Source organism: Prionailurus bengalensis, chromosome D1 (assembly GCF_016509475.1).
Source record: "Prionailurus bengalensis isolate Pbe53 chromosome D1, Fcat_Pben_1.1_paternal_pri, whole genome shotgun sequence".
Classification (NCBI taxonomy): domain Eukaryota; kingdom Metazoa; phylum Chordata; class Mammalia; order Carnivora; family Felidae; genus Prionailurus; species Prionailurus bengalensis.
The window spans coordinates 83,205,567-83,493,924 of NC_057346.1; the positions used below are offsets into that span (position 1 = coordinate 83,205,567).

Here is a 288,358-nt window from a genome sequence, read left to right on the forward strand (position 1 = left end):
ACATTATTGTATCCATTCTGCAATTACTGATTGTAGACTTTAGGGACATAATAGCATACATAAAAATTCCCTGCCTTCTTGGAGCTTATATTCTTATATGGAGCTTATCACCATAATAAATAGGATGGCACAACACATTGCAGAATATTATAAGTGAAACAATTATGAAAACTTCTACATTATGGACACTTATTTCCTTTTGAAGAAAATCAGAAGCACAGTGTATTGTATACGATGCATGTTATATGATTGTTTCTGAACTCTGGATAGTGCATCAATAAAGATATTAATTGCTGGCTATATTACATATATGTTAGCTAACGCAATAGTTACTTGTGTGGTGCTGGGTTTGGTAATAAAATTGAGAAGTCTTTTTATTTTATTTCAAATATGTACTTACTCTATATTACTTGATGTATACTTGATGTCCCAGGCATTTTGTTAACTCTATATATGTTATTTTATTTCACTCTCAAAATAGCCCATGAGATACAGGCACAATTTATTTTACTTAAAAAACAAAAACAAAAACAAGTTTTCAGAAGATCCCTAAAGGAAATTTAACTGTACAAACCAGCCAATTCAGAAATGAGGCATTTGTCTCAGAAATAATTTCTAGGTTAAGTGATCTTAAGATACTTAATCTATTCTGAAAATAGGTATTTTAAAACCAATTTCTTGTAAAATTACGTTCATTATTGGTGAATAAGAAGTGTTTTAGATTTCATTTATTTCGACACCACATTATAAGCCTTGCTAACAGGTGTTTCCACACCTAATCTAAGTGCTTATTTTACATTTAACTTTAAATTCTGCCTTACAGTTGCCATTTAGCACATTTAGATGATGAGGTCTATATTCTTAAAGTATTGTGTAGTCAAAGCAAAGAAACTTTAATGTTACAATAAATGCCATCACTCTGCCAGTTGGCTTCTGTTTGGCAAGACATCAAGAAATAAAACAAAGTATGAGACTAGTGTATTTTGTAACGAAATGAAGGAAAAAGAACCGAAACCATAAAAACATAGGACTAAAGGAGACAGAAATTCCCACCTTTTGTTAGAAATTGGGAGTATAATGTGTTACAATAGAACACGGAAATTTAACAGAGGCTCATAGTAAACGGAATAGAGTGGAGTTAAGAATAAAATGGAGTTAGGTTTAAAGTTGATTCAGACATTAAAAAAAAAAAAAGTAAAAGTAAATTTAAACCTGGCAGTGGTAGGTTCTTATTTCCGCCCCCTCTTCAGGAACGCTATTTGAACCCCCTCGCGCCTGCAGGACCCTTTGTCAGCTGGGGCCTGAAAAGAGCGGAACGAAAGGCGGACGGTTTTCGGTTGCTGGGGCGGACGTGGACCCGATCTGTCCGTCCTTGCAAGTTTCCCCCAAGGCTGGGACCTAGACGTGCGCCAACTCGTGTTCTCTGGCACCGTAGTAGTGGTCGTCGCTGGCCCGAGTTAGAAGCCAACAGTGAATTCTTCGTGCCTCAGGTGAGGAGAAGGTGGCCGAGTCCCGGGAGCTCTCTTGGAGCTCACCCCAAGCCTTTGGGGGAACTTCCAGAGGTCGCTGAATTCGCCCAGGACAAAAGGAAACACGCCCTGCTCCCGCTTTCCCTCCTAAACACTCACTCATCCTGAGTTCAGAAGTTTGTGAACAGTTTTCCCTCCTCCGAGTATAATTCTTAGGCAAAAGGATGCATTCTTCCTGAACTTTAGAACCTCTTTCAGTTTGTCTCCATTCGGCTGCCAGCCTCCAGGCTGGGTTTTTGGCCTTAGGAATTAAGTTTTCGAACGTTTTTCTCCACTGGGAAAGCTGAGTGCTAAGATGGTAACGGCACCGTTGAGGAAGTAGTTTTCAAAGGTATCACTTCTGTACCCACAATTAAAGAGTAACCTGGCCAATTCCCTGCTTTCAACAGCTGAGACTGAACTTTGCTGGCAAAGCTAAAAGACTTACCTAGGAAACCAGAGTTGGCTCGAGCGGCCGGTTTCCCGTCTCTCTGCTTCCTTCCTGTGACCAGAGGGAAACTTTTAAAGGATCTTAAATCCTGTAGGGTGTTTGGTTCATAGCCAACTGCATGAGCGCTCTGGGTTATCTGGTAGGACACTGGGCTGCGGAAAGGAAAGGAACATCCTCCTTTAGAGCTTGTCCCCTTCCATTCTTGGGAGATAGTCAAGGAAACCACCAAAGAGGAAGATTATCTGAGGTCCTTTCTCCATGTTAACCCACGTTAGTAGCCAATTGCTGCATAATAAAATCTTCAGGCTTTGTACTTGAAACATAGTTGAGTAAATACATATAAATTGAATGCAAAAAGAAAAGAATTAACGGTTGGCAAAGGAAGCTTTTTTTTCTATTCTACTTGCTTTTCCTGTGCGGTTCTGATTCCTGTACTGGAATATTATAGAGATGTATAGATGTATGTATATCTATTTAAATATATATCATACATTTATCTAGGTATATATTTAAATATAAAAAATATGGATATAGGATTAAGCAATAGGATATTGGCTCTTTACAGAAAAAGTAATCCATGAGATACAACAAATATACAGTCAGTATAATTAAAGTGCCATGCAATTACATGGGTGCATTAAATAGAGCTAGTGGGCTGTGTTTGTAAAATAGAAGCTAAGATTAAAGGCTTGGGATACAGTTCTAGCTTTATGGCTTTCTAGGTATGTGACCTTTTGGCAAATTACTTCTCTGTTTTTCTCATCTGTAAAATAGAAATAATTATACTGTCTATCTCTAAGAGTTGTAAGGATAGAATGAGTTTAGTGGTATTTAGTAAGTGCTTAATAAATGTTAGCTTCTATTTTGAAAAATGTTAAAAACACTAGGTTTTGAGGGTAGTAGGGTTTACTTTGTATAAGCTTTCTTTTTTTATTTTTTTAAAGTTTTTTTTTTTTTTTAATGTTTATTTTTGAGAGAGAGAACCCTTGCGGTGCACATGCGTGGGGGAGGGACAGAGAGAGAGGGAAACAGGAACTCTGAAGCAGACCCCACACTGTCAGCACAAAGCCCTTACCTGGGACACAACCCACCATCCACTTAGCCATAGTTGGATGCTAAACCGAGTCACCCAGGTGCCCCTGTATAACTTTTCTGAAACAAATGAGGCATAATTAATAATTTGACTAATTTGAAACTGGTGAACATTGAAAACTTTACTTAAAACATTTAACCCCCCCCCCCCCCCCATATTTATCCTGTGTCACGTTTGCCACAAAATTCTGTGGATTATGCCTTAGGTAAAGTTGGCGTATTTTTAAGGTAACATCTTGTTGATACTATATTTATATAATATAAATGTATTTCTTTTCTAGTCATTACGTGTGGTCAACTTTTCACATCATTTTTCATTTTCTATTGCAAAAGGAAGGGAAGGCATATTTAAACAAGATATTTATGTTTCTTTTTCTTTTTTGGAGGTGGATATTTATGTGTCGAAGTATTTTGAGAATGTGGTTTTTGGTAGGGTCTGTCAGGCAGGCAAAATTTCCTAAAGCAAGTTTTGTTAAAAATATTAATTGTGTAGAATTATCCATCCATTCACTTTTTTTTTTTTTCAGAAAACACTAAGCACTGAGTGTGCATCTGCTTTTGTAGATAAAAAAGGTGTTATCTTATTTTTAAATAACTCCTAATCTATGAGGACTAAAAAACAGTGTTAACTCTGCATTTACTATAATAGTATTAAAAACATTGCTTACAACCTGTATAAAAAGCATAATGTTTTTAAAAAGTTTTCTGTTAATATATTTACATACTTTTTTCCTCTGCATTTAAGAGGTACAGATTGCAGAATAAAAAGGAACAAGTGTGAGAAAGTTAAGGAACTTAATATTTATTTTCTCGTTTTTTGGGGGCAAGGACAGACAGTTAAAACAAAGGTGAATACGAAATGCCAAAGTAGGCTCAGTTGAGTGTTTATAAGGTTAAAATTTATTTATTTATTTTTATAGATTTCCTAAGCTTTTTTTTTTAAGTGTTTATTTGTTTATTTATTATTTTTTTTTTTTTTAATTTTTTTTTTTCAACGTTTATTTATTTTTGGGACAGAGAGAGACAGAGCATGAACGGGGGAGGGGCAGAGAGAGAGGGAGACACAGAATCGGAAACAGGCTCCAGGCTCTGAGCCATCAGCCCAGAGCCCGACGCGGGGCTCGAACTCACGGACAGCGAGATTGTGACCTGGCTGAAGTCGGACGCTTAACCGACTGCGCCACCCAGGCGCCCCCTTATTTGTTTATTTTTGAGAAACACAGAGCAAGCAAGCAAGGTAGGGGCAGAGGGAAAGGGAGGGAGAGAATCCCAAGCGGGCTCTGTGCTGTCTGTGCAGAGCCTGAAACAGGGCTCGATCTCACAACTGTGAGATCATGACCTGAGCTGAAATCAAGAGTCAGGTGCTTAACTGACCGAGCCACCCAGGTGCCCCTGTAAAGTTATAATTTAAATTGAAACATGTTTCGCTGATACAGGCCATCGTGAGACAATCTTGTCAGAGCATATTCATAACAAGTCTGCAAGATTTTCACAGACAGTTTTACCTTTCTTTCTTTTTAGATAAACATATGTAACTTTTTCCAGGGACAGTTCCTCAAAGTTAAATTAAAGATGAAGATTTAGCATTATGAGAAAAAACAAATAGAAGAGCTTGAAGTGAAAGACTACCTGAACCTAAAATAGGATAATATTTATAATCCCTTCAATTATCCAGATAGTTTTTTCAAATAAACATTTCTAATGCACTGAATCCGTTCTTTAGACTTAATTAAAATTAGAAAAGTATAGTTCTGTGGTGCCTAGGTGGCTCAGTCAGTTAAAGTGCCCAACTTAGGCTCAGGTCATGATCTTATGGTTCATGAGTTTGAGCCCCGTGTCAGGCTCTATGCTGACAGCTCAGAGCCTGGAGCCTGCTTTGGATTCTGTGTTTCCCCCTCTCTCTACCCCTGCATCACTTGTGCTCTGTCTCTCTCTCTCTCAAAAATAAATAAACATTAAAAAAAAGTATATTTCAGAAAAATGATGACTTAATAAGCAGTTTTTACATTCCTAATAATTAACATGTTAATGATCTTAATAGTTTACCAGGCCATTTAAAAAAGTTATACAAAATTACATATTTTAAAAATCCAACAATCATGATATTTTTAATTTTTTCTAGATTGGTTGACCTACAAGATGCTTCGATACCCATATTTTTGTAAAATCTATAAAGAATTTCATTCATGCTGGTTGGAATCTGGCATATTTAATTTAGGTATCTGGCCAAAAAAAATACATGCTACAACAGAAAGATGTAATGAATATGAAGCCGAGGAGCAAACAGATCAAACTGGAGCTCAGGAGTTACATAGATCTCAAAATGGAGATTTTGAAGCTATGACTAAATTACATATCCCAGTAATGGTGGATGAAGTTGTTCGTTGTTTGGCACCACAAAAAGGCCAGGTAAGTTGATTAGTTTTTTTAATTTTTAACACTTTGAAAATTGAGATATTCACTTATCTTAATATTCACTATTTTAAAGCATATTATTCAGTGGATTTTAGTATATACACAAGGTTGTACAATCATCACTATCTAATTCAGGAACATTTTCATCACTTCAATAGGGAATCCCATATCCATTATCATTCACTCCGCATTGACCCCCTTCCTTTTGCTCCTGACAACTACTAATCTATTATTGTCTGTATGGAGTTGCCTAATCTGGAAATCTTATATAAATGGATTCATATTATATGTGGCCCTTTGCATTTGCTTTGTATTATTTAGCATGTATTCAAGATTCATCCATGTTATAGCATGTGCCTGTACTTCATTTCTTTTTTCCCTGAACAACATTGCATTTATGGATATACCACATCCTTTTTATCCATTCACTAATTGATGGCATTTGTGTGTCCACTTTTTGGCTACTGTGAATAATGCTGTTATGAACATTCATGTACAAGTTTTTGTAGGGACATATGTTTTCACTCAAGTATATACCTAGGAGTGGAATTGATGGGTCATATGATATTCTATGCTTAACTCATTGAGGATCTGCCATACTTTTTTACGGAGTTGATTAGTTTTGTCAAGTAACTGTTTTAAAAAGAACATTACATTGGCTGAGTGGTTTGGGTATGAAAACAATTCTAGCATAGCTTGAGAATTTTAGTATCTTTTTAAGAATGACTATAGACAAAGATAAGGATATGAATTCCTGTTTTCTTGTTTTGTTAGACTTTTCAACTACCCTGCTTTTTGATTTAGAGTTCTCCAGAGAAATAGGACCAACAGGATGTGTGTGTTTGTGTGGATGCATGTATATGTGTATGTACATGTGCATGTATGTGAGTACATATGTGTGTGCACACACATGCGTGAGGTGGAAAAGAGATTGAATGATTGATTTTGAGGAATTGAATCTGAGGAATTTATCTGAGGAATAGCAATCCTCAGTTAAAGAGGATTGGTAAGTCCAAAATGTGTACAGTAGGCTGACAGGCTGGAGACCCAAGTAAGAAATCTGAGTCCAAATTGAGTCTGCAATTTGCCAGCAGAATTCTTCTTGTTTTCAGGATGTCAGTCTTTGTTCTATTAAGGCTTTTCACTAATTGGATGGGACCACCCACATTATGGAGAGTAATCTGCTTTACTCAGTCCAGTAATTTAAAATTTAATCTCACTCCCCCCAAAAAAACCTTGACAGAAACATCCTGAATAATAATGTTTGGCCAAATGTCTGGGTATTATGGCCCAGCAAAGTTGACATAAAATTAACCATCATACTTGACTTATTTATAGTGTTGCTGGCAGGATTATATAAGGTTTTAGATACAAAAATGCTTTAAACTCTATAAAGAGATCACAAAAATGTTAGGTAATATAATATCCAATATGATAAAGCTAGAATTTCTGGAAATTAAGCTCATTCACAAGAGAGAAAAAAAAAAAAAAACCTTTTGTCATAGTAAATTTTCATCAGATGTGTTCTTATAACCTAATGCTGATACTTAGCTTACTGACTTCAGAAATATGATCTCTTATTTTAGAAGTTACTATTCCCTAAATCAGTTATGTACGTTTAAAAGTCACACCTTGGTTCTTTTCCAGGATATAGTGGCTTAATGGTTAAGAGCAAAGATTCTATAATTGGACTTCCTAGGTTTGAATCCGTCATCTAACACACAAGTGTGTACATACATTCACACACAGAGCTCTTTTTATTTTTTATTTATTTTTTTTTGAGACATGCTCAAGTTACATCAGATAGTTTTCATGAACTAAGTTCTAAGCTATACACATAAGGTATGCTGGAATGGGTGGATGTTGCTCATGTGAAAGCCATCATTAATATGACTTAGGTTGCTTTACCACAAAAATATTCATTTATCTTATCCTTAGGCAGTATATATATAACAAGGTAAATCCAGTATTCTTAGATGAGATTATGTGTACAAAGCACCTAGGTCAATGCTGTCATATAGTAGGGACTCTAAAGTATACATGAAAATATAAATTAAAAAATTGGATCAAACTTCCTGTTAAATATGACTTAAAATGAAATTCTCTTCATTTTCTGTAAAGATTCATAATGCAAGGATAGCAATTAATACCCATACCTTAATGTGAGTCTAAGAAAAAGTACATGTAAATATATATGATATATTTGAGATCTATAGGAGAGGGAAGGGGCAGTTAGTAAAAAAGTGGAACTGAATTTAGTGGCTTGAATTTGACCTCTGGAACCAGAAACTAAAGCTCGTTGTATAAATTTGCTGAAACTTAGTAACAAAAACTAAATATTTATTTTGTAATAACTAAAGTAGAAAAATAGCCAAACAAAAATAAACCCCACAAAGTCTCCTACTAAATCAGTATTGGATCTGCCTTTGTTCTAAAACCAAGTGGAATAAAATGAGACAATTTTACAACTTGATCTATCTTGCTGTTTCATTTGTTCAGGTTCCTGACAAATGTAATGTTGGTTTATTTTGACATTTCCATTGTTCTGATTTGAGTTGGGTTTTCTGGTAACTTTTTATAGAAAGTTTAATTTTATGAATGTTATATTTGAAAATTTTCATGTGAGGTACATTTAGAGACAACGTTATTTCTTACCTTTTCTGCTCTCTGGCAGACAGCTTTATTCACTATTCCCTTAATCTTCAAGTAATAAAGAACTGGTGACAGTTCTTGGACAGGAAAGGTCTTCATTTCTTCCAGAATCCATTATTTGCTTCTTTCTTCCTGAGCCTTTTCCCCCAAATCATTTTCTTTTGCAAACTATGAGTCATAGACTCACTTGTATCAATCACCCACATAATTATTGTTTTTCACATCACCTTCAATGGTGAATTAACAAATGAAAGTCTTGATCATAACAGGAACCTTAAAAATATCTAAATATAGTTTTCAATGAGGCCTTGTTCATTTAATAGTAATTTTTTTTTCTTTAACATTTAAAAGTTGCTTACTTCAAGCTAATTTGGGGGAATTTCTTCTATATCATAACCAATTTACTGTTATTAATTTATATTACTATTGCAAATACATGCAAAATATTTATAAATTTGGATTAAAAGAAAAAAAAAGTTCTTTCCTTTGGGAGGTATAGAAGGGATTGAATAAATTATAATTCTTTCTCCTTGGCAAGTTTCCATTATTTCATATTCTGGGTGAATAACTTTTTGTAAGAATATATTATTATAAAAATTTTTTCTTGCTTCTGGAGATGGTTTAGTGTTGGCTACTGTGGTCAGTTTTTCATTCCTAATTTCTGAAAAGTGGAGAAAAAGCATGACCCTGCCTAGTTGAAGATGGTAGCAATTTGGAGGATATTGGAGACTTGATATTTATTTTTTTCCTAGTAGTAGTGCCAGTTTAGTTTGGTGCCTTGGGGTTTCTGTGAGAGTGATAGGTTATGAGGCAGGTGATGGACATGCAAGGACTAGTACCAGTAGCTGTGTAATTTTGGGCAAGTAGCTTATCATGACTGTGCCTCAGATTCTTCATCTGTAAAATGGGGAAATATGACGTACCACCTGGTCACTGTAAGGATTAGGTGAGTTCACATATGTAAATTGCTTATAATGATATCTTCCAAGTAGTATGAACTCAATAAACATTAGCTGTTATTATTAGGGGGGATAGTAAGGGTCAGAGCTGGTAGCTAGCTAGATACAATAAAATTTAGGAAAAAAATACCAAGAGATAACAAAGGTGGAAACAAAAGTTCAGGAAAGGTGAAACCAATATGTCTGGAATTGAAAAAGTAGTTTCCTTTGCACTATTGAAGTCTCCTTATCGTCATATTTCTGGTCTTGAGTCAAATTTCACTTTATCAGGCAAATTTTTTCTAAGGCCCCAGAGGTGGCAGGTCTCCTTGTTATACATTCATTGAGTCATATGTTTTTCTTTCATAGCATTAATAATAATTGATAATTATAATTTTTTAATGACATTATTTGTTCAGTGGACATTTCTCCTAACAGACTGTCCTCTATGAAGTCATAGGTGTGTTTTTTGTTTTTTTGTTTTTCCATTATATCTCCAGTGCCTGGCACAGGCCTACAACATGGTGGGTTTTATAATGATTTTTTAAGTGAATGAGTAAAAGTCAAATTGAAGGACAGATGAGAGGCACAAATAAAAAGAATGTCCCTTGGGTACTAAGGTTGCTTCTTGGGCTCAAGACTTTATATGATTCCAACTTCAGTGTGACAGGCCTAGTCCCTGGTGAGGGAGTAGATACAAGGACTGAGAAAATGAGCTGATATCTAAACTGATGCAACTCAATTATGATAAATATCAGAGTAAGGTTGTAAGGTTGGTTTCATATGTACTCGAAATAATTATCTTGCTATTTTGATATTCTAACATTTAATATTAATTTCATAATTACTAGATTTACTGAAGTTGTCCCGGTATCAGTTATAATTTTCTTTATAAAAAGATTCATTATTCCCTGTATAATGGATTTTTCTTAAGATCAGGAGCAATATTTTACTTGAAAATCTTTATAATCTTTAATGTAGAGTAAACATCAAAGAGAAAATCCTGAGACTATATGTTTGCTGTCTTAAACAATTGAAGGCTGATTGGTCACAGAGAGGAGGAGTTTATTTTGTTTGATCTCAAATTATTTAAAAAGGAACTTTTCTGAGAGACAGGACCAGTGCCATAGCTCCTGTAGGGAGTTGCCTTTTTTTTTTTTTTTTTTTTTTTTTTTAGGAAGGACTATTAAAATTTCAGATGGAATGGACTGTCAAAATGTAGTGCTTCCTCTCCCATATATTTTTAAAAATTTTTTTTTTAAGGTTAATTCATTTCTCAAAGACAGAGAGAGTGTGAGCAGGGGAGGGGCAGAGAGAGAGAGGGAGACACAGTAGCTGAAACAGGCTCCAGGCTCTGAGCTGTCAGGACAGAGCCTGATGTGGGGCTTCAACTCATGGACCGCAAGATCATGACTTGAGCCAAAGTCGGACGCTTAACCGACTGAGCCACCCAGGTGCCCCTCCCATATTTTTTAAAGTATAGGTTTCTTTGAAGTAAATTTTTATTTTACATTGCATTCTACCAATTATTTGAAAAAAATAATGTTTCCATCTTAAAAAAATGAGGTAGCTAATTAAGTGAACTTTGCATCAAAATACTTTCTGCAGTGTGATACTTCCAGGGTTACACTGGTAAATATTTAGTGCCTGGTCTGAGAGTCAGGGTGTGGTGTAGCTTTAAAAACAAAAACAAGGGGCGCCTGGGTGGCTTAGTTGGTTAAGCGTCCGACTTCGGCTCAGGTCATGATCTCACAGTCCATGAGTTCGAGCCCCACGTCGGGCTCTGTGCTGACAGCTCAGAGCCTGGAGCCTGTTTCGGATTCTGTGTCCCTCTCTCTCTCTGACCCTCCCCTGTTCATGCTCTGTCTCTCTCTGTCTCAAAAATAAATAAACGTTAAAAAAAAAAACAAAAACAAAAAACCTTGATTTATTTTGTTTACAGATTTTCATGATATATGTATTCCTATTATAGGCCATTTCAGCCTACCAACCTAATGTCACTGTAGCCTTAGGGAGAAATATGAATAGCTGGTGCTCTTCAGCTGGTATGACCAATACCAGGTATGATTCTCATGATGCCATGAGATATCTGTGAATTATATAATGGCAGAATTTTTGCCTTACGTTTCTGAAAATCAGTATGGTCTGTAGAGTTCTTTTGTCTTTGTTCATTTGATGTTCCCTAGTTAAAACCTTTGTTTTATGTTTCTCTGCCCTAGGAAGTACCATGGTATAGCCATAGAATATTGTTTTTCATACATTTTTTAACAACAGAATTCTTTTTTCTCTCTCTAATAAATAATCCCAAATATAAGACAGATAAAAACAGCATTACATAGTGTAAATTTGTTTATATAATTTAGTTGTGACAGAGTCAGTTACGGAACAGAGGCATTTTGTTGAGTGCAAAACTTCAAAATCAACATCCGTGTCTTTTTTGGTTTTTTTTGCATAATTTCAAAAAATTTTTTAAATGTTTATTTAGTTTTGAGAAAGAGAGACAGAGCAAAAATAGGGGAGGGGCAGAGAGAGGGAGACACAAGATCTGAAGCTGTCTCCAGCCTGCTAGCTGTCAGCACAGAGCCCAGTGTGGGGCCTGAACTCACAAACTGTGGTGAGATTATGACTTGAGCTGAAGTTAGACACTTAACTGGCTGAGCCAGCCAGGTGCCTCCCCCACTTTTTTTTTAATTAAAAAAATTTTTTTTGTTTGCATAATTTGGATTCACAAAGGTAAATTATAATTTATAAAATGTAAATTTTTTTAAACAATCTTCCTGAAATCTGCTTAATTTTTTAAAAATTTATTTATTTTTATTTTATTTTAGAGAGAAAGTGTGTATGCAAGGGGGCTAGAGGGCAGGGGTGGGGGAGAATTCTAAGTAGGTTTCATGCTCCGTGTGAAGCCTGATGTGGGGCTCAGTCCCATCACTGTGAGATCATGACCTGAGTTGAAACCAAGAGTTGGACACTTAACTCACTGAGTCACTTAGGTGCCCCTCAGCTTAATTAGTAGTTAAATTGAGGTGGTAAGAGAATTTTTAATTAGATTAAAAAGGACACTATATATTAATAAATATTCATGTGCCTAGTGCCAGGCCATCAAATTATATGAAGCAAAACCTGACAGAATTTTTATTTTTATTTTTATTTTTATTTTTATTTTTATTTTTGAGAGACAGAGTGGGGGTGAGGGGCCAGAGAGAATCCCAAGCAAGTTCCATGCTTACCATGGAGCCTGACACGGACTCAGTCCCATGACCCTGGGATCATGACTGAGCCAAAATCAAGAGTTCAACTGACTGAGCCACTCAGCTGCCCCCAAACCTGACAGAATTAAAGGGAGAAATAGTGCTATGATAATAGTTAGAGATTTTAATACCTCACTCAAAATAGCCTCTCCAATAACGAGAACAAATATTAATAAAGAAGTAGAGGCTTTAACACAGTAAACTTACTAGGCTTAGCAGATGTATACAGAACACTCTACCCAAAAATAGCATACACGTTTGTCTCAAGTGCACGTGGGACATTTTCTGGGATAGAACATATGGTAACTGGAAAATTCATGAATTTGTGGAAATTAAACAACATACTCCTAAACAACTAAGAAGTCAAAGAAGATCAAAGAAGTCACAAGGGAAACTAGGAAATACTTAGGAATGAAAAAAAATACAACATACTAAAATTTATGGGACATAGTGAAATTTGTGCTAAGGGAGAAATTTATAAATTGCTTACATTAAAAATCAAGAAAGGTGCCAAATCTTCCATAACGTATATAAGCGCATTTTGTAACATATATAAATGTTGAATTGCTGTTGTACACCTCAAAGTAATATTGTATGTCAACTATACTTCAGTTAAGATCTCAAATCAACAATCTAAGTTTATAACTTAAGGAACTAAATAAAAAGAATAAATTAAACCCAAAGTTAGCCGAGGGAAAGAAATTAAAGATTAGAGCACTGTTAAATGATATAGGAAATAGAAAACCAATAGAGAAAATCAGTGAAGCCAGATTGAAGAGATCAGCACAATTGACAATCTTAGCTAGAGGGACAATTAAAAAAGGAAGAGATGGCCCAAATTACGAGAGTGAAAATGGGGACAATTACTACCAATTTTGCAGAAATAGGATTATATGAGAGCACTATGAACAGTTGTATGCCAACAAATTGGATAACCTAGGTGAACTAGACAAATTCGTAGAAACACAAAACCTACCAAGACTAGGGGCACCTGAGTGTATCAGTTGGTTGAGCGTCTGATTCTTGATCTCAGCTCGGGTATTGATTTTGGGGTCATAGGTTAGGGCCCTGTGTTAGGTTCCTTGCTGGGTGTGAAGCCTGCTTAAAAAACAAAACAACAACAACAAAAAAAACAACAAAACAAACCTACCAAACCTACTGAACCATGAAAAAATAGAAAATAAGGATAGAGCTATTACTATTCAGGATATTAAATCACTAATAAGAAAATCTATTGACAAAGAAAAGCCCTGGACCTGATGACTTCACTGGTGAATTCTACAAATGTTTAAAGAATAATTAATAGCACCTCAGGCTTTTCCAAACACGTTGAAGAGGAGGGAATACTTCCTAACTCATTTTATGAGGCCAGAATTATCTTATACCAAAGACACTACAAGAAAACTATAGCCCCAAGTCCCTTATAAACATGGACACTAAAATCCTCAACAGAATGCTAACAAAGAGAATTAGGTAGCATATTAAAAGGACCAGGTGGGCTTTATTCCTGGAATGCAAGGAGGGTTTAGCATACAAAAATTAATGTAATCTGTAATATCAACAGAATGAGAAAACCCACATCATTTCAATTGGTGCAGTAAAAGCATTTGACAAAATTCAACACCCTTTCATGATAAAACACTCAATAAACTAGAAATAGAAGGAAACTACCTTAACTTAACAAAAGTCTTAAATGAAAAACCTACAGTGAACATCATACTCAATAGTGAAAGACAAAGTGTTTCCTCTAAGCTTGGGAACAAGGCAAGGAAGTCTGCTTTCACCACTTCTGTTCAGCATAGTACTGGGAGTTCTAGCTAGAGCAGTCAGGCAAGAAAAAGAAAAGTTATCTGAATTGGAAAGGGGAAGTAAAATTATCTGCAGATGATGTGCTCTTGTATATAGAAAACTATATGGGCTCCCCCCCCCAACAAAAAAAAGGAAAAGAAAAAGAACCTATAAGAACAAATAAATTCAGTGAAGTAGCAGGATACAAAGTCAACACACAAAAATCACTGTACGTGAGCAATCAACCATCTGAAAAGGAAATTATAAAAACAGTTACATTTGCAATAGCATAAAAAATGCTTAGGAATTAACTTCACCAAAGAGGTGAAAGACTTGTACACTGAAAACTATAAAACATTGCTGAAAGAAATTAAAGAAGGCCTAACAAAAATGAAAAACATCCTGTATAAATGATTAGAACACTTAATATTGTTAATGTCAATACTATCCAAAGGAATCTACAGATGCAATGCATTCCTTATCGAAGTCCCAATGATGTTTTTGAAGAAATAGATAAATCTGTCCTAAGATTTATATGGAATCTCAAGGGATCCTGAAGGGTCAAAACAATTTTGAAAAAGACAAAACTGGGGGCGCCTGGGTGGCGCAGTCGGTTAAGCGTCCGACTTCAGCCAGATCATGATCTCGCGGTCCGTGAGTTCGAGCCCCGCGTTGGGCTCTGGGCTGATGGCTCAGAGCCTGGAGCCTGTTTCCGATTCTGTGTCTCCCTCTCTCTCTGCCCCTCCCCCCGTTCATGCTCTGTCTCTCTCTGTCCCAAAAATAAAAAAATAAACTTGAAAAAAAAAAAAGAAAAAGACAAAACTGGAGGACTCATACTTTGTTACTTCAAAATTACTACAAAGCTACTGTAATCAAAACTGGTACTAGTGTAAAGTCAGGCATGTAAACAAATGGAATAGACTAGAGAGCCCAGAAATAAACCCCTAAATTTATGGTCAAATGATTTTTAACAAAACCATTCAAGTACCAAAACCATTCAAGAGGGAAAGGGCAGTCTTCAACAAGTGGTGCTGGAAAACTATATCCACATGCAGAAGGATGAAGTGGAACCCTTCCCTAACACCATATACAGAAATCAACTCAAAAAATGGATCAAAGATTTAAATATAACACCTAAAACCATACAATTCTTAGAAGAAAACATAAGACAAACCTTTATAACATTGGATTTGGCAGTGATTTCTTGGATATAATACCAAAGGCACAGGTAGCAAAAGAAAAAAAATAGACAAATTGTACTTTATGAAAATTAAAAAACAAATTGTGCATCAAAAGACACTATCCACAGAGTAAAAAGGCAGCCCACAGAATGGCAGAAAATATTTGCAAATCATATATCTGATAGGAGTTTAATATCCAGAATATATAGAGAACTTCTAAAACTTAACAGCAAAACAACCCAATTCAAAATGGACTTGAAAAGACATTTCTCCAAAGATGATATCTGAATGAAAATACGCTTGATATCACTAATCATTTGGGAAATGCAAGTCAAAACCACAATGAGGTTTAACCTCATACCCATTAGATGGCTACTATCCAAAAAACTCCAGAAAACCAGTGTTGGTAAGGATGTAGAGATATTGGAATCCTTGTGTTTTGTTGGTGGGAATGGAAAATGGTAGAACTGCTGTGGAAAGTAAGATGGTGTTTCCACAAAAAATTAAAAATAGACTTACTGTATGATTCAGCAATTACACTGAGAGAGGGAGACACAGTGGGTATATATGCAAGAGAATTGAAAGAAGGTTCTTGAAGCAGTATTTGTATACCCATGTTTATTGCAGCATTATTCACAAAAACTAAAATGTGGATTTAACTCAAGTTTTCATTAATGGATAAATGGATAAACAAAATGTGGCATATATATACAGGGAGTGTTATTCAGCCTTAAAAAGGGAAACAATTCTGCTGTTTTCAACAGCATGGATGAGTCTTGAAGACATTTTGCTAAGTGAAATAAGCCAGTCATAAAAAGATACTAGATGATTGTGCTTGCGTGAAGTATTTAGTGTAGTCAGAGTTATAAAGACTGAAAGAATGGTAGTGGCCAAGGGTTGGGAGGAATAGGGAGTTATTGTTCAATTGGTACAGAGTTTCAGTTTGATAAGATAAAATAAGTTATGTAGGTGGATGGGGGTGATGGTTGCACAGCATTATGAATGTATTTAATATCTACCATTGAATGTATACTTAAAAATGGTTAATATGGTAAGTTTTTTTCTTATGTGTATTTTAGCACAATAAAACTGTTTTTAAAGCAAGTTACCTTTTTGAAGAAAGCACAGTTCTTATATTACTTTATGGTTCTAGGTATAGACGATTGTCTAATATGAAGCTTGCAAGTAAAATGAATTTGTCGCTTTTTTATTTTTCTTTTGCAAATTTTATACTTGCAGATTTTTATTTTTTAAAAAAAAAATTTTAATGTTTATTTTTGAGGGAGAGAGAGAGACAGAGCTCAAGTTGGGGAGGGGCAGAGAGAGAGAGACAGACAGACAATCTGAAGCAGGCTCCAGGTTCTGAGCTAACAGCACAAAGCCTGTATACTTGCAGATTTTTCTATGTGTACTTCCAAAATATGTCTTTAATATATATTTAAGAATCTTATTAGTACTGAATTTCATGATTAGCTTTGTGCTTATTATATGTAATATTTTATTAGTGACATTTATTTTGTTATCTTTCACTTGAACTATTAAGCATTTATAGAAAGCTACACTACCTGATGATGTGATGAACATACTGTTAAAGTATTTAAAATCTTATAGGGAGTCAACAGTAGTAAACGTAAAATAGACAAATGTTAAATCCGTATATTTTTTGATCATTTATTAAAATATTTTCTTTACAAATATTTTTAAATTTTTTTTAACGTTTATTCATTTTTGAGAGGCAAGCATGAGCTGGGGAGGGGCAGAGAGAGAGGGAGACACAGAATCCAAAGCAGGCTTCAGGCTCTCAGCTGTCAGCACGGAGCCCGATGTGGGGCTCGAACCTAGGAACCATGAGATCATGACCTGAGCCGAAGTCAGTTGCTTAACAGATTGAGCCACCCAGGTGCCCCTTCTTTTCAAATATTCTCAATAAAATTTATCGTTTATGAAAATGTTAATGTGTATTATTAGTAAATCCCATCTACTTAGACTGTCAAATTTAGAAATTCCTCTTAGAGTTTTGAGGTGGAGCATATGGGAGTATGGAACCCAGTGGTAAATTTAATACAATGTTTTCAATGGGAATTTATATAGTTAATGTTATTTATAAAATGCTTGCTTGTGTTTTGTTATAAAAAATGTTGAGAATTGATGCAGAAAGAAGTTTTCTGGTTACTTTTTAAATTTTTACTGGGTATATATAAAGGAATAAAGCTTTTGTAACGAAATGAGCTATTCAGTCATACCTAAAATGTTAGTTTCTTTAACAATTCCTTAAAAGTTTTTGATATAAATGTGTCACTTAAAACTAAAAGGAAAATAACTTGTTTATGCTTATTTTTCATAATGATATACTATTTAAAATACTTATTTTACATATATGTATTTTTGTACACATTTATGTAAATGATACATATATTAATTTTCATATTGAAATCTTTAATAAGTGCTGTATATTTCTTGCATGTATATCCACCCTTTCCTTTAAGTTCAACATCCATGAGAATATTCTTGCTTTTTTACCAGCGAATTAATGCATTTTTATCACTGAATATAATTTTTTTCATTAGAGTTTACAATCAAATTAAAGAGGGCATAGGAAGAAATAAGGCCAATTACTTAACTTGATTGTTTGGTCTATCCAATGTCTTCACATTATCGTCCTACAATTTGGTCATTTTTGTAGTCCAGAAGCTGAATCTTTATTACATTGTTACTATTAAAATATAAGAATAAAGATTTTTAAATTTTAAATTCATCTTAAATGATAGTCAGGAACTACAGTTTTAAAAATCACTGGTCCAGTTAAAACCCCCCAAATAAATATGTTTCTGTGGTTGTGAAAAATGATGTTCCACCATGTCTAAAAGTCAGCTTTATGTACTGATTTTTAAAATTTACTTAAGAGTCATTCTTTTAGTTCAGTAAATAGAGACCCAGGAAGAAAACAGAGGTCCATTCTAGAATGGAAGCTCAAAGAAAACAGGAGAAATAGGACTTTTTTTGTTCCCAAAACACATTCTCATGAGTCATCCTGGGTACTGGTTACTCTCTATTTAGGTCAGTCAGCACTAGTCCTTAATCAATAGTCTAATCATAGTTACTGCAAGAGGCTAGGTTCAGTGGTTCTCTCTTTTCCTATTGTTTTTCTAAGTCCCATACTGTTTTTAAGAGTGGTAGGAAGTATACCTTGACCTTGTAAGTTCTCATAATATTTTATTTTATTCTTCCTACACTACTTTCTCCTCATATAACAAACTACTGAGCTGTAAGTAGCATACTTAAAATGTTATTTTATAATAAACCAAGTTGCAAAGCTTTATGATGACTCATCTTCTTGTAATGTTCTGTGAACCCTCTCTCTCTTCTTTTTTGCGGGTGCTAGTTTTTGTTTCTCTTGGGTGAAACAAATACCATTTACCAGGAGGTAATGTGCCTTTAAAGGTTTTATTTACTTTGATGAATGTCGTTTTAGAAAGTGTTTATGTGCATTTTTTTATAGTTACTTATTTTTCTTCTTGTTCTGTGTAAACATTGCACTTGTTTGGTCCTCAGTATATGAGATGTCATTATATCACATTTCATACTAATTTAAGCATATATTTTATCTTTGTCATATTTTCTCTGAGTGGCATACAGTATTTTTCTATATTTATAATTAAATTTCCAAATAAAACCTAGCTTTTTCTTTTGTTGTATGTTTTTTTTCTTTCTGGAAAGCAAGAAAGTTAACTCTGGATATTGAATATATTCATAAAGATGGAGGTTTTTCCACATGAGGCCAGTGTTTGCTAGGAGGAATATTATTAATAATAATAGCATAGAATTATGTAAGATTTTAATGTTGGCAAAGCACTTTCATATATTGTCTGTGCTTTTCATTAGGTCTGATCTCAGTAGCTTTTTGTACAAAGTACCATGTTAAATGTAGAAAGTAGGAAAGGAAATATTTCCAGTGCTGTGCTACTGGAACCATGTAGTAATAAATGATATTTGTTGGATTTGAATGCTTCTAGCTAATAATCAGATTATGCAGTATGCTTTTTAACTCCACTATTAGTGTTAGTTCCCTTGTATCTAGTGTTCAGACTACAAGATCTTCAGGATCTGTATTTGGTCCCTTAATCCCTTACGTCAGCCATTTTGGCCTAATATCCTTAGAAAATAGATAACTAGTTTCCCAAGCACTCTAGGGACTATGTTAGTACTCAGTCATTCAGAGCACATTATGCTGCTTTTGCCATCACAACACTCTGCAAGGGGTCCTGACACATCTCTTTGGTCTACTTTCTAGGTTTTTCAGAGCTTGTTTCAAGATCGATCTTTCATTCTGGCAAGGAAACCTTGTATTTCTAATGACAGGAGAGGGAGGTATATTCATGTAAAAAAGGTATAGGATAAATTGACTAGAGCCATTAAGTGACTAAGGCTTAGAAATGAAGGTGGAGGGAAAGGATAGGGTCAAGGGAAGGAAACTGTTAAGAGGATGATTTGAAGAACAGTATTAATACTAAAGAGAGAAACAGCTTCATGAATTTCCATCTTTTATATGTTTTCAGTTCGTTCTCCTACACCTTACTACCATATGCCTCTTCTCTGTGTTTTGATTTTACTGTTTATTTGCAGCAGAAATCATGAAAAAATTGAGTTTATTCTCCCCCACCCCCTTTTTAAAAATGACCTTCATAATTGTCCTATGAAGACTAACTTTTACACCAATATAGGATATCATCACTAAGATGATTTCTTCTTTGAGCCATATGTATGAAACCAACATTGTTAAATAGAAGGACTTCCTCTGCATCCTTGCCAACACCTGTTGTTTCTTTTTGTTAAGTTTACCATTCTGACTGGTGTGAGGTGATATCTCACTGTAGTTTGGATTTGTATTTCCCTGACAATCAGTGATGTTGAACATCTTTTCAAGTATCTGTTGGCCATCTGCATGTTTTCTTTGGAAAAATGCCTGTTCGTGTCTTCTGTCCATTTTTTAACTGGATTATTTGGTTTTTGGGTGTTGAGTTTTATAAGTTCTTTACATATTTTGGGTATTGGCCCTTTGTCAGATGTGTCATTTGCAAATATCTTCTCCCATTCCGTAGGTTACATTTTACTTTTGCTGATTGTTTTTTTCACTGTGCAGAAGTTTTTTTATTTTTGATGAAGTCCCAATAGTTTGTTTCCCTTGCCTCAGGAGACATATCTAGTAAGAAGTTGCTATGGCCGATGTCAGAGAGGTTACTGCCTGTGCTCTCCTCTAGGATTTTAATGGTTTCCTGTCTTACATTTAGGTCTTTAATCCATTTTGAATTTGTTTTCATGTGTGGTATAAGAAAGTGGTCCGGTTTCATTCTTTTTCATGTTGCTGTCCAGTTTTCCCAACACCATTTGTTGAAAAGACTATCTTTTTTCCATTGGATGTTTTTTCCTGCTTTGAACCACAACCCATATAGTTGTGGGTCTATTTCTGGGTTTTCTATTCTGTTCCATTGATGTTTGTGTCTATTTTTGTGCCATTAAAATACATGTATTTGTAAATGTATGTGTAGAATCATATGGGAATAGCTGTATGCTTCACACTCTGAAACCACGGTGTATAATGCCTTTCAAGTGTCATCTTCTTTCATTAGAAGTTTCTACACATATGTGTAGACATATATGTGAAAGCTATATGCTTAGCTGTGTATAAACTGTTATTCAAATGCTTAGCTGTGTATAAACTGTTATTCAAATAACACCTTCTTTCATTGATATGTATGTTTGTAAACATATGTTTGAAACACGTGGGAATAGACCTATTCTTACCTGAATGAAACTACACAGTATGTAATGCGTATTTCAAGTAACAACAACGACAAAAAGAAAGACTTGATTTTACTTCAGTTTAAAATGATCAAAATGGTGAATCACTTTAATGAATGAACCAATTTCTCTTGCTAAGGAGGATTACTGTAGAATTTAAATACAAAATGAGATTTTTAGAAATGAGAATAGAGATACCAATGAGAGAGAAATGTTTTATAATGTTTTCTTGTGTTAGTGATTATTTTTGTAATATGTTAGTAACAGAAACTGCCCAGATTTTTCTAAAGTTACAAAGTTTTCCCCTGAAAAGCCATTAGCTTAAAGCATGATTCATAACATACAAAACAAAAAAATTATTTCGGGATTCATTCAAAGTATATATTAGAAATTCTTTGAGAAATGTATATCAGGGACATTTAGTCAGTTCTGCTTAACGTGACTATGCCTTCTGAAAGCCAGAGGTGAGAAGTGGTGTTGTGTCAGATTCTTCAGTTCCTGTAAAATCTTCCATAAGTAGATTGACACTACTGTGGCTCTATTATGCTGAATGTATTATTTCTGAACCTTTTGCAATTGGTATCCATCTAAAACTAACATTTTTTGTTTGTTCATTTTATTTTCTGTGTGTTCTGTTCTGAATTTTTTAATTACACCCAAGCTATCTTACTTGACACATTTGGTTTTATAATTATACATGGGAAAAAAATCCAAAAAGTAATTGTTTTTATAAATGATTAATGAATGACTTTTGCCAGAATTATTTTTTCTGAAGATGTAACCATAAAAATTAGAAAGTTCTTTTGTTCATGGCTAATCAATAAATATTTATTGACCAACTGCTTGGATATGCCTCAGTCTATTTGGACTGCTATAACAAAACTCTATAGATTGGGTAGTTTATAAACAACATACATTTATTTCTCACAGTTCTGGAGGTTTAAGTTCAGGATCTTGATGCCAGCATGGTAGGACAAGGGACTTCTTCCTGGTTCATTGCAGGCACCTTCTTGCTGTGTCCTCACATGGTGGAAGGGGCTAGGGATCTCTCTGCAGGTTCTCTTAAGGCACCAATCCCATTTATAAAGGCTCCATCCTCATGATTTAAGCACTTCCCAAAGGCCTCACCTCCTAATACCATCATCTTTGGGGGTTAGGATTTCAACATAAGAATTTGGGGTAGATACAAACATTCAGAGCATAGCAAGGTACACATTTTTCTTCCATTTGAGGAAACAAGAATATAATCTGGTACCCACCAAAAATAGCTTAGAGTTTCCTATTGAAGGTAAGAGAGAAGCAGCCTAGGTTTCAGGATAGGAGACTGTTGACAAAACTAATATTAAATGATATATCAAAGTTAATATAGATTTTCATTTTGCTGAAATAGGAGCAAACTCTAATTGAGTTATGATCTGCAAAGGCAGATATTCATTTGTATGGTGATATGAAAACTAAGATATTAATTTATGTTTTAAATAGGATTCAATATTGCATTTCTGTCTAGTTCATTATGTCAGTTTAAGATGTTAACCACAGTGTTGCATACCTCGGGCCCTTTTCACTGTACTTCTATGATAATGGGAAAACAAGAACTAACTAATTAAATGAGAAAACAAACCATAGCTAACACTTATGTTTGATTTTGAATTAGGGTGATTGCACATTTAGTTACCACCTTAAGTATTATAACTGTTTTTGTTCACTTGTTTTGTATTGGTTTTTGGATAAAAGTCTTCTAAAATCTGATCTTTCAAAAATGCAAACTTACTTACCTTAGAATATATGCATTTAAGTTAAACTTTTCTTAATTGACTTATGGTAGTAATTTTCAATATTCTTTTTCTGTTCTGTGTAACAGTGATATTCTTAGTGCTTTAATTTCTCCCTTATCTAAATCCCTACATGGCTATGTATTTCTATATGCCTTTTTTTTTAAATTATTTCTGCAGGTGTTCATTTTGTAGTATGCAGACTTACAGCAAGAGCTACATACTTACTTACAACATAGAGCTAATCTAAGCAAATTGGGGAGTTTGTAGGTGAAAGTAGATAACACATTTATTGAGTCAAAAAAAAAAAAGCCTCAAATACTCATCGCCTAGTTATCCACATGACTGGCTTCCTTACTACTGGTCTTTCTTTAAAAAACACCTTTTTAGAGACCCCCTTCCCTGGCTACCCTATCTAAAATTTCAGCTACCACCCCCCCAATAGTTGATGTCCTCTTTTCTTGCTTTTCTTTTTCTTCAGCACTTATCACTAATATGTATGGTATATATTTAATTTTCATCTTGCTTCTTAACTGTCTGTTGCCCTTGTCTTATACCCTTCCTCTGTGGAATCCTAGAATATAAGCTTCATGAAAGCTTGGATTTTGGCTGGGTTTTACAACCCTATCCTCAGCCCTGAAAACAATGTATGGCACATAGAAGGTGCCCCATAAATATTTTTTGAAATAATTACTGAATGGAGGAATGAAAAGAAAGATGCTAGTAAGAGAGATGTTAAGGAGAGAGATGTGGCAAGTGGTTGGATGAAGACCAAAATTAATGAGTAGTGATGGTTGTGGAGTTGGAGAGGAATGGATAGATCTGAGAGATATTTAGGAGGTAAAAACACTGGATGAAACTGATACTTATTAAAACACTATTTATATGTTAGATACTGTGTTAGGTAATGGGGATACAGAAAAGAAATAACCTGTGGTAAAAGAGCTCTCTGGAATAAATGTATCTATTTTAGAGATAATGTATAGATTGCTTTGGGATAATAGTAAGGAAATACTTCTGCCTGGTGTTTCACAGAAGATATGGAAAGCTAATATACATTTTCAGAGTTTTCTAAGTGGATAAGTAGAGGAAAGGCATTCTAGCTAGAGAGAACTATTTGTAGAAAGGCAAAAAGGCAAGAGAAGGCAACATTTGTTCAGGGAGGCAAAAGTTCAGAACATGAAGGAATGTCTAAGGAATGCTAATAACATAGGAACTTTATCCTGTTGGAGATTGGAAACATTGGTCATTTCCTCTTTCTCATTACCTTCAGGTTGGTGTGGAATCTGAAGTTAAAACTCATTCGGGGGTAGAGATGGAAAGATGGACAGTTGGGTTTGATGAGATAAGGTTTTCATTTGAAATGTTCACCAGCAGAAAGAAGAGACTAGAAAGAGGTAGGTACTAGATATGGAGATTGAATATATCACACAAGTGATATTTAAACCCTTGAGAATAGATATGATTGTTAAGGCAGATAAAAGAGGTTCTTGGATAACACATTAAATATCAAAGCTGTAAAGAATTTGGGAGATAGAAAAAGAAAGGGTTAGAGAAGTTGGTAGGTATGTAAAGTAAGTTGGAATGAATGGCTACCTAGTCTAATCTGCTTCATTACTTTTGGCCCATTGGCCCGGGGTTTGAAGGAAAAGGTTGTTTTCTGGCTCTGTGAACAGCTCAAGTGAAAGGCAAAAATGATTTATAACATCTTTAATACCTGGACTATTTTCTTCTTTATATTTAGGATTAACTCTTCCCTTGCTATAATTAATAACATTTCATCCAAATTCCAAAACACCCACTTGCAATATATGCATTATTTAATCTAGAAACTTAAATTTTAAAAAATGACTTTATTTAAAAGCTTTACATTGCTATTGCTTTATGTAGAATAAACTTCACCACATAGATCCAGTTAATCAAACTAATACTATATCACTACTAATCTTGACAGATTTATTTACAAAAAGGAATTCCAAAGAAATTGCCCAGTTTAAATTATTTTTTAATATTTATTTTTGAGAGAGAGAGAGAGAGAGAGAGAGAGAGAGAGAGCGAGCACGTGAGCAGGGGAGAGGCAGAGAGAGACACACAGAATCCGAAACAGGCTTCAGGCTGCAAGCTGTCAGCCCAGAGCCTGACCCAGGGCTCGAACTCTGAAAGGAGAGATCATGACCTGGGCCAAAGTTTGATGCTTAACGACTGAGTCACCTAGGTGCCCCCTGTTTTGAATTGCCAGCTTTGAACTAGAGGTTACCCATCTCTGGTCCATTATTTGAATTTTGTTGTATTTCTTTCCATGTGTTTATAGCTTCAATGCTTTGGGCTAATATTCAACCTATTAGTTGACTTATTACCTTTCAGAGACTTAATTTCCATGTAAATTAAGTAACAGAACACCTACTTAAGTTGTGAATTTTAATTTTGTCTTTTTGGACCTACTTGATGAATTATATATAATGTTCATACCTAAGGGAGAAAAGAAAGGATCTTCCTGCATATGAGTTTCCATTGAATGATCTGTAGGCGTTTTTTTTTTTTTTTTTTTTTTTTTTCTTTTTTTGAGAGAGAGAGCATGCATGCACCTGGGAGAGAGAGAATCTTAAGCAGACTCCATGCCTAGGGCGGAGCCCCACTGAGGCTCGGTCTCAGGATAGTGAGATCACAACCTCAGCTGAAATCAAGAGTTGGACTCTTAACTGACTGAGCCACCCAGGCATTTTCTTATGGCAACTGTTTTAATCGAGGTATAAACCTCTCTTCCATATTTATATATTGATGGTATTATATAGATTTGGTAAAAAAAACAAAAGGAAAATAAGGAAATAAATTTAAGAGCAGAAAACTAACTAGGAATAATAGTCAACTCTCAAAATGAATGAGTGTTGCTAAAAGGTACACTATATACCACACTTATAGTCAATGAGAACATTTAAAATAAGAATAATTTAGCTTACATATACATAATGTTCAACATTGAAAAGTAGAGTTTGTATGATGTTTTAAGAGAGGCATTCAGGATGTATGTTTTTTGTAAATTTGTTGTCATTTGCTGAAAATTAACATGCATGTGTATGCTTGCTATAAACATTTTCAAGATGCTTAAAAATCAGACACGTATTTTGTATAGTTTTTCCTCAGATAATATTACTGCTAGAGATAGAAACTTAATTGTTGTTGTTTTGAAATGGACATTTTATATGAATCTTTGGGGTTTTGTTTTTTCATGTTTTGTGTAAAAGTTCAAAACGGAGCAGAAATTATGCATTCACTGTTTTTCTTTTTACTAAAATCAGGGATATATGATTTCCTGTAAGAATGTGAATGGGGAAACTAAATTCTTTCAAATGAGTTTCCTGATCAGATTTTATAGGTAAGGCTTTATTATTTAATTATATTAGATGACTTGGGGATGTGTTGACCATCAACAGAAGTTTTTAGACTGTAATTTAAAGTAGCACTGATGGTGTTTTAGGAGAGTACAAAAACATTAAATTGACAAAATGCATCAATTAGTCTTTGATGGTTTTGCTTTTTGTTATGTTAATTTATTCTCATGACTCAGAAATGAGAGCTCTTTTAGATTCTATTCATTTACACTGCAGGTCAGTGGACTTTAGATCAACATGTCTGTGAATAGATATTTGTGGTTATCTTGAACATTTGAAATTGTTTAGATTTCCCCCCAGTTTTCATAACATTTCATTATATTGATTTTGTTAGACTGCAGAAGAAAGGCATATTCATATACTTTGATATTCATTTTTGTACTTTTTTCTTTCTAATCTAATGATGGGGAAAATGTTCAAGTTATATCAAATTACTTATGGATCTTTTATATGCTCTAAAATTTTTTTTTAAAAATTCAGTAAGTATGTATTGAATGTTTTTTATGTGTCTGGCATTGTGTTTGGAGACGTAGGGGTTATCAAAATAGCGGGTGAATAAATATTGAGGGGATCGTCAAAACTAAGAAGATATTATACTTTAACTGAAGGCCCTTATTTTGTGTTTGTGGGATGATCATCTAAATCTAGAGTTGGTGGAGAAAGAGCCCAGGTATGAAATAGCTTGGGTATTCATGGGGAAAAGGGGTGGGTTTTCTCTTACTTAAGGAGCAGTCACATGTTAGGGGTGGTATGTGTGGGGATGGATTTAAATTTCTCTCAGGGTTTATAATTCAACCTGTGAGAATAATCCATATGTAGATGACCATAATAGTAACACTAGTTGAAAAGGTAAGTGTTATAACAAAGGTGTATTATTCAAATTAGAGGAGGGAGCAATTATATTAAATAGGGATCTTTAGAAAATACACTATGGAAAAGGTGGCATTTGATAAAGGCTTGGAAAGATGCTTATGCTTTTGGCGACTTGAATGTTTCATTGTTTAATGGAAGCTTACAGAACTCATGAGGTGTAATGGAAATTATCACCTAACTTCCAGTACATGTATTGCTCCTAAGTAATGATATGACTTTGGAAATGTCACTAAACCTCAATTCCTAATATGGAAAAGGAAGATTTTGGAACTATATTCCTCTTTAAGTGTTCTTTTAAACTGTAACAGATTATTTGTAATTATCAGAATTGACTTTATAAATGGACTGGATATCTTCTGTTTACCTTTTCAGAACTACTCTCTACCTCTGTCTACACTATTTGTGTCCTGGGAGACTGACCTTCCCCGGCCAAATCATCTGGCTCCCCTGCCCTGTGGCTTCTGGTTGGATTACACAAATGGGAGTCACCAGCTGGAGATCAGAGAGTGAGGTGAAAGTGGAGTCAGGGTAGTTACTCCCCTGGTGCCCTCCCTTGTGTTGCCTTGAATTGGCTGCTTTCCTCTCCCAAAAGCTCTACCTCCTGTCAGGAGGCCCTTTCTATATAATTACCCCTTTTTAGATTCTGATAATTACTTACTCCTCTTGCCCTTCAGGCTTAGGGATGGTAATATCTCTTGTTGTTGCCAGATCCCCAGGAACTGTGCACTATCCCCTGTTCCCTATCCCCTAGACTCTGTCCATGTTTTTGAAGTAGACCCTTAGTTAAGCTATCATTCTCAAATTACCAAGTTTGAGCATGCCACTTTTTTTTTTTTTTTTGCCAGAACTGACCGAATACTTTCTGTTCTCTTGGAATGATGTCCCACCAATCTCTATATCTTAAAGATTTATTGCCATTACGTGTTATCAAGAGTCTCTATAAAATGAAAATATTCTGGGAGGAACTACATGTTAAGTTGTCTGGCTATTATGTTAATTGTCAGTAGCTGTGATTGGATTGTATGCTACCTGTTTAAGAGATATGTGTGTGTACTCTTCTGTGTGTGCCCCTTTTCTCTGCATTCAGTGAGAACTGAACAGTTTAAGTCATCTTCCTGGAAGAAAATATCATTAGACTAATTGGATCAAGGTGTGTGGAGTCTTTTCTTGTACCAGTGAGGAGGAGTCTTTGAAGAGTATAAGTCCAGGGCACCTGGGTGGCTCATTCAGTTAAGTGCCTGACTCTTGATATTGGCTCAGGTCATGATCTTGGCAGTCATGAGATCAAGCCCCATGTCATGCTTTGGGCTGACAGTGCAGAACCTGCTTGGGGTTCTCTCACTCCTTTCTCTCTCCCCTCCCCTGCTCACTCGTGTGCATGTATATTCTCTCTCTCTCAAAATAAATAGACTTAAAAAAAAAAAAGGAGTATAAGTCAAGGAGTCAACTGGTTAAATTTCCATTTATTATGGGCTCCTCAGATGTCTATATGTTGGGTGAATTTGTAGGTAAGGAGGCTGATGTTTTATATTGGATAAACGATTATAAGTATCTGAAGAAGAACAGTAGTAATCAGTGTGTTGAAGGAAGGAGTTGAAAAATGAGTGGTTGTGGCAGTGGACTGGATGAAAGGGGAAAAAGCTTTACATCATTTTTATCTTTTTGTGTGAGTAATCAGATGGAGGATGGTGACATGATATGGAGAATAATGGAGGAAGATGAGGTTTGGGGGAGAGATGATGAATTAATTTTTTATTTGTGTATTTGAGGTGCCTAAGGGACATCTAGGTTCTCCTGTTATAGAAGGCAGTTGATTGGAACAGTCTGAAGCAAGGAGGAGTAGACCAGATGAGAAATAATAACCTAAGGAGTCATCAGCAAACCATTATTAAAACCAAAAAGGGAATGAGATCACTCAATAATTGTGTGTAAAAAAGAATGTGCACCAAAGATCGGAAGCTGGAGAAAACTAATGTAATATGAATTTGGTAGAAGAAGTTGACCTGAGGAACGAGAAAGAAGGAATGGTTGAAGGGGTATGCAGAGAACCAGGAGACTCTGGTAGCCTGGAAGCCAAAGAAACTGAGCTTTAAAACACAGGACCATCAACAATGGCAGATGCACCCAAATTTCAGAAAGGTAGAGGCTGAAAAATAGTGTTTGGAGTTGACAGTTAAATGATTACTGTAGGGAAACAGTGGTTTCAATGGAGTAATTGCTCATTAGATATTAGATTTCTATATGGAAGGGACAGAAAGAACAAGTGTAAACTGATATGAAAAAAATTGAGGTGAGTAAAGGAGAGAATATGGATGGAAATATGTCAAGACAAGGTTTTATGTATGTGTGTATGTATGTATGTATGTGGGTGAGTAGGATGGTAGGTAGATAGGTAGAAATAGATATTGATTTACTTTTATGAGAATGGGGTAGGGCAGAATGAAATTTTGGAGATACAGGAGAGGGGATGTCTGATAAAAGCCAGAGAGTCTTGGTTCAAGAACATGGGTACTAGATTGGCCTTAAGTAGAGGAGAGTCACTGCACCCTTTGGGACTTGAAGTAAGGATAGGGATGATTAAAGATAAATTTGTAGGTAAGGAGTCAGAAACATTGAGAGGAATCGAGTCTGAGTCCCTTTACTTTCATGATAAGGTCAAAGACAATGTTGTCTGTAAATCTGAGGGTTGTTTGAAGAAATTATTAAAGTAGGGGTTTTAGGAGGTTGTTAAAAATTTGGAGTAGTCACTGAGAAATGCAGTGTGGTTAAGAGCTTGAGCTCTAGAATTCTGCTACTGATTAGCTGTGTGACCACAGGAAGGGTACACTATCTTTCTGTGCCTCAATTTTCATGGAGAAATGGAGATAAGTATAGTTCCTGCCTCACTGGAATATTGTGACAGTTAATAAATGTTTACCTTCTAAAGTGTGTCTGATACTTCGTAAATACTCTATAAATTATAGTTCTGATTGTTATACTTGAAACGTGAGGGATGAAGCAGTGAATAAGTGGTATGGAGAGGGAAAGAGAGCAAGAATATATGTGGTTGTGTCCATGCAAGAGCTGGAGTAGTTGTGGTTAAAGAACAGGTTATTTGAATTAAAAATTTTAGTTAGAACATGTTGAATTGATGAGAAGGTCTGGTAACTGACTGTGAGAGGTAAAGGTCACTGGATTTGAGATGGACATATTGTCAAAGTATTAGAGTTTTGTACTTATAGACAGAATGATTGATGCAACCTCTGCAGACTGACAAAGGGGTGTGGTATTGACTGTTGACCACTTAAATATGACAAGTGGCATTGCTAAACGTGAATTGATTTTCTGGAATGGAAAGCTATTCTTGGTAAAGTTTCTCTTAATTTACCTAATAGTTGCATTCTTGGAAAATTTACTGTATATTAAGTTCTTATAAAAAGTACTGTGTGATATGTAAATTTAAATTTGGTTTCAGGCATAATTGTCCTCCCCTTTCCCCCACCCCCTTTGTGAACTGTATGCCTATAGAATTTGGGTTCTTTTTCAGCACTGTGCTGTCTATTGCAGGACATCCAGCATTCCTGTACCTCATCCATTGATAGCTAGCGGTGTCCTCTAATGTTTTGTACAGCCTAAGCACATTTTCAAAATGCTCCTGTTGAGCATTACAGGGAATTAGGGGAGAGAAGGCGCAGAGTAGCATGTGGATTGGATCCCAGGAAAAAGGGTCCTGTTTTGTACAGTGACCTAATATTATAGAGATATGAAGCCGGGAATTACCTGGTAACAAAGTTCCAGGTAGAATCCTGATACAAAGTTGAAATGGTGCAAAGTGGTAAAGTTTTCTTACCATCTTAGCCTCTTGTCCTCATTAATTCCTTCCTCCAAGCCACCCCCAGCCCAGTTGCAGCTGGTAGCCAACCTATGTTAACACTTCATGGCCCGGTGCAGTAAGAAATCTTGACTGGATTTGGTGAAGAGTATAGTTTCAGCATAATTTCTCTTTTAACTACATTAGCATGTTACTTCCTTTCTGCTAACTTCCAAGCTTTCCTTTTCTGTATGAAGACTGGTATAAATGCCTTATCATTCCCATTTAAATGTTTATTCTCATTTTTTCCTTGCCATCAGTAAATGTGTTACATAAAATTGTAATCATTGAATTTCTGTGTTTGCTTGTGAACGTAACCCAATGCATTAAAATGCAGTAGAATTATTTCTGTTTCATCTTTTGCTCAAAATGATAAACCTTTCATAGCGTCACCTTTGTCCAATGTCAACAGGTTTTGTTATTTTGGAAGAATCATCTCATTTGCAGCAGGTTGCTTCTGGTGATCTTAATCAAAAGTATTGCTTTTGAAAGAGTAAAGTTTGGTCAAGTTGTGCCATTCAGATATTGTGCTTTTTAAAAATTAGGTGACTTTTCTTGTTGGGATGAGCACTAGGTGTTATATATAAGTAATGAATCATGGGAATCTGCATGTGAAGCCAAGAGCACACTGTATACACTGTATGTTATATAACTTGACAATAAATTATATTAAAAAATAAAAAAATAAAATTAGGTTACTTTTGAAATATGGAACAATAGTTTCCATTTAAAAAATTTTTTTAAATGTTTATTTATTTTTGAGAGAGAGGGAGAGAGAGACAGAGTGCGAGCAGGAGTGGGTCAGAGCGAAAGGGAGACACAGAATCTGAAGCAGGCTTCAGGCTCTGAGCTGTCAGCACAGAGCCCAACGTGGGGCTCGAACTCTTGTGCCTCAAGGTCATGACCAGAGCCAAAGTCCAATGTTTAACCGACTGAGCCACCCAGGCGCCCCAATAGTTTCCATTTTAAATAAAAATTTAGGATGATAAAAAAATGATTAGTCAGGGATAAATGAGGTTTGATGAGGTTTTTATAGCTTCCCTTGGGAAGTAAAGCCCCATCCTTAATAGTGAAGATTCGTTGTAGTTCCTTAAGTGTACATGCTTTGTGCAATATACCTACTTTTAGTCTGTTTCCTGGGAGAAATGTCCATGCCAAGAAAATCATTGTGATTGGCATTAATTGTTATGCCTCTTGGGTTTCCCTGCAGATTAGCCAGAGTTGTAAAAATGGAACCTTTTTTTTTTTTTCCCATATAAAGGTCAGAGCAACAAATATGATCTTGAAATGAAGCACTAGTATGGTCGCCTAGCACTGTGTAATTATATCACAATTATACGCATGGGTGGCATCTCTTTATTCAGTTACATTTCTTCTGTATTAAAATATATATCATTTTTATGTGAGAAAAAATAGATCTTTCATAAATCCAATTTGTTCTTGCCCCTTAACCTTAATACATTAGTCTATGTTTTAAACTGGTAGAAAATAATTTGTTCTTACTGTCTTACTCTTTTTATCATGGCTCCTTAATAATCTTGAAAATGAGTCTATTAAATCAATTAAATTAATTTTAGCTGCTTTTAAGTTCATTCTGTGGGGGTTTTCCCCTATGAGTTTTTCGTAAACTATACTTGAGCTTATATTTACCATAAATGAGTTTTTCAGTCATCTATTCTTTGAAATTCACTTTGGTGTGGCATGTGGTATATTAGAGGAGAATTACTTCTTCATCTTTGATACATGGTATATAGTGTTTTGTTTGTTTGCTTGTTTGTTGTTTTTGCCACCAGTGACAAATTCCTGAAAAGTTCTATGAAAATCAAATTTGAGAAACTTCCATTTACTTACTGTATATTATAATCTTAGCAAGTTTTATTTTAATAAAATATTGAATTAATACTGATTCCAATAATCAGCAAGAGTCGGTAAGATTAAAGGGAAGTTATATTTTTTAACTTTCAATTTTCATTTCCTCAGATTTGGAAGTCTATAGACCTATTGGAATAATGATGCATAAGGAAATTAATTGCAACTTAGAAAATAAAAAGTTTTAATATTTGTTAAAACCTATCATGTCATGAAGAAAAAATCCTGAGAATATTGCTTAAGAGTAATCTGATTTAAGAAAAAGATTAAAGATCTTAGGATATGTAGTTTTGTAAGTTTTTTCCCTCCAAATATTGACATTGATTTTAGGGGAGCCTGCCTGGCTCAGTTGATACAACATGCAACTTTTGATCTCAGTGTCCTGAGTTCAAGGCCACACTGGGCGTAGAGGTCACTAATAAAAATTATTTTAAAAATGTCTCGAGGCACCTGGATGGCTCAGTCTGTTAAGCGTCCAACTTCAGCTCAGGTCATCATCTCACAGTTCGTGAGTTCGAGCCCCGCCATTGGGCTCCATGCTGACAGCTCAGAGCCTGGAGCCTGCTTCAGATTCTCTGTCTCCCTCTCTCTCTGACCCTCCTGTGCTCGCACTCTGTCTCTTTTTCTCAAAAATAGATAAGCATTAAAAAAAAATGTCTCTTAAAGTAGTTGGGCTAGGTAGTGGTTGAAGTGCGGGAGGCAGATGTAGAGTGCTTTAAAGAGGATGTTTTTGGAACGTGGCAAGAAATAGGTTATCTTGGGGGTGGGAGCTGTGACTCAGATTAAGCACAGACTTCAAGGTAATTTCAGGTTTGCTATAGTCACTTGAGTTTAGGACCTGGAGTTTAATCTCTTGGGGAACATTACAAAAAATCAGTTAACACACTGTGATATTCAGTGTACAGATGGCTGCTGTTGATCTTCACCTCCTGGTGTTCACAGTCTTTGGAGTTCCTTCCCACAGTGAGTTGGGTTGACCTGTGTAACTAGTAAGATATTACAGATATGATGGTGACATCTGAGGCTAAGTCAGAAAAGAAATTGTGTAGGGGTGTCTGGGTGGCTCAGTCTGTTGAGTGTCCCACTCTTGGTTTTGGCTCAGGTCATGATCTCATGGTTCCTGAGTTCCAGCCCCAGTGGGCTCTGTGCTGACAGTGAGGAGCCTGCTTGAGATTCTTCCTCTTTCTCTGCCCCTCCCTTGCTTGCACTCTCTGTCTCTCTTAAAAATAAATAAATAAAATTTAATAAAAAATTTTTAAAAAAGAAAGAAATTGTGGGTTCTTCCTTTCTGTCTCTTGGATTGCTTGCTTGCTCTGGGAGGCCAGTTACCATACCATTAGGATGCTTAAGCAACCCATGGAGAGGCCTGCATACGGTGGGATTGAAGCCTCTTAACAGCCAGCACAGATAAGTCAGCCATCTTGGAAGCTGATCCTCTAGGCTCAGACAAGCCTTCAAATGAATGTAGTCCTGGCTGACACTGCAACCTTGTGAGAGACCCCAAGCCAGAATCACCTGGTTAAACTGTTTCTGTATCCCTAACCCATAGAAATTGTGAGATAAGAAATATTTATTGTTTTAAGCCCCTAAGTTTAGGGTAACCTGTTACACAGCACATTAATATGCTGCACAGTAATGCAGAAATAATACAAATAAAAGAGTTTCAATTGTGATAAATGTCATCAAGGAAAGGTATGTACTGCTATGAGAATGGCCAACAGACTTTTGACTTAGTATGGGGGTTTGAGAAGGGCTTGTGAGTTTAGATCTAAAGAACAGGGAAGAGCATTCCTGACAAGAAGCATCATATGAAATTCTGTTGTGGGAAAAGGAGAGTATTTTTGAGAAACCTGGAGAAGACCAGTGTGGCTAAGGGTAGACAGCAGAGAAGAGATGGAAAGAAAGGAAGGTAGACCAGAAGATGTCAGGCCTGGGGCCGTGTTAGGGATTTTGGTCTTTATTTTAAAAAGCAGTGGGAATCTACTACAAAGTTTTTATCAGGGGTTGTGGGGTAACTGGATTAGATGTGTTTTGTAAAGAGCATTCAGACTGCCTTGTGGAGAATAGATTAGAAGTGGTAGGCTGGCAAAGGGTTGTACAAAGGTGGATGAGAGGAGACAGTGGGAAAGCAACTGAATTCATCTAAAGAGGTGATAGTTTGGGCTAATGTGGTGGCAGTTTAGATGGAGAGAGGTGGGCAGATCTGGGAGGTTTTCTATTTAAAATAAACAGAATGTTGTGAGGAGTTAGATATGCGAGGTGAAGAGAAAGGCAGCTGTTAATGAAGGTGTTTGGCCTTGTTACTGTATGGATAAAGACTCAATTTTTTAAAGGAAGAAAGATCTTGTATTTCTTTTTGGACATGTTTTTAGGTGCTTTTCAGACAGCCAAAATGGAGTTTCCAGAACTAGTTAGATACATTGTTCAGAAGCTCAGTGGAGAGTTATGAACATGAGACCAAAGTTTGTCAGATTTATTTCTTAAGTCATAACCTGTGTGATGCAGTCCTTGAAGAGTGTTGTGGTCAAAAGAACACAGTCCAGCAAAACAGTTGCTGCAAAATAATGCAGATCCTTTGTGCGTTTCTTAAAACTGTGAATGGGACTCCTAATTCCCAGCAGTACTTTCTGTTAATGCTCTTGTTCCGTTTTCCTCTTTGTTCGTCACATGCAGCTGCTCTTCCACCCCTGTTTTCAACACTCCTGAAGAAGCTGCTCCCTCCTATTCAGGCCAACTTTTATACTAACTCTTCCTTTATCTTTTGTTTTTTGCTCCTCATTGCTTAAATTGATGTAACTGTTTTGTCCTGTTTTGACAAAATAGGGCTTTCCTGGCAATGGAGGGTAGGGAAACTGGGAACACAAAGCCAGATGTTCTTCAGATGGCTTAGGGAGAGGAAAGTCAAGGAACACTTTTGGGAACAGTGACACATTAATGATTTTTGTTACATCACTGATTTTTCAGCATGTTAATTAAAAATTGAAGCCATAGGCTCAGATGATTTTGCCTGTCATTGAGTAAATGAAAGAGTGTCCTGATCTTAAGTAGCTCTATCACGTAATGGTTCGAGTTAGGAAGATGAGCCTAGAGAAAGACCAATCTATGTTGACTTCTGACTGGAACCTCTGAGCTGACTCCTCTGTTAGGTCTCAGCTTAGATAGTCGTTTCTTTGAAAGGCCTTTTCTAAAGTTGCATTTCCAGGTTAGGTTCTTCTCCAGTTGCCACTGAACCCTTTTATTGTCCTCATCATTGCTATAATTATTTAATTGCATGTAGTTCCCAATATTCTAACCTTGGGAGGATGGAAGACAAGTTCACTATTGTATCCTCAGTAAGTACTGCCTTATCTGTTAAAAATGGGACTCCTTAAGCACTTGTTTAATTAATTTAGGCAGGTATTCTCATTGGACTCATTAGGTTTTATATGTGTATATCAACCACATTCCCTGCTTAGCTTACTGGTAAAATATATAGACTTTCTCTTTAACAAACATCATAAAATAGCTATACTCCAAGTTTTTATTGTAGGTTATGACTTTGAACTCTTTGCCACCTAATACATATACAAAGTTGGGGGGAAATAGAATTTATGAAGGACTGCACTGTACTCGGATCATATCATTTTCACATTCTTAGAACTGGTTTTACTGAATTGTGTTATTCCATAGCTTATATCAAGGGATACTGAAAGTAACACAGCTCTGACACTCACCATTGTGATCACTTGTAAGGTTGGAGGAGAAGGTAGTTTACTGTGATTTCTTTGTGAAGACTAGTAGGAAATTTTTTTCAAGGTACAGTAAGTAGGAAGACTTATTTTGTATGACTATGGTTTGTGTGTGTGTGTGTGTGTGTGTGTGTGTGTGTGTTTAATTTTCCGTGGATATGGCAAATGATGCATCTGCTTATGTTTCTCTCTTTATAGTGGTTTCTGGGATACTCAGATAAATTTTGTAGCTGCCTTTATCAGAGGACATAAACATTCTTTGTTCTGTGTTTTGACTAATAGTCTTACTACTGATTTTAATTATACTTTTTAATTTCTTCTGTCTTTGTTGCCACCTTCCTCCCCTTCCTATTTCCATTTCATTGCTTTTTCACTTTCTGTGCCGATTTCTCTCTGTAAGTCATTTTAAATTTTCTTTGAATCACAAGGCATTAAAAATTACATGTAGACATGGATCTCCTATTGGCAGTTTGTTTGGGAACTGACTTGGTGTTAACTTTGGCTTCTCTCACTGGATTCTCTAGGCTCTCCAGGATGTTGAGACTGGCTGGGGCCTGTGGAACACCCCCTCTCTTAGGCTCTATTTTGTGAATACAGGGTCTTGTTTGTCTATCCTGCAGGCAATAGTCTTTCATTCTTTTTTTCTCTGGTCCTCTACCCACTCTCCCAACCCCAAAGCAATTTTTAAGTATTTTAAAAATAGTTACCTATATTATAACTCTATGATCTAATAAAACCTTTGAATTAGGTAGAAGTAAATTTTATACTAAAAGCAAGGAAAGCTAATTACTTGCCTTCTTTTTTATATTATGTTTTGTAATTTTTTTGAAGAACCATTTAACTCATTTATATTAATTCTAGAAAGGTCAGTAATCTTGGATCACACTAAGAATAAACTAAATCTGAAAAAAATATAAGAAAGTTCCCATAGGCTAAATGTATTTTAATGTTTCTAGGCTTTTTGTTCATATCTAAATTTTATTTCCATTGCTATTTACAAAGAGTTAGGAAATATGGGATATGTACATAAATATAAATATAAATATAAATATAAATATAAATATAAATATAAATATAAATATAAATATAAATATATATATATATATGATGAATTGGTGCATTTCATTAAACACTTTAATATGAGTTATTTATATCCTCTATATGGTTCAGAAAGCAACTAGCATTCCTTATAGATATATTTGCAAAACTGATTTTAAAGTAATATATTTTCATTGTTTTATTAACAAATCAAACTTTTCAAGCTATTTTTGACTATTAAACCTTTCTGAAAAGTTGTTCCATATCCTTCCGGTCATCTAAATTTATCACAGGCCTTTAACTAAGAAGGTTGGTGAACCTTCTTTCCTTTTGATCTTGCATCCTGGCGGGTGCTTGGATATTTCTTCTGTAAGAAAAGTTTTGGTGGATGAGTCAGTGCACTGAGTCATAGGCAGCATGAAGCCTCTAGTGTTCTATACGAACTAATTGGAAACAGTTTCAAAATTAATTAAGGCACAGTTGTCAGCTCAGTGTTACTGATTGACATCCCACCAAAGTATTTTGTCTTTTGGCAACTTGCTTAATTGTTCTTTGGTATTTAGGTTTTTGTTTTGCTTTATGTATTTTTTTTAATCTGTTGAATAGACCTATAGTTACCATGTTGATTTTTTTTTAAGCTCTCTTATGAACCTTGTGTCATTTGTGTTTAATTTCTCCCTTGCTTGATGCCTTTTTTCCTTTAAAAATTATTCAATACAGTTCCTGTTCTTTCTGGCTTGCTAATTTATCAGGTCACGAGAGAAGTCTTTTATGCTCCACAGAAACTAGTTTATACAATAATAGTATATTGATTTATCAAATAAGAGCCCCTTCTCCAATGAAACACCATGTGTTTTATTTAACAAATACAAATTAAATGGCTTATATAGATTTCTTTACATTGCATTAATTTGACCTTAATAAATTCATTAAAGATGACATGTTTTTGAAAGATTCTTTTTCTTTATTGTACTTAGATTTGTTGAAAGTACTTTCATTTGTATGAAGGATTTTGCAAGGGGGACATTGATTAGGTGTTCTTCATGTTTACAGAAGATTAAACAAGAAATTAAGACCAGGAAGATATTTTGGCTGAGAGGTCAAATATGTTCTGGCAAGATGATAAAACGCTAAGGTGAATTAGTAAGGGGGAAAAAGAAATAAAAGCAAGAAAACTCACATATTAAGTGCCTACTAATTTCCAGGTACTTTGCATATATTATTTCATTAAGTCCTCTTAGCATGTCTTTAATATGGGACTTATTTACCCACAATCAAATGTGGAACTTGAAGCCCAGCAAGTTAATAACTTATTCAAAGTCCTTCACAATATCTGTATAGTAAACACCTTAGGCAATCTATGGTAGCTCTTTAGTGTGCTGTCTTATGCCAGATTCGGGCATTATGCCAAAGGAAAATGCAAGAAAAGTATTTATTTTAGTTATACAATAGACCATCTATATGACAATAAATGGATGACACATTTTTTTAATCATTCCTCTTAACCATTACCTTTGAAGTTATTTCATTGAAATTGAGAAACATTTTACTACTGATGATATGTCAGTTTAATTGGCAGCATCTTTTTTTTTATAGTATGTAAGATTAATGCTGCATCTTATAATCAGTATGATCTCAGATTTGTTGGAATACAGTAGATAGTCTTTGTTCTTGTCACTCCTTAGAAATGTTTAAGAACAAAAGCAACCATTTAACCTTTTGGTTTTTCTTTCATTTTTTCCTATGTTTGCTCTAATGAGATGGTCTAAAAAATTCAATGGTCAACGAAGTTTTAGAAACATAGCATACTCTATCCTCTTGGAGATTCTCATTGCACAGTAGCATATAAGCATTTTAGCAAAAAAAAAAAAAAAAAAAAAGTGAAAAGTAAAATATACTTAACTTTGTTTAACCCATTGTTGTACAAATTTATTTGACCAAAGAATCTCCTGTATTCTTTTTTTTTTTTTTTTGTCTTTTTGCGCTTGAAGAACTTAATACCCTGCTTATACCTTTGGGAAATGCTGGATTACACTCTTGCCTAAGGGTATCACCACTTAAGAGTCTTACCTTTCTGTGGGTTAACAGGTTTTTCTTTTTCAGACTTCTTACCCAACCTCATTTTATTTTTATTTTCATGTATTAATCATACCTCATTACCAATTTCTTGTCTTTTTTTTTTTTTTAAAGTTTCTTGAGTTGTGTCTTGGTGTACAGTTTTTCCTCATTTGCTAGCAAAATTTTTGAAGCTTATCAACTGGGTGTTTGGAGTTTTGTTAAGGATTCTAAACAACCAGAGAATTCTTGGTAATGTATAAATTACAAATGTATAAATCACATTTTCTTTCATTTTATGACATCTAAAGGTCAGTAGGTTATGGGAGACTCATTTACATATCTTATGCTGATCTCTTCAAAGGTATGACATTTTTCATCTTCCAAGGACTTACTAAGGAGGAGTATGTTCCCTGCTATTTTTCTTACTTATCTTCTTATTTCCTGACCCTCCCCTCCGCTCCCCTCCTCTCTATCCTTCCCCCTGCCCTCTGCCTAATATTTGGACTCAGTTTACTTACCAATTCTGTGTTCTGTCGGGATTATGAATTTAATCATGTAATATTTGTACACTCTCATTCCCCATTGTATATTTTCATGATCTTGCTTCTGGAGCCCTGTTCTTAGCACTTCTGTACAACAGAGCCTGCTTTTGGCTTTTTATGCTTAAGCTAAACTAACTTCTTACCAGTTTTCCTGTTGGCCAATAGATCATCATGTGTTTTCAGTCACCAAGCATTCAGGTATGCTGATTTTGTTGCAGTGTTTTCCAATTTCCTCCTTTCTTACCTGTGGTACTTGTAGCTATGCTTGTGATCATTATGCCTGCTAGCAAGTACTCTTGAGTTTGAAGTATGTTTCTAAAATGGTAGTGGCCATCATGGAGTTTACATATTCATGCTTTTAAGCATCCTATGATCTCAGTGAGGAAAAACCCATTAAGTCATAAGTTACTGCATTCATAGCATATAAAGGGGACCCTGAGAAGTATAATACTGCATTAAGGGTGTAGGAAATGGGATTAGAAATGTGGACTGGTGCCAGGTTGTTTAGCAATTTTATTGCCAGAGTAGGATAGCTCTTGAGCAAGGGAATAATACACTTCATTTTTCCTATCAAGCTATGTAGTTAGCCTAAACACTTGAATTTATTTCAAGAAGCTTGATGCTTTTATTACCACCACATCTTTTTGGCTTCAGCCTGTTTTCTGATATTATGTTTTAGCCTTTTCTACTTTGAAGAACCTATGTCATAGGATTTTCTGATGATTAAATTATACATTGTTCATAAAGCATTTAACAGTTCTTGGTACATATGACAATGACAATAATAAAGTGCCAAAAAGTACTGGAATATGGGTGTAGCCGAAGTGTATGTGGGGGGAGTTTGGGGGCAGGAGTTGAAACCACACAATCTGTTCTAGTCTAGCAAGCCTAGCTGGGAGCGGATATACCACCCCGGGGCCATTTTTGCAGCTTGTATTTTCTAGACTAGAAATCAGGAGACCTGGGTTCTGGTCCTAACTCTGTGTGACTTTGCCAGTCACCTTCCCTTCTAGGCCACTGTACCTAAATAGATAAAATAATGGATTTGGATTAGGTAATTATTAAAAGATATTATCCCAGCTTAAAATATATGATATTTTGGGGCCAGGCAAGTAGTAGTTAAGGATGGCTTAAAGATGACAGGAGAGTTGGGCTATCTCTTTTATTTCATTATACTATTTCTGATGGATTACCCTAAACAAACTGGTAAATGACTATTCAGGGTTCATCTGCTTCCAATAGAAAAATTATTTTAACTACAAGAAGGAGTTACACACACACACACACACACACACACACACACAGCACTGTACCAAAACAGTGCTTAAAGTGCATTTAAAATGCATTTGTGTTTTTCAAATTGAGAGTCAATACATAAAATTCCCAGACAAGAAAACATCCCTGCAGTTGGAAAGTGCTCACCGAGTTAACTGAAGAATTTACAAAAAATAAGTTGAGTAGTATCTGATATTTTTATAGTCCTTACACATCTAAGGTAAATGTAGCCTCTTTAAATTTCAGATATACAAACTTCTGGCCTATTACTGTGCAGGATGCATCTCTTGGGCAGGCAGTCTTCAACTCCTAGCCAGATTAGGGTTGAAAGGCTCTTCTTTCCATGCCCTCCTATGTACTCCAGTTCTCCTTTGTGTCAGATTGTCAACAAAGTAGTTAGACTGGAATATTTTTAAGATACCTTCCAATTCAGTAATTTTACTATTTCAGTATATACTGATCTTTCTTCAGCTTGGCTCCTGCTTCATTGTTACTGGTTCTTTTGCCTTTTCCCTGTTACTGCTTATTTCCCTGTTCTTTCTTACTATTTCTATTTCGGCCTTGGTACTGAGGTGGATTTGTGTGAGAGAGATTACGGGAACAAAGAATTTGACCAGTATCTTCTCACTAACACCTCTTCCACAAGCAAACACACAAACAGATACCTAGCATTTTGGACATGGAGAAGGAGGAGACAGTGAGATGGAAAAAGGAGAAAAGGTGAGGATATTGAGTTGGGAAGATGCATTGGGAATATCTGTACTGAATTCGAAGTGTAGATGATTTAAAAAAAAATGAAAGATTCTCCCCTTACACATACATGCATGCCCCCTGAGGAAAAAACAAAAACCTAAACAAACCCCCCTAACATTTATATAATTTCATTCTAAAGGATGGGATATGTTGTTCTAACTTCTGGTGATCAGCAGTTTAGGAATCCTGCCCATGAGGGTTAGAACATTAAAAACAGAAGAGAATAATTCCTGTCTATTCAAGAGAGTTGAGGCTTTAGCCTTACTTTTCTTATAAAGCTTTATTTATCAAAGGCATTCTCAGGAGGTAATGATAAACCCAAAGCTCCTCCAACCTGTGCTGAAATACTCCCACACTATGTTGTTGGAATAGATTTAAGCACTCTTTGTAAACCCATGCCAGAAGGTTCTTACCATTTGAAGTTTCTGCCCTCAGTTGGATTAAGAGGAGGAATTTCCCATCTGTTCAGACAGAAGAACAGTGATAAAAAAAATAGGTAATAAAAAAGATTTCCCTGTTTGAGATGTGCTTTTTGTGGATGAAAGCTTTTCATTGGAAGGGATTGTTTGTTTCCACATGACAAATATTTGGACCTGATGTTCAAAGCAAGTATTTGGACCTGAATTAAAAACAAACTTATAGCTTTCAAGATTGTACTATATAATCTACTTGTTTGGGTTGGTGATTGAATTCAAAACCCAGTAGGTATTCTTTTGCTTAATATCTCACCCACTGTAAAACACTATATCACCACCTTTTCATCTCTTACGAGGATGACTCAGGAACATCATAATAGGTCATTTACCTTGAATACATCTTCCACTCTGCCGTTAAATGGATCTAATGTTACCTGTGATCATATCACTTTTCAGTTCAATCGTCTATAAATTCCTGGCAAATGTACAGGTTCCTTTACCGCTAGACCCATTCTACCTCTTCAGCCTCCTCTTCTGCCACTTGCCCTACTTGCCACTCTGATCAGACCTGTGATGTTCTTTTAGGTCTTTGTTACTCTGCACATGCTTCTGTCCCTTGTTTTCTTTCGTGATGACACTTAGGCACTGTTTATTACGCTATTTTTTTTTCTTTTCTTCCAGTATGGCATTTATTACATGGTTTATAATTGTCTCTTAACTTACCTGTTTCCTCTTTAAGACTGTGGATCATACCAACTCTGTATTTTCTCAACATTTAGCCAGTTAGCCCATTTGCCCCTCCTTCTGTGTCTTATAAAATTCACTCTGTGTTTGTTCAACAACATTTAGAATTGTAAGTAAATTTATGACTATTCTTTTTTTTCCCAAACCACTTAATTTTTTTATTTTACTTTTTTATGTTTATCCTTTATTTTGTTTTGAGAGAGAGAGAGAGAGAGAGAGAGACAGAGTGTGAGCGGGGGAGGGGCAGAGAGAGAGAGGGAGACACAGAATCTGAAGCAGGCTCCAGGCTCTGAGCTGTCAGCACAGAGCCCCATGTGGGGCGGGAACCCATGAACTGTGAGATCCTGACATGAGCTGAAGTTGGACACTTAACCGACTGAGCCACCCAGGTGCCCTGATGGCTGTTCTTTAAGACCCATATTTTCTAAGTTTTCCCCTGAAAACGTATCTTTAATTTCTAATTTTTGCCCCAGCTATCATTGGTCCCATCCTCTTCCTTCAGATTTCAGATTTGGACCTGAAATTCAATAATCAGTTGTAATTATTTGTCTAGAGAGGGTTAACCCCTGGCATGAATGTTTGCTTTATTCATACTATGTAACATTGGTTAGTGTATCTGTATTTCTGCTTCTATATCTTGAGACTTTTACATTTTCCTTCTATCCTCTAGGCCACACCTGTTACTTTATGCACATTCTAGATAAGTGGATTTGGGTTTAGAGAAGTGAAATGAGTAGCCCAACATCACAGAGTGGGGAAGTGATAGAATTAGTTTTACATGGCCTCAGAGCCTGTGTGTGTTTTTTTGCTGCACCACCCTGCTTGTTCCTTTCTGGTTCATTAGCATTATGCCTAAGCTGCTCTCTACAGTCATCTTGTAACCTTAGCTTTCTTGATTCATTTCTCATTTCCAAATGGATGATAGGGAAGGAAGTGGGACTCAGGATGCAAAAAATTTTCTTTCCAGTCAGTTTTGATGAAAGAGATTTGTTTATATACTGTAAATATATAAACAGTGTAGCCAAATGGTGGTCCCATCACATTCTTTTTATAGTTTGACAGTTCACAGAGAGCAAAAAGGAAAAAGGTTATGAAACCTTCATAGCCTTTAGTGATGCTTTTTAATTTTGAAAAATAATCTTTTAAAAGAAATATTCTAATGTGTGATTTATACAATTGGGCTTGGCTACATGGAGAAGGGATGGGGGGAGGTGGAAGGAGGTGGAGGGAGAGAGACAGAGAGGGAGAGAGATCTGAGCCCAGGAAAATATTAGTCTGTTGGTTGCTTGTAATAATTAAAGAATTAGAAAACTTCATTTTCCTGTTATCTCAAAATTTTGTCTTGGTGACCCAGGCTACTGAGTGGGCAAAAGAGTGTGCTCAGAACATGATGGAACTGGCATTTAGAAAATCCAACAGATAAAATATTACACCCACTGACTCATGAAACAGAAACAATTAAGGTCCCAATTTAGAATGATTCTGGACACAGACTCTAATCGTTAAGCTCGTTTAACAAACATCCATGTGGTAGAGTTGGAAGCATGAGCTAAGTGCAGAAATTAGTTGTGCTGGGAAAAGTTATAGTTTAAAATTTGAGCCTCGGTTAATCTCCATAAATTGATTCATTTGCCTTTTAATATAAATATCTATTATGAGTTGAAATAATGGAGTTGTTTGAATTTTCAAACTAGGGTTCTTATCTGATGTTTCTATTATTAATTCTTTTATCCATAACTCATAAGTGCAAAGTTTATCTTAATTTCAGGTAGGAATTTTTGTTTATTTAGTCTGCAGTAAAGGGAGCTGAAAAGGGAATTAGGAGATCCAACTTGCAATTGAAAGGCACATTCTAGCACAGCAGTTAAAAACACAGGCTGTGGAGCCAGACTGTCTGAGGACAAATCTCTGCTCCTCTTGTTGCTTGCTTTATGATTTTACACAAGCCACTTAAACCTTTCCTTTGCTTCAGTTTTTTTCATTTAAAAAAATTGGATAGTAAGAACACCTATGTACAGGGTAGTAAGTTCAACATAAATGTGAACAGTTTGTAGTTTCTGTCCTGCAGTTAACTAACTTGTTATGTAATCTTACGTGAGTTACTTTATATCCTTGGCTTTGTTTATTTTATTTATTTTGTACAAGAAACTAAGCTCCAGGTTTCCTTCTGGTTCTAGGATTAATTTTAATAGAATGAAGTAGACAGGTAGCAGCTTATTGCATCAATGTATATGAAGTATATAGTTTTTGATATTAAATAGGTGAATAAGGTTTCTGATCTGAAGTCTGTGATTTAATATTGTGTTACTTTGGACGAAGTTTTTTCTTTAAGCTTTAATAGTATTGTCTATAAAATATGTTAATAACAGCTATTTCATAGGGATGTTGTGCTCATTTTATGAGATAATGTGCACACTGCCAGTTATGCTTGATATGTAGTATATATATTCAAAAATGCTGCTGCCCTTAACTTACAGTTACATACACAGTCTTTCTCTCTCTTAAAGGAACTTCGTTCTAATCTGTGTATTTGAATATGTGTCTGTCTCAATCTGGGATGGTTGTAGCATATGACTTAAGTGAATTTGTTGGTTGCCAGTGAATTTGAGATGAAGCAAATTTCATCCCGTCCTTTGTGGAAGGGAAAGCCGTATTAAGGTTGCTGAAAATTAAGAAGCCACAAAAGATAGAAAGAAGCTCTCCTAATGGCATTTATTCTGGCAGGATCAGAATTGAGAACACAGGGAAAAAGAATTACAAAAGCAGTGTAAGGGTAGGGTGGATCTCAAGTTATCTGCAGTGCTAATGCAGCAATTTGTAGGGAAAGCCAGTCCCAGTTCCTTCCCTTCTGATTATTTTGCTGAAGTCTTTCTGTGCCTTATTAATGCACTGTATTTGGTAATTCTCCAGTATTAAGGATTTGTAGAATGTATTGCTTTCCAATAAGAATTCAACATTGGTTGTTTATCTGGTTTTGCCACAGCTTATTAGGGCTTGAGAAAAGTCACCCAACTTTTTTAATGTTCACTTAATGTTTCAGCCTCTTCTTTTTGGGGAAGGAGAAAGGGGGGAAGAGACAGAGATTGAAACAGATGATTTAAATGTCTCCCACCTCTAAAATGTTACCGTCTCCAGTATTAACCTAAATATATTGTCCTGCAGAGTGCAGAGTAATCAACCTTAGAAAATGCTACATTTATTCCAATAAAATTTCCTTTAGAGCCAATTCTTGATCTGCCAAAAAGCATAGCTCTTGCTACTTTACAGTCTGAGTAATGTGTCCTTCTCTCTTTAACTTTTATTAGAATTTACTTTGTCTTTTCATTCCCTCCCTTGCCAGGTTTCTGGAGCGGTTGTGTTTGAATGAATAGCCCATAGACCCTCTTAGCAAGAGTGAGATGGAGGGGGTGGTAAGACCATAATAAATCTAGGAGCTGAAGATTTGAGTAAAGGACAAAGAAGAAAGGACAATACAGAGAAGAGGTTATGAGGATGGGACTTGGAGAAAGACTGCCTGAGTTCAAATCCTGACTTCTTTCTGTGCCTGTGTCCTTCAGTTTAATGAAGACAATAAACCTCAGAGGACTGTATTAATGTGATACATACTTGGTAGTGATCTTTAACTAATGTGTGATAAACACTAAATGAACACTTGCTAGTATTAACAATTATTATTTTAAAGGTTGTTACTAAAAAGTTCTTAGGATTATATCAGAAAGTAGATCGGGAAGCATGGGCTTCATTTTTGTGATAAATGTGAATTACTAGAAACTGATATGCCTAAAGCTGAAGGCTGTGTAGGTATATGTATAAATTTCCTCTATGAATGCTATTCTGCTTGGAAAAAATTGTATGTTCCCATGTGTATCTAGTGTGTTATTACTCTTGCTCTTTAGGGTCTAAAGTGTACCGTAGGGTAGGAAATTAGATTTGGAAGGGACCTCAGAGAAAATCTTTTTTATCCCTTGTACTTGTTAGGAGACATGCTCGTGATAAGGTACCCAGTTAGAGAAGAAGGAAGAGATGAAGACCTGGAATTTATATTAAGGCATATATAACTTGGGAACATTTTGTATCTTTCAAATAGATAGAATGGTTAGAAATTCATCTTTCTATTCATGTCATAAATGCATTTCATATGCTTGAAACTTTAACATTAACACATCTCAGTGTATTAGGAAAGTGTATCTTTAGTTCAAAATACCATAACTCTTCCTGACCATGGATATTTATTACAATAGAATCTTTAAAGCCTTTAAAAATAACCTTTTCAAATAGGTAAATATCTTTGCCCATAAACATTTATGTCATCACTTTGTAGATGTTTTAAGCCACTCTAATTCTTTTTTTGAAGTGTTAACAATTACCAGTGCTTCATTCTCTGGGAATGGGGAGGGAATAAAACAACCAAAAAAACATTTGTGTAAGGTCACTTTCTTAAATGAAGAAAACTCCAAAATATAATATTTACGAGCTGTCAAACTTGCCTGTGGACAAATTTGTTTCCCCTCTTATAAAATTAAGTGTATCTACTTAAAACTTACAAATGATAGTATGGGCAATTATTTTATTCCCTGGTAGTGTTAGACATATGACTCTGATGGCTCCACTGAGAAGAAAATGGGCTTCAAACACAATAAAAGAACAGAAAATATCCTTGACATCAAAATTCTGCAAAAACAGTTACTTTAAATTATGTCTGAAAAACATGGTTATTTAATCTGCAATAGATATGAGAGAAATGATAATTAGTTCTTACTCCTGAAATTATAAACCCTCATGTTCTTATTTCATCACAGGTGTACTAGTTAATTCTTGTTGTTGGGAAGTGGTCAAAGAGAAAAGGATGGCATCTTTCTCTTCATAACAAGTTAATAGACTATTTTAAAAATTGCTTGTTAGATAATAGGATTCTAAAATTAATGACCTGGCTTATGTGTCGGATTTAGGATTTTTTGTACAATTTAATCTGTTTAAGAATGGTTTCCTGGATATCCTTTATAAATACAAGTACATAGTTATGTACTGATCTAGTGTGGCCCTGGCTTCTTAGAAAATCATTGTTAGTTTTTTTTTTTTTTTAAGTTTATTTTTATTTATTTTGAGAAAGAGAGAGCAAGCGGGAGAGGGACAGAGAGAAAGGGAGAGGGAGGATCCGAAGCAGGCTTCGCGCTGTCAGCGCAGAGCCCAGCACAGGGCTCCAACTCACGAACCGTGAGGTCATGACCCAATTGAAACCAAGAGTCGGATGCTTAATTGACTGAGCCACCCAGGCCACCCTTGTTGTTACTTTTTAAAAACTTTTTATTTTTTATATTGGAGTTGGTATACTTAATTCTGTCATAGAATTTATACATATGAAATCAATATGCTTAGTGAGATTTTGCAATAATTACATATTGGTATGATGAAGACATTTGTGAAATAGTATTGTACTGGTAATGATCAAATTTACCCTATTATTCATATATAGTACATACCAAGTGCCCATAATACTAAAATAAGTAAACCCAATAGCAAAACATTCATCCCTTTAATAAACCTAGCAAGACAATAGAACTTCATGATGTAGCTCTTCATTTAGTACAGTGATTCTAAATCCTATCAGACCTGGGTGCCTGGGTGGCACCAGCCATCTCATGGTTTGTGGGTTCAAGCCCCACATCAGGCTCTGTGCTAACAGCTCAGAACCTGGAGCCTGCTTCAGGTTCTGTGTCTCCCTCTCTCTCTCTGCCACTTCCCTGCTCATGTTCTGTCTCTCTCTCTCTCTGTGTCTCAAAAAATAAACAAAAATAAAGAAATAAATCCTATCAGAGGTAACATCCCCTTTTTATAATATTTTGTAGCATCTCTTATAATCCTGAATATATAGCCAAATATGCACAATAAAGCAAATCAATGTAATATACCAATTGCAGTTCAGAGAAATTTAAAGAAGTAAATCATAGTAAATATTAAGTATTACAATATGTAAATGCTAGAAAACAATGCTAATAGTGAATATTTGGAGTAAAGAGATGGAGGAGATCACATATCATTCCATATAAGAAAGATAGGAAATTGAAACAGCTGATGTACAAATGGGCTGTAGAGTCACAGGGGATGTTAGAATAAGTAATAACATACCATGTTTTTAGTTTTTTATTTAAGCAAAATACCTTTTTAAGGATAATACCTTTAGCCAAAGTAGGGAAACATAAGAAGACAAATTATATACTATCAAATTGGAGACAATGAATTGGGCCTCATTTTATGTGTAATAGTAAAATGATTGTCTAGGTTGTGACATAAGGTGGTATAGTAGTGAAATAGGATAGAAAATATGACTTGTATTTGGAATTCTTCTACATCAAGAAAAAGGAACGTAAGAGTAATAATTTTGGGGTAGTAATGAGTTCGGTTTGGGGTCTGTTGAATTTGTGCTTATTGTCAGGGCATTGTAATGGAGATATTCAGCAGGTAATTGAAAATGAGAATTAGAGTTCCAGAAAAAGGTTATATCGACAAGATTTAGTTTTGAAGGTCATTCACAAAGCAGGAATCATTGAAGCTGTAAGATTAGACAATATTACAAATAAAGAAGAGGATGATAATAATAATAATATAATAATAATAAATACCTCCATGGCTAACATTTGTTCGTTTCTTTTGTGCCATGCATTATACATCTATTTGACATATATTTTCTTACATATTTCTCACAAACCCCTATAAAATAGGTAAAATTATTATCCACATCTCCTTTTTACATATTAAACAATGGACACACAGAAAGGTTGCCTTACTTCACATAGCTAGTAAGTGGCAGGGTTTGAATACAAACTCAGGTGATCTGACTCTGGAGCCCAGTTTCAATGAATTCTTGAAGAGTTCATTCATTTTAGAGGCAACAGTAATAAGAAATAGCAGTTAGTGAATAAATTATGTTGTTATAGAAGGCCAAAGACAGGAGAATGATAGCTATATCACAGGATTAAGAGCATTTTAGAAAAGGTCATTAGATTTGGTGATTAGTAGATCCTTGGGAAATCATCATTCAGTAATGTTACAAAGACCACAAAAATTGTCCAAGTGTGTTTCTTCAGACTTTCTAGAAATTTTTAATTTTCTATTTCTCCAGTACCTATTCTGAACTTTAATATATTCTATACAGATTGAATTTGAGCTTCAGCAACCATGGTGTAGCCATTCTTTTAATAAATCCTTATGCCATTCTCGAAGATCTATCAGAAACAAGCGGTCTAATTTTGGATTTAATTGGAGCAGTAGAATCTGTTGAAAACACCAGAAGCAACAATTAAATTATTTTTATTTGGAGCAACAAATATTACAGAAAAGTTCAGTGTAAAAGAGAAACAATTTTAAGTATGATTTGTACTATGCAGTCCAGAAGAAGCCACTCATCATTCTTGGGTGTGATAATGAAGAGAGAAATATTCATGTGGGCGTTTTGATGATTAATTAGTTGTGTGTAAAATGCTTGAAGAAAAAAAGTATGGCATAAATTTTAAATATTATTATTGTATTCCCAGAGTTCTGTCAGGCTTCATGGCCGCCTTCCCATGTGCCCATCTTTCTGGACCTTTTGCCAGAACTTCTTTCTACAGCAGCACTGCTTTTGCTGTCATTTGAAATCTGTTCCAGATTTTTTCCTGTCATAACTCGTCCACATGCTGTTACTTGGTTATCTAATTTTAATAGGATCCTTTTTCTTATAGAACTATATATATCACACAATCATCATATACATAATAAACACAAACACGTTTCCTCACCCTTAATGACTTAGGTGGAATAATTTTGTTTATATAATTTTCCCCTAGAATTACCTTACCCAAAATGGCTTGTTCCTTGGGAACTTCATTATCTTTAACTAAAATTTAGTGAACTGTTGTTAATTCTTCAATGTGCATTTCATTGTCTGGAAGCCTTTTCTTTGTCCAATTTGAAAACTTGCCACAACTAATATGTCTTCTCTTTTATTAGAAAGAGTTATACTGGTAATGTATTTTCCAAATTATAATTTGTATCTTTTTGGAAGAGGCTCTTTTAATTTCTTTTGTTGTTTTTCATTTTAAGAATCAAGACCCCCCCCTTTTTTCCTGGTGGGCTTAAATTTATTTTTAAAAATTAAATATGAATTTTAGAGGCAATTGGTAAAGTCTGAAGAAAATACAAACAAAATTTCACATTTTGAACTCTTCTTTTTTTTAATTTTTTTTTTTTTTTTTTATCATTCATTTTTTGAGGCAGAGACAGAGCATGAGCAGGGGAGGGGCAGAGAAAGAGGAAGACACAGAATCTGAAGCAGGCTCCAGGCTCTGAGCCATCAGCACAGAGCCCGACGCGGGGCTCGAACTCACGGACTGTGAGACCATGACTTGAGCTGAAGTCGGACGCCCGGCTAACTGAGCCACCTAGGCACCCCTTGAGCTCTTTAAATATAAACATAAGTCACCCTTAGGGATTATTCATTGCCAAAATGAAATCACTGTATTTCCTTGGTACTTTATTTTGATACTGACTTTATTACACATGCATGTGCACACACACACACAGACATACACACACACACACACTGTGTCACTATTATATCTTTCTTTCCTGGTCTAAAACTAAAACAAGCATTTAAAAACTGTGTGAACAAAATGATTACGTATTTCATCTGCTCTCTCTATACCCTGTGGGTTCTGACTTAACCTTTTGATAGTGTTTGTTCCTTTTTTTCCCCCCTGAATTAACTAGTTTTGCTATTGAAAGACACAGTCATTAAATAATGGGGCTTCCAGGAACTTTGAGAGATCTTTGCTTATTGCCAATGAATGGATATGGCTAGTTATCAAGGCAGGAGTGGAAGAGGAATTCATTGAAGTAAACTGAATAGTTCTCACAGTCAGCAAAAGCACTGGGGAACCAGGTTCAGAAAATGGGCAGAAATCAAGGGAAGCTGAGCAGTGGCAAACATAACCAGCATCATGCCACTGAATAGTCTCGGTTGGGAATCTGTCATTCTCAGTCCTGTTGCTGCTGCGAAATTCTCAACACTTTCGCCACACCTGGGCTCTTATCCTCACATGTATAATTTTAACTATCCCCGATTTTTACTTAGTATCACTCCTTCAGGATTCAAAATCCCGGGTGGAACCATTGAACTGCCTGAATCTAGATCACTTATTGCCTGGGAATGAGAGCAGAAGGGGGGGGGGGGTGATGTGGTTCCTGCAGCTTATTTATGAGGAGATAGAGGGTACTTGTTACCAAGGAAGCCCACGCTGGGGTATTTACCTCCATGGAAAGATTTTTGGTGCTAGATACTAAAAGTCAAATTTAGACTGTAATGACAGAACCCTACAAGTTTTCTCAGATGGTATTTCAATATCTTATCACAGTGATCTGCTACTTAGATTTTCTTTTATCCAGCATAAGTTAATTTTTAAATAATTTTATATTCTTGTTTTAGTCTTTGAGAAACATGAAGAAAAACTTGTTAGCATCCATGTGTGAAAACTACTTATGTTCTATAAGATTATAATGTGCCAATCCATTTTTTAGAATTAAAGTGAGAAGAAGGTAATAATGGAAACTCTTTAAATTTTTATTTATTTATTTTTAAATGTTAATCTATTTTTTTTAAGTTTATTTATTTTGAGAGAGAGAACAAATGAGAGCAGGGGAGGGGCAGGAGGGGGGTGGAGAGAGAAGCCCAAGCAGCCTCCACACTGCCAGTGCAGAGCCCGATGTGGGGCTCAAAATCAAAAAACTCACAAACCATGAGATCGTGACCTAAGCTGAAATCAAGAATCAGATGCTTAATGGACTGAGATGCACAGGCGTCCTGTTTATTTGTTTTTGACAGAGAGAGAAAGAGAGAGAGAGAGAGAGAGAGAGAGAGAGAGAGAGAGAGAGAGAGAGAATGAATAAGCAGGGGAGAAGCGGAGAGTGAAGGAGACAGATGATCCAAAGTGGGCTCTGCACTGAGAGTGGAGAGCCTGATGCGGGGCTTGAACTCATGAACTGGGGAGAACATGACCTGAGCTGAAGTCAGACGCTTAACTGACTGAGCCACTCAGGCACCCCAATTTAAATTTTAAATTCAATACTTTTCCTATATTTGGGGAAAGATTCTTATACTGACGATTTTTATTCTTTCCCTTCTTTCCTTCTTATCCTGTTTCCAGCCCTCTTTCCATTTGTCATTTATTGAGCACTTCTATATGTAGGCATGGATGTCTAAAAGAAAATAACAAAACATGGCACCCTCAGCCTCACCCACCCTTGAGGAAACTCACAGTCCAGTGTAGAACTGCAGACAGGTATGGATACTAAATGCAAGTGATTACCATTATAATTGAGAAATGAAAAATGGTATAAAAATAAGTATAAATTTTGATAGGTTATGTGGTAGGATAATTAAGGATAATCTCTTTGCTTTCACTTGGTTTTTAAATTTATTTTTTCTTTTTAGAGAGGGAAAGAGTGCACAAGGAGAGGACAGAGGGGGAGAGACGGAATCTCACTGTAGAACTTGATCCCATGACCCTGGGGTCATGACCTGACCCGAAATCAAGAGTCGGTCGCTCAGCCAACTGAGCCACCCAGGTGCCTTTTCATTTGGTTTTTTCGAATCAGTAATCTAGCGGCACCTGGGTGGCTCAGTCAGTTAAACGTCCAACTTCAACTCGGGTCATGATCTCCCGGTTCGTGAGTTTGAGTCCGCACTGGGCTCTGTGCTGGCACCTCAGAGCCTGGAGCCTGTTTCGGATTCTGTGTCTTTTTCTCTCTGCCCCTCTCCTGCTTACATTCTCTCTCTCTCTCTCTCTGTCTCTCTCTCTCTCTCTCTCTCTCTCTCTCTCTCAAAAGTAGACATTACATTTAAAAAAAAAAAATCAGTAATCTAAGTGATGCTTCTTTTAAAGAGAAATTTTTAAATATAGAAAAACACAATGTGTAGTACAATCAACTCCCATATTCCCATCTCTCTAAGTTAACTCCTTGTCATAATATCTTTTAGTTAATTTTTAAAAGAAATAAAACATTAATAGATATAGCTTAAGTTCCCTTTAACAAACACCCACACTGTTCCATTCCCAACCCCTTCCTCAAGAACAACTATAGTCTTTGGATTTTTAACCTGTAGGCAACAGGAAATCCCTGGGGTTTTTTAAACAAGGGAGTGATATGCTTAGATTTGTTTTATTAAGAAGATATTTCAGAAGGCAAAGTGGCAGTCAGATCAAAATGGGGAAAGAGAATAAATGGTAGAATTAATAAAAATGTTTATGTAATCTAGGTGAATGATTCTGACAACATAACTAAAGAAATCACTGTTACAGTGGAGAGAAGAGAGCAGCTTTGAGAGTGAAATCTGAGGGTTAATTCAAAGGATTGGATTAGAGGTATTAATGTTCAAGCTTTACGTCCAATCTGGGTGTCATTTTATGTGTTTTGAAATTTTCATGGAGGAAAGATTCTCCAGATGTTTCTTATCTTGGCTCTCCAAATCTTTGAAAGCTTCAGATTTAAAACATTTATGAGGGATTTTCCTATTTTCATTCATCTCTAATATACATTATTATTAGTTATTTGAGTATAGTTGATACACAATGTTACATTAGTTTCAGCTGTACAACATAGTGATTTGACAGGTTTATAAATCATGCTGTGCTCACCACAAGTGTAGCTACCATCTGTCCTATTACATTGCCATTACACTATCATTGACTATATTCCTTATGCTGTGCCATTTATCCCCATGATTTATTCATTCCATAACCGGAAGCCTGTATCTCCCAATTCCCTTTACCTATACCTCCCTTCCCCCTAACAGAAGCCATCAGTTTGTTCTCTGACTTTATAGTTTTTATTCTGCTTTTTGTTTGTTTATTCATTTGTTTTTGTTTTGTTTTGTTTTAGATTTCACTTATGAGTGGAATCATAGGGTATTTGTTTTTCTCAGCCAGACTTATTTCACTGAGCACAATCCCCTCTAGGTCCATTCACGTTGTCTCAAATGCAGCACAGTCTCATCCTTTTTTATGGCTGCATAGTATTCATTATATATAGATAGCACGTTTTCCTTAACCATTTGTCTATTGATGGATACTTAGGTTATTTCCATATCTTGGCTATTGTAAATGCTGCAACAAACAGGGGTGCATATGTCTTTTCAAATTAGTCTTTTTGTTTTCGTTTTCAATAGTGGAATTATTGGATCATATGGAGAAATACCATATGAAAATAGAAATAATTTTCAGTTTTTGGATGAGCGTCCATTTACATTTTCACCAACAGTGCACAAGCATTCCTTTTTTTCTATATCCTTGCCAGCACTTGTTATTTCTAGTCATTTTGATACTAGCCATTCTAAAGTGATATAAGGTGATGTCTCATTATGGTTTTGGTTTGCATTCCCCTTATGACTGGAGATGTTGAGCAACTTTTGTATCTGTCATCTATATGTCTTCTTTGAAAAAATGTCTATTCAGGTCCTCTGTCCAGTTTTTAATTGCACTGTTTTTGTTTGTTTTGTTTTTGGTGTTGAGTTTTATAAGTTAACTTACTATATTTAAGATACTAATCCTCTATCAGGTATATCATTTGCAAAAACCTCTCCCATTCAATAGGTTGTCATTTTCTTTTGTTTTGTTTTTTGATGGTTTCCTTTGCTGTGCCAAAGCTTTTTATTTTGATGTAGTCAAATAGATTAATTTTGCTTTTATTTCCTTTGCCTCAAGAGACCTATCTAGAAAATTTTTGCAGTGGCCAATGTCAGAGAAATTATTGCCTGTGGTCTCTTCTAGGATTTTTATGGCTTCAGGTCTCACATTTAGGTCTTTAATCCATTTTAAGTGTACTTTTGTGTACAGTGTTAGCAAATGGTCCAATTTCATTCTTTTACATGTAGCTATCCAGTTTTCCTAGCATCATTTATTGAAGAAGGTGTCTTTCCCCTATTGTATATTCTTGCCTCCTTTGTCATAGATTAATTGTGAGTTCATTTCTGGGTTCTCTATTTTGTTCCATTGATCTGTGTGTCTGTTTTTCTGCCAGTACCATACTATTTTGATTACTACAGATTTGTAGTATATCTTGAAATCTGGTATTATGATACCTCCAGCTGTGTCCTTTCCCAGAATTGCTTTGGCTTTTGGGGTTTTCTGTGGCTCCTACAAATTTTAGCATTATTTTTTCTAGTTTTGTATAAAAGCTGTTTGCATTTGACAGAGATTTCATTGAAAAAAGTATATTGCTTTGGGTAATATGGACATTTGAACAATATTAATTTTTCCCATCCATGAGCATGGAATATCTTTCCATTTGTTTGTGTCACCTTCAATTTCTTTTATCAGTGTTTTATAGTTTTCACAGTACAGGTGTTTTACCTCTTTGGTTAAGTTTATTTCTAGGTATTCTTTTTGGTTCAGTTATAAGTGATTTTTAAAAAATATAATGTACATTGTTTAAAAATAAATTTAGAAAGTAAAGGCAAATGATATAGAAGAATACTATACGGCCATTAAAACTTTGATGTAGGTTTGTAGATCTGAAAGGTGATATATCAAAATTACTGTAGAATCATAGAAATTAATTTCTCTCTTCATTTCAAAACATTTTTTGTTGGTTTCTTTAATGGTGAACATTTTTTAACATTAAAACTTGTTTTGTGGTGTCTGGGTGGCTCAGTTGGTTAAACTTCCGACTTCACTCAGGTAATGATCTCACAGTTTGTGGGTTCGAGCCCTATGTTGGGCTCTGTGCTGACAGCACAGAGCCTGGAGCCTGCTTCAGATTCTGTGTCTCCCTCTCTCTCTGCCCCTCCCCTGCTCACACTCTGTCTCTTTCTGTCTCTCAAACATAAATAATCATTAAAAAAAAAAACTTAAAAAAAAACTCGTTTTAAGTTACTAGATTTGTGAAATCTTATTTTGATAATTACATTAGTCATAAAGCTATAACTATTAACTGGGTTAATATTAATGACATTTTAGAATAAATATATATGAAATTTAGAAACTTAAGAAAACACAGATAAGTTTGAAGGAGACCAAACATATCCCTGTTATTAGGGGTGATCACTGTTAATACCCTTGGCATATATCTTTCCAAACTCTTTGTGTTTGAAGGATTGTTCTTTTCTTATAGAATTGGAATCATACTATTCACACTTTTTTGTGTGTAGCAAAAAATTTAAATATCTTTTTTTTTTGTAATATAGTATTAAGAGCCTCATTTGAGAGCCAGGATGTCTGAGTCGGAATTCTGATCTTGCAAAGTACTATTTGTGTTTTTGGGCAAGTTATTCTCTTCTGTGCATAAATTTCCTCATCTATAAAGTTAGGATAGGGGTATAACAAGGGTTAAGTTAGTTGATGTTGGAAAATGTTTAGAACACTGCCTGGTACCTAATCAGCTTTAAATAAGTATTTGCTATTATTATTATCATCCAGTATTCTTTTACACTAAGATATCCAATCTTAGGAAGTGTGGTTTTTGTAATCTAGTGGACCTGGCTTGTGTTGCCAGTTATTACCAGTGTGACCTTGAACCACTGACTTTAACTCTGTGAGATTATTTTTACATGTAAGATCGAGTTATTATGGTACTGTGTAAGGTTTTTGTGAAAAATAAAGTATTCGTATAAAACACCAAGTTAGAAAAACTCCTGGCACATAATATACTCAATAAATGTTACCTACTGTTTTTGTCAAGGTAGAATAGCTTCATAAAGGGCATCAAAAGGGTATCTTAAGTTTTTAAATAATATTTGTAAAATTAAGAAGTTATGAGTTTGATAAGCTTTGATAAATTTATAAATGTAATAATTCTTAGCTGGACACACTAGGAGAAAAGTTCAATGATTCACATTGTAGTTATTTTTTAAACTTTACATTAGTTGAGATATTTGGTAAGTCTTTTTAGAAATGAAAAGTTTCACAGAGTCTGGAAGAAAATATTTAAAAGTTTGAAAATATTTTATGTAAACTTTTTTTGCAGTAGTAAAATAAATGAATTTTGTTCAGATTTCTACTAGGGAATAGATCGCTCCATAAAAAATATATAGTAATTTTTTGTAAGTATTTGGCCTCAAATCAAGAGAAATGCTAATTTCTACAAAGATGATTGAAACAAATGTCTTCAAATTTGAAACATTTGGTGGCAAAGCAGATGTTTTATTTGAGACGAGTGTCTCAAGTGTTTCAGGTTGTGTGAAGACTCCAACTAAAATGTTTTCTGTGCACATAGAAAGTTGTATTTAATGTGAAATATGGCAATGGAGGCACAACATTTGGATTATAAAGGTTAGGTAAGAAAAAGTAAAAGTTAGAACACAGAACTCTGGGAACTGCAAAATTAAACTACTCACATGATCAGAGGAGTTAGGAAGGCATTTGAAATTGTATGCTTTCTTCATTGGATTTATGAATTTTCATGCTTTTCTTGGCATCTGTTCCTCATCTGATGTGGTAAAAGTGATAGAATCTTTTGGAATTTAGATATCCTAGAGTGTTTAGGCCTTAGAAGGAACATTTAATGTGAAAGTCTGAAGAGAGGTTGTAGCTTAAATTGCTTCGGGTGGATGGATGGACAGATGGATTTAAAACAAAGTTGAACAACCCTTTATGAGTTCATTGTATGTATATGGGACTAGAATTTAGGACCTTACTATAATTTAAGACTGTGATTTTTACTATATTATCACATCTCTGATTTGGGACTTTTAAGTGCTTTTCACTTCCTTGGAAGAAATACTGAACCCAAGTTACTTGCTTTTTTCCTTTCCATAGAGGTAGAAATGATTTGATGCTTGACTGCCTAATTTGCTTCTGTTATCATTTATTTGCCTGCCCAGCCGTTCTACTAAGCCACATTTACTGGCAGTGTGGTTGCTTATTCAAGATTATGCGAGTATGAAAACCCATACATATATACACATTCACTGCTCTTACACCAGTATTTTTGAGTAGCAATTTATCATTAACATTTGTCATATTAATAAACATAAATACAGTATATTAACTGTATAGGATTCTGCTATAAAAATATACCACAAATATTTAAGCAGTCATTGTTGTTAGGAATTCACTTTGTTTTGGGGTTCCTCGGTGGCACAATTGGTTAAGCATCTGACTCTTGATTTTGGCTCAGGTCATGATCTCTTGGTTCGTGAGTTCAAGCCCCGCATCAGGCTCTGTGCTGATGGTGCCCAGCCTGCTTGGGATTTGATCTCCCCCTCTTTCTGCCCCTCCCCTGCTTATGCTCTTTGTCTCTCAAAATAAATAAATAAACTTAAAAAAAAGAAATACACTTTGTTTCTAGTTTTTGCTATTATTCACAATTTTGTATGGAAAATTGGTATCTCACTTATGTAGTTACTACATTCGCATCAATTACTTGACATAGACCATTTTATGGTAGTTGATACGTATTACTTAATCGCCCTCCAGAAAACACCTACCAGGTGATAGTCTGCCAACAGTGTTATCAGTGTCGCCCTCCTACAAGGCCAGATGTTAATACACTTTTTTGTCAAGAGTATTTTGTTTTTATTTTAATTTACATTCCCTAACTATATGTAAAGTTGAACATTTAATCTTCTGTCTCTATGTCTTACTTTCAATGTGGCTATTAAAAAAATTTGGGATGCTAATCTTTTTACTGTTTGGAACAAAAACTCAGTATCATTGACATGAATACTTTCAAGTCATAATCATTATTAGCCTTAGAAAAATGGGGTAGGAACAAGATGGTTTTTATAAACAATGCAAATAAAATGAATAACATTTGAACACGAGTTTCCCCAATTCTTTGGTATTTTATTTCATTTTTTAGGCCTTTTCTTCTACTGGTGGTCTCTAAGACTTGAATAAGAAAATTGAGTTATGACAATTGCCATTGAGTGTTACCAGTTTTTCCTTTTATTGTTGGTAAAGGAAGTAAAAGCATTAGTAATTAATTAATAATTTACACATACACTAAATCTTCCATATTTTTTTTTTACCAGGTTTAGGTTTTTCCCTCTCAAGTGTAATAGCTACAGAGATAAAACATTGACTGATAATAAATTTATTTTCCTTTCTTTCCTGTTTGTCCTGTGGATTTCAAAAATGGCCAAATGGCAAGATAAATAATAAAGAAAATATTCATGCCCAGAGGCATGAATAACTACAGTGTTATATAAAGGTCTCAAGCATATGTGTAGAGACACATTGATGAGTCATAATTGTAAGTAATTTGTTACTAATAATATTTAAAGATGATACATGTAAGTACTTAGGACTGTGCTGGGTTTATAATTCTTAACTACCATTCTCTTATTGTCATTAGTACCAAATGCAAATTTTTAAAATTATAGCCGATTCAGGTTATTGTTATAGTAATGTTACCTAATACTTTGCAAATATTCTCATATATGTTCATATGGGGGAAAGATGGTAAATGATGGGTATTGGTTAGGAATCAAACCCAGTCTTATCTTCCCTACAGAGTAAGTAGGCTCCTAGCAGTATGTGTCACCTGTGAAAGCCATCTTCCATCAAATGTGTGATGGAGAAAAACTGTTGAAAATGCCCTGATATGTCATCCCTGGGTAAAGGAGATATATTGGAAGTTTGTAATGATGAATCCTACTTAATTCACATTTCACTTAATGCATTTAATGCCAGAAGGGGTATGGTAAGAAGAAAATTGCATTTTAAAAAATATGTATAAAATAACTGCTTTATATATATATTTTTTAATATTTTTTGATTTGAAAGCTATCTACAGTGGTCCCTTAAGTTGTATATAATAAGCTTTATAGGACTAGGGATTATATCTGTATATTTGTTTACTGTCCTACGGTGTGTTACACATTGTAGCTATTGATTGATAGTTCTTTTGGTTAAGTTGAATACTGTTGAAAATGAGTAGACACTAAAAATAAGAAGAAATGAAAACATTTATTTTAAAAACATTGGGTTTTGAGTCAGACTGATTTGGGTGGGCTCAAATCCTAACCCCCCCTTTAAAAGAACTTGGACAGGTTGCTTAACCTTGAGTCTTAGTTTCTATATCTATCATTATTTGCATTTGGGAACATGAAAATACCTTTCTTTTAAAATTGTTAATTAGGATTAATTATGTATAAAGCCGTTTCAAGTGTGACTCGCATATAGTAGCCATTGAACAGTTAGTAGCTATTATCATCATCATTTTTTTTTTTATTATTATTGATTAGGATCAACTTGACTTTGCTATGAAACAAAAGAAATCCATTGTTATGTAATTCACTTAAAAATAAAACAGTTCATCAGTTATTACCCTCTGATGGTTTTAGGTTTAAAACTGTTTTGCGTATTATTTTAAAGCCCAGGGCAAAAGCAAAGTGAAGAATCGTTTATTCCAATTCTGTATGTTATTTATTCATTCACTTAATACATATTTATAGAGCTCTATGTTTCAGGTACTGAAACAGGTTTGTTCACAGCCCTGAAGATGTAACAGTTAACAAGAAAACATTCATGTTTTCGTGGAGTTTATGAGTTACTGGGGAAGACATAATTAACACATAAATAAATATAAAATGCACATTTATATATAACATAAATATATATATATGTATGCACATATATGTGTGTATTTAAAATGTAGTAAAATCAAGTATTCTGTTTTAGCCATGTGAAGTGTAGGATGCATAGTCGAAATCCAAGTAGAAATGACAAATATGACATTTGGATGTTCGGGTCTAGAAAATAAATGAAAAGTTAGGCTATAGAGGGTATTTAAAGCCATGGCTAGGGAAGACAGTAATTTGAGGAATGAATCATCCACTGTATAAAATGCTGTGGTCAAGTAAGATAAGAACTGAGTTTTGTCTAGATACAGGTCATTGGAGATTTTGTGAGGAGATGTGTCAGGAAAGTAGTAGGGATTGAAAAACCTGATTGGAGTGGGATAAAGAAATAATGTTATAAGGATAGCAAATATAGGAAACCTGTATTACAGAAATTTGTATTATTTTCAATAATTATCAAATATTTTACATTCAGCAAGAAAATAAATGATTTCTTAATGTTTATATGCTTAAGATTTGCGTTTCTTGATACAATTTTTCAGTGTTTTTACTAATTTATTTGGAAGGCTAATTTTATGAATTTGGATTTTATATTTATAATAAAAATTGTTTTAGTGGTTCATACCTTGAGATGAAAACATCTTGTTTCATAATAGTTAATTATAAATAACCATAATTGCCTAGTTTTTCACTATGTACAATAATATATAGTACCTATATTATGAATGAAAATGGCATAGATGACAAGTGTGAACAAAGCTTTAAATCCTACAAGCTTGAGAATATTTAGTGGGATAATAATTCTGTGTAAAATATTTTTAAACTTTGTGTTTTTTTTATTTTGATAGAGAGTGTGCAGAAGTAGGGGAGGGGTAGAAGGAGAGAGAGGGAGAGAATCTTAAGCAGGTTCCACACTCAATGCAGAGCCCGACATGGGACTTGATCCCAGGACCAACTGTGAGACTGTGATCTGAGCCGAAATCAAGAGCTGGGTGCTTGGGGCGCCTGGGTGGCGCAGTCGGTTAAGCGTCCGACTTCAGCCAGGTCACGATCTCGCAGTCCGTGAGTTCGAGCCCCGCGTCGGGCTCTGGGCTGATGGCTCAGAGCCTGGAGCCTGTTTCCGATTCTGTGTCTCCCTCTCTCTCTGACCCTCCCCCGTTCATGCTCTGCCTCTCTCTGTCCCAAAAATAAATAAACGTTGAAAAAAAAAATTAAAAAAAAAAAATTAAAAAAAAAAAAGAGCTGGGTGCTTAACCGACTGAGCCACCCAGGTACTCCTCTATGTAAAATATTTTTAAATGCAGTGTAGCTGTTTATCTTTAGTACTTTTATCATCTTAATTTTACACTATAGTAATACAGCATTTTTAAAAACTTTTAGGAAGAGGATACTGTGGTTAAGTAAGCTTAATCAATCTATGTATAGTATACTTGTCAAAAGCAAGGAGATTCCTTGGATAGAATGGACTGGTAAAACCTTTGAAGATGTACTCATATTGATTAATCTTTAAGTATGTATTTTTGGAAATAAATTAGTTTACCAATCACATATCTTCATTCCAGTAATCAGATGGGATGTACACAGGGTGACACTGTGTACCTATACTTGGAGACAAACCTCATAAAAATATAAAAACAACTCTATTCTTGAGGAGCTTAAACTGAATAACCTTAAGTAAATCTTTACTGGAAACCTCTCAGAAGTATATAATAGAAAGCTTCAGAAATCTATGGGGTATACTAGCTCTTTAAAAATAATAATTAATGGGGGCGCCTGGGTGGCGCAGTCGGTTAAGCGTCCGACTTCAGCCAGGTCACGATCTCGTGGTCCGTGAGTTCGAGCCCCGCGTCAGGCTCTGGGCTGATGGCTCGGAGCCTGGAGCCTGTTTCCGGTTCTGTGTCTCCCTCTCTCTCTGCCCCTCCCCCGTTCATGCTCTGTCTCTCTCTGTCCCAAAAATAAATAAAAAACGTTAAAAATAATAATAATAATAATTAATGAATATAAAAGTAACTAAATTTCTCCACATCTCTAGAGGTGATTCTGCCCAAAAGTAGGTGGGTTTGTAAACTTTGATGTTGCTTATGGCCCTCTTTGACTAAATAAATCCTAGCTGAACTTTGAGCACATGCAGTTAGGTAGCTGGAGATTTTGAAAATGTTTGAAAATTTATCATTCAGGAAATGCTTAAATAGAATTATAAGATTGCACATGCAGCTTTTAGAAAGGATGAAGTAGGACTGGTAGGGGAGGTAGGGGATATTAACAAAATATAACTCAGAGTCATTAAGAAGATTGAAGAAAAGCATATGGGATAGTACTTGATACATAGGAAGCACACAATAAATGCTGGGTTTTTTCTACATGTCAGTAAAACATAGTTACCTCATAGTTGTAATACAAGACTTACTGTATAATTTTATTTTAATCTGTTATTTTTTTTGTAGTGAAAAGCTATATATGCGTATTTAAATATATTTATGTTTGGGGCACCTGGGTGGCTCAGTCAGGTGAGGGTCCAACTCTTGATTTCAGCTCAGATTATTATCTCATGGTTGTGAAATTGAGCCCTGAATCAGGCTCTGCACTGACATCACAGAGCTTGCTTGGGATTCTCTCTCCTTCTCTCTCTCTCTCTCTCTCTCTTTCTCTGCCCCTCCCCCACTTATAATCATTCTCTTGCTCTCTCTCTCAAAATAAACTTTATAAAAAATATGTATTTATGTTTGCATATGTATAAAACAAGGTATGAAAAAGAAGCACTTAAGTTTATATTGGAAAAACTAGGAGGAGGAAGTAGAAGCCATTATTTATTTTTCATTGTTATTTATTGTTTGAAGTGTTCTAATTTGGAAAATAAAAATAGAGAAGAAAAAAGTATATATTCTGATCTGGAAAGGTCTTTAGGTGATAGTTTCACCACTTCATGTATATGGATACCTATCCAATTTATTGACAGCAGAATTGGATTAATTTCTACTTAAAAGTGCTTGACTGCTACTGTAAGTTAACCGATTACTTGGGGGACTGGCTTTACTGTATTTTCATGTATAAGAAACTATGAGGTTTGATTTATGTCACACAGGTAAGTGATCAAATATATGGAAAAGAAATGTTTTTGATTCCATAAAATTGTAGACTGTAACTTAAATTTTAGTGTTATAGTATTTGCATTTATAATTTAGATATCCAAGTATTACTTTCTTGGGTACTTTTCTCTTTACCATTCATTCTTTTTAGGTTTCCCCCTACCCCGGCCTATGCCAGATTAGATTAATATTTTATTCATTACCTTTCCTTACACTAGTTTTCATGGCATTTGAAAATACAATGAATACCATTTCACAAAATTTTATCCAATTAACTTTCTAAATGGGAAAATATTCTGAGACATATCATAGTTGACTTAGCCTATTTCTGGCATTTGGTTAATCAAAGAATATGAATTACGTATGTTATTTGAAAATAAATTCAAATATATCATTGGAGAGATATTTTAATATTCTGACAAAGTTTTAAACTGAGGCATATATGGTATTTTAATTTGTGATATTTAACAGTGAAAATTATTAAATAACTTTGATCTTTTGTTTGGATTTATTTAGGGATGAAAAATATAAAGTCAGATATTCACTTATTGGAACTAACTTACTATGAATTTAAAAATTGATGTAATGATACCAAACGGATATTAAAAAATTGACTCGACTCATGCCTAAATGTTAGCTTACTAGTTTGTAATAGTCATAATAAATAATGTTGTATAGATGTTCAGAAGAAACAGAAAGATATGAAATCTTTTTTTTTTTTAATTTTTTTCTGAAGTTTATTTCTAGAGGCAGAGAGACTGTGAGCAGGGGAGGGGCAGAGACAGAGGGAGACACAGAATCCAAAGCAGGTTCCAGGCTCTGAGCTGTCAGCACAGAGCCCGATGCGGGGCTTGAACCCACCAACTGCGTGATCATGACCTGAGTGGAAATTGGAAACTCAACCGACTACACCACCTAGGCTCCCCAGAAATGTCTTTCAAAAAGGTGTAGATAGGGACACTCTTGATTTCGGCTCAGGTCATGATCTTAGTGTTGTGGGTTGGAGCCCTGTGTTTGTTCCCTTGTGGGACCTGGAGCTGGCTTAGAATTCTCTCTCCTCCTCTCTCTGCCCCTCCCCCACTTGCCGTGAGAGCGCATGCACACACTGGAGTGCTCTCTCAAATAAAAATAAAACTAAACAAAACAAAAAAACCAAAAAGTGATACATAATATCAGTAGCAAAACTGATGTTAGGACTTACTTGAGTTTGTATTAAGCTGCTTAGTTTCAAAGCCTTGGTGCATTCTGTATAGTCTTGGCTGAGCTGTACCTGTTAGCCCTTTGGAGCATGGCTGTTATTGTAATTTACCCAAAGTCAATTTAATCATATCATATAGATGGATAACTGATTCTTCCCTGTTACCTTATTTATTTTTTTACACTGGGAAATGTCATCACTAACTTCTTTCAGTGTAAAATAATATTTATTTCCCAAAGGAAACTGTGATTGTTTGCATAAATGATAGTATAAAAATATATTAACTTGTTTCTTAGTAACCCATTCATCTTAACTTATTTTTAATGTTTGCATTCATGAAATATCATCATTTATTCAATGTATAATTTAGGTATATAGCTTATTTTATTGTTTTTATTTCCTAGAACACACTTAAGTGTATAATAAAGTGTAGCATATAGGTGATAGTATAAATTGACTGAACTAGTATGCCAGTAAATTTATTGTTGAATTTTTATTTCCCTCAGAAGCCCTCAAGAAATTTTAAATTTAATGTTTAATCGTAATTCCAAGTTTCATTTCCTTCTTTAACATGTATTTAGAATTTTGGGGTTATAAACCTTGCTGCAAAGTCACTAATAACTTGAACTACCAAATGAGATTTTTGTGTGCTTAATTTAATGGCATTTCATCCTGTGTATCTTCATTTTTTATTAACTGAAGAAAGAAACAAAGTCTACAGAATGTCATAGTAGATAAAGATAGGATTATGCCTAAAGTCAATATCAAATATTATTTATGGAGAAAGAGACCATGAAATAATTCCCAAGGAATTTTCCAAAAGCTCTAATTTGAATTCTTCTTGAACTTTGTTTACAGACTCCTTATATCTATTCTCCAGTTCTTATTCTGACAAATATAAATAAATCTGAATCAACTTATTAGTCTCAATTAAGCATGGAGGAAGTGGTAGTAAATGACACAGACCAGTTTAAAAATCTGATTCCATGACTGCTTTTATCAGTTGACGTGTACAACTGGGTGAATGGTTATAATTGGACTAAATTTCCATGAGTTCACTTGCATTGATGATTCCCAGTGATGATTAGCTAGCTAGTACAGTAAACTTCACATTTTATAAAATATCAGTAGGATGTCATGCAAGAGTATTTTGTGAATTGTTCAAATAACATTATAATAGAAATTTTAATAAAAGACTCCCAATTGATCACAGTCAGCTGTGTTTTTATTGCAACAGCACTTAGTTATGAAGCCATTACCACAAAGTTATTTGAAACAGATTTCATGTGTATTTGCAATGTTATTGATTTATAATTTTTTCTTTTTGGGCTCCTGCTAGAGTCCTCTGCAGTGCTCTGTATTTTGAGTTAATGTAATTGATCTATTCTTATATAGTGATTATACTTTATTGTCTACTTTAATTTTTTTCTTGATCAATGGTTATTCAAAAGTTGATTTAATACTGTTTATTATTGATGATTTTAAGATTACGTCTCATAAAGAGAGACCTCTGACATCTAAATTTCCCTTAATAGTTCTCTTCTTGTGTGTGACAATAATTATTTAGAGAAGGGAAATAGATGGCCTCTTTTTGCATTTATCCTAGAACATGAATAAAATCCCTTCATCACATGAGCCTTTTTCCCCCCTGTAGCTAGCAGTAACAAAAATAATTTATATTTTTATAAGTGATATATATGAAATTCAACTATTTTTCAGGAATTTTAGGAAAAATCATTATTTCAAGGATTTATCAATCTTTCAGTTACTTAACTCTTTGGATTTAAATTTCCAGTGCACTTGACATGATATTAAGTTATAAGAGAGTTATTTTAAGTCTATTTAACTCTATTAAAAATGCAAAGAAGATGTCTCTGAATTTATAGTCAGCTATATTTAGATCCTGTTTATTTTAGAATTTTAGAATATTTGAGCTTGAAGAGATTATCTTTTTTAATCCCCTTGCCTTATCATTTAGGCAATTAAGGCCTGGAGAGGTGAAGTGGCTTCCTGAAGTTACATACCTGTTTTTATATACAGAGCTTAGCATGATGCTTATACATGAAGTGTTTACTAATTATCTGTTTCAAAACCTGGGTAAGCGATTATGACAGAAAAGGCAGAATTAATGTTTACATTAGGTAGAATTATAATGTGACTTAAATTGAAATATTTATTTATGGGGCTCCTGGGTGCCTCAGCTGGTTAAACGTCCAACTTTGGCTCAGGTCATGATCTCATGGTCCATGAGTTTGAGTCCCACATCGGGCTCTGTGGTGACAGCTCAGAGCCTGGAGCTTGCTTCGGATTCTGTGTCTCCCTCTCTCTCTGCTCCTCCCCCGTAAGTTCTCTCTCTCTCTCTCTCTCTCTCTCTCTCTCTCTCTCTCTCTCTCAAAAATAAAAAGTAAACATTTAAAAAATAAAATATTTATTTAAAAAATTAAATGAACTTTTTCTCAAGATTTGGAATGATGCAAGGCAATATTTGTCATACTTAGCTCATGTGCTTTAGTTATAACTTGTTTAACCCAAGTTATAGATGTAGAATGGCACTAATGAGAATTATACTAGATTTTATTTACATTATACTATACAATGAAGTTATAACATTGAGCCTATTACTATACCTTTGCTTGACAACAGTTAGATTCTGTATTATCTCCCAGAAGACAAGTGATACTTCCTTCATATAATTACCATAATAAGTTTTATATTTTATAGTTATCCCTGAAGTTATAAATTGTTTTGTAGAACCAAACTAGCTTTGTAAGTTCTTACACTTGCCAGTGGAATTTAAAAGTGAGTGACAATACTTTTACTTAAAATTTTGTCTGTAATTTTAAAAGCAAACCTTTACTCTATGTAAGTTGATGAAATTTATGAAAGCTTTCTTTTTCTTGTGATGTCATTAGTTTGGGTATTGGTGTAATTCAAATTGCTTTTTTTCTCTTTTGTGTTACAGTTGTTTTTTTTTTGTACTTTTCAGGTATTATTGAGAATTCAATTATTAACTAAAATTAAAAAACAGGAAAAACTTGGAATAGAGACTAAAAAGACAAAAAGATCGAAATTTTACTTGGCCTTTCTATCTAGCATAAAGAAAGTTACCTTTCAAAGTCTGTATATTTTCATAAAAAACTATTTTTTAGTGGAACAGTTAGTCAATAATAGTCATTTTTACAACTTAAAAATGTTTTTATAAAAATACCATACGGATATAAGTCTGTGGTATACTTCAGTCTTTGTGGATAGTATTCTAGTGTTTAATTTGAACTCCGAGTATAAAAAAGCAAGTGGTAATATATTGTGGAAGAGTTCTTTTGGCACAGAAATATTTTAAGAAGTAACAGCAATTACATGTCTGAAGTTAGATAAACTCCTGAAAGGTAAAGTTGATTTATTTTTAAGTCTCTTGTGAGAACTAATAGAAAATAGCTTAGCATTGTGTTTTGACAGTAAAATACCTTAACTAACCGAAAGTGCTGATTGTTTCTGTCTAATAACTCTTAGCCAGAATAAGAAGAATTTTCTTGATCTGCACTAATATTTTAATATATATTTTTTTATTTTCTCTTAGCCTGCGTCTGATCTCTGTTTGCTATACTTAATGTTTACATATTTAAAGCATGTTTTATAATGGTTAATCAAATCATCTGAAGTTATTTGGAATATTATGTTTTACTTCAAACATAGGGAACTAAACTTTCTTCTTTGCTTATTTGTATGTCTTTTCAGGACTGGGTATTCATTCAAAGATCATATTCTCTGGCTTATGGTATCTTCTCTTAAAATCATATCAAATAAATAGGCTTAGTACTTGCATTAGGAAGACATAAGTGATATTGTTCGATAACAAATGATACACATACTGCAGTACACAACATGGCGTAACTAAAAGGTTTACACGCTTTAAGTGATTATGAACTTGTTTGTAGTCATGTTTACTGCAACATAAATCTAGAATTGGAGATAGAAAATTTAGGGTAGGCATTTAATTTTAGGTGAAGGGTTGAAGGAATGATTGGAAAAATTGACTTTTCATCTAGTTTAATGTTTCTTCCTTAAATCCAAAAGGCATGTTAAGATGATTTAATTTAGAATGGATTGAAAATATTGGACTTTTTTGGTCATTTCATAAATAGAAGTAACTCAAGTACCCCTTGAAAAGTGGAAGAAAGAAAATATATTGAGAAGACTAGCTTCCTTTTGTTATTAGATTTATAGCAATTTACATTTTTTGTTTTAAGAAGTTGCTCCTTGTATTCTAACATAATATAGTCCTGGTGCTTAAAAATATAATTATTTTGCACGTTACAATTATTGTTTTGAAACCTAAATGGTCCCTGTAGTAATGGATATATTTGGCATTTAAGTACCTTTGTAGCTTAAAAAAAAATTTTTTTAATGTTTATTTATTTTTGATAGATACAGAGAGCAAGCAGGGGAGGGGCAGAGAGAGAGCGAAGGAGACTCAGAATCTGAAGCAGGTTCCAGGCTCTGAGCTGTCAAGCACAGAGCTTGATGCAGGGCTCGAACTCACGAACCGTGAGATCATTATGTGAGCTGAAGCTGGATGCTTAGCCAACTGAGCCACTCAGGTGTCCCTAAGTACCTTTGTAGCTTTGAAAATATTTATATACTTTGGGTTATTGCTTCAAGTATTCCAGCATACTTTTTGGAAATGCAGAGGTGTGAAAATTGGGGGAGAGACAGGAAGTATACAACACAGGTCATGAACTGTTCAAGAATGTAGACCATGCTCTGGGCTTTTGAGATTCCCATTACAGTTGAACTCAAAGAGTAGTAGATCTCTAATAGTGAGACTTTCGAGCTTCTTAGTTATTTTTCATAGACAAATGAAATAAAAAATAATTTCAAGTGACTTAAACTTTTTCATCTTTGATATATGGTGTTTTGAGAGGCAGTTTTCTTTAATTTTTTTGTTTGTTTCAAGTTTTTATTTAAATTCCAGTTGAAATACAGTATTTCTAAACACATATGAGATAGAATTAGATGCCATGCCATTATTGCCACCATGAAATGTTTAATGGCAAAAATAATATTTGTGTAGTGATCTGCAGTGTACAACACATTTTCGTATGAATTATCTCATTATTTTAAACAACGGTATTGAGACTTTTATTAAATGACTTTTCCAAAGTCATTTATAGTGGAGACCGCTTTCTAAATGAACCCACCCTTTGCTGACTCCATTTTCAGTGTTCTTAAGGGCACCCATCTGTTTTCCAGCACTAAATTGGGACTCTATTGAATTATGTGGAGAACTATCTTATGCCAATACCTATAGTAAAGAACACTTGAAAGAAGCCCATAGTGAATCTTAGATTCAAACAAATAAAATTAACACTAATTCTGGATATCATTTTTTTTAAAGTTTACTTATTTATTTTGAGAGAGAGAGAGAGAGAGAGAGAGAGAGAGAGAGAGAGAGAGAGGGCGAGGGGCAGAGAGAGAGAGAGAGAGAGAGAAAGAGAGAATCCGAAGCAGGCTCTGCATTGTCAGCGCAGAGCCCAGCGTGGGGATCTGTCCCACGAACCGTGAGATCATTACTTGAGCTGGAACCAAGAGTTGGACACTTAATTGACTGAGCCACCCAGGTGCTCCTAATTCTGGATATCTTTAATGTATTTTAATAACACTGTAATAATCAAGCAAGATGTTCGTTTCATATCAAAGTTTATTTAAAGCTTTTCCTGGTAGATAATATTTTCTTTATGGATTTTATAGACTTCCTCTCTTCTTTCCAGTTTAAGTAAGCCATCTATTTGTTCATCTATACTTAACAAATATTTATAACCTGCTGTGTTCATAGCATTGCTGGAAGTCTACATTTGGAGTTTCTGTTTTGTCCTATTTATTGTTTCAGACATTTAGGCAGTATTTGTAAAAGTCAGTGTTCTCTGGAACCTGAAAAAAAGAATCAGTAGGATGAATACATATATATTAAGAAGTTTATTTTAAGGAATTGGCTCATACATTTGTGGAGATCTGAAATCTGTAGGGCAGGCTGGCAGTCTGGAATCTCATGTAGGGGTCAATACTATAGTGTTGGAGTAGTACTTCCTCTTTCTCCAGGAAACCTTAGTTTTTGCTCTTTATGCCTTCCAACTGATTGGATGAGGCTCCACTCACTCACCTAATCTCACTTAAGGTCAATTCGTTTTAGATGCTAACTATATCTACACAATATTTTTACAGCAACACTTAGAGTAGTGTTTGATTAAGTGACAGGGTGCTATAGCCACACCAAGTTGACACATAAAACTAATCATCACGATGCCATTTACTTGAAAAGTTACCTATGATTGCATCCCTCCATTGATGGAGTTTACACATGCTAGATTAGATATGTAAATCTTAGCTAGTACCTAAAATACTTTACAGGAGGCAGGGTGATAAAAGCAGGAAGCTCTTTGACCCTCAGAATCAAAAAGGCACTGTTTACAACTTGGCTTCATTACTTACTACAGTTTGTTTTGGGAAAAGCTGCTTAACCTCAGAGTTTGTTCTTGTTTTATAAAATAGGGGAAATCTGTATCTCACAGGAGGATTAGATGAGTATTTAGTGAGTTAATATATACTAAACACCCAGTAGACTTCCTGGCACACATTAGACGTTAAATAAATATTAATTATGATTGCCTTTTCTCCTTTATTCTTTTGAAAACAAATTGTGTTTAATTACCAATATATTTGTATTCGTTTACCCATGTATACATTCAACAAATAATAAATGCTATAGGGAAGAAGTAAAACAAGAAAGAGGTATAGGGATTGAGGAGTGTTAGTGGTGAGGAAAAGAGTTTCAGTTTAAAATAATAGCTTTCCTGGAGACAGCCTTACTAAGAAAATTATATTTAAGCAAAGACCCAGAAGAGAAGATAGGGTAAGTGCTCCAGCATTGAATATCTGGCTGCAGTGGAGTAGGCAGATGGGACACTTAAGTGCAAAGGCTTTGCGACAGGAGTGTGTTTGAGGAACAGTAGGGAGGCTCTGGTAATTGGAATAGAGTGATCCAGGAGAAGAAGGGTAGAAGATGAAATCAGACAAATTGGGTGAGGTGTGCTGGGCATATTTTGAAAAGGGCTTTGTGAAATAGAAGCCATCAGAAAGTTTTGAGCAGAATTGTTGATGTGATCTTGTATTTGTGCTACTCAAAAACAAATGGTAGGAAATGGTTTTGTTAAGAGTGTAAACTCAGAGGATAGACTTCATCCTTTGGATCTGTAATTTATTAACCCTACAAGCTTAGGTGACTTCTCTACATGAAAAGGAAATAATAATAACATCTATCTCATAGAGTTGTTATATAAAGTAACCCTCTCCTTGACATATAGAAAGAATCTAATAAATCTTTGCTATTAGTAGTAGTAATAATAAAAGGGTCTAACTCTAATGGAGTGCTTGGATGGCTCAGTTGGTTAAACATCCAACTTCCTGATTTTGACTCAGGTCATAATCTCACAGTTTGTGAATTTGAGCTCTGCATCAGGCTCCATGCTGACAGTATGGAGTCTGCTTGGAATTCTCTCTTTCTGCCTCTCTGCCCATCCCCTGCTCTTTAGACAAACGAACAAACTTAAAAAAAAAAAAAAGTGAGGTTCCTGGTGCCTGGGTGGCCCCATAGGTTAAGCATTCAACTTCAGCTCAGGTCATGATCTCTTGGTCCGTGAGTTGGAGCCCCGAAACTGGCTCTGTGCTGACAGCTCAGAGCCTGGAGCCTGCTTCAGATTCTGTGTCTCCCTCTGTCTCTTCCCATCCCCTGCTCGTTCTCTGCTTCTCTCTCTCTCAAAAATAAATATTTTAAAAATAATAAAAAAATAAGGTCCTAACTATACTATTTTTTGCTAGTGATCTTGAATAGAACCTGTTCTTGTCCTTGTTTTAGATACAAAACTATATTGGTGAAGTAGAGATGATGATGAGTCTTAAGGAAAAATACCTCTGCTTCTAAATTCATGCTTCTGATTTTGAGAGGGCCGGATTTGAGAGGATCATGGTAATTCCCTGAAAAACAGATTATCTCCTTTCATGATACCATCTTTTGGTAAGCACTATCATTAGTTTTGAAAGTGTTGTGACAATGTTAACCTTTTTCCAAGTGTAGTATTTACATCCAAACTGAGCTTTAGTTCTTATGAGTACTTCTTTATGGTCGTATTCCTTCTGTCATTTCTCTCATATGGACCCTTTCCCCTCCATCTGTTATTATCCTAGTGCAAGTCCTGTCATGCCATGGGCTCTCGTCTGTTCTACTTTTTGTCAGTGGAAATAGTAGGTGTTATAATTATTATCGTTGTCATTGTGATTGTTATTATTTGAACGCTCACTATGTTTCTGGAAGTTAAGCACTTTACATGTAAACACAAAATTCACTTAATCTGTAAGGCAGTGTTTTTGACTCCATTTTATAACTAAGGAGCAGACTTACAAAGGTTAAACAATCTAACATTCAACCTGGTCTATTCTATTTCTTATTACAAATCTTGTATTTCAAACAATTAAATCAATGAATGATGCAAGGATAATATTTTTCTGTCTTTGTTTTAGATTTTTTCTGTACCCTGGGGGCATATTTTTTCCCCTCTATTATATTTAGTTAATTATAATCCAGGCTTGACTTGGGCCATGATTTTTTAATAAAGGGGACTTTTGAGACAATGACTGCATGGCGTATTATTTGCTTCTGTAAAACATAGTTTACTCGTTATTAATTCTGCCATTAATTATATACTGGTGTTTAGCATGCCTGGAATTTTCTTTCTTCTTATTTAATCATTCTATAGATATGTTTGGTCTCTGCAAGTAGATTGAATGTTCATCAGGAAACTAGGAATTATTTTAATAATTCTTATATTTCCATACAAAATTTATACTCTAAAATTCTGTGTTCTGCATACAGAATTTATACAATAAGTATATAATTTTTCTTTACTGTCGAGATAATTAGCTAATTGATTTTCATATGAATAGTGCTTACTTTGAGTAAACTGGCCAATTTGAAAGTTGTATAAAGTCTTCCGGGTCAGTTAAGAATTGAGAAATTTTGAATTCTTTGTTCCTAGTAATATGTCAGAGTACTAGTGCAGTTAAATTTGCCCCACTGCCCAATTCATTGTCCTAGATGGAATTGTTTATCCACTCTAAAATATGACCAGCAGTGTGATAAAATTTTAAAGGGCAATAATAAAATTTTTTAAAGCTATTACTATCTGAAAAAGAAAAATAATAATTCTTACATTAAAAAATATTTTTTAGGGGTGCCTGAGTGGCTCAGTTGGTTAAGCGTCCAACTTTGGCTCAGGTCATGATCTCACAGTTGGTGAGTTTGAGACCTGCGTCAGGCTCTGTGGTGACAGCTTGGAGCCTGGAGACTACTTCAGATTTCTATGTCTCCCTGTCTCTCTCTGTCCCTCCCCTGCTTGTGCTCTGTCTCTCTCTCAAAAATAAATAAACACTAATAAAATTTTTTAATTAAAATATTTTTTATTTTACTCAAAAGTCACTTGGAATAATTTTTTTCTGCATGGTTAGGTTATTTATTTGAGAATACCAACAAATGTTTCCAATTTGGGGGTTTGTTTTTTTTAATTTAAATTTATGTTTTGACTATGTAAAATTTAAATGACTCAGAAGTCTCTATATAAAATAATATTCATGGAAAAATATTTTTAAAGAGTGAGTATTTACAGAGAACACATTGTTGGTTGCCAGAGGGAAAGGGGTAGAGGAATGGGCAAAATTGGAAGAAGGGGAGTGGGAGATACAGGCTTCCAGCTATGGAATGAGTAAGTCACAAGAATAAAAGGAACAGCATAGGGAACATAGTCAACGGTATTGTAATAGTACCGTATAGTGATAGATGGTAGCTACACTTGTGAGCATAGCATAATGTTTGGCGTTGTTGACTAGTTATGTGGTACACCTGAAACTGTGTAACATTTGTGTCAACTATACTCAAATAAAAAAATTAAAAATATAAAGAAAAAGGATTTAAAGATCATCTAGTAAACTGTTTTGCTTTTTTAATTTGGGCTGAATTAAAAGATAACTCAAAGATATTTTCTTAGTTTTAAGCATACCAAAGACAGACTAATTATGAAATTGTCTTATTTCAGATCTATCATTAGTGATTTTTGTTGCATTTAAAAAGTTTTGAAATTTCTCCCTCTAGAAGCATTACATTATGGAGAGGCTTCTTTTATTTGCCGAATTTATTTAAACAAATCAGTTTAGAAATATCACAGAATTAAACAAAAATTCTGACGTGTAAACATACTGCCATGTTACTGAAACAGATGTTAACACCTGATAAAAGTTAATAATCGCTTGTTAGGAAAGCTGTCCATTAATAAGGCCAATCTTCATGAAAACTAAAGCCATTTTGTTTCTTTAGCTTTCCTAGTGTGACAATGCAATACTATCAAACCACAATCAGACAAGATTGGGTGGATAGATGAGTACCATTGGTTACAGCTGTTAAACAGTTTCATTCTTGATGCTACATAAAAAGAAGCCAATCACATCAAATGAATCATGACTTTTTCCCTTTATTACAGAGAGTCTCCTTTTAAAGACCATCTGCCAACTGAATGTTCTGTTAGTGTTTCTTCAGATTCAGAAGCCAAAAAAAGTGGGGTTTTTTTTTTTTTTGGTCTGCTAAATTACTTTTGTATTTAGTATAAATTATTATGGAATTTAAGTCTTTTGTGAATAATTATTTTCTTAAAGTACATTTTTAAAATGTTTATTTATTTTTGAGAGAGAAAACACATGAGCTGGGGAGGGGCAGAGAGAGAAAATACCAAGCAGAGCCCAATGCAGCACTCAGTCTCAGGAACCGTGAGATTATGACCTGAGCCAAAATTAAGAGTCAGACACTTAATTGATGCTTAACCTTAAAGTGCATTTTATTAATAGTATTATTAAATATCACTATACCATTTTCAAAATTCCTTTATGTATATTGTCTTATTTCCATATCCCAATAACCTGGTGATGTGGAGTAGGACATATACTTATCTCCATTTGCATATGAGGAAATTGAGGTTTAGAGAAGTAACTTGCCCAACTTTTATGGCAGTTAAATAATAGATTCTGGACCAGAAACTAGATATTGTAACCTCCAGTCTCCTTCTTTTACACCCTGCTGCCTCATTTATGTCTTATTTTTCAAGTCATATAGTACTTGAAAGTCACAAAGGCCGTTCTAAAAGTATTTAGATATTTTATTGAACCTGTTTCTTCTGATTATTTTGAATTATTTTCAAAATAATTAATGATTTTCCTTCTTACTAACCTATGAAACTCTTTCTCTTTAAATTTTACTTTCTTTTTTTTTTTAAGCATTCAGTGGTATTTTATTTATTTATTTTTTTATGAAATTTATTGACAAATTGGTTTCCATACAACCCCCAGTACTCATCCCAAAAGGTAAATTTTACTTTCTAACATCTACTCCACACAAGGGTTTCGTGGTAGTGTAGTGTACCCTATTCTGAGTCTGAAAGTTGTCCAACCTGAGTCACATATTTAAACAAGTCAAGTACATTGGCAGTTTGTACTCATCTGCTTTTATATGTATGCATGCATGTGCATACACATATGCCTTCTTGTGTGTGTACATAGCACAGTAGATTGGACACCAGTACTTATGTATATATTGGTCTGCTTTGATTTGTACAAAGTTGTTATCTGAAGGCTAAGTAGTAGAAAATGTTACCATTATTGGTTTTATTTTAATGCTGATAAAAATTTAGTACTAGAACCACATTGAAAGTGCCATCAGTAAAATGACATTTGCCCCTCTGACAAAAAAAAAAAATATTGAAAAGAGCATTTGCTGAGCACACTGATTAAAGAGCTCAATATGCCATTATTTTCACATTATTTTTTGTGAATACTGTAAACAATCTATATATTTAATAATATTTATAAGAAAATATTTGTCTGGCATTCTCAGAGAAAGTGTGTCCAGAATATGTCATATGAGTTTCTTGATGGTGTAGATAAAAACTTTTTTTCTTATTAAAAAGATGCTAACAGATTGGCATTGTCTGGGCCAGAAATGTCTGTGAAATTAAGCTTATGGTGACCACCCATGCCATATTATTTTTAGCTATTTTTGTTAATTTGTGCATTGTATGTATCTGCAAGCAGATCAAGTGGCAGTCCATTGTACATAGTTGGGACTTATGACTGAAACCCATCCGTGTTACAGATAAGAGCAAACCTACTTATCACTGGAGAAAGATGAATACTATAATTATTTAATTTAATATAACTGAAGAACATACTTTATGAACAAGAGAAAAATACGTTTTGTTATGACAAGTAAAGCTTTCTATTGTGAATAGGATGGAATTTAAGCTACAAGATGAAATGTTTGCAGAGTGAGTTATAGTAACACCAATACTCTTGATAAAATGAGAAAAGAGATAAATTTATTGCAGTGCATTGATTGTTTTGTTTGTGGTATAACTTTTATGTCCTTTTGAGACTTTTTTTTTTTGCTTTTACATAAGCCCATGTAATAGTTACAAATAAAACAAAATAAGCGTGTAGCAGACAGATACTCAACAGAGCTTGACAAGACAATAATAAATCAAGGAGTTTGGTAGAAAAAATGTTTGTTCAGAATGTTAGCTGACTATAAGGTTGGTAGCCTTCTATGTTCACAGTTATATGTTCTAATTTATTTTGGGTCTTCAGATTCTTCAGTGTGATAAATGTCTACCTGTCAGTAGATTAGACAGATACATAAGTAAAGTCTGAGAGAAGTCAGTGATAGTCTTGTATGATTCAATACACAATGGTACAACAATAATTTGCTTAGCAATTATAAATATTCCAGTGACACTGTAAAGCAGGTAACTTCTTCTAGTGATTTTTTTTTTAGTCAAAATATCCATTATATTTATCATATCATGTCCAAATAACTAGCTCATCTCCCTTTTAACATTTGCCTCACTAATTACATCAAGGGGCTCTCTTCTGTTGCATTTGGTTTAATGTGTGCTACGTTACACTGTATTGGGGGCACAATACTTCCAAAGGCTACATAATACAATTTGGATATATAATGAAAGTAATTTATCTTACTTTTTTTTAATGTATCAATGTTTTTGACTAGGATGAGCTTTAAAAATAGAGTTAGAACTTAGTGTTCTTTAAGTATTTTAGGAAATCAAACTTCTTCCTCCCACTATGCATTAATGCTGTTATAATTGGTCTTATTATGTTTTTGGGTTTCCAGCTTTTTATTATTATTACTCTCTTCAGAATCTCTGCTCAGTATGGCCCCTCACTTCACTGTTTCCAGTTTACTACAAAGAGTTACTCTATTCCCACGTGGAGTTCTTAAATCTTTGTTCTCTCTGTCAAGCTGCCTGTATCTTCTCATACTTCTGTTTTTCTCTCTTCTGGAGTAAAAGAAGTTGTTCGTTGGCCTTTCTAACACTAATTGGGAGGTGGTGAGGCCAGAGTAGAAGGGTGGAAGGGAAGAGAAGGAAGGGTGGAAGGGAAGAGAAGGAAATGCTTATTTCTGCCTGGATCTATAATTACACTGCCAATTTATGTTTTCCTAAGTAAATGGCTCTGATATACTCATCTGTGAAATGGAATTATTTTATGTACCGTACAATCTGTTGTAAGTATTAAATTAGGTCAAGTTTTTAAAGTGTGTGGCATAATGTATGGTGGCACATAATAATTGCACAATAAATATTGTCTTTTGTGTACTCCTAGTTACCCAGATAGCATGCCTTGTAATCATTTTTCTCTCACTTCTCCACTCACTACATCTAATTAGTCTATTCTACCTCTATAGAAAGGCAAAGCTGTTAGGTTCAGGAGACAGGATTGCTTTTGAAATCTGTTTCCAACATTCATCAGCTGTGCCTCAGACAATTCACCTAACCCTCTTTTAAATCTCCTGTTTCTCTATAAAATAGTAATAATAATAGTAACTTAGAATGTGTAAGAATCACATTCAATTAACTGAATGTGTGTGTGTGTGTGTGTGTGTGTGTGTGTGTGTGTGCTTATGCCTATGTATAAAATGAATACATGATGCAGATCAAATGTTTGGCACCATTTTTGGTTCATAAAATAAGCACTCAATAAGTGCATTGTATGTTGTTATTTATCATAATTACTCTCCATTTCTGTTGACAGCTCAGCCTTTGTGTCCTCTGGCCTGGGTGCATGCTCTATACCAAGTCACAACTATATTCTCACAACCTGCCACCCATCTAATACTCTTGACAGTTACATTATTTATGTACTTTAGAAGTCTTCAAAAGCTGTTCATTTTCTAGCAAATATGTGAATCACTTACCTTGGCCTTTTAGGATTGCCACAGTTGCTTCACCCTACCTTCCAGCATTATTTCCTAGTTTGTCTCATAGGGCTACTATTAGGACGGAGAGAGGGAACATATCACAACAAATTACACAGTATCTGGCACATAAGTGAAAGTTTTAATTTCTCCTTGTTTCTCTTTCCTCCCTTTTTCTTTCTCCTCTCTTCTATTAATACATCCTGGATTCCAATCAAACTCTATATAACATATTCTTTCCTATGTCTACACCTTTGCTAAGATTTAATTCTCTTTGTCTTTATATATTTATTCAATAGATATTTATTGATTATATTCTGTGTCATTCATTATTTGACATTGGGGACAGTGATGTTTAGGACATCTTCCTGAGGTGTATTCTAGAAAGAAAGAAAGAAAGAAAGAAAGAAAGAAAGAAAGAAAGAAAGAAAGAAAGAAAGAAAGAAAAGCAAGCAAAGAAAGGAAAGAAAGAAAAAGCAAGAAAGAAAGAAAGAAAAAGAAAGAAAAGGAGAGGACAGGAGAGGAGAGGGGAGGAAAGGAGAAAGAAAGAAGAATATATTAAAGATACTAAGGCCCCCAGTTAAATATTACATGAGAGCAGAGGCCATGTCTGTTTCGGCCTACTGTTGTATTTCCAACTTTTGGAAAAGAGCTGTGGATATACCAGAATCCTTGTAATTGTTTGAGAATAAAATGAGCGAGATGGAACAAGGAAAGAAGGGAGAGAAGACATGAGACAGTTCAGCATGTTTGATAATTGCATGTGCTTTTATTATGTTTTATAACTATATGGCTGAGGAATACATTGTAAAATTCATGTGTGAGTGGTAGGAGATAATGTTAGGCAGAAATGCAGAGGCCAGAATCTGAAGAATATTATCCAGTATGCCTAGAAATTTGGACTCTATCTTGAACCTTTGGAGAGCTTTTGAGGAGAATAATGTCACATGTTAACAATTTTATTTCAGAAAGGATATCCTGTTAACAGTGTAGAAGAAAAAATAGAATTCAGATTAGAGGTGCGGATATGAGTGTGAGCCTATTGCAGTAGTAAAACAAGGAAACAAGGGGGCCTGAATTTAAAATGGGAGCGGAGAAATTTAAGACATATTTATATGATAAAATCAACAGGACTTGGTAGCTAATTAAATTTGGAGAATATAGGAGAGTGAGAAGATAGGGTGCTTTCGGACTTCTGCCCAGTCTTCGAGGCCCAGCTGAGTGAATTGTAACCTACCCTGATTCTGTCCATCTCACAAGTGATTGACATAAATATGTTTTTTTCACTCCTATAAAATATGCTTTTTCTTGTATTGCTGATTTCTTTTTATTAGTAGTTATTTGTATGCATGTCTAAATTCCTTACCAAATTTGAAGGTCCATAGCTTAATATCTTTGTATTACCTCATGTGGCCTTATCTGTACTGAGTGTTCAGTAAATATACAGATTATTAGTTAACACTACATTTAAATTTAACTACCTCCTGAAAAAAAATTCAGAAAGTTAAGTATATGCTTGAGACATTTCAGTATTTAAAAAAATACCGAAATAGGTGCCCGTTGCAAATAGGTGAAGCTTAACTAAAATTCTTTCAAAAACACTTCAATTCTAAAAATTCAAAATTAGTAATTGCCAGAAAAGAAAATATTCATAGGAAGAAATTTTATTATTTATTTATTTATTTATTTATTTTTTTAAAAATTTTTTTCAACGTTTATTTATTTTTTTGGGACAGAGAGAGACAGAGCATGAACGGGGGAGGGGCAGAGAGAGAGGGAGACACAGAATCGGAAACAGGCTCCAGGCTCTGAGCCATCAGCGCAGAGCCTGACGCGGGGCTCGAACTCCCGGACCGCGAGATCGTGACCTGGCTGAAGTCGGACGCTTAACCGACTGCGCCACCCAGGCGCCCTTTTTTTTTTTTTTTTTTTTTTTAATTTTTTTCTTCATAGGAAGAAATTTTAAAGTGAAATCAGGCCATATTGTTTCCAAATTCGGATGAGAACTTACTATTAAAAATCTTGCACAGATTGGAAATGACTAATCAACATTAGGAAAATGAAATTGAAAGATCTGCCCTCATGCTATTCATGGCTAAAAATGTTTTCATGTCCAATTTTAACAGTGTTGTTCCAGTGTGAAAATTTCAATGATTAGAATTCTTGGTTTGGAAAAAAACAAATCATTTAATTATCTAGTCTGCAGGATCATCTTCGGCAAATCCCTTGATTTCTGTCAGTCTCCCCCTTCAGAGAGCAGCATTAGCTGAGTCTTAAAGGATATCATTTCTGAAAGGTATAAAGGAATGCTAAGAATACTCTAGAAAGAGTAGTATACACTAATGGGATTAAATTAGCATTATTTCTATGGGTCATTCTAGCTCTAACTACCCATGAGGCTGTGATTTTAAGTATTTTAATTTTTTGCTCTTAATTTCAATATCAATTTGAAAACTGTAACTTGTCAAGAAGTCAGTTATCCCCAGTTGCTCTTACATATAATGGGTGGACATTTATATGAGGCCATATATATAACATAAGTGTCTTTGGAATTTAATTCAATTGGATTTATCTTCATAAAGTCTTAAAACAATTTAGAACAGTAGAACAGTGGTTGCTTTCAACTGTATTGGAGGCTTAAGATGCAAAGTTCCTACATATATCTATCTTCATATTAAGAAAAAAAAACTTTTTCAAAAATTGATCGTTTATTTCAGTGTTATTGTATAATTTCAGTAGAAGAATATTATGAGATCAAGTGGAAAGAGCATAGGATCTGAGTTTTAGTATTAGCTTTGCCCTCCACTAGTAAACATCTACCTTCTTTGGTCCTTGGTCTCCTCATAAGTAAAATGAGGAGGTGGAATAAATAGTGTGTTATGTCCCTTTCAGCTCTGAAATTCTGCATCTGTACCCTGTTCATTATCAGATTCACAGCTATAGCTCAACTATTCAAGTGTGACTCATCATGGTGCAAGGTAGAACCTAATCATTTCTATATTTAGAAGACCATGGGGATAAAATGTCATTTAGTTGTATTTGATTAAAAGAGGTAACCTAAAATAAGAAATAGTCATTTCTTATTTCAAACGCAAAGGAAGACTAGTCAACAAATAAGAACATGGTGCATTAGAGGTCCATAATACTATTAATATCAGATTATTATGAATGTTTTGCAAAAGTTTTTTTTCATTAGTGAATCAATTTGTAATATTAGGATTATATTAATGTTAAATAAATCCAAAAGTTGGATATCCTGTGACTGTTTTATGTCCTCCTATGGTAATGAATCTTCTATCTTGAGTATTTCTGAATTAATATGCACAAATGAGTATTGCTATCTTTATCATTGTTACCTTGGGAGGCTGAGCTCTTTTTTTCAAATTGCATCACTAAATATTTACTATGCATCTACCTCTGTGCACTGATGCTACTCTATTAAATTTGAGGCAAGGGGCATCTGGGTGGTTCAGTCCGTTCACATCCAATTCTTGATTTTGGCTCACTTCATGATCTCTTGGCTCGTGGGGTTGAGCCCTGCATCTTTGCTGGCAGTGCAGAGCCTGCTTGGCATTCTCTCTCTCTCTCCCTGTCTCTCTGCCCACCCCCCTTTCTCGCAAGATAAATAAATCAACTTTGAAAAAAAAGTTGGAGAATTGTAGTCATGGATCTTCCCTCAAATGCTTGTTTATTTTTTCTTTAAGTCACTTTCATTTTGACTCTGAGCCTCAATGTCCTTGTACTAAGAAACCATCAATCTCAGTCATTCTCTTGACTCCACACACCATCCAGAGCTGTGCAGAGGCCCTGCATCTTATTGTTCACCTCATACTACCCTTTGTTTCCCCTGAGATACCTTTTGTTATAACCTGTGTAGGCCCTCGAGGACCAAAGGTTCTGCTTCTTCTGTACCACAGAGTGGTATGGAAATCTCTAGCAGCACTGAGAACCCTGGTTGAGGGACCACACTCCCTCAGTTCCTCAAACAGACAGCTGCTTTGAGATCTTATCCCCTGTCAGTCATTCATTGGTCCTGCCTGCACCTTCTTGGAATTTGTTCATTCATTTCCATCGCTCTTCTGCCCAGTTTCAGTGAAATCTCTCTCTCTCTGTGTCTCTTTTCCTTAAAGACACTAACCTATCCAGGATAACTAGCATTCTTTCTGAGCTTTTTTTTTTTTTTTTTTTTTTTTTTAACTACTGACAGGAAAGTAGTTGTCTTCAGACTATAGGAAAGATACTTTTTTCTTTGTGCCATGCAAAAATCCTCAAGGAACATACATTGTAAAGCTCTGAATCCTTAGGTGCCTGTTTGAAAGAGGAGAAGGAGGTAGGACAAAGGAAAAAAAGAGAGAAACACACGTATCTCAAGAATTACCCTGGTACACAAAGATTAAGACATGGTTTCCAAGAGCCTAAATTCCAGTGGGAATGAGTGCTCTATAAAACAAGTAAAGTTTTCTTGTATAATTTTTGTAAAGCTATCTCTGCTGTGATTGTTTCTGTGCCATCCACTTTTTAAAATTTCTTTTGTTTGCTCACCCCTCCTCCTTCTCTTTTTCTTTCTTTCTTTCTTTCTTTCTTTCTTTCTTTCTTTCTTTCTTTCTTTCTTTCTTTCTTTCTTTCTCTCTCTCTCTCTCTTTCTTTCTTTCTTTCTTTCTTTCTTTCTTTCTTTCTTTCTTTCAGAAAAGCACAGAATTTAGAGTTGGTGACACATGGCTTAGAGTTCTCTTTCCCTCACTTGCTAGTAATATGATCTAAGAAATCAAGTCACATCATCTCTCTGCACCTTGAGTTTTTTTTCTATTTGCAAAAATGGGAATAATGCCACTTGTCCATACTCACTAACAGAGCTTTTGTTAGACCAAGAAGGAAAACGTTAATGCTTGTAAACATGAAGTAGTGGGCAAATAGTGCGAGAAAAAACACAAATTGTAGAGTCAGGTGTACCTGTATTCAGTTCCCGCATTTGCCACTGACTAGCTTAATGTAATCTTAGTTTCTGTGTATGTACAAATCTAATAACATCTACTTTGTGGTCATAAGGAAGAAATAACATAATTTTTATAAATCTCTGTAAAGTAAACAGGGAGACATTCTATCCCCCTTTCTTAGATGAAACAGCTGGGGCTCAGAGAGTTAAAATTTGACCAGGGTTATACAGGTGAAAACTGACATTAGCAGAATAAACTCTCAGTATCACATATGGGTTTTGTGTTTTAGATAAATTATATCAGGTAATCTCAAAGAAAGAGTTCCATGTATGTTTGGAACATGACCTAAACATATGAACACACACACACACACACACACACACACACACAGATCAGACTCATAGAAAGATTGTTTTTTAACATGCAGATATATTTGTTCTTGTGCATTGTTCTTGTCCAATCTCCTAATTTTATCGTCAACTCGTACAAATTAAAAAATGTGGTCCTATATCAAGTTAATGACCCAGGAAAAGGGAGAGACTGATTGGCTCCCTTTTCAATTGTAGTGCTGGTTGACTCAAGGCCTGGATGCCATGATTTATATTTGATGAGCAATGTATATTTGAATTTTAAAAACGAAAGTCTATGGCTTCAGTCATGTATTAACCCAGGACATATGGTGGGGTTCACTTATAGTTTTATAAATCCCATGTCTCCCACTTTGTTTTGTGTTACACTTGACTGGTAATAATTTTTTCCCTCTATGGAAACTTCCTTGATTGTCAGTATATCTCCAATGGTGTAATCATTGTATATTAAAAAAATCATGTAAATTATTATCATCATCTCACATTTTCAAGAACATTTTTAATGATAAGGAATTTTTCTTTTTAATTACTGATGAGGACTTTTCCTGGCTTGGGATAAGGTAATCATATTTTAAGTGCAGGATTATAGACTTGATATTAAGACTTGATATTGAGCATAACAAGAAGGTAATTTATACTTTGCCTTGGATAAGTTTTTTTGTTTATGCCAAACGCCTAGAAATTTCATTTTTAATTTCTTTTTAAAGCTTATTTATTTTGAGAGAAAATAGAGCACAAGCAGGGAGGCACAGAGAGAAGGAGAGACAGAATCCTAAGAAGGCTTCATGCCATCAGCACAGAGCCTGATGTGGGATTCAAACTCACAAACTGTGAGATCAAGAGTTGGACCCTTAACTGATTGAGCCACCCAGGGGCCCCTAAATCCCTAACAATTTTAAAACTGAAATACGGTAAGATGGCAGATTTTTACCTATTCATAGATGCATAAGATAAGTATACAGACTGGGAAAAGAAATTATTCATTCTTGAGATTATAAGTACGTACTCCTAACAACTATACAAATAATATGACTTCAAGTATTGTTTTCACATTACTGTTTATAATGGTGAAAAGAGTGTGTAGCCATGTCTTTTGTGCTGACAGTGACAGAAATGCAAGGTTAAGTTGTATTAACATACTTTTGTTAAAAAGCAGTGCTTGTGTATTTTCACCACATTTACATCCCTCATAACTTATATCTCTCTTCTTTTCAATTTTTATTGGACTATTTTCTCCATATTATTCTTCAAATAGCAGGATAGCTTTTCTGAGGACTTGATCAGAGGATGGGACTCAGCATGATTGCTGGTAGCAAAAATTCAAAGCATACTTGTGTCTTGTTTCTGCCCACTCTGCTGGAAGTAAGTTGTAGCGTTCAGGGCAGGGAAATGTTCACATTCATTGCAGGGATTTCCCTTGTTCAGTGTATTCATATAACTTTAAAGTTATATGTTTGAATATTTTAATAGTTTGGCTATATATTATTTTTTCACAGTATTCGATATTATTGGAATGATTATTTTTATTTTTGTAATACCATGAAGCTTATTGAAAGGGTACATTAAGAGCACAACACTGAGTGTCTTGACTTCCACATCGGCTGCCATCAATTAACTTCTTCACAAATATGTTTTTAATGGTCCGGGTCTGGTTTCTTGCCCAACTGAGACCTATTTTCTTTATAGTATGGCCCAATAAAATAGTCAAAAAGTAGGTTCAAATCCAATTTACTTTACTGTTTTTCTTAGAATGATCTAAGCATTGAAGATAGGCACCCCTGCATATTTTAATCTGTTGTCCTGGCAAAATTATTACTGGCAAATATTTTACTCTCAAAAGTGTCTTCATTTAGGTAATTATATGTCATCTTACCAGTTAGGTAGGTATTGATGGTATCTTCTTCTAGACTTTCTTTTTCTTTTCAGAGCCTGGAGAAACCTAAAGACACTGGGATTTTGAGTGTCTTTCCGAAAGATGTATAGCTACTTCATGGCAAAGCTAGAGTTTACTGTAGTTGTTTTGACTTTAGCTTTGAGCCTTTTCCAGTTTAGATTTTTAAAGATTTGTCCTGTGACTATTGTTGGATATATTCATTCTCTTTCCCTCCATCTCTCCCTTGCTCGCTCTCGATGTTTCTCTCACTCTCGCTCTCTCATTCTTTCTTTGTATTCTTGAATATCTTTATGTGTAATATAAAGTATTTAGAGAAACTGAGATAAAATGAGCCATACTAATTGTAAGCTGTCTCCTTTTGATGAGAAATTGTTGGAAATACCATTATCAGCCAGGTGCTGGAAAGCATTAAAAAGCTAGCAGTACAACACTGTGGCCAGTTTGACCTTTGGAGGAAAATGTAAATTTGTCTTGAATTGCCCACCCTGTACCAGAGATTATCATTTTACTGATATCTGTCCCGTTCTTTTGGACTGATCAATCATAATTGATCCAGATCTCATGTATAACAAATTCAACTCTCGGCAAAATGATTTTAATTGTTTTCCAATTACTATCAGCTCTGAAATTCAGTATGTGCTTCTAGAAATTAAGGTAGCTGGCAAGAATATTTTCTTCATGCTAAGTGGTAATTTTCTTTTTTCATGTTGGCTAGATTTTTCTAGATATGACATTTGGTTCAGGAGGACACACAAGAGCCATTCTACAGAAGGAGTCAGATATTACTCTGTATGCCTTAGACAGAGACCCGACAGCTTATGCAATAGCTGAACAGCTTTCAGAATTCTATCCGTAAGTAATACTCTTGTATAATTATTGAATTTTCATGCTGAGTTTTATAGAGCTTGGTTTACCATTTTGGCATTTGTTCTCCCTTGTGTGATGTTATGCTTTACTATGCTACATATTTTCTCCCTTTTTTCCTCAAAAGAATTAATGTAAATAATGTTTTAGTACCACTTAAAATGATATTACTGCCTTTATCCTTTCTGAATTCATAAAAATGAATACAAAAATGATTTATGGCTAAAATCTGAAGATGGGTTGAAATCTATCCATGAATAATGTTTTGACAAATAAGCCTTGGTTTAAAAAATAATTTTTAAAGAATTTATGAGTTACAGTTTCCAAGAATTTACTGAAGTTAATAAGTATGTGAGACTTCTGCAGAATTCATTAGGTCACATATATTAACGTAATGCAGTTGTTGTCTCTGAATTCTTTTTGAAATTCACAAGTAAATTTAGGGCAGTCTATCCCTCTGTCACGAATTAGGTGACCTTTCACCTTGGAGATGAATATAAAATATTGTCTTCCTAAGTTCTTCCTTAGGAAGAACTTCCTTCCTGTTCACTTCCTAAGTGAAAGCATCTTCCTTTAGAGAAAATTTTGAATGAGTTATGCTATGTTGTTTAAAAGTTATCAGCCTGAAAAAGGAAAATGTCTTGGAGTTAAGATGACTATCTACAAATATGTAAAGGGCTATTTTCAGGAATAAGGAATTGTTCTCTTCTCTTATGCTTCAGAGACTGAAATCAAGAAAATAGATGAGAATTTTAGAGGTAAATTTTGACTTGATGTAAGCCAGGGTCTTTTGATAGTTCTAACTGTCCAATAATGAAAAGGTCCATTTGGTAAAGTAGCAAAAGTATGACCATGGACAAGTTTAATCACAGACTAAGGATAGGAAGCTGAATTACTAATGTAGAATAGTCTATTTTGAGGCGCCTGGGTGGCTCAGTCAGTTAAGCGTCCGACTTCAGCTCAGGTCATGATCTCACATTCCGTGAGTTCGAGCCCCGCATTGGGCTCTGTGCTGTCAGTCCAGAGCCTGGAGCCTGCTTCAGATTCTGTGTCTCTCTCTCTTCCCTTCCCTCACTCACACTCTGTCTCTTTCTATCAAAAAATGAATAAATGTTAAAAAAATTAAAAAAAGAAGAATAGTCTATTTCACGTTTTCAGGTCCCAAACTCTTTACAAATCTATCAATGTGATTAATTCTCCCAATAAAAATGTGAATAAATACACCTAAGTTTTTGTTAGCAGTATCAGAGGGTTTATTGGAGTGCCTGAAATCAGTTTGACCCCAGGTTATTTTCTTCTAAGAAAAATATTAGGATATGGTTTAATGATATGATACTTTTTTTTTTAAACCTACCTCTGTCATTCTGCAATGTCCCGTAGATGCATCTTCTTTAAGAAGATCTTGTATTAATTAGGGCATCCATGTTTGTAAAACATCTTAGGAGTTCACTTGTTTATGACCTGAACATTCATAGAATGCATGTAGGTCTCCTATTTCACTATCATAGAAAAACTGGATTTTTCTTAGATATTGTTGTTTCTAAAGGCAATGAATTCCAGTTCAGATTTTCCAAAGTCTCTTATTCCTTCAAATAGCCTCCTTTCCTCGGATAGAACTTAACATTTTATCAATTTTGTCAGGTGTAGTTTTTTATTTTGAGACTGTGTTTTCTTTTCAGTTTTCAGTAGTAGAAACCATTAGCTAGACAGATTAAATGATTTGCTAAAAGGCATATATGACTAAATAGAAACAAAGCTGAGACATGCATTCTGCCCCATCACCTAATATTATTATTATCATCGTCATTATTATTATTATTATTATTATTATTATTTTGAGGAATAGGTGACATAAATGTTATATTAGTTTCAGGTATGCATCATAGTGATTTAACATTTCTACACATTACTCCATGCTTACTATAGTAAGTATAGTTATCATCTGTCACAATACAACATTATTACAGTGTTATTGACTCTATTCCCTAGGCTGTACTTTTCATCTCTGTCACTTATTTATTTTATAACTAAAAGTTTGTGCCTCTTAGTCCCCTTCAGCTATTTCACCCATCCTCCCATCCACCTCTTCTCTGGCAACCACTAGTTTCTCTGTATTTAAAAATCTATTTGTTTTTTGTTTGTTTATTTTATGTTTAGATTCCACACATAAATGAAATAATAGGATATTTTTCTTTCTCTGTCTCACTTATTTCACTTAGTATTAATACCCTCTAGTTCCATCCATGTTGTCACAAATAGCAAGATTTCATTCTTTTTATGGCCAAGTAGTATTCCAATGTATATATACCTTTATCTCTTCATCTGTCAGTAGACACTTGGGTTGCTTCTGTATCTTGGCTATTGTAAATAATAATACAATAAAAATAGAGATGCTATTATCTTTTTAGTTTAGTGTTTTTGTTTTCTTTGAGTAAATACTCAGCAGTGGAATTACTAGGTTGTATGGTATTTCTATTTTTAGTTTTTTGAGGAACCTCTATACTATCTTCCACAGTAGTTACACCAGTTTACTTTTCACACAGGAACGTTCCATTTTCTTTACATCCTCCTTAACACTTGTTATTTCTTATCGTTTTGATACTAGCTATTCTAACTGGTGTGAGGTGATATCTCATTATGGTTTTGATTTTCGTTTCCTTGATTAGTGATGTTGAACATTTGTTCATGCATCTGCTAGCCCTCTGTATGTCTTCTGTGGAAAAACATCTATTCAAGTCCTCTGCCCATTTTTAAATCAGATTGTTTGTTTGTTTTTGTTTTTTTTTTATTTGAGTTATATAAATTCTTTATATATTTTGGATATTAACCCTTTATTGCATGTATCATTTGCAAATATCTTCTCATTTAGGAGGCTGCTTTTTTGTTTTGTTGATGGTTTCCTTTGCTGGGAAAAGCTTTTAATTCCTCTCTCTCTCTGTCTCTGTCTCTGTTTCCCTCTCTCTCTCTGTCTCCCTCTGTCTGTCTGTCTCTCTGTCTCTCCCTTTGATGTAATCCCAATAGCTTATTTTTGCTTTTGTTTCCCTTGCTCAAGGAGACATATGCATAAATATGTTGCTAGGGTGAATGTCTAAGAGATTCCTGCCTTTGTTTTCTTTTAGGAGTTTTATGGTTTCAGGTCTCACACTTAATTTTTTTTTTTTTTTAACATTTACTCATTTTTGAGAGACAGAGAGAGACAGAGCATCAGTGGGGAAGGGCAGAGAGAGGGAGACATAGAATATGAAGCAAGCTCCAGGCTTTGAGCTGTCAGCACAGAGCCCAAAGCAGGGCCCAAACTGAAGGACAGCAAGATCATGACCTGAGCTGAAGTTGGACGCTTAACCGACTGAGCCCCCCAGGCACCCCTCAAGCCTCACATTTAGGTCTTTGTTTTTAATTTTTTTTTAATGTTTATTTATTTTTGAGAGAATGAGACACAGAGTGCAAGGGGGGGGAGGGTCAGAGAGAGAGTGAGACACAGAATCTGAAGTGGGCTCCAGGTTCTGAGCTGTCAGCACACAGCCCAACACAGGGCTTGAACTCACAAATGGTGAGATCAGACCTGAGCCAAAGTCAGAGGCTTAACCAACTGAGCCACCCAGGCACCCTTCACATTTAGGTCTTTAATCTGTTTTGAATTTATTTTTGTTTATAGTGATCCAGTTTCATTCTCTGGCACACAGCTGTCAAGTTTTCCCAATACCATTTATTTAAAATACTGCCTTTAATTCATGGTATATTCTTGCCTCCTTTGTTATATATCAGTTGACCATATTATCATAGGTTTATTTATGGGGTCTCTATTCTTGTCCAAAGAGCTGTATATGTCTATTTTTGTGCCAGTACCATACTATTTCATTACTATAGCTTTGTAGTATACCTTGAAATCTGGGATTATGATATCTTTGGCTTTGTTCTTCCATTTCAAGCCTAATAATCTCATTTTATTTTGTTTTATACTACCTTGACTCAAATCTAATTGATACTTTTTTACCTCATCCATAAGATAATTCTTTGTCAAGCATAATAAATTAGTTAAGGAACAATAGAGTAAATCAAAATAAGATAGGAAGAAGGGATTAATACAGATTGAAATCAGAATCAAAGAAACTAAAAAGAAAAAAGAATAAAGAAATCCTAAGTGTTTATTTGAAAGTAACAAAAGTCCTTGATAGCTTGATTAATTTTTTTTATTATTTAAAAGAATTTTTTTTTTTTTTTTACATTTTATTTATTTTTGATAGACAGAGAGAGACAGAGCACAATTGGGGTAGGTGCAGAGAGAGAGGGAGACACAGAATCCAAAGCAGGCTCCAGGCTCTGAGCTATCAGCACAGAGCCTGACACGGGGCTCGAACTCACAAACCTCGAGATCATGACCTGAGCCGAAGTCTGACGCTCAACTGACTGAGCCACCCAGGCGCCCCAATAGCCTGATTATTAAAGAAAAAAAATGAGCAAAAATATATGATTAAGACTGTAGAGGACACCAACCATAGACACAAGATAAATTAATCATAAGATAATGCAACCATAATTCTGTGGTAACATGTGAAACCTGGATGAAATGAATAATGTTTTATCAAATATAAATTATTAAAATTGACTGAATATTATGAAAGTTGAGTAGGTCATTACATTATCATAACAGAGATAAGAAAGGTAGCTAAAGTATGTAGAACAATGTACCATGACTAGATTTGCAGTTGTTACCTAGTTCTTAAAAAAATAGGAAAGAGCATTGTCTTTTACACTATTCTTGATCATGGTAAATATGTAAAGCCCTTTCAGTTCATTTTATATTGAATCTAACCTAGTTTTAATATTTAATCCTGATAGAAATAGCATAAAAGAAAAAAAATAGAAAAAGTCTAACCTCACTGAAGAATATAGATGCAAAATTCAAAAGGAAATACTAGCATATCTAACTCATATATTATTGAATTAAAAGAATAATACGGGCCACCTGGGTGACTCATTTGGTTAAACGTCCCACTCTTGATTTCGGTTCAGGTCATGATCTTATGGTTTGTGGGTTTGAGCTCAGCATCAGGCTCTGTACTGATAAAATGGAGCCTGCTTGGGATTATCTCTCTCTCTGTGCTTCCCCCCCAGCCCCACCCCTCTCTCTCTTAAAAAGAAATAAACTCAAAAAAAAAAAAAAAAAGAAGAAGAATACGTATAGCCTAATTAAGTGTAATACCTAAAGAATATAGAGATGGTTCCACATCAAACAGCCAGTGATAAGTTGATAAGCATGACTATAATCAACTATTCTTATTAAAATCTCTATGCTAAACAGGAATATAAATAAACTACTTAAATGTAAAATATCCTATCATGCAAGGACAAACAGAAATTATTTTCCCAAAAGGTAAAATACTATAACAATTTAAATCAAAATCTAGATTTAAATATGGATTAGCTTCTATAAATATTCTAATCAGTATTTTTGGAAGTTCTGGCTTATGTAAGTAAGAAAGTAAAAGAAAGGTTAAAATATTCTTCTTGTAATCATTTAACTGAAAGACTTGTAAAATTAGTAAGATGATACAATAAGATGGTTAGATAAAATCTTTAAAATATACTCAGTAGTAAATACTTGGAAAGGGAATTAGGAAAAAAATTCCATTCTCAAAAAAGTACCTAACACTATATAGATATTTAGTAATAAATTTAATAAGAAAGGCACAGTTCTAAATTTTAAAAAATATAATTTTATTAAAGGACATATGGAAATGAATGAAGAGAAAACATTTGTTTTGGTGTAGTACAAGTAAATTAGTATTATTTAAAAAGTCAATTCTCCCCAAATTTAATGTACTCCCAGGAATTATCTTAGTTGATTTCACTTTAACTGAGGCACATTTGTTTATTAGTTTATATAATATGATGTTAAGTATGTATGGCAGGGGAGTGACAAGATCTTTTTTTGAGGGGATGGGGGGAGTGACAAGATCTTTGGGGGGGAAATAAAAAAGTGAGGGGAAACTTGCCTTACCAGAGGTCAGATCATACTTTATATATGAATATAATATATGAATATATATATGAATATATATATATATATATAAATAATGAAATCAGTATCATATTGGCACAAGAATAGGTAAGTAGATTAGTGGAAGAAAGAATCTAGATATAGATTCCAGTATGTAATAGATATATACTATACTATAAAAAATTAATAAAAGACAAAGGTATTTCACTTCTTTGAGAAAATAGTGCATTGTTAAATAAATAGGGTTGTTACAGTGATCACTATGAAGAACATAAAATGAATCCCTATTTTAAATCAGATTCAAAAATAACTTCCAGATAAAGTAAAAAGGTATGAAAAACTGAAAATAAAAATTCTGTAAGAAAATTGAAGAGATAATATAGACAATCCAAGGTAAGAAAATTTCTTAAGACTAGAAATCATAAATCTATAAAATTAAATGCTAGAAGTATCTCATAAAAATTTTAAAAGTATATGACAAAAATAATATGGTATATTTTCCAGTCAATCTGGAAAAAGAAATATTAGTAATATAGAGAATAGGAACAGAATTGATATTCTAGGGAAGGAAAATATCTTTTTCCTCTATCCTCCTAAATTCTCAGCCTGAGCAAATTAACAAGAGAAAAAGCATACACATTTTTTATTTAAGTTTTCTGTGACATAGGAGCTTTCATAAGGAAGTAAAGTACCTAAGACATGGTTATACTTGATTATTTCTATACTGGGTTTGATGAAGAGTGGAAAGTTATGGAAAAATGTGATAGGACAAGGGTATGAACTAAGTGTAGTCAACTGGGAGAAACTTAGCAAGCCCCATGCATTCAGATTCCTCTTGTCCCTCATCTTCAGAGATAAGAAGGCTTTTTTCCTCTGCATAGAGGGAGGGCATCTCTCACATAAGGGTCTGAAGACCTACTGCAGAAGAAGGTCAGCAAGTACTTTCATGTTCCATTTCTCAAATTCCTTCAGTTTGAAATATTCAGTGTGCCAAGGTAATGTATTTTGAGGTAGCATGTCCTGAACCTGACCGATCAATATTTATTATGTAGGAAGAGTTTTTTTCAAAATTGATAAGACAACAAAATCCAATTTGGCAAATGAACAAAAGATATGGAAGGGTCATTTATGGTAGATTAAGGTATGAAAAGATGCTCAATATCAATAACGGTGATGAGGGAAATGAAGTGAAAATAATAAGGGCTAATATCCTATATATATATCAGACTGGAAAAACAGAATAATTTTGAAAGTGAAAATATGGGGAAAGGATATTCATCCATTTCTCGTGAGCATCTTTTAATATTAAAAAAGTACACAACATGCTAAGAATTTATTTCATCTAAGTAAAAGAATCGGTATCTAAGGAAGCTTATCTTCAGTGTTATCGTAGACTTTATACTTGAGGAAGTACTTGAGGAGTACTTGAGGAAGAAGGAATTAGTTGTGGGTGGATATGTGGAAAAAGGGAAAATTGGTTAAAAAGGACAAACCCAGAGATTGTATGATCACATGTCTGCATTATATGGAAAGTAGAAAATGCCAAGCAATGCTATATATTATTTATGAATACCTACGTATGTAGTTGTAGTATAGGAACATACATGAGATTAAAAAAACACAGATTCGGCCTTAGGATTATTTTTCGGGATAATGGATGGATGGATGGATGGATGGATGGATGAATGGTTGGAAGGATGGGCAGATTAAACTTCTTAAAAATACATCTTCTTAAAGATACATGTATAATTACGACTTGTAGTGAGGTACACAATAAAGGAAACGGTTTTTTCGTTTCAGTGTGAGTATCCTTTGAGGAAATACAGTAATTTCTTTCTTTCATTTATTTTGCCATTGTCAAAGAGAAGCTTATGCTTGTGAAAAATCTCATGTTCTTTACTCTGTCAAAATGAAGTCAAAAATACAAAGTAACATTTTCATTGAAAACTAAGAAATTCATGGGAAGGTTGAATTTTAGGCTAACCAATTTTAGGTGTTTCAGAAAAGATGGCATGTCAGATCACCTCTTGTTTGAAAACTGAAGCTTTTTCATATTGCCTCTGAAGACTATAAGAGAGAAAACACATTTAAATTGGAGCAGTGGGGTGTTTGCTTACTTTTGCCACAGTGGAAGATGGACGTTGGAAGACAATTTTTTTAATGATTTTTTTTCTAAATTCAGGAATAAAATGTGCTATCTATTGAGTAGAGAGAATATAGACATATATAAAGAAAATAATAAATATCATAATTGATTCTATCATTTGACTAATTTTTAAAAAAAAATGTTTATTTATATATTTAGAGAGAGAGAGAGCGAGCAAGCAGGGGAGGGGCAAAGAGAGAGAGGGAGAGAGAGAATCCCAAGCAGGCTCCACACTGTCAGCACAGAGCCCGAGGTGGGGCCCGAACCCATGAACCATGAGATCATGACCTAGGCTGAAATCAAGAATGGGACACAGCCAACTGAGCCACCCAGGTGCCTCATCACTTGACTGTAATTTTAACATTATAGTTCAACAGTTTATAAAAGTAGGTAGCTCATTGGAACAAATTTATAATATACAGAAAAATGTAAAGGAAAAAAATTAAACTCACTAATTATTCCACCACCTTTATCAATAGTAATGATTTTATGTATTTCATTCCATCTTTTTAATTATCAATATTATTATATGTACTATTTCTTTTTTGTACTTTCTTGGGTATTTTTGCTTTTTATACTTCTATCTAAATTGTAAGAATATCTTGGCCAAGTTTAAAAAAATTTTTGAGGGGCGCCTGGGTGGCGCAGTCGGTTAAGCGTCCGACTTCAGCCAGGTCACGATCTCGCGGTCCGTGAATTCGAGCCCCGCGTCGGGCTCTGAGCTGATGGCTCAGAGCCTGGAGCCTGTTTCCGATTCTGTGTCTCCCTCTCTCTCTGCCCCTCCCCCGTTGATGCTCTGTCTCTCTCTGTCCCAAAAATAAATAAACGTTGAAAAAAGAAAAAATTAAAAAAAATTTTTTTTAATCAATTGTATTAAACAATTAATTTAGAAAGAATTGGCATATTTATTCTATATCCTAATCCAGAAGTGTCATATGCTTTTCCATTTATTACAGATTTTGTATTTCTCATTAATACTTTTTCTTGATTAAAATGATAAAATACAGAACAGTCTGAAAAGAAAATTAAAATAACTCAAAATCCCATCACCAGTATTAACATGTTTATGCATTCAATATGCATACATATATATTTTATAAAATTTGATCATACTTATATATTATCAGATTATTATACATTATATATTATATATTATATAGATCATGTATGATATATGTATCATACTATTACTTATATATTAGCACATTCATATTTCATTAAATTATCTAAATAATAATTTTATTGATTGTAGAGTGTTTCCTTCATGTAATTATTACTTAATTTATAAGAATTCTAACTTCACTATAGTCTCATCCATGTCCATATTGCTGCTATTTTAAATCTTTCTATGCTATATTATTTTAGATGTCTTCCTATTATAATTTTTTTTTTTTTTTTTTTAACGTTTATTTATTTTTGAGACAGGGAGAGACAGAGCATGAACGGGGGAGGGTCAGAGAGAGAGGGAGACACAGAATCTGAAACAGGCTCCAGGCTCTGAGCCATCAGCCCAGAGCCTGACGCGGGGCTCGAACTCACGGACCGCGAGATCGTGACCTGGCTGAAGTCAGATGCTTAACCGACTGCGCCACCCAGGCGCCCCAGATGTCTTCCTATTAACAACAAATACCAGATGTACTTTGTGTAAACAAATCTGAGTATGTGTTCTGTAAACGGATAATTAATTCACGACATGCTTGCACTCTTCTATGTGATCTTGTTTTATACTTTTCTATTTTTATGTTTCATTGAAATTTTTTTGGCTTTTAAAATCTATTTTGTCCATATATATATCCAGTTTGCCTTTTCTCTACCAGTTTTGATGACATACTTTTTGTTTTTTGATTTACTACTAGCTGATGTGTTTTTTTTTTAAATTTAACGAATTTAAACATTTTTTTTTGTTAAGTATACAGAAGAAAATGATATTCCCATTTTTATTTTACTTGTTTTTCCCAACCCCCTGCTTGTCTTTTAAAGTATTATCTTGGATTTATTCATTCGTATCTACTATTATGATAATTTATTAACATTTACACTATTTGGCGGTCATATCTAAAATAATTAAAAAAATTTTTTTAATGTTTATTTTTGAGAGAGAGAGAGAGAGAGAAAGAGAGACAGAACATGAGTGGGGAAGGATTAGAGAGAGAGGAAGACACAGAATCCGAAACAGGCTCCCGGCTCTGAGCTGTCAGTACAGAGCCCGATGCAGGGCTTGAACTCATGAACCATGAGATCATGACCTGAACCGTGGTCAGATGCTTAACCGACTGAGCCAACCAGGCGCCCTAAAATAATTATTTTTACTTAAATCCATTTAATTCATGTCAGTGCACTCCACTAGCCTTTTTATACTACAGGTCCTATTTTGAGTTCTTCATGTAGGCTCATATCTTAGTCGGTTGATCACATCTTTAAAGATTATTTCTAGAAATATGCAAAAGGGAATCATCTCTGCCTTTGTCTACAGAGACTGTGGTACTCATGCTTTCTTACATCAGTAACTTGATTTGGCATAGCATTTGGTGCATTTTATGGATTTTACTCTGTTTTCTTCTGACATGGAGTGTTGTAGAGAAGTCTGAGATCAACCTAGTTTCCTTTTTCCACTCTGAGGTAATCTGTTTCTCACTCCCCTCTCCCCACACCAGCCTAGATGCTTACTAGATATATTTCTTGACCATTTTTGTTATTCACAAATTTCACTAAGAAATATTACTAACTGGTCTCTTTTCATTAATTTTCCATATACTCTGAACAATTTTGCCTGTGGATCAGGTCTTTTCTCTACAAAGGAGTTTTTTGCGTTAGTTAGCCTCTGCTTTTCTTTCCATTTTCTAACCTTTGAGCACTTTTTATTTGTTGGCTGGAGTTGTATTATCTGTCTCCATGACCTTTAATTCCCTTCAGTGTTTTCTGCTACTTTTACTTTGCCTCACTATACTGGGACATCTCCTCAAGGTTATTCTCCATGTTACAGATTTGGTTTTCTACAGTGTCGATTGTGATTTTTATTGACTCTTGTTCATGTTTTGATTCAGGTATTGGAAGTTATCTTTCCTTGTAACCATATTTAATTTGTTGATCTGTTCTTTTCTGCCATTTCCTTTTTATTTCTTCCTGTTCTGTTGTCTCATTTTTGTTTTAATAGTCAGCAGACTTTTGAAATTTATGGAATCCAAAGTATATGTATTTCTGTTTTCTCTAACAAATCTTTTTTAAAAGTATGTTTTTGCTCTGTCTCTTGAATGCAAAGTTTTCCTTCTTTTCTCTTCCAGGATCTTTTCATAGGCCCCCTTCTTGGTCATGTATTTATATGTACAGTTTTTACTATTTGCATAGGTTCTTTGTTGACCTGCTCATTATTTGGTGTTATGTGGCTGGAATCTTCACTTTATATTTTAAGCTAAAAAATTACTTGAGGCACATAGTCTCTTACTGCAAAAAGTTTAACATTTTAGAATCATTGTCTAGGATCTGCCAATAGGAGGAGGATTCTGTTTTCTTATTCTTACTGGAGAACACGGTTTATAAATGCTACTGATCCCGTAACCTATTACTTCTGTGGCTTTTCCAGTCTTCCATTCGACAGAGATTCTTCATATCCAAAGTACTTTTTGACAATACCTATTCATTTCTGCCCTTGGTGTTAACACATTGTATGAATTGTAAGCCCTAAATGCATGTAGTCATAAAAGTATTGGTTCCTGCATAAGAAGTAGTGAGGTAAAATGGCCCCGGTAGCCCCAGAGTATTCCTGTCTAGACAGTTTAAATAATCCTTTCAGGTGCTTTTTTGTGTTTCTGAGGTAATGAGTAAGAATGGAACATTCTTAACCTTTTAATTAAGTGTCTCTACTGCCTTCAATCAGGCTCTCATCTTACCTTTGGTAAGAAGAAGAGGTGTTTTTCCAGTATTCTGCCACATTTTTGAGGAAAGTTTTTAGTTACTGATACTATCCGAACATCCATTGTTTTGTTTGCTTTCAGAGAAGATTAAATAGGTATCAATAGCTGGCCTCCATTTTTTTAGATTAAAGTTTGTTCCATGGTCATTAAAGTGGAGAGTTATAAGTATATTACTCATATGACATGATCTATTCTTTTTTTTTTTAAGTTTATTTATTTATTTTGAGAGAGAGTGAGAGAGGGTGCATGAGTGGGGGAGAAAGAGAGATGGAGAGAGAATCGCAAGTAGGCTCCACACTGTCAGTGAGGAGCCCTACTTGCACCTCGAACTCACAAAGTGTGAGATCATGACCTGAACCAAAATCAAGAATTGGACGCTTAACTGACTGAGCCACCCAGGTCCCCCTGACATGATCTATTCTAAATCAAATGATCTCTTCTAAGTCTATAGTCTGTTCCCTGGCACTTTGAAGTTTACCATTTAACTTTTATACCTTTTAAGCGACTATTTCTTATTTTAAGCGACTATTTTCTTATTTTTGGTTAAACTTGGTTAAATTTTATTTTAAATTCATACAGGAAGCCAGGGCAAAGGCAAATCTAGACCTCATGGGTTCAGGCTTGCTACTTATGTTCTCTGTACCACTCTACAATATTGTATGCAAAACAATTTAGTCATTTTCTCGAGCAGAGCCCATACTCATACCCAGGCTTTTTGTCCCCAGGGCCAGTGTAAAAACCGCACAAAGGGATACACTACCTCAAACAGCCCTATCTACCTAAAATTTAGACTACCAGGATAAGATAGGAGACACAGCTCCTATTAATCTTACTAACCACGGGAGGTCAGTTCTACTATGCACCATCAAAGTGAAAGAATTTTTATAAGTATAAGCAAGCATAAAAAAGCAACTTGGAAAAATTAACAAAGCCATTTTGAACTATTGTTGATGGTCTGTCACCTTTTCACTATTTTCGGTAATATAAACATTACTAAAAAGACATCTTAGGTTTTGTCCCACCGAACACTACTAAATATAACCTTTACCCGAGGGATATCCATCTTACAGGATGAAGGTGTTTGGAGAGATGAACGTATGTGATTTTCTGATATACTAAACATTTAGTTCCAAGGCTTGAGGAAACATGCCTAAGTAGTTTTAGGCAGTCATGACTGTTGTAGTGGCTCCCAGGGGATGGGTACAGGGTCCATGCCTTCACATAGCTCATGAAGTAAATGGAAAATAGATAGGAGAAGATAATTTCACAATTAATTATTGCATTGCAGTTGTGATTATGGCTAAGAATGAATATAGTATGTTCTAGGAGCAATATGTTCTAGTCTAGAATACCTAGAAAGCTACCTACTATGTGAATTCAAGACAGGACCTGAAGGACTAGTGACCGTTAGCTAGGTGAAGAGGGAGGGATGATGGAGTTGAGACAGCACTTGTAGTAGTGAGAACAGAATATTCAAAGATCTTTAGCAGGAAAGAGAATGCCAATGAAGGGACTATAAAATGAACAGTTTGAATGGATGAGAGACAGAGAGGAGAAGTGGATAGAGAGGTAAACTAGGGCCAGATCATACAGTGCCTTGTGAAGGATTTTAGATTTTATTTTATGAGCAATGTAAAGGTACCAAGTGCTGAAACAGAAAACTGACATGATCATATTTGCATGTCTGACAAATTATTCTACCTGAAGAATATGGGTAGGAAGAGGGTAAAATGGAAAAGATTTAGTGAAAACAAGTTAAAAGGCTAGGAATTGACACTCTTTGTGAAAGCTGGTAGTGATTGGGCCCTGTAGGTTTCCTTTTTCTGATCATCCTACTAGAAATTCTACTTTTCTTTGATGGTCTGTGGCTTCCCATTTTAATGGGATCTGAAGGGATTAAAGTAGTTCATTCCAAGGTAAAATTATGTTGCATGTTCATAGGTGAAATTTAAGTTAGTATTGTGATACTAAATTTTATTTATTTTATTTAATTTTTTTTAAAGTTTATTTTTGAGAGAGATAGAGCATGAGAGGGGGAAGGACAGAGAAGGAGGGAGACACAGAATCCAAAGCAGGTTCCAGGCTCTGAGATGTTAGAGATATCCAACACGGGGTTGAACTCATGAACTGTGAGATTGTGACTTGAGCCAAAACCAAGAGTTGGACGCTTAACCAACTGAGCCATCCAGGTACCCCTTTTTTGGGGGGTCTTGATCAGCATTTTATGGAATTGAATGAAAAAGAATAGGAAATATAGTATATCACATGAAGTTAATTTAAGTATTGTTTTCAATGAAATAATATGTATGTGTGTATAGATACATATATATTGTATTGTTTTTATTTTTAAGTTTTTATTTATTTATCCAGTTATTTAACGTACCATTTATATTAGTTTCAAGTGTATAATATAGTGATTCAACAATTCCATACATCACTTGGTGCTTATCATGACAAATGCACTTCTTAATCCCCATCACCAGTTTAACTATAGGTTATATATATTTAACAATTTAAATATATTGTATTTTTGTATATGGGATTGCAGTTAAACTTTATATATATTATATAAACCATAATATATATAAATGTTTATTTTTGAGAGAGAGAGAGAGAGAGACAGGGAGACAGAGTGCAAGCAGGGGAGGGGCAGAGACAGAGGGAGACACAAAATCCAAAGCTGACTCCAAGCTCTGAGCCATCAGCACAGAGCCTGAGGCAGGGCTTAAACTAAGAAACTATGAGATCTTGACCTGAGCCAAAGTCTGACGCATAAGGGACACGCTTAAGGGACTGAGCCACCCAGATATCCCTAAACCATATTTCTGACTATGTATCTTGATCAAATTCTTTTGAAAACAGTAGTTCCATATGGCTACATTTCACATATTTGTTCACATTGTATACTAAATGTTCACTGAAGATAGAAACTCTGTCTAATGTACATCCATATTCCTAGAACCTGGCTCAGTGCTTGAAATACATATGGAAGTTAACAAGTGTTTGTTTATGGTTGAAACAGAAAGAAACCAATGGTATAGAGGGCAATTATACCTTCTAGGATCGTGCTGTCTGGAAAGCCCAATTTGCCTAGAGAATTAGAACCCCCTGAAAACTGCCATCCCTTAACTTGTATTTGCTTAACTGTCCTGCCATGATTGAGATAGAATATGAAATATTAGACACTGACTATGAAGAAAGGACACATGGTTGGAAGTGGAATAGTGTTTCAAAGTAAGAGATAAAGCATGATGTCTATAATCAAAACATTTTTAATATATGACAAAAGTTAACTTTTCTTTTGACTTAGAACTATGATAGCACCTGGAAGAAGGAATGATAAACAGGCTCAGAAAGGTACCTGATTCCAAGTTGACCAAATGAATTGCTTTTATCAGTTTTTTTAAGTCAACCCTTACTCTTCTGAATTCCTATGAGGTGTGCTGAATAATCTCCATTTATCCCTAGGCTCTCCCTCCACCCTTGTCCACATTTGAATCCCAGAAGATAACCTTTATGGATTTATCAACAGGCTTCTTTGCCTCTGGCTTCTGGTTGAGTTCAGCAAATGGGAGGCACTGGAAGGAAGTGACAGGGCAGAGGAGAGTGAGGCCAAAGTGTGAGACACAGTGGCCACATTCCTCTTCAGGGAGGTCATCGTTCATAGCCTCCTACCAGATGTATCTCTGGCTCTTCGGGATTCCACTCACCACTTCTTGTCCTTACCTTTTCACCTCGTAGCTTTGGGGTGCTTCTCACAGCCCGTTTTGACTCTCCTTAACCTAGTCATACTTTTGTAAATAGTCTCTTTATTAAACTTTTTCTATTTACCCTGCCTGGATGTGCCATTTTTCTCTTACCTTAAACTTTGCAGATTCACAGGGTTTCTGACCCTTCTTTATCTCTGGGTTCTCCTTCTATGGACTCATGTGGATCTAACTTATGACAAATTTCCATCCCCACTGATGGAGAAGGACTCTAGATTTTGGAATCAATCAGTCCTGGTTTGGAGTCTTATTTCAGCTTTCTAGCTGTGGAATTTTAGATAAGTGACTTAAACTTTCTGAGTTTTTATTCTCATCTCTAAAATAAGGTACTATTAATATATGCCCCACGGTGTGTTTATTAAGTTAAATAAAATTATACAATTAAATTGTGTAGCTTCAATTTACTTACTAAATATTAGCTATCATTCCTTTGTTATAATAACTGTTATATAAGATAGTACATAATTATACTAATAATTATTGCCATTATTCTAAAAGTATGGAAAGTTTCTTTGGCATATACCAAGATGATGGTTGGCTTTTGTTTCCTGTCTTTACCTTCTTGGTTCCTTAACATGCGTGGATACGAGCTGGTCTAAGATTTCAGGTGTGGGACACTGCATCCAGCTTTCCTCACCTTGCCATATTCTGCCTTCTGTCTTTTATTACAGGTTCTTTTTCCTGTTATCAGCAAAAAATACTGAAGACGATGTCTGTCACAATTCCAAACACTTCTCCACTGAGCTGTATCATTGTCTTCCTTTTTACCCCCCTCCCCCCGATTTACTTTTTTATTGATTGTGATTTCTCTATCAATTCTTGGCTTCAGGATAAAATAACTAATATTCTACAAATGCCATCAACCAATCAAAAGACCTTTTCTATGTGTCTCTTCTTCTCTGGTTCTCTCCTATATTTATATGCAGCTACCTTCCCCAAAACTTTTTCCCCATTAAAGAAGATTGAAGGTTTTCTGGCATTTACTTTTCAGTTACTTCTTGTTCTGAAATCTGAAAATTCTGAAAGGTTGATTCCTGAGTCATCTTCATTGCCTTTATATTTAAGTTCTAATTGTCTATTATTTAGCTTATTACCAGCATGGGGAGACAGAGTCTGCAAGTGTTTATTTAAAATAAAATCTTTGATGGGGCACCTGGGTGGCTCAGTCAGTTAAGCACCAGACTTCAGCTCAGGCCATGATCTCACAGTTCGTGGGTTCGGGCCCCGCGTCAGGCTCTGTACTGACAGCTCGGGGCCTGGAGCCTGCTTCGGATTCTTTGTCTCCCTCTTTCTCTGCCCCTTCTCAGCTCTCTCTCTCTCTCAAAAATAAATAAATGTTAAAAACATTTTTAAAAAATTAAAAATAAAATAAAATATTTTGTTTTTGTTTTCTGACATTAAAATTTTAACTCTACATCTATATTATTAACACCTCTACATCCATTTCCAAGTGGTGTTATAGATTAATTTCTTCACTTAGAATATTTGACTTAAAGGTTTACAAAACTGATTCATAGAAGTCAACATTATATTTGAAATGCAAATCATGTTTCATATTATGATAACTATGAGAAGATGAATTATCTTTTCACAAACTTAAGATAATCCATTTTTATTGCCTACGTCATTTGAACATATCCATATGGTACCAGGATGAGAATAGCAGCTTGTTTAGCACAAGAATGACTATACCTAGAAAGACTTCATTTTATTTTATCTTGGGTAAACAATACATATTTAGGGACATATATTATTACATATGAGAAAGTTTTAGTAAAACCCTTTATGTTTGGGCTTCTGAGATATTAAAAGAATGAAAACAATAATTGTATTTTCTCTAACATCATAAACTAATTAAATCAAAATAGGTTAGCTATAATTACATGTATAATCTTCCTGTTCTCTACACCCCCACTTTTGCCTGATATTTAAAGTAAAACTGAGACAAACAGCTGCTAGATTGGATTATCTACTTTAGTATTTTATTCTTGTTTCCTGAGAGAATACAATCTAAATTTAGTACACAATTCAACATGCATTTTAGTACCTCCTATGTATAGGGAAATAGGCTTGGCATGGGGAGTGCTCAGAAGCCCCAAGATAAGGTCTCTGTACCACAAGAGAGAGTTCATTGTCTAATGCCTAGACAGGTAAACCAATAATGAGATCAGTTAGGTAAATCTCTCAGAAGGGAAAATACCAGATGTATTTTAAATCCAAAATTGAATTATTTTTGGAAAATCTGTTCTTATTTTCTCTGTTAGTATTATCTTTTATTCATTTATGCACTTCAGGAAACCCTATTTTGGGGCAGATATTAACCACATTCTGGGAGTACAGCTGGATAAAAAGAGCAGTATAATCCCTTCCTACATTATTAAAAATGACAGATATTAAACAGGTGTTTACAATAGATAGTAATGAGTGTCAGGACCCAGAAGCATTAGATGTTACAGGAATAAGCTTTTATATCATGGAAGAACTGATTCTATGTTATTTAAATAAAATACCATTTCCACAAATATTTATGAAAAGCGGGAATACTCACTACATAACACATATTACGGACATTTCATAAGACGAGTAAAATGTCTGTGATAACGATAACACTGATCAAGTTAAATGAGCTATTCAAGTAATACTTATATACAGCAATCTTTATTCCATGGTAAAAGTCTTATAGTTTTTCAATGATGAGCCATAGCTTTCCAAATAAAGTTAAACTTTTCAGCTTACCACAGGAGGCCATTGAGGATTTGGCCTCTGTCTTTTCTCTAGAATCCCCTCCTATGACTCCATACCAGTTTCCCCATACCCTCTATGAAATACTAAACTGCTTTTACATAAACTTATCATGTTATGTCATACTTTATATCTACATGCTGTTCATTTACCTGGAGCATTATTTATCCCACTTATCTTTCAAGACTAAGCATTATGGCCTCTGAGAAGTCATCAGTGATTCTCCCAGTCTGTTTTAATGTCTCTCTTTTGTTCCCCATCACACCCTGTACAACCCTTGTCTAAGTTCTTAACACACTATTCTGTTGGTTTACTTCCATATATTACAGGCTTCTTACAGTATGGTTGTAATCTTTCCTGACTTTGTATCTTCCAAATTCTGTAGTAGATACTTGATTAATGTCATATGGATAGATGGATGAATGAATGGTGATGATTTTCTATTATCTGGATCACATGTGTAAAGGAGTCAAATTGTATATAATTTGCAGAGTTTATCTTGCTTTCCATTTCACAATGTAAATATAACCCTTCTAAATCTCCAAACTACTGTTTGAAATCATGTTAGTCCAGATCTAGGTTCTAGTGAGAACTAAAGACTAAGTGCAGATTCAACTACTCATTAAATATTTATGAAGAAATACTAGGAGATAAACTCTGATTGGATACAGTAAACTTTAGAATGAGCTAAAAGCCCTTATTACCAGTTTTACTATGGAGAAAGTAGTTACCACTTCTGTTTCCACTTGAAGTCCTGCACGTCCAGGGAACCTATATGGAAATGTATGTATTCCCATTACATAAAGGTGTTTAGATACCATATGTTATAAGAAATTTTAATTCCATTCTCTAGTAATGCTAGTCTGTTTCTCTTTCACTGAAACTTAAAAATTCAGATTTAGGATAGCAAGCTCCTATAGATAAAATTAATAATTTCTTTTAAAAGAAAAAAAAGTCAGTACTACATGATATTAAATAGTCATGTAATAATTAAAGATATCAGGATACATAGAATAATCTAGAAAATAATTTTTATATTAACAGAATAATCTAGAAAATAATTTTTATATTAACATCCTTATTTGTATCTTAAAGGATTGTTTTCATATAAGCAGGTATATTAAAAGGAACATATTGTGTGCAATATGTAGGCTCAGCGTAGGATTTTCTGCACTAAAACTTTGCAATGATATTGGTTAATTGCTAGATTTCGGGCACCTTTCTAACCTTCTTTTTAGTGGGTGTGAAAGGGTTTATTTGTAAGAGATATTGCTACTGACAGAATTTTACCTTTTTCCCCTGGAATCTCAACAGCAATTCCCATGTCAGAGGCATCCCCAGAAAGCTCGTCAAAGGATTTCCACCTACACTCTGAATATCTAACAGGGCTTGACCTATTTTTTTTCCCATTATTAAGGTAGCAGCATACACATCATGGGGAAAAATAGAATAAGAGCTTGTCCAAGCTTGGACTTTCAAAAAATTATCTACCTGTATGCAAGGAATTGAAGTGGAAACCAAAATTCCTCTTTATTTCTTATTATACCTGTAATAAAAATCTAAATTTCTCATATCAAGGAATCACATCTGGTATCATCAATATGACTTCATTTTTAATGTCTTAAGATTTATGCTATCAAATGCAATGAATGTGAATACCAAAAGTAGAACACATTTATAAATCATGAATATGCCTTTGTATCTGAATTTTAGGATGCAAAGTATTTTTTTTTATAAACCACTTTATCGAGGTATGCTCGACACATAAAAAGCTATATATATTGAATGTATATAACTTGATGAATTTATAGGTAAGTATACATTCATGAAACCATCACCACAATCTATGCCATAAACATATCCATTAGTTCCAGAAGTTTACTCCTACCCTCTTTATTATCATTTTGTGTGTGTGTGTGATAAGACTTAGAATAAGGATTACTCTCTTAGCAAATTTTAAAATATATGTACCGTATTGTTAACTTTGGCTCTATACTTTCCAGTAGGTGAGTAGGACTTATTGATCTTTATAACTGAAACTTTGTACCCTTTGACTAATGTTTCCCCATTTCTCTCCCCCCAGTACCTGACAGCCACCATTTTATTCTCTCCTTCTGAATTTGAGTATTTTAGATTAGGACACAAAGTATTTTCCTTACTGGTTAAATAATATAGATAGTAATAATTGAATGAAGACTAAAACTTTGAATAGTAATACTGGTAGAATTCTTTAAAGTCAAGAAAAATAATTATAGTATAGAGAATAAGAAAAAGTATTTTAAAAATAATTTGCTCACATAAACGATCACATCTGCTATAAATTTCTTTATCCATCTGAGCCGTAAAACTCTTGTTTGTTTTGTTGCTGTGTTTTATTGTTGTTGTTGTTGTTGTTGTTCTATTTCATTTTTGTTTTCATGTGACATCCAGATACTCCTATGTAATCTGTGGCTGATTTTTTTTTTAACCTAAAGGATAAAAGTCTCTTTGGAATACAAGACTAACTTCAGTTTTTTCCTCTCATTAACTGTCCGACTTTGAGCAAGTTCCTTTATGTGTTAGTCACCTTGTCTTCTTCCTGATGAGTGTAGTTTATAGGCTTAAAGAAAATAGTGCTCAATTATTTAAATAAATGTTAATCATTGTTACCATAGCTGTTGCTTCTTATGCTATTGTTAATTTGTAGTCAGTCCCCCAGCTAACATCCAAGTACAAATACATGAGTGTCATATTTACTGTCCTTTTTTAGTTATTCCATCATCTCTCTGCATTCATTGTTTTGAATTCCTCTTTCTATTCTTTCTTGGATTCACTCAAGTATGACTTTTCAGCTGCCGCACCTCCCAGCTCTACTAGAACTGCGCCCCATCAAAGGTACCAGTTATATCACCCTGCCAAATTCAGTGCTCCATTTTCATTCCTCATCCTATTTGAACCAGCAGCATCATGTGATGTAGTTGGCCATGTCTCTCTTCTTCAAACTATTTTATTTGGGTGTTCTGGTTTTCCTCCTCCCTGGGCTGTTTACCTCTTGTGAACTTCTCCCCACATTCTTCTCATCTTCCCCTTACATTTGTGCTTCTCTGGGGCTCATTCTACAGGCCTCTTTTCTATTTATAATCACTCCCTCTGTAATCTTATCTAGTCTCAGAGTTTTAAAAACTACCCATTGATGACTCTCATATTTTTACCTCTAGACTTATCCATCCAGTTGCTTAGTTAACACTTTCACTTGGCTAATAGAAATTTCAAATCTAACACATCGAGACAAAGCTTTTGATCTTCCCCTTTAAAACATGTTTTGCCCTGATTCTGACCATCTATTAAGGGCAATTCTATTTTTCTATTTGATCATGCAAAAAAAATAAAATAAATTTTTTTAATTAAGAAGAGAATATCATCTTTTCATATGCCAGTACAATTCTGTCTGGAAATCCTGTTAGGTGTATCTTCAAAATACACACAAAATTTGACTCCTATAAACCACCTTAGTGATACTGTGTACCATGGTTCAAGCCACTCTCATCTCCTACCTGGATTTTTGCTTTCTTAACTGGTCTCCCTGCTTCTTTCTGCCATTATAATATTTTTGTAATGTATTCTTACCACCAGCACAAGTCATTCTAACTGTTAAAAGCAAATTAGATCATGTCACGACTCTGCTCTTTGCTTGCCTCCATTTTACATCATTCTAGCTTCCCCAGCTTCCCAGTTTCCTTCCTATTTTTTGAAGATTCCAAACAGGCTTGGAACAATAGAGATATGTATTAAAAGACACCTAGGTAAGAAATCAGATAATGGAAATTTTTTTTTAATTTGCTGATAGGTTTCAAATTTGAAGAAAATAAAAGCTAAATGGAATTATTTAGCAAGATGATCATCAGAAAATGAAAGATGTATTTTTATTTTTTTAGTAAAAACATTTTTTAGTGTTTTATTTATTTTTTGAGAGAGAGAGAGAGAGAGAGAGAGAGAGAGAGAATTCCAAGTAGACTCTGCACTGTCAGCGTGCAGCCTGATGCAGGGCTCAAATTCACAAACTGAGATTATGACCTGAGTCAAAATCAAGAAGTTGGATGCTTAACCGACTGAGACACCCAGGTGCCCAAGATGCATTTTTAAAATTTTTTTTTTTTCAACGTTTTTTATTTATTTTTGGGACAGAGAGAGACAGAGCATGAACGGGGCAGGGGCAGAGAGAGAGGGAGACACAGAATCAGAAACAGGCTCCAGGCTCCGAGCCATCAGCCCAGAGCCCGACGCGGGGCTTGAACTCACGGACCGCGAGATCGTGACCTGGCTAAAGTCGGACGCTTAACCGACTGCGCCACCCAGGCGCCCCAGCCAAGATGCATTTTTAAAGAGCTAATCAGATTTCTCAGAATAGTAAAATACTCTGGAAACGTTTTCTTGAAATAATTGTTTTATTCTAGAAACACAGTCATTTGTTCATTTATTCAACATATATATTTTTAATACTGACAGTGTGCCAGGTATTTTTCTCAGTGCTTGGGTTAAATCAGTGAACAAATTAGACAGAGTACTCTACCCATGGGAGTTAACGCTAGCACAGCAGAACCCATAATAAACATATTGTTGTCCAGTATGTGAGAAAGTGTTACATGCTATGGAAAAACACCAGAACAGAGCAAAAGGGGTTGAGATGGGAAGGAGAAGGGAGTGTAGACATAAACTAGTTGCAGTTTTTAGTAAGGTAAACGGGATCTCATTAAGAATGGGACATTTGGGGGCGCCTGGGTGGCGCAGTCGGTTAAGCGTCCGACTTCAGCCAGGTCACGATCTCGCGGTCCGGGAGTTCGAGCCCCGCGTCAGGCTCTGGGCTGATGGGTCGGAGCCTGGAGCCTGTTTCCGATTCTGTGTCTCCCTCTCTCTCTGCCCCTCCCCCGTTCATGCTCTGTCTCTCTCTGTCCCAAAAATAAATAAACGTTGAAAAAAAAAAAAAAAAAAGAATGGGACATTTGAGCAAAAATTCAGAGGAGTTGAGAAATTAGCATGGGATGGATCTGCGAGGATGAACATTGAGGCATATGAGTGGCCAGGGCAGGGTGAAGGCATGAGGGTTATACCACTCACATCCAGAATGTTCAAGGGAAAAAAAAAAAAAAAGGAAGTCCATATGGGGAGTAGATAATGATCAAGTAAGATTTTAAGAATAAGAGATGCCAGAAAGCTAATGTGTGGGAAGGAGGGAGGGTGGTGGTGCTCGGATGACAGATCATGCAGAACTTTTTAGGCCATTGAAAGAACTTTGGCTTTTATTCTGAGTGAAATGGGAAGTTATCACAGATTTTTGAGTACAGGAATGAATGACATTGTCTGACATGTTTTAAAAGCACAACTCTGGCTGCTATGTTGAGAGTACTCTCAAGAGGCCAAGCAAGGGCAGATGCAAGGAAGCTAGAAATAGGGGGGCTATTAAAATAATATCAATAAAACTCTTTAAAATTCTAATCTTGATTAGGATTGTGAGAATGTCAGAACTAGGTATTTGGTAAAAGATCTATACACACGTTTGCATGTTATTAGCATGCACTTGTCAGTTCTTAAATATTCATGTTAAAATTCATGTTACTATACTTAGATTTATTGATTTTCTCTCATGCTTTGCATCATCTCTGCTCCAGAGTATGAGCAACTCAAAGACAGAAATGATGTCTTATTCACCTGTATTTTCAGTGCTCAAAATTTGTTTCTTGAATTAGAATAGTTCAAATATACCATTAATATGCAAAAATTATCCTAGAAAGAGAGACAGCCAGAGGCTGGATTCCAAACAACAAACCTTAGTCAACTGTAATTTAGAGAATATCATTTCTAGCATATAAAAATACCCATTTATTTAAATGTAACAAAAGGATTTCATCAGATTACAAAGTTGAGTGAATGCTTGTTGTTTTGAAGGAGGTAATGTGGATTAAACTTCATAGCCAAGAATGACCACATATATTTTTATAATCTCTTTAAAAATAAAAGAACTTACTGAGGAAAAATTGTAATTCTGTATCTTAATAGAAGGATAAGCAAAAACAGCATGAGAGTGAAAATGGTATGTTTAAAACTGTTATTCTAGAGGGATTTTTAAATGATTTTATAGATGAATGCCAAAGAAGAGTTCCTCAAATGTATGGGGTCTTGGTGCCATCATTGGTATAAGTGTATGTTTCCCAGCAAGACTTCTAGTAGAGTACTCAGCTGTAGGAATATTGGTTTGGTTAGAATTAGTCTTGTGACTTCTTGTGGTCAATCTTTTCTCTCTTAGTACTAGGAGTTTATACAATGTGTTATTTGCTACAGTTGAAGTAGTTAAGGTGGGAAAGAATATCTAAAAACATACAGATGTGTTTGCTTCCTTGAATTTGTGATTGAAGACTCTTATCTTCCTACTTGACTTAATAAAATGATGCATTGACATTAACTACTTTTTTGAGAAGAAAACTGTTTTATTCTATTCTTCTCCCTTTTGCCAGTGTTATAGCATTCAAATACCTAAGCAAAGTTATTCATATTAAAGTTTAATTCAAATTAAGAATAGCATTCCAGGATCTCCAGATGGGTTATGTGGAAGTATATAAAGTAAAGGACAAATCATCAATTTTACTGACCATTGAAATTTACTGACCAATTTGCTGCTCAGCTGGGTAGCTCAAATGGCTGGAAGTGGCTAGGACAGCCAGTTCAAAACAAGTTTTAAAAAAAGTTCAAAATCAGGCAAGTAAACAATAATATTTAGTGATGTAGTCATAGACTGTAAAAAATAAAAAGCTATAAATAAAAGTAAGGGAATAATTAGTGTAGAATTCAGGATCTTAGTTATAACTTGATATTAGGCAAGGAAATCAGATTGCTGAGGATCAAGAAAGTTTTGTTTCTTTGCCTGGTGAGTATCTGCATGGGTATCTATTTTATTGTTATTCTTTAATATTAAAAGTGTCATTTATTATAATGATTTTTTTCTTGTCCTGATCTTTTTTAGCTCTACCTGAATTTTAACATGATGACATTTACATAAGAAACAATGTAACAATCATTTCCCATAGACTGTGGGATCTAAGTAGTTGAAATTCCAGATACATAAGATTATTGGGGGTGATTTTTTATTTGTTTGTTTTCTTCTCCCCCCACCTCCCATATACATTCCTAGGTTCTAACTCCAATTTTTGTTTTGTTTTGTTTTGTTTTCACTATAGCCCAGCAATCTGTATTTCTAAAAGATCTTCCAGGTTATTTTGACATTATGTCCAGGTTTGAGAACTACTGGAGTTTTATCCAAACCTTATACTTATTGGAAAGAGTATTAGCAAGTATGAGGAGGATTCTAGAATAAAAGGAGACTCTCTCAGTGAGGGGAGGGGATATATACACAGTAACTGAAGAGCTGAGAAGTCAAACAGGGAGGCTTTCCAGGGATTAAAAAGGCCAGAAGCCACTACTAATCCTAGGCTGGGGGGACAAAGGCATGAAAGTCTTACTAGAGCTCAAGAACCTGGGTCACCTAGCTGAAGCTGGAGCTATAGAAAAGAGACCCAGAGGAAGTGGAGAAATCCCCTGGCCTCTTTCTTCCTTTTGCATTCAGATATTATGTCAGTATCCTGTATTGGCTGACCCTGATAGACCCCCGGAGAGTGCAGCATTTAGCATTAGCTCCCCTGAAATAGAAAGCAGAGCAGGAGAAGGTCAGAAGATAGATTTGAGACAAGCATGTCTAGGACCTGAACTGATGCCCAGCTAGATGGGGGGTGACATTCTTTTTAATTGATTTGGCTTCTCATATTTTGGTCTGTATCAGTTGGAAATCAGAACTGCAGAATTGTTAAAAAAACAAAAAAAAGCACAGATGATGAACCATTACAAGTTCTGTTCAAAACCCAACTCTACCCTTAGTCATGTGAGGCTTTGGGAAAATTACTCAATCCCAGTGCCCATTTCCCCGTTTGTAAAATAATGGAAGTAATTAACTACCTCTCTCCACTTCTGAAACTGTATACCAAGAAGGCTAAGCTAACTATTGTGGCCACAAAAGGATATTTTGAATTTTCAAGGGAAACATAGTGATACTTAATACCTTTTGTATATTGCCAACCCACCAGTTCAAGGTTATTGATGATTTCAACATTAGATCATGCATTATTTCTTTCAGTGATGTTATATCTTTACAAAGCTTGATTTTTAGTGGTTGTTATGAGAAAAAAAATTACCACATAAAGGCAACGTGGAAATAAGTAAGGGTGGTAACATTCAGTCTGATGCCAAGATTTGAAAAGCTGTACATTGTCTAACAGGCATACATATACCTTTAGTAAGTAATTGTGATGAAGAATAAAATAGAAATATTTCTTGTTTCAATTAATGCATAGTTCAAATGTCTCTAAATGATGAAGACATAAATACTTATTAAGCTGCTTGGCCCTAACTACTTAATAACAGAACTTTTGGATATTTATTTTGTCCTGGGGGGTGTTGTGAAAAAAAAATGACTGAAACACTAAGGGTACAGTGAACCAGGCAAGTTAACCTCTCATCTGTTTCATAGAATTGTTGAGAGGATGAACTAAGCTAATAAACATTACATGATTTTATTTTTTTTTTTGATTTATATCCAAGTGTGTTAGCATATAGTGCAATAATGATTTCAGGAATAGAATCCAGTGATTCATCCTCTATTATAACACCCAGTGCTCATCCCAACAAGTGTCCTTAATGCCCCTTGCCCATTTAGCCCATCCTCCCACCCACAACCCTTCCAGCAACCCTCAGTTTGCTCTCTGTATTTAAGTCTCTTATGTTTTGTCCCCTTCCCTGTTTTTATGTTATTTTTGCTTCCCTTCCCTTATGTTCATCTGTTTTGTGTCTTAAATTACACATGAGTGAAGTCATATGATAATTTGTCTTTCTCTGACTCACTTTGCGTAGCATAATATACTCTAGTTCCGTCCATGTTATTGTGAATGGCCAGATTTCATTTTTTTTGATTGCCAAATAATACTCCATTGTGTGTGTGTGTATATATATATATATATATATATATATATATACACACACACACACACACACCATATCTTCTTTATCCATTCATCAGTCAGTGGACATTTGGGCTCTTTCCCTACTTTAACTATTGTCGATAGTGCTGCTATAAACATTGGGGTGCATGTGCCCCTTTGAAACAGCTCACCTGTATCCTTTGGATAAATACCTAATAGTGCAATTGCTGGTTCGTAGGGTAGTTCTGTTTTTAATTTTTTGGGGAACTTCCATACTGTTTTCCAGAATGGCTGTACCAGTTCGCATTACCACCAGCAGTGCAAAAGTGTTCCTCTTTCTTTGCATCCTCGACAACATCTGTTGTTGTCTGAGTTGTTGATTTTACCCATTCTGACAGGTGTGAGGTAGAATCTCATTGTGGTTTTGATTTGTATTTCCCTGATGATGAGTAATGTTGAGACTTTTTTCATGTGTCTGTTAGCCATCTGAGTGTCTTCTTTGGAAAAGTGTCTATTCATGTCTTTTGCCCATTTCTTCACTGGATTATTTGTTTCTTGGGTGGTGAGTTTGATAAGTTCTTTATAGATTTTGGATACTAACCCTTTATTTGATATGTCATTTGCAAGTAGCTTCTCCCATTCCGTCGGTTGCCTTTTAGTTTTGCTGATTGTTTCTTTCACTGTGCAGAAGCTTTTTATCTTGATGAAGTCCCAATATTTCATTTTTGCTTTTGTTTCCCTTACCTCTGGAGACATGTTGAGTAAGAAGTTTCTGTGGCCGAGGTCAAAGAGGTTTCTAACTGCTTTCTCCTTGAGGATTTTGGTGCCTTCCTGTCCTACGTTTAGGTCTTCCATCCATTTTGAGTTTATTTTTGTGTATGGTGAAAGAAAGTTGGTCCAGTTTCATTTTCCTGCATGTCACTGTCCAGTTTTCCCAGCACCATTTGCTGAGACTGTCTTTATTCCATTGGATATTCTTTCCTGCTTTGTCAAAGATTAGTTGACTGAACGTTTGTGGGTCCATTTCTGGGTTCTCTATTCTGTTCCAATGATCTATATGTCTGTTCTTGTGCCAGTATCATTCTGTCTTGATGGTTACAGCTTTGTAGTACATCTTGAAGCCCGGAATTGTGATGCCTCCCTCCAGCTTTGGTATTCTTTTTCAGGATTGCTTTAGCTATTCGGGGACTTTTCTGGTTCCATAAAAATTTTAGATTCCATACAAATTCTAGCTCTGTAAAGAATGCTGGTGTTATTTTGATAGGGATTGCATTGAATATGTAGATTGATTTGGGTAGTATCAACATTTTAACAATATTTGTTCTTCCAATCCATGAACATGGAATATTTTTCCTTTTTTGTGTGTCTTCTTTAATTTCTTTCATAAGCTTTCTATAGTTTTTAGTGTATAGATTTTTCACTCTTTGGTTAGGTTTATTCCTAGGTATTTTGTGGGTTTTGGTGCAATTGTAAATGGGATCAATTCCTTGATTTCTCTTTCTGTCGCTTCATGTTGGTGTATAGGAATGCAACTGATTTCTGTGCCTTGATTTTATATCCTGCAACTTTGCTGAATTCATGGATCAGCTCTAGCAGTTTTTTGATGGAATCTTTTGGCTTTTCCATACAGAGTATCATGTCATCTGTGAAGAGTGAAAGTTTGACCTCCTCCTGGCTGACTTGGATGCCTTTTATTCCTTTGTGTTGTCTGATTGCTGAGGCTAGGACTTCCAATACTATGTTGAATAACTGGTGAGAGTGGACATCTGTGTCGTGTTCCTGACGTTAGGGGGAAAGCTCTCAGTTTTTCCCTTTTGAGGATGATATTAGTGGTGGGTCTTTCATATATGGCTTTTATGATTTTGAGGTATGATCCTTGTATCCCTACTCTCTTGAGTGTTTTTATCAAGAAAGGATGCTGTGGGCGCCTGGGTGGCGCAGTCGGTTAAGCGTCCGACTTAGCCAGGTCACGATCTCGCGGTCCGTGAGTTCGAGCCCCCCGTCAGGCTCTGGGCTGATGGCTCGGAGCCTGGAGCCTGTTTCCGATTCTGTGTCTCCCTCTCTCTCTGCCCCTCCCCCGTTCATGCTCTGTCTCTCTCTGTCCCAAAAATAAATAAACGTTGAAAAAAAAATTTAAAAAAAAAAAAAGAAAAAAGAAAGGATGCTGTATTTTGTCAGATGCTTTCTCTGCATCTATTGAGAGGATCATGTGGTTATTATTCTTTCTTTTATTAATGTGATGTATCACATCGATTGATTTGTAGATATTGAACCAGCACTTCATCCCAGGTATAAATCCCACTTAATCGTGGTGAACAATTCTTTTAATGTATTATTGTATCCGGTTGGCTAGGCTAGTATCTTCTTGAGAATTTTTGCATCCATAGCATTACATGATTTTAAAAGTATAGCAATTAATAAGTGCAGTTTAAGTATCACATACTTAAGTATCAGTGCAGTTTAAGTGTCACATCACATAATCGAAAAAGCGTAATCAACAGATTTATAACTATGGCCAGTAGTACTTCTATTATCATGAAAACCAGGGAAAACTGACCTGGGGCTTTTATGGTATTTTGGGGGGACCCCTTTCAGTCAAGCTCACATTTCCTACTAAGATACATTAGTGATGCACATGGCTGATGTCTATGAGCAAGGATGACCATTTTCAAGAATTGCACTGTCCAATAGGGTAGCCACTAGCCACATGTGACAGCTTATTAGACATTTAACATGAGGCTCATGTGAGTAACTGAATTTTTAATTTTAATTAATTTAAATTAAAAATTCAGTACTTAATTATTGGAACATTTTTTTTAATTATTGGAAAGCTTTTAAATGTTTTTGGAGTAACATGGGCATATGAATCTACTTTTTCACCTGCATTTTATGAAATCTAAATACAGATTGAACATTTCTGATGAAATTTTGCATTTGAAATGAGATATGCTGTAAGTGTAAAATATATACTGGATTTCAAAACTTAGTGTAGAAAAGAGAATGTAAAAGATCTCATTAATAATTTTAACATTAAGTTATCCACAGTGGACATATTCTTCACATAACTTGGTACATATCTATAATTTTTTAGTAGGAAACTTATTGAAAATGGAATATGTGAATTAAAAAGTATGCATATTTTAAATTGTGGTAAATATTGTCACAATTGTACAATTTATAATAATATAGTTTTAATTTTTAGTTTTGTGACTGGTTTTCCTAATTTCTCAGGATATTAAATTTGTTCATGAAAAGGAACTTTTCAAAAGAAGTATGTTTATTTCTGTATACCTTTCACTGGTTTGTGAAGTGAGTTGCTTCATACTTTTATGCTATAAATATCAGTTAGCATCTTTTATAATTTGACCCACAGATCAAGCCTTATATAAGGCCAGAACCTGACAACATTTTCAGATTGATTGGTAATTTGAACAGAGCTTCCTGGGGGGAAAGAAAATACCATGTTGCAAATCCGGAACTAAAAACTCATTCTCTCCTTATTGGGTTGCTGACGTCTTTGTCCCATAATCAACTTTTAGAGGTACAGCAGGTGGCTTAAAGGTAAAGTGAGTTAACAATTAATAAGGCTTTTCAAGGCTTTTTGCGTCACTTTTTATTTCCAAATCATTTACTAACAAGTCACCCAAGGGGTTGAAATCAACCAGAAAAATAATCAAACGAAAGCTGTTAAGCAGCTTATTTTAACCAACAATGGCTAGTTAAAGTAAATTAAAATAGGTAACTGTAATAATAATTAAAAAGACATTCACCTATTCAAAATGATATTTTTGAGTTTGAAAATAGCTTCTATCAAATTCTTGGTAATTTATATTTATATTTATTGTTGAAGACAACAATGAGAGTATTTGAAAAAGAATACTTGCCAGTTTATTCTGTAAATCTCATCAGGTTACTCAGTGGTTTCTCATCTTTTAAGAATAAAATTCAAAATCCTTTTGTCAGAAGTTGAAAGCCACTTATGAGTCTGTCTACACCCCATCCCTATCACCTCTCCTTTTATTCCAGCCTGCAGTCCCTTGTGTTGATTATATCCAGAACCCCTCTCCTGCTCCTACACCTGGTAAACTCCTACTGCTCTTTGCAAGCCTTCCTTGGTTTCCCAAGTCCAGATCACATACCTGGCATGTGTTCCCTTAGCATCTACTTCTTACCTCTTTCATAACATTTATTGTATTGTAGAGCTTTTGCCTGTTTGTCTCTCCTACTACATGTGAATAACTTGATGTAAGGGTGTTTTTCAATCCTCATTGTTTAAAACAGTGGTGTATGAAAGGATTTGATAGATACGTGATATTGAATAAATTGAAAAATAAGGCGTTTCATCTGGGAATGGATCAGTTGCAGATGGTTTTAAATTCAAAGCGTGATACTTTTTACCCTGAGAAGCTAACTAATGTTATATAACTTTTCTAATTTCAGTTTACTTTTCTATTGCAAAAGCAATTAAACTGATGGATTTTAAAATCAAAGAAGGAAGTAAAAATTCACTCATGGTCACCCTAATATGAAGTCTGTAGCTTTTTTTGCTGAAATCTCTGTCATTGTGGGTTTATTTTTTTCTTCATGTAGTTCTATCAGTTTTTGCTTCATATATTTTGAGGCTTTATTATTAGGTGAATAAAAATTAGAATTACTACTTTTAGCAACCCTCATACATTAGGTACTTAACTAAAAATTGAAATACTCCTCTGGTATTCTACCTAATATTGTATTATAGCATATAAGTATATTATTTCCTAAATTACATTATATTTTCTGTGGGGAAAAATCTTATGCTTCTTAAATTTATTATTTCCTTATTGCTTTGCATTTTGTAAGGGATTCAGTAAGTGTTCATTAATGGGTAAGTTCCTTCTTTACATCATTAGACAGGTAATGCTCATCATCATGCACATTAATATGTTGTGTAATTTAGCTGCCTTGCCCTATTAAACAAATGATGTTGTCATGTGATGTTGCACTGATTTGGTACGACACTAATGAGATATTTTAAAACTTTTTTTCCGTTAAAACATGATGTTTCCCCTACATCAGTTGCTTCATTTTCTTCTTGCTCATAAAAGTATGAGTAGAGGAACCTAACTATGTAACTTTCTGGGCAGCAGGCATGGCTGATGCAGCAAAATTAATTATTGATTCAAAGGCCAAAGCAGCCTTCTCTTCATTGGTTTTCTTGTCCAGAAAATCCCCTTCAACTCTGCTCTTCACCTGCCAGAAAAAGATCTTCTCTCTTGTTATCAGTGACCTTTGACTTGTCAGTAGCATTCAAAACATTGTTATTTCTGCATCACTAATAAAATGTTTCAGGTCAACCACCTTGTCAGTTTTAGCTCTTCACTTTCCTGTCCCACTTGCATTATTTGTGTGTGGGGTGTAAGAGAGGAGCTTCAGGAGTTTCTGCGGATATTTTGGGGAAAGGGTGATTCTTGAATCAAAAGTATCAGATCTGGAGTTTTCTTTTGTCCTTTTAAAGCCTCCCCATAGTCACATGTGAAATATAACTTGTTCTCTAAGGCTCTATGACTTTCTAACCTCTCATTTGCTTCTCAGTAATGCAGATCCTGATATTCCTACTAATATTTGAAGCAAATTTGAAGAGATAGAGAAATTAGTCCTTTTGCTTTTCATACCATGGTCCTACCCTGCTGTGTCTGCTATTCTCTAGCAAAGGGGTAAATGAGAATGATCATTTTTTGGCCTAGCCCCCTGTTACTAAATTAGAAACTTCCCATTTTGGTCAGAGTTTTGCTTCACTCTTTACACATAACCCTCTTAGCCATAAATTTTATAATTAATAAAGCTTTTAGCTTTAAGGAGACCAAGGCTTTCAGCTAACTCCAAACTCATAAACTTCTCTCTCAAGTCATTGTTGAAGGTTAATTTTATTCTTGCTAGGCCATTAATTTTCTTGTCTATCTGAGTCATTACTCCAGGGCTCTGAGATTCTTTATGCCATCAGAAGTAATATAATGCTGGAATAGACTTTCCTTGTAATAACTGACAAAAGTCCTAGATGCTTCATATACACAAGGTACCTGGTACTCCAGGAATCAATATTAGAAATATGTTACTAACCAGTCTCCGCGATGAATTCCATTCAACATCCTGCTGTCTCAGTTCCTTGGCTTCCTTAACTCTAATGATTTTTTCTTTTATCCCACCTCAGCCATCACTCACATGATCATACCCTAGATCTCTAAAATTTTCATTTCAAACATTCTACTTTCTGACCATCACTTTCTGTCCTTTTAGATCCCCTACCCCAAAATACACCTGCCAACTTTCAGCTGCTTGGTGACCTCCGACCTCTAGTTGACATCCAATGACTACTATTCTGTTTCACTGTTCATCATCCACTTCAAGTCATTACTCATCATTTTCCCTTTCTTCCTCTGTCATATTGCCTCTCATTACCCCCGAATTTCTCTAAACCCACCTAACTCCCAACTCCACAGCTGCAACTGAGCTTTATTAGAGAAAGGAATATAATTTTACTGGGTGGACAAATCTCAAATTTATTACCATAAATTCATTCAATTAATTGATACTTACTGGTTATCAACTATGTGGTAAACATGGTCTGAGTGCTGGAACTGTATTTGTAAACAAAAAATACAAAAATCCTTTCCTTCATAGAGCATACATTTTAGTGGGAGGTAATATATATATTATCAAGTGCTAAGGATAATATATAGTAGAGAATAGGAATAGAAGCATTGATGAGAGGAAAGGGGAAGTATTGATATCTTTGCTAACAAAGACAGCATCGCTAATTTCAAAGGGACAATATTACTGCCAGTAAATTTCCATTCTCTTAGGTATTTTCATACCTCCACTCTTCTTATATCCTAGCTCCTTTTTCCTCTCTCCCTCTCAGCCACTGACTTGCCAGGTACAGATAAAAAGGATGAAATAAAATATGAACTGTTTCAAATTTCTCCCATCAGCCCCACCATCTTACCTGTATCTGTATCTGTCCACTGTTGTTCCTTATAGTTGTAATGGAGAAGTACTTTTTTATAAAGTAGGCCTCAAGCACTGAACCCCACTCTCTTTTTCTTCTCAAGGATTTTGCTCTTGAAAATTTCCCTTCCCTGCATTATCAGTCTCTCCCCTTCTATGATACACCCTCATCAGTAAACAAGCATTTTTAATATCACAATTTAAAAAAATTCTCTTGGCCCCAAATTTCTTTACAGCTTTGCTTTATTTTTCTCATCTCTTTCCAGCAAAACTGCTTGAAAAAGTTGTCTATATTTACTCCTTCCAATTGTCCACTTCCCATTTGCTCCTTAAACCACTCCCATTGGTTTTTTTGTCCTCATGACTTTACTGAAATAACCACTTCTTCCTTGTTGATAGAATATTTTTTTCTAGGCTTGTATGACCTCAAAGGCACTGGTTTTCCTTATTAATGCCACTTCTTGGTCTTCTCCTCCTCTACCAGACTTCTAGTTTTGGAGTGTCCCTAGCCTTCTTGTCTATCTACATCCTTTCAGAGTTTGATTCCTTGACCTCCAAAGTCGGCTCTTCAATGATGCTCTACAATTCATCTTCATCCCTGACCTTTCTCCTAAACTCAAGGTTTAAATTCAGGTGTAGTCTAATTAGCTACTTGAAATCACCACTTTAACATGGCCAAACCTGAAATATTTTTTCATCCCCACCAAAATCATCCTCTATTTCTTGTCTCAGAATTAGTACCCAATTGCTTGGGTCAAAAAATAAGAAGTCATCCACAATTCCTCTCCCTCACTAATACTTCTTGTCTAATTCAGCCACTTCTCACCATCTCTACTGCTGCATCATCTCTAGCCAGGCTTAGTGCAAAAGCCATCTGCTTTTCTGTCTGCCTTTACTGGGCTCTATCTATCTATTCAGAGTCTTCAAAATATCAGTCTTCCTGGTTTCCCACACGTGAAACTTCAGAACTGTATCCACAAAGAGGAACTTGATGTGCAATTTCATACAAGTCTTGAAATTTTAATATTTTTAATGTTCTTGAGTGCCTCAGTCTTTATATTTGAACTTTTTTTTTTTCTTTTTAGGTCATTATTTCTACTTCCTTCCATTTTTGATCTCTTAACCTGACCTCCAAATGCTTTTCCCCATTGACCTCTTGGTCAGTGTATCTTTTGAAATTTGGTGCTCCTAGTTGAACATGGTATATATGCTTTGATATTTCCTTCCCCTCCACCCCCCACCCCAGGAGAATATGGTGACATTCTGTCTTCCCATACTCTGGAAATTAGCCTCCTATTAGCAAAATATTAAGAGATGTAGTTGATTCATTTTACATATGATAAAACTTACTAAGTATACCCACTTCTGTAAAGTTAGATGTAATAATCTAAAATGAGACTCTCTATAGTTCATATTTTATTGTCATGCCTTTTACCTGTTGGTCTTATAGGCATAGATGACATTGATGAAATAAAATTTAGTCTTATAGTCAAGGAGAGAGTTGGATAAAGACTAAAACTACAGAGAAAATTATATATATATATATATATATATATATATACATATGTATATGTATATATATATACATGTATCTCTTTTTTAGACTTCTATTTTACTGAAACCTGAATATATGTTTTGATTCCTTTTTATATAAAGAATTTAGCTGTCTCTGAGTTTTGAAATACCATTGTATAATTAATCATTTTGTATTCTTAATTGTATTTATTCTCATTAGGAAGCACTGTCCATGTATTTTCATATTTCCAGTATAGTACCTTGCCCAGTTTCTAGAATTCAATAGACATCCAACCTTTACACATAAAATGCACAGTTATATTCTGACTTATATTGACCTTTAATGTCAACAGAATGTATCATTCCCCTAAGAAGATGGTAAATGCCTTGAAAGCAAAAGACACATAATATGCCTCATGTGATTCTTCCTTAGGGCTCGGCACAGTGCTACACACATGGCAGTTAATTTTTTACACTTAAATTCTAAGCTCCGTTTAACCACATAGAATCTTAACAGGCCTAAAAAATTCTCATGACTTTGCCTAAGTTGCACAGCTGGTTGAGTCCCTACTGTTGTAATCCCCGTTCAAATCGTGTGACTGACACTGTGAGAAGTAAATTCTTTTAAAAAATGTGAAAGTGTTGTGGCGCCTGGGTGGCTCAGTCGGTTAAGCATCTGACTCTTGATTTTGGCCCAGGTCATGATCTCACAGTTCATGAGTTCAATCCCTACATTGGGCTCTGCACTGACAATGCAGAGCCTGCTTGGGTTCTTTCTCTCCCTCTCTCTCTCTGCCCTCCCCCGCTCTCTCACTCTGTCTCTGTCAAAATAAACTTTAAAAAAAATGTGAAAGTGTTTCATTCAGCCCAATTCTGTAATATAATATTTTGAATAATATTGCTCATAGACTATTATTGTATTTCTGTTACTATTCATACAATTTATTTTTTTTTCTTGACCTAAATTACTGCTTAGTATCTGATAATCAACATTAATATCTCACCATTTTTTCCATTTGTTTTAGTAGAATTTTTTGTACATTGGTAATTAGAGCAATAGAATTAGTGGTTATCTGGATGGTTTTTGGTTTTGTTTTTTGTTTGTTTGTTTGTTTGTTTTGTTTTTGGTTTGCAACTACTCAAAAATCAGTGTAGACTGAGGACCCTGCTTAAGAATATCCTCTCTGGTAACGAACCTCACGGCACTGTCGTCTCAGATCCTGTGGTTACATGTCACCTAGTTATTGATCAAGTCAAGGATCAATTGTTTGTAGGAACCAAGAAAAATCATTGTGTACCAAGATTTTGTTCTGCATATTAAGAGAATAAAGATGTAAAGGATTAGCATACCCTAGAATACAGTCTCTTTAATATATTCCTTTTCATACCCTGTTCACAGTCTCTTGTGGTAGACTTCAATTCTGAATAGACTTTGGTTCTTCTACTAGTTAACTATTTGAACTTGGACAAACTACTGGCTCTCTTTGAATTTCTTTCCTTATCTGTATGGTAAGGGCTTAGTTAGGCTATATGATCTCACAGATTTTGTGTAACATTTAAGTTGTAAATATTGACTACAGAAGGATATGACCTGGTGTAAGCATTGTATATGGAGAAAAGAATCCTTCTTACTCACCTAAGGATTTACTTGTAGTAATGCTTTGCATCAATAATAATAGCTATAATATATCAACCATCTAATATACAAGCCTCTGTAATTGGTGGTAATCAAAACAATTGTAAAATACGTAATAAGCCAATCAGAGACTTTGTGAAATGAATTCTATATGTGCTGGGAATGAGTAAGTACAAATTACCAAAGATAGCTAATGGTATAGAAAACAGTGGCTAAACAAAACAGATATTTTAAGGTCTATGTATGTTAAGGTCAGGCCAAGCCCTATTTTTGATTCATAGGCAGGTAGGATCCTCATTCCCTGCACACCTCCCCTCCCACTTTCCCTTGTGAATTCCCTGACTTTACAAGGTCTGAATTATTCAACCAGATTAGTACTATATGGAATGTAATGATGAAGTCTTCCACCTTAGCTGGTAGAAGCTTACTTATATCACAGAAAGGTAGAGAGAAAGAACTTTCTTTGAGAAAAGCATGAAAGAGGCAGTGAATAAATGAAATTGTCAATCCTTTGGGCCTCTCAATATTATCTCCTATTTGGAGTCTAGACATGCACATGAAGCCCTAAATATTGTATCTGGGGAGCATCCTAATCTAAATTATTATTATTGCAATGAATAAATATTAAACATAAATACATTGTCAATCATAATTTCATCAGCTTTCCTAATTTGGTATTAGTATTGGAGTTCTGTGGTTCTCTTCTCTGTCTAGTTTCACACCCTTAGTAAGCTCACCAAGTCTAATGGCCTCAAAAACTATCTTCATATCAATATTCTCTCTGGAACTCTAGACGTGTATACCTAAATACTTTCTTGACATCTCTACTTGCATATATGATGAGACCTCAGATTTAATGTGACTAATTGAACACCTGATCTTCACCCAAAACCTGCTTTATTTATGTCCTTCCTCATCCTTCCAATAGGTATGGCCAAAATCCTTGTAGACATCCTTGATTTCTCCCTTCCTCTCTCAGCCTACATCTCCTCCATTTAACTTCACAATATATTATAAATGAATACCTAGACTGCACCACCTCTACTGCTACCGCTCTATTCCTAACTACCATGTCTTACCTGAATCACTGCAATAGTCTCTTACCCAATCTTCTTGTCTCCTCAGTATATTCTCAACACAGCAAACATTAATGATCCTTTTAAAACAAAAATCAGGTTATGCCACTCCTTCGCTCAAAACTCTGCAATGGTAGCTATTTTACAAAAAAATGAAGAACTTAACAGTAGGTTACAAAGCCCTACAATGTATAGCCTCCTCTTTACTTCTCTGCCCCTTCATCATTTTGCTTTGGTCATTCTTGCTTCCTTGCTATTCCTGAAATTACCAAGCATGCCTCTGAATTAAAGGGATTGCATTAGATATTTCCTTTACCTGGAATGTTTTCCCTCTTCTTTTCCCTCCTTAAACAAACATCATCTTCTCAATGAGGCCTACCTCACTACTTTATTAAAATCACAACCCAGCACTTCTGATCTTACTCTTTCCTATTGTATTTTGTATTTTTTGATGCTACTTATTACCTATTAAACTATATAATTTACTTATTTAAAATGTGTATTCTCATTCCCTACCCCTTCCAGACTATCAACTCCATGAAACAGAATTCTTTGTTTTGTTTGCTGATGATTCTCAGTAGCATAGAACGGTGCCTGGAATATTGCATGTGAGGAGCACTGTTCTAGAGATTTTATATACATTAGTTCATTTAATTATTATTTCTGCATGTATGGAGGAAGACAACTCATAGAGCTCCCCTAACTTGGCTGAAGTCAATATTTGGTAAATAGTGGAGCTGAGATTTTTGTGTCTAAATCTTCTGCTCCTTGCCTCTCTTATGCAAAGTAAGGAAAAACAAGGCAATAGAATACATACAGATAGATTAAATAATAACTATGTATAGATTTAGGTGATAGTTCATGGATAAGGCACTGTTCTAAAAGTGTCTACTATAAGAATAAAATATTTTTTATTTTAATATAGAAATAATAATTGAATAACACAATTCAAATATTTTCTTTCGTAAAAATCATTGTCTTCATCTATCACTTAAATAAATATTACTTTGTTTTGATATATTAGTAAATATTGTTGCTGAAACAGAAATTTTTTCTTCTTTCTTTACACAAATATATCCTCTATGCAGTGCATAGCAAGACACTGGTATAGAAAAACTATTATCATTCTGATTGTGCATGGTCTGTTTGATGGATTGTTCCAACCTTATAAGATCTGATTTGCACTCGCTTTGAAATAAACTGTTTCAATTAGCATCTTTTCAGTATTAAATATAATACATAATTAGAGCACACCCTTCAGGTGTTTTCAACTTACCAGTTCCAAATCTGGTTCTAGGGTAAGGTTGTACAGTTGCTCTATTTTGATTGGAATTCCTGTATTTATTTGAGCAGTATCATTTCCGAAAGGAGACTGATATTCCTATATGAGCTAACATAATAAGCCCCCCCCTTCCTTTGGCATTCTGTAGACTCACTGTCCTATTGCTCTAAGTCCTTGGTTAAAATATCATCATTATACCTATCAAGGGAGATTTACCAGTGTATGAATCACTTTGTCTTTGAGATATGTAAATATTTCTAATTTGACACTGTGCTAACAGTGAATAACTCAGCTGTGTACCACTTTAGGTCCAGACAAAATAAAATACAGTATTTTTTAAATCTGAAATTTAAGGAGCAGGGCATCCTACACCACCAGATACTATTTTGGTATAATCTATCACCTTTGTTAACATTTTATTGGATATAAATCATAACGTATCAGGTTGCATAGCGACAATATGGTTCACCAGGCATTCTATTTTTATAACTTTATTTAAAACTGACATGTAACTTGCTGTACCTGAAACCCCAAGTGAGCCAGTTATTGGAGTGTAACAAAGTTTTGACGTCAGAGTAGCTATTTATTCCACTGGAAACCATTAGCGATGCATTACCCTTTGGCACTGCTGTTTTTTGCAGAAACATGGTTAAAATTTTATGACTGATTTTGACCAATTAGATTTCTTTCCCTCTTAGAACTAAGAAATTATATATAATACACAAATATATATACATGTGTGTATACATAATATGCATATGCTTTATATTCCTAAGGTGTGTAATATATATTTAAATGTTTATATTTATATATACTCTAACATTATACGTATAAAGCCTTTTAAAATTTCTTCTCAAAAGCCACGTATTATGGTTTTATTTTCTTAAGACTGCTTAGTATTTCATGGAAAAGCATTACCTATATATTATTGTTATTTCTCACTATCGATGTGGATACTGATTAGCTGCTTAGTTTTACATGTTTGTCATTATTGCTGTTGCTTTTAAGAGGACTCCATAGCATTTCATTTGTTTACTATCAATTGTAGATTCTTTGGAAGTGATGGGGTAATACCGTGTTGTACAAATGTAATATAATCAGTTACAGACAGGCTTTCCTCCTGCTTCAGTTTGTCTGGTTTTTTGGTTTTTTTTTTTTTCCCTGAAGATACTAAAATATGCGCTGTGCATCCACACATGGTGTTAAAGTCCCTTGACTCCTGAGCCAGTCAAGCATCAACTTATATGTTGAGCTCTGCCAGTGCATTTCAAATTGGATCTGATGGGACCACCATTTAGAATTAAGAAGAGGAAATTTTTTGAGTTTTTTATTTAATGACCTAGCTGCTCTTAAAACCCTGTATAAAACTTTGCCAAACTTGTGTTTGTGGAATAATTCAGTTGTGTCAGTTAAGGAGATGCTTGCATTTAATCTGAGAAAAGAAAGTTAATTCTCTCAAACTCCAATGTGAAACCTCAATTGAACAATCATCTTACTATTATTTTTAATGTGTCATCTACTTTTTAATCCTCACATTTTATTGGGTTGATTGTTTTTCTTCAGAAAATTCAAATACTTCTATATAAATTGGTAACCCCTTCACGTTATATAATTTTTTTTAACTCATCTTTTCCTCTTGAAACCCACCCCACCAAAACTCTTTTGAAGTTCAAAATGTATATGATGAGTTCCAACTCCAAAAGTAGCATATTTCTAACAAAGCATCCTAATATTGCACATTGGTTAAGCATAGAGGCATTAGAAGCAAAGAGCAAACAAGGTTAGAATCTCAGCCTGCCGCTACCTCTGACAGTGACCATGCATTTTTAAATTCAGAGTCAGTTTCCTGACCTGTGAAATAGGTATAATAACAACTACTTCAAAGATTATTGTTTCTGTAAGGATCAGATGCAATAACAAACATAAGGTAGTTCAATGTCTGGCAGATAGTAACAACTCAGTAAAAGGTAGCCATCAATTGAGCCGTTGCACTCGATTAACTCTTGTTGTCTACAGAGGCAGTATGGCACAGGACCGGCTTTAGAACTAGACTGCCTAGGCTGGAATCCCATGTTTACTACTTATTGGCTCTGTAAGCCTCAAGAAGTTCTGGAGCTCTGCTGCCTCAGATTCCTCATCTATGAAATGGGAGAATATGGTTGTACTTCAGGTGTGTTTGAAAATTATATGTTTTAATACAACGAGAGTACTCAGAGCAATGCTGCCACATAGTAAGGGTTCAATAAATATTATTTTTCACTGTCCAAAATTTACTGAATATGAGTTTCCCTGGTATATTTGAGGTTTGGTTTTGTTTTTTGTTTAAGTCTAGCCCTGGTATTTTATAATAACTAAACAGGCCCAGCTATAGAAATGATTTTCCCAAAGACACACAGCATTTCGACATCCAGAGCCCGCACATCCTGTAAATTGCCTTTCAATAAAAATTTATTGTAAAACTCATTTAAACACAAATGAAATAACCCCAATAACTGACACTAAAATTCAGGTGAATTCATTTTAGTTCTTAATGCAGAACCATGTTATTTCAGATTTTATTGTTGTTCCATTTTGGAAAGTTGAGATATCTAGTCCTTCCAGGAAATCTAGTTACACTGGTCTGAGGCTAACCTGGTTAATTCTGATTCAAGATTGAGATTTGGATTATTCGTGTTTTTGAGCACACAATAAGTGTTTTTTTTTTTGTTTTTTTTTTTTTTTTTAGTTTAGTTTTGTTTTTTTAAGCAGGCTGATAATTTCAGTCTGATAATACTTGCCAGTGCCCTAACCATCCATATTGCTGACCTGGATGCTAGAGCTCTATAATTCCATTTCTTTGCTGCCTCCTCTCCCTCAAGAGTGGATGCTAAAACTAGAACAATGAATAGACTTTTTCTCCTGGCATGCATGCCATTCTACCTTAAAAAAAAATGTATACATAGCTCAAGAATTACTATATTAAGAAGTTGTTGAATCAGTTACATCAGAGAGATGTACAAACAGATGCCCTGAATCAACCTCTCAAAACTATCTATAGTAATACTTTGACCTCTTGGTCTTAGAATTAACTTGACCTGAGTTTAATTTTTAGTGTTACTGGTACTAGCTATGTGACCTTGAGCGCATCACTCATTATCAAATATTTATTGAGGATCCACTATGCTCCCCGTTAGTGTGCTAGATAATCTTATACAAAGATACATGAGAAAAATATTCTCTAAGCCCACGTTTCAATAACTATAAGTTAAAGGTAAAAGTATTTATATTATATAACTTCTAGGATTGTAATGAAGCTCCAAATGTAATCATCTAAGTTAAAACATTCGGTAAATAATAAAGCTTTGTACTATTATTTACTGTGAGATCTTGGAGACTAGGGACCAGGTGTTACCTTTGTTACCTTAGTATCTAACATAATACCTGACACAAAGAAGTATTCAGAAAATGCTAGCAGACTGATTTCCTTAAAAATCTCAAAAGCATTTATCTGTGCATAGAAGGATATTAACATTTCAAAATTGATTTAATCTATTATGGCCAAAAGCTGGTATTATTATGATGTACCTAAAGCCACAGTTAGCCTCCAGATTTTAGAATAATTGAATTTATATGTCATATATAGAAATGTATTGAGTGGTTGAAAATATATTTTATACCTAAACCTAATAATAATCTTTGAATGATGAAATCTACTTAATCGGCATTGTAGTCAACTCCTTAAAATCCTTCTAATTATTTGGACATTTTTAAATGGACTAGAAACACAAACTTTAGCACACTGGACTGCATTTAAAAATCTTTCATGTAATGTGTTTAATGTATTTTAAGTTAATAATGCAGGAAGTAAAATCTTGTAGACCAGAAAAGTGTTGGAATTAGGCAACATTAATCTGCCAAAAAAAAAAAAAAAGATCCTGGAGATTATTTCTTACATTGCATTTCCAGGTTTGAATCTAATCACCCAGGCACCCTTTTGCAAAATAACAGCACTCAAGATATATATGAACTAAATCCATGCTTGGTTTGGGAGATTATCTGCTACTAATATACCCTTGAATATTCTTTTAAAATGAGAAATTATATATAGTAGTTACAGGACTAAAACTCAGCAACTGAAAAGTACAGAAACCTTTTTTCAGAGAGAGGTCACTGGAAAATAGTATGGCTAAAAGAAATTTCCTTCTGACACACACCCAGTGACTTAATTTGCATTTACAGAGGGAATGAATTTTTCTTACTCCCACTGAACTTAAAAAAGCAATGAAAATTTACTAAAATTTCCCACTATCAATTTTAAGTTTTAATGAACTTTCTTAAAGAGGCCAGAAAGGTTATATTTTCTTTTCCTTAGACTAAAACCATGAACTATTTGCCATAATCTTCTTGCTATATTATGTAATGACCACACTAAGTTTCTAAGCTAATGAGAACCACCAACAGGACAAAAGTTTGCATGCTTTCTTCTTCTTCTCAGGATGCATCATTTTATTTTATTTTCTCTGGATACACATTTTAATATGCCAGTAGTTGTCAGCAGTGTTGCCCAGTGGTATTCAAGACTACAGGAAAAACATGATATGGCTTTTAGGGCATCAACTTGTTAAGTTAAACATGGTTTTATAATTAAACATTATATTAAAATGAACACAGATATAGAATAGATAAAAAATGTGCATTAATTTAAACATTAAAACCTCAGACTTCATGGTCTGAATTTTGAACTAATGACTACCATTTGAAGAACACTGCTTTGGGGCACCTGGGTGGCTCAGTCGGTTAAGCATCTGACTCTTGATTTCAGCTCAGGTCATGATCTCACGGTTCATGAATTCGAGCCCTGCATTGAGCTTTGTGCTCACAGTGTAGATCCTGCTTGGATTCTCTCTCTCTCTGTCTCTCTCTGTCTCTCTGTCTCTCTCTGTCTCACTCTCCCTCCCTCTCTCTCTCTCTCAAAACAAATAAATAGACATTAAAAAAATGTCTGCTGACTTCCATTATAGATTTTTTTCCTTCATTTTAAAATACTTGGTTGTATTTAGTGACTTTTATTTATTTATTTAAACTGAACTCAAGGTGCCGTCTTAGAGTCCTTCCATCAAAGGCTACTAGGGTAGGAATTGGAAATTTCAGATTGACTAGAGTTAGGGCCAGTTGATACATGAAGGCAGGTTAGCACGTGCCCCCATACCACTTCCTCTGTGTAGGTGACTATTGCTTACCACAAGTTAAGTGGAATTTCTCTCTTCTCTCTGCAAGGAGTGACATACACACCTACTTCCTAAGCCTCAGGTTCCTAACAGCTGCTGTCCTTTGTCTATGTGACAACCATCATTCTTTAGTATAATAGTAAGCATTTAATTTTTCTCACTCATTTGCTTCATGCTTGTTGTACATCATAAAAGCTATTATCAGCCTCAAGAATTTACCATTCCTCATGGTCTTTATAAACATGCCTAAAGTTTTTTTTTCTTTGTGTCTGAATCTAACTGTTGCACCTTAAAGAGGGCTGTAAGTGAGAATACCTCAGGAAAATCCCCAAAATACAGCATGCTTGTCTTGATGTTGATTCTTTAGGTTGGTAAAAAAAAAAATCCATAATTTGTAAACACTCTCCAGATGATTGTGATATTCATCCTTAATTAGAGATGTCTAGATTAAATCATCTGGCCCCTTCAGATTTGAATCATCTGATGCATCATGATGCATCATCCAAGCATCCTGCATCAACAATGCCAAGCATTCAAAACTATTGATGTTTAAATTGTGATAGAATTCCCTGAATAACTGATAGAATCAGTGGTATATTTTGGCAGTGTATATGCACAGAGATTATTTAGAGGCTGAATTTATCTAACCTACTTCACAGGGTATAAATTTTAGAAAGTGAAGCCTCCGAGAAATGGATACTTTTTATTCCAATTATCACATTACTTTTTAGAAAATTGGATGTGAGGGTAGTATGAAGGGAGCGAGGTTAACCAGCATGCAAAAGCCAAAGACATATTAGAAATCATAGAAGGAGCAGTTTAATTTTTTAATTACTATATACTTATAGTAAATACTTATAAAAAATACTTATAAAAAATACTATTTTTTAATTACTATATATTTATTGCCCAGAGAAAACCGGACTGTAGATAAATTTTTCTGCATATGACAAAAAATACATTTATTTCTGGGACTTTTTAAGTGCCCCAGATGAGGAAAAAGAATACTCCAAAAAGAAATTTTGTTTAAATGGTATTGTGACTGTAATACTATCTTTCAAAGTAAAGCTCTTCAAAGTTTTCTTTTTTATTGAGTGAATTAAATTTATCTTTAATTCTCTGGCTATAGTTGGTATGAATTGTGAATTTTATTTTTTTCGTAATAGAACATGCTAGTGTTCTTTCCTTTGATATTGTATATAGGTGGCAAGATATTGTGAACAAAAACTTAAAATAATCTAAATTGATTGTGGTTACAGGTTAGTTCTATAAAACTTATAACTCTCAGACATGTGAAAAATAAGTGTCTAAAACTTATGCCCATATAACAATTGTCTTTAGTTAACTACTTACGGGATAAGCACTGTATAACTACGCTTCCTCTCCAAAGCCTGTATACTTTGTATCTTACATCTCTTTTTTTTAGTAGTTGATCACATTTAAGTATGACTTAAAAAAAGAAATGAGTTATACTAAATGTTCTCGCTTCTCAACATAATCACCACCTTTACTGTAAAAAAAAAGTTTATTATACACTTAACAAATTTTTGGGTGATACAAAAGAGTATATGACCTAGTCCATGTGACCCTTAAGAAATTTAGGTTCTTATTGCAGATGAAGCAGGATGCACACAATAAAGTTACAAAGTAGCATGTACTGAGCGCCAAATGAATCATCAGTAAGTTCTATAGTAATCTAGGAAGAAGTGATCAGCAAACACTGGAATAGTACAGTCCAATTATGTTGGTGTTTTTATGTGAGCATTACATAGAATCAGAGTTGAGTGTTTGAATACCATGTCAAAAGAGTAAATGAGGGGCGCCTGGGTGGCGCAGTCGGTTAAGTGTCCGACTTCAGCCAGGTCACGATCTCGCGGTCCGTGAGTTTGAGCCCCGCGTCGGGCTCTGAGCTGATGGCTCGGAGCCTGGAGCCTGTTTCCAATTCTGTGTCTCCCTCTCTCTCTCTGCCCCTTCCCTGTTCATGCTCTGTCTCTCTCTGTCCCAAAAATAAAAAAAAAAAAAAAAAAAAAAAAAAAAAAGTTGAAAAAAAAAGAGTAAATGAAATGCTAAAATAAGAAAGCAGTTTTTAGCAAGAAAATTTCCTTATTAGAAGTATTTTATTCCTTTTCTAATCTTTTTTATACTATTAAAGTATTTATAACATCCCTATGAGGGGCCCAAGTATAATGAAGCCTTCTCTAGACCAAATATTTGGGAAAATTACATTTTTATTTGATATTTCTTTTAGTATCAAGTATCCATCTCCTGAAAATACAGGCCTGAAACTGAGACCAGAAGAAGTCTTCCACTTTAAAGTCCTGTTATATATTCATTTAGTAAAAATTTAAGTGGTTACTATTCGGAGACAATTGCAGAAGCCATCTGCCCAGCCCTGACTTCTCTCCTTAGCTTCAGTACAGTGTGGTCAACTGCTTCATGGGTCTTGCCACTTGGATGTCAACCTAGTGATATCTATTATCTCATATGTGTGTAGTTGGATTTGGTATGCTCATATTTTGTTAATTTTGTTATTTTTTATTTTGTCCATGAGAGAGATTGGTCTTTAGTTTTTCTTTTTTGTAATATCTTTGTTGAATTTTATATCAGGGTTATTCTGACCTTGTAAATTGAGTTGAAAGAGATTTCCTCTTTCTCTATTCTCTGGAAGAGCTTATATACTACTACTGATTTTGTTTGTTTGTTTGTTTACATAATATTGATGTTGTATAAATGTTAGAAGAATTCATAATAAAGCCATCTATGCCTGTTTCCTTTGTGTGAGGTATTATAATTATAGATTTAATATCTTAATGTTTTAGGACTAGTTTACATTTTTTCTTAGGTCAGTTTTATATGTAGGATTTTTCTGGGAAATTTTTTATTTCTTATAAGTTTCTAATTTATTTTCACAAAGTTGCTAACAGTGTCCTCCTATTACATTTTTAATGTCTGTAGAATCTGTAATGACATGTTCTTTTTCATTCCTTATATTAGTAATGTCTCTCTTACTTCATCATCATCTTTATAAGGGGTTAAACAAGTTCCTTAGTATTTTCAAGGAAGAAATTTTTGGTTTTTGTTTAATTCTTTCGATTGTATGTTCGTTTTCTATTTCTATAATTTGTTTTTGCTCTATAGAATTTCCTACCTCTTTTTAGGAATTTAAATTGCTGTTGTTTAACTTATAAAAATGAATGCATAGATCATTGCTTTTCAGCCTTTTTAAACATGAACATTCAAGTATGTGAATTTTTTTCAAATATAATTTTAAAAATATAAGTTTTGATGTGTTACATTTTCATTGGATGTTAAGTTATGCTGTACTTTTTATCATTGTTTAAAAATATTTACTAATTTCCATTCTTTCTGTATTATTTAGAAGTGTATCACTAAACTTCTAAACATTTGGGGACTTTCTAGCTATTTTCCTATTATTGATTTCCAATTAAGTTCCACTATGTTTAGAAGACACATTCTGTATAGTATCAGTTCTTTGAAATTTGATGAAACTAGTCTTATAGTCTGGCATATAGTCCATTTTTTACATGTTCAGTATACCTTTAAAACTATGTATATTGTGTAGTTTTACAGTGGGGAGTTTTCACATTTCAGTTATATCAAAGTTGATAATTATGTATTTGGAGTCTTCTATATGTCTGCTTATTCTATATTTACTAAGAGTGATATTTAAAAAACTACCATGATGATTATGTATGACAATTTCCCCCTTACTTTTTACTTTTCTGTCTCCAAGAGTTAAGTTGTTATTTATAAGCAGCTTATAGATTTTAAAAATCTTAGTCTTTGAATTTGAATATTTAACCTAAGAGTATTTAATATAATTACTGTTATATTTGAGTTTAAATCTGTATACTATTTTCCTGTTTGTTTTCTGCTTGCCTAACCTATTCTTTTTTTTTTTTTTAATTTTTTTTTTTCAACGTTTATTTATTTTTGGGACAGAGAGAGACAGAGCATGAACGGGGGAAGGGCAGAGAGAGAGGGAGACACAGAATCGGAAACAGGCTCCAGGCTCTGAGCCATCAGCCCAGAGCCCGACGCGGGGCTCTAACTCACGGACCGCAAGATCGTGACCTGGCTGAAGTCGGACGCTTAACCGACTGCGCCACCCAGGCGCCCCTTGCCTAACCTATTCTTTGTTCCTTTTTTTTTTTTTTTTTTTAAACTCCTTTATTGTCTTCTTTTCTTGTTGTTTTTCTATCTTCTCTCTCTGGTTGCTCATACATTATACATTATTATTCTTTTTAAGGTTACTCTGGAGATCACAATATGCATAATTTGCTACGAAAATCTCACGTAAATTAGTACTTTAATCTCTTTCTGGACACTGGAATTGCAAGAATTTTAAACTCGTTAACTACATTTATCACATGCTTGCCTCTTGTGCTTTAACTTTAAATATATAAAAGGCACAAGAAATTATTATTGTCTTATACAGTCAGTATTCATCCAGATTTACCAATATGTTACACATTCCAGTGATCTTCATTCCATCATGTATTTTCTTTCTTTCAACTTGAGATTACTTTCCTTCTGGCTGAAGAAAAGTATTTTTAGTATGTCTTTTAGTATGGGTCTGCTAGTGGTGAATTATCTCAATTTTCTTTATCTGAAAATATTTTTATTTCCCTTTCACTTCTGAAAAAAAATTTACCAGTCTTTTGGCTTTCATTACTTCAGTTCTGATTATTGCTCCTGTGAATGCAATATATCATTTTTCTTTGTTCTTAATATTTTAATTTCCCATGTCTTCACAAATTCTACTATGAAGATCCCACTGTTGGTTTTGTTTCCTTTTGGTTTTGTTTGTTTATGTATTTATTCTCTTTAGACTTTATTATGCTTTTTGAATCTGTGGCTTGAAACCTTGAATCATTTTGGAGTCTCTTGGTCATTATATCATTATAAACATTGTTTTTTTTTGCCTCATTTCCTCTCTCTTCTCCTTTGGAATTCCAGTTATACATGTGTTAGATTTCATTACCATATTACATGTCTCTTATGCTCTGTTCTGTATTTTTCAAATCATTTCCTCTGCCTTTTTCAGTCTTAATACTTTCCACTAAACTATCTTCTATGTCAGTAGTACTTTCATGGTCTATTTTCTAAACTTACCTATTGAATTCTTAATTTTAATTCTTGTGTTTATCTGTTTTCCATTTGCTCTGATTTTCATTTTACTATTGTCTATAGAAGCATTTTTGGGTTGAAATTACTTAATTTATCCTTTCTTTTCTTGAGCATATTAGTTATCTTAAAGTTCATTCTAAGGACTTTATTCTATATTCTGTATGTCTGTTTCTATTATCTATTCCTTAAGGTATTTGGGCTTTATCTCTTGGTCTATCTAGTAGTTTTTTATTTGATTTCATACATTGTTTTTGAAAACTCATGGAGCTGTTTTGAGAGTCTGAAATGTATCTTCCTCCAGATATTATTTACTGGTGCTTCTGGTGGGCAATCCATCTAAGACCGTATCACCTTATGGCAGTGTGTATTGAACTGATTTGAAACTGTATTGCTGTCTTTGTGTGACTTATTTTTGGTCTACCTTTCCACGAGTTTTAGCCCTTTTGGGTCCCATCTAAAAGTTTAGGGCTATTTCCTGGTCATATCCACTTAATGGACTCTAAGCTCAATCTTTGTCTCCCTCATCCTATAAGGTTCCCAAAAGTTCTCCTCAGTTTCATAGCCTCTCAGATTCTACTTGCAAATAAACAAAGGCCTTGAATGTCAGGCTCACTTGTTTGCACTACCCATTTATCTCCTCAAGTCTTAGCTGCTTTTGTAGCTGTCTGATCCCTTCAAACAGATAATTGTAATTCTCCAACTTTCCTAGGTTTTTTCAATGGAAGGGTTGTTCTGATCAAGTTAACTGCTATAGACAGAAATAGATGTTTTCAAATATATTGATTGGATTATCTTCTGGATTGTAAGCTCTGCAGTCATGGGATTTTATGTTTTATTTACTTATATCACAGGTGCTTAGAACAATGATTGATATTTAATAGTTGCTCAGTAAATATTCATTTGTTGTTTGTTTTTGTAGCCGAGCACTGGACAGTCTAATTTCTAACCTTGCTATGTTTACAACTCACAATAGCTATAGGACTGTAACAGATTAGTGAGTGGAAAAGTTATGAGGCCTGCCAAGCTATTATTCCAGAACAGGGGAGATTACTCCAGTGAATAAATGTTGAAAAATTTCATAAGAGATACAAATACCAATTACATTTTATCATTTCTAAAATGTGTATTATTCTAAAATGTACATTATGAGTTTGAATGAATGGCTAGATCAGTTTTTAACAAGTATTTCCTGAAAGGAAATACAATGGTCAGTAAATATAATGCTATCGAAGATTTTGAACAAATTATGCAAAGCAAAAATAATGTTTTTTTCATTCTATCTCTGCGGTATATGAAACTATTCTTTGAGCAAGGGCATCTTTTAATAATATTTAAAAGTGATCATAATTAATATGAAAATCAAAATATCTTAGATTACATATATATGTGTCTGCAAAGAGCTCTATGCGGTATGGTAAACATAAACATATCAAAAAGTTAACAGTTATCAACATCACTTATCATCAGAGAAATGCAAATCAGAAGTGTGGTGAGATATCACCTCACACCTGTCAGAATAGCTGGAATCAACAACACAAAAGACACTGGGTGTTGGTGAGGAAAAGGAGAGAAGGGAGACCTCTTGCCCTGTTGGTGGGGATGCATACTGGCTCAGCCACTCTGGAAAACAGTATAGAAGTTTCTTGAAAAGTAAAAAAATAGAACTACCCTACAATAGAACAATTGCACTACTAGGTATTTACCCAAGGAATACAAAAATACTGTTTCAAAAGGATACATGTACCCTGATGTTTGTAACAGCATTATCTGCAATAGCCAAATTATGGAGGCAGCCCAAGTGCCAATTGACTGATGAATGGATAAAGAGGGTGTGACATATAATGCAATATATAATTCCAATATATAATGGAATATTACTCAGCCATGAAAAAAGTGACATTTTGCCATTTGCAATGACATGGATGGAGCTAGAGAGTGTTATACTGGGTGAAATGGGTCAGTCAGAGATAGGTACCATATTATTTCACTCATATTTGGGATTTAAGAAAGAAAACAAATGAGCAAAGGGGAAAGAGAGAGAGGGAGAGAGAGAGAGGCAAACCAAGAAACAGACTCTTTAACTATAGAGAGCAGACTGATCTTTACCAGAGGGGAGGTGGATGGGGAGGGGGGATGGGTTAAATAGGTGATGGGCAAAAAAAATAGGTGATGGGGATTAAGGAGTGCTCTTGCAATGAGCACCAGTTGTTGCATGGAATTGTTGAATCACTGTATTGTACACCTGAAACTAATGTTACCCTGTACGTTGACTAAATGGAATTTAAATAAAAACTCAAAAGAAAAGTGAACAAGTTCTCCAACTAAAATGGGCATGGTGAAGTGGAAAGAGAAATAATAGTGGCACATCAAAGAGGTTGGAGAGAAAAATCTTTGTAGTCAAAGGGTCACAGCCAGTATGCCCTGCATTTGGCGGGCTTGAAGGAAATCCTTGCCAATGCTCCCAGCTCTTGATTGGCAGCATAGTGACCAACTTGTAAGAAGAGTATCTAAGGGAATAAAACAACGTGGAGCAGAGGAAGAGAAGTAACATTTCTTGAGGGCTTTTCTATGCCTAAGGCATCTTAGTAGGTGTTCTCATGTACATTAATTAATATACTCTTCACAAAAGCTCCATGACATTGGTACTGCTGTGTTGTTCACATAGTGCAAATGAGGAATCTGGCTCCAGAATCATTAGACAGTATGCAGCTAGAAGAAGGATGAAGTTATATATCCGATCTTAAATACACAAATCAAATGCTCTTACATCATCAGCCTCAGTACATACCAGTGCACCACAGTTTTTTGTAATAGAGCAAACCCATAACTTGTATTCCAAGTGCAGATCTTGCTGGAGTCAAGATTAACAATACCTAACATAGTCAGATTCAAAAATAATTAAAGAATTAGAAAGCTAATGTTCTGATTCAGTCTGAGTCCCGAACTTATTGAGATATTTCTTCCATACTAAGTTGAGTTAAAGGGGGGAAACTTAGGGCGCCTGGTTGGCTCAGTCAGTTAAGCATCCGACTCTTGGTTTCAGTTCAGGCCATGATCTCACAGTTCATGGGTTCAAGCCCCGTGTCAGACTCTATGCTCTCAGCACAGAGCCTGCTTAGGATTCACGTTTACCTCTTTCTCTGCCCCTCCCCTGCTTGCTCTCTCTCTCTCTCTCTCTCTCTCTCTCTCTCTCTCTCTCTCTCCCCCAACCTCAAAAAAAAAAAAAAACTTAAAATAAAAGGGGAAAATTTAAATAGCATGAGATATTAGGAACTGAAATGGAGAGAAATTAAATAACTTGTCGAATACCACAGGGTTTAATAAGTAGCAGAGCCAAGATTTAAACATAAACCTTATGCTGCAGTGTCCCCATTCCACTCTGCCACTGTTGTTTTAAGAAGAAATAAACCACCTCCTCTGTAATTTAGTGAGTTTGTGCATATACCTATCTATATTATGTGCTCTCTTTCATTTTTATATTCCTGTGTCCAGCACCTAATAGATAATCCTTATTCAGCAAATATTTGTTGAGTGCTGAATCTGAAGACCTATAACTATGAAGAGATGGCAAACATTAAAAACAATTAAAGTATTTTAATAAAAAAATCAGACAAACTAGGCAGATTTGTGGATCATGACAAGGTCATAATGGTAAGAAGTAAGAGATCTGAAATGGTACTAAGTAAATAGAAAGTTGAAAGGTATCACAGTATAGTGGTTGCGAACAGAGACTCAGTAGCCAGACTAGCCTGAGTTTGCATTCTAATTCTGCCACTTACTAGTTGTATGACTTGGATAAATAACTTCACCTCTGAACTTGTTTCTTCATCTGCAGATTGCAGGCCATAGTGTCACCTACATCATAAGGTTAGCAGGAGCTGAAATGATTTGATAAGTATAAAGCATAGGGTCTGGCACACAGAAAGCACTCTGGATGTTTGTTCTTACCATTGCTCAAATTAACTACATGTTTCATCCACTGCTTTGGCTCACTCTGAATTCCTATTTGGGAGGCCTAAGGACATGGTAAAAGCAGCCAAGGGCCCTGCTTTTTGCCTACAGATCAATTAAATTTAATGACTGGAAAATAGGCAGTACATTGGGATTCATATGAAATAATGTTGACACTAATGTAAGAAGGACCTGGAGCCACAGTAAAAAAAAAAAAAAAGCTGTTTGTATTTTGCTCTTATCCTCTTATGGAATGTTATCACCTAGGTATGTCTCCCAAGTGTACACACAAAATGAATGATTCAGGTTTATGATGAAATGAACCCTGGATTCAGTTCACTTTAAGTTCAGTGAAACAAACTTGAAGTGTCTGGGTACTGTTCCTGGCAGCTTCTTAAGACATGTTAGTTCTCTTCTGCTTTCCATTGCTCTGCTTGTCACTCTAGTTCATATGATTAGAGTTTTCTGCATATCCATCTGCTAGTTCAGTGTACCCTCATTTTTCACCACAGGGCTCCGGTAATGGATTGAAGATGGCCTAGTCTGTAGCCTAAGTGATAGCATCAAGTTGCCTTTACTACTACTCCTGATTTGATGCCTTAGTTTTAATGACTGGGCTGGTTCTAATTATGTGTCTAAGCTTATTGTCTTATGCCTGAATCTCTTCCCTTATTCCTGTTTAGCACCTCAATTCCTTTACACTTGTCCTACACGACTTGTTTTTTTGGGAAAAGTCTGGCCAACAGTTAGAGCCCGCCTATTTGCTGCCACATTTACTTGATGTGAACACAACTAATTCCCAATACGTTGCTTTCTTGCAGGCCCCCTACTACCACATGCTACTCCCTCCCAGATGATCACGTATTAGCTCTTGCCAGACCCATATGGCAGACTCCTTGTTGGTCTCTGCCCAGAGTTGTATTTCTGGTATCAGAACCTAGCACCTTAGTCTTCCTCTGCATTCTAACATCAAACACCACCACTCACCACTGCGTATTTCTTGTGATGCCTGTAGAGGAAGCTACTCTGTAATATAAATTCTAACTCCGTAGAAGAGAATCTAGAGGGAATTTTTTTTCTCCTTCCTACTTTCAAATTCACTCCTAAATACAAAGAAAGTGGTACATTGTTTGCAAAAATGCCCACTGTAATCCCTCTCTTTTCTCTACATAGTCCCTTGTAATATATCTTTACTATTTTTATCAAGAGGTGAATCTAATTTTATAGCCTTTGAACCTGAATTGAGCTGTGGGCTTCCTTTGGCCAATGGGATATTAGAAAATCCCATTGGCATAATCAGAAACTTAAAAAGTACTTCTGTATTGGAGTTGTCCTACCTTGCTATTTTTGGAACTTGACCACTCTGTGTTGAAGGTTGGGCTAGCTGGCTACATGGTAGAGACACATGGTTTACCCCAGGCAACTTCCCAACATGTAATTGAGGCCAAATGAGACCAACTAAGCCTCAGTCACTCGCTTTCAAAAGAATCACCCAGTTGAGCCTAACCTAAATTGTTGATGCACAGAATATGAGCTGATAAATAATTGTTGTTTTAGGCTAATAAGTTTTGGGGTAGTTTGCCACACAGCAAAAGTTAAGTGATTCAGAAAGAATCGAGACTGTCATTAATCATTTTCATGGACCATTTTTTGTTTTTGTCAGTTGTGTATGTTTCTATATTTGTTTATTATGGAAAAGTTCATTACTGTACTTGAGGCTAGAGGCATATAATGACTTAAAGCACTTATTTAGTATTACTGGTGAAGGTGGAAGAGTGTTAAATCCTATGAGGAAAAGTATAATAGTGATGGTTTTCTTCCCTAGCCTGTCTCAGAGTTAGTCTCCAAATTCAGTATTTTTTGAACATTTATGTTCAGACTTCGGAACATAAACATATGTTTTAAATTGTGTTACCTGATTCTACACAAATAAGTCTTCTCTCCATGCAACTGAAAATTATATATCCCTGGGCAGCCAAAGTACCTCTTTTGTATCAAGCATTTTATAAACCATTGGAGTTTTGGGGTTTTAAAACCAAGATGGATAGGTATTCATGTTAACTCCAAGATGTTCAACCCTGTGAGTTGGATCCACTTTTATAATTTGTAGAGTAATTCATCTATAACATCCTTAAACCCTTATTATTAGACTTTATGTGCAGTTAGAGGAGTGATGATGTGCCACATTCAATCCTAAATCAAATACACAGTGAGTTGTAACTACTCTTATATCACCACCGCAGTATATCCCAGTGCACCTTAGTCCTTTATAATAAACAGACCCATCACTTGTACTCAAAGTGCAGATGACTTGTTAGAATCAAGATTATCACAGAGAACCTCATAAATGGCTTCCAGCAACCAAGGTATTGTTGACACTCTACTGCTAAGCACTTTGGTTTTTCCTGGGTTTGGGTTGCAGAACCATTCTCACATAGGATGTGCTTTGAGTCACAGTAGTATTCTGCTTACATCCTGGGGAGCCTAAGGTGATGACACACGACGATGACAATTTGAACAAATTGTACATTTGTAATTATGGCTAAATGTCCTGGTTTGCCTCTATTTTTTGTGACCATCATGATCCTCCCTGGCCAATTCATACTTTGTTACTTATTTTAAATTTTTTTTTAACGTTTATTTATTTTTGAGACAGAGAGAGACACAGCATGAACGGGGGAGGGGCAGAGAGAGAGGGAGACACAGAATCGGAAGCAAGCTCCAGACTCTGAGCCATCAGCCCAGAGCCCGACGCGGGGCTCGAACTCGCGGACCGCGAGATCGTGACCTGAGCTGAGGTCGGGCGCTTAACCGACTGAGCCACCCAGGTGCCCCACTGTTACTTGTTTTATAATCCTTGTGAAATACATATGCAAAAAACACTGAAAATTAAAATTTGAAGGAAGGGAGGAAGAAAGAGAAAAGGGGGCATGGAATGTGCCTGTCCAGGAAAATTAGCCTGAACATAATTGTATATATGAAATAATGCCCCGGGGTCTGAAGTTAAGGCTGAGTTTTCATTCAACAGATTGGTCAGTAAACATTGTGGATGGTTTTTTGACTGTGAGAACGATCTAATTCTGGAAACATATAACTGATTTCAGCATCAGAAAACTCTGCCTTAATGATCTGCCACATGATTTACTTTGTGCTGTTGCCATGTGGTTACTTTTGTTCCCATGTGACATTTTCATACTTGTGTTTTACACTGAGTTTTGAACCACAAGGATTGCATTTTTATTATTTACTAATAGTCAGGCATAAAACTGTATGAGTACTGTGTGTTAAACAATTATGTTTGAGGGCACCCAAGAATGCAAACACTCCTTATAAGATGTTACTTGTTATTTTACAAGTATGTTAGCTTCAAGCAGGATAATAGCTGTAATACTAAGGAATTAAGACTGGGAAGGAGTGATTTGTTGGAGGTTTTGCTGAAATATAAAGAAGATTCTGTGGTTAAAGCTAATACCTGGATCCTAAAGGGTTGTAGAGAATATGTAGGGCAGAAATTATACTTAGATCCACAACATTTGACAAAACAAAGCTATACAAACACAGTGATGGAGGAAGCTTAGCAACTGTGTACAGGAAAAAAACTGAAGGGTATTAGGTACCATAAGGCAATGGTGTGAAATCAATTCTAAAATTATTTTGATATCGAGCTGCGTTAATATAGTAACTACAATAAGAAAAGGCCAGAATTGACTTTATTCCATGCTGATCATTATAGAATTTAGATCAAGGGGCATAGGCAAACTGGAACACATTCAGAAAAGAGAGTCTAGCATGATAGATTTTCTTTTTTAATGGAGAATATAGCAGAAGAAACAAGAGTATGGTTTGGAGGAAAGAAGACTTAAAGGAGCATGATAGTTACAATAGTTATGATGTTTGTCTGCCATAGTAAGAGAAAAAGCATTTCTAACTGGCTTCAATAACAAACAACTTATGGGTTTATGTAACTCAAAAGTTCTAAGACAAGTTGGGGATTTTATTTGAGGCTCAATCTAGTGGCTGTTTTGGCCAAAAATGGTTACTCTCTCCTTTCTTTGGGTCAGGATATTTGCTGGCAACAGTCCAGGCAGTGTGCTTCTTTCATGTCAAGTGAGAGCCTGAAAAACCTTTTTCTTCCTATATAGTTCATTGAAAGAAAGAGTAATTTTCTTTTCCTAAATCCCTAGGAAATATCTCTTATATCTCACCGGCTAGAATTGTGACATATGCCAGTCTCTGAACAAATTATATAGGCTTGGAGATGGTATGTAAATTAGGATGGCTAATCACAAATCTACATCTTTTTTTTAAAGTTTATTTATTTATTTTTGAGAGAGAGAGAGCACATAGAGGAGGGGTAGAGGGAGAGGGAGACAGAGAATCCCTAGCAGGCTCCATACTGTCAGTGCTGAGCCTGACACAGGGCTCAGACTTACGAACTGTGAGATCATGACCTGAGCCAAAACCAAGAATTGGATGCTTAACCAGCTGAGCCACCCAGGCGCCCCCACAAATCTACATCTTGAGCTAAGATACTACGTCTGTCAAGATTCTCAGGAGAAATAGAATCAGCAAAAGATACCTACATACACACGTGCGCGCGCGCACACACACACACACACACACACTTACATATATTGTATTATATATTGATATATATTATAATTTATAGACTATACATAAAATATATTTTTATATATAAATTGTGTGTGCAAGTATATTTATTTTGAGAGAGAGTGCATGTGTGCAAGCGGGGGAGGGGCAGAGGAAGAGGGAGAGAATCCCAAGCAGGTTTCACCCTGTGTGCAGAGCCTGCCGCAGGGCTCAGTCTCACACCTGAGTGGTCACCACGTGGGATGATATTAAGATTTGGTCACTTGAGCAACTGAGCCACCCAGGCTCCCCCAAAGTGAACTGATTATTAACCATATCTACAAACTACCTGCACAGCAACACCTTGATTATTGTCTGATTAAATAACTGGGTACTGTAGCCTAGCCGAGTTGACATATAAACCATCATAGATATAATGAGTCTCTTCCAAAATACATGGCTGAAATTTTGAGGTCCTGTTGAAACAGAGATTGGCAACTAAGAGGTAGCCAACAAATATCCCTTACAATGACCAACAGAAGAAATGTAAAAGGCTTCCATGGTTGTGAGTTTTCAGTTGTTTTACATAGACTGACACCAAGAGGAAAAATTGTAGAAATAGTGAGGAAACAGCTATCAACTAAAAAATAACTAAGAAAACAGTAGTGAGTTCTTGTTATTGGCACTGTTCAAACACGGACCAGGGGATTGTGGTGTAAGGCCTTAAAATTAAATCCCAATATTATGTGTTCTTGACATCTGAGGAAAACTAGCAGATCCTCCAGTGGACCAACCAAAAATTGTCCTCCCCACTGTGCTCCCACAGATAAAAGTCCCTGAGCCAAATGACCCTTGTTAACAACATCTGCTTATCATTGAAAAGCAGGTTTCAATTCCCTGCCCATGGAATTACTCAGACAAGACAATCACTTTCATGGGAACGAAGGGCCACTGCTCTTTTGTTAGTATAAAACCTGCATCCTACAGCCTCTGCCTGCCCATTCTGTCTGTGAGTACAACCCCCTTGTAGCCCATGCAGGGCACATGCTGCCCTCCTCCCCTGGGCTGTAAGTGTGTGTGATTAATAAACTGTCAATCTCATCTGTCCAGTGGTCAGGTGCCATATTTCAAGCAATGAATGTCCATAATCCTAGAATGGGAATCCTTCCCTCACCAATGGGGTGAACGGGAGGTGGCTAAAAAATAACTGCCCACCCCCGAACCCAGGCCATTCAACTGTGATAGTGAAGAGGGAAGAGATTCAAACATCAGTTAAATAATTGGAATAAGTGATTTGTGAGTTGCTTTTCAATCCCATGATTCTATTTTTTGTGTTCCCGGTATTAGTATTAACATTCATTTTATATTTTCCAAAGACAGACATAACAATCCATCTTTCTACGATTAGCCCCCATCAGGTTGTTTCACAGACTATTCATTTGTACATTTCTTCCTCTCATTTCAAAGCTTGGAAAGCCATGCTTTATTAATTTTTATATACCTTCAATTAACATAATGCCTGAGAGATAGCAGATATTCAATGAATTTTTGGGGAGTGAATCTGAGAATCACTTTCTCCATTCGAATTTGGGAAAAAATTACCAATGAGCGGTGAAATTCTCCTTAAACATAACACATAAGTAAACATATAAATACGAATTCCCCAACACTGTTGAAATCCAAATTCACCCTATCCACCTGTAGATGGAGGGAATGAGGTCTTGGGAGAGTTGCCATTTTTTTTCTCTTCTCATTCCCCATCCAAAATGCATACCAGTTGCCCTAAGGCTTCCGAAGAACCCTGCAGGCAGCATCTCACTTTGTGTAGGAAGGAGAATTAGTATAGCTGCAAGGTGATCCCAACTTCTTGCCTGTCTATTGATTTTGAATGCTCCATTGACTTCAAAATCCCTGCTGAAAGCTAAAACATGCTTCTGAAAGAAGGTATTTATTTTAAGCATAGTTTCATGCTTCAAGTATGCAGCTACACAGTACCCCTATCCTAAATTATGGGAAAAATATGGAGAAAGCTAAAATGCTTTGCTTGAAGATGTTTGACATATCTTTTTTCTGTGATCTCTACTTTGTTATTTGTTGTAATTAAATTGGCTTACTCAAAAATTTATTTTTTCCAGTTTTATTGAGATAGTAATGCATATAGCACTGTATTAATTTTAAGGTGTACAGTGTAATGATTTGACCAACATATATTGTCAAATGATTACCACGATAAGTTTAGTTAACATCCATCATATGTATTCACTTTATTTATCTGGACATTTCTACCTTTTAACCACCTTCATCAAATTCTCTTTTTCCCCATCTCCTACCTCTGGTAATCACAAATATGATCTGCCTTTTTTTTTTTTTTTTTTAATCAATTTGGCTTTTTTCTCTCTCTCATTTTTTAAGATTTCACATGTGAGATCATATAGTATTTGTCTTTCTCTGATTTATTTTACTTAACATAATGCCCTTAAGGTCCATATATGCTGTCACAAATGACAGGACTTCCTTCCTCTTTTGTGGCTGAATAATATTCCTGTGTGTGTGTGTGTGTGTGTGTGTGTGTGTGTGTGTGTGTGTGTATGCAGCTTCTTTATTCATCTTTTGGTGGACACTTAAGTTGTTTGCATGTTCTGGCTATTGTAAATAATGCTGCTATGAAAACAGGGGTGCACATATCTCTTGAACAGAATGTTCTCATTTCCTTTTGATATATTTACAGAAGTGGAATTGCTGGATCCTATGGTAATTCTATTTTTAATTTTTTGAGGAACTTCTGCATTGTTTTCCATAGTAGCTGCACTAATTTACATTCCCACCAACAGTGCACAGTCCCCTTTTCTCCACATCCTCATCAGCATTTGTTATCCCTAAATTTATTCTTTTGATAAATGATGTGTGCTTTTTTTTCCTAACCTATAGATTTAAGATTTATTTTTTTTAAAGAAAAAAGTGAATGACCTGATCTGACAAAGGGATTTTGCAAATTCAATGACTTATTGTATACCTTCACATAGGTATACAATAAGTTACATTTATTAGCAAAACTAAAATTACATTAAGTCACCTCTGGTGTTGAAACCAAGGATGTAAAGTTTCCATTTCCAAATGTCTTTATGTAGTACTAAACATGTGGTTGGTATAAATATATATTGGTTAAATAAACTAATAATAGGATACACTTTGTTTCATTGATCATAGACCTTAAGAATTTAATATAACAGAAGTCTTTTCTCCCATCTCCTGGGTTTATTCACAGTAAACAGATCCGAGCTATGCTAGGCCAGTTCAGCCAGGCAGAAGCCTTATTAATGAAAGCTGGAGTGCAGCCAGGGACTTTGGATGGAGTTCTTTTGGATCTTGGGTGTTCTTCCATGCAACTTGATGCTCCTGAAAGAGGTTTTTCCCTTCGGAAGGATGGCCCCTTGGACATGAGAATGGATGGTGGCAGGTGAGTATTGATAAAGCATTTCTCCTCACAACAAGAAATCAATTTTGCAAAAACACCCTGAATTTAATTTCCTTTTAAGACTGCAGAATTCCCATCACACGCCCACACCTAACACTATCCATACATAATAAATCAGTTTTGTTTGCTACTCATTATAGACTTTAGTGTTTCTCTAGATTTGAGATTCTAAAAGAAAAATCATTGCTGTCTTTACACAAAATAGTGAGGAGGATAACTTTCATACTAATTATCTTTTTTATAGATACAATATGGGCTTTTAGACTGCTTACAATATTGATTAATGTGAATCTGAAACAATGGATCCATTTTTGTGCAGGCCCAACTATGCCTCTTGTGAGATGTAAAAGGAACTCTATTTAACACATATTCTTTTGAGTCCTGCATGAAATGCAGGATTCTAGGGGTCAGTGATTGTGTGTTTTGTGCTGTCTCTTGTATAGTCACTTTTATTTAACATTCTCCAGGGAAATTACAGTTTATGGTACTGTATCCACATAGTACTATATATAGGACAGCTTTACACCTCCTGTTCATTGCTCACCGCCATGGAAATACTAGTTTGTTCTCCATTATTCCATTATTCAAATAGGTACATTTGAACACAATGAGGTTCACATTCTAGTAAAGTATAGGATAAGTTCTTTTAAATCCAAATTAATTTGTAAAGCTTAGATTAGCACTTGTCTCTATGCCTAACACTGGCTTAGGGACTGAACAGCCTGTTCCTACAAAGCTTAACCATGTTTTTCTCCCTCATTTCATGTCCCACCACCACTGCCAAATTATGTATCATGGCCCCTACCTTTGGGAACCTTATCTTCTAAGAGAAATGTTAGATTTTCTTATATCTGAATAAGCAAACCATTCTGTTACTCTTACTAATCTGCAATTCTAGACCTGCATAAACATTTCTACTGAGACAAACAGGTTTTCCAAAATTTCTTACAGTCTATTCAAAGGACCTATATATAAGAAATTTAATGTCCAATTCAAGTCAGCAAATTCATATTGAGTTGACTTTGACTTCTTTTCCCACAAACTTCTTTGTCCAATGCTAATTATTCACAGATAGCCTTTTCCCCATGTTCTGATATGACCTAGTAACTTGGATTGTGACCCATACTTGCTGGAACCTTTTGTTCTGAGTCTTATACCTTCTTTTTCCCAAGTTGGCATTCATTGAATGAAGAATGTGGTCATAAAAGAAAATAATGAAAATCCTTTAAAAAGCAGTGACTAATAGTAAAGGTCAAATATCTTTTCATGTTTGGAGATTGAGGTTGTTGTGCAGAGGTAATAAAATGTCAAGCAAATTTCTGCTGTTCCTATGTCTTGTTAAGGAGAATGCCTTCTGAAATACAATGAACAAAGCTTCTAGTTAATGGTAGTAAATCCCCATATTGTTAATGTAAAAACTTCTCAGCAAATTGTAGTTGTGAATCAGGGTTCTTGAGGTTTTCCCCTAAGAACCTGAAAATAAAATTTTCCTTAAACATTAAACTCTAAGTCAATACATAATGGATGAGATTTGAGTTTAGCAAATATATCTTAGAAAGCAGGGTGGCTTCCAGGTAGATAGCCCAGACTGTATAACCTAATCAAAGACATTAACAGATCTGAAGAAAGTATATGGCATTCAGAAAAAGGGAGTTCATTCACATGAATTCATACAAAAGGAGAATCATGGTAAATATGTGCAATGTTTACCCAAGTGGTGTCATGGGGAGAGGGAGGCCACACCAAAAAGTATGGCCAGTCAGATCCTGGAGGCTGATATATCTGTGGTGAAGGTGGACACAAGAGGCTTTCTTAACCTGTTCCGTTTATCACTAGAATCTTACAGCATAGTTTAGTTAGTTCACAGCTTCAAGTACTTGTAGGTCTAACTGTTGTTAGTTGTATTCTTCCCTGGAAGTTAATAAATAAATTTCCACTTATGTTAATATTTTCCTTCTGTTAATGTAGTCATTTTAAATCTCTGGGGAACCGTTAAAATCTCTTACCTGTTAAGTTGGGGGGTGGGGCAGATTTTGACTTCTTCATTATGAATGCCTACCCTGATGTGTCTGCTAGCAGCCTGTCAGCTTTTCATAGCGTTGCCCCTTTTGTCTTGTGGAACAATGGAAACTTGTACATTGCTATTCAATGTTAGAATGAGAGTAAAATAAAATTATGCCCATTATTCACTGAACTCTATTTGAGCAAAATGCTGTTTTAATTGTCTCACTTAAAAGTAGAAAGGTATTATAAAGAACTGCTAAGTCCATCTATACTAATCTTAGAGTTGTCCTGGTAGAGCTGGACCTTGTCCCTTGGGTCTGAATTTACCATCATTAATAAGGTTTATCTTGATGCTCAGTGGTTTTGGGCAGTTGAATGCACAACTAGGTAAGATCTAGCAGGGATTTTGTCAATGAGGCCAAGAATGATGATGGGAAAATTTAGGAATGGGCAAGATCTAGGGGACATGCACATTCATTGACCTTCTCCATGTGCCAGACATTCTACTATCTGCTTTACAGCTGCATGCACCCATAATTCTCCCAACAATCCTATGAGTAAAGCATGGTTACTTTCATTTTACAGGTTAGAAATTGAGGTTTCAGTAAGTTAAAAGTCTTACTCAGTGTGAATAGCAAGTCAGGTATTCTAATCTATGTTGATCTGACTCCTCCTCATTGTTGTTGTTGTTATTATTATTATTAGCAGAACAAAGCCTATTGAGATGGAAACAGGACTACCTTACAGGATGTTCATTGGTCTGGGGGTGTCATGGCAGCTAAAAAAAATGAGGCAGATCTGGAAAGCAATGTTGCGCTCTCTCTCTCTCTCTCTCTCTTTCTCTCTCTCACACACACACAGTGAGAGACAGAGAGAGCGAGAGTGAGAGCGAGAGAGAGAGAGAGAGAGAGATCATAACAAAATAGGGGACAAGCCATTCTCCTGGAGGCACTAGATATGTTAACAAGGTTCAGGTTATTATTTTTAAGAAGGGATTTTCAGGTGTTTCTTTACAACCCCCCTCTTAGGCCTTAAAGCTCTACCATATCCTTATTACTTAAAGTCCTCACAGTGTGATACTGGCAATCAATCCAACCTATTAATTACAGGAGTAGTAACAATACTGTTAACAAAGCTGTCTTACCAATAAGTAAGTTCTCGGTTCGTTCATCATTTAGAATTCCTTGGCACATTTCCCTAAAGGAAAGTAAACTGCAATGGTCTGACAGAGTGAATGCTGTTTCCTACTATGTGATCTGTTCTGTTTGGCTAGAGGTTTTCCTTTGTCTCCACCACCTAAAATTATTGTCTTAGGCTTAGTACTGTAAGGCTTTAGTACTGTTTAGTACTAAGTTTAGTACTAAGTACTAAGTTTAGTACTTAGGCTTTAGTACTGTTTCTTGATTACTAAGTTTTACCCCATGGTGACTTTAGTCCTGAGTTTATAAGCCAATATCGTTAAATATTTGAAGTAATATACATTATTGTCATTAAGATTGTTCAGTTTTTTGTGAGGGAAACTGACTGGGAGTACCTTCTTGTATAGACTTTCTAAGTTCAATTTGTGCTCCCATATCAGTACTCGGTTACTTTATAATCTCAGATTTAGTTAAGTTCCTGGGATATAGGCTCATTTAAATATGTCAGTATCTTGTATCTTGTATCTTCTTATAGTGAAAAAAAATCAAATGGTAGTTTAAATTTTCAACAGACTAAATCCAAACATTTTCCATTATTTTGGCTTAGGGGAAATCTGCATAAGGAATAATAACTTCGTGAATTAAATGTTAGTAAAATATTTTAATTTCCTGCTGCCTTTGACCTTGATGAATGTCACACACAATCCCCTCTTGCCATTATGATGGGTATTTGAAATGGAAAATCTATTTCATTTGTGTAAGATTTCAGTCTCTGACTTGAAAAACCTCAGATGCTTAGACTGTGTGTGTATGCCTGACTTCAGTACTCTGAAGTCTCACCTCTTGTCAATGAAAACTGACGTCAGCGAACTAATTGGCTCTTCTTGTGCGTAGATACCCTGACATGCCCACCGCAGCTGATGTTGTGAACGCTTTAGATCAACAGGCACTTGCCTCCATCCTGAGAACATACGGGGAGGAGAAGCATGCCAAGAAAATCGCTTCAGCAATCGTTCAGGCTCGCAGCCTCTACCCCATCTCCAGAACCCAGCAGCTTGCCAGCATCGTTGCAGGTACCCTCATTAATTCTGAACAGTGTCTCAGAGAAAAAAAAAAAACAACACTAATATATGTATGTGTGTGTGTGTGTGTCTGTATATATATATGTATATATATATGTATATATATATATATATACAGACACACACACACATATGTATGTATATATATATGTATATACACACACACACACACACACACACACACACACACACACATATACACATATCCTCCAAACTCCCAGAGGGATTCATTTGTACTTAAAATCATTCAGGATAGAATCTTGCCTATCTTTCTCTCTATATCAGCTTTCTTTTGGTTCTGCAAGCTTCCCTCCCCCAGCACCTCTCCCCACACAATTTAAGAAAATATACTATAGTTGCTGATTAGTTGAACAATAGATTGTTTTTTCATGAGAGGTAATTTATCATTGTGCCTACCAAGGTGCAACATGGAATGGTGAGAGCAGAATTTCTTGATCCATCACAGTGGTTGATAAGCATTCTGTATAAGATCTGACATTACCTCTCTTAGTTTCACATTTCTGCATTTTAATATTTTGGGCAAAAGGAGAATTGCATTGCCCAACTGCTAAAATAAAATCTAGTGACTCATACATCTATTCTAAACAACCAGCTAACAAAGGGTATGTGATGTATAGGTTATTCTACTTTGTGAATGCTAACTAAATCAGCCTGAGGGGCTTATTGAAACATTTCATCTTTTCTGCTGTTCGCCACCATAAACCTCTTGAACTTAAGTCTAGCTAGGAGGCGCTTTATTATAGCCTTTCTGTTTGAAGCCAAAGTTGTTTCACAGCTGTGTTCCATGATGAAAGTTTTCCAAGGCAAAAATACAACTCCTGCAGTTATTTAACAGAATTCATGTTACATTCTTTGTCTTGTGGGCCATCTGAAACCCTACATCATTTTTATTTACCAAATGTATTAGGATTTCTTTCCCATGGCTCCTATTAAGTTACCTAAGTAGCTAAAGAAGTGGAGAAAAATAAATAATTGTATAACTTGTAAAAAGAACCTGATATTGGTTGCCTCTAATCTTATCTATAATTTAAGGAATAAAGCTTGATTATAAATTCATTCAGATCAAGATTTAGAGATCATATAGCAATTGTTTTATGACATAACTTAATAAGACTATATTTTACTTAGTTAGAATAATAAAATATAAAGAGTTGACCAAGTCTTTAAATGTTTTAAGCTTTATATATACCTCAAGGCCCTTCCAACTTACCACTGAGATTCCTTTAGGCAACTAAGAGCACAATTCTTGTGGGTTAGATGATCATAAAATATGCCATTGTATTTGTTTCCCAAAAAGAGTTTGTACTAGTAGGCTGCATTAATTCATGCTCTGTCTTGTGTCCCTTTCTTTCCATCCCATACTCACTAAACATTACCACCTTACCTTACCTTTTCGTCATGATTTAACTAGCTATATGTGTTGTTCTCTGTCTCCCATATGGAAATGATGACAGTGAAAAGTCACATTTTTTATTCATAAGAAAATCCAGAATTTTCTGGTGCTGAAAATGAAGACTAGGGCTGAGGGCAGTCAGCCAATCAAAAACCTCATCTGATAACTGAAGAAACTGCGACTCTGAGAGGGTCAATAGTATCCTTGAAGGTATACAGCCTAATTAATGACAGAGTCTGTTCTAATCTAGAATCAGAGGCCTAACTGGGTATTTTTGCCTTTAAGATATTAATTTTTTGGTCTCAAGGTCCTAATCTTTGAACTTGGGGTACTAACACTGTGGCATTACAGAGAAATTATATCCAGATGTAGAATAGAAACAATTTAAGTACTTTCAGAAAGATTATGATGTGAAAAACGTATTAGGGCTATGACAAATGATATTGTAAAAGTGAGAATATTCATATATGTGTAGGCTTTAATAAATGCCATTAAAAGATTGAGTTCCCCATAATGAGTCCATTTTTATAGTTCAAATCAGCCCATAATAACACAACTTTATTGATGATGATACAATTCTGTAGAAAAGGAAAAAACATAAAAAAAAACAGTTTGCATTTTATGCTCATTCATTCACAAAATATTTTGGAAGAGGCTGGTATATACCAGGCGTTATACTGAGTACTAATGAAAAATGGGTCAGAGGTGACTAGATTAAAAAATGGTAATAGTAAACAAGGTTTTTCTACTTATAGTGGAAACCCTCTTATTGTTGTAGTCTGAAGTTATGATTGTGTGGGTAATAGAAAGAGTTGGTACATGGAGAGAATTTATAGAACCTATCCATATTTATGTATATGGAGATGCTCAGGTCCTAATTGCAGTTCCACAAAGTCCATTCTTACATAAACCATACCCATGGCATACCTTCTACAAGCGCTGATTTTATTTTTATTAAAACGAACTTAGAGTTCAAAGGTACTTACAAAGCAATCTGAGCATATTTTCTAGATTTTCTTAATTTTCTATATTTTCATAATTTTTTAAATCTTTCATAATTACCTCACCTACATCTAATTTGATTGCACTTTTTACATGACTTATCTTTATTAAGACTCTCCAAAGTCTCCAATTTACTTTTCATGGGAACAGCAGATGTCTTTCCTTTTGCATTCATATTTCACCAGTTTATGTAATATTTGATTGAATTATTTAATGGCAATAGTAAGTGCTCTTGGCTTACAGCTCTTTTGGTGGGAGCAGGACTGTATAGGAATATTTGAGGGTAAAATACCATGCTGAGACAGTTTAACAGAGAAAGGGATTAATCTGTCAAGTCCATTAAACAGAAGTCTCTTAAGAGAGCTAATTCATGAAGGAAATATGGGAAGCAATGGAGGGCCCAGGAAGGTTCCTCTCTTAGTTTCATTTCCTAGTGCTGTATTAACAAAGTACCACATATTTGGTGGCTTAAAATAACACAAATTTATTCTTTCACAGTTCTGGAGGCCAGAAGTCCTAAATGAAGGTATCAGCAGGGCTCTGGGGGAGAATAGCTACCTCCTTGACGCTACCTTGTGTCTGGCACTTGCCAATAATCCTTGGTGTTCGTTGGCTTGTGTATGCATCACTGAGTCTCTGCCTCCACTCTCACTATCCCCATACATGTTTTTTGTGTCCAAATTTATCTTTAGTATAAAGACACCAGTCATATTGGATTTAGTGCCTACCCTAATAGAGTATGTCCTCAACTTGATTGTATCTGCAAGGACCGTATTTTGAAATAAAGTCAACGTTCACAGCTTCCTGGTAAACACAAACTTGGGGGGACACTATTCAAGCTGGTACAGCTCCTAAGCAATATCTTTATTTAGCAAACATGTATTTTGTCAAGCTATAATGTGCTGTGACTATATTTGGACATCTTTTCTGGTTCTAATAAATTCATGCTAAATATGTTCAAGATTATCCAGGCACTCTGGGAAATATGCCACAGTTCCTGACACATGGTAAAACCCATATATTGATGGAAATATAAATCATTCCCCTTGCTTTCAAAAAGCTAATAATCCATTAAGGACAAGGAAGACCACCACACTTGTAATCACAATATACTTAGTGGGATTATATAATAATTCAAGTAAGTAAATTGTAATTTCTAGAACCTAGAGCCTGGTGCATTTCACTAGTACAAATGAGTATACTCCAGTACTCTTCCATATCCTATCAGCACCAGAAGACAGATTCAAGGCTGCAAATTGAGGCAGGAAACTTATAACTACCATGGATTACTTTGTAAATTACGAAATTAGTAATTTATGATTCCAAAAACGACCTGTGGGACTTAACTATTCATACACACTATTCAGAACTGCTAGGCAGAAATTTCAATGTTAATATGTCACACATGTTAGATAGTGTTCCCTCCAAAAATAATTTATAAATAACAAGTCACATTTTGTTAAGCATAGTTTCTATTCTAATGCAGTTATAGCTGAAAAATTGGATTTATGAAATTTAAGACTTGAAAATGGCCTGAGGGACTAATTTAATGTAGAGCCAAATTCTTCATTACCTCTAATAAGTGGTCATCTTGCATTTTAGGCTTTTCATCTCCATCTATCTTACTCCCCCCTTGTATTTCAGTGAAGAGGAGCACATTTCAGTCTGAAATTGCTAGTTCCATAAATAGAGGCCTTAAGTCTTTAGAAAGGATGAATTCCTTAGAATGAAGTCCAAATTCCTTTACATGGCCTGCAAAGCTTTTCATGGACCGGTTTCTACCTTTTCGTTTTCATCTCTGTTGCTTCTCCATAGTAATCTCCGTTCCAGCCATGCTAGAGTCCTGATGGTCGTGTCTTTCCGGCACACCACAGTCCCTCTACTCCAGGCCTTGGATATTATTAACATTAACACTAGAGTGCCCAACCCCTATCCTCTCCTGTGGTTAATGCCAGCTCATCCTTTTGAGCTTTAGTTAAAAGTGTCACTTCCTCCAGGAAGGTTTTTCTAGCTCTACACAGATTAGTTAGTTGAGGTGTTCTCCCACATGCTCCCCATAGTACTGAATTTCCCTGCCGAAGCACTGACACTGTTCTTATTGCTTTCTATTTAACTTCTCCCCTAGACCTATACTATCTAGTACACTTGCCAGTAGCCACATGTGTCTTTGGAATTCTTGAAATGCGGCTGCTCCTAATTGAGAGGTCATATATGTAAAATACACACCTTAGTTTGAAAAAAGAATTTAATGTATCTCAAAAATTTATATGTTCATTCTATGTTGAAATGGTAACATTTTAGAAATTATCGAGTTACATACAGTATTAAAATTAACTGTACCTGTTTCTTTTTACTTTTTTAATGTGGCTGTAGAAATTTTTAAATCACATATATAGATTGCATTATATTTCTATTGGATGGCGCTGCTCCAGATACTAAGCACTGTGAGGGCACTGCTGTGACTCTTTTACTCATCAGGGTGTCCCCAGCACTTATCATAATTTTGGCCCTTGGAAGACATTTGGTAAATGCTTTTTCAAGGTTAATTTATCAAATAAAGAAAATCACATAGATCCAGGAAGGTTCTGCTTTTATACAGTTGGTATTCAGTGAAATTACATCAGTGTTAGTAAAAAATTGGTGTTCAGTCTTGTAGACCATAAACTGAATCTCTCCCACACCAATATGCACTAATAACATTAACACTAAAGTACTCAGGTAAATTAGACAAACACACTGCCTACCCAGTATTTTAGTTTATTCATATTTAGGCTGAAATGATATTTTTCTTCCCTTATTCTTTAGAGGTGCTGGTAAGAAAAATAACACTAATAAAATATTTTTATTAATTAAGAATCTTTAATAATGGGAAACGATACATATAATAATCCCTCCAGCTCCCCAGGAAAAAGATTTATGTACTTAATTTTTTAAAAAACATGGCTGTGGTCTAGATTTTGCAGAATTTGTGTATATTTGATTTATAGAGGCTTAAAAAATGGGATTGTTTCTAGACATACCTCTGAATATTGTCTCAAAAGGCTGTCCATATTTTATTCCATATTCCATTGTTCTTTCCATTCTCTGGATACATCAAGGGAAACTTAATTATTAAATTCAGTTTAACAAAGAGAGTTTAGTTCAAGTCCTGGTTCTGCTTGCTTCCTGTGTAGACTCGAACAGTTCTAGGCCTTTTCTTTCTAATCTTGAAATGGAAGTGAATAATATTGATGATTATGACCATTTGTTATTTTGTTCATAATGTAACTATGTTTTGTAATATTGAAATTCACTCAGTTTCCAAGGACATTCCAAAATCAAAGTATGCTTTTCAGATCATTGGAATTTAGATTCAAATTCACAAAATATATAATCAATGCACTGATAATCAAAAAGTGACAGAAGGCATACAGTATCAATTTTTGAATGGTAAAACGGAGGGGGTAGGTTTCTTAGATTTGTTTGATTCTTGTTGATTAAATATATAGACTTTATTCCCTGACTGAAACTTCTATGTAACCTTTATTCTGACTCATGAACTGGGTACATGGCCAGATCTTAATGAATGCTTGTTGAACAAATAAATCAATAAAAAGATGTGTACATTCCCAGCCAAGGTAAAATGAAAATTCAGGGAAAAAAGTATAAGTTGTTAGGTGTTACTGAGAATCAATTGTACTCTCCCCTTCACACTGAAGAGGGGGGAGACCTAAGCATCCAAGTACTCAGTATAAATTAAAACAGCTTGAGGAATAGATGAGACTCCCTAGGACATGGAATCAAAAATTCTCAAGTTCTTTGTCTGATTCTGCTATTTATGTGCTCTGTGAACTTGAGTAAATCACTTCTCTTCTCTGATCCTTATTTCCTCATCTGGAAAAGAAGAATAACTAATTCTTGCTATGACCAATAAATGAGATGGTGGTATGTAAGAAAGTTCTCTGTGAATTGTAAAGTGTATATACAACTATAAGCATTTTCTACTTCTCTCTATCCAGACCTGAGAAGATCCAGGGAACAAACAAGTGCACTAGTCAGAACTATGACTGTGATCTTATACCAATGAATACCTGTCCACAGCCAAACCGTGTGATTTGTGATAGGCTAATTGCTTCATTCCAAGCTTTTCTTCCCTTAGGGATTATGTGACTTTTAGAAAAAAGAAGAATCTTTTTTTTTTTTTTTTTCCTGCACTGGCATATAAGGTATATCTTTCCACAGTAGCATTAATAGCTTATGCCTCTGCTTGTATCTGAAATCATTATATTTTTCCAACAAAGCTTTGTTAATCTGGAGAGAAACATCCAAAATACAAAATAAATGAAGTGCAGCATTCGTTAAGAAGTAGTCATTGCCATCAAATTTTAGTGCAACTTTTTCCTGATGAAATTAATTAGACCAGTTTGCCATCCTTTTATTGTTTTAATAACTTGCATGTTACTTCCTCCATCTTCCCCAAAAGCACTCTGTATACTAACATTGCCATGATTATGAAATAAATGAAGATGTCAGAGAGTTCACTTGTAACTCTCTGGTGGATCTGTCACTCTGTAGTATGGTCAAACCCACAGTCAAATTTGGATGGCTTGCCAGTGAGTTACAGTTGTCATTGTCACCGCCTATGATAAGGCAGTTATTCTGTCATTTAAATCTCTTGAGTTCAATCTGTTATACACTGTGTACATTAGTATGGTAACTTCATGCCAACTAAATTATCAAATGACATTTCATAAGTAAACTTATTTCTTATTTTAATAAGTAATCTTTCCAAGAGACATTCTGTACAAGAAGCCCAACTCAGAAAAAAATGAAATATGGAAAGAAAGAAAGAAAGAAAGAAAGAAAGAAAGAAAGAAAGAAAGAAAGAAAAAGAGAGAAAGAAAGAAAGAAAGAAAGAAAGAAAGAAACCTGAAAAATCTTTTTTCCTTCTAAAAACCTGGCCATTCTCAGTTTGAAGTATCACGTGGGGAGCAGGGATTGCCCTAATCCCAAGTAATGGTGGCCCAAGCCTAATTTGATGATGATGATAATGATGATGATGACGATGGTGATGATTATGATGAATGCCAGCTAACACTTATTGAGCAAATATAAGATACTATCCTAAATTATCTTCATGTATTAAATCAATCCTCAATAACCTACAAGGTGGGTACTGTTTTTATCCCCATTTTATATATGAGTAAACTGAAGCACAGAGTCTAGGTAACTTGTCTCTTGTCACATGGAGCTGGAATTAGAAGTAATCTCACTATAGACTCTGTGCTCTTATTTAGGACGCTAGATCCCTTTCTTGTAATTAAGGTACAGTGTGAACTGTTGCTGGAGGATGCTGACAGCTCAGTCTTCCAGGATCTCACATCTCTCATATGGGAGAGAGTCATAAAAGCAGCTCACTCTGTCACCCTGTGATAAGTGCTGTATAGAGTAGAGTCATGAATGAAAAGGTATGGGAACCCAGAGAAGGGAGAAGTTGATTTTGATGTAGTGAGAGGGTTTAATTTATTGTGGAGAAGGGTTAAGTAGAAGTTACAGAAAGGAGACCTTTGAGTTGAGTCTTTAGGGGGAGAAGTGATAGCTATCTATAGAAAAGTGCATGGCACACAGTAGATACTCAGTAATCGCAGAAGAAAAAAAAGGAATGAACAAATAGCAGGTAGGATTTCAAAGGGCTGAAGGGAGTACAAGATAGGCAATTCAGAGTCCAATCCCAAAACCCAGTGGAATTCCAAATCCCTAAAATTCCCCCCATTATCTTGGTATCCACTATCCTAAATGTGACCTTGAGTTGGGTTAGATTTTTAGAACAATAATTCAGCATAATCAAGTCCTCTAAGTCTTAATGATTATGGCTGAATTTCAAACTGCTTTTATGGAACAAGAGAAGAGAAACACATCCCTTTACTTATTTCTTATCCCATTTCTTATGTTATAATTTGTGTAGTTCTACAGGTGAAAATTAAAGTGATCTGCTGGTATTGTATGTTCTGCATATAGTAGTTTTCACATTGGTATTAATTTTGCAAAGATGTATATAAATAGCCTGGCCATCTTGTCCTTATCTTTATTGATTAGAAAAAAAAAGAAGAAGAAGAAGAAAGATTATTTGTTCCTGTAACTAGTTATTCAGAAGTTTTAAGAATTTGGTGCTAGATATTTACAAGAGCTCTTGATTTAAGAATTAAGATAAAGCAGTCTTCTATGTTTGTACTACCATCCTGTTTTTGAGATTAACATGATTCAGATCTCATCTACATGGTAGGTACAATTACCTGTCTTTACTTCACCCTAAAAGTACTGAGAGGATCAACAGTGTGCAGCACTTTTCCAAAGAGTAGGTTTCAGACATCAGCAGTTATATGTATACATTGGGAACATATTTTGAAGACAAGCATCTGCTTTCATTTTCAAAGTTTAAATGTTTAAACCACCCCAAAAGACTGTCAGAGAAAGAGAACCCCAGATGTTAATAGGTTATAAAGATCAAAGGTTAGATTTCTAGGGCTGGGAAGGGGAATAGTGAATGAGAGTAGGTTTGATGTCCAAGCTATAATTATAATGAAAAACTAACACAAAAGCTTCCAAGTTATTTTCTGTTATATCTTTTGTGAAGTTGAGAAATTATGGAATATCTGGAAAAGATATTCCTCAGAATTTAAAAATAAAAGGAATCCATATTTTTCGTATCTTTTATGTATGTAATTGTTTTGTGTCTTTCCCCATCTTTTTATTTTTGTCAAGAATTAGCAGTTTTGGGAAGCCTGGGTGGTTGCTCAGTTGGTTAAGTGTCTGACTTCAGTTCAGGTCATGATTTTGCAGTTTGTGGGTTTGAGCCCCATGTTGGGCTCTGTACAGGCCTGGAGCCTGCTTCAGATTCTGTGTCTCCCTCTCTCTCTGCCCCTCCCTGCTCAAGCTCTGTCTCTGTCTCTCTTTCTCAAAAATAAATAAACATTAAAAAAAAGTTTTTCTTAAAGAATATAGTAGTTTTGCATTTTAATTTATTTTACCCATTTATTCTTTATGTGACTGTATACTGCCTCACATATTTTTAATTACTTGGAATCTCATTCCATATTATAAACCAGAGAACGTATATTCTCCCCTTACATTTGCATGTAGTACACAGTAAGCAGTAGGACTTCCTACATTCTCATAATGCATGAGTATTCACTTAATGACTTTCTTATCAGTTGGACTACTAACTCTTTGAGAGCAAGGATTAGATATATCTTTTTCATTGTTACATCTTCAACACCTGATATAGTATTTGGCTTATGATAGGTGTTTAATTAATATTTCTTGAATGAATTCATCAGTGTCCATTTCTTTGTAGTTCTTGTGATGTTTAGAACATGGATGAGATAAGAGACAGCTAATAATAAAATTTCCCAACCAAATAGTTTCTTCAGCAATAGGCACTTTCTATTGTTAGTAGACTCAAACCTACAGTAATAAGAGAAACTGTCATAATCTTCTTGGCATTGTAATATCTTTCCTGTTCTCTAAAGGGTGGATCAGGTTCAATATGTCACACAATACTGGGTCAGTCTTCTATATTTTCAGTTTCCTCATTAGCAAAGCAGGGAATTTGACCTAACATTGAGATGAGACACATTTTATTTATACATCACAAATTTATTTAATCAAGTATTTATTGTGACTCCACTTTGTTGTAGGCACTGATGAAATTGCGTACGTGATAAATACGAAGTTTTCATCCTCTAAGAATTAACAAAAAAGTCATTTTCCCCTATTTAGATAGTAGTCTTCATAGTTAGTGCTTATTTGCATATAGCATCATGTTTACTTTTTTTTCTCCTTAGCATATACTCCCCACTCCTTTCTGGGATCAGTTTTCTTCTTACCCAAGTACATATTTTGATATTTTCACTGAAGATCAGTGAGTGATATATTTTCAAATTTTGTCTAAATATATCTTTATTTTGCCCTCGCTTTTGAATGATAATTAGTTGAGTATAAAGTCAACAGGTTTATGAATATTTTCACTCAGTACTTTGAAGGTAATATTTTATCATCTCTTGACATTTATCATAGTTGATGAAAAGTCTAACTGTCATTATTTTATGGTTGGTCTTTTTCTTTCTCTGGCTACCTTTAAAGATTTTCCTGTCATTGTTGTTTAATTGTGATGTACTTGGTTGTGACTTTGTTTTTATTTATCATTAATGAAACAAAACAAACTTCTTTAATATTTCTATTTCTGGAAATATCAGACATTATTTCTTTCCATATTTGTTTCCTTTACTTTCTTGACTCCTGGGCAGCACTTATTCCTCACCACGTCTCTCATATTTCCTCTGTCTTTGTCTCTGTATGTTACAATCTGGGTAAGATCCTTTACTGATTTGCTAAGTCTCTTTTAAAGAGATAGTTAATCTGCTGTTAACCCACTTGTGGAATTTTTAAATTCACTATTCATCCCTGCAAGTTCTATTTTTAAAAAATACTCTTGTTCTTATTCTTTCATCATAGTCTCTATCAATTATTTTAAATCTTAACATTTTAAATAGTAAATATACACAGTTATTTCATATGTTGTGCTGATTTGTTCTGTTATCTCCAGTTCTTCGTATTTATTTCATCCATTGATTTACCACACACACATACACACACACACACACACACACACACACACACACACTTGTATGCATAAATGTATATAGTATGAGCAGGTCTTCAGAGGGTTTTACATATACACACATCCCCTTTAGAAATCCTGTTTTGTTTGTTGTGATTGAATGCTTGCTTCTTCCTTTTTCCCTTCCCCTTTTCCATCTAGGGTTCACCTGATGAGCAAAACATATGTTTGGCTATTTAGGTTGTGGAAATCAAAGATACATGTAGGCAGACTTAAGTGATAAATGGTTATTATAAGGTATATGTGATAATAAGAAGGAATTATTATAAGGCTATTCATGTTATTAAGAAAGACAGTTATCTGAGCTACACAGATCTCTGAAAGACTGGAAGACAACTCAAAGGGTGTTCAGGATGCTACACAGTTTTGCAACTCAACGATTGTGTTGCAGCCTCAACAGGAAACTTCTTTTCTCGAGTAAATTATTATTATTTTTGTTTGGATATTCTCTACTACTAACTTTTTTCCAGGATTACTAGTTTCTGCTTACTCATATCTTTCTTGTTTTTACTGTCTCATGGCTCCTACTTAAGTAATCTTTTACTGTGTGTTTTAGTTTTTGCTTCTTTTGCCAATTGTTTCTTTCTCCTTCTTTTCTCATCATCTCATCTTTCTTTTTCTTGGCCTGGTATTCAAGTTCCCTAAACTAAAGGACTTAATTTGGACCATAGTTATCCTTAGCATCTCCTTGTTTGGCAGAATTTTACACTAGTTCCATTTAAAATGCCTGACATTGGAAATACGTGGCACTAGCACGGTGACTAAAGCTTAAGGAACTACTTAGTTCCAGTCAGTCCATAGAGTGCTCCTCAGGACTGCAATTATTCAAACAATGCTATAAAGAAGGAGTTGTTCTTTAAAGAAGGAGGCCATGACTAGTGGTGAGGTTTTTTCCCCTTTAATTCATCTACCTAGGTAAACAAAATGGACCCTGTAATTTGTGTCTTTTTCAGTAGTCTTTTGTTGAAAGAGTTGCTGTGTAACTGCTGTATAACAGTTCTAATATGCTACCAAAGCATGATAAAATTTATAGTTTTCCCAAATCTCCAGTGGCAATCAAACCACTCTACTGTCCAAGACTAATAGCCTTATTTTGAGATCTTCTCTTCCTTCCCCCCCACCCCCACCAAAATAAGGCTACACTGAGACATCTTCTCTTCTCTCTAGAATGTCACTTTTAGCAGGTCATTTGATAGACAGACAGATATGCCTCTGGCTAGGATCACATTTCCGAGGTCCACTCCCATATTTCCAGTGGTCTACAGGGCATCTCCACCTGAATTTCTTGTCAACACCCCCATCTCAAAATGTGTAATGTGGCAATTTCATAATTTTCTACACCAAAACCATCTTCTCTTCCTGGGTTTGTTGTGCATATGTTAATACCTGGATTCCATTCAATTGCTGCCAGTTGGCTGACTGACCATGTCAATCTGGCTTCCGACTCACACTACCACTGGTGACTAGTAAGCCTTCTTTTCAGTGTTCTTGGTTCCCAGCTAACTTGATTTCTTATACATTCTATACCTACCTGACCATGACTAGCCCTAGTCCTGACCAGCTTCTGCTTCTCTCTTATTCAGTGCCCAATTCTGTTACTCTTATATCTTCACTTTACTAGCACAGGTATCTTTCCTTTTGTATTTCTAACACTTCCCATGGAATAGTGTTCTTGCCTATTCTCTTGGAAATCTTGCAGCACCATTTCTTCTACCCCACCCAAGGTCCAAATTTTTATCACCACTTCCTGGCCAAGTCCAATCTCCACAAGTCTTAATTCCTACTCTACTACTAATTGACTGGTACTTAAGTCACTTTGTCTCTCTGGTCCCAATTTTATTTTCTCATAAAGGGAAGGTATATTAAACCCCCAGTCTCTAATGTCTTATGAAACTACATCAGGCATTCTCCTAGTCTCTGGTATGGAAACTTCAAAGATAGCTTTGCATCATTTTCTGACACACACACCCCCACACACATTTTTCCATTGATCATTTATTAAATTCTGCTCTGATTGTGGCTTTTGGTTAAGTTCTCTTTTCCATACCTACCACCACTACTGTTATTTCTTGTGTAGACTATTACAAGAGCCTCCTTAGAGGTTTACCTGCTTTCACTCTCTCTCCTTAAATCCATTTGTTACAAGTGTCTGCCCAGCCCACACTCTCTTCCTTTAGAATTGCCCAGACTCCTACCAGTTCCTGATACCTGATTAAGAAACAGTGCACCTAGGCAGCCATGTTGATACCGGTCACCCAAGAAGCAACTGATTAGGTCATATTAATTAGGTACTTTTCTCAAAATGTGAGCCACCAAACCCAGAAACTATAATTATAAGGTACTGGGAGTGTAGAATTGAGACTAGATTTGACTCTCTGTCAGTCCAGAGCAAGGTGAAAATCACAGTTAAGAGAACTGGGAACCATGAGCAGAGTGAAGGAAATAAGTTTGCAGAAAGAACAGACATCCAGTAAATGGAAGAGATGTTCACACATGCACACACACACAAATGCACACACAAACACAAGTGTGGAAAGAATGCTTGTTGGATAGGTTTCCAATTCCCATAAAGTCTAATGGTATTTCCTATAGTTGGCTTTTTGTGACCCCTACATATCCTTTATTATTTTGTTATCTTAATTGGAGTGGGTTTTGCTCTATTCATTAACATCCAACCAATCCCCTAAGGCATTACAGTTTTACTAATCATTGAATTTACTTGTTCAAAAACTTTCATTAGCTCTTCATTGCTGCTGCATTTTATCCCATAAGTTTGCCATATTTGGGTCCATTCTCTGGCCTGAGCCATAGTTTTCATGCTTCTCTCTCATCATCCTCCTATATTCTTACCTAATTGTTCTGTCCTTTTTCCCCAAACATGACTTGTACTTTCCTTGCTTATATCTTTGATCATGCTATATCCTCTACCTGGAAAAACAACAACAAATAAACAAAACAACAAAATTCTCCTTCTATCTCTACTGGTTGAAAACATTTCCACTGGTTGAAAACATCTACACTCTTAAGACCCAGCATAAATGCCATTTTTTCATGATTGCATCTCTGATCTCCTGAGTTGGATAGAGTCTTTGATTTAAACTATCATAGCATTTGTCTATCTTTTATTTTCCTTGTGGCAGTGTGGTATAGCAGGAAGAATATAGGCTTTCAAGTAAGACAGAACTGCATTCATATCCTGGTTTTGCTACTTAAGGGATGTGTGATTTTTGACAAGTTACTTAATCTTTTTGTGCCTCAGTGTGGGGGGGGGGGAGGGGGGGTTGGGGACGGCAGGCAATAAGCAAATAATCCCTCAAAGAGAGAATTATAAATTGTATAAATGTTAAGAAAAAAAAAGTCATGAGAAAGTATAGTAAAGAGACATAGAAAGTTAGGGGTTTTATGGAGGCCTTTAAGCAAAGACTTAAAGAATAAGTAGCCAAGGGACAAGTCTGGGAGTAGAGTTTTCAATACAAAGAAACTAAACATAAATCAAAGTACTGGGGCCCTTCTGTATCCTATTTCATCACTAATATTTTCTCTTCTCTTAAATGTTACTTCACTCTCAATTTTTTACTATTTCATGTTTATTTTTTATTATTTCAACCGATCCCCTAAGACATTACAGTTTACTAATCATTTAATTTACTTGTTCAAAAACTTCCATTGGCTCTTCATTCCTGATGTATTTATTCTCAAGCTTAATTCTCATTCCTCTATTTATGTTATGTGACATTTTTTAGCATAATCTTGATAATTGTTAGCATCAATTTTGTGTATCTGTTAAGCTGTGTCACTCTGGTACTTGACCAACCTTTTCTTCTAAAACATTGAAATATGAATAAACCAGGACAAGCACTGCTGTTTTAATTCTAACATCTCTTGATTATTTCCTTTTGATGACTTCCCTTTTTCTACTTTCTTTGTTTTTCAGTAATAAATATATATATATATATATATATACACACATACATATATATGTGTGTGTATATATATATATATATATCCATCCATATCTATCTACATCTCTCTCTCTCTCTCTCTCTCTCTCTCTATATATATATATATATATATATATATATATATCCCATCCTTGTTATATGTTCATAAGAAGAAGTTTAAACTCTAATGGATAATGGAGTATTAGACATCTAAACAAATAATTCTAAAATGAAGCAGAATATTTTGCCACTCTCTGTCTTTTAACTACCTTCCCCTTCTCCACTGATGTTTATGATGACATAATCTCCCTTTTATCTCCCTCCTACCTCTCTGATTGTATTTTTTAGTACTAATTTCTCTTCCTCTGCTTGTGCCTTTAATGTTGATATTTACTGGGGTTTCAGTCCTTGGGTCTTTTCTCACAATAAATATGATGCTGGACATCTACATCCATTTCCACAGATCTGACATCATCTGTATTCCCATCTGCAGCTGAAATCTTTCTTCTGAATTTTAGACCAATATTTGCCCAACTTTTTGAACATATCAGTCAACGTATCCTACAAGCATATAAAGTTCAGTGTTCCAAATCTTACCTTGCTGAGTGCCGCTGACCCTTCCTCTTTGTCTATTTCCAATGCACCTAACTACATTTACCCAGTTTCCAATGCACCTAACTACATTTACCCAAAAGCCCAAATCAAAACCTGCAAATCAACCTTGAGTTGAAGTATAAAGGTTTATCACTAGAACTTTTCAGTTCTGCCTCCTAAATGTCTCTTAAATCCTTCTATTTTCCTCAACCCCAGGTTTCCACTGTCATTGTTTTATTGTAAATGTTTATCATCTTTGCCAAAATTACTACCTTAATCTTTTAACTGGACTCTATCTTCTGTCTCTCCCAACCTCCTCAAACTCTACCAGAGTCATATTTATAAAATATACTTACAGAGTTATGTTTATAAATAGAAGCCTCATAATATCACACCTCTCCATAAAATTCTTAATAGGTTCCTATCATCTGTAAGACAAAATTTAAACACCTTCACATGAAAAACAAGGTCCTTCATGATCTGGCTTCTGCCTGTCTTTTTAACCTAATTTCTTCACTGCCACTCCCCACCACAGCCCTCCATATCTACACCAAACTGCTCACCATTTAGGCTCCCAGAACTCACTTTCTGCTTTCTCACTTCCATCCTTTTGTGTATGATCTTCCTCTGCAGGATATGTCCTTCTTCATGTTTTCTCTTGCCCCTACGTACTCTACAAAATCTCAACTTCTTTTAAGACTAGGCTTATATATCATTACTTTGGATCCTTCCTGCACTTTCCTTTTTACCCTCCTCCTGAAGTTGCTTACTTTTTCAATATATTTATATATCTCCTGTTTATCTGCTGTTTATATATCTGATGAACATTTGCTCCATTATACTTTGTCTCCCTTATATACTTTGTGAGCTCAAAGATAGAGTGACTACATCTCATTTTCCTGAATAGCCTCAGCACCCATCTGTTAGAGGATATGTTGAAGAAGTTAACAAACTGGATTAACGAAAGCAAGAACTATTGAGTCAGGTAGATTTGAGCCGGCTGTGTCATTTCCTATCTTTGTAAATTTGGGCATTTATTACCTTCTCTGATTCTGTTGTTTCATCTGCAAAATATGGGTAATGATAACTACCTTACAAGATTCTTGGATTACTAAATCAGACAATGTATTTAAAAAAATGTTTTTACATTTATTTATTTTTGACAAGCAGAGTGAGACAAAGAGTGAGCGGGGGAGGGGCAGAGAGAGAAGGAGACACAGAATCTGAAGCAGCCTCCAGGCTCTGAGCAAGCGGTCAACACAGAGCCTGATGCGGGGCTCGAACTCACAAACTGTGAGATCATGACCTGAGCCGAAGTCGGACGCTCAACGGACTGAGCCACCCAGGTGCCCCAACGATGTATTTTAAATGCCCAAAAGAGATCCACCTCTAGTAGATAATCTATTTATTTTTCAACTTTTGTTGCATGGGCACATAAAAAATGAATGAGTGAGTGAGTGGATAATTGAATGAGCGAATGCACTTGAGTGAATAGAGCAAATACTATAAAAATTTTTTTATAACGAATTCACCAGGAAAGGAAAGACTTTCTATACAAGCAACAACTGTCTTACTCTTTAAAGGAATGGTTAAGATGTCAACATGCAGCAGTGTTGCAGTCAAGGCACTGGGAACCTAAACCTTGAGAAGCAGTGTGCGAAAAGCCTAAGACTGGGGAAAGCACCCCTTTTTTGTTGAAAACATTATTCTCTGCTGTCACTTTACCCTTCTACCTAGTTTTTCTTCCTCACGTTAAAGAACTCTAAGGATGGGCTGGCTGCCAATTCATTCAAGGTACATCAGCATCTCATTAGCCAGGTGACAAGTTAGACCTCACACAAAAAGGTCTATGGATTTTGAAAAGGGAAAGTGGATTGTTATTAATAGTAACATAAATTATTATTGAATGGAGATTTCTGTTGCCTAATATTATTCAATGAGCTGTTTTAGACACAGCATACATTGCAACGATGTTGAAAGCACTACATTTCCTTCCTTAAAAAAACAAACAAACAAAAATATTAACATTTATGTAAAATCTACTAGAAGGCCTTAATTTAGAGTCTTGTGTGCTTCAGATATTTGTCTCAAAAGTTTAAGCTGAGAAAGGTAATCTAACAGGTACAATTTATAAGCTGTTGATTTATCTCTGTACTCTTTAGATGGAAATGGACTTTGATGACAGACTCAAATCATCAAGCCAACATGCTGTATTGCTATATTGCTTACCCATTTTTCCTTATTAGTCTTTTTTAATGTCTCATCACCCTTGCATTATTTATGGGTTTATGTCACTGCATTCTATTGTGTTACTGAGTAATTGAAAAAGAAATTAACTTTGGAATTATACAAAAACCAGGATTCAGATTTCAGCCCTGCTGTTTACTAGCTGTGTGAACTTAGACAAGTTATATAACCACTCTAATCCTGTCTAAAATGGGGATAATGGTTCCTAACTTATAAGATGGCCATGATGGTTAGAAATTAGAATGTAAAACTACCTACCCTAATGGTAGACATATGATAGCCACTTGGTAAAGCTAGTCAGTAAAAAGAATTTACCTTATCTAGTTGTTGACAGAATCTACTTTATAAATATATGTAAAAATAGGTAAAATCCATGATTTTCTGTATTATATAAGCATTTTCATTTGTTGGTCATATATACAACATTGTTAAGAAATTCAAGTGAAAACTTTTAGAAGCTTGTAATACCACTCTACCACCATAACATGATTATAATTTTACATATTTTCTTTATCTCTTTACCTTTATTTATTCTCACATCATTTAGTTGAAATGATTGAATTTATATAATTTTGAAATTTATTCACTTGGTATCTTATCATGCTACCTTTGATGCCACTATACTGTGTATCAGTAAGAAATATTAGAATTTATTTAATCACATCCTTATTATTAAATATTTGGCATACATCTTAGTGAAGGTTATTATTAAAAACTATAATAGTTTTTTGTGCATATTTAAGAGATTTTTAGAGAGGAGAGGTGTACTTTCTTTCTAGTCTAAATTCCCTAATGAGGTTAATGACATATATGACTTTTGCCTTTGAAACATTATTTTTCAAAATGGATACACATCCAAAACCAAAAGACTTTACTGGACATTATTCAAAGCACTGCTCCTAGACCAAGGTAGTAGAATAGAACAGGCAGAAAAATAAAAGATGGAAGAGTGCAGTTCAGTAGTGAATTTAGATGTGGTAGAAAAAAGTTACTTATAACCTGTGATTTAATTAAAATCCATATGCTATTGGCCCTTGGAGATATTAATCATCTATTCTTCAATTCAATCAGATAGTCTGTTAGTCTTTCAACAAGCGTGTTATGAGAAAAATTATGATAATGCAAACTCCCTACTTTCTGAGAGTAACACGCAGTCCCTGCCTTCTGCAAGCTTATGCTTCAGTGGAAGTAATAAACATTTTTTTAAAGATCATTGTAAACATCTGATCAGTGTTCCACTGCAGGTTAAGTATGCTACAGGAGGGCAGGCACCTTACCTTGGATCCCAAGGATCAGGTCTGAGTATGTGCTCATCTCACAAAAAAGCACAGTTACATACCTTTTCTTGTTACTATCTCCCAGTGCTGGGAAGTGCAAATGTCCCAGCTCAGAGGGCAGTACTGCACTGCCCTGTTCAAATAAAGTAATGGTTCAAATAAAGTATCTTATTATGGGTCTTAAATATGCTAGAACCTTCTTCTGCTTTGTGTTTACAGTATTTGGCAAATAGGCCTCAATTCCTTCTTAAAGATTCAATAATTAAATTTAATATTGACCACCTAAATAAGTAAAAGGAGTCATGATTCACTTTGAGATATGCCATCTACCCTCAACATTTTAAGACTTAGATACTATAGAATTATAGTACTATACTACATTATAGTATATAATATTATATAGTGTTATATGTTTTATTTAAAAATTATGTATGAAAAAATCAGTCCTTTTCTTTAATTCTAAGCCATGTTTTTTATTTCAGCTCAGCAGGTAATGTTCCTCTTTATCTTTTTTGCTCAAGCCTATAACTTGATTTTTTTCCCCTATTGTATGAGGATTTGTAAGCCTCAACCACCCGTAGTGAGATCATGTTGTCATCAGACTTAACCTGTAGGAGTTGGGGATTAGATGAGACGATGAAGAAGTTTAAAAAGAACCTCACTGAGTAAAGCCAATTTTATCCAGAACCATTCAAGTTCACAGATTTTAATTAACAGTTTGAAATTTGTAATATTACTTGAATTTCAAATGGGTGAGAATTTAACACTGTATTATAGGAGTCCAGGCAAAAGGACACGAGTTGCGTCACAGAGACTTATTAAATGTGATGGAAATTCAACAGACGAATGCCGGCAAACAGGTGCAAGAGCTGATTTAATTTTTAAACCCTACCACTCAGGGGGAATTGCAATGCATCACGTTGACAGCCACAGCACGTTGCTAATTTCATTCACAAGCTTAAAAATCTCAATACATTTGAACATGTGAATGTATTAAATTTTAAAAAGTGTAAGTAGCATAAGGGTATCCCAGAACTAAAAATGATAATTTCTCTCTGGGACTTCAAGTCATTTATCTAGCCAGAAGCATGGTGTTTTTTATGAATGAAATCTATCTTACAGCTTCCCCATACAAATTGTGTTCTATTATTATATGTAGTGCAGACTGTTACTAAGCAAGGTTTTCTCTTACTTTTAATATGAAATCCCTTGTTAGTCAGCAGAAAACTGAGTATTCACTGATGCAGTTTCCAGCTTCTGCTGTCATGCATGAAGGGGGTTCTCAATCCGTGCCTCTGATGATGCTAAGTGGTGGTACTCCTGGAGTTAAAAATGCAAAACCAAACTACGTGAAGGCAGAGGCTTTTTTGGTGGTGTCACTAAAGGCGGTAAATTGTAAGCTGACAACTCAGCCAACTCTTTTTACCAGGAATTTACCTACTTTGGGGTCCCTGATGCATTTCAGAATTCAGTAGAAACCCTGGATTATCTCCACATAAAACTGTACATACACACAAAATCTTACAAAGATTTCAGCGCTTTCAGGAATGTCCACATTTAGAATACCATTTATGGTGCATCTTGATCTTTGGGACTGGAGGAGTGTCTCATATTTAGTGGGTTTTATCCCTTCACCACTTACTGTGCACCAGGCCTTAGCCCTGGGACTGAGACCTGGGACTGAGGATATAAATGAAGATAGTACAAGATCTTTGGACCTTTTACAGGCTAGTAGATGTTAATAGACCAATAATGTAGAATGGCAATAGTTTGTTGAAATATGTATAAAAAGGTCATTGCAAAAGCTTCCTGGAGAAGATGCCACCTTAGCATTATGGATGAGTAGACATAAACTGTAAGAAGAAGGAGAAGGGCATTCTAGACAGAACAAGAGGAAGGATCACTGCCCTGTCATTGCTGAAACTGTATTTACAAGAAATGCATAATATAAAATGTATAGAAAATCTTTCATTCTTCTCTTTCAATATTTCTCAAGAAGCTTTAAAGAAAAAGGTTTAGAGCTGGGTTTAATTTCCCAAGACTTTAGCCACCAGAACCCTTTATTTCTAATTTTACACAAGCTTGTCCCCTCATTTTGCTTAGCAAGAGAATATTAAGCACTAATTTTTGGAGCATAAAAACAACTATAAAGGGCTCCTTTCCTAGCAAGTGAGTCAGGAAAGGCCCCAGTGTGTACTGCATTGGATGAGTCTAGATTCTTAATCAAAAACATCTAATCAGTACCTGCCCAAAAGTCTTTTGATAATGACAGGAGTTTCTTTTTTAAACCCACTATCAAGAAAGCTGATGAAGAAGAGAGGCAAATGTACAGTCTAATAACCTGAGCTAACAATATGTTATTTTCAATAGAACGAAAAGGACAAAAGCCAAAGGTATTCATTACCGTTCCCAGGGTAAGAGACCAGGGCACTCGCTGCCTTCACCAGATGTGCCGTCTTGAGGCCTAACAATGCACATCTCCCCAAGGGAAAAGTGTAGAGAAAGCCAAACTCTTGCAACTTGATGCAAAGTGATTTGGGTTCCATTACAACATCTCTCAGTAAAAGGCTATTCAGGCTTAAAGATTCCACACTCATTTTCTCCCTGAAATAAAACACTAGACATGGAATCAGAGCTTCTGCAAATCACTCTAAGCCATGTGATTTCATCTTAACTTCCTTAAATTCTAATCAGGAAAAAGGAGATGAGGTGGTTTGGTGAATGTACCATCTTAAAATTGTTGCCTTGTTTTGAGCACACGTAAAGACAAGAAAACTCAAGAACATCCACAAGAAACTGAAAAATTAACAAACCTATATAATGAAATGATTTTTTTTTTTTTAACGAAACAAAACTGGCCTTCCCAGAGTGTGTTTATCAGATGGACTAGTCAGAAATGTTAGACCTCTCTTCAGGAGGAGTCGACTTCATTCGGTCTCATAGGAAGAACAGGTGTAGGGATAGGCTTCATGTTAAAAAGACCCAGATTTCCATTTGAGCTCTCTGAACTTGGGAAGAGGCCTTTAACCCTCAGTTTTTCACCTTTAAATGGAAATACGAATATCTGCCTTTCCCTTAGAATTATTATAGGGATTTAATGACATAATTAAGATATGTGAGAGGGCGCCTGTGTGGCTCAGTGTCCAACTCTTAACTTTGGCTCAGGTAATGATATCACGGGTTCGTGAGTTTGAGTCCCGAGCCAGTCCCTGCACTGGCAGCATGGAGCCTGCTTGGGATTCTCTCTCTCCCTCCCTCTCTCTCTGCCCCTCCCCCATTGGCACTGTCTCTGTCCCTCTCAAATAGTAAATAAATAAACTTAAAAAAAAAAAAACTAGGGGTACCTGGGTGGCTCAGTTGGTTAAGCATCCAACTTCACCTGAGGTCATGATCTCACAGTTCATGGGTTCAGACCCCACATAGGGCTCTGTGCTGACAGCTCAGAGCCTGGAGCCTGCTTCGGATTCTGTGTCTCCCTCTATCTCTGCCCCACCCCCGCTTATGCTCTGTTTCTCTGTGTCTCAAAAAATGAATAAACATTAAAATTTTTTAATGTAGTATATGATCAAAGTGGTACTTCAAATGAGTAGGGAATTAATGTACCATGTAATGGGATAATTGGCTATGTAATTTTCAAAAAATGAAGTTAGATCCCTGCCTCATACCATATTAAAATTAAATCTTCTGTGGATTAAATATTTAAATATAGGAAATAAAACTAGAAATATACCAGAGAACATACAGTTGATTGTAACTACATAATGTTGATATGGGGAAAGACTTTTTAAACTTGATAAAATCTAAAAAAATATGAAAAAAAAGTCTATGTACTGTTTTAATGGCTGTATGGCAGAAAAACTCCACAAAGTAAAAAGATAGTCACAATCCAGGAAACATATCTGCAACTATATATAAGACAAACAGTTTAATATCCTTATTTTATAAACAGCTCTCAAATCAATAAAGAAAAAAAGCAACCTCAGAATAAGAACATGGACAAAGGATTTGCTCAGTCAATTCATAGCTGAAATCAAATGGCCATTAGATTTGGTAGGATGCCCAATTCTACTAATTGCCAAAGAAATGTAAATTAAAACAACTATAAACTATTATTTGCTCAGTATAGTAGACTAGTTACGGTTTAAAAGATAGCTAGTTTTAGTACTAGTGGAGATATGGGGGATGGACTCATGTGCTATTGATGGAAATAAATTGGTACAATCTATTGAGAGTGAATTTAGAAGCATTGATTCAAGTTTAAATGGACGTAAATAGCTTTTGACCTAAAAACTCTAATCCTATAGATGACTATCATAGGTTCAAATAGTTACAAATATTTTTTTTTCCCACAATGTGGCTGTCTTTTTACTTTGTGGAGTTTTCTACCATGCAGAAATTTAAAATGTGTAATTCACATGTTTACTGCAATATTTTTGTGATAGCAAAAATAGAGACAATCCTAAATGTTACTGCTGTGATGGCAACTTGAGTGCCACCAGAGTAGAGACTGCCTCTGTCTTAATTACCATGGTATTCTGGTACTGTGGTTCACACTACACCTATTTGTTATATGAACAAGCAAAATGAATTACATTCATCTCTACAACTGAAATTATTTTTTAAAGTATGATAAGTAAACAAAGCAAGTTGCAGTTTATTGTGCACTTCCTTCTTACAAATATATTTATATGCATAGATACATTTACATATACAATATCATATGTGTTTGTCAGGAAAAAAATTATAAAGTATACCTCTCAGTTGTTTCTTGGGGTGGGATTTAAGGAGTAATGACATTAATGTTTTACTTCATGTACAACTAATGATATGTTTTTGTTTTTTAAATAATAATTATGTTTATAACTTTAAAGTACAAATGAAATCATTCGTTAAATCCACCAACTCTTCTTGGTGCAAAGGATTTATGGCAGTGAACAAACAGTTCTCTGTTTTCACTGAGTACATAATCTAGCGGAGGAAGACAGGTGGTAAACAAGTGAATATTTGTTCCTGATAAGATATTAGGAAAAAAATTAAACAATGTAAGGGACTTTAGTGGCAGGATACTACTTTTCATAACTGTGGTCAAAGGCTATCTAATTCTGTGATACTTAAGAATAGACCTGAATGAAGTAGCGAATAAGCCATCCAGGTATGTGAGGGAAGTCAAAGGTCCCAGGAAGGAAAATGCCATGGTTCAGTTAAGAGTACAGAGCTCAAGGTTAGGAAGGTGAGGTCAAAGAAATGGGAGTGGTAGGTAGCAGTGGTTGCATATGGCACAGAGACACTTGACCAAGGTAAGAACTTCAGTTTTTCTTTCTTTTTTAAAATCTTTTCTTTTTTGGGGCGCCTGGGTGGCGCAGTTGGTTAAGCGTCCGACTTCAGCCAGGTCACGATCTCGCGGTCCGTGAGTTCGAGCCCCGCGTCAGGCTCTGGGCTGATGGCTCGGAGCCTGGAGCCTGTTTCTGATTCTGTGTCTCCCTCTCTCTCTGCCCTTCCCCCGTTCATGCTCTGTCTCTCTGTGTCCCAAAAAAAATAAATAAAAATAAAAAAATAAAATAAAATAAAATAAATAAAATATTTTCTTTTGAGAGAGAGAGCACGGACAGGGGAGAGGGGAACAGAGAGAAAGAGAGAGCACAATCAAGGGATAGGGGAAGAGAAAGTGAGAAAGAGAGAGAGAATCTTAAGCAAGTTCCACGCTCAGCACAGAGCTTGACACGGGGCTGGATCTCGAGACTCTGAGATCATGACCTGAGCCGAAATCAGGAGTCCGCTGCTTAACTGACTGAGCCAGCCAGGCGACCCTTCAGTTTATAATCACGTGATAGAAAGACACTAAAGGTGTTGAATAGTATAATCACATGATCTAATTTTTATATGAAAAGAAGTGGTCTGAGGTGCCTGGGTGACTTGGTTGGTTGAGGGTAGGACTCTTGCTTTCAGCTCAGGTCATGATCCCAGGGTTGTGTGAGCTGAGCTCCATGCTGAGCATGGATACTGCTTAAGATACTCTTCCTCTGCCCCTCTCCCTCACTGCGTACCTTCCTTCTCTCTTTCCCTCCCTCCCTCCCTCCCTCCCTTCTCTCTCTCTCTCTTTCTCTCTCTCCCAAAAGAAGAAAAAAAAGGATTGACCTGGTGGCTGTGTGGAAAAGATGATGGCTTGGACTAGTGTGATAGTGGAACTGGTGAGAAATGGTGGGGTTCTGGATACAATTCGGATATAGAGCTGTCAAAAATTGCTGATATGAGAGAAAGGGAAGAGTAACCATATGAGACTGTCAGGAACTTTAAAAATCTTGCAACAACAAACTTGATTTGGAATGTGAGAAGCGAGTACCTCTAATGAGGCAGAACTCAACAGTTTTCTTGAACAGCTAGGGTCAATCTCGTATGTCAGAAATTTTCCCAAATTACTGTGTGAGAGGTAAGTATCAAATAATGTAAAATTGAATTGAAATTACAACTTGTTACCGCATAGTGGATTTAATGTACATTTACTTTTAACTATACGTTGTTAAAAGTGTACTTAACTCGAAAACATCTTGCTGTTAAATGTATGTTAACTTTTAATTCCCTTTTGTAGTCAGATTTACTAGCATAATTTTGCAATCATAAAGTATTAGAAGGATATAAAAAACCTCAAAACATGAAAAAAAAAGTATTCGGAGGAAAGCAGTTCTGCTATTTTGAAGAATTCAGAAACTCATGGTTAAGGATTTCATAGGTGTTAAGTGAAATAAAAGCTTACAAAAAATATCAACAGTATTGTGCACTAATCTTTGTGGAAAAAATTTGGGGTTGATATCATTGAAGATCATTCTCATGTCTTATTTTATTCTGTAAAAGAAATATGCAAAAACGTTCACCTTGCACATTGGTTACTTTCAGTTAATAAAGGCTTGCAAGTTTGCATTTCCTGAGGTTAAAATTATTTGCAGGTGCTCTGTTGCATGTGCAAATAATTGATTCATTAAGGACATTCATTCCCAGCCATTATCAAATATCATTAAATACATAGGAATAATTATATTGAGATAATGAAATAACTAGCAAATTTGAGAGTTCAGTTGTCCCATTAAAATCATAATTTGTTACCCATATTCACATTTGGCCAAAAAGTAGGGCATTTCACAACATTATTTGAAAATTCAGTTCATAATGTTTTCTGTGACTAAAAATATGCCCTTCATTTAGTCGTTCATTTATATGATTGAATGTTATACTCTTCACTTATCCATTTATTTTTTCCATTCATTATCTATTTATTATCTTTTCAATAAACATTTACTGAGTGTTTACTATAGTAATTCTGCAATCAAAATCCTCTGTGAAGCTTTTTAAAAGTAGTGATTCCCATGTAATAAACCCCTGAAACTGATTCCATAGGTTTGGACTGGGGCCAGGCGTCTTTTTTTTTCAAAGGCTCCACAGGTGATTGATGTACAGTCAAGGTTAAGAATCACAAGCTTCTCTGTTAAGTATGAGGAATATGAAGAATGAACATGAAACAGCTCCTATTCAGTGTCAAGGTACTGAGACACAAGTAACCTAGTAATCACAGTAGAGTGTGACAAGTGCTCCACTAGGAGTAAGCACACCTCTGCCCACTTAGAACTCATTCACATTGGCCTGGTGTTAACTAAGTCCATTGATGGACTAGAAAACACAAAAGAGATTTTCTCTAAGCACCAAATCAAAGGACCAAATTTGTGATTGAGTCAATATTTTCTGTCTTACCTACTGTATCCCTTAATCAAATGAATTAGCCATCTAAGATCTGTGACTAAGCTCAGGATAGAGGGAAGAGCAGAGACCTGTTTCTATTTCTGATAATAGGATATGAGCGATGAGAAGGAGGTGGGAGAAGGAAGACGTCTTGCAAAACAGTGAGTTCCTCAGGGGCAAGAACCAGGTCTCATTTTAATATTTTTCTTTCTCTGACCTAATTTAGAGTCCAGCAGATGTTCCCACATAGTCTCTGCTTACCTAGGAGAACTCTGGCTCTTGCTCTCTGGCCAGTGACTTTCACAAGCAAGTCCATTTTTGTTACCTTACAGGCACAGGACATTTACTGATTGTCTTTAAACTTGCTAATTCAGACCAAAAATCTTTGCTTAATCCTTGATAGTAGGATTGTCTTTTCTTCTTGTCTATGTGTACCATTGCCAGTTGATGTTTTGTTTTTACTATTTTAATTTCCATTACTGACTGTTTAAATTCTGGTTTTTTCTTTTTAATTTCATTTTATACAATCTGCATCGTCAGCCTTTCTTCCTATAAATGACAGACACAGAAGTGCCAGTTTATAAGGGAAGGGTAGTCCTAGAAATTGAACTTCTCTAAAATAAGGCAGCATATGTACTTCTGATCCCCAGAGCAGCACCAGAAAACTCCACGGAACACATCGTTTGCCCATTGCAGTTCTTTATCTTCCCATAAAGATGGGACTTGAGGAGGTCACCGGACCACACCTGGAAATCCTGCCCAGGAAACCCATTTCACAGAGTCTAGTTTAGGATTTTCTAAGCAAAATAAGAAAGCCCTGGAAGAAAAGCTTTTCATGGATTGGAGTTCTCCTATTATCTTTAAGACCATTCCCAAATAAAATGAAAGCTCTTATTTTCTCTCTCTATTATATGACATTGGCAAGGCCTAATTAGACCCTCTAAAGAAAACTTGTCTGATCACAGTGGTGTTAATTTTTCAGCTGCAGATTCGTATGCAGTATGCATATGTTTAATGTATTAATTATATTAACGTGAGGTTGTATAATATAAAATATGAATAAATTCTCATGTGAAATACTTTGAAATAAAAACAGATCCCTTCATTTAAAATAATTAGGGATCTCATAATTTCACAGCTAGCTGGCTGAATGGATTATAAATGATAATTCAGCCATGGGAAGGTACCATTTAGCTGGTAAATGGAAATGCCTACCATACTTTATGTCAAATGAACCAATGCTGTTGTTTATATTAGAATTTGCATGGTGATTTGAGTTATGATTTTAGCATTTTCTATTTTCATTAGTTTTTAAAAATACATTCATTGACAATATCAAGCAAATATTTTTAACCTCTCTGCCATTGTGTTATTTCATCAAATTAGTTAACATATAGCCAGGTCTGACTAATTCAGTGCTGTTAGAACAACATCGTCGAATATATATCCTTGAAATGTGATAAGAACCAGGAAAGCTAGGGAATTAACCTTTTGAGCCATCCTTTTATTTCTACAAAATACTAGAGATAATGTTAAGAAAAAATGCTACGTTATTTGTTGCTTCATGTGCTCCATGGATGTTAACCTCTTATTTTACATCAAAATACATGTAAATTAAAATGTATTCTATATTACATTTCTTCTTTGAGAAAATTAGTGTTGAACTATGCAAGGTTTGAATCATGCAAGTCTTTAGGAATACACCCTTCCTGAAGCATCCTCTAAATTCATGCTCTAAAATATGAAGAGTTGCATATTTGTTCAGATATTCAAATGTTTTAAAATACATTTCCCAGTGACCAAAACTCATTCTGTGGAAAGCAGGGAGATTGAATAGCAAATAGAAAAGAGGTGATCTCCCTCTTCAGCTTTGTCTTTGATAGTTTGTTTCTGAGAGACCTGTTGTTAGAAGATAAATTTCCTAACATCTAATATCTTCTAAGAGCCTTTCATCAGAGTAGTTTTGGTAGAGGAAAGAGTGAACCCATAACACTGATTTGGTTAACTGTTGACAGCCAGGTTCTCAGCTCCCTGGTACAAGTAAGATACTATTTCTTTCATTCTCTGATCCAGTTCCCCAAGAAGCTTAATCAGGTGTGTCTTAATGTACTTCTGGACCTGCAGGTTACTAAAATGTGTACCAAGGTACCAGCCTTGTATAATTTACTTTGCTGTAAGAAGCATGCCAAGGAAACTCAAGTGCCAGGATTGCAGCCATACTCTCAGATCTTCATCCATAGAAAATCTGGACTGGAAGGATTACATCTCTCTGGGATAATACTCTCTAGGAACAAAAATTTTAAGACATGATTAAACAAAAATTTAAATAGAAAATTTCTGTATAAATGCATTGAACATTATACTTTAATATAATTTGTATACCAATGGAGTAGGTCTAAATAAAATTATATTCATTGATTTATTAAATCAACACTTTTTATTTAACCCTATTCTTGAAAACTAGATGGGGCTTGTCTCTTTTGATGTGCATATTTTAAAATGTAAATACTAACATACATGCATCACTTCGTAATTTTCTTCTTTTACATATCCTAGATACAAATCTCTAATCAGTTATATGATATGCAGCTTTTTCCCCATTCTTTTGGTTGTCTTTTCATTTTCTTAATTGTGTCCTTTCAAGAACAATTTTTTTTAAGCTTATTTATTTATTTTGAGTGAGAGAGACGGCGAGCAGGAGAGGGGCAAAGAGAAAGTGAGAGAGAATCCCAAGCAGGCTCCACACTGTCAGTGCAGAGCCTGACCTGTGGCTCAAAGTCATGACACAAAAGATCATAACCTGAACCGAAATCCAGAGTCAGTTGCTTAACCAACTGAGACACCCACGTGCCCCTAAAGAACAAAATTTTTAATTTTGATGAAGTACAATTTTCTTTTTTTTGTGTGTGTGTGTGTGTGTGTGTGATTTGGGTGTCATATCTAAGAATTATTTGCTAAATTCAATGTCATTAATATTTATCCCTGTGTTTTTCTTCTAAGAGTTTTCTAATTTTTGCTCTTACATTGATGTCTTTGATCCATTTTGAGTTAATTTTTCTATATAACTTAAGGGTCCAACTCCAGTTTTTAGTATATGACTATCCAGTTGTCCCAACACTGTTCGTTTAATACACCATTCTTTCCCTATTGAATGGCTTTGACACTCTTGTCAAAAATCAGTTGCTCATAGATAGAAGGGTTTATTTCTGGATTTTCAATTATATTCTTTTGATTTCTCTGTCGTACCACACTGTCTTAGTTACCATTACTTTTTAGAAAGTTTTGAAATCCTTAAGTGTGAGTCCTCCTTCATTCTCTTTTTTTTTTTTTTTTCATCCCCCCACCCCACCCCTGGATCACTTTGACTGTTCTGGGTCTCTTAGAATTCCATGTGAATTTTAGAATTAGCTTGTCAGTTTATATAAAAGAGTCAGCTGGGATCTGATAGAGATTGCATTGAATCTTAAACCAATTTGGAGGAAGGAGTATTGCCATCTTAAACAAATTTTTAAAATATTGTTTGTAGCTCTCATAGCATAAATTTTACATTTCTTTTTTTTAACTTCATTCCTAAGTGTTTGATTCTTTTTGATGCTATTGGGAATCAAATTTTTGATCTACCCTATGACCCAGCAATAGCACTGCTAAGAATTTACCCAAGGGATACAGGAGTGCTTATGCATAGGGGCACTTGTACCCCAATGTTTATAGCAGCACTTTCAACAATAGCCACATTATGGAAAGAGCCTAAATGCCCATCAACTGATGAATGGATAAAGAAATTCTGTTTATATACACAATGGAATACTACGTGGCAATGAGAAAGAATGAAATATGGCCATTTGTAGCAACGTGGATGGAACTGGAGTGTTATGCTAAGTGAAATAAGTCATACAGAGAAAGACAGATACCATATGTTTTCACTCCTATGTGGATCCTGAGAAACTTAACAGAAGACCATGGGGGAGGGGAAGAAAAAAAAAAAAGGTTAGAGAGGGAGGGAGCCAAAACATAAGAGACTCTTAAAAACTGAGAACAAACTGAGGGTTGATGGGGGTGGGAGGGAGGGGAGGGTGGGTGATGGGCATTGAGGAGGGCACCTGTTGGAATGAGCACTGGGTGTTGTATGGAAACCAATTTGACAATAAATTTCATATTTAAAAAAAATAATAAACTAACCCTAGTGAAAAAAATTCATTTTGGATTGTTTATTATTAAGTGTAGAAACATAACTGATTTGTGCGTGTTAATTTTATATACTGCTGCTTTGCTGAATCCATTTGTTAGTTCTCACAAGGTGTGTATATGTGTGATCTTTATTGTTTTCTACATAGAAGATCCTGTCCTCTGTAAACAGATAATTTTACTTCTTCCTTACCAATCTGGATGCCTTTTATTTCTTTTTTTTGTTTGATTCCTTGATTAGAACTTCCAGTACTGTGTTGAATAGAAGTGGTAAAAAAAAAAAACGGGGTATCCTTGCTGGTTCATGATCGTTGAAGAAAAACTTTCAGTCTTTCACCATTAAGTATAATGTTAGGTCTGGGTTCTCATATACGGGCTTCATTATGTTGAGGTACTTTCCTTCTATTCCTAGTTCTTGAGTGTTTTTTATCATGGAAGAGTGTTGAAATTTTTCAAATGCTTTTTCTGCATCAATTGAAATGATCATGTGTTTTTTTTTTTCCTTCATTCCATAAATACGATGTATTACATTGGTCAGTTTCCATGTGTTGAGCTATCCTTGGTCATGACCATGCAGCTTGGTCATGGCATATAATTCTTTTAATATGCTGCTTTGCTAATATTTTGTTGAGGATTTTAATGTTTATATTCATAGGAGATATTGATCTGTAATTTTCTTGTGATGCCTTTGGTTTTAGTTTCATAGTAATACTGGCCTTATGAAGTAATTTGAGAAGTGTTCTCTTTTCTTCAATTTTTTTTGAAGCATTTGTGAAGTATTGTTATTAATTCTTTTAATATTTGGCACAATTCAGCAGTGAAGCCATCTCTGGGCTTGGACGTTTCTTTGTGGGTTGCTTTTGATTACTGGTTTAATCCTTTCACTTGTAATAGTTCTGTTCAGATTATCTATTTCTTTCTTGGGTCATTTTTTTTTTAAATTTTTTTTTTAACGTTTATTTATTTTTGAGACAGAGAGAGACAGAGCATGAATGGGGGAGGATCAGAGAGAGGGAGACACAGAATCTGAAACAGGCTCCAAGCTCTGAGCTGTCAGCACAGAGCCCGACGCGGGGCTCAAACTCACGGACTGCAAGATCATGACCTGAGCTGAAGTTGGCCTCTTAACCTACTGAGCCACCCAGGCGCCCCTCTTGGGTCATTTTCAATAGTTTGTTGCTTTCTAGGATGTAGCATCTAGTGGATGTGTAGTGGTATTTCATTGTGGTTTTAATGTGCATTTTTATAGCTAATAATGATGAATGTCTTTACATGTTTACTGACTTTTTGTATATCTTTTTGTGAAGTGTTTGTCCAAATTTTTGCCCTTTTTTTTCAAATAGGTGGTTTAGCTTCTGTTTATTAAGTTGTGAGATTTCCTTATATATTCTGGATAAGAGAGTTTTGTCAGATATATATTTTATGTTTAGTATTTACTCTTAGGCCTGTGGTCCATTTTGTATTGCTTTTTGTGTATAGTGTGTAGTAAGAATTGAAGTTCATCTTCTTTTGTACAGATACTCTCTTTCATTGAAATTTTGAGAACTATGTTATTTGGTGCATATGCACTTATAGTTGTATCTTTCTGCTGTATTGACATTTTTGTCAATAGGAAATGTTCCTCTTTGGGACTAGGAATTCTCCCTTTTTTCAAAAACTTGTTTTTTCTAATATTAATATCATTATTATATATTATGATATAATAATATATAATGACCTCTCTTCTTTATGCTTCTGTGTACATGGCATAACTTTCCATAGCCTGTTCCTTGCTTTCACTTCTATTTGTTTTTATATTTAGAGTAATTTCTCTAGACAATGTACAGTTAGGTCTCTATTTTTCCATCTGATGACCTCTGCATTTATATTGGGATGTTGAGTACATTTATACTTTATGTAGTTATTGATATATTTGGTTTTACTGTCTGCCATTTTACTATTTGTCTTCTCTTTGCCTCATTTTTGTTTCTTGTTCTCTTCTGTCTTTTGTGTTAAACAATAATTTTTGTGTATTATTTTTATTCTCTGTTAGATTATTAGCTTTATTTCTTTGCATTATTTTTATCGATTGCTCTAGGGACCACAATATGCAACTTTAACTTCTAGCAAAACATGAATCTTGCAAGCGTATGGTTCCATTTACCCACTCTAATCCTTCACACTATTGCCTATCATATACAGGACATAGCTATCTATATTAAAGTATTTATAAATGTAAAAAATTGTTATAATTTCACTTAAAGAGTCCTGTATTTTAAAGAAAATAAGAGAAGAATTAATATATAAAGATGTATCTATAATCTCTTTTTTTCTGTATATGCAAATTATCATCTGGTGTCATTTTACTTCAACATGGAAGTATTTCCTTTTGCATTTATTGAATACAGACATATTAGCAGTGGATCCTCTCATTTTTTTATTCATTTAAAAATGTCTTTGAACTTTAATTCTGAAGAATAGTTTTAGATAGTCTTCTTGGAAGACAGATATTTTTCCTTAACAATTTGAATGTTATTCTAGTACTTTATAGCTTCAATTGTTCTAATGAGAAAATAACTGTTAATCATATCTTTGCTCTTCTTTATGTAATGTATTTCTTCGTTGTATTCAAGATTTTTCTGATTAGCTTGTAATAGTGTGATTATGATGTGCCTAGATGCAGTTTTCTTTTGTTCATTATATTTGGGGTTCACTGAACTTCTTGTATCAGTGAGTTAATGTCTTTCACCTAAGTTGGGAAATTTTTTTAATCATTCTTTTTTCAAAAATTTGGCTACCTCTTTATCTGCTCCGTGTTTGACACAAGTTACTCTTATGAGTTATGAAAGCTGTTTCTGACACAATAGTTTGAATCTTGGTTGAATGGTTGGAAATAAAATGGGAAAGTATGGCTGAAATGCCACAATTTTCTAAAGAAACTTAGTTCCTTAAATATATGCACACACAATACAACGTAGACTTAGAGTGGAAAATATTAATTTTTCCTCTCCTTTTTTCCTGTTTTCACTAAATTTTTTTATAGGTGCATTTCCTCCATCTGCTATTTTTGCACGAAAAGACTTGCTACAACGATCTACCCATATTGCTACCAAGACTTTCCAAGCTTTTCGAATATTTGTAAATAATGAACTCAATGAACTTTACATAGGATTGAAGACAGCTCAGAAGTTTCTGAGACCTGGTGGTCGCCTTGTTGCCCTCTCCTTCCATTCACTAGAGGATCGCATTGTCAAACGATTCTTGCTTGGGATAAGCATGACAGAAAGGTTTAACCTAAGTGCAAGACAGAAGGTGATACAAGCATCACAATTACGTTCAAGTTATGAAAACAAGGAAGGAGACTCTATAAGCAGAGCCCCTTTAATGTGGGAATTGATACACAAGAAAGTACTTACTCCAGAAGATCAGGATGTACAGGATAACCCCAGAGCACGCTCAGCCAAGCTTAGAGCAGCCATCAAATTATGATAAAGAAAGTTTTCATCATGTGGTCCTTCAAGTTTTCCCTCAGAGTTTCTCTTCTTTTATTGGATATTCCTGAATAACTTAATATAAGGAAGTATGGGATCTATAGAGAAACATGTACTATATATGTGTGGAAATTGAGGGTATTTACCATTTTTTGTCTTAGAAAGAAAATCTCAGAAATACTAGCATGACACAGAAGGTTCAACTCAAGGAGAAGCAGCATCCCAAAACTCGAAAAATGTCTCTATCTGAGCATTATATTTGACTTTTGAAATGTAGTCCTTTCCCTAATCATGGAAAATTTTTAAAAAGAAGAATACTATGTGTATTTATTTAAGTATGAACACTCAGACTGTCGGAAGATAGAGATTATAATTGTATCTGTATTTTCTAAGTTCTGAATTTAGATATTCAGATTTGCAACAAACTTTCTATGGGTCAAGTAATAAATAATAAGTAAGTAAAGATCATCAAAGAAATTTTCATTTCTATTTAGGAGTAATTAATTAGTAAGTACCATAGTCTTCTCAAATACAGGTATTATGTAAATTTTAAATTTTCAAGTATTATTTTTAAAATGCATCATACCGAGAAATGTCACTTTTGAAATTACAGAGTTCATTGTTTTAAAGGAATTTTGCAATATGATATGTACTATATTTTTATATAATATAAAGTAAAAATGCAAAATTGTTCAATAGCCCTCATAGAGAATGTTTCATAAAACTAATATTTAAAGTCAATTATATTTTAATAATATCCCAGAATGTCTTTGACAAATAATAAAATCTGTCATCATTTGAATCTGGCATTTTTTAATTGAGCTATTCAAAATAATTCAACCAAGTCTATGCAATAAAATATAGGGCATATTAAAGATATTAAAATGAATGTGCCCTTTGCCTGGGTGGCTCATTTGGTTAAGTGTCTGACTTCAACTCAGGTCATGATCTCACGTTTTGTGATTTCGAGGCTGGAAGCGGGCTCTATGCTGACAGCTCGGAGCCTGGAGCCTGCTTCGGATTCTGTCTCCCTCTTTCTCTGCCCTTCCCCCTCTCACACTCTGTCCCTCTCTCTCAAGAATGAATAGACATTAAAAAAAAAAAAAGTTTAAAAGGAATGTGCCCTTTAATGTTTTTATTTACCCAACAGTACTGTAATAGTAAGATGTTTTTTCAGGAGACGTTCACTTGGTAGAGGATTCTTAATGACATTGATTCATAATTCACGTATAAACTTTTTATATAGAAATAAACATTTCTATTTTTTTTTAATTATTCAGCAAGCAGTGAACTAGGCAGAGAAATAAAGGTGAGTAAAATATGTCACAGTATCTGGCCTGTAGAGTTTAGAGTCTAGTGGAGAAGAGTGATGGTAGTTAAATAATCACAAAAGTCAATGTAAAATTAACACAGTGGTAAAAGCTACAAAGAAGCAATACAGGGATAAGAACATCTAGTAGGGATTTCATTTACTGAAGGAAACCAGGCCTGACAACGTGATGCTTGAATTATGACTTGAAGGATGAATGAGAGATATAGTCAAAGGGTACACTGGCATGTTGAATAAAGGTGTATATAAATGATTGCTTTCTTAAGTAGTTCCTGATATCATATTTATACTACTAATATGCTTAGTAAACTATTCAAATACAGGGAAAATTCATTCTCTCCACTATGATGACATTCTGAATTGGTGAGTACAAGTGAATAAAATATTAACATAACTATGGGCAAAAGATAAGAATTAAATACTTTAATTCTCCTTAGATTTACTTTATCTACCTCTGTGATATTTAACTTTAGTTCTCAAGCTTGTGCGCCACTTTTACTTTATTTTTTTAAATTTTATTTATTTATTTTGAGAGAGAGAGAGAGCACAGTGGGGTAGGAGCAGAGAGAAGGAAAGACAGATTTCCAAGAAGGCTCTGTGCCATCAGCACAAAGCCCGATGCAGGACTTGAACTCATGAACTGTGAGATCATGACCTGAGCCAAGATTAAGAGTTGGATGCTTAACTGATTAGCTCACCCAGGTGCCCCACAGCTTTTATTGTATAGGCTGTATTCAAGTCTGAGCAATTCTGCAGTGAAAGTAATTTCTAGTTATGCAGAATTAGAAAATATTCTAGGAAGCAGTGTCCTCAATTTAGAAAGAAATGAATGCACCCAGGTTAATCTGCTAATCTTTTCTGAAAAAAAAATGTTTTGCATGTAAGTCATATTTGTGAATGAGGAAATTCCAAAAGGTGAATTCCTGTATGAGTATCTGATTGGAAAATAGGAGATCACACTCATATATAACAATGATTCACTTATTCATCAGTCATTTTTGGATCCTGTATAGTATGGGAATTTTTTTCTTTAACATTGAATGGCAAGTGACTGCACTGGATTGAATAGTGTTTCCGCTCCAAAATTCATGTCCTTCTCAGAACATCAGAATATGACCTTATTTGGCACTGTGGTCACTACAGATGTAAGTACTTAAGCTGAGGTCATACTGGAGCAGAGCAGGCCCTTAATCCAATATGTATGGTATCCTTCTAAGAAGAGAAGAAAGACAGAGACACAGGGAAGAATGTCACATGAAGATAAAAGCAGAGATCAGAATGATACATCTACAAGCCAAAGGACACCAAGGATTGCTGGCAACCATTAGTACCTAAGAGAAGCATGGACGAGATTCTCCCTCAGTCTGAAGTCGGAGCCAACAATTTTGCTGACACCTTTATTTCAGACCTTCAGACTCCAGAACCACGAGACAATATGTTTCTGTTGTTCAGAGCCACCTAATGTGTGGTAATTTGTTACAGCAGCCCTGGGAAGCTAATACCGTGATAGAAAAAAATCTTGAATATTCATGAAAGAAATCCTTTCTTCGATAAATACCAAATTAGTTTCAAATGTTGTAGTGTAAAAATATATGTTATTTTCTGTAACTAGGCTGTTTGCCACAATCATTCTTGCCTGGTTCTTAGTCTTTGCTGTAGGATGTATAATAAAATTCATGAATGAGTTTATGCTGGAAAATGTTTTTGTGAAATTCAAACAGTACATACAGAAAATAAACACTGGTCTTAAAAATGAATGTGTATTTCTTTTCTAATCAAATATAATGAATATAAAACAAGTGTCTTACGTTTCTGAATCTCTTCTTGACTGCTTTCTACTAATCATTTTAATATAGCATCAATACCACTGTGTAGTACATCAGTTCTTAAGAGGTTTTAGTTCGTTGCTTATTAAGAAATTAAATTTGGGGCGCCTGGGTGGCGCAGTTGGTTAAGCGTCCGACTTCAGCCAGGTCACGATCTCGCGATCCGTGAGTTCGAGCCCCGCATCGGGCTCTGGGCTGATGGCTCAGAGCCTGGAGCCTGTTTCCGATTCTGTGACTCCCTCTCTCTCTGCCCCTCCCCCGTTCATGCTCTGTCTCTCTCTGTCCCAAAAATAAATAAACGTTGAAAAAAAATTAAAAAAAAAAAGAAATTAAATTTAATAACAGCACACAACTTTTAGTTGATATCTCTATTTTGTATATTCATTTTAAGTACTGTATATTAGTTATTATATAATCTCTTTGTAGTTTCTAGAGTCATTTGAGAGACATGAATCATTTGAGAGACATCTTTTCTATTTCATGTAATATATGATACAATATTTGTGCTTAAAGTCATTTTTATTGAAGTATTTATTATGTTACAACCAATAGTTCATGAGAGAATCCAATATGCCTAAGTAGGTTTTTTATATCTCTTAAAATTCACTTGTGAGCATTTGAAAATCGTATTTTCTTTAGTCTATGCAGAGTAATAAATGTTCAGAGGTTTATAAAATTCTCTTTTCTGATTTTTGTTTTTAAATAAGCAGAAATAATGATGTATCTACACTGCAGACTTCTAAAAGAAAGCAATGTTAATTTCATTTTAAATCTCTCATTCAAAAAGTAAGAGATAATTCTTAATGGAAAATTCAAAATGTACATATAAATGTACAAATAAAAAATCTGTATCAGCACTTTTATTCCGTTAAAATGTATATGTATATTTCTTACATAGTATGTATTAAAAGCTGACTATTTGCGGGCACCCTGCTGGCTCATTTGGAAGAGCATGCAGCTCTTGATTGTTGATCTTGGGGTTGTGAGTTTGAGCCTCACATTGGGTGCAGAGATTACTTAAATAAATAATTTTTTTAAGCTATTTAGGAAGAAATCAAAACAATTCTCACTTCTTTTTTATAGTTTTATTTTACACTGTATTATCCATTAAATTAATAAATTTAAGGTGATATTTCTTTTATTTTTTTTAATTGAAGTATAGTTAACATAAATGTTATATTAATTTCAGGTTTACCACATAGTGATTCAGCAATTCTATACATTATGCTTGCTCACCACAGTAAGTATAGTTACTATCTGTCACCTTACAACACTATTGTAATATTATGGACTATATTTCCTACACTATACTTTTCATTCCTGTGATTTACTTATTTTATATCTTTAAGTCTGTACCTCTTAATTCCCTTTACCTTAATTGCCTACCCTCTGGAAGTCACCTAATTTGTTGTCTGTGTTTATGATTCTGTTTCTGCGTTTGTTGTTGTTGCTTTGGTTGTTCTTTGGTTGGTTTTTGGATTCCACATAAAAGTGAAATTATATGTTATTTCTCTTTGTCTGGCTTATTTCACTTAGAATAATACCCTCTAATTCCAACCATATTTTCAGAAATGGCAACATTTCACTTATTCATGGCTGAGTAATATTCCATTGTATGCATATATCATATCTTCTTTATCCATTTATGTATTGATGGACACTTTGGTTGCTTCCATAACTTGGCTATTGTGTATAATGCTGCTATAAACATAGGTGTGCATATATATCATCTTGAGTTAGTCTTTTCATTTTGAGGGGGTAAATACCCAGTCGTGGAATTACTGGGTTGTGTGGCATTTCTATTTTAATTTTTTGAAGAAACTCCATACTATTTACCATAGTGTTTATACCAATTTACATTCCCACCAGCTGTTCATGGGTGTTTTTTTTTCCTCCGCATCCTTACCAACAGTTATTTCTTGTCTTTTTGATACTAGACATTCTGACAGGTATAAGTTGATAGCTCATGGTGATTTTGATTTGCATTTCCCTAATGATTAGTGATGCGGAACATTTTTTCTTGTGTCTATTGGCCACCCATATATCTTCTTTGGAAAAAGGTGTATTCAGGTCCTCTGTCCCCTTCTTAATTGGATTGCTTGTTTTGGTGTTAAATTGTGTAAGTTCTTTATATATTTTAGATATTAGTCCCTTATCAGATATTCTTTTTTATTTTATTCTTTCAAAACTTTTAATTTTAGATTTATTTAGGGCCATTTTCAAATGTGTATAGAATATTTACTTTACTCTAACAGATGACAAGACAGCTCCCTCTCAGACCCTGGCCTAAAGGAATTTGCTTAGTTATAGAGCAAGAGGATAACATTAAACATGGAAGCTTTTGACTTGGTCTTGTTTTTAAGCTCTTTCCCTTTCCTGTTTCTGTTCACATTGGTATGTGAATTTCTTATACCAACTGTCGTGGCATTATGTTTCATATTTACTGTAGATAAAGAAATATTAGACAATATTAGCATGTACTCTCACAAACTAAGCCCTACATGTTAGGATTTCTGTAATGACTAAAAATTAACTGAAAATTGCTTACGGTCAAAATTGTATAATTTTAATTGAGCTACTTTTCTACTGAGTTTTTGTGATTGCTGCCTTAATCTAGTAGATTTGTGTGTGTGTGTGTGTGTGTGTGTGTGTGTAGGCAACATTCTTTAATAGAGGTAAGCAATAAAGAATAGAAGGGAATTTTGTGAAGTGCTTCGTAAATATAAATTTAGTGATAGAAATCTTGATCAGAGATATATTTTTCTCAGAACCACAATGCCATATGTTCGATGTTGAATGAAGCATGATTTATAAAAATCAGCATCATATTCTAAAGAGGCTGGATTGTATAACAAGCATAACTATTTTTATATTATTTTCTCAAATTTCATCTGTTTATAGCTACTATTTCCAGCTAATGTTTGGTAACACACAGCATGATCTGCGGGAATACTAAGAGAAAGTTTAAATATATATAAATTATTTTTTATAAGTCTAGTTACAGCATAGATTTCCCAAAGCATTAAAAAGTTCAATAGAATTAATTACTTAAGATGCAGTGGTGATAGTCATAATGCTTGTTATTTAGATGGACCTTAAAAATTCTTCATAGACTTTTGTCCACCTCATTCTTTTCTTATATATTCTACCAAAATTGTTGGACAATAAAATAAAGAATAAAATTTAATACTCTGATATGCACAGTAGAAGTTTGCCTCTTTGGTAATGTCACATCTCCTTAAACAGTACTTTACCTTAAATATTGAACAAGTTTTCTACATTAGCATATGTCCTATTAAAATTTTTTTTCGATGTTTATTTTTGAGAGACAGAGTGTGAGCAGAGGAGGGACAGAGAAAGAGGGAGACACAGAATCAGAAGCAGGCTCCAGGTTCTGAGCTGTCAGCACAGAGCCCGACATGGGGCTTGAACTCACGAACCATGAGATCATGACCTGAGCTGAAGTCTGACGCTTAACTGACTGAGCAACCCAGGTGCCCCTTAGTACATGCCTTATTAAATATATCATTGCCCAGGCACTAAAAAACAAAGGTGAAATCAAATGACAGGACATTTTCCATTTCTCATTCTTGAATAATTGCATCTATCCATTAAAATCCATCCTTATACTTTGGGCAATATACTTGTCTGCCTTGCACAGGGTTAGAATTTGTTACGATAAACAATCAAATATTCTGATTTCTTATTCTTTCATAAGGAAAAATATTATCATCCAACTCATAATTATAAGTGCTAGACTGGGGAGGAAGCTGTATACCATTGTAAGTAACACTATTGGCTTTGGATTCAGAAAAACAAGTTTGAATTCAAGGTCTGCATATATTAGCTGAATATACAAACTTGGGCATGCTCTTTAATCTCCTGAATCCTCATTTATTTCACTTTAAGATGAGGATAATATTGGTACTTTCTCATCAGTTGCTATGAGTCAAATAGAAAACACTCAATAAATATTTATGAATTAACTGAAAGTTATAATTACCAAAATGTAACTCACATTTCTGGACATCATGATTAAGGATGTGTGTGCTTTATTCTTGGTAATTTTAAGTTCAGTATCTACATTACTAGCAGCAATTGACTGGGTTATAGTCAGTTTTATTATTTGGAAGCTTTATCCCCATTTATTATTTATGTAATGCCCCCAATGTTTGCAACACATTGACAGGGCCTAAAAACACAGTCATTTTTCATGTGGAGTTTCCATTTATAAGAAAACAAAATAAGAAAAAAGAACTAGTTGCTAAGGTTATTTGACATTCATTTAGGTTGGAGAAAGTATTTGTCCTCCTACACTTACATATCAGTAAGTAGCCGACCTACATGGTCCTTATATTAAGATTTTTCAGAATACATTTTGAGGGAGGTAAAGGAAATGAGTACTTTGTGAAGTAAGAAAAGATTGCTTTGGGAGTATTAAAAAAGTTTCCTACTTCTTCACACTAAAGGCAATGAAAGGATACCAACGGGCTCCAAAGCCAATGAGAAGGACTAAATATGTGTGTTGCAGATATTAAAGGGAAATAGTCAGTGAAAGGTAAGAGAACTATTTACACTTAGAATGAGTTGATGACCTTTTTTACAACACCATAGAAATAGATACTACAGAACTGAATCCATGTAATTCCCACCTCTTTATCTTCATCTCAGTATTTAGAAATCTTGTCCTTTATCTCTATTTTTTACTCCTATATCTCAGTGGAGAGATTAGCCTTGCTCCTTTTCTTTTTATTTTCTCTGGGATTTAGTTCAATTAATTTTGCTTGTCCCTCCAGGCTTTAATCTGTTCTCTGCTGCCAAACATACTCAAAAGTGCCTAGGTGAAAAGCAAACAAGGACTAAAATCTCTCCTTGACTCTGTCTTCCTTTGGTTCCTTACCAAAATACCACACCCATCATTCTGTTTTCTTTCATAACTTGACTTCTTAAAGTCTACACGACCTCCGACTCCTCTCCTGTCTTTTATTTATCCAATCTAGTACACTATCTATAGAAACTGTTCTCTTAATGATTAATGGTGACCTTAATTTTTTAATGGAACATCTCACAAATGTGCCTGTCATCCTTGCACAGGGGCCATGGTACTCTTGTTGGTGTCATTTGAATTTTAGTGAATGTGCTGCTAGAGTAAGCACAATGGTCACCTCTTAATTACAAGACCCAATAGCCTAATCTTCCTCTTGCGGTACCTTATCTCTGCAGTGTTTTGCACTGGTCTATCCTTCCTTAAAAACTTGTTCTCTGTTGCATTCTCCAAAATCACCCCTTCTGTAGTTTTATTTCTCTCACACACTAATTCCTTCACCAGATTTTCTTCCTTTGTCCAATCTAGCCAGACCATGTCTCATGTGATTTGTTCTCATGGTGTAGGTATACCAAGTGAAGAACTACATTTAGTGAAGGCAGTGCTATGAAATCACTCCATGATCATCTGTGAAGCAGATGAAAGATGGGTATGTTGCCAAGATAACAAGCAGTGGAAGGAACAGAGAATGGAGTCTTCCTGGATGCTAAAATTGACATCAAATTAAAGTATATACTAATCAGGACTTCAGCTTTGGTAATGGCAGACAATAACTTGGACCAAATATCCCAGTAAGAACAATTAGAAAATCTAGAAAAAAAAATGTGTTTTTTTTAATGTCTATTTGAAAACATAAAAAGCTAATAAGGCAGTGAAGAATATCTGGGAGAAGAAGGAAACCCTAGCATTTGTAACTGCCAATTGCCAATTAATTCCAGAGAAAGCAAGTGAGAAAGAAAACCAAACTTTTGACAATCTTTTATGGAGTACAGGTGAACTGGAAGTCAATTGTACCTTGAAAGAACTGAAACTCAGTTTCAAATCATCTTAGTCCTTGAAATTGGACTAAACTGATCCTAGATGCTAGATCCTTGAAATTGATCCTTAGTCCTTGAAATTGGACTAAACTGATCCTAGATGCTAGATCCTAGATGCTAGAGTCCCTACCTGTTTGACCAAAGCAATTTTAAATACTCTTTGGGGGTGGGGAGGGCTGGGTGCAGAATTCTTGCACACAATTTCTGTTATGTTTCATATTTATTGTCTATTACTGAATCAGAAAAATAACCAGTCATGAAGAGACAAGACAATTTTTAAAAGAAGGAGAAGAATATAGATAATTTAAAAATACTCATAGGGTATGTAGACAAATGCTATAAATATGTTCAAGGAAATAGAACTAAAAACTATAGAGAATAAAGCAACTGAAAATATACAACTGAAAGATGTAGTATTCAAACTTAAGAACTTAGTGGATTAATTAAAGAGCAAATTGTACCCAGCTAAAGATAAATCATGAACTGGAAGATATTTCAAAGGGAAATATTCAGAATAATGCATGGAGAGACAAAAGATGAGGAACACAAAAATATGAGTAACTTAGCAGTTACAATAAGAGGTCTAATTCATGTGTGATTGGAATCTTGAGAAAAGAGGAAGAAGAGAAAATGGCTGAGAATTTTCCAGAATTTTCTCATTTGAAGAGAAAATGACTGAGAATGTTCCAAAGCTAATGAAATACATCAAGCTACAAATTCAAGAAGGCTCAAAACTTTCTAGAAACAGCATCTAAAATGTACTAGAAATCAAAATCAAAGGCAACAGGCATTCTCTAGGAATATGGCTCACATGAGCTATTCTTAGGGAAAGGTAACTATTGATGATGAAATAAAGCAAACCAAGATAAGAAAAACAAAAAAAACCAGTAAGGGAGAAGTTTGGTAAAGGGTACCATGATAAGCTCGGAATCCATGTAATACAGAACTAAGAGTAAATAACTATGGGAATTATGGCTACAGAACAGAATACAAGCATAAGTCTTGAAAATTAACAGAACTCACCAAAATTATAAGGTTAAGAGGTCAAGATACAGGGAAGTATAGTGCACCAATTTCCTTATTTTTAGAGCAAGGACTCAATACTGTGAAAATTTGAAACATAGTTTCTTTTAAAAATATTCCAACCTTTTTGTACATTAATTTGTACATTTTTGTACATTACATATTTTGTACATTACATAATTGTAACTTGTTTCTGTAAAAAAACAAGGGTTTTTTATAGTTAAAAAAATAGAGATTCAGCAGTTCTTCACTCTCTAATTTCTTTCCAGTTAAATTCAAGTAAAATTAAATGTTCTGTTTTTATTTTAAAAATAAGATACATCATGATGGGTCCCTTTTGCAAAAACAAAACAAAACAAAACAAACACACACACAAAAAAACATTGCTGATCTATTTACTCTTCTTAGCGATATATTGAAGATATTCTTTGTTAATGATGTTAAATTCTAGGTGGAGGAATGTGGGGTGTTTATTCATTTTGTGTTAAACATAGCACAGTGTAACTATTTATAATGAGCACTTACATGCTTTATAAAAACAATCTCATCGTTAGTATTATTATTTTTAAAGAGCACAGGTTTTGGAATCTGACAGACCTTTGTATAAATCTGGGCTGAGACACCAAGTAGCAGTGTAGCCTTAGAAAATTTACTTAATCATTGGACCTCAGTTTTCTCATCTGAAAAATGAGGATGTTAATACCTATTTTATAAGGTGATTGTATTAAACATAAATATGTATATACAACACTTTATCAGTTTATGGCCAAAGCAATCAACATTTATCTTTTTATTTTCATTTATTGAGTTCTGGCTATTTTGCTGGTTTGTCATATAAGCTACAACAAACCAATTCATCTCTTTGCTTGCTTACCTGGTAAAACGACAGAATTTGTATGAGACATTCCATTGTACCCTCCACCTCTTCTAGAGCTGACATCTACATGACTTCTTTGCAATCTGTCGTGTTATTCCATGACTGCTTCCCCTCCCCAAATCTCTTGCTCCACTCTTGTCACAATAATTGATTGGTCCAGGGGAGGATTCTGATGCAAACTAGATTAATCCTGACTACAAGTGATTGACCTAATCTAGACAAATAATGCATTCTTTTCTTAAAATTGTTTGATTTAATGTAAAAAAGAAATCTCTTGATCCCTCCTCCATATCTGAAAGATGTAAAACTGAAGAACTCTTAGGAGTGCACATTCCCACCGTGTAAAAAAAAGAGTGACGGTGACTTGCAGAGACAATAAAGAGATAGGAGTTGGAGAGCTACTCCTGGGAGCATTCTTACTCCAGATCTCAGTTTTTCTGGAAACCCATCTGTATCCATGCCTTTTCCATGATTTTGCTGTGTAGCTCATTCTTGGACTCTATAAGCCACTATATTCCTTCCTTCCTCCTATCACTTTTTTTTTTTTTTTAAGACAATCACTTCAGGTTGAATTTCTGTTATTTACGATTACACCAGTATAGGTTTGGAATAGATGATGCTTAAGAATTATTTTACCTTGGGGCGCCTGGGTGGCGCAGTCGGTTAAGCGTCCGACTTCAGCCAGGTCACGATCTCGCGGTCCGTGAGTTTGAGCCCCGCGTCGGGCTCTGGGCTGACGGCTTGGAGCCTGAAGCCTGTTTCCGATTCTGTGTCTCCCTCTCTCTCTGCCCCTCCCCCGTTCATGCTCTGTCTCTCTCTGTCCCAGAAATAAATAAACGTTGAAAAAAAAATTAAAAAAAAAAAAGAATTATTTTACCTGAATGTTTGATAATTCCTTAAAATGTGTTCTTTAGCTTTCCTAATTTACTGAATCACTTAAATGTGATCTTCATATTAATGAACACTTACGAAATTATTTTACATGCACAATTGTACAATACATATCCAGGTTCTAAGCCATAAAATAAGTTCCTCAAACTTACCTAACTAGATATCACATGGCTTTGTCATTAGTCTTTCTAAATTTGAATATGTCCATCTGAAAGAGACTGTCCAACCCATGGAACTTTCATTTAAGTGATAACAAACATCTTACATTCCTGCACAGTGCTGATATGGTAAGGGAAAAAATGACTATGTCCTCTTTCCAAATTTACATATATTTTTATGATTCTGCTTTTCTCTTTTTAATGGCACCATATCTACTTCTTTATCCATAAATTTATTTTCACACAGAAACCCTTTGATGATGAAGAATAAAACCATGTTTTAAAGCCAGCCAGATGGTTTTCCCATTTCCTGTTGTGTACATATATATATATATATATTTCATTATGGGGAGGGGTCACAGAGAAGACAAAAAGCAAAACCTATAGTGAACGTTGAACCTATCTAGCTATCCTAGAATCTATCATTGTTCCTTTGAAGAAATTCAACATTTGCCTTACAACCAGAGAATAAACATCAGCTGCTAGAGAAAGCTATTGAATTTCAAAATCCCTTTGAAATGTCACATTAACCTGTTTAACTTTCAGTCAGTTCTTTAAAATATCAAACATTTCCTGATGACTCCCAGATCTAAGACTGCTTATATTTCTCTAACTTAAAAGCTTGTTTCCTTCACTTGCAAACAAACTGTGGTGAATGAATCAGCACTATTTAGGCCTGGGAAAAGTGTATCGCAGCCACAGTCTGTGTGCAGTCTTTCTACAGGTTAGCTCAATTTTGGATGTTGAATGAGATCAAATGCTGAACCTCGTTGACTTGGCTAAAACTACACAGCTCTAGCCTTTTATTTAGCCCTCCATTAAGTTTTAATCTTTAAAGCTGTATTTGTTTCATAAATCATCTTTTATTCTCAGATGTGTAGAAGTCAGGCAACAACGATTAACTTATTTTACTCAACAACATCTACTGAGCATCCACTTGTTAGGCGCTGAGGGCAAAAGAGTGAAAAGAAAAGTTGTGCCTGTTGTTCATGAAGAGCCACATTATATATTGAGACACAGATATGCAAATTATGAGAAGTTAGAATATAATGGGTTAAATTCTGTAATAGAGGTTAAACTATTGAGAACACAAAGTGAATGATGAGAGAAACTATTGAGAACACAATAAGTGAATGATGTTTTCTTCTTTCAAGCAGAGCTGGATTTATAACTTAACCTTTAAGTGTAAGAGCTACAGGAATTTTGTGCTGAATCATCAGTAGTGTCCTGGGACATAATCAACACCAGGTGTCTTTCCTTTTAATGCCATTGATAGCCTTCCCATCTTATACTTATTGCTGGTGATTCTTGTTCACTGAGCTCCATGCACTTTCATTTTCATGATGTGTGTATACACATGTTCACATTATTAAGAAGGCTACTAGTCATAGACATGGATGACTACCTTACAATAATTGTGAAGTATCCTATCTAAATGAGCCATTTCATTCTAGAGTTTCATTCATTTGAGTTTTTCATATGAGTTCATATGAGTTTTAGGTGTACAGCACAGTGGATGATTCAACAACTCTATGCTATGCTTATCACAAGTGTATCTGTCTTCTGTCACCATACAACACTATTACTATATTCTTGACTATGTTATCTATACTATACCTTTCATCCCCATGACTTATTCATTCCATAACTGGAATCCTGTACCTCCCACTCCCTTTTACCCATTTTGTCCATCTCCTCACCCCCCTCTCCCCTGGCAACCACAAGTTTGTTCTCTGTATATATGAGTCTATTTCTGATTTTTGTTTGTTCATTTGTCTTGTTTTTAAGATTCAGTATATAAGTGAAATTATATGGTATTTGTCTTCTCCACCTGGCTTATTTCACTTATCATCATATCTTTTAGTTCCACCCATGTTGTTGCAAATGGCAGGATCTCATTCTTTTTTATGGCTGATTGATATTCCATTGTGTATAATGTACCACATCTTCTTTATCTATTGATGGACAATTGAGTTACTTCCTTATCTGGGCTATTGTAAATAACGCTGCAGTAAACACAGGAATGCATATATCTTTTTTGAATTAGTGTTTTCATTTTCTTTGGATACATACCCAGTAGTGGATTACTGGATCATATGGTAATCTATTTTTAATTTTTTAAGAAACCTTCAAACTGGTTTTCACAGTGGCTGCACCAATTTACATTCCCACCAATAGTGCACAAGTGTTCCTTATTCTCCACATCCTTGCCAACACGTGTGTGTGTGTGTGTGTGTGTGTGTGTGTGTGTGTTATTCTAGCCATGCTGACAGTGATATTTAATTGTGGTTTTGATTTGCATTTCCCTGATGATGAGTGATGTTGAACATCTTTTCATGTGGCTGGTAGCCATCTGTATGTCTTCCTTGGGAAAATGTCTATTCAAAATATCTAAGAATAAACTTAACCAAGGAGGTGAAAGACTTGTACCTATATCATGAAAACTATAAAACATTGATGAACGAAAATGAAGACAATACAAGCAAATGTAAAGATATTCCATGATCATGGATTGAAAGAACCAATATTGTTAAAATGTCCATAGTACCCAAAGCAATCTATAGATTCAGTGCAATCCCTATCAATCTACCAATAGTATTTTTCACACAACTAGGACAAGTAATCCTAAAATATTTATGGAACCCCAAAAGATCCTGCAATCTTAAGAAAGAAGAACAAAGTGGAAGTGTCACAATCTTAGATATCAAACTAAAGTACAAAGCTACTATAATCAAAACAGTATGGTACTGGCACAAAAATAGACACACAGATCAATGGAACAGAATAGAAAGCCAAAATAAATCCATGCTTTTATGGTCAATTAATCTATAACAAAGAATTATAAGACAGGAAAAACCAGACCACTGTCTTATACCATGCATAAAAATAAACTCAATATGGAATAAGACCTAAATGTGAGACATGAAACTCCTAGAAGAGAACATAAGTAATCTCTTTGACATTGGCCTTAACAACATTGTTCTATATATATGTCCTCAGGTAAGGGGAACAAAAGCAAAAATAAACTATTGGGATTACACCAAAATAAAAAACTTTTGCACAGTGAAAGAAATCATTAACAAAATGAAAAGGCAGCCTACTGAATGGGAAAAGATATTTGCAGACGATACACCTGGTAAGGCATTAATATACAAAATATATAAAGAATTCATACAACTTAATGCAAAAATAAATAATTCTGTTGCAAGGTAGAATTAGGATCCTTAATATTTTTGAAGCCATGGCCTCCTATGAGAATCTTCTTAAAATTACAGCCTCTTTATTTTTATTTATTTATTTTTAATGTTTATTTATTTTTGAGAGAGAGAGAGTACAAGCGGGAGAGGAGCAGAGAGAGAGGGAGACAGAATGTGAAGCAGGCTCCAGGCTCTGAGATGTCAGCACAGAGCCCTGTGTGGGGTTCAGACTCCCAAACCGTGAGATCATGATCTGAGCTGAAGTCGTATGCTTAACACTTAACCGACTGAGCCACCCAGGCACCCCAGAGTCTCTTTAAATAAACAGGTGCACACAGATTAATTTTGTGTAACATTGAGTGGTTATAAAGCCCTCATGTCTATGATGGGCTCAAGTTCAGTAACTCCAGCACTAGAAAAACATCTAAGTTCATCGCATTTCCAAATCTGACCCTGTGAAACATCTAAGGATCAAGGCTGACAATTTCTACCATTCAGGTTCACCTGGTCCCTTCAGTCCTAGATACTTCAAGCTCCATACATTGTTTTCGAGGATCCCAATCTTGGTATCACCCACTTGGGCAGTGTCCCAAGGCTAATCTGAGCTCCTGTAACAGTTTTGACTGGGCACAATGAATAGAAGAGATAAAATTATTTCCAAAAACCTGAGTAGATCAAATATTCCAGATGAGTGCTGTCTAATGGAAATACAATGCAAGCCACCAAATCAAGCCACACTGTAATTTTTAATTTTGAGAAGTCACACTGAGAAAAGTAAAATGAAACAGTTCAAATCAATTTTAATAGCATAATCTATTTAAATGAAGGCATCCAATATATTCCAACATGTAATCAATATACAAAAGTAACAAGATATCTTATATTCCTTCTTTTGTACTAAGTCTTTGAAATCTGGTATGTATTTTACCCTTACAGCACATCTCAGTTTGGACTAGCTACATTTCAATAACTCAGTAGCTACGAGTGTGTAGTGGCTTTCATACTGGACAGGAAGGTATTAAGCCCAGAATAAATGTCAATCTTTCTGTATACCTGGCTTTGTTATAGCAGTGATCAGTTTTTTACCTTTTTAAGAATACTTTCTCCCATAACTATCTGAGAAGAAACGAACAGTTTATTTTCTTCTATTGTGTTGCATCTCACGTGGGAAGAGATGCAAGCCATGCCCCCTGAAACCATGTTGTGCAGTGGCCCTATCGGGAGGAAGCTGCATCTTGTCAATCCTGTTCTCTAAAGGGCCAATGCATTTGGTACGACTTACAAAACAGCTTTAAAAATAAAATAACCAAAACAGATCTTTGTAGCCACATCCAAAATCAAACTAATTCATACTAGCAACCTCTCTAAAAATTGCTTCAGGCTGACTACACCAGGGTTGATCGGCATTAAAAGACGAGTTTATACTGTAGGTAAATTGATGCATTCCTGGCCGGGAAACAACGACAGCATATATTAAGCCAGGAATGATGGTTATAGAGAAAGATATTTAAAGCAAATCATTATTTAAAAAAAAAAGAGGGAGTGGAAATCTTCCTTCCTCAACCTCTTCACCACTCATAAAATATTGCTATCGTATTAGGTACTATAGGACATTTAACTGAATAATCTTGAAGACCAAATGTCAAAATTATAGCTCATATATAAGCTAGAGTATACATATATAGTATATATGTAGCTGTTTTACAGACACATCTTCAGCATGATTCCCCAGTTAAGCTATTTCTTGTATGCATTTCATTTTTGGGATAATTTTCTTGCCATTAAATTAAAAAAAATCCTCCAAATTATTCTAGCCACCATTTTTTTTTTACCTGATAAAATATTCTGTTGTGTTTTTAAATGGCATCATTTGGAACAGACAAATCATACTTTGAGGAAAGGGCACATTGTTAAGTTTGTTAAAAGCTATAATGGACATCTTGAATCTTTTCTTAGGGTTAAAAAAAATCTCTCTGCTAGCAGTTAATAAATGTTAATAAGATTTTTTTCAAAATAGTGGCTACAGTATTGCAGTGTTAATTGCATTACTCAGTGAAAAAAATGCAGTGAGTCATATTTTATAGTTGTTACTTATGCAATTTGGAGAACTTTTCAGGCCCTTGATAAAGAATGAGGGGACTCCAGACCTGATAAAATGAGTCTAGAAAGACCATTTCCTTTCTTTAATAGGGTTTAGAAAATTTGCAATTAAGAATAGACTAAAACAACTTGAAATTGTGTTATGAATTCATACTCTTTTCAGACTCAATAGGACCTCAACAAGATCAGTAATTTCAATTGTTCCCAACCTTCACAAAACTGAGGATCCCTTTTGCTATTCCTTTTTACCAGCTTTTCTCTACCACATGAACCTAGTGTTTAAGGGGGAAAAATGTGTTTTTCTACTAAGTATAAATAAAATGTATTTCCCTATTTTATTAGTGAAACACATATGTAATTACTAAACAGCTCTGTTCAGTGTAAAACAACTTGTGTTACCATGATGGATCAAAGTAATTCCAGAAAAAAAGACAGTTATGTGATATTTAAGTTAGCCTCCTCCACAGATGGACCAAATAAAAACAGAAATTTTAACCACATTAAGAAGCCAAAGCAAGTTGGTAGGCTCTCCAGGATTAGATGTCCATGTTTATTAACTGCAGATTGATAAGTGTGCTCATGGCTCATGGCTCAAAAGTGCCTCATTTCTTTGTAAATAAAAGCCAACTGATAATTTAAAAACAACAAAGGTGAAGTACTAAATGCTTGAGTTGAAGGTTTTTCACACCTCTCCCTGGAATATCCTTCACCTCTTCTGTCAATTAAATCCTTTCATAATCATCAAATGTTTTTGAGTTTTGTACATGAGAATGTATATTGCTTTCTTCTACAAGAGGGAGCCTAATTGACTAAGGATCCAAGCTGCTGCACTATGAAGTTTCTCCCTGTGTTTGCACTGAGGCTGTGCCTACTATGGGCTGCTTCTCACCAGTAACTGAGTGAGGTAGGATAGTAATGCAGTCCTGTTCCTGGGAAACAGGGGAATGCTTTGGCTCAAGGACTCATAAATGGTTTTACTGAACCTTCCCACCAACTTTCCTTATCTTTCCTTCACTCAGCGTCAGATGTATGTCACAACCAAATGACTCTCCCAGACTTCGGCTTCCTCCCAGTTCCCTTTCATGCAGGCATTTCTCTTAATAAACTTGTACATTTAATCCTGTCTTCGCACCTGTTTCTCAGAAGACCTGGACTAATACATTAACTCAGATCATTTTTTTCAGTTTCTCAAACTGTATATGTATATAATACTCTGCAAAAGAAAGCAAAGAAAATGGCCCTTTGTAATTTGGCCTCACCTCATTACCCTGGCTGCTTCTACCATCTCTAGGCTCCAGATATACCCAGCTCACTACAAGTACCCAGGACCCTGCAATTTGAAAATGCTATCCCCTTGCCTAAAATGACTTCCTCTCTAGTTTATACGGCAATGTTTACAAGACCACTGTGAGTCATCTCCTTTGATCAGCCTTTCCTGACATCTATAAACAGAATTCAGAGTGTGTCCTCCTCTTGCATCCATACTTGACTTAGCTTGCATGATCTTGGCACTTTTGAAGACAGGCCGGTTGTTTTTTTTTAGAATGTCTTGCAGTATAGATTCATCCAGTGTTTCTTCATTATTGGATATATAACCATTATTATACCCGTTGTGTATTTTTGGCCAGACTGTCTCACTGTAGTCTCTTCATTATATTTTATCAATTGCACATTATGGCTATTTGTTCCATTACTAGTGTTGTTCATTTTGACCACTTTATCAAGACCAGGTTTATCTACTTTTTGTTCCATCTGTAACTAACAAGTACTTTGTAAGAGTATTCTTTGAAACCATGTAAAATTTTCATTCCTTGTCTCATTTTCATCTACCTGTTTTAGTATCCACTGAAATTTCTTGCCTGGGCTAATTATGACTGTGCCTTTTGCCAAATGGTAATTTTCTAAAAACCATTATTCCTTCTACATTTCATTGAAGGCTTTCCACTCTATGGAGGAACTTTCTCTTCTATCCATCTATTTAGTCATTCATTTATTTATATCAGTGGAGTACTAGTTAAATCAACGAGTTACAGTTTGTTATATCATTCTTTAAAGGCTCCAATTGTCCTTTATTTGGCCAGTTAGAGCCCCCTCAAGTTTACTTCTGTGTTCTTTTGACACGCCCCTATCCTTCTTTGAGCATTTCCGTACTTTCTGTTACCAAAGATGATCCAGGTTCATCGTGTTCTTTTCCAGCCCCAGCCCTGGATTCAGTCATTTCTTCAAAGAGCCCTGGTTCATTTAGCATTTGACACCAAGAGCATGAGGTATTCGTTACTACTAAGATGCCACTGCTCCCAAGCCTTTCTAGCAGATAGCTAGGAACTAAACACATGTTTACATCTATATTTATTTCTTTATCTGTAATGGAAACTTAGCTCACTCTGGTATCCAATTCCAACCCAATGGCAGCTGCATTTATTCTAGCTTTATCTTTTTCTGTATTTGTAGCTCTTTATCCAATAGTGAGAAACCTGACTCTTATTGTTCTTGATGTACTTATTTATTTGCTCAATCTCCCTGGAGGTAGCCAATTTTCTGATACTGCTGGGCCAACCACCCTCTTTGCAAATACACCTGCCCCATGCTATGTTTGGCTTCCTCTGCATAGGCCCGCAGCCTTCCTTGTCAGACTCAACTCATGGATATTGAACAACAGAAAGAAAAATGCTAATAAATATTTTTTTTGAAAAAAGGAAAGAAACAAAGGGGAAGGGGAGAGGGAGAGATATAGCTGCTAGTGTTTTTTATACTTTTTTCCTCTTTTAAGAAGGGAGCAGCTTTAGGCATAGAGCCTTCTATAAGGAATAGTATCTATCTAGAAGTTAATAACACAATTTTTGTTTTAATTGTGAATGTATTTAAGTTACCCGGTCTATTTCTTTTCTTTAAATATATTTTTAATTGAGGAAAAAGTTACATACTTTAATCAGCACAGTTCTTAAGCATATATTTCAATGCTTTGACATATATATATATATTTAACATATATATATATATAATCACATTGAGATGTAGAATACTTACATCTCCCTAGAAGATCCCAGTCAATTTCCATCCCCTGTAGGCATTGAGTTTTGTGATTTATATCAGGATTGGTTTTGCTTCTTTGTAAATATTTTTAAGTAAAGTATTGATGAAAAAAATAAAATATAAATGATAAAGATTATAAAAGGAGTAGGGAGGGGATAGCACAGAAGGTGTTGTAGCCACAATGGTTTGTTTCATGGACATCTTGAAGGGTTTTTCTCTTGCCCTTAGAAATGTTTCTCTGCTACACTGAAGATAGCCACCAATATTAGGCTAATGGATACAAGCTCTAACCTTCCCTCTCTACTTCCTTCATATGTACTCATTTTTCCAAGCATTCACTATATACCTACTGTGTGCTCCAGGAGCTAAAGACAAATAAGGAGCAATGCCTGCATTCAAAATAGAGATGATCACCATAACCTGGTCCAAGGAATTGTTTACAAATATGGCCACAAATTTGTCATATACTCTGGGTCTGGAGTTCTTTCTTGTCCAGCAAGAAAGCGGGATGCAGGATTAAAAATGTGACAGATTTTTCTTCTCCTAATGTCCAGGAGAAGACAAGAGCCCTGATTAAGGGTACTTGCTCCGTTTTTATTAGTATCAGAAGGCTTACAAACATGGTGATGGAAGTGCACAAAGAGGCAATGAAACAATATTAACTCATGGGCGTGAGGGAAAGGGGTTTTTGAAGGTATATGATGTTAAGGGTTTGGGTTAATACAAAACAAAATCCTGACTCCTGGTGGAAGTTTGTTTACAGCAGACGTGAAGCACCACCTGTGTTTACCTAAACTGGTCTAGGGGGACAAGAAAGACAGAGCATACTACCTCAGGGTCAAAAAGGCACCTTTCTTTTGTTAATTAGCTCCGCTTTGGGCAACTTTGCCCCAAAGAGGTATATAACCCTATTAACCTGTTCACCTAATTTGGTCCTTCCTTCCTGTGGAAGCAGCTTTCTGCTATACTACTAAAGGGGGGGAGGGGTGTTTCTGCCCTGAATACCTAACCTTATTTACCTTGTAAACCTTTGTTCTATATTGGGGCATTTGCCCCGCCTTATCTATACTGGGGCCTTTGCCCCACCCTCTCTATACCTATTTACCTAACCTAGTTTACCCAAACTTGGATGTGAACATCCTATGGGTTTCTAATTCTTTATGCCTTGTTAACCCATCAGTGCAGGCTCAGGGAATTCCTAAACTTATTCCCCACACAAATTATTGTTTCTAATTTATGGATTATGGCCAAAATTCACAAATCTACAGATGCAAATTGACCATTTCAGAGGCACTGGAAAGAAATGAGAAAAACAAGGGAAGAGCAAAGAGGGTAGATTTCCTATTTAACAATTTGTATGTGATTTTTAATAAATAAAAGTAGTTTTATTATAGAATTACATCTGGCATTAAAAAAATAAAAGGGCCACCCATAATCTACAATTTAAGCCTATTAAACACTGAATCAACCCAAGTTTGCTGAAACAATTGCCCCTTTCATGGCAAAATCCATCTAGAAAGAAAATTACTTGGTTTGAAGATTTTTGGAGAAAAGCCTGGTCTTTCTAAATGGTGATCACTCCTTTTGCTCTACATGTTTTTGCCTTTATATCTTTTTATTGTTCAGCATCTGACCCAAGTTGGGGAATTCCTTTTGTACTTCAGTTAGCACATTGATAAAAGTATAAATATAGAACACAAAGTGATGTTGTCAAACAATCAACAGGTATTCATTCACTGCCTGGGCACTGTCCCTAAGGAGCTTTGCTCTGTTTAAGAAAATAAATCACAATTAAAATTTTTAACTTAAATTTTGAGACGTAGGAATTATAAACCTCCTTATATACATTCCCTACCCTAACTATTAAAATAGGCCATTGGTAACCAAGCAACTCTTATTTACAAAGATTACCCACTCTCCCATATCCTACCTGAATTTGAGAAGTTTAGCCAACCTGGAAAATGCAATGAGCTCCATTAATTTCTCCTTACAGACAGTGTGGCAGTAGCAGAAGAAATCTCTCTTACTTGTTAAACCTAATGGAATTTGAAGCAGACTACTTAAAGTATGAATTCAGAAACAATCATTCATCAACACAAATAAATAAGCAACATGAACATTTCAAGTCCTTTGCCCCACTTCTCTATGAGAGTATCTGCCTTACTAGCAAGTCAGTGTGATGATATGTGTGTGTGAGAGAGCATTTCATAAACCATGGCCTACAGTCCAGGTGTAAGGGAGTATATAGTCTTCATCAGTCTACACAGGTTGCTGTCTAAGCCATAGTATGACAGTGTGTGTCCTTGCATTTGAATATCATTAAGTATAAACTTAAGGCAGTTTAATATGACAGAGCAGTATTACCCAGTCACATATCATGTTTCAGTTAGGCATAACAGGAAATTTATAACTAAGCAAAATCATCATAGGCAGGACTTAGAGGTCTTCAATGAAGATGGCTAACGATTAAGAAATCTCTTAAGCCAAAACTTGAGAGGGACTAAGTTTTATAAGCTCTGCTGGAAGGTTCATTTCACCTGGAGCCATGAAGCTAGTCACTTATTCTCTCGGCTTTGATTTCCCTCAAAAGGATTTCATGGTTGTAAGAATGAAAATGGCTCTCTAGATGAAAATTGAGAGTCAGTGTATATGGTATAGATAATGTAATTTTTGTGATGTAATTTATTATTCTCTCTACATTAGGTCTACTTCCTTTCTTTGCAAATTAAGCTTGAGAATCTGAACTCTTAGAGATGTCCCCAGACCCAGCCTGCACTTCTTCACAGCACAGGTGAGAAATGCTGTCTGACCTTTCTGCTGGGAGGACAGAATGTTTAGGTAAAAATGGCTGACCAATGAACCAGCCTACATGGCTCTCTCACTTTGGTGCTCTCACAGGAACATAATGGGGTGAGGTGAGAATATGGAGAATGGGATATCAGAGTAGCGAAGAAATGGCTATCCTCTTTTTCACTCTAATCTGTAGATTTATTGTGCAATGCCAAACTAGAAAAGAGAGGAACCTAAATTTGAGGATAGATGTTGTTTTAGATTGATTTTAATATTTGAAAATAACAGTTTTATTAATATCCAGAAGTGGCCAAAAAAGTTAACAAATTGGCCTAAGAGGACAGAGAAGAAAAATCTTGTAGAATGGTTTGAGGGCAGCAGTGGAAATAAAAAATAAAACTGATTAAACTCCATCTTCCTTACATAGCTTATCCAACAAACAAAATAAGAAAGGTCAGGGCAGTAAACATTGCTACTCACACAGAGACATAGAGCTTAAGGAAAATCAGTGAGTGGCACTATAATTGGGTGCATTTTTTTCTATTTGACAAAACTTATTTTAAAATCAGTATTGAACTTCTAACTTTTAACCCCTTCATGTATATTGTATGTCAATGTATGCTGCCAACTAAAGGGTATTAGGAACCACAATGGAAGAGAGTAGGAGGCATGAATAGGAATTGGGTGTGATCTTGAGGTTGAACACAGATTTTACAATCATTTATACAGAAGTAGTTGAGAGGTCTTTGTCTGCCTATCCCCAAACCTGTTGTCCGTTATCAACTTTGGATGGAAGTATTCATATAATTTCATCCCTCATTCACTGTTTTAAAGTTGTCTCTCTTGAAATTTGAAAAATTCTTATTTTTAAATAGATTTTTTAATTTTCTGGGCCCCATCAATACAAAGGCCTGGAAACAAAAATTATATTTGAAGAATTTTATTTATGCAGCAATTTGGAACTATTTTGTAGGTTAATAGTAGCTCTCCAAGGCTAGGCTTCCTTGTCTTTGGAGGAAACCCGCCATTCAGTTGGTTAAATTCTATTGGTAGAAAAGACATTAATCCTTAACTGGTTTGTGGAAAGATCAAACATATATATATATTTGCTTATATATATTATATATTATATATTATATACATATATATATATATACATACATACAATGTGGCCTCCAGCACCTACTGCCACCATGATTTAGATTCTCCCTACCTTCAAAACATTATCTCATAATACCTTTTTCCTTCACTCACTACCCTCCTAGCACACTAACTGCCTTTCTCTTCCTCAAAAACACCAAGCTGTTTCCCACCTCAAGGCCTTTGCATGTATTCTTCTCTCTACTTGTAATTTTATACTTACAGCTCTTTGCTCCTTCTCACCTGTCAGGACCCAGCTCAGATGTCACCGTCTTAGTGAGGTCTTTCCCTGCCTTCTATCTAAAGTTGCCTCTGTGGATTTTTGGTATCTCATAACCCTGCTTATATGTCTCTCTCATAACACTTTTTACAATCTGTAATTATTTTGCTTATGTGTGTATTGACTTTGTTGTTTTCTGTCTCCTTCCACTGGATTCCAAGCTCTTTGAAAAACCTTGACAATATTATTTACTGCAGAACCCAAGATAGCTAATACAGTGTCTGACTTGCAGTGGACACTTAATAAATGCTTGTTGAATGAATAACCTGAGCCCTTTGTATATGAAAGTCTATTTAAAATTTTAAATAATGAAAAAGTAAAAAAAATGTATATATATAAAGTTTCTGCTCTTTCTCATAAGAAATTACTTGGGCATATTTATGAAGTCTTAAAGAAGAGGTAGGAGAAAGCTCTCTCTACAGGAAAGGTTTGAAAGGCCAGGGTTTGTTTAGAAGGAAAGCCAAACCAGGAGCTCTGGCTGGGTGGACAATGGCCTGGCATCTTCTGACTCCAAAAGTGGCTTCTGTCAAAGCAGTGGCATAAGTTCTATTTGGGCAGAACATTTTCAGACCAGCTGAACCATGCCAAATCAAAGGCCTGGGAACAAAAATATCATTTGAATGATGTCATTTTGTAGAGCAATCTGGAATGATTTCACAGATTAATACCAGTTTCTCTAGGTATTTAGAGCTAACCCACCTTCAAATTAATCAGAGACCCAGATGGTATCCTGGCTGAACCAAGGTGTTCTCCTGAGTGGAAGAGGCATCACCTGGCGTGTTTGTGGTTGACACAGGCCCAGGTGTGCTGGCCTCAGGGCTCATTTCTTGAAGAGATTGGGCACATTCAGCTCCATACTTGAGCCTGACACCATGGATGTGTCCAGAACCTCACGGGTGCTAATAACATCCTGGTTCACTGCACACAGAACATTTCTCTTTTCATTTCCTGCTCCTAATAGGCAAAACTTTTGCTTTTAACTTTGGAAGGAGTGTGTCACTTGTAGGACAGGTAGCATAAACTGAAGGACTACAGACTTTGGATTTACACGTGGTTCTCTGGTTACCTCTTACAAAGTCTAGGGTCTTGGCAAAATTACTTAACCTGAATGAGCTTCAGTTTCCTTTTCCATAAATGGAGAATATATAACCAAATAGAATATCTTGGGGAATTCCATGAGACTGTGTGTGTGTGCATGTGTTTGACACATAAATATTCCCTTCCCTTCTCATCTCTTTTTTCTTTCCCACCTAGTTTACATATAAAAGAAAGTTTCTCTCTGATTACCAGGAGAAACAACACTGGATAGTAGCCTTAGATTTACATCTCAGGATTTCCTGTCTGGCTATACAGACTCTCTGGATCTTCATTACTTTATCTTTCAAATAATCACAGTAATACTTTTACTTCATAAGAGCATTGTGAGGATTACATGAATTTATGTGCCTGATTCATGGTAAGTAGTCAATACCAATCAGCTCGGTTATCAGCCTCTACCTTTACTGACTACCCTAGAATGACTGAGAGGTTTAATGAAAGAAAACCACAAATTAGGACTAAGTGGTTTAATCACCTGACCTAGTCCAAAGAAATCTTCATTTTATTAGGCATTGCCTTTGAGTTTAGTACATCTTCTGTCTAAGACACTGGTCACTTTTTATAGTGATTCAAAAGGAATCAACCAGCAAAGAAAGGAAGAATAATATACATATGTCAGGTATAATAGGTAGATTTTTTGTTCTGTGATCTTATCTCTTTCTGGTTTTACACCCATGAATATGTTGTTACATGATAGAATTACACAAATGTAATTAAAGTTACTAATCAGTGGATTTTAAGATAGGGAGATTACATGATCCCTTTAAAGCAGAAGAGGAAATCTGAGATATTCAAAATACAAGGAGGATGCTATGTGCTTTTGTTGGCTTGAAAATAAAAGGGACCATGTGTCAAGGCAATGGGAACATCAACCCACCATGGAACAGCCACAAGTAACTGAATTCTGTCAACAACCAGTTAGCCTGGATGTGAATCTTGGGCTGCAAAAGGCTGAGAACTGATTTTAGCCTTGTGAGGCCCTAAGCAATCATGTCATATTATACTTCCTACTGAAACTGTAAGGGTAATAAAAGGTGTTGTTTTAAGCCACTAAGTTTGTGCTAATTTGTTACAGAATCAGTAAAAAGCACTACACCAGGCTTGCAACTTTGACTGAAGCATGAAGTATAAAAATGAAAAATTAATTAGGGAAGAAGTGCCTCATGCTAAAAGCAGTACTTTGGATCTGAAATAGAAAAAGAAAGTACACGTAGAATCTCAGAGATCTAAATTTTGAAACTTCAGTTAATCTTTCCTACTGCCTCCCCTGGATTCCTTCAGCACCACTATGTGGTTTCATTGTAGTACTTTTTGGTGTCTTGTGATTACCTATTTATGTGACCATCTCTGCAAAATAGTAGTGTCTTTAAGGGAAGGAACTATGTGATTTACCTTTGTATCTCCCAAACTTAGCATAGAACCTGACATTGTGGAGACACGTGAGATGTGTTTGTTAGATGAAATAATGAGTGAATATGTAAGAGAATTAGTGAACTATTGACACTGAGACCCAAACAGTCAAAGTATTTGTTGGGATAGCATTGTAAATTTTGGTTTTAAATTTATATATATAAGAAATTATTATTTGTTCTGCTTTGCAACTCATAAAAAACTGTACCCATCATGCTCTTTGACAAACTGATTTAACTAAAAGAACAACTATTAAATTTGCAGAATCAGTTACCCTCCTAACTGAAGCAACTTTAATTATATGAGTGATTTTTATAGAGAGTAACATCCACACCCTATTAATACCAGTTCTCTGGAGTGATTTCTGAGAGGTGCAGTTCTTTCACCTTGATCCCTATCTCCATTTACCTGCTTGATCCAAAAGTAAATTTGACTCGAGATGGTCTTAAAAGACATAGAAAAGAAACTCACCCCTCAGGAGAGAGTGCCTGATCACTGGAGTCATGGGAGCTGGAAGAGACATTAAGAGGGTGTTTTGCCTCTAAGAGAATATCTAAACCACATCATTAAAGCTTCTCTTCTTTTTTTTCTCTTAATGTTTATTTATTTATTTTTGACAGAATGAGAAAGAAAGCATGTGCAGAAGCAGGGGAGGGGCAGAGAGGGTGGTATTGAGAATCCCAAGCAGGCTCTGCTCTGCCAGCACTGAGCCTGACAAGGGGCTCAAATTCACAAACTGTGAGATCATGTGCCAAGCCAAAATCAAGAGTTGGACAGTCAACCAACTGAGCCACCCAGGAGCTCCTAAATCTTCTTTTTTAAGATTTCCAGGGATACAGTCACCATGACATCTTTTCATGTCCAGAGATACATTCTTTCACTTGCTATCTTCATTCTGTTCGAACTGCTCCTCCAGGTCACAAGCATGAGATGAACTTACCAGCCATATTTCCATTGTATAATCCAACCACCTCACCTACCATCCCACTTCACTCCCTAGGCAAGGCTGATTGGGACTGGGCTGAAAACATGATTCAGGATGAGCCAAGCAGATTATTTAGCCTAATCCTTCTCATGAGAATTGGTATTTGGAACTGAGAAGCAGCTGATAGTTTGTATTGTAACCATACAATGTAAACTCATAAGATGTTGGATCGCCACTTTCCCCTGGAGAACAAGAGAAATGGAAAAGCCTATCTGTAGACTCAGGCATGATGTGGAAGAGGAACACTGCCTGGGATCCAGAAGGCTTTCCAGAATCTGTGAGGCCTGGCATCTTTCAGGATCTGTAAGGCATCTCTTTATCCTTAAAATATATCCACCCCCCCCAAAAAAACAAAAACAAAAACAAAAATGTTTCTTTACTTATACCAACTAGATTTGGTTTCTGTTGCCTCCTAATGAGGAATTCTAATAAATACACTACCAGAACCGTATCCTCTTTTAAAGCACATCTTTCCTTCCTGGACAGGGGGAGGAGAGCATAAAGAATCCTATGATATTGCTATTTCACTTAGTAAATATTTACTTAATGCTTATAACATGCCAGAAAATATGATCAAACCATAGTATTGGCTCCCAAGAGGTTGGGATTACTGGAGCTTGTCTATTTCTTCCCAACACAGAATTCCTGTAATGAGTACTTTTTGCTGTAGAGCTCCTCATTGGATTGGAGAAGAATGTTCAAGGTTCTCCCTGCCTAATTCTGTTTCCTCTCGCTGTTATCTTTGACAAACATTATTCCAATAAACTGATTACACTCATAACTCCATCTCAATGTCAGCTTCCTGGAAGACCCAGCCAATGCAGATGGCCTTCAAAGAAAAATGGAGAGAGCATTTTTATTTATTCAATAAGTATGTATTGATGATCAATAATGGCCAAGTAATATGCTAAACACCAGCTGTATCCATGAACAAGATAAACAAGATAAACAAGATTCCTTTTCTTATGGCTACAGTCAAATAGGAATAGTATTAAACAAATAAATTACACAAAACACTGGACCCACCAAATAATTGAGCAAAGAATCACAATGGTGATATTAAGAAAAATATAAGAAAAGAGTAGAGAGAACGCTAGGTGGGGAATATTAAATATCAGAGTATGTTGGGTCTCAATGAAGTAATAAAACCTATTATTTTCTATGCTAATCATATTCCTCCTTTAGGACTCTGAGTCTGGAAACTGTGGAATTCCTTTCACAAGAATAGAATATGGAAGACTTCAATTGGCATTATTTTATGTGAAAAATATGTGGAGGATTGGACAAAAAAGCAGAATGTTAACTTGACACCATTTGGAATCTTGTGTTAAGTTCTGGAGTCCTTTAAAGAAAATTTTAGGTAGGACAAAAGCAAACCAGACTCCATGGAGGCCATACAGATGGAAAGAAGTCCTTGATTCATACAACAAAAGGGCTTGGGGATGTTCATCCAGAACCAGATGAAACTAGAATGAGTCATTGTATTCATGTTTAGATAAAGGACTGCCCTATGTAATTAAAAGGAAACAACAACAAAAACAAACTCAGACCAATTAGTTTGAATTTCTCCTGAGGGTAGGAATAGGAGCAATGAGTAGAAACAATACAGAAGTAGATTACAATTTAGTGTTAAAAAAATCATGAAAATTCAATTTCTGAAGGCTAAGACTATTTATCAGTTGAATTAGTTCATTCATGAAGTGGTAATCCCTTCACTCTTGAAGGTGAAACTCCTTTAGTGAGGCTTCCTGTGAATGGTATTCTGATACTGGGTTTTCAAACATTGGAAAATGTATGGATATAGAGTGTCTAGAGGGGCCTGGAAGACAATTCTGTATCATTCAGGGCTTCATATAAGATAAGTGAGGGGAGGACTAAATTGAGCTGCATGCTCTGCTGATCTATAATCAAATACAAATTTTCCAAAAACACTATGTCAGAGCGAGATGGTAAAATAGGCATCCCAGACTTCATTCCTCACAGAGACACTGACTTAACAACAATATACCAAAAAGCCTTCATGAGAATCCAGAAATTTAGTTAAGACAACACAGTACCTCAAACAAGTGCAAAACCAGAAAACTTGCACTGAAATGGGTAAGAAAAGCCATTGCATTTTACCTATGGTAGTCCCTTCCCCAAGCTGACACAGCTTAATGCATTTGGGATAAAGTGCCCACTTTTTTCTAAGAAGGGAAAGGGAAATGTGGAACGTGTGCCTAACATTCTGGCTTTTTGGGGGACTGTGTGAGGGACAGGCAATGTCTTACCTAACTCACAGTGCTGATAGAGAACTGGCATATTTGGATATGTGGGGGCCTCTGAGAAAAAAGAGTTCAATGGTTTATTGTAACTCGAGCAAACCTGCAGTGTACGCACATACCCCAGAAGCAGAAAGAGATTATGAGCCCATACACCAGAGAGAGAGAGAGATTATGAGCTCCAGAAAAAGAAACCAGCAAACCCCTCTAATTCAGAAATGGCATATACAAGCCCAGAAAAGATGCCTTCTTAGAAAAGACTTGAGAGGCCAGAATCTCTAGCCAAGCTGATTGGGAAAGATCTTTCTCTGTATGTATCCAGTTCATAAGAACAGGAAAGGTGGCTGTTTTGTTGAATGCCCAGATCCTAGCAAAAAATAAAAAGGCCATAAAATAAAAATACCAAAAAAAAAATGACTGAAAAAAAAATAACAAGGCATATGAAAATATAAGGAAACATAGCCCTATCAAAGAAACAAAATAAATCTCCAAAAACTGACCCAAAAGAAATGGAATTTGATGACTTATCTATTAAAGAATTCAAAGTAATTATCTCAAAAAACTCAATGAACTGCAAGAGAACACAGACAACTAAACAAAATCAGGAAGATGATGAATGACAAAAACATGCATCAACAAAGAAATAGAAACTTTGGAAAAAAGAACCAGACAAAAATTCTGGAGTAGAAGAATATAGTAACTAAATTAAAAAATTCACTAGAGGAATTCAACAACAGACTTTATCAAACAGAGGAATCACAAACTCAAGACAGATCATTTGAAATTATTAACTCAGAGGAAGAAACAAACAAAAAAGGAAAGAAGAAAAATGAAGAAAGCCAAAGGGACTTGTGGAACACCATCTATGGAACAATATAGTAATTCCCCCTTATCCATGGGGTGTTCCATAGGGTATCTGAACCTTATATATACTATGATTTTTCCTATAACTACATGCTTATGATAGCATTTCATTTATAAATTAGGAATATTAAGAGATTAACAACAATAATAATGAAATAGAATAATTATAACAATATGCTATAATAAAAGTTATGTGAATGTGTTCTATCTCAAAATATTATACTTTACTCATTCTTCTTTTTCTTGTGATGAGGTGAGATGATAAAATGTCTGTGTGATGAGATGAAGTGAAGTGAATGATGTAGGCATTGTGGTATAGCATTAGGCTACCACTAACATTCTGATGATACTTCAGAGGAAGGATCAACTGCTTCCAGATTGCAATTGACCACGGGTAAGTGAAGTCACAGAAAGCTAGATTGCAGATAAAGGGGGACTACTATATATGCATTACAGGAGTCGCAGAAGGAGAAAAGAGAGAAAAGGTGACAGAGAGCTTATTTGAGGAAATAATGGTTGAAGAAGCTCAAAGAACTCTAACTAGGAGGACTCTAACAAGGCCTAAACTGAGACACATTAAAATAAAATTGTTAAAACTCAAAGACAAAAAGAGAATCTTGAAAGTATCATGAGAAGAGCAACTTGTCACACACAAGTGAGTTCTCATTAGATTTTTAGCAGATATATCAGCCAGAAGGAAAATGTGGAGATGTATTCAAAGTGATAAAAGAAAAAAAACAAAAAAAAAACAAAAAACTACCAACCAAGAAAACTCTATCTCACAAAACTGGTCTTCGAAAATGAGGAAGGGACACCTGGGTGGCTCAATCAGTTGGGCGTCTGACTCGGCTTAGGTCATGATTCTCGGTTCATGGGTTCAAGCCCCACATCTGGCTCTGTGTTGATAGCTCGGAGCCTGAAGCCTGCTTCGGATTCTCCATCTCCCTCTCTCTCTCTGTCCCACTCCTGTTCGCACTCTGTGTGTATCTCTCTCTCTCTCTCAAAAATAAATTTAAAAAATGCTTAAAAGGAGGGATAATAAAGACCTAGCCATATAAACAACACCTGGGGGAGTTCATTAGCATTAGACCTGCCTTAGAAGAAGTGCTAAGTGGACTCCTTCAGGTTGAAACAAAAGGATGCTAACAGCAATATGATTAGCATATGAAATCATAAATCTATGGTAAACCAACACAGAATGCTTTAATGGTGGTGCATAAATCATATTTGATTCTGGCAAAGAATTTAAAATATAAAATTGTAACAAATAACTATAAAACTATATTAATGCATACAAAATATAAAAATATGTCATTTATGACATTGACAAACTAGGAAGGACATGTAAGGAGTAGAGTTTTTGTATATAATTGAAGTTGGTAACAGTTTAAAATAGATTGTTAGAACTATAAGATTTTTTTTTTAATTTTTTTTTTAACATTTATTCATTTTTGAGACAGAGAGAGACAGAGCATGAATGAGGGAAGGTCAGAGAAAGAGGGAGACACAGAATCTGAAACAGGCTCCAGGCTCTGAGCTGTCAGCACAGAGCCTGACGCGGGGCTCGAACTCACCACGAGATCATGACCTGAGCCGAAGTCGGATGCCCAACCGACTGGGCCACCCAGGCGCCCCAGAACTATAAGATGTTTTATGTAATCCCCATAGTAACCATGCAAACACATAAAACCTATAGAAGATACACAAAAGAAAATCAGACATGTAGGAAATAGTGAACAAAATGTCAATAGTAAATCCTTCCTTTAAATTTAAATGGATTAAATTCTTCAATCAAAGACACAGAGTGGCTGAATAGATCAAGAATATGAGATCCAACTATAACGTATCTATAAGAGACCCATTTAAAAAGTTCTATTTTTTGAGAGACAGCATGAGTGGGGAAAGAGCAAAGAGAGGGAGAGACAGAATCTGAAGCAGGCTCCAGGCTCTGAGCTCCAAGCTGTCAGCACAGAGCCTGACACAGGGCTCAAACTCACAAACCAAGAGACCATGACCTGAGCCAGAGTCTGGTGCTTAACTGACTGAGCCACCCAGGTGCTCCTATAAGAGACTCATTTTAGATATAAGGACACACATAGGCTGAAAGTGAAAAGATAGAAAAAGATATTCAATATAACTGTAACCAAGAAAAAGTAGGGGTGGCCATACTTAAATACTTAATTCAGGAAAAATAGGCTATAAGTCACAAATCATCACAAGAGGCAAAGAAGGACATTATATAATGATAAAAGGATCAATTCCACAGGAAGATATATCAATTATATATGCAACTAATATCAGAGCATTTAACTATATAAAGCAAACATTGATAGAATCGAAGGGACAAGTAGATAGTTACACAATGATAGTAGGAGATTTCAATGTCCTATTTTCAATATAAGATAGAACAACCAGCCATAAGATAAATAAGAAAATAGAGGAAATGAATAGCACTATAGACCAATTGAACATATCAGACATATACAGAACACTCTACCCCAAAACAGCAAAATGGATATTCTTCTGGAGTACATACAGAACATACTCCAGGATAGATCACATGTTATATGGTTACAAACCATGTAACAATTAAAAAAAAAGTTTTAACAAATCTAAGAAAACTGAAATCATACCAAGTATCTTTTTTGACCATAATGGAATGAAACCTAAAAATCAACAGTAAATGGAAAACTGGAAAATTTATAAATATGTGGAAATTAAACAACATACTCTTGAGCAACTAACAGGTCAAAGAAGAAATCATGAGGGACATTAGAAAATATCTTAGGATAAATGAATATGAAACAACATACCAAAATGTATGGGGTGAAAAAACAGAACTAAGAGGTAAGTTTATAATGATAATCACCTACATTAATAAAATAGAAGAAAGATCTCAAATCAACAACCTAATTTTATACTGCAAGGAAATAGAAATGAAGAACAAACTAAACCCAGAATTAACAGAAGGAAATAATAAAGATTAGGGTAGAAATAAAGAGAGAATAGCAAAACAATAGTAACATTTTTAACAAAACTGAGAGTTGGTATTTTGAAAATATCAACAAAATTGACAAATCCTTAGCTAGACTAAGAAAAACACAGGGAAATTCAACAAAGCCTGAAATGAAAGAGGAGATATTATAACTGATGCCACAGAAATAAAAAGGATCATAAGAGACTACCAGGAACAATTATATACCAAAAAATTGGATGACCCAGAAAAAAATAGATGAATTCCTAGAAACATAAGACCTCCTAAGATTAAATCATAAATAAATCAATTATGCATCAGGATTCATAGCCTTCCAACAAAGAAACTAGATGGCTAGGACTAAATGGCTTCACTGAAGAATTCTACCAAATACTTAAAGGAAAATTAACACCAATCCTCAAATGCTTCCAAAAAAAGTTAAGAGAACACTTTCAAACTCATTTTATGAGGTTAGCATTACTCTGATTACTAGACAAAGGTATAAAAAGAAAAGAAGCAAAACCCCATAGACCATTATCCCTGATGAATATTGATGCGAGAATCTTCAACAAAATACTGGCAAACCAAATTCAACAGAACATTAAAAGGATTATGTATTATGACCAATGGGATGTTTTCCTGGAATGCAAGGATGGTTTAACATATGAAATGTAATACACCACTTTAACAGAATGAAAGACAAAAAAATCAGATAATCATCTCAAGTGATGCAGAAAAAACTTTAGAGAAAATTGAACACTGTTTCATAATGAAAACACTCAACCAACTAGGAATAGATGGAAACTACCTCAACATAATAAAGGCCATAGATGAAGAACTCACAGCTAATGTCATACTCAATTGTGAAAAACTGAAAGCTTTTCCTTTAAGATCTGGAACAAGGCAAGGGTTTCCGTTATTACCACTTCTATTCAACATAGTACTGGAAGTTTTAGCCATAGCAATTAGGCAAGAAAAAGAAATAAAAGGCATCCATGTTGGAAAGGAAGATATTTACTGATGATATAATCTTAAATGTAGAAAATCTTAGAGATTCCACACACAAAAAGCTGTCAGAACTAAAAACTTAATTCAGAAAAATCGCAGGATACAAAATCAACATATAGAAATCAGTTGCATTTCTATACACTAACAATGAACAATCCAAAATGAAATTAAGAAAGCAGTGCCTGTGTGACTTAGTTAAGTGTCTAATCCTTGATTTTATCCCACATCATGATCTCATGTTCATGACTTTGAACCCCACATTAGGCTCTGCACTGACAGTGCAAAGGCTGCTTGGGATTATCTCTCTCCTCTGTCTCTGCTCCTCCTCCACTATGCTCCCTCTCTCTCTCAAAATAAATAAATAAACTTTAAAAAATAATCTTAAAAAAGAAAAAAAATGAAGAAAAACAATCATTTAGCATAACATAAAAAAGAATAAATTACTTAGAAATCAACTTAACCAAGTAGGTCACAGACCTGGGACAAGCTGATTGTCCTAATGCTGCTCCTCTCCAGCCACTGCTCATGGGCCTTGCCTCCTTAGTCTTCCTTAGGAATGCATGCTATAGCCGTGATGCAGCCACTGACTCACTCAGGTATCATCACACTGTGCTTCACCTTTCCATACTGGCACCCTGGCCCACAAACTCATACTGTGGCTGAGCTGTGAGTGTTCATGTTTGATGACATGGTGTATAACCTGCTGAAGCACCAGCGCCCACCTACACCAACATGGAGGTAGCAGTGGTGCCAGCAGCACCAACTCCTCTATTGCAAGGATAGTAGCAGCCCCTCTGCTTCTGCTGACACTGACTGCGCTGACTACCTATCTCATGTGGCACCACAGACTCAGTCTGCTGTAGGCCTTCAGACATGAAGAGTGCCTATCCCATAGCAAAACCCGGTCTGAGTTTCTGGTGTCCAGAAAACTCCAGATGTCTGAGGAGGCCTTGCAGTCCCAGTCCTGATTTCCAAGAGAACAACTAGGACAGTACTTCCAAAGACAGTATATGAGTTCCAGGGTGAATCCTAGTCCATCAGCCTTTGGGGACAACCAAACTCTCAAAGCAGGAGCACTTGGAGTTTTCTGTGACCTCTGGATGGGAAGAGGAAGAGACACTCATTCCAGGGTGGTCTTTCATATCCTTCTTTACCATCACATAGAGTTTTCATTTTCTGCCTCTTCTTGAAATGCAGCTCAAGAGGGTCTCTGTCTCCCCTTGACAGTAATGTGGGGTTGTGTTCACTGAGGAGGGGACTGGAAGCTGTCTCTACCCGGGTCAGCATCAGTTTATTTCACAGGGTTTGGTCAGGAAATCAAAACCACTTGAGAAATTTAAGGCAGAAAGACATTTAATAATTTAATCTCTTGATTAATAATTTAATCTCTTGAGAGATCAAGGCTGGAACAATGGACAGGAGATCAGGAAGTATGGCATTCATGGAGGCCCACCACCCTGACTCTGGCTGCCTGAAATTCTGATGTGGGCAACTCTGGAAGGATGCCTGGGGTTCTGGCAAAGCCTCATGCCTGTCACTGGCTTGAACCATAGTGGCTTTTCCCAAACCTCACACTGGTTTCATCTCAGAACCCAATAAGGGATCCAGACAGCAAAGGCCCATGGTTTCCAGACTTGTAGCTGCTGAGACACACAGGCTGGGTAACAGACTTCCCAGCATGGGCACCCTTTGGGCTTTTAGCCCCTGTACTCACCTCCTACCTTACCTCCCAGTTTCAGCAGCAACACTGAGCCATGGCCTAAGATCCTGTAGCTATTGTCATGCCAATGACACACTGGTGCTTCCAAAGACTGGAGGGCAGAAGGCCTTTTTGGTCACCTGTGCATTTGAGCATGTCAATTCTTGCTCTTATTCAGACACACTGCACTGGGACATCCTATGGCCTCAAGACTATACTAGAAAATTAATCACCATAAACACTCCTTAAATAAAATAGTGGGGAAAGAGAAAAGGAAAAAGTGGGTACTCTATATGAATTACAAATAATATAGTTCTTAGTTAATATATAACAAGATAATAATGAAAAGAAAGACTTGTACACTAAAAATTACAAAATGATAAAAAAATTGTAAAAGACAAATAAATGAAAGACATCCATGTTCATGGATTAGAAGACCTAATATTGTTAAAATGTCCATTCTTCCCACATGATCTTTAGATTCAGTGCAATCTCTTTCAAAATTCTAATGGCATTGTTTCCAGAAATAGAAAAAAAATTGTTCTAAAATTCATATGGAATCTGAAAGGACACTGAAGAGCCAAAACAAATTTAAGAAAGAAAAACAAAGCTGGAGGCCTCATACTTCCTGATTTTAAAAAGTTACAGTAATCAAAGTTATAGTAATCAAAAAAGTATAGTATGGCACTGGCATAAAAACAGACACATAGACCAATGGAACAATGGAATAGACAGCCCCAAAATAAGCCCTGATGTCAATGGTTAAATGATCTTCAACAGGGTGCTGCTGAATCTACACAACAGGGAAAGGATAGTCTCAACAGATGGTGTTGGGAAAACTGAATATCCATGGAAATAGTGAATTTACCTTTATCTTATACCATACAAAAAACCCCTAAGATATATATATATATATACATATATATATGTATATTTATAGCTATATATATGTATATTTATAGATATATGTATGAATATTTACAGATATATGTATGTATATTTATATATATGTATATATATATGTGTATGTGTATGTGTGTGTGTGTGTGTGTGTGTGTATACACACATACATGTTGCCTGACTGTCTTTGGAATTCCCATATCTATGTGGATTCCTTGTATATACACTAGTAAATTTGATTTTCTACCATCAAAAAAAAAAAGAAAAATAACTCAAAATACATTAAACACTTTGTTATAGATTTAATGTTTGTGTCCTCCCCAAAATTCATATGTTGAACTTTAATTCCCAGTGTGATGGTATTTAGAAATGAGACCTTTGGGAGAAGATTTGATTATGAAAGTGGAGCCCTCATGTAAAAGATTAATGCCCTCATAAAAGACATCATAGAGAGCTTCCTCACCCCTTTTGACATGTGCGGACATGGTGAGAAGACAGCCATCTGTGAAGCAGGGAGCATACCTTCAGTAGACACCAAATCTGCTGGCACCTTGATCTTAGACTCCCCAGCCTCCAGAATGGTGAGAAATAAAGTTTTGTTGTTTGTACCAGTATATGGTATTGTTATAGTATCCCAAACAGACTAAAATAGAAATATGTACAAGTAGGGTGCTACTTTAACAAATACCTAAAAATGTGGAAATGGCTTTGGAACTGGTTAATGGGCAAAAGCTGGAAGAGTTTTGAGGTGCACGCTAGAAAAAACCTACATTGTTATAAACGGACTGTTAAGGGTGATTTTATTTATAGCTCGAAAAAGAAAGGAGCTGTAGAGAAAGCCTCAGTCTTTTTAGAGAATACTAAATAATTTTAAAAAGAATGTTAGTAGGAATATGGATGGTAAAGGACATTCTGATGAGATCTCATATGGAAATGAGGAACATGTTATTGGAAACTGGAGGAAAGGTCATCCTTGTTATTATAAAGTGGCAAAGAACTTGGCTGAATTGTGTTCATGTTCTAGTGTTTTGTGGAAGGTGAAACTTTTGAGCAATGAAATTGGATGTTTAGCTGAAGCTATTTTTAAGCAAAGTGTTGAAGGTGTGGCTTGGCACATCCTGACTGCTTATAGGAAAATATGAGAAGAGAAAAGTGACTTAAAGATGGAACTGTTAAGGAAAAGGGAAGTAGAACTTAAAAGATTTACAAAATTCTAAGCCTTTCAACATTAAAAAAAATTAAACACTATGGGGTGCCTGGGTGGCTCAGTCAGTTAAGCGTCCGGCTTCAGCTCAGGTCATGGTCTCACAGTTCGTGAGTTCAAGCCCCGCATTGGGCTCTGTGCTGACAGCTCAGAGCCTGGAGCCTGCTTCAGATTCTGTGTCTCCCTCTTGCTCTCCCCTCCTCTGTTCATGCTCTGTCTCTCAAAGATAAATAAACATTAAAAAAAATTTTTTTTTAATTAAACAATAAGGGTGTAGCCATGTGATAGTTTAATGAAATAAGTGTAAGTGGGCCAACTTAACTTGAGGCAGAGCTATTCTATAAGACCATGGAAGAATGACCCCAAAGGCAATTCAGAGATCATCAGATTTGCCACTCCCATCACAGGCGAAGAGTGCAAGGGCCCATAGGGTAGAACAGTTTCAAAGGAGAGGTTCTGGCACTTGAAGAACCTTGGTGCTTGCTACCCAGCACTGCCTCACATTCAGGGCTCTGCTCTTTGCTCCATAGCACCATGCTCCTCAGCCACCACAAGTGCTGCTCCCCTGGGCCCCAGTGCAGAGCAGAACAGGCAGCAAGTTTTGGTGGCATCTGTGTGGTGCCATCTCTGCCACCACAGGCCCAAGGGGCACGACTGCCTCTACCTAGGTTTCAAAGGATGGAGCTTCCTGGAACCATAGGATTTCAACCTCATTCTGAGAGAACTACTGAGGCAGGCCCCAGCAGAGAGCTGGCCATAGGAATGTTCTGCTAAGCCTTGGGGGTGACAATGTTAGCCCTATGGTTCTAGAAGGCAGAATAGCAAGCCAAAGAGTGTTCTTTTTTTTTTTTTAATTTTTTAAATGTTTATTTATGTTTGAGAAAGAGAGACAGAGTATGAGCAGGGGGAGGGGCAGAGAGAGAGGGAGACAGAATCCAAAGCAGGCTCCAGGCTCTGAGCTGCCAGCACAGACCCCGATGCAGGGCTCAAACCCATGAACTATAGGATCGTGACCAGAGCAGAAGTCAGATGCTTAACCAACTGAGCCACTCAGGCACCTCTAAAGAGAGATTATTCTTAAGCCTTAAGGTCTAATAGAATTTTCCCTGTTACGTTTTAGACTTACATGGGACCTGTCACTCCTTTTCTATTTCTCCTTTTTGGAATGGGAATGCCTGTTCTATGCCTGTCCAATTGTCTTTTGGAAGCACATAACATGTTTAATTTCACAGGTTCACAGCTGGAGAGGAAATTGCCTCAGGATAAATCATACCTCAAGTCTCACCTCTATCTAATTTAGATGATATATAGATAAGGCTTTGGATTTTAGACTTTTGAGTTGATGCTGGAATAAGTTGAGACTTTGGGAGATATTGGGATGGAATGACTGTATTTTGCTATGAGAAGGACATGAATTTTGGGGGCCCAGTGAATGAATGTTTGTGTCCCTGCAAAATTATGTTGGAAACTAACCCCCAATCTGATGATATTTAGAGGTGGGACCTTTGGGAGGTGACTAGGTTGTGAGGGTGGACCGTCATGCATGGGATTAATACTCTTATAAAAGAAACTCTAGAGAGCTCCCTCACCCATTCTGCCATATGAGGTCAAAGAAAGAAGATAGTCAACTAATAATCAGAAAGCAGGCTCTTACTAGACATCAAATTTGCTTCTGTTTTGATTTTGGACTTTCTACCCCCAGAACTATAAGAAATAGGGGTGCCTTGGTGGCTCAGTCTGTTAGATGTCCAACTTCGGCTTAAGTCATAATCTTATAGTTCATGGGTTCAAGCCCCATGTCAGGCTCTGGGCTGACAGCTCAGAGCCTGGAGGCTGCTTCAGATTCTGTGTCCCCCACACCCCCCTTGCTCTTTGCCCCTACCCTGCTTGTGCTCTCCCTCTCTCTCAGACATAAACAAACAAACAAACAAACAAACAAACAAACAAACAAACACACAAGCATTCTTTTAAGTATATTCTTAAAAAAAACTGTAAGGAATACATTTCTATTGTTCATTAGTCATCCAGTCTATGGTATTTGTGATAATAAGCCTAAATAAACTAAGACAGACCTGAATGTCAGACCTAAAACTATAAACCTCCTAGAAGAAAACATAGGAGAAAATCTCCATGATATTGGATTTGGGAATGATTTATTGGATATGACCCACCAAAAGCACAAACAATAATAGAAAAAATAGACAAACGGTACTACATCAAACTTAAAAACTACCACAAAGGAAACACTCAACAGAATGAAAAGACAACTTACAGAATGAAAGAAAATATTCATAAACCATATATTTGATAAGAGGTTAATATCCAGAATATATAAAGAACTCCTATAGCTCAATAACAAAACAAATAAACTGATTTAAAAATGACAAAAAACTTCAACAGAAGTTTCTCCAAAGAAGATATACAAATGGCCAACAAGAATGTTCAACATCACTAATCACCATGGAAATGCAAATAAAAACCATAATGAGATATCACATCACACCTATTAAGATGGCCACTAGCAAAAAGAGATAAAAACAAAACAACAAGCAAAACAAACACCACCCCCCCACACAGACAAATAAAACAGAAAATAACAAGTGTTGGTGAGGATGTAGAGAAATTGGACCCTTGTGTACTTTTATTATTATTATTATTATTATTATTATTATTATTATTATTTAGAGAGGGAGGGAGAGAGAGCACTTGCCCATGTGTGCACCTGAGTGAGTGGGGGAGGGGCTGAGAGAGCAGAAGAGAGAGAATCTTAAGCAGGCTCCATGTTTAGTGTAGAGCGTGACGTGGAGCTCCATCTAATGACCCTGAGATCATGACCTGAGCCGAGATACTTAACCAACTGAGCCACCCAGGCACCCCACCCTTATGCACTTTTAACAGAAATGTAAAATGGTTCAGCCCCTACGGGAAACAATATGGAAGTTCCTCAAAGAATTAAAAATAGAATTACCGTATGATCCAGCAATTCCACTTCTGGGTGTATATCTAAGAGAATTGAAACAGGACCTTGAAGAGATACTGCACACTCATATTCATTGCAGAATTAATTTTAAAAGTTCAAAAAAGCAGAAGCAACATTAATGCCCACTGACAGATGAATGGATAAAAACAGTGTGAAATATACATACAGTGGAATATTATGCTGCCTTTAAAAAGAAGGAAATTCTGGCATATGCTACAACATAGATGAACCTGGAGGAGATTATGCTAAGTTAAATAAGCCAGTTACAAAAAGGCAGACTCTGCATGATTCTACCTGTATAAGTAGTCAAACTCTTTAAAACACAAAGTAGGATGGTAGTTGCCAGAGGCTAGGGAGAGGGACAAAAGGGGGTGTTGTTCCATGGATATAGAATTTCAGTTTTGCAAGATGAAAGAGTTCTAGAGATCTATTTCACAATAATGTACATATATTTAACACTATAGTGCTGTATACTTAAAAATGATTAAGATGGTAAATTTTATGCTATGTATTTTTTAACACACACATCAAAAAAACATTATACCAACCAAATTAAATGTATCTAGTAGATGCATATGGCTCTCAAGTTCATGAGTTTGTGACCTCTGAACTGTAGAAGACATTGACAGGAAAGAGACAGAAAATTACCATTTATTGAGCACCTCATATGGGCCAGGAGGTATACTAAGCATTTTAAAAATGTTTTCTTACCCAATTGTCACAATAATCTTATAAACATTTTTTTTAATTACCAGTTTACAGATGAGAAAACAAATTGTGAGTTTAAAAGACTTCTCTAAGATCATATATCTAATTAATCAAAGGCAGGATTTGAACACAACAGACTCCAGAGCTGGTGTTTTCTCCACTGCTTTAGGAACAGAGAAAATATGTCAGGAGGATAAATGCTATACAGAAAATCAGAGTGGTGAAGATCAACTAGCTATGTGAAATTTTTGAAGGTAAATAGATAAGTGTTCCATGGGGACCCCATTGCAGGATAACAAACTGTGAAGTACAGGAACCACATTAGAAGACGCTGAGTGAGAACACTGGCTCTGGGTTTGAGTCCTGGCTCTGCCACTTACCAGCTTTGTGACATTGAACTACTCACTTAGCTTCTCTATGCGTTATAAAAGTGCTTCTTAACATGCCTGGCAGATAATAAATGTACACTAAACATTAGCTATTATTAGATAGTATGGTCTATTGCTAGATTTTAAAGGCCAGATTAGGTCTGAATTTGATGTCCTGGATAATAAGCAGATATCAGACATAAGATTTCAGCTAGGTTGATTGGAAAGCAAGCAGCTTTCCCTGTGAAAACTGTTTTAACTGCCTGCCAGTGAACAGTCTGTCCCTCTCCAATCCACTCACCACATAGCTGCCATGGTCCATCTGAAACTCAGTTTTGACTAAGTTCTTTTTTTCTTAAAAAGTTGTCAATTGCTCTTCATTTGTCACCACATTCTTAAATTTGCATGGACTTGAGAATCAGCTGACGATGTTATTAAAAAGCATATTTGAAGGCTATTCCCACAAAGATTTTAACTCTGTAAATTCAGCTGAACCTAGAGACGGAGAGTCCACTGTTGAGAATCTTTGTTGGGATCCACTTCAAATTTATTAACTAATAAAACACTTCATGTCTTGGCTCTGGCTACCTCTCCAACCACATTAGAAAAAACCCACAACGACAACAACAAAAAAACTTTTCTACCCTAAGATTAACTCTCTTGCACTAGAGTTTCATTTTTAGCTCCTGACATTCAGATCTTTTGTTGTTTCTGTTTTTCATAGAACACCTTCCATTTTCCTTCTTCCCCAAACTCCCATGACCTTCACCTGCCTAAGCCTGCCCAACTATATTAGTCTTCTATTATTGTGTAATATATTGCCCCAAGACTTAATAACTTAAAGCAATGATAAATATTTATTATTATTCAGAGTGTCTCTGCAGGAATTTGGAAGTGGGTTAGTTGGGCAAGTCTGCTTTGGGTCTTTCAAGAGTTGCTGTCAGGTGTCAGCTGGAGCCATTTGAAGACTTAACTGTACTGGAGGATTATTTTCAAAGTGGCACAATCACATGGCTGGCACGTTGGGGCTGGCTGTTGGCAGGTGGCCCTTCTACATGGGCCGCTGCTTAGGGCTGCTTGAGAGTCTTCATAGCATGGGGGCTGGCTTTCCTAGAGCAAATAATCCAAGAGACCAAGTCTGAAGGTGCAAAGCCTTTTGCTTTCTAGCATTGGAAGTTAGAGAACATTTTTACTGCAGTCCTCTCTTGGTCATGCAGGTCTGCCCTGCTTCACTGTGGGAAGACACTACACAAGGATGTGAACACCAGGAGATGAAGATCATTTGGGGGCCATCTTGAAGGGTAGCTACTACCACATCATCATTTATCACTTAGGTGTTAATCCTCAGGGAAGCCTTCCTTGAATTTCTTTTTTTTTTGTTGTTGTTTTTTTTAAGTATAATCTCTGTTTTCTTTTATTTTTCCAGAGAACAGTTTTTCTTCAATCCTTAAGGACTTAGCTCTTTACATGGGCTTTGGTGGAGGTCGTGGGGCAACACCCGCAGGTCTAAATCAGGGTGGCGGTGTTCCGTCCTTCCCGTGCTTTACGAGAGCAATTCTTGACTATCTTGCTGTGAACGGAACAACTCACCCAGTAATGTAGTTTCGCATACAGCTTAGGAAGCACATAGGCGTCGAAAACACTCGCTTCGGAAATGTCCCTGACCACGCGACGTCCTCTACTATGTTCCAGATAACGAACTTTTTAATGGCGTTGTCCTTGGGCACGCAATGGATGCAGTTGGTGCAGCCAGAAGGCTGCATGTGGCTGCGGCCTTTTTTGGCATGACCATTGTTCTTTCTTTTCTTGGTCATCTTGGAAACGAGGACCCGAGAGAGGCCTTCCATGAATTTCTTTCCCAAATTGTGTAACTGCCTCTTCTGCATACTACTATATATGTATTTAAAATGGCAAGTGTGCACTGTATGTATGTGCATACATATACATATATATCATATACATGTATGTATCAATATGCATATATATGTATATGTAGGGGTCATGCCTTTTTATCCTTGTACTTTATATTTTGCTCAAAGATTAATGAAGGAAGGAAGAAGGAAAGAAGACAAAGAGATAAAGGAAGGAAAGATCAATCTTGAGCAATTAGATTTGGTTGTCACAAGGCTCTATGACACATAAGAGTTCCATTTCTGTTAATTAGCAGATGGTTAACAACAACAAAAAATATATCTTTGTAAGGGCAGTTGGGAAGGAGCAGGAACAATTAGAAAATATTTCACCACAACAGAAATGTTGAGGAATTTGTATGAATTTTGGTATTATTCAATTTGTACAGCTCTGAAAATCACAGTCATATTTGGGTCTAATTTTCTTTTTGTTCTCCTTTTGATGTTTCACTGGCACACTGTGGCTCACAAATAGGGGGGATGGAAGTTATAAAAAGGAGTGTGGTCTTAGAGATGGCAGAAGACAACAATTCTCTATACTAAAAAATTCCTAGAATGTTTTAAGGACTCAGTTCTAATCTTCCTATGCTGGGAGGTCCACATGCACTGAAGATATTAGATATTTTTCTTTTATTTTTTTAATGTTTATTTATTTTTGAGAGGGAGAGAGACAGAATGTGAACAGGGGAGGGACAGAGAGAGAGGAGACACAGAATCTGAAGCAGGCTTCAGGCTCTCAGCTGTCAGCACAGAGCCCTATGCGGGGCTTGAACTCACGAACTGTGAGACCATGACCTGACCAAAGTCAGATGCTTAACTGAGCCACCCAGGTGCCCCTAGATATTTTTCTTATAACTAGATTCTACACTGAAAGAGAGGTGTACACATAAAGACATTAATGAAACTTCATCTTTTTAATGACACCATTGCTGCTGTTTTCTGGAAGTGGCTCTTCTGTCCTTTCCAGCAAAATTCTTACCTTCATTTCCTATAATCATTAGTTTGTGCTGGTTTCTTCCCAGGACTATGAAAGAGTCAAGCATTACTTATCTTTATATGCACATCATGGTCTCTGATACACAAATGAATATGTATTAAGCATAAGCTAAATGAATGAAATCATTTATTCAAAACAATCCATGTTTAAGATTACATCTTAGCAGATTCCTTCCCACCAAACACACTACTTATTGAAATCTGCAGAAGCAGTGAACTGATTCTAATAAACCAGTCATAATTAAAATAAAATATAATGAAATCAATTTAGGAGAGTTTCTTCCACATGTATATTTTATACACAGCATTCTCTGACATTATCTGACAATTATCCTTGCCCACAATTTCCTTCTACTTCAAAAGGGACTTGATTTTGCCTTCACAATTTGGAACCCAAGACTGTTTGTCCTTTTGAACTTAGTGTCACGTGAAGCACAAGCCTGACTCTGATTTTCAGGGGAATGCTAGTCAACAAACTCACTGAGCACTTTGTAGGTGTCAAGCACTGTGTTAAGGCACGGGGATAGTGAGAATACTGTGTCTGCCTTCTAAGAGAAAGTAGTTGAGTTCCTATATGATCCTGGAGACTGAACAGAGGTTACTGTAGTAGTCATTGTAGTATGTTGGCCTGATTACCCATCCTACCTGCTTTAAGACTAAAACACTAATTCCCCTATTGGCTCTATGTTGATGACTGATAGCTCATGATTGAGGCCCCTGAGGAGATTGGCCTTATCCTGAAGACAGCTACTTCACCTAAGGTTATGTCCCCTGGTCAACATGGAGATATAAAAGTCTGCCCCTGGCCCTGATTTTGGACAATTCTGCAGGGATGGAGATCAAATATATATATATTTGGGTATATATATATATATATATATATATATAGTTTGGGTAACACTAATAAAACATAACCCAAGTGAACAATAGGAATCTAATTTGCTTATTTTAGTATTTATCACACTTGCCTGAAACTCACAACTGGAACTTAGTATCTAAGAACTCAGCACTTATGGTGTAAGTGTGGATTATTTTCAATGCATTAAAAGTGGGGAAATTTTGTTCTCTTTTATTTGTAGCAGCTACTATAAGAAAGGGAAAATGGAACTTTATTTTCATCTCTCTGAAGAAAACTTGTAGATAGCATCCTCATTGTATTTGTAGAAGGTGTTATTATAAAGCAATGTATCTAAATGTCAAGAGGGTTTTTTTTTTAAATCATTTATCTTCATAGCACATATGTTGGAATATTAGTTAGCAATTTTTTTCTAATAGCTAATTCTATACTGTAGTAGTGACAGATACATACCAAGTGGTTAATACAAGGTTACTTAATGTATTCATTACTTGCTTTTCTCCCCTAATACAGACCTCAATATATTAAGGTATAAAATATTTCTAATCATTTGAAAACATCAAAATGCATCTACTGATTGATAATGAAATTCCAAAAATAAAATTAAAAAGATTTACATATAATTTACACAAACATTTGATATATAAATTCAAGGTAGATAGGTCATTCACAAAGTCTTTTTCTAAACTTTTCTTTAGTTAACATAACAGAGAGAATGACAAATTGCCATGTTACCCACACTATTTGGCAGCATGGTACCTGAAGCCATAAGCTAAATGTTTATATCCTACTATGGGGTGGAGTATAAAATTTGCATGAACTTTTAAGACTTCAAAGAAATTCCTACAATGACCTGTTTTTGCCTAATCTTAGATCATTCTTTTTTCTCTACCTCCTCACATTCTTTGCTGCACTTAAGCAGTAAAGTTTGAGAAAAATTGCTCTGCAGATTTGATTCAGGACCATATATTTGGCCTTTTGCTTAGAGATGGCTACAATTTATTTATTCACCCATAATTTATTGACAACCTACTATGTATAGCATTGTATGGAGCAAGTTTTCTTTCCCTACAGCAGTCCTATACTGTACAAGGCAGCTTCCATTCAACCTTGGTAATCCAGACTCCATGTTAAGCCTACAAATTTTTAAACATGACTGCACTCACAGTCATCAACATGGAAGGGAGCTATGATGTCCTAACCTGACCTTTGCTCAGAGGTGAGGCACCATGAGTGCTGAAGGCAAGCTCCTCAGATAAACAGCAACCCAGCTTCCCGTAATTAGGCATCTTTCCAGGTGCTCCCCAGACAAACAAAGGAGATCTGATGTGGATAAGGTGAGGAATAGTTTAAAAGCCAACTGAAATTAGTCAATGTAGTCTTAGTTGCCCCCACCCCTGCACTCCGCTTTAGGTCCAAAGGTTACATATTTTCCTAACATTTCTGCATTCAGCTTTCTTGCTCAGCAGGCTTTGTAGAACCCAAGGGGTTTACATTAACCAGATGAGGGTGGATGAAATCAAAGTTCCATCCACTGCGGTGGGTGGGCTTGGGCAAGGGAATGAAAATGTTTGCTAAATTTAGATGGCTCATGTAGTGTTCACTAACTATAACAACGTGTTTTCGGAACACTGAATTTGGAAAGACAAGCAGTTTCCCTCCTAACCAGCTTCATTCAGCGCTGAATTGAACAGGATTGAAAACACTTGAGAGCAGTGACTTATTTGAAGTCTTTTTAACCGCAAGATTTCCACTGGACTAGGATGAGCACACACCAGTGTGTGTGAACAGTTGTCAAGAGGAAATCACTACCAATCTCTGTTTTAAAAATAGCCAATGAGTTTTCCTTACAGCAAACAATAGATTTTTATTTGGCAAAGTTCCCCATAAATAAATGACATGCCCAGCGGTATCTGTTGCCATTTTAATGTTGACAAAAATTGACTGATTTCAAGTGGACATGAGACTGCCATATTTGTGATTCAATTTAATGAAATACCTAAATTAGGGAATCCATTATTTTTATTGGTATTATTATTACTTGCCTGGAGGAAGAATCAGCTGACTATGGCTTTCTGTCTAAGAATATCTGCTTGGGGAGGATCCTTTTGGGGGCTTTTACCTCCCTGAAGAAGTAATTACTTAATCTTTTTTTTTTTAGTTAATTATCAGAATTTAAAAAAAATCATCTTCATTTTTCCAGATTTGGAGGAGGACTCACTGGTTCTCTCTCATCTTTTGTGTGATTTATATGGTTTTCCTTTTGCTGACCCTACTGTTTTTATCTCTGTTCTTTTATTGAGTAATTGTCTTGATGATTGCTGTCTCATTTATTTGGTGTCCTTTTCTAATCTTTGTCTTTGCAATGAGAATTGTAAACAGCAGAACCAGTGAAATCCGTACAAGGCAACCAGTGCCACACCTGGGAATAAATAGCTGAATGCATTCATAGTTCTCAGCAAACCTGCACTTGGTCCTTCCTGAACCAAGGGAAGCTCTTACTTGGCTTTGATGAAGATCTCAATCCTCGTCTTGGCTGGCTAAAAGAGACCAAAAATGGCAACAAAAGAAAAAAACAAAAAAAGACACTGTTCCCTTGTAATTCATAAACTTTAGAGGCCAAATCACTCTTGTAGGAAGATACTTCTAGGATAGCTAAGTTACTGCTGGAACATCTTTTATCTTACTTTCAGCATGATTCAAGGTCTCTATGAAAAAAAAAACCCTGTAATTTTAAACTATGCAGTAAAGCTTCATATTATTGTATATTTTGATCCATTTGTTTCCTTACCAGTGAATGTGAAATAGACATGTATAACTCCTACCTAAGATAAGCATCCACTTCCTGTGCATGCAACTTTCCAAAGCCTACCCAAGCCTGCTTTAGTAGTTTCCAGAACTTCTACAAAATATGGAAGATTCCAGGTCAATAAAGTTGTTTCCCCTTCTCTTGTCCCTATTTTAGAGAATATCACCATTATCTATTAGCTAACTAAGCCAAAACATATATCATTCCTTCTGCCTCTTCCCTTTCCCTCACCAGCAGCAACAAGTCAATTCAATCCATGGATCCTCCCTACTAAATGTCTCTCCAATGCATTTCCTTCTCTCAAGTCTTGATTGCTGAAGCAGTCTCCTAACCAATCTCCTTGGCTCTCTGTTATTCCTTCTATACTCTGCAGACAGAAAGATACTCATCAAATATAAATATTTTTTTGCAACCAACTGGTAGTCTTCAGTGCTCTTCATTTCAGTACAAAGTCTAAATCCTTAGATGTCATTGAGGACCTTTCCAAATCTATACCCTAATTACTACTTCAACACTGTCATCTCTCACTACCATCTCCACCTTGAATCTGATGACAATTACTTGGTGTTCTCCAGATACACCTCTTGCCTTTGGGCCTTTGTACCTGCTGCTTCCTGTATCTAAAACATTCTTCTTGCTTATTGCCTGGCTACCTCCTATTCATTGTTTAAGTGTCCACTTCTCCAGGATGCCCTAGATTGGGTTTAGAGTCCCATTTCTTTGCTTCTGAAACTTGAGTTCAGTCAATGGTACTTGTCACACTGTTTCTCCAAACTCTTCCCAACCCATCCTACCACTGATGAGATTGTATCCTATTCAACTGTCTAAGTCCAACACCTGACATAGGGCCTGACACAGAGCAGGATCAATGGACGTTGGTTGAATGAATGGATGTATAAGTTAACTAATGAATGATAGAACATGATTTTTGATAGAACACTGATTTTTCATGTGCTTTGCTGCTTCTTTTGAGGCTGCTTTAAGGCACTGTAACTTTTATGTATTTTAAACCATCCCTGTATCTGCTCTTCTATGACAACATTCACCAACAATGTGTACCTTTGAAAGGTTATGGTGCAACTTGTTGTTTGGAGATTTCTGAGAGTAGGATTGAAGCTTTAGGTAAAGTTTCAGTAGGAAAGAAACAAATGGCAGGACAAGAGCAGGACAGCTTGAAACCACAGGGACAGCCAGTGAATGAGGCACAGAAATGAAGGTCAGAAAGGTTAACTGGCTGCCAGGGGTCATAACCATGTTAATCACAAAGGGTCCTAGAGCCCAGACCTCCTGATTCCAGCTTATATTTCCTTAAGCAGTGTGGGGCTTTTGTGCTATTACTGTAACATTAGTCTCATGTGACTACTGACCACTTGAAATGTGGTTAGTGTGAATTGAGATGTACTATAAGTGTAAAATCCATACCTGATTCAAAGACTGTAAGAAAAAAGTGTAAGATATCTCACACAGTAAGTTTTATATTTTTAAATATGTTGAAATAATATTTTAGATATCTGGGTTTAAATAAAATATTGAAATTAAGCTCTTGTTTCTTTTTCTTTTTTTAATGTGACTAGTAGAAAATTTTAAATTATCTATGCTGTGCATTGTATTTCTATTGGACAGTATTACTCAAGATGAATTTTAGGTAATGCGCAGACAGGGCATTAAATAAGAGTAAATCATACAGTAATAAAAGTTATTCTCTTCTTTATTTCCCTTTAACTCTTCTGATTGGATCAAAGAGAAATCCTAGTTTAGTACTAGTTTTTCTCTAATACTACATAATTTCCCCTTTTAACAATAAGAAAGAAGCATGAAACTTAGACTTAGAAGGCCATAAATCTAGATAGAATTTGACAACATGGTTTCTGTGTTTGCTTTGAAAATTGCCCTCTATTTAGGTTAGATGGTACTAGTTTTCCATTTATTGTGATGAAATAAGCTTTCATTTATAAATATATTCATTTAACTAAAAAAAAGAGTATATTTAAATCAAAATATTAAATAAACACTAGCACAGATAGCACAGAACTGAAGAAAAGTCTTGGCCAAGCTTTGGGAAATAGCCATCAATGTAGTATCTATCCCTGGCCAGCCCAGTATACCTAGTCTTCTACATGTGATCCATAAAACCTCTACATATAATTTATTAAACTTGACTGTTCAGAGTTTAACTCCAACTTTGTTAAGGCCATTGCAACATAAATGTTTCAACATCCTTTCTTAAACAACTGAATTCAGACATAATTGACCAACAAGGAGTATGACGGTCGAGGTCCCTAAATGGTCATCCTAGGTCACTAGGATGACTCCATTTAATCCCACTCCATTTTAGCCAGCAGAAAATGCTGGAAGTTTATGGAAGTTGAATATAGAAGGAACTTTGACATTCTGAGTGGGAGAGCTGAGGAGAACAAACATGGAAAAAATTGGGTTGACAAGAAATGAGGAATATATGAGCAAATAGAGGCCAAGTAGCATAATAAACTGTGGAGTGACTGGGCTTAAGTTCTGGTTTGGGCTTGCTATCTCTGTGATCCAGGATAATTTACATAACCTTTCCATAGTTTAGTTTCCTTGTCTGTAAACTTGTTAATAATAGTCACTACCTCCAAGGCTTTCTGTGAGGCACATACTAAGTACTAAACCAATATCAGCTATCACCATCATCACCCACACTATCACACAGTGATGTTCAGAGGTGCATGGAGACACATATGTGATTTTAATCTAGAATAGGAGTTAATAAATTGGGACCTGGAACTCAAGAGCATGCAGAAGGTAATATATCACCAAAATGAATCAGGATTAGGTTAAAGATAGCCAAATTATCTACAGGCAGACAGGCTTTCCTCTCCAAAAAAGGTCCAATCACTGTGGACTATTTCATAGGCACTCTGATGACACTGGACAATCCTATAGAAATGTTTCTTTTTAAGGTCTCTACATGGCTAATAAATAGGTAAATATTATCTCATTTATTGCCAATGATGACACTTCTATCTGGTTAATTGCTGTTTTTATAACATATTAAGATATTTTTTCCTACAGGATTTTTTGTTTGTTTGTTTTTTATTTTATTTTATTTTTTCCATGTAGCAGTTGGGATCTTGGGAAGCTAAGAGGAAGAGAAAATCCCTTTAAATAGCTTTTTTTTTTCCTTTTAGCAATTGCGCTGATTACTGTGCCCTGAGGTTGATGATGATTCTGATGATAGGTAAATTACTGTAGCAGTAACTTAGACTAGTATTTTGAACTTGAGCATTAATTTGTGCCTGTTTTGTTCTTCATGTACCTCTCAAAAACCTTAAGAAACCTATAAGCAGTAAGTTTTAACATTTTTGAGGGACTTAAAATTCCATTTGAAAATCTACTGAAAGCCATGGGGTGTGTCTCCAGAAAGATGAATGTTCTCATGTAAAAAGAAAATGTTTATACACAGTTTCATGGGGTTCAAGGGGCCCCTGAAGCTTAGTAACCCCAGACTGAACATTTCTGTTGTGAGGGCAAATAAACCATAGGCCAACCTGGAACTATGGAGATAAATACAGAAAATGTAGTTGAGCAAGGTCCCTGATCTCTGGGGCACAAATATCTGTCTAGGTAAAAGGCAGGACAGAAATGCACTTAAATCTTAATTATTGATGGGAAGTTGAACTATCTGTCTTCCTCTTGATTTATGTCTTTACAGTATAGCATCATTATTAAAAATGCTGTGGGTCTTAGAGAAAAAGATTACCATCAGAGCTTAGTCACAGAGAAGCTGGTTAGATCTTCCTGAAGTCCATGAATGACACCAGGTAAGAATGATTGAAAAGTTTCTGAACATCTAGTTCAAATCATTCATTGATCCAACCATTTATTGTATATGTATACTGTGCCAAGCAGAGCTCAGGGAGCCTGAGTTAATTTTCTAAGGTCACAAAGTTAGCTAGTGGCTGAGCCAATGACTCTATTTTAACTCCTACATTGGGACTTTGTCACCTCATTATATGGCCTCCACAAAAACATGTCATGATGAGATAAAATTCACAGTCCACCAAATCCTACTTTTGTGTAGAGCTATGTACTGACAAAAGAAGAATATAGCTCATTTGGCATTTTTAAAGAGATAAGGAATTTAAATTGAAATCAAGATTTCAAAACATGCAATGCTTGCCATTAAACAATTTAACCTAATCTATAACTTAAACTGATGTGGTTTTTCCACTGGCCTTGACTATACTTTACTTTTCCTCAATCCTGTTCAAGTATTTTGCCCAATCTGGTGTTCCACAGAACACTCTTCTCTCAAGATACTTTAGTGCACAAAAGATTTTGTGGCCAAATAAGTTTGGGAATTGTTCCATGTTATAGTCTCTGTTCGGTGTGTTAAAAAACATAGAAGAACATTAAAGGTTCTGGGAAGTCCTGCAGTAAAACATAATAGCAAAAATCTTGTCTCACTTTAAGTCTGTATTTCTCAAAGTCACTATACCTCAGAGCACTTCCCTAATGTAACACCTTAAAATCCCACACAATGGATACTTGGCTATGGAGAATTCTGCTGGAGCTTTACAAGCCTTTGGTCTAAGCTCCCATTTTCCAATGATTGTTGGAAATTCAGAGCCACTATTTTATGAAAGCCTGTTGCTTTGGCATGACTTCCTTCTCATTTCAGTTACGAAAACAATGCTAGCTAAAACCACCCTCTTTTTCTGAGCTTCAAGCTTTTCTCTCTACATTACACTGGCTTCATGTGCTGCCATCTTTATTCCCATTCTTCTTCCCACCATTTCTATTTCAGAAGTGTACTGTAAGGAAAGAATCATACATGGGGACAATTATTTACTTGATAATAAAAAATTGAAAACAGTATAATCTTTAATAATAGGGGGATGGATAAGTAAATGATCCATGCAATAAAATGTTATCAAAAATCACATTTTTCAAAGATCATTTAGAGATGTGAAAAAGCCCATGTTATAGTTTTAGTGATATACATAAGACACATCATATTGAGTGCACCATTCCAATTTTGTAATATATTATATACATATACATGTACATATATACATATATATATACACACATATATATATATATTTTTCCAATGCACACATGCATAAGAAAAATTTAAAGGAAATACTTTAATATGTTTGGCTATTTATCTCTGAGAAGACTGCATTTTATTCTTTATAGTTTAAGCATTTAAAACATTTTTTACAACAAATATAGTTTTCTTTTAAGACAAAACAAAACAAAACAAATGCGTTTTACAGCGTGGGCTCAAACTGGAAAAAGACACCCTTTCAGACATGGGCTGACTTAGTCCTCATGCATATTTCATCCAGATATTACCAAGTAGTATTGTTTGTTTTCCCTCCAAAATACTGTTCTTCCTTCCTCTAATTTCAGAAAATCTGAAACATGAAAGTGTTGTACTCCTTCCCTGAAATTATAATCCTTTTTTTCAAATTAAGCTTTTTATACTAAGATGTTTTTTAAAACTGATTTTGGAAAGACTATTTACACTTTACAAAATTTTATTAGTTTCTTACAGGATTTAATTTTTATAGGTAATACAAAATAATACATATGCAAATCTGTGTAGTGGGTTCTTCACACAGAAGTACCCTTGAAATAAAAGGATGAAATGGATCTCGAATTCTAATACGCACAACTTCTGAATTGCTGATCATTTGTATAGACTCTTTTCTCCTGAAAAGAGATATTTTGATAGTGTGATAGTTTTTATGGTAGAGGAAGTTGGTCCAATGTACTTGAAGGAATAGGAGGCACTTTGTGAGACCATAAAAGAGGACATTTAAAAGAAGGAGCTACTTTACTGCCTGCCAGAACAAAACTTAATAGCTTTTAAAGGAAGATGAAATAATCAGACTCATTATAATGTGATTTAACCTAAATGTATATATGTTTATATACACATGTATAATATATGTATATGTGTAATGTGATGTAACCTTAAATGTCTTGCATAAAAATTTTAACAATTACTAGATATAAGAAGAAATAAAAAATAAGGTGACCAATAAGTTTGACATAAAGAAGCCAAAAGAAACGGGGCTCCTGGGTGGCGCAGTCGGTTAAGCGTCCGACTTCAGCCAGGTCACAATCTCGCGGTCGTGAGTTCCAGCCCCGCATCGGGCTCTGGGCTGATGGCTCGGAGCCTGGAGCCTGTTTCCGATTCTGTGTCTCCCTCTCTCTCTGCCCCTCCCCCATTCATGCTCTGTCTCTCTCTGTCCCAAAAATAAATAAACATTGAAAAAAAAGAAGCCAAAAGAAACCAATCCTAGATGACTCAGAATTTAGGAGTACTAATTTTAAATTAGCTATTAAAATATATGTTTAAGAATTTAAAAGGAAAGATGTATTAGGAGATATACAATGAGAAATCTCAGAAAAATGAAAACTATAAAAAAGAACCAAATTGAACTAACAAACACACTGTCTGGCACTTAAAAAGTTGACTGGATTGTATTAACAGCAGCCTGGAAACTGGAAAAAAAAAAAGAAGTTATTGAACTTGAAGATAGGAAAATAGACATTATCTACTCTGAAGAACAGAGAAAAAAAGATTTAATAAAATAGAAAGAATATATTCTCACTGACCATGGGACCTTATAAACTGTTCTAACGAAAGTGTAATTGGGGTGCCTGGGTGGCTCAGTCAGTTGAGCGTCCAACTTTGGCTCAGGTCATGATCTCACAGTTTGTGAATTCCAGCCCTGCATTGGCCTCACTGCTGTCAGTGCAGAGTCCCCTTAGGATCCTCTGTGCCCCTCTCTCTGGCTCTCCCTCATTCATGCTCTCTCTCTCTCTCTCTTTCTCAAAAAATAAGTAAACATTAAAAAAAAAGGAAACTGTAGTTGAAGTCACAGATGTAGAGATATTGAATAAGGCAGAAAAATAAATCTGAAAAATTAATGACATAAAACCCCCAATTCTGGAACAGCAGCAACAATCCACAAGCACATCATGGTCCATTTGCTGAAAACCAAGAATAAAATGAAAATGAGAGCTATTCACTAATTTCAGTTTTCCAAACTTAAATATCTCTAATCTCAACATAATTTTCTACTTTTAAAATTACTTCAGGGAGCCTATGTGAGTGATCTTTGATAAATACAGAGAACAAACTAAGGATTGCTGGAGGAGAGGGTGGGGGGTGGGGTGAGTTAAACCGGTGACAGTGGTTATGGTGGGCAATTTTTGAGATGTGCACTGGGTGTCATATGTAAGAGATGAATCACTGGGTTCTATGCCTGAAGCCAAGATTACACTGTATGTTAACTAACCTGAATTTAAATTAAACAAACACACAAATAAATAAATAAAACGGTTTAAAAAATTAGTAAAGAACTTGAACTCAAAGCAAAACTTGCCAAACTTCAAATCCAGTACCTTTATACAACTGTATTTTAGAGAGTAAGACGACAATCTCCTTTTTCCTTTTAGGATTTAAGATGACGGAAATAGCTTAGAAAACATATCGAAGTGTTAATTGGCTGTCTTTCATATGAAGTTTACCACCTGTTGGCTGATACTGGTCCAAATACCACCTCTGCCCACTCCAGACCATAAGCTCCACACAAGTAAGGGATTATTTTTTGTTGTTGTTCCTTATTCAGGGATATATTTATAGGACATAGAAGAATGACACACAGTAGGAACTTAATGAGTAAATGAAAGAATGAGATCAAAATGAAGGCAGACGTTTCTGTGATTTTGGTTTATACAATATTTGGCACTTGTTTTGTTAACACACCAGACATAATATTTTCAGATGTTTCCTTGAGCTATTCTAATGAACATCTTAGTGTAGCCTGTATAATAGTGCAGCAATAACAAACCTGCTGGCCCAAAGTCAGACTGATAAATAGGTGAGTGTTATTCTTGCATTCACTGCTCACCTATATATTGTTTTATCTGGAGAGAGGAAAAAGAAAAGGGCAATCAAGTTCCCAGATTCTTCTGGTGCCTCTGATTTAGTCTTCTGGCTCTTGCTGGGGCTGTTTGTTCCACAATTTACGCTTCATTTAATGTAGTATCCTAAATATATATATATATATATATATATATATATATATATATATATATATATATATAAAGTGACTTACTGTATCCCAGGTCCTTAACATTCCTATTAGTGCACTAATGGTCATGTGCATTGTTTCAGAAGTCAATGCATATAGGGAGCCTGGGTGGCTCAGTCTAAGCATCTGACTTCCGCTCAGGTGATGATTTCAGGGTTCTTGAGTTCAAGCCTCATTCTGGGTGAGCTTGAGACCTGCTTCGGATAAGCTCGAGACCCACTTGGGGTAAACATACGCCCCCTTTCGGATGAGCCCCACTCCTCTCCCTCTCCTTCTCCCTGCCCCCATCCCCATGCCCCTCGTGGGATCTTCCCCCTCTTCACCCTCGCTTACTTGCACCCTCTCTCTCTCCAATTAAAAAAAAAAACATTGGGGCGCCTGGGTGGCTCAGTCGGTTGAGCGTCAGACTTCGGCTCAGGTCATGATCTCGAGGTCCGTGAGTTCGAGTCCCATGTCGGGCTCTGTGCTGATAGCTCAGAGCCTGGAGTCTGTTTCGGATTCTGTGTATCCCTCTCTCTCTCTGACCCTCCCCAGTTCATGCTCTGTCTCTCCCTGTCTCAAAAATAAATAAACATTAAAAAAAATAATAAAAAAATAAAAAAAATCAATGCATTATATTATCAGAGTGTAAGCAAGAAAACAGAAACCACCTTAAGACTTTCCAACACAGTGAATTTAATTCAACGATTTATTACACAGGTGATGGAAGTTCTGAGACCCACAGAGGAGGTAGTAAGGTATTCCAAAGTTAAACAGCAGGAAATCACTACCATCTCTGAGCTAGAAAGATAAAACATGTAGTGGTATTAATGCCCAGGGAGTCATCAGGTGGAAGCTGGAACTAAGACAAACCTGCTGAGCCATGAAACCAAGGAGCTGTAGCCATAAAGGAGAAGCAAATGTTGAGAAGATGCCTCAGGTAGAGAGGCAGGAAGAGAAAGGCCCTGGCTTCTCTCCCACCCCATCCCACCCCATTCAATCTCTGACCCATGTCTTTCCTTGTCAAAACTCAGCCAGAAGACAGCTGATCTGGGATCCTGGGAAACACGGACTGCAGGGCTCAGTCTCTCCCTCTAATGGAGAGCTGAGCTGGAGAAAGACAAAGGATGGAGCCACCATGCCCAAGCTCCTAGCCACAGGGCCTATAGGTGTATCAATTTTTTCCAAAATTTAAAGTAGTTTTTCCCAAAGCTTCTATGTTTGGTGCCATGTTTCAATGGTTCCACAATTCCAAGTAATCATTTTCTTTTGGGGGTTGGGGGAAACTTTACAGGACCATCTGGTGGCGACCATTGGAAACTAGAAGAATCTTCTAAAAATAAAAATTACTTAATGCAGCCCTTGCTCATCTCATTATGGATTTTTAGACATTTGACTGAAATATGCCAATAAAATAACTTTTGAAATGTTCCCTTTTCCAAGTTTCTGAACCAGAAACAGAAAGCTTATCTCCCTGTTAAGCATAGGCTACTGTTGTGGTAGGCTCTTAATCTGAAAAATGTAATGAAAAGAAAATGCATCATGCTATGAAAGCTGTTTGAAACTTGTATTGCTATAGGACTAACTCTAAAAGATTCCTTAAGATTCTGAAAATCAAGAAAACCAAAGAAGAACTTAAATACTTGAATCCTTATCTTTCTATTGCAGATCATGTCATTGGATACTCCAGAAAATGAATATGTCTTGAAGTGCATGGAGTGTGTGATTAAATCCCTGAGTAGGGTGAGTATGACATAATAATGCTTGACAAGTCCTTGAAGCGTTTAAATAGCAAGCAAGGAAGAACATGGTTTCCTGTAGCATAAGGAGTTAGAACTTGAAGTACCAGAATGGAATTGGCAAATGGAAACACTTGAATGGCTTTCTAGAAATATTTCCTAATGCAGTCATAAGTTAGGACAGTGGAATTGGTTTTCCAGAGGGGAGTGATTGGAACAGGGGTTTCTGAAGTAAACAAAGAAAAAGCATCAGGGAATATACCTAACGAGTCAGCTATTATTAACTCTTTTCTTTAGGTCCAGCATTAGAAATAACAGTGTTACATCTGCATTCAGTAAAGTACACATATTATCTTATTCAGTCCTCAGGTGAGAAATTAGGATTTAGGGAGGTTAAACATGGCTTGTTCAAAGTGCATACCAGTTAAGTGTTAGAGCTGGGTCTCCAACCTAGGCTCTCATTCAACATCAATACTCTTGCTGCTACAGTACAGAACCTTGGGATTGGGAAGAGTCACTCACAGAAAATCAGAGCTATGGTTGGTACTGGAAGAGTTCTATATTTTTGGAGTTGATGTGGATTTATCTACAACAAAAGGAAAATACCACTCCTTTCTAAACATCTAGGGAAGTGTAATAGACAGAGTTCTTGGTTTTGGAGAACAAAATATGCTCTGGATAGTTTAGGCCGAAGGAGGTTTATTACAGAGCATAAGGTAGTTTACAGAATGTAGCAGTGGCTAGAGAACTGAGTAGTTGTGCTACTAAAATTTGTGGGATTTGGGGCAAGAGTACGAGTAGATACCCACATAACATGTCTAAGTACTCAAAAGTTAAACATCAGCTTCAGATTGTTAATAACATAATGTGCTATGTTTCCTGATTGAGAAATTTACCTCCTAAATGAGCTGGAAGGTCAAGATAGACTTTAAAATTCTCAGACTCATTTGGGTTCCTCACCAAAGCATAATGGCATGAAGAAAGCATAACCCCGGTCCCCAGCCCAGGTTTTCCACCTTCTCGTTTTGTCTCTGGCTCCATTCTTGTGCTATGAGGGACTCTCATCGCATATGGGTGGACACTGCACCCACCGTGTCCAGGCTGTATCTATACCCCTGGAAGAAAGTTGCCCTGTAACCACTCTCAGACCTAAAGGTGTCCACACTGATTGTGTGGCTCACTCTCAGGAGAAAACAGCCCCAGGAAGCAGGCCCACAGATACCCTGGAAACAAGTTCAGGGCCAGTTAGGTAAGGAATCTGAGTCTATGATTCCCAAGGCACACTCTGGGACTAGGGCTCCAATTAAGTGTGTCCAATTGACCCCACATATTCCTTACTCAGTATTTAGGGGATGGCCAGAGGAGAGCTAGATAAGAGCCTCTAAAGTGTTGGACCCAAACAAGAGACTCTGTCACCTGGACAAAGGACAGAAACAAGTGTAGGTCCTGCTTGTTCAGGTACAATGCAGCCTCATGAATTGCCAAGCCACACCAAGGGACTTGTTTAGAGAAACCTGACTGCCACAGACACTGGCTGCTTTGTACCTTTGACGCCAGGTACTAACCTATAGAGCCTGCCTCACAGCTGCCTCAGGAGAATCAAACACTTCTGCGGTTATGCTGGCCAGAAGGTCCGGTCTCTTGTGCAAGGCTATAATCTCACAATGTTGATTTTTGCATTTCAGGTTTTGTGCGGGTATATCTGCTTAGTGGAACCTAATCAGTGTGGAAACTTAGCTTCAAATGTAACTTGGTCTTCACAGTTTCTATTACTCTGGAAAATACCATAGAAGTAGATTGAAATGAGTGACCACATGAGACCAAACGTCTTTGCAATATCTTTGGAAAAGCCCATTTATTGAGATACAAATAGAAACAGCTTAGATACATATTGCCTTTTTTATGGTAAAACCACCATTATGGATTTAGTTGTAATGGCTTTCTGGAGTACTCTGCTATAAAGGATTCTGAGGCCTTCTCTGGACTCAGTGAGAAAAAGTACTTCTTTTAATTTTTGATATCTGCCATCATTGTGGGAGAGGTTGGGGTAATACCTATGCCATTTTTGGAGGCGGGACTATGTCTTAGATATATGCAAGTAGGTACCAGGTAGGGTTTGTTAAATGAATAAATAAACTGTAAATGAGTGAATTATAGCTGGGAGCATAGGCAGGAATTAAAGTGATTCTGAGTTTTTTCCACTTTCTAACCCGAATCTATTTAATTTTATGTTACCACAGTGACTTAGAGAAGAAAAGAGATATAATGCAGGGGAATACAAAGGAAGTGACATTTGTAGAAGTTAAGGAGGCAGAAGAGATTCTCTTGACCTTCTTCCCATTCTCTTCAATGTTCGTTAAGATAATACTACCTGCTGTAACAAACAAACCCCCAAATTTCAGGGGTTTAGCATGAAAGAAAACATGTGTTCTTTTTCCCCTAGTAATCTGATGGGGGTGCTTCCTACCAGTGGGGAAAGATGTCGCAGACTGATGAAACTACAATGTCTCCCAGTCATCCACATGCAAAAAGCATATAGGAAAAGGGAGTGGGAGAAAAGGATATGTAATTGCTCTTTAACCACTTGGAGAAGTGACACACATCACTTCTCATATTGCCTTGATGAGCACTAGTCATTTGGCCCCATCTGGATGCAAGGGTGAGGCTGGGACATACGGTGTCTGTCTGGGCAGCTGCTTCCCAGGCACAGCTCTAGATCAGTTCTCCTCAAAATGTTCTCCAGGGACCTGAACATCAGAATCACTGGGGAATTTGTTACAAATGCACATTCTTGGGCCTCACCCAGGATGATAGATTAGGACAAATGGAGGTGGGCCCCAGAAAGCTGCAGTTTAATAAGCCCTCCACAGGATTTCTGTGTATGTTCTTTTGAAAAGTCCTGATCTCTGGTGGACAGCATGTCATTTCTGCCCTAGTGGCTAATGACTGCCTTCCGGCACACCCATATTTGAAGCCCCTGCCCCCTGAAGGAGTACCTCCTACTCCCTTAAAAGTCAAGCTTCCTTATGTGACTTATTTGGGCCAAGAGAATGTGAGGGAAATGATCATGACCACTTCCAAGTGGACATTTTAAGAGCCAGTGTATGCTTTGCTACTCTGTCTTTCCTTGTCACTGTGAACTGCAATGAGCAGATAATAGCTGCTCTGTTAGCCTAGATCCTGGAGGGAGGTGAGCAGACAACACAGAGCAGAGTCCCAGCTGACTGGCAATGAAGATGCAGCATGAGAAAGAAAGAGACCTTTGTTGTTTAAAGCTTTGAAATTTCGGGGGTGTTCACCGCTGTGGCATTGTCCTCACTGACATACCTCCTTTCCTCCAAACTGTAACTGACTATGACTTTTTATGAATGGCTTTGCAAAGCTTATCTCCAAAGGGTTATTTCCTCCTTGGCACGATGTGAAAGAATTTTGGCATGCTACCCACAAGTGTTTCCTGGGGTTTGTACACCTATCCTTTGCCTTCTTTTTTCTTCCTTTTCATTCTTACTTCAAGTATTGACAGTATCTAGAAACCTTAACCATTTGCACAGTAAAATTATCTCTGGTTTGTTCTGGTATTGGTGACCTGATTTTTCCTTTTTAACATTTGTGAAAAGAAGCATGCAAAATATCACTTACGTAGATTCTTGCTCCATCTTCTAGGTCCCAGTCAATCTATTATCTTTCTCTTCTAGGTTCAAGAATTCAGTTCTATTGGGTGACAATAATTTGATTTCTTGAGAATCCAGCACAAGGGATTCAAAGAGAAATCAAATCACAAGAAACTCAGACCGTTAGATTAGAAGGATATCTTCTTAAGTGGACTGCTAAAATTGGATTTAAACTTGATCAGCACATACAATAACATACATTACTTACGATTGGCAGCTGGCAGCAGGACAGATAAGTCTGGAATCATCTGTGTAGGGCTGGGGTGGCTAGCAGTGTATGATTTTATTTTGGGGAGGGTAGCAGTAACTTTATATGTCTAATTTTGCTAAGCTTGGGGGTAGTACTAGCATAAACATATTGTGTTTCCTGAACATGGCTTCCTGGCCAGTGAGGGGTAAGAAGGGCAGGTGGCTTGGGATTAAAGTTGAGAGGTAACTAATGTACAGTAAAATGTCATCTATCTATCCAGAACTACGGAAATGAGTTGTTCTGGTTACAACGCTCATGTGTATAAAAATAGGTTCATTTAAATTATTTTTGGTGAACGTCTTTGAAAATATATGTATACTTCCCTTCTTTATTAAATAGAACATTCTAATTTGATCTTGTCCTGATGACTCAATCATAAATTATTCTAAAGGGCTGTAACAGAGCCCGTTGAGTTCAGGGGTCTGTGTTTGAACCTGTGGGGGTTCCAGTTTAGAGTTCTGGTATCAATTTTTCAGACTTTTCCTGTCTTCATCAACTCTCAGGCTGCCAGCTGACACTTTCTGATGCTGCCAGTGTGTATCTCCCTGTGACCTGCCTCCAGGATACCTTGAACTGGGAAACTAAACAATCATGCTCATTAAAGTTGTGCCTAAAATATGAGCAGATCAACTCTAAATGTGAGCCCCAGGAACATCCAGATGTGAATAAAGTGCATGAGTTTTATTATATCACTTTGCTTTATCAGTGACCCACTTTTCTTTTTTCTTTTATTTTCTTGATTTCTTGTTTTCTGTCTCTGTCTCTCTCTCTCTTTTCTTCCTCCCTCCCTCCTTTCCTCTCTTCCCTCCTTCTTCCTTCCCTCCTTCCCTCCCTCCCTCCCCCTTCCTTCCTTCTTTCTTTCCTTCCCTCCTTCCTCTATCTCTTTCTGTCTCAGGAAAGTAAGATTGTTTCATTACCAAGTTTCATGCAAGTGAAGTATTTCTTTTCATCAGGTCTATTCTGAACAAGAATGGTAGAATATTGAGTAGAGGTGGGATGTCATAGCAATATGGGGCTAATGAAACACCTAGTCATAATACTTTGCATTTTTAAAGCTTTTTATATTGCTCAGAATGTTTCTCCCTACTGGCTTTTGCATCTGTCATTTTGATATAATGCTAATATTACATCATTTTTATAGTCATAATGGCTATAAAGTTGTCTTAAACTAACCTTGCTAATAAGTTAAAAAAAAAAGACTTAATCTTACAGAGAAGAATTAAAAATGTCTAACCTATCACTTGTTACCCAAGGTGGGTAATTACTATAGGCCCCTTTCTCCTCTTTGGTTCTCTGCATGGAGGATAAGATAGGGTAAAAGTGTAGAGAAGGTTTGTACATATGACAAAGAAGATGATAGAAACACAAAGAACAGCATAAATTCAATACAACACTTAGAATTTCCTGCACCTAATTCCTTCTGAAAAGCATTAGCAAAGGCTCTTCAAAGCCATGTCTTTCTTGTCAGTTAGAGAACTTTGTATTCTATGAGCACCTGGATTGTTAAAATGTGTGTGATAATAAAGGAAATGACCCCTGCCACCCTGTGCCTCAAATGGGCTTGTTTAATGCTTGGAGAAAACCATTCGGCCACACACAGAAGAAAAGATGTGCCCTTTCAGTTCTACCACTGACAGATGTGGAAGGTATGATTTATCACATAAGGCCAAGACCTTTTGTGTGAGTGGGATTGCACTGAACATTCCAGACCTTTTTTGTGCCCCCTTTTCTCTGCATCAAGCCATGACCTGTGGCTTGATGCAGGGATGTGGGGAGAACAGAAAACATATGTTTACAGTTACTGAAGTAGTGGTGGAGGGTTGTCGATGACTTGTCAGACCTATAAAAGCTGGGCATGAAGTCTCAGAAACCAAAGGCTGCCTGGCTGGGATGGGAACATGAGGGGCCATGCAAAGCATGAAAGGAAACCACCATTAAATGAAAACCAGTCCTTGTTCCCATATGATAGCATTCCTGCTGGTAGACTTGGTCTCTGGGGCTGCCTTCTGGGCTCTAGGCCCTCATAGATGACTGAGGGGCAGGTGGGTTTTCGGAGCAAGTAAACCAACTATGGCCTATTTCATGGAGGAGGAAGAACAAGAATTGATTTTCCATCCATCCATCCATCCATCCATCCATTCATCCATTCTTTCCACACAGAAGCCAGAATAATTTCCCAAAATGTACATCTGGTCATGTTACTCGACTTTGAAATTTTTCCCGGCTTTTCCATCAGAGTGGTCTAGATTGCTGCATGTGACCTCCCTGGTTCTGCACAATGGGGCTCTATGCACTTCTCTGGTGACATCTCTTATCCTTTCCTCTCACCTCCCTATCTATTCTACACTCCTGTTGCACAAGTTTCTTCCAGTAATTTGAAAGAAATCATGCTTTTTCTTGCTCCTGGGGCTTGAGCAAGTTGTTCATTTTATTTCTTGTCCCTCCTTTGTTTTCATGACCACTGTCTTCTGTCACATCCCTCAGGAGATCTCACTTTAAGGGAGCATTGGGTCCTGGCGTGAAGTGCTCTCGTAGCACTCTGTAGTCTCCCATCAGGGCCCAGGAGTAAGTGTTACTATCTTTATTGCATTTATAATCCCACTATAACCTAAGCTATTTGAAGGCATGAGTGATATCTATAATACCTAGCACAGAGTCCGCCACATCATACGAATTTAGCAAATAATTTTTGTATACAATGTATGACTAAGATCAGCAATGTAGTTTATAGATTGCATCTTGTTGTCAAGCTATTTGTATCTGTATTCCAGTGTCACCTCTTATTAAATTCATGACATTGGGCAATTACTTCATATGCCTTTGCCTGGGATTTCTTATCTGTGAAATAGGAATAATAGTATATACTTCTTAGAATGTAGCTAAATGAGATAACACATGGCAAGCACCTCGACTAGTGTCTAGCACATAGAATATACTTATATAATTATATAATTATAATTAAGTGTCTTCTACATGCTCAGGGTTCTGGACTTGAACCTGTGGTGGAATACAAAATTATATAATCTACAAGTCACTATAGGGACTCGTTTGATCCCTGTAAACCTCACAGATGCCTCTATGAGGAAAGATGAGTACCAACAGAGGCTCTGGGAGACATCTTACCCTGAATCTAGTTTAGGAGCTTAGGACCTCAGTCTCTCTGCTGATCTGTCATGATCTCCTTGACAAGCCCAACGGCTCCCCATCCCTGAGGTCAGATCATTGCTATCTTATTACCTTGTGTCTTTCTTTTCCAGGACTCTAGTGCTTTTGAGAATGGGCCTGTATTTGCCACCAGCAGATCCCGTTCTCATATCCTGATGACTAGAGTCCTATTCCTAAACCCCAGGCCCTGCTGGGGCCAGCCATGCTACTTCTTTGATGCTGACCACCTATTCATATAGCCTTTGTCTGGAATGCTCATCACCACACTCTACCTGCCTGACCTTTTGGCCCTCTGTGACACTGCTGCCTATTGGACTGCTGCCTCTTCCCTGTACCTCGTGGCCTGTCAGGAATATAGCAGGACCAGCTTTCTACTGCTTTACCCTACTTTATGTAATAGGTCCCTCAATCTGACACTCTATTCTCAGTTTTATCTTGTCACCCCCAGAACTGCTGTTTAGAGAGCTCCTGCCCTCAAAACACTACGCTGTCTTAGGGGACATTATATATGTCCTTAAATGACAAAGAAGGCTAGAAGTCAGAAGTGCCTTGGAACATTGGTGGAAGTTGTATGTTTATTACAATACTTTAAAGTAAAGAGAGGAATGAAAATACTTACGTCTAGGGGCACCTAGGCGGCCCAGTTGGTTAAGAGTCCAATTCTTGATTTTGGCTTTGTCACAGTTCATGAATCCAAGCTCCACGTTGGGCTCTGCACTGAGTGCAGAGCCTGCTTGGGATTCTCTCTCTCCACCTCTCTCTGTCCTTCCCCTTCTCTCTCTGTGTGTCTCTCTCTCAAAATAAATAAAATACACATTAAAAAAAGAAAATACTTATGTCCAGTGAAGTCTATAGTGACACTCCAGGAAAGAGTCAGACTAATAGCTTATTAGACAACAAGCAAACTGTGTCTCCACAGGATAGGACATCATAGGACTCTTGACTCCCTCCCAGCCTTTATTAGGAATGGAGAAATCCTTCCATTAACACCGCAGTATGTAACTATGGGTATAGGAAACAGTCCAACTTTCCACTACGAAACCTTATGTGACTTGGCATCCATCTCATGGAGAATGCCCTTTTGTGCCATCTATGGGATTATAATTGGGATGACCAAATTCTTAGTCAAACCCTATAGTCTGTTGTAGACAGGTGGTTTGGATAGTAATTGAGAATGGAAAAGAATAAGGACACAGAGTTGGAAAAGAAAAACAACTCACTACTGTTTTATTTCTCTGTTAATAGTCTTTAAGATGTTGTGGTAGTTTAATCAAAGTTGGGTGAATCTCTTTCTTTTTAAGGAATCGAGTATAAGGACCAACAACTCTGATATAATCATTCAACTGACTGGAAATGACCATTCATGTTTATTATTCTTTTATCTCTTTGGAAATGTATTTGAGGGGAGAAAGTGTTTCTTCTTCAACATTGCCCACTGAAGGCAAAGGGAGGACATTTTCTTTCTCTTTTCTTTTTAAAAAATCTTTTATTTAAATTCCAATTAGTTAATATACAGCATAATATTAGTTTCAGGTGTACAACTGAGTGATTCAGCACTTACAAACAGTATCCACTGCTCAATGCAACAAGTGCCCTCCTTAATCCCCATCACCTTTTTTAAACCATCCTCCCACCCATCTCCCCTCTGGTAACCATCATTTTGTACTCAATAGTTAAGAGTCTGTTTCTTGGTTTGCTTCTCACCTTTTTTCCCTCTATGGTCATTTGTTTTGTTTCTTAAATTCCACATGTGAGTGAAATCATATAGTATTTGGCTTTCTGTGACTTATTTTACTTATCGTAATACTCTCTGTCTCCATCCACATTGTTACAAATGGCAAGATTTCATTCTTCATGTGACTGAATAATATTCCATTGCAAATATATATTTATACCCACATCTTCCTTATCCATTCATCAGTCGATGGACATTTGGGCTTTTTCCATAATTTGGCAATTGTAGATACTGCTGATATAAACATTGGAGTGCATGTATACTGTCAAATTAGTATTTTTATATTCTTTGGGTAAATACCTAGTAGTGTGATTGCTGGTTCTTAGGGTAGTTCTGTTTTTAACATCTTTCTTCTTAAATTTTAATTAAATTCTAGTTAGTTAACATACAGTGCAATACTGGTTTCAGGAGTAGAATTCAGTGATTCATCATTTACATACAACACCCAGTGCTCATCATGACAAGTGCCCTCCTTCATACCCATCACCTACCTAGCCCATCTCCCATCCATCTCCTTCCATCAACTCTCAGTTGGTTCTCTATCATTAAAAGTCTCTTATTGTGGATGCCTGGGTGGCTCAGTCAGTTAAGCATCTGACCCTTGATTTCAGCTCAGGTCATGATCTCACAGTTTGTGGGTTTAAACCCCACATCAGACTGTGCTGACAGCTCAGAGCCTACTTGGGATTCTTTCTCTCCCCCTCTCTGCCTCTCCCCATCCCTCTCTCTCAAAATAAATAAACATTAAAAAAAGTTTCTTACGTTTTTTTTCCCCTCTCTTTTTTCCCCTCCCATTTGTTCATCTGTTTTACTTCTTAAATTACACATATGAGTGAAATAATATGGTATTTGTTTTCCTCTGACTGACTTATTTTGCTTAGCAAAATATACTTTAGCTCTATCCGCATAGTTGCAAATGGCAAGATTTCATTCTTTTTGATGGCTGAGTAATATTCCTTTGTGTATATATACCACAACTTCTTTATCCATTCATCAGTTGATGGACATTGGGCTCTTTCCATAGTTTGGTTATTGTTGATAATGTTGCTATAGACATCAGGGTGCATGCACCCCTTCAAATCTGTATTTTTGTATCTGTTGGGTAAACACCTAGTAGTATAATTGCTGGATTGTAGGGTAGTTCTATTTTTAACTTTTTGAGGAACCTCCATACCGTTCTCCAACGTGGCTATACCAATTTGCATTCCCACCAATAGTGCAGGAGTGTTCTCCTTTTTCCACATCCTCACCAACATCTGTTGTTTCTTGTGTTACTGATTTTAATCATTCTGACAGGTATGAGATGATATCTCATTGTATTTCCTTGATGATAAGTGATATTCAGCATCTTTTTCATGTGTCAGTTGACCATCTGGTTGTCCTCTTTGGAAAAATGTCTATTCATGTCTTCTGTTCATTTTTTCTTTTAATTGTTTAATGTTTATTTTTGAGAGACAGAGAGACAAAGTGTGAGCAGGGCGGGTCGGGGGGGAACAACAGGTCAGCAGAGAGCTATCAGCACAGAGCCTGATGTGGGGCTTGAATTCATAGACTGAGAGATCATGACCTGAGCTGAAGTCAAGACACTTAACCAACTGAGCCACCCAGGTGCCCCATTTTCTGCTCATTTTTAAATTGGATTATTTGGGTTTTTTTGCTGTTGAGTTTTAGAAGTTCTTTATATATTTTGGATACTAGCCCTTTATCTGATATGCCATTTGCAAATATCTTCTCTCATTTCATAGGTTGGCTTTTAGATCTGTTGATTGTTTCCTTCACTGTGCAGAAGCTTTTTATTTTGATGAAGTCCCAATAGTTTATATTTGCTTTTGTTTTCCTTGTCTCAGGAGACATATCTAGGAAGAAGTTGCTATGGCTGATGTCAAAGAGATTACTGCCTGTTATCCTTTGGGATTTTATTGGTTTCATGCTGCACATTTAGGTCTTTCATCCATTTTGAATTTATTTTTGTGTATGCTGTAAGAAAGTGGTCCAGTTTCCTTCTTTTTCATATTGCTGTGCAGTTTTCCCAGCACCACTTGTTGAAGAGACTGGTTTTTTTTTTTCCATTGGGTATTCTTTCCTTCTTTCTTGAGGATTAATGACCATATAGTCATTTTCTCTATCAGTCAGTGGTCTGAAAGTTCTGCTTGCATGGTATAAAAAAATAAGACAAGGTTTATGTTTTTTATTTTCTTTTTTTACTTTATTTATTTTGAGAAAGAGAGAGAGAGAGAGAGGATGAGTGGGGTGGGGGGGAGAGAGAGAGAGAGAGAGAGAGAGAGAGAGAGAGAGAGAGAGAATATGAGAATGAAAATTCCAAGCAGGCTCTGAGTTGTCAGCGCAGAGCCCAATGTGGGGCTCAAACTCACAAACTGTGACATCATGACCTGAGCAGATATCAAGAGTCAGACACTTACCCAACTGTGCCACCCAGGCACCCCAAGAAAGGGTTTTAATGTTAGACAGATTTAAGTCTGAATCCCTCCACCATTTTTTCTCTCTGAACTTTATCCACACAATGGAAGGAATGGTATCAATCTAAGAGTGTTGCTGTAAGGATTAAATTATGGAATGTATATGAAGGGTCTGACACAATGAATAGTACATGTACAGACATAAGCAGTGAATTCTCAGCTGTTCTTGCTAATTAGGGTCAGTGCACATGGAAGCAGGTGCAACTCAGGAAGAATGCTTTATAGCATGGCCATCTTTGACCACAACTTGGTGAGATATTCTTTCTCAGCAGCAAACTCCCAGAACTTGTGTGCTAGCTCATTTGGATGACCTTTTTTCCCTTTATTTTTTGCCTTCTGTTCCTAGATATGCAAAGGTTATTCTTATCTGTATAAATAACCTCGTTTCCTTTATATCATTGATGCCAAAAACTGATGTTTATTTAATTTCTTGTTCAAATTTAGTACACTGCCTGATATGCTTGTTATAACAAGCATAAGTATTCAATAGATGTCAGTTTTTGAGGATAATGATGATGATTTCTAATAACCCAGTCCTTCATGGAGCTCAGACTTTAGTAAGGATATCACATACATTCCTAATGAAGCATTGAAGGTTTTTAAGCAGATTAATGACTGTCTGTGATCACCTTTAATGCCTCATTTTCACTCTTCCTCTTCCACAACCAGACCATAAGACTAGTAGGATGTTCCTTTGATTATGTTTCACAGATCTGTCATTTTTTCCCTCTAATCCCACTAGGATTTCTAATCCCCAGCAAATTGGCTGGAGATGGTCTGATTTACTACAGTTTTAGATAGAACACTTGGCTCTTTTCTATGTGTCTCTCATTCCTTCCAGGAGACTAACCCAGATATGTTCTAATGATAGTGTCAAGAATCAGGGAGATCAAGGCAGAAATGCATAAAAGCTTTTTTGAGTTTCTGCTGGTGTCAGATATTTCCTATTGGCCAAAATAAGTCATGTGTTCTAGTGGGAAAACATGACCAAAAATATGGATATAGGGAGGTGTGAAAACATGGGGCTATTACTCCAAACAATCTACTGCTGTCTGCTTTCTGGCCACAATTACTAACATGCTGTCATATGTGAAATATGTTTACTCCCATATCTCAAGTCCTGGCATTATGCTTAAAGTCTAGGGTATTATGATGTACATCAAGTTCATATAAGGTTCTTCTTGAGAAAAAGTCATCTGCCCTATACATTTTCACTATATAGTAATGAAATGAGGAATGACCAATACAAATATTCCCATCTAGAAAATGGAAGAGTAGAAAGTACATAGCAGTCACTGGTCCATAGCAATTCTGAACTTTTCTTGAACATATCCTGTCTGTTTTCCTACTCTGGAGATAGGGAATGTTCTTTTAATAGACTTTAGTTCTGCTCCTTAGGAATGGCCCCCAGTCCATTCTTCTTCATGGCTCTTGGGTCAGATTTCTGGCATGTTGTTTCTTTTCCATCCATTTTGAGTATTTCCAAAGAAGATATTGGAAAATACTCTTGATTTTTTCCTATAAAGAATTGAGGACACAAAGGTCTTTCTACAATTTTGACATTTTTCTATAGTCCCAATTAATTTTAGTGCATACTGACAGAACATTGCCAATCCAGCTGAATTTAAAATATTGCAGATTTCCTTTGAATATGATATGATTCTACTCCATGAACTAAAAGCCACATCTTGAATACCTTTATAAGCCTTTTTGTATAGCAGAGAGGTTCTACTAGGCCCTGCCTTAATTCTTTCACAGATATTTATAAGGGCCTGATAGCCACATCTATGATTTCATCTTTTGTCCCCAAGCTATATTTTATTTTATGTAAAAAAAGTTTTTAAATTTATTTATTTTGACAGAGAGAGAGAGAGAGAGAGAGAGATTGAGAGAGTAGGGGAGGGGCAGAGAGAGAGGGAGAGGGAGGATCTGAAGCAGGCTCTGTGCAGTCAGCACAGAGCCTGACACAGGGCTCCAACTCACAAACCCTGAGATCATGACCTGAGCTGAAACCAAGAATTGGATGCTCAACTGACTGAGCCACCCAGGTGCACCCCCAAGCTATATTTTATTTTGAGAAGTTTTTTGCTCCCTAGAGAGGCTAGAGATGAAAAGCAGTTTTATGTTTCCTGCCAGAAAATTGCAAACCCTCTATATTTCCTCTGTGTTTGCTTATAAACTAGCTAGTTTTTTTTTTCTTTAGACCATCTCCTTATTACAGCAGTTTATTAAACACAGCCAATAAGAGCCAGTAAATATTTCAAGATTTTGCCTAGAAATCACATTGGTCAAATCTAAAAACTCATTACTACATTTTCTCTTTTCTTTGTTACAACAAGTGACAGATTTACCAATTGTTTCACCACTATATGAAGTGCATGACCATTCTCATCATTCCAGGTTATGTAGGCTCCTATGACCAAAAGCCAATGTCACATATGCTATGTTTTAGTGATGGCAGAACCCATGTGCAACACCAAATTCTTTGTCAGCTTGCTACAGTGTATGTCACAAACCATTTCAAAATTTCATGACTAAAATAACAATAATATGTCATTTCTCACAAGTCTGTGGATTGATAGAAGATTTTGCAGATCTTGAGCTAATTTTAATGCTTCAGTGCTCTTATATCTATGGTCAACCTGATCCAGAGTGGCCTTCACTGGGAAATCTCAGCCCTCCTCCAAATATCTCTTACACTGAATTTTTTTAAGTGCTTACATGGAATTCCATGTTCTAGAATATTCAGAGGGTATTGATTAGATCTCATATGTGTGTGTATATATCTATATATCTATAGATATATACATATAGATATATCTATAGATATATCTATAGATATATAGATATATAGATATATGAAAGATATATATATATGAAAGATATATATATGAGATATATATATGAGATATATATATAGTGGGTGATATATATATATATTCTCCCACTATGGCAGCTGATACATATTAGGTGCTTAATGAATATTTTGAATGAGTAATTGAGTGGATATGTAGAAAAAGAATATGCACATATAGGTATGCAACATAGACTAAATTTTTAGCCAGGTATTATTCAACCTGTTCTGATGTTTTTCTCTCCAATTCCTAAACCTACCCTATAAAGCACTCATCCTGTTATATTTTTCCTCAAATAATAGATAGTCATATTTGCATTTTCCTGTTATTTCAGTCAATGAATGTTCTTCTCCTGTCTGCATGGCAGAATGTATCACAGCATCCAATTGTTTCCAAATCATGTTTACTAAATTTGTTAAACAAATGAATTAATGAGTAAATGAATGAGTGAATAAATGAACCAGATTTATGCCATCCAAGGGCAGTGACTTTGTCTATCTTGTTTATTCTTAGCCATTATATCAGTGCCCCATACATGGTAGATGCTTACTAAATATTTATTGGATTAGGAGTGAATAAATGAATGAGTAAATGAGTTAGTGAATGAATTTAAAATAAACAAATCTGAATTCATTATTTCTATTTTTAAGAAGTTCTAGCCTACATTATATTAGGGAGTTCTTTTGTGATTAGTTTTAATAGTAATTTTTTTTAAACAGCCCAGGAACTCAATTCTATTATTATCCCAGTTTGCACTTTTGCTCAAAGACCTTTTCCCAGACAGTGAGAATGAGAAATTGTGCACTATGCTCACCAGGAGCTTCATTTTCAAAGTGAAATATTTCAGAGTTCCTAACAGGACAAATAGGATGTTGGAGTCTTTTCAGACCAAGTGGGGCAGAAAGGACTAGGGTCTCTGTCCTGAGTGGGTAACTTAGGAAATCTCAAAAGTCTTTTTTGACCCTAAATATCTCTTCTCCTGCTAAAACATATTCCCTACACTTGAGAGATTTAGGGTTCAAAGCCATGGTTGTTGGACTTTATTGTCTGACTGAATTCCACTTCTCACTCTCCAAGTATTCTAATTTGTACAGACTGGGGTAGGTCCCAGGAAACCATTTTATCGATTACCTCATACTCATGATTCTGATATTGGTGGTCCTTAGACCACACTTTTAGAAACACTAATTGTCTGTGTATACGTGTGTGTGTGTGTGTGTGTGTGTGTGTGTGTGTGTATGCAGAATGCAAAAAAAAAAAATGTCATAAGGTGCTATAAGTGCTGTGGTAAAAGTCTGTGTAGGGTCCAGTGGGGACAGATCCAGTCGGGGACAGAAAAAAGGAAATTGCCACCCATTGCTAGAAGTCTCTAGACCCTTGTTTGGAATCTTGGCTGGGTGAACATTTTCTCTTTTGCAATAACTTGTAACTGTTTTAGGATCTATGGAAGGAATGATTGAGGTCTCAAAAGGACTAAGGCATGCATAGAGGTTGGAAATTTTGTTAAGGCTAATTCTTTCCTAGAAAATCTCAGGAAGGTGCCTATCATATGTTATGTATTCCAGAGAACACTCAGAAATATTGTTGATGCTAGCAATAGTGATGATGATGATGATGATGATGATGATGATGATGAAAGCTTGCTGTGCTGAGCATATACCCAGCATGTGGACAACAGAAATAAATGTTTTACATGGGACAGATCTGCTCCATGAGATGTCAGGAGAACTCAATCCCAAACTAACTAGTTAAAGCAATTTGGAATAACAGAATTTTGTCTATTAAGGTATCATATCTGATCAGGTGCCTAAACTTGAATGTGATGGTGCGTTTCTTCACGTAGAGCTCTATATGTGTCTTTCCCTCATTATTTTTGTGGGTGGGACCAATGGGAGGCAGAGGAGAAAACATAGTCAGTGAGTACTCAGTAATATTACTAACATCAGATAGCCTTGGTTAGTGGGGATGTGTTTTATAAGCACTGTTAAGTTTGATCTCTTTTACTCCTACTGCAATTATCTGCTGGAATTTTACAGGTCTGTAGACATACCAAGAGGAGGGATTTAATCATTAAGTACTTTGAGACTAATTGGTTTTCAATTTGAAGAGAAGCCTTGGGTTTGGAAACCTGCCACATGTTAGCAGAACGTGTCGGTTCATTGCCCACCTGTGGAGTTGACAGATACAAGAGAATGTATCTGACTTGGCATCATTTTTGGCATTTAGTTGGCATATATATTTCAGGGCTGCTCCTAGGGCTCTGAATTTGTCAACTGTGCCTGTGTTGGGCAGAGATGGAGGCTTTTGCCAAGTCTCTTAGATACCTAGGTAAGTTCATCTCTACTTGCCTATACCACATCAATAGACTTTCATTTGGGAGATTTCTATTACTTGACTCCTTTCAATCCATTCTGCTTATCAAATCCAGATTTATCTTTCTAAAACATCACTTTCTAAAAAAATTATATCCTTCCTATAAAAAAACTTTCAATGATACCAATATGTCTATAAGACCCACACCATTTGGCTTGGTATTATTCTGGTCTCCTTTCTAATTTCTTGGTCCAGATTTCTAGTCTAAAAACAAAACAAATAAAACAAATAAACAAACAAAAAAAAACTCTTGCAAATATTATGAGGTGGGATGGAGAGCTATAGCTATATTGCTATTCTCCCCCCAGGGATATCCATGCCTGGGTAATTGAATGACAATCAACCTAGTTTTCAACATATATCCCATTATACCTTTTTGCGTACCCAATCAAACTGGTGAGCAAGTTACTTGTGTTGCTGAACAACAAAGCCCCACTTGTGAGAAGGAAACCAAAATCCAAACAAGGAGAAATAAATAAATAATTTATCCATATGCAATTTTATGCACAATCATTAGAGTCACAATTTTGAATATTATTTTGAGGTATGAAAATTGTACACAATGACTTATTAGCTGATAATAGCCCTAGCATTTATTTTTTGCCAGAAAAGAAAGTCAATCAAATAAATCCCACAAGTCTTTTCTTCTCTCTTGAGACCTTTATAAAATATTTTTTTATCTATAAATTTTTTAATTTATTTTTTTAAATTTACATCTAAGTTAGTTAGCTTATAGCGCAATAATGATTTTAGGAGTAGATTCCTTAATGTCCCTTATGCATTTAGCCCATCCGTCCTCCCACAACCCCTCTAGTAACCTTCTGTTTGTTCTCCATATTTAAGCGTCTCTTATGTTATGTCCCCCTCCCTGTTTTTATAATATTTTTGCTTCCCTTCCCTTATGTTCATCTGTTTTGTATCTTAAAGTCCTCATATGAGTGAAGTCATATGATTTTTGTCTTTCTCTGACTGACTAATTTCGCTTCGCGTAATGCCCTCTAGTTCCAGCCATGTAGTTGCAAATGGCAAGATTTTATTCTTTTTGTTTGCCGAGTAATACGCCATTGTATATATATACCACATTTTCTTTATCCACTCATCCATCGATGGACATTTGGGCTCTTTCCATACTTTGGCTATTGTTGATAGTGCTGCTACAAACATTAGGATGCATGTGCCTCTTTGAAACAGCATACCTGTATCTCTTGGATAAATACCTAGTAGTACAATTGCTGGGTCATAGGGTAGTTCTATTTTTAATTTTTGGGGAACCTCCATACAGTTTTCCAGAGTGGCTGCACCAGGTTGCATTCCCACCAGCAGTCCAAAAGTGTTCCTCCTTCTTTGCGTCCTCGCCAACATCTGTTGTTGTCTGAGTTGTTAATTTTAGCCATTCAACAGGTGTGAGGTAGAATCTCATTGTGGTTTTGATTTGTATTTCCTTGATGATGCGTAATATTGAGAATTTTTTCATGTGTCTGTTAGCCATCTGGATGTCTTCTTTGGAAAAGTGTCTATTCATGTCTTTTGCCCATTTCTTCACTGGATTGTTTCTAAGGTGTTGAGTTTGATAAATTCATTTTAGATTTTGGATACTAACCAATTATCCGATATGTCGTTTGCAAATATCTTCTCCCATTCTGTTGGTTGCCTTTTAGTTTTGCTGATTATTTCCTTCTCTGTGCAGAAGCTGTTTATCTTGATGAAGTTCCGGTAGTTCATTTATGCTTTTGTTTCCCTTGCCTCTGGAGATGTGTTGAGTAAGAAGTTGCTGCAACCAAGGTCAAAGAGGTTTTTGCCGGCTTTCTCTTCGAGGATTTTGATGGCTTCCTGTCTTACCTTTAGATTTTTCATTGATTTTGAGTTTACTTTTGTGTATGGTGTAAGAAAGTGGTCCAGGTTCATTTTTCTACATGTCACTGTCCAGTTTTCCCAGCACCACTTGCTGAAGAGACTGTCTTTATTCCATTGGATATTCTTTCCTGCTTTGTCAAAGATTAGTTGGCCATATGTTTGTGGGTCTATTTCTGGGTTCTCTATTCTGTTCCACTGATCTGAGTGTCTGTTTCTGTGCCAGCACATACTGTCTTGATGATTACAGCTTTGTAGTATAGCTTGAAGTCTGGGATTGTGATGCCTCTGCTTTGGTTTTCTTTTTCAAGATTGCTTTGGCTATTTGGGGTCTTTTCTGGTTCCATACAAATTTTAGGATTGTTTTTTCTAGCCCTGTGAAGAATTCTGGTGTTATTTTGATAGGGATTGCATTGAATATGTAGATTGCTTTGGGTAGTATTGACATTATAATGATATTTGTTCTTCCTTTCCAGGAACATGGAATCTTTTTCCATTTTTTTGTGTCTACTTCAATTTCTTTCATAAGCTTTCTATAGTTTTCAGCATGTAGATTTTTCACCTCTTTGGTTAGATTTTTTCCTAGGTATTTTATGTGTTTTTGTGCAACTGTAAATGGGATTGATTGCTTGATTTCTCTTTCTGTTGCTTCATTGTTGGTGTATAGGAATGCAACCGATTAATGTGCATTGATTTTATATCCTGCAACCCTGCTGAATTCATGAATCAGTTCTAGCAGTTTTTTGGTGGAATCTTTTGGGTTTTCCATATAGAGTATCATGTCGTCTACAAAGAGTGAAAGTTTGACCTCCTCCTGGCCGATTCGGATGCCTTTTATTTCTTTGTGTTGTCTGATTGCAGAGGCTAAGACTTACAGTACTATGTTGAATAACAGTGGTGAGAGTGTACATCCCTGTCTTGTTCCTGACCTCAGGGGGAAAGCTCTCAGTTTTTCTCCACAGAGGATGATATTAGCATTGGGTCTTTCATATATGACGTTTATGATCTCAAGATTTGCTCCTTCTATCCCTACTTTCTTGAGGATTTTTATCAAGAAAGGATGCTTTATTTTGTCAAATGCTTTCTCTGCATCTATTGAGAGGATCATGTGGTTCTTGTCCTTTATTTTATTGATGTGATGGATCACGTTAATTGTTTTGCAGATATTGAACCAGCCCTGCGTCCCAGGTATAAATCCCACTTGGTCGTGGTGAATAATTTTTTTTTAATGTATTGTTGGATCTGGTAGGCTAATATCTTATTGAGGATTTTTGCATTCATGTTCATCAGGGAAATTGGTCTATAGTTCTCCTTTTTAGTGGGGTCATTGTCTAGTTTTGCAATCAAGGTAATGCTGGCTTCATAGCAAGAGTTTGGAAGTTTTCCTTCCATTTCTTTTTTTTTTTTTGGAACAGCTTCAAGAGAATAAGTGTTAATTCTTCCTTAAATGTTTGGTAGAATTCCCCTGGAAAGCCATCTGGCCCTGGACTCTTGTGTTTTGGGAGATTTTTGATTACTAATTCGATTTCTTTACTGATTATGGGTCTGTTCAAATTTTCTATTTCTTCCTGTTTCAGTTTTCGTACTTTATATGTTTGTAGGCATTTGTCCATTTCTTCCAGATTGCCCATTTTATTGGCATATAATTGCTCATAATATTCTCTTATTGTTTGTATTTCTGCTGTGTTGGTTGTGATCTCTCCTCTTTCATTCTTGGTTTCATTTATTTGGGTCCTTTCGTTTTTCTTTTTGATCAAACTGCCTAGGAGTTTATCAATTTTGTTAATTCTTTCAAAGAACCAGCTTCTGGTTTCATTGATATGTTTTTTGTTTTGTTTTGTTTTGTTTTGTTTGGTTTGGTTTGGTTTTAATAGAATTGATTTCTGCTCGAATCTTTATTATTTCCTGTCTTCTGCTGGTTTTGGGTTTTATTCGCTAATCTTTTTCAGGCTTTTTAAGGTGTAAGGTTAGATTGAGTATTTGAGACCTTTCTTCCTTCTTTAGGAAGGCCTGAATCCCATACAATTTCCTCTTATGACTGCTTGCTGCATCCCAGAGGTTTTGGGCTGTGGTGTTATCATTTTCATTAGCTTCCATTGTAACTTTTAATTTCCTCTTCAACTTCTCAGCTAGCCCATTCATTCTTTAGTAGGATGTTCTTTAGTCTCCAAGTATTTGATACCTTTCCAAATTTTTTCTTATGGTTGATTTTGAGTTTCATAGCATAGTGATCTAAAAATATGCACTGTATGATCTCTATCTTTTTGTACTTGTTGAGGACTGATTTGTGTCCCAGTATGTGATCTATTCTGGAGAAAGTTCTATGTGCACTGGAGAAGAATGTGTATTCTGCTGCTTTAGGATGAAATGTTCTGAATATATCTGTTAAGTCCATCTGGTCCAGTGTGTCATTCAAAGCCATTGTTTCCTTGTTGATTTTCTGTTTAGATCATCTGTCCATTGGTGTAAGTGGGGTGTTGAAGTCTCCTACTATTATGGTATTATTATCAATGATTTTCTTTATGTTTGTGATTAATTGCTTTATATATTTGGGTGCTCTCACATTTGGAGCATAAATGTTTATAATTGTTAGGTCTTCTTGGTGGATAGACCCTTCATTATGATATAATGTCCTTCTTCATGTTTTGTTACAGTCTTTATTTTAAAGTCTATGCTGTCTGATATAAGTATGGCTACTCTGGCTTTCTTTTGTCCACCATTAGCATTATAGATAGTTTTCCATCTCCTTACTTTCTTTTTTTTTTTTAATGTTTATTTATTTTTGACAGAGAGAGAGAGAGAGAGACAGAGAGAGAGACAGAGAGAGAGACAGAGACAGAGCTTGAGCAGGGGAGGGGCAGAGAGAGAGGGAAACACAAAATCTGAAGCAGGCTGCAGGCTCCGATCTGTCAGCACAGAGCCTGACATGGGGCTCGAACTCATGGACTGTGAGATCATGACCTGAGCTGAAGTCGGACGCTCAACTGACTGTGCCACCCAGGCACCCCTCCATCTCCTTACTTTCAATCTGAAGGTGTCTTTAGGTCTAAAGTGGGTTTCTTCTAAACAGCATATAGATGGATCTTGTTTTCTTATCCATTCTGTTACCGTATGTCTTTTTTTGGAGCATTTAGTCCATTGACATTTAGAGTGAGTACTGAAAGATTTGAATTTATTGCCGTTATGTTGCTTGTGGAGTTGGAGTTTCTGGTGATGGTCTCTTGTCCTTACTAGTCTTTGTTTTTTTTGGTGTTTTTGTTTGTTTGTTTGTTTGTTTTTTCTTTCATCTTTTCTCCTCTCAGAGAGTCCCTCTTAAAATTTCTTGCAGGGCTGGTATAGTGATCATGAACTCCTTTAATTTTTGTTTATCTGGGAAACTTTTTATCTCTCCTTCTGTTTTGAGTGACAGCCGTGATGGATAAAGAATTCTTGGCTGCATGTTTTTCCAATTCAGCACATTGAATATATCCTCCCACTCTTTTCTGGCCTGCCAAGTTTCTGTATATAGGTCTGCTGCAAACCTGGTCTGTCTTCCCTTGTAGGTTAAGGACTTTTTGCCCCTTGCTGCTTTAATAATTCTTTCTTTGCTTCCATATTTTGTGAATTTGACTATGATATGCCTTGTTGATGATAAGTTTTTGTTGAATCTAATGGGAGTCCACTGTGCTTCCTGGATTTTGATGTCTGTGTCTTTCCCCAGGTTTAGAAATTTTTTTGCTATGATTTGCTCACATAACACTTATACCCCTTTTTCTCTCTCTTCATCTTCTGGGACCCCTATGATTCTGATGTTCCTTTTTAATGAGTCATTGATTTCTCCAATTCTTAAATTGTGCTTACCTTAGTCTCCCTCTTTATTTCTGCTTCATTATTCTCCATAAGTTTGTCCTCTATCACTGATTCACCACTCTGGCTCATCCATCCTTTCTGCCATGGCATCCATTTGAGATTGCAGCTCATTTATAGCATTTCTTATTTCATTCTGACTAGATTTTACTTCTTTTATCTCCACAGAAAGGGATTCTAAACTATTTTTGACTCCAGCTAGTATTCTTATTATTGTGATTCTAAATTCTGGTTTAGACATCTTGCTTGTATCTGTGTTGATTAAGTCTCTGGCTGTCGTTTCTTCCTACTCTCTTTAGGGGTAAATTCCTTCACTTTGTCATTTTGCAGGAAGAAAAGGAATTAATCAGTTAAACAAATTAAAAACAATACACACAAAAAATCATATAAATGATGCTAGATCCTAGGTGAGTTTTGATCTGGGTGTTGAGAGGAGCTTTGTAGATTAGAGAAAAAAAAGGGATAGATAAAAAACAAAAAAAAAAAAAAAAAGAAAAAGAAAAAAAAGGAAAAAGTTTGAATATTTGAAAAAAATGAATACAATGAAATAGAATAAAAAGAAATGATGGATGTCAAATAGAATTTGGAAAATTTACAAAAAAGTAAAAAATATAGTAGAAAAAATTAAAGAGAAATATTTTTAATAAAATTGAAAATGAAAATAATGTTTTTCTTTTTCTGTATTCAAGAAAAAGAAATGATAAAGAAGAAAAAAATGAATAGATGGACCAATGAACAGACTGAAATATGGTTGAAATTACACAGTTTTCCCCTAGATGTCAAACTCTGAAACACTTTATAGTCCGTAAACTAAGCAGGCAGAGAGACCTGTTGTGTTCCTGAAGATCAAGGTTGGCCCAGTTGGGTGGGGCTTAGTGTAATGGCTCCATTGTTCACTAGAAGGCGCTGCTCAACTTACTGTGGTGAATTGTTGTGGAGCTTGTAGGCATGTATGCCAAAATGGCGTCACCCAGCTACCCAGTCTCTAGTATCGTAACTCTGTTCTCCTGATCAGTAATTGTGCACCTGTCTTTTATCTCCAGCTCATGTACACTCCATGCTTTTACACTGTCTGTGACCAAGCCATCAAGTTTCTGGATGGCACCTCCCTCCTGAGTTTATCTCAGATGTGGCTGTGTTTCTAACCCCTCACTTCTGAGGGACTGCAGCTTTGACCCACTCAGACCTTCTGTGGGAGGGTCTCACTGAGAAATGGGTGGGTGTCGGCCACACCCAGGAACATTCACAGGACTGTGCTTTGGCTGATGCCCAGAGACTGTGGCTGGGTGCCAGCCTACCCCAGAAAAAGTTCACATGATTATATACCAGCAATGTTTCAAGGATTATGGAAAATCATAGCACACATCTGGCACGAGGCTTCACCCTTAATGACCTTGTTCAACACTAGAGAATGTGGTTGTTCTTTGGGGTCTGCTGGGACCTTTGCCCGTGGGATTGCCACACAGCCTCTACCAAATGTCCCCCTAGCAGGAGAACCATCTCTCCTTGTGTGGCCTGAGGACCCCCACCCCCCACCCCCAGACCTCACTCTCTGCTCCTGGGGATTTGTCCTTACCACCAGAGCACCGCCAGGTATCAAGCTGTGGAGTTTCAGACTCTGCCTTCCCTCTGTTTATAGAATCTTAATGTAATTTAAACCCTCTCCTTTCTCCTTTCTCCCTTTTTTATTCAGTCCCTTGGGCTGTTTCCCCTTTTCACTTTCTCTTCAGCTGCTTTTGGAGGGAGGTGCTTTTCCCGTACCCTCCCCCATCTCCATCTTCTCTCCACAAGCAAAAACAGCTCCCTGCCCCCCGCAGCTTCTCTCTCCTCCAGTCCACCTCTCCGCACCACATACTTGCTGAGTTCTGTGGTTCAGGTTGTGGAAATTGTTGTGTTAATCCTCAAATCAGTTTTCTAGGTGTGCAGGATGGTTTAGTGTTGATCTGGCTGTATTTCATGGATATGACATACAAAAAAAAGTCCATGCTGTAATGCCATCTTGGCCTGTATAAATCCCACGAATCTTAATATAAGTTAAGTGCAAAGATTTTGGGATGAGACTGGTCCACTTTAAAGAAGGTAAATAACGGGGTGCCTGGGTGGCTTACTTGGTTAAGTGTCCAACTTCAGCTCAGGTCATGATCTAACAGTTCATGGCTTCCAGTCCCCCCACTGGGCTCTGTGATGATGGCTCAGAGCATGGAGTCTGCTTCAGATTCTCTCTCTCTCGCTGTCTCTCTCTCTCTGCCCTTTCTCTGCTCGCACTCTTGTATCTCTCTAAAAAATAAATAAACATAAAAAAATAAAGAAGGTAGATAACTTTTTCAAATCTACTTAAGTATTGCATAACTTTTAAAATTTTACTTAATCTTATGAAGACTATTTTTTAATTCATAAAACAAGACTAATATTCATAGTACTTACTCCACAGAGTAGTTTTAGCCATTTTAACATACTAATATATGCAAAATGGTAAATTAATTGTGTGGTATATAATAAAAACTCAATAAATGTCATTACAAATGTACACATAAATATAAACACATACAGATGCACACAAACAAACAATTTTATATACCTTCTTACCTTTTCTGTCTTGGTAATCAGGTTTTCCTTCTCCTACGGACTTCTGTTATAAATGCTAAACTATGAGAAACAGGAAAATATCATCCAGAATTGCACTGTGCAATATTGTAGTCACTACCCATAGGCAATTAGCTGCTAAGCAATTGAGATATGGCTAGACCAGACTGAGATGTTCTGTAAGTGCAAAGTCCACACTGGATTTTGAAGATTATGGAAAAAATAATTTTGAAGAATATGGGAAAAAAAGTATAAACATCTCAGTAATTTTTAATATTATTTACATGATGAAAATATATTTCTGATATGTCCAATGGTTAAATATGTTATTTAATAAACTCATTACACTCTTTGACAGAGGCAACCATACAGATTCTCTATGATGACATTGATGGAATGTTCTTCCCAAAATAATTATGTTTCAAGCCATTCTTCTGCTTCCTATTCCTGCACTTTCAGTTGTATATGCCTGACATTTCTGTTTGGATCCCACTGTCACCTTAAACTCACCATGCCCTAAACCATATTTTCATTTTCTTCACGACTATATCCTATTTCTGACTTTCCTATTTCTGTTCTATTCTTATTGCTCTCACGACCTCACCTCCACTTGCCTGAACCACGTCAATAGACTTTCATCTGAGAGATTTCTATTACTTGACTCCTTTCAATCCATTCTGCTTACCAAATCCAGATTCATATTTCTAAAAACATCACTTAATAGAAAAAATTACATTCTTCCTTTAAAAAACTTTCAATGATACCAATTTGCCTGTAAGATAGGATCCACCTCATTTAGCCTGGTATCATCCTGGTCTTCTTTCTAATTTCTTGGTCCAGATCTCTATTCTAGAAAATACTAATTATTCTCTATCCTGCAAACACAACTTCCAGGGATTATATAAATGTGCTAAGCTGCTTTGTACACAAGAAAAAGAGTAGGTTTTGCAAGTTGGTGGGTTGAGAGAAGAAGAGATTTCATTTGGGGACATATAGAAGTTGATATGCCATTTAGATAAATTAAAATTTCCTTCTGAACTAACTGATAAGAAGGGGCTCTCATTCTAATGAAAATTGGAGTTAGAGAAAGGTATAGAATGGGTAGGGTCATTTGTCAATTTCTCAGACCATGAGCTTCTCATTGTACTACAAAAATGTGCTGACTGTAAGAAGGTGATGGTTCAGATTCACAGGTGTTTAGGCAATTACTCTGGGTTATTTTTCCAGGAAAGAAGGAGGTTTTTAGTTCTACCTTCAAAATACACATCTCTATGAGTTTACTGAGATAAATGGAACTTCCCATGGTCTCAGATGGTATTAATATTTCCCAGGCCTTGAACTTGTGGAATTTTTTATGACTTACAAATAGCTCTCATGGTCATTAGCTCATGGAATGGTCTCAAGACCATGAGATTGACAAATTGCAGACAGCATTATTGCCATTTTGTAGAAAACCTGGATACAAAAGTTAGCTGACTTACTCAAGGACATAAAACTACATTTTGACATTAGCTTCCATTGTTCTTTGTGTGAAAAATGCAAAAATTACTTATCACCTGAAGTGTCCAGTCTTGACCTGTGGAGAAGTAGATTTTGCCTGGTTTATCTATAAGAATTAGTTTTTTACTTGCAGAGGTGAGTTTCCCCTGGGGAATCAATGGCAAAGTTTTCATTATGTACACTATTCAATTATTATTTACATTGGTTTCTGGTTGAGGGAAAAAATAATATCCTGCTAATTCTTACCTTTACAATTCAAAGAAGTTTGACATATGCAGTAATCCAACCTTCGTTTCCAAATGTTTATTTTTTATTATAAAAGTAATGAATGTTCATTATAGTAATATTAGAAAATCCAGAAATGTGAAAAACAGAATTTATTTTTATTTTTTTATTGAAGTATAATTTGCACATAGTAAAATGCACAGATATTAAGTGTACAGTTTGATTAGTTTTGAACAGTATTCTCACCTGTGTGACCCACACCCAAGTCAAGATATAAAACATTTTCATCACCCAGCAAGCTCCCTGATGTCCCTTTCCTATCTATCTTCATGATTTCCTTCCCCACCCTAGGCAACCCCTGGTCTGATATCTATCAGAAAGGGGAAATTCAAAACAAAACAAAATAAAACTTAGGTCCTACCATTTACTGACAATCACTGCTTAACCCATCAATTTTGACACCACTAATAGTTTCCTCTGTAAAACCCTACAGACTTGACCCTACAGACCCTACAGACCCTACAGACCCTACAGACAAGACCCTACAGGCTTGACTTCTATGGTGTGGTACTCTCTCATTATACCTCTCACCTGACTGGCTGCTACTTTTCTCTCTCTTCCCTATTCTCATCATCTTCCTAATCTGTTTGAGCAGAGTCAGTGCTTGGCTCTCTTGTATTCCTTATTTGCACACTTTTCATAGTGATTTCACCAAGTCACATGGCTTTCAGTGGAGGACAGTTCTGAAATTTCCGTCCATAATCCCAGCCCATCCCTTGAACTTGGGTTCTATATCCAACTGCCTCAACATTCTTGAGTGAATGTCTATCATCTCAAAGGTAACATGCCCCAAATATAAGCCTTGATTTGTACTTTCCAGCCTGCTCCTCCTCAGTGTCTCCATCTCAGAAAATGGTAACTCCAGTGGCTTGAGCCAAAAGGCTGGAGGGCATTCTTAACTCTACTCTTTCTTTCATACCATACAATAAATCCGTTAGGAAATCCTGGCAGCTCTACTTCAGAGTATATAAGAGAATCTGACAGATTCTTACCACCTCCCACATTAACACCCGAGTCCACTGCACTTCCAACACTGTTCCCCTGGACTAATGCAGTAATTTTATAAGTGGTTGACCTATCAGCCTGTAATCTATTCTCCAACCAACAGGTAGACACAATTTTTTAAAATACAGAAGGTTTCTCCCAAGCTGCAATCATTCTTTACATTTAATTTTAGATTTTTATTTTTTTCACTCAGTACCATAACAGAATTTTTTCATGTCATTACTCTTTATAAACATAATTTTTAATGACTGCATTGTTACTATATGGAGATATACGCCATGATTTACTTATTCACCCCCTTATCATTGGACATTTTGATGATTATTTTAACTATTATTAATAACACTGCAAGAAATATCTTGCTGCATAAAGTCATCCAGTCTCCATAGTTACAATACTGGATAGATGTCCAGGAATTGCTAGGTTAAAGGCTATAAACATTTTGAGGCTGTAGCTACGTATTGTCAAGTTGTGTTCAAAAAGAATAGAACAATGCTCCCACTTGTAGTGCTAACAATAAAGAGATTTTTTTCCCCTAAATTAGTTGAATTTTATTAACAATTTTATAGGAGATGTAAATGAAAGATCAATATAAAGTGGCTTATATTTATTGGGCTTTAACAAAATAGCTTATGTAAAATAGTTCATAGTTTATTTGATATTGCTAATTATAAGTCAGTGCATATAGTACTTCTCTACTGTTTGCCCACAGAATTGGGATACCATGTAATGAAGTTGTTTAGATCATGAGGCTTGGAAACATAAAGACATGGGTTTGATTAATGACTTAATCATTTAGTGGCGTGAATTTGAAGTTGCTTAACATCTTTGAACCTCAATGTCTTCATCTATAAAATAGGGATAATAAAATCTGCCTTGCAGCAGTGTTGTGAGGATTAAACAAGATAGTGTACATAAATCACTTAGCATGAGGGTGACACTCACAAATGTTACCTCCTTTCTTCCCTTCCAAATTTACCTTCTTTTCTAGGTTAAGATTCCCACACTAGCACTATCATACACAGACATGAATTGCAAGCGATCCATTTCTCCTGCAGCTTACTGAACTTGCTGAACTCCTAAGAAAATAAGGAAAATTATATTTGCTTTTTTTTTTTAAACAAGAATGGACAAGCCAGGGACATTGCTCAGAGCAAGGTAGAGAGCTGTCATGTCAGGATGTGAGCAGCATCAGGTCAGACCAGATATGACTAACTGGCCTGAATCCTGATCTTGAAGGGATGGGGTTACAGATGTGATGGGGGTAGCCAGGAGAAACAAGCTGAGGGGCAAAACTGTGGTGTTTCCAGAGATCAGAACCAAGTGGGAAGTAAGTGTTTGAGGTTGTCCAACATGGATGCAACTCCTGGTGGTTAGGAACAAATGAGGAGGCAGGAATCCTGGGAGTGAAACTCATAAGTCATGGTATGAACATTAGAACTCACTTTTAAAAACTTTTCCTTTGAGGGGCGCCTGAGTGACTGTTAGTGAAACATCTGACTTTGGATCAGGTCATGATCTCGCAATTTGTGAGGGCAAGCCCTGCACTGGGCTCTGTGCTAACAGGTCAGAGCCTGGAGTCTGCTTCAGATTCTGTGTCTCCCTCTCTCTCTGCCCCTCCCCCGCTCATGCTCTGTCTCTCTCTTTCAAAAATAAACACTAAAAAAAATTAAAAATTTCCCTTTGAAATAATTTTTAATTTGTAGAAAAATAGTAAGATTAGTAAAAGGTAGTTCTGTAGACCCTTTTCCATACTCACCATCTATGAACAATTTTGTCATCTTTGTGTCTTTATCATCTTTGTATCTTCTATGTATCTAATGTATCTATGCATCTATGTATGTATCTATCATCTATCTATTATCTATCTATCTATCTATCTATCTATTTCTTTATTCCCTAATTATTTAGTGTCTGTTTCCTAAGAACAGAGATTTTCTCTTACATAATCATAGTCTAGTTATCAAATTCAGGAAATTGAATATTAATACAGTACATTGTAACTTCATTTATTGGCTCAGTAATGTCTTTTACAGCATTTTCCCCCATTGTATGATCCAGTCTAGGATCATGTACTGCATGTAGTTTCCATGTCCCTTTAGTATCTGGAATGTGTCTCAGCCTTTCTTTGTTTTCACATGACATTGACATTTTTGAAAATTACAGGGCAGTTATTTTATAGGATCTCTTCAATTTGCATTTTGTAGACCTCATGTTTTGAAATTGCTTCTGAACTGCCATTTTCTTGCCAGATATATTAGACTCTATATCCAGATAGAGTTAGGATTAAGGATTCTAGGTATAGCAGGACATGGTGGGACATCTGTGCCTATGGAGAAGCAACAGCCATTGAATACAAGTTAGGCCATTTGGGTCAGGTGGAGTTCTTATGCCTGAGCCAGAGTTGTAAGCCTGAGTCACAGGACCAGAAGGGATCTTGAGGGGTCACCAAGCCAATGTCCTTAGCTTTCAGCAGAAACACATTTCCACTCACCCAGACACACCAGCCTATTTTTAAAGTCCTCCAGGGAAAGTAATTCTGTGTGTGCTTCTTGTTAACCCACATGGTGTCACTTGCCCTCACTGTGTGAAGTCTTCCCTGTAAATCAACTAACTTTTTAAGGAGCAGGTCTTACATTTTTTTCTCATCCTGTTTTCAGGAAGGACTCACAGTAAGTCACGAGACCTTCATTATATTTAGAGAATGGTATTTTATCACTTATCGCTCAGGTTTGTTTCTTCAGTCCAATCTAAAAGAAGAAAAAAGAACTTAACTGATAACAATTTTAAAATACTGTTGTAATAGCAATTATGGTATACTAACATTGTTATCATGTCAATAACTACATGTTATCACAGCAGTAACACAGTTCATTTTATTATTGGATTTATTTTTCATGGACTTGACTCCCAAAGGGACACTTTAGAGAATCTTTTCTATTCACTTATTTTTTCTTTTTTATTATAAAAAAATATATCTATTATAAAATACAAATTCAAACATTACAGAAGAATGAAAGAAAAGAGGTAAAGTTCTTTCTTTTTATCCTCCTCACCCTCAATCATATTCCTAAAACTAGTACTTATACTTTTGATATCTGGAGTTTCAGAGTTTTTCTATACACATACAAGCATCTATGTATGCACATGTACACACATAAATACACTCTCTTTAAAAAATAAAAATGGGGGTGCATGAGTGGCTCAGTCAGATAAGCGTCCAACTCTTGATTTCCGCTCTGGTCATGATCTCCTGGTTCATGGGATCAAGCCCCACATCTGGCTCCACACTGACAGCACGAATCCTGTTTGGGATTCTCTCTTTCTCCCTCTCTCTCTGCCCCTCCCCCCACTCATGCTTTTTCTGTCTCTCAAAATAAGTAAATATTTTTTAAAAAATAGGATCATACATTTTCATAATATTTTCAGTGTAAAAATACTTTGTGTTCTTTGTAGAACATAGAAAAAGAATATAAAGGAAACATATTTTTAAATTACCTGTAATTGCTCTGCTCACCTCTATTATTACTTGGATATTTTTCTCAGAATTTTTTTATGCATCTGTATTACTGTATATTCTGCTTTCTAATATTCTTTTTCTTTGTCAACTTTGAGCATCTCAGGCTATTTAATGTTATTCTTAATTTGGAGCCCTACTGCATGTAGTTCTCTCATGAGGTTTGATTACAAAAGGCAGTGGAAGAAAGCTCAGAGGAAAGCAGGCTGGCTGGCAAGGAGTCAGGTGATCAGACATGCAGAAAAGAATTTCCAGAGCAGAGCTCCTAAAAGGGAACACAGCATCTGTTACCCGTGAACCATTTGGTGAACACCACTTCTTGACAGTGTTAAGACAGTGTCTTGAATGTGCAAGGCCAAACTCCTTCATTCATTATGAATTCATCACTATTAGCCATGGTAGTAATGAAGCATTGAATAAGACCAGAATGGGCCTTGACTTCCCCCCTTTATTTGTACATTTTATCTATCTATGTATCTATCTATGTATCTATCTATCTATAATTTATCATCTTTGGTATCTCAGAAAACAATGGCTGGATCTCTTTAGCTTGTGTTCTACTTAGATTTTGAGAATTTTTATTCTCTAGTTTTATACTGTGAATCTTACAAAACTTACCATGGATAACTGTTCAAATCAATTCTTGTTGATGCATTAAAAAGTTTAGAGTCTGGGGTCACCTGGGTGGCTCAGTCAGTTAAGAATCTGACTTCAGCTCAGGTCATGATCTCATGGTTCATGGGTTTGAGCTCCATGTTGGGCTCTGTGCTGACAGCTCAGAACCTGGAGCGTGCTTCAGATTCTGTGTTTCCCTCTCTATAGACTGCCCTTCCCCTCTTGCATTCTGTCTCTGTGTCTCAAAATAAATAAACGTTCAAAATTTTTTTTTTAAGTTTAGAGACTGGATATTATATACTTTCTTGCTGAAAAATTCTTCAGATTCAGAATATCTCAATAAGAGAGAGACTAGAATTCTTGCTTTAGGGGTTAAGATAGATTATGTCAGCTTTTGTTGTTTTCTCATACCTACATATGCCCACCCCTTCAAGTTGACTTAGGCACAACCCCCAGTTCCTAAGTCAACCAAGAGAAAAAGATGGTGAATAGTGATGTTCTTCACATTGCTCCTATATTTTGAGTAGAATAAATCTTGGAATTATGTTATGTATCACACCACAGATCATGTGGTGTCCCCTCCATTGTGTCTCAATCCCCCTTTCTGCTAACAAGGCTTGGGATCTGAATGCCCAAATGCTGACAGGGTTGCAGCAGCCTTGTAATTGTCCCCTTTTCTCAGTTTTCTCACTTTCATCTCAGAATAGGATTTCTCTGTGGGGCCCCTCTTCTAAGCTCTGGTGGGTTGTTCTTTTTGACACTGAAGAACCCCTCATTAGACACTGTCCATTGGGCAAGGATCCTGAGAGCTGCCTCCGTGTTGGCAGGTATCTTGTCTCCATTCTCATTAGCCAGGGCAGAGTTAACTGCTGCATGAGCAGAACTGCACCCACATTCAATTAGCCTCCTGGATTCCTTTAAAGTAATTCTCAAGAGCTTCATTTGTTAAAAATGAACAAATATTTATTGCATGCTCATTATGTACTAGGTGCTTTTCTAGATGTCTAGGATACATTAGTGAGCACAAATACCAGAATCTTGCTCCCCATGGATCTTGCTTTCCAGTGGATACTTTAAGAGTGAGAGATTGTGATGCTGGGGCTGGACAGTTGTGTCCCATCAGAAACAAGGCAGTTCTCCCAGCTCTCCTCTCTAGGGATCCATCTGTAACTTCTGCCAATCCTATCCTTTGCTTTTGTACTCTAAGGTTTCCAAATTTGTGTCTAAATCTACCTTAGGTATGGCAGGTCTTGCATTTATAAAATGTTTTCCTCCCCAGTATACTCAGCCCTTATACTGAAAGTTCCTATGGACTAAATAATCCAAGTGTACACTTGAATTTGGTCAAACCAACCAGCTCCTCTTTTTTTTAATCAGTTAATAAAAAAGCCTTGGGTCATTGAAAATATATGTGTAATATAACTGCTTGTGACAGGTAGAAATTAAGATCATGACACAATGAGAAAATAATCCTTGTGCCTATGGAATTAATTTGAATTTGTGGGAGTGGGGGTCTTAGCCATGAGAAGTAAAACCATGAGAAGTAAAATTCTTTAAAATAAGGAGCCTCTAGAAACTAATGTGAAGAATAAACTTCAGTTCTCTTTGGAATCGTCCGAGATGCCCTGTGCTTGTTTGTGCTATTTGTATTTCCTTTCTTCTATGTGGTTTCTGGGATCATTGTGCTATTTTAGCTCTTACTTAGCCATACTCCCTGTTGAGATGCTAAAATATCCTGAAAGTGGCGGTGCTGAATTTTTTCATGCCCAGGAGGTGGATAGCACAGGGTTGATTTGTAATGACACTTTACTGTAGAGTAAATTTTTAGCTGTAATGATATTTTGGGCAGCTTGATCCCACCAGATTTGGAGAAGTTTGAATTACCTTAAATAACTAGAACATAGACACTCCTATGTTACCCCTGAGACATGCTCACTGAAGCATGGAAATTAATTCAGATATGCATCCAAGTTTCATTGAATTTTAATCTAAGGGTTTATAGAATTATTTACTGATATTTGGGAAATGAAAGTTATGCCATGAGGAAAGTCTGATTGAAGGTGGCAATAAGAACAACTGTGTAGTTCAATGTTGCTGAACTTCCTGTCCTGGTTAAGGACACTGTAGCAGATTAGCAGTGACTTTATATTCTTTGTTAATCTTGCCATCAAGATGTGGGATCAACTTCCCCAGTCTGAGCCACAGGCCATCATGTGACTGCTTTGACCAACAGAATACAGTGGAGACGTAGTGCTCTAGCTCTAACCATTACACTTAAGTGATCTGTAGTTTGTTTTTTTTTAATTTAATTTTTTATTTTTTAAAATTTACATCCAAATTAGTTAGCATATAGTGAAACAATGATTCCAGGAGTAGATTCCTTAATGCCCCTTGCCCATTTAGCACATACCCCCTCCCACAACCCCTCCAGCAACCCTCTGTTTGTTCTCCATATTATGAGTCTCTTCTGTTTTGTCCGTCTCCCTGTTTTTATATTATTTTTGCTTCCCTTCTCTTATGTTCATCTGTTCTGTGTCTTAAAGTTCTCATATGAGGGAAGTCATATGATATTTGTCTTTCTCTGACTAATTTCACTTAGCATAATGCCCTCTAGTTCCATCCACATAGTTGCAAATGGCAAGATTTCATTCTTTTTGATTGCCGAGTAATACTTAATTGTATATATATACCACCTTTTCTTTATCCATTCATCCATTGATGGACATTTGGGCTCTTTCCATACTTTGGCTATTGTTGATAGTGCTGCTATAAACATGGGGGTGAATGTGTCCCTTCGAAACAGCACACCTGTATCCCGTGGATAAATGCCTAGTAGTGCAATTGCTGGGTCGTAAGGTAGTTCTATTTTTAGTTTTTTGAGGAACCTCCATACTGTTTTCCGCAGTGGCTGCACCAGCTTGCATTGCCACCAACAATGCAAAAGAGATCCTCTTTCTCCTCATCCTTGCCAACATCTGTTGTTGCCTGAGTTGTTAATGTTAGCCATTCTGACAGATGTAAGGTGGTATCTCATTGTGGTTTTGATTTGTATTTCCCTGATGATGGGTGGTGTTGAGCATTTTTTCATGTGTCGGTTGGCCATCTAGATGTCTTCCTTGGAGAAGTGTCTATTCATGTCCTTTGCCCATTTCTTCACTGGGTTATTTGTTTTTTGGGTGTTGAATTTGATAAGTTCTTTATAAATTTTGGATACTAACCCTTTGTCTGATATGTCATTTGCAAATATCTTCTCCCATTCTGTCGGTTACCTTTTAGTTTTGCTGATTGTTTCCTTTGCTGTGCAGAAGGTTTTCATTTCGATGAGATCCCAGTAGTTCATTTATGCTTTTGTTTTCCTTGCTTCTGGAGATGTGTTGAGTAAGAAGTTGCTGCGGACAAGGTCAAAGACATTTTTGCCTGCTTTCTCCTCGAGGATTTTGATGGCTTCCTGTCTTACATTGAGGCCTTTCATCCATTTTGAGTTTGTTTTTGCGTATGATGTAAGAAAGTGGTCCATGTTCATTCTTCTGCATGTCGCTGTCCAGTTTTCCCAGCACCACTTGCTGAAGAGACTGTCTTTATTCCATTGGATATTCTTTCCTGCTTTATCAAAGATTAGTTGGCCATATGTTTGTAGGTCCATTTCTGAGTTCTCTATTCTGTTCCAATGATCTCAGTGTCTGTCCTTGTGCCAGTACCATACTGTCTTGATGATTACAGCTTTGTAGTATAGCTTGAAGTCTGGGATTGTGATGCCTTTGCTTTGGTTTTCTTTTTCGAGATTGCTTTGGCTATTTGGGGTCTTTTCTGGTTCCATACAAATTTTAGGATTGTTTTTTCTAGCTCTGTGAAGAATTCTGGTGTTATTTTGATAGGGATTGCATTGAATATGTAGATTGCTTTGGGTAGTATTGACATTATAACAATATTTGTCCTTCCTTTCCAGGAACATGGAATCTGTGTCTACTTCAATTTCTTTCATAAGCTTTCTATAGTTTTAAGCATGTAGATTTTTCACCTCTTTGGTTAGATTTTTTCCTAGGTATTTTATGTGTTTTTGTGCAACTGTAAATGGGATTGATTGCTTGATTTCTCTTTCTGTTGCTTCATTGTTGGTGTATAGGAATGCAACCGATCTATGTGCATTGATTTTATATCCTGCAACTTTGCTGAATTCATGAATCAGTTCTAGCAGTTTTTTGGTGGAATCTTTTGGGTTTTCCATATAGAGTATCATGTCGTCTACAAAGAGTGAAAGTTTGATCTCTTCCTGGCCGATTTGGATGCCTTTTATTTCTTTGTGTTGTCTGATTGCTGACGCTAAGACTGCCAATACTGTGTTGAATAATGGTGGTGAGAGTGTACATCCCTGTCTTGTTCCTGACCTCAGGGGGAAAGCTCTCAGTTTTTCTCCACAGAGGATGATATTAGCATTGGGTCTTTCATATATGGCTTTTATCATCTCGAGGTATGCTCCTTCTCTCCCTGCTTTCTTGAGGGTTTTTATCAAGAAAGGATGCTTTATTTTGTCAAATGCTTTCTCTGCATCTATTGAGAGGATCATATGGTTCTTATCCTTTCTTTTATTGATGTGATGGATCACGTTAATTGTTTTGCAGATATTGAACCAGCCCTGCATCCCAGGTATAAATCCCGCTTGATTGTGGTGAATAATTTTTGCTTCTTCATTTTGGAGGCCTGTGCTGCTGTGTAAGGAGTTTGAATACTCCCTAGAGACACAACATGGAGGGGCTCTGACATCACATAGAGAGGGAAAGGAGTCCAGCTGGGACCACCTTCAGCAGTTCCTGCAAAAGCCAAGGCAAGTGAATGAAGAAGCCATCTTGGAAATGGATCCCCTAGCTCTGTTCACCCCAGCTGATGCCATATGGCTTAGAGATAAACCAGCCAGGTGAGCCCTTCCCAAATTCCTGATCCCCCAGTATGAAATGCTTGTTTTAAGCCACTAAGTTTTGGGCAGTAATAGATTAAGGAAACAGATTTTTTGTTTAAATTTTGGGTTTCACTTTTTAGAAATGATGTTTTATTCATTCACCTATTTAGCCACCTATCCATCCACCAACATTTATCAAGAGCTCATTATATCTCTGACGACACTGGGCTAAGTCCACCAGGAAGTTCTAATAGAGTTTTAGCTTTGTATTGTTTTGGCCTCAAAGTATTCAGTTTTACTGTTCAGGAACTGAGACTTCTTTTTTTATATTTTCCCTTCATTTATTCCAACACACTGAGCACCTCTCATGTTCTAGGCACTATATAAAGTGTTGGTGAAGCATTGGTGACTAAAACAATATAGTCTATGTGCTCACGAGTCTTATTTACAAAGGAGAAATACAAAAACAAAAACAAAAACAAAAGTGGAACAAACAAGCAAAAACTTTTCTTCCAGTCCATAAAATAGGACACTAATACAAACCTCATAGGGTTTTCCTGAAAATCAAATGATATGATTAATGTGAAAGCTTTTTGTAGGTAGTTATTGTTTATAAAGGTAAAAGCTTTCATTGATCTTTTTTAAAATGTTTATCTATTTTTGAGAGAGAGTGTACGTACAAGCAGGGGAGGGGCAGAAAGAGAGGGAGAGAGGATCCCAAGCAGGCTCCATAAGTGTCAGTGTAGAGCCCAGCGCAGGGCTTGAACCCATGAACTGTGAGATCATAACCTCAGCTGAAACCAAGAGTCAGATGCTTAACTGACTGAGACACCCAGGGGCCCTCTTTTACTGAGTCTTGATGATAGTATCAGTAGCAGAAGACATCAGAGGCAAAACAGGGATTTAACACTCAAAATGAAAATAAGTATATGTCATAAGTGACCATATATTGCAGGAATTATTAACCTAATTTTGCTGGGCCCTTATTGGACTTCAGTGGATCCAAAGAACTTCTGAAATTATATGCAAGATTATGTGTGGATATGTTATGCACATTATCTTTTGAATGAGAGACCCAATGCTTTTGTTAGATTTTCAAAGGTGTTAGTGATCCTGACAGGTAAGGAACCACTGATTTGAAGAATTAAGGCAATTGTAATATATTAAACTCTTCTAGGCATCAACCAGCCTATGCAGTATTTTTTCTCATAGTAATTTAATCTATACAATCTCTCTAGAAACTGAGACTTAGAGAGGTTAAGTGACTTGTCCAAGTTTCGTATATAATGGGCCTGGCATTTCATTCCAGCTCTGACTTATTCAAAAGGTCTTTCCACTGTAACATGTTGAGTATTTGAGTTCTTAATTACAAGCCACAGTAACCAATTATGTTGGCTTAAGCAAAAAGGAAATGCACTGAGAAGATACTGCCGCTCACAAATTTTCTGAGATAGAAAGAATGGAGAGCCAAAATCATTCCTATAATTCCAATAGGGACTTTCTAGGGACAAAATATTACCCCTTCAAAAAAAATGTCTGAGGTATAAGCCCAATGCACCAATGGGTTTGCTAGGTGTTTAAAGAAGACCCAAATAAACAGATCCCATCCCCACTTTTGTCTGATCCTGCTCTTTCAATGCAAAATTGTGTTTTTTAAACATTTGTAAGACATGTTTTTAAACACCTGTAAGACTGCTTATATTATTATAATCCTTAGCATTTATGATTTGTACTGAACTCGCACAAATTTTATCTGTTTATATTTTGGTTCACTCAACCAGTCTGAAAGGTTGATATAGGGGAAGTATTTTCATCCCTGTTTGATCAGCAAGGAAACTGAGGCTCATAGATGCTCCTTGACTTCAAAGCCCTCATGGCTGTTAAAGCCTCTCATTGCCCACCTCTTGGGCTTCTTCCTACTAGACGTCCTATGGACCGCAAGTGCCTCAGCTGCCCACAGAACTGAGGTATTAGGCCTTCACCAGGCAGGCTTGCCACACTCTTCCCTTCTTAGGTGCTATAAGGGGAAGATAGTTGATTGTGTACACTCACATACTGAGCATTGTTGCAAAATTGCCAAAAGATTGGCAAGTGTGATGTTTGGTCATTAAAACATAACCTGACAACAATGAAGTGAGATGGGCTGGCATCATGATATGAATTTGTTATCTAGACTTGGATGTTAGTTTCAGGTGACAGTTTTCATAAATATATACATCAGTTATGCTGGTGTTTCAGAGTGATGTTTTTGGGAATATCCAGGCTTTGAAAATCCCCTCCTCAGGGCTTCCAACTGTCAAGACCTCACCCTGAATGGGCAGAAGAATATAAGCACACATGAGTGCATCTCCTCACTGAGGAAATGGGGGAGTTTTAAAGCTGCATGCAACGAAAGTCTTCCAGTCCAATATTCTATGGTAGCCTTTGTAGGAAATGCATCCTTTGGTGTCACTGGGGTATGGGTTTAGGTATCAGATTATTCATTTTTGTGAAGTCTCATCTTCAGTCTTCTGTGGGATTCCTTTAGTATCAAATGCAGAAATGAACAAATGGCCCTGTTTCATTCCTTTTT

At 35.7% G+C, this 288,358-nt stretch overlaps 1 protein-coding gene, 1 long non-coding RNA gene, 1 other non-coding gene and 1 pseudogene across 4 annotated transcripts; 2 read left to right on the forward strand and 2 right to left on the reverse strand.

Moving 5' to 3' along the window:
* Positions 1–1,376: 1,376 nt before the first annotated feature.
* Positions 1,377–212,916, forward strand: METTL15 (methyltransferase like 15). Of its 2 annotated transcripts, none has more exons than XM_043580853.1 (6): positions 1,377–1,490; positions 5,174–5,460; positions 88,490–88,626; positions 150,862–151,053; positions 155,109–155,287; positions 212,814–212,916. In XM_043580853.1, exons 2-6 carry the CDS (start codon positions 5,191–5,193, stop codon positions 212,837–212,839), a joined length of 804 nt encoding a protein of 267 aa, XP_043436788.1. In that variant the 5' UTR covers positions 1,377–1,490; positions 5,174–5,190; the 3' UTR covers positions 212,840–212,916. The 2 variants fall into 2 exon arrangements, with proteins under 2 accessions (XP_043436788.1, XP_043436786.1); XM_043580851.1 differs by lacking the exon at positions 212,814–212,916 and adding an exon at positions 189,366–192,900.
* On the forward strand, positions 25,773–28,162 carry LOC122483651. The gene is made up of 2 exons (XR_006297435.1): positions 25,773–26,220; positions 27,482–28,162. It is a non-coding gene; the product is annotated as an uncharacterized LOC122483651 (long non-coding RNA).
* LOC122484545 lies at positions 198,019–198,125 on the reverse strand. Its single transcript, XR_006297611.1, has one exon. It is a non-coding gene; the product is annotated as a U6 spliceosomal RNA (small nuclear RNA).
* A 21,216-nt stretch (positions 212,917–234,132) lies between the features above and the next one.
* LOC122483652 lies at positions 234,133–234,594 on the reverse strand (annotated as a pseudogene).
* Positions 234,595–288,358: the final 53,764 nt, after the last annotated feature.

Coding starts and splice junctions, on each gene's coding strand:
- METTL15 (XM_043580851.1), top strand. CDS start 5,191: ATGCTTCGATACCCATATTTTTGTAAAATCTATAAAGAATTTCATTCA. Junction 88,627..150,861: donor CAGCTTTCAGAATTCTATCC/GTAAGTAATACT, acceptor GTTTATTCACAG/TAAACAGATCCGAGCTATGC. Junction 155,288..189,365: donor GCTTGCCAGCATCGTTGCAG/GTACCCTCATTA, acceptor ATTTTTTTATAG/GTGCATTTCCTCCATCTGCT.